General features: G+C 39.5%; 8 protein-coding genes, 2 long non-coding RNA genes and 1 pseudogene across 24 annotated transcripts in view; 6 read left to right on the forward strand and 5 right to left on the reverse strand.

The window, feature by feature from the left end:
* The first annotated feature begins 7,099 nt into the window (after window positions 1-7,099).
* Window positions 7,100-26,304, forward strand: LOC120730314 (annotated as a pseudogene).
* Window positions 26,305-36,316: 10,012 nt separating this feature from the next.
* On the forward strand, window positions 36,317-73,007 carry LOC120730315 (anoctamin-1-like). 3 transcript variants are annotated; one of them, XM_040026627.1, is made up of 25 exons: window positions 36,321-36,833; window positions 37,644-38,036; window positions 43,842-43,940; window positions 44,342-44,493; window positions 45,906-45,960; window positions 46,442-46,490; window positions 48,450-48,505; window positions 50,873-50,914; window positions 51,493-51,557; window positions 53,871-54,005; window positions 56,798-56,958; window positions 57,676-57,758; window positions 58,170-58,181; window positions 59,512-59,586; window positions 61,029-61,097; window positions 61,179-61,380; window positions 63,242-63,353; window positions 63,488-63,545; window positions 64,640-64,740; window positions 65,329-65,471; window positions 65,842-65,994; window positions 66,146-66,198; window positions 68,430-68,611; window positions 69,860-69,965; window positions 71,155-73,005. In XM_040026627.1, exons 1-25 carry the CDS (start codon window positions 36,729-36,731, stop codon window positions 71,404-71,406), a joined length of 2,913 nt encoding a protein of 970 aa, XP_039882561.1. In that variant the 5' UTR covers window positions 36,321-36,728; the 3' UTR covers window positions 71,407-73,005. The 3 variants fall into 3 exon arrangements, with proteins under 3 accessions (XP_039882564.1, XP_039882563.1, XP_039882561.1); XM_040026630.1 differs by lacking the exon at window positions 37,644-38,036 and having other exon boundaries at window positions 36,317-36,833; window positions 71,155-73,007; XM_040026629.1 differs by lacking the exon at window positions 58,170-58,181 and having other exon boundaries at window positions 36,320-36,833.
* A 3,884-nt stretch (window positions 73,008-76,891) lies between these two features.
* On the forward strand, window positions 76,892-82,237 carry zgc:158868 (uncharacterized protein LOC791147 homolog). Its single transcript, XM_040026636.1, has 7 exons — window positions 76,892-77,151; window positions 77,972-78,026; window positions 78,440-78,636; window positions 78,949-79,006; window positions 80,346-80,461; window positions 80,758-80,868; window positions 81,402-82,237. The coding sequence occupies exons 1-7, from the start codon at window positions 77,005-77,007 to the stop codon at window positions 81,513-81,515; spliced, it is 798 nt and encodes a 265-aa protein (XP_039882570.1). The 5' UTR covers window positions 76,892-77,004; the 3' UTR covers window positions 81,516-82,237.
* Window positions 81,122-113,868, reverse strand: bcar1 (BCAR1 scaffold protein, Cas family member). 2 transcript variants are annotated; one of them, XM_040026632.1, is made up of 8 exons: window positions 113,436-113,868; window positions 98,180-98,881; window positions 91,429-91,578; window positions 90,648-90,743; window positions 88,472-88,846; window positions 86,351-87,220; window positions 84,977-85,066; window positions 81,122-84,022 (listed from the first exon to the last, which is right to left on the reverse strand). In XM_040026632.1, the coding sequence occupies exons 1-8, from the start codon at window positions 113,445-113,447 to the stop codon at window positions 83,480-83,482; spliced, it is 2,838 nt and encodes a 945-aa protein (XP_039882566.1). In that variant the 5' UTR covers window positions 113,448-113,868; the 3' UTR covers window positions 81,122-83,479. The 2 variants fall into 2 exon arrangements, with proteins under 2 accessions (XP_039882566.1, XP_039882565.1); XM_040026631.1 differs by lacking the exon at window positions 113,436-113,868 and adding an exon at window positions 107,121-107,907.
* Window positions 113,869-121,126: 7,258 nt separating this feature from the next.
* Window positions 121,127-141,826, forward strand: LOC120730320. Its single transcript, XR_005695085.1, has 3 exons — window positions 121,127-121,853; window positions 131,738-131,740; window positions 141,816-141,826. It is a non-coding gene; the product is annotated as an uncharacterized LOC120730320 (long non-coding RNA).
* On the reverse strand, window positions 123,335-124,602 carry LOC120730322. Its single transcript, XR_005695086.1, has 2 exons — window positions 124,262-124,602; window positions 123,335-123,845 (listed from the first exon to the last, which is right to left on the reverse strand). It is a non-coding gene; the product is annotated as an uncharacterized LOC120730322 (long non-coding RNA).
* Window positions 127,341-176,675, reverse strand: LOC120730318 (craniofacial development protein 1-like). 3 transcript variants are annotated; one of them, XM_040026633.1, is made up of 8 exons: window positions 176,449-176,675; window positions 175,554-175,677; window positions 175,091-175,316; window positions 174,509-174,618; window positions 172,755-172,886; window positions 169,245-169,403; window positions 162,771-167,530; window positions 129,655-131,902 (listed from the first exon to the last, which is right to left on the reverse strand). In XM_040026633.1, the coding sequence occupies exons 1-7, from the start codon at window positions 176,516-176,518 to the stop codon at window positions 167,440-167,442; spliced, it is 912 nt and encodes a 303-aa protein (XP_039882567.1). In that variant the 5' UTR covers window positions 176,519-176,675; the 3' UTR covers window positions 129,655-131,902; window positions 162,771-167,439. The 3 variants fall into 3 exon arrangements, with proteins under 3 accessions (XP_039882569.1, XP_039882568.1, XP_039882567.1); XM_040026635.1 differs by lacking the exons at window positions 162,771-167,530; window positions 169,245-169,403; window positions 172,755-172,886; ... (2 more) ...; window positions 175,554-175,677; window positions 176,449-176,675 and adding an exon at window positions 146,312-148,088 and having other exon boundaries at window positions 127,341-131,902; XM_040026634.1 differs by lacking the exons at window positions 162,771-167,530; window positions 169,245-169,403; window positions 172,755-172,886; ... (2 more) ...; window positions 175,554-175,677; window positions 176,449-176,675 and adding an exon at window positions 140,069-140,645 and having other exon boundaries at window positions 127,341-131,902.
* Window positions 176,676-177,354: 679 nt separating this feature from the next.
* Window positions 177,355-195,586, reverse strand: LOC120730324 (carbohydrate sulfotransferase 1-like). 2 transcript variants are annotated; one of them, XM_040026641.1, is made up of 7 exons: window positions 194,989-195,586; window positions 193,754-193,956; window positions 193,571-193,648; window positions 192,330-192,543; window positions 192,012-192,238; window positions 182,052-182,269; window positions 177,355-180,653 (listed from the first exon to the last, which is right to left on the reverse strand). In XM_040026641.1, exons 2-7 carry the CDS (start codon window positions 193,916-193,918, stop codon window positions 180,317-180,319), a joined length of 1,239 nt encoding a protein of 412 aa, XP_039882575.1. In that variant the 5' UTR covers window positions 193,919-193,956; window positions 194,989-195,586; the 3' UTR covers window positions 177,355-180,316. The 2 variants fall into 2 exon arrangements, with proteins under 2 accessions (XP_039882575.1, XP_039882573.1); XM_040026639.1 differs by having other exon boundaries at window positions 193,571-193,956; window positions 194,989-195,576.
* A 4,836-nt stretch (window positions 195,587-200,422) lies between these two features.
* LOC120730323 lies at window positions 200,423-205,514 on the forward strand. Of its 2 annotated transcripts, XM_040026637.1 has the most exons (4): window positions 200,426-201,404; window positions 201,782-201,862; window positions 202,150-202,380; window positions 203,624-205,514. In XM_040026637.1, the coding sequence occupies exons 1-4, from the start codon at window positions 201,212-201,214 to the stop codon at window positions 204,574-204,576; spliced, it is 1,458 nt and encodes a 485-aa protein (XP_039882571.1). In that variant the 5' UTR covers window positions 200,426-201,211; the 3' UTR covers window positions 204,577-205,514. The 2 variants fall into 2 exon arrangements, with proteins under 2 accessions (XP_039882572.1, XP_039882571.1); XM_040026638.1 differs by lacking the exon at window positions 201,782-201,862 and having other exon boundaries at window positions 200,423-201,404.
* Window positions 205,515-234,069: 28,555 nt separating this feature from the next.
* On the forward strand, window positions 234,070-259,669 carry LOC120730325 (paired box protein Pax-6-like). The gene is made up of 11 exons (XM_040026642.1): window positions 234,070-234,188; window positions 238,230-238,283; window positions 244,035-244,165; window positions 244,358-244,573; window positions 247,024-247,186; window positions 250,978-251,130; window positions 254,834-254,916; window positions 255,550-255,700; window positions 256,241-256,350; window positions 258,118-258,256; window positions 259,538-259,669. The coding sequence occupies exons 1-11, from the start codon at window positions 234,176-234,178 to the stop codon at window positions 259,618-259,620; spliced, it is 1,296 nt and encodes a 431-aa protein (XP_039882576.1). The 5' UTR covers window positions 234,070-234,175; the 3' UTR covers window positions 259,621-259,669.
* A 23,957-nt stretch (window positions 259,670-283,626) lies between these two features.
* dnajc24 (DnaJ (Hsp40) homolog, subfamily C, member 24) overlaps window positions 283,627-288,358 on the reverse strand; it is an 8,926-nt gene continuing 4,194 nt past the window's right edge. For all 8 annotated transcript variants that reach the window (XM_040026651.1, XM_040026649.1, XM_040026648.1 and 5 more), the window contains 3 exons: window positions 287,118-287,186; window positions 284,623-284,829; window positions 283,627-284,153 (listed from right to left, as the gene is read on the reverse strand). In XM_040026651.1, the coding sequence (XP_039882585.1) occupies window positions 284,041-284,153; window positions 284,623-284,829; window positions 287,118-287,186 (389 nt within the window). In that variant the 3' untranslated portion in view covers window positions 283,627-284,040. The remainder of the gene's footprint in view (window positions 284,154-284,622; window positions 284,830-287,117; window positions 287,187-288,358) is intronic.

Here is a 288,358-nt window from a genome sequence, read left to right on the forward strand (position 1 = left end):
TTAAATACGTAACAGCGGTACATGTATTCCGTTACTCCCCAACACTGTCTTTAATTATAGGTCTTTTATAGCCGTTCATGACACGCACACACACACACATAAAGCACTTTGCCTCACCATGAGAATGCAACTTTACCTAACCTAACCTTAAAGTATCTGATATAGGATAGAAAAATGAAGCAACCAGAGATTTAATGATGAAGACTCTGGGTTCTGTAGTTCACGTTTTACAGTCCTGAATGACTCTTTGCATATGATTTATTGAAGAGGAGTTTAGAATGCACTTTACATTTAGACTGTTGCTGTTTCATTTTTTACATTGTTGCCGTGTTATGTCATGAATAAGGTTCACCTGCTGGGGGTTTGATGGATCAGCTGGACAATACAATCAAAGACAGACTTCATTCATCATATGTAAGAATCCTAGTTGGATTTTTGTTGTCACTCATGTTTTTGAACCAAATATTGAAAACAATTCTGGCAGACTGGATACCTGGCCAGGGCCCTATTTCAGGAAGCCGGTTTAGTGCAAACTCTGAGTAAGTATACCCTGAGTTAACGAAAACTCTGGGTTTTCGGTTTCACAAAGCGAGTTTAGATTAATTCTGAGTGAGTTACTATGACGACACACTCCATGAAGCTAACCTGCCCCCTAGCAGGTTTACTTCAACTAACCCTGACTTTCTCCGCCTCTTTGTCAGAAACCTGACTGTAGGAAGTGTCAGACATGGCGTGCTCCTTCCTTGAAGAGCCAGTAGATGTTGAAGCCCAAATTCTCTGCAGAGCTCTCCGCCGGGAGAGAGTGATTAGAGCACGTTCGGACATTTTATCATTTCCTGATGATTTTCTGTGTGAACGTTACAGTTTTTCAGCACAATCTATAATTTATTTGAATAACATCCTCAGGCCTAATATTGCTCATGTGACACATCGCGGACATTCTCTCAGTTCTGTACATATTATTTGTATTGCACTTCGGTTTTTTGCAAACGGGAGCTTTCTGTATAATATTGGTGACGCTGAGCACGTTTCCAAGGCTACCGTCTGTCGGGCAGTCAGGAATGTTACAGTTGCACTGAAACGTCTCCTGTACTCGTTTGTGGTGTTCCCCGGTCATAGACCCACAAGATTTATCAAAGAGGGATGCCACAAAATTGCAGGTATCAGGATGAACAAAACTTAATTCATGATGTGGTGATACTTGAACTACTACTTAAATTTTACATTTATTCTCACGGTTCCCAGGCGTGATTGGCTGTATAGATGGCACTCACATTCCAATCATTGCTCCTTCAGTAAATGAAGGAGACTATGTGAACAGGAAGTCTTTCCACAGCATTAATGTACAGGTACATAGTTCCCTGTAGCATTTCAAACTAACAAATTATTTCATTATAGTAATGGATGCTAATTTGTGTTCTCTGCACTGTGAAGATCATATGTGATGCTGCCAACATTATCACAAATGTGGAAGCCAACTGCTCAGCCTCTGTGAGTGGTGGTGGTGGAGGACCTCCACCTGTTTTTCGGGCCTCCGCTTTTTTTTCTGTTGGCTATAACGGGTCACATTTGAGCATACAGAGTAAGCAAATATGTACTTGTAATGTGCTCAGACAATTTCAATGAGTGCTTACAGAAAGAAAATCAATGTAGCCTCTAACTGCAATTGATTTACATCGGACAAACAGACCAAGCACTATGGCTCATAATACAATTACACCTCACCTGTTTGGACTATATTTTTATATTTCATTTTTACTTGCTGCCAGGAACGTTTGGGGCCTGTTGGGTTGCACCTGCGCTCAAATCACATCACAAAATCAAATGTATAAAATAAAAAATAAAATAAAATAAAATAACGTGTTACATGGGTGGAAATCCCTCGATCAATGTTTAAATTAACACTCACGCATTGACTCTGTCGGCTTTGTTTTGCCATGCATGCTCCCTTTCTTTTGCAGCTGAGGCTGTGTTACTTTTTTTCCGCAAAATTTGCATGTTATCGGCATATGCTGCCATCAGAATTTCGGCCTCAAGCGCTGTAAAATACATTGACCGCGCCTTCTTTCCCTCCGTCTCCATGGTGACTCGCTTAATCTGTGCTCCACTAATCAGGGCTTTATGTATCCTCGTGCGCGCGCTTAACTTGGGGTTAAAGCAACTCCGCGTTGACTGAACTAATTGTTATCAGCCTTTCTGAAACCGAATATTCCGAGTTGGAAAGTTCGGGGTTACTCAACCCTGAGTATCGTTTTTCACTCTGAGTTTTCTAAACCGGCTTCCTGAAATAGGGCCCAGGTCTACATTACCTTGTACTCAAGCATCCCAGGACAGAGCCCTGCCCCACCATGAGCCTGGGTGGATACGTGGTTATAATATAAAAGGACCGATACTGAATATGAATATTTCATGAAAATTGAATTATAATACAAATTAGTAATAAGGGTTTCTCCGCGCCCTTATCTACCCCATACTCAAAGAGCTGCGGGCAGAGAGGGTGACAGGAGAGGATGGCACTGAAGAGAAGATGCTCGGTTTCTGGAGTCTCCTGGTCCTGTCAGTATTAGTAGGATGCATCTGCTGTGTCTTCTCGTGGATGCTCACCTACCTTGACTCGTTCCAGCCTGGTATGGATTTCCCAACACTGCGGACAGTGGCCCACGTCAGAGACGTTTAATATTGATTACATATGTCTGAATTGCTCACCCTAACCCTAGCTCAACAGACCACAATGCCCTGGACTGTCAGTATTATTACATGCTGTGAACATAAGTACCTTTGATCACAGTTTATGTTGTAAAAGACAAGGAATATTGGAAAGAAAGAACAAAACAAATGTCTTCTGAATATTCAATTCAGGTTCACAGTGAGAGGGGGGGGGTGTCGTGGAATTTTTTAAATAAAGTCTGCAACACAGAAAGAGCTGTGATCAAGCTATTTATTACTGCGCCAACACACATCAAACATCACAGTTCAGTCATGTCAGCGCTGCCACAGAAGTGGTGCTCCTACTCCTTTATGCATTCCAAGGAAGAGGGAGGAAGTTACAAACTGATCCTACCACACTTCAACGGATCGGTGGTTATGCTGTTTTGTGCCCTTGGCCTTATCAGCACCTGTAAAGGGAGTTGTTTTCTCAAACTGCTGACGCTGAAATAAGTTCATCTAGTTTTAGAAACTTTCACTGAACAGTAACAGTGTCACAACTAAGCACATGCATAAGCACTTAAATACTTTAAATGAGAATAACAGAAAATTTCTATTAAAAAGGCTAGAGCCTGTCCCAGTAGTCATAGGTAGAACACATCTGGACAGGTCACCAGTCTGTCAGAGGACTAACACAGAGACAGACATCAGAGTAACAAATCTATTTAAAATTAATGTAAGTTTGCTGCAGCTGTATGTATGAACATGTGTTTCTGTGCTCACAGTCCACCTCTCAGGAACCTGCAGTTCACTTTTAGTCAACTTTAAACAGACCTCACAAAAGGCTGATGTGGCTGGATCAGTAGTCTGATTTAAGTACGATACCTTTGGCCAGGGATTAATCTGGTGCATCGCTTCACTGCAGTCTTAGGTATTTTCCCCACACCTGAATAAAAAATACTGATATATACAAATAACAGCTTCAGCTGATGCAGCCTGACTCAATCCTAGATATTCAGCACACAGAGACACAGAGGTACCGTTTAAAGTTTAGTGTTAACCTGAGTCACTGATCATTTGCAGTATTACAGAGTCTGGCAGTCTTTAATAATAATAATAATAATGGATTGGATTTATATAGCGCTTTTCAAGGCACCCAAAGCGCTTTACACTACCACTATTCATTCACTCTCACATACACTGGTGGAGGCAAGCTACAGTTGTAGCCACAGCTGCCCTGGGGCAGATTGACAGAAGCGAGGCTGCCATATCGCGCCATCGGCCCCTCTGGCCAACACCAGTAGGCAAGTAGGGTAAAGTGTCTTGCCCAAGGACACAACGACCAGGACGGAGAGCCCAGGGATCGAACCGGCGACCTTCCGGTTACAGATGCGATTCCCAACCCCCTGAGCCACGGTTGCATGACGTCCACGTCACTGTACGTTTCTAGCTGACTCTCAGGTGTGACAGGTGTGCCAGCAGGAAAGAGTAATAATAACCTGCATCCTGAGGTTTGTCATGCAGGATTAAATTTACAGTGGCTTTGTTCACACAGCTGGGATTGTATTTTACACTGACCCTGGGTCAGTATAAGTATCATATAGTTTAAACGAAGCACTGAAACTTGCACATATTTATTACAGATGTACTGAAGCTAATCGAGATATTTGCTGTCAATCTGTGGCTGCGATTAAACACTTTACTGAAAACTTTATTAACTAGTAACTTCATCAGTCATGACAGAAGCTAATATTTCTGTGCTAACATCGTTTAAACAGTAACAGCTTTACTCCAATATAAGCTAACGTTTACACCGTAACTTTAAGCTAGCACCATAAAGACGGTAAAACACGTAATAATATCTACAAATGCATCTTAAAGCTGTTATATTAGCACTGTGTGTATTACTAAGATAACCACATTAACATTACTGACACTCGCTGACTTTTAATAGTCATTCTATAAATGCTGTCCGTTTAAATGGTCTTACCTGTACACACTGCATATCCACCGGATTCCAGCCAGAGTGGATTCTGGAGTCTTCCACGCTCCTGTTAGTGATCCTCCATCTGGATGGATGAGAACAACCTTCTGAACAATCTAGCAGGAGATGGCCCATATCTATGGGACAGATTTGTGCTAATAACGCCCATTGTATGGACTGATAACAGCCGAAGCGGGTGAATAAAGTCACCCAGTAGCTAGCTGTGCCATTACCCAGCATACATCACTCCCTCCGTAAATGCAATAAACAATATAAAAGTATCTTCTACCTGTTTTTCAGGTAGTTGTTTACATTATATAATTTATTGTGTTCTGTATACGTCACTACAATGTGATTTGAAAAATGTCTAAATATACTGACAACAGGCACTTCCGCAGCAATCTCTTCAATCGGAGGACCCTTCACGTCAATTCCCGACGCGAGAGGGGTACCCTGCGCGTCCATAAGTGAAGCAGAGGGAGCCTGACCATGCGTCACACGTTTGACGAGTTGGGAGTGAGAACGTGTTGGATAGAGACGTTGGTCTGAGTGCTCCAGAGAAAGGTGGAATTTCACTCGTGATTAAAAAGCGGCTCAATCCTGAGCCCGGATGTTGATTGTCGGGATGCATCCAGAACTCTTTGGGTATTATTACCACTGAACCATCAACGTTGTGGGAAACGTCTTGTCTGGCTCTTGTACAGACGAGCCCTTCAACTTTTACCTCACGTGTGATGAAGTTGCTGGAGAAACTAGCTGAAGGTTTAATAGAAACCTCTCTCAGCCCTCTGCAGTTCATATATCCCCTAAATTTAGGAGTGGATGAAGCAGTTATTTACCTGTTGAAGAGAGCTTACTCCTGTCTGCATAGTAACAGCTGATTATGTGAATCTGAAATCGATCGATCAACACAAACAAGTTGTGTTTGTGAAGTTTTAACTTGCCTTTGTGACAGGGTCAAGCAACAATACAGAGAATAACTGCAGTGTGCACGGCTTTTGATAAGGAAGAATAAGAAGCACAGAATCATTTATAGAAATGTTATCTGCCCGCTGTGGTCACTGAGCACAATGAGAACGTTCTGTCCAAAAGATCGCTTCTGCAGTCGACTATCTCGTGTGTTCAAATTATTTAAAGACAATACGTGATATTTTTGTAGGATCCTATTCAGCCAAGTCAGCTTGACACAGAGAGATGGGCAGAATCCTTTCCATCACATCACTGAGAATAACCCTTTTGATTTCTTCAGTGCATTTAACACAGTCCAGTCACTGCTGGATAGTGTACAGCATACAGGTCATTTACAGGAAATGTCAGTGACTACCTGACAGACACACTAGATTATGTGAGATTGGGTAGTGCTCCGTTTGATTTGGTGGTGTGTTGTTCCCCAGCATGCAGCACAACGTGCCACTACTCTTGTCGTCTTCTCAAGACTGGGTCTGTGCAGCCCCTAATCTGCTTTCTATAATACTACTATGGAGAAGTACCTGATATAACTGTAATTCAAAAATGCAAACTATCTTTTTTCACAATTTTATTTCAACGGTTTTAAAAACTTATATTAAGTTTTCTTTCCGTAAATGGGAACTATTTCATTGCATATTGTGCTATAACAGATACATATTTCACATGTGCGTTTTATTGTCAATTAACAATCAAGAACACTCTATACAAGGCAAATGTTTTGTTAAAATTTACAATTAAGAGATGGTTTCATGAGTGAAAGTACAGTTTACAGCAGGGTACAAACACCGGTTACGCTCAAGAACAGGAAGGCCAGATTACTTTGCCAGAAACATCTAAAAGGGGCCTGCACAGTTTTGGAAAACATTTTTTTGGGGACAGATGAAACCAGAATGAACTTGTATCAGAATGATGGAAGAGAAACAGGTAATGATCTGAAGCATGCCACATCATCTGTCAACATGTTATGTCAGCACTAAAAACAAAACAAAAAAAGACCAGTTAGACTCTCAAAGCAAAGTTTGTGTTACTTGATGAACCATGTGTCCTTGGACCAAATCTATGACTGAGGTATTTTTTGGACCTCCACAGTGGCATCAGGAGTTGCACTGTGGGTTCTTGTAACCCAGCTGACTCTTTTCAATGTGGAGAAGTAGCTGCTCTACTCTGAGTCCCTCGCAAACGACTGAACTTCTCACCCTATCTCTGAGAGGCCATCCACCCTTTGGAGAAATCTCAAAAATACCAAAATGTTTTTAAGGCTCAAGTTGTGATTGGCCTGCTGACTTAAAATCCTCTCCTTGCACTGGCAGTGGTGTATCTGAGTTGTTTTAATGTTTTTAAAACCTGCGGCAAAATCAAAAAGCCCCATGTTGAGCTGTGTTACTGTGTAACTAACACACATTTTTCATCAGTAACTTTCACTGTCGCTTTTTAAGCTGTGGATTAAAAGACAGGAAAACTATGAACTATCACATATTTGATTGGCTCCTGCAAACTTCATTGGTTAAACAGACAGTACTGCCTCTACAGATAAATAAGGGTGTGTGCAGACAGTACTTGTCAGAGAACTGAGAAGCAAACATGGACATGCAGAGCAATGTGGAAAAGAGGGAACACTGGAGTAAGAAAAGAGAATATATCCTGGCATCTGCTGGCAATGTGGTGGGCCTGGGCAATGTGTGGAGATTCCCTTACCTTTGCTACAAGAATGGTGGAGGTGAGTATGTACAGATGAGCATAACCCTGTTTGCCTGCGTGTGCTTTTCTTATATCTACAATGAATAAATGAGCAGGAAAGAAGAGAAAATCTTCATATTGTGGTAACAAATAAAATGTGTATTATTTGAAATTAACTCCAGATCAATGTGTTATATCAGCCATTTCCAAAGTCAACAGTGCTCCAGCCCGCTTAAAAAAAAAAAAAAACAATCACACCAATCTTAGATCTTCACTCCAATTACAACAAACAAGAGAAAATGATTTATTTTTTTGGTCAAAAAACATGAACAACACAGGCTGTTGGTTATAATTTGCTAATGCTACCCAGTCATGTGGAAAGTGTCAGGGCCGATGTGTGAGCTACCTGCCACTGGGTAACAAACTTCAATATAAAAGCAGTAAATTTAGGTCAGAGTAACATAATGTTTGAGAACATCAATAATAATATGATGTCTTAAGACAGTTACATCTGTGTAAATGCTGAAAATGACTTTTACCAAGTACATTACATTTATACTCATGCAGTGTGTACTTATGAGGGTAAAGAACTACTGCAACAGTGAAAGTAGAGCACATTCAGTAGTTTCACACCTGGACAAAGGTGAATCACTTTAATAAATTATCCTTGAGACTGAGTGAGTTCAGCCAGCCTGCGAGCATTGGAGTGTTTCACGGTTATCTTTTATCAAGATGTCACAATGTTGCGCCTCAGCTTGCTGTGCTGGAAATCTCATATTTACTGCTTCTATTACTAATGTGTGCATCGTCTCAACGTTTTACTCCTTATATGTTTTCCCACCTTCAGTGCACAGGGTTAGCTTGCTATTTCAGTACGAAATTTAGTGTGGAAAATCCTCAAATTTACCTGCCCACCAAAGACTTATTTCCTTGTTCTCATGTATATAAACTTACAAGACCTTATGGCAGAAAGCCATAGTATTTAAAATGACATGAAAAAGGTATGGGCAATTAAAAGAAACACTGTAAACAACAAAATAGATATGGTAACACAAACACAATAAAACTGAAAAATATAGAATTGTATCGATTAAGGATACAAAATCTAGATATGAAGGGCAAACTGATTTAAACAGGCAGAGAAAACACAAAAGGATTTGAACTGAACAACAATGACTATAGAAGTCGTTTTTGATAGCACTGTGGTCTGAGAATAGAAATGAAAAGCAGTTTTCCACATTCAGTATTAACTTGAGCCATGCGCCTGTTCATCTTAGCCGCTATAATGCCTGGCAGGAGCTTCCATGTGGTACTGAGCCAGGTTATTGGCTGGTAGCTAGCTGGGACAGGTCCTTTCTGGAGGTCCTTGGGGACCCGGACTGTTCGGCCTTCAGTTATCCATTCTGGGTCTGCTCATGGGTTAGCAGCTGGTTCATTTGTGCTGCCATACGCTCATGGAGTGCAGTTAGCTCTTTTAGCCAGTAGATATGAATCATGTCGGGGCCTGATGCTGTCCAACTCTTCATACTGGAGACCTGTTCTTGGATGTCTGCCACTGTGATGCTTACTGGACCCTGTTCAGAGAGGTTGCTGTGGTCGTCTCTTAGATCTACTAGCCACTGAGCATTGTTGTCATGGGTTATGTCCTTCTCCCAGATGCTCATACAGCATTGCTCCATTTCCAGCCACGGTGGGGCTGTTCTCATATTGTTCCCTCACCACTGAGAGTACACCTTGGATGGTTCAGTGGAGTACAGCCTACAGCTTATTCTCCTTCTGTCTCTCGGCTGTATGGCAGTTTCTAAGGCCTCAGAAATGGACAGCTTGTTGAATTTCGTAGGCACTTTGTTCTTCATTGCACCGTTTTGCAGCTCCAGTAGTTTGCTAACTGCCTTCAGCACTGCCTTGATTTTTGTTATCTGTCTTTTTTCATCGTCTCCGATGTGTTCATGTGTGTGTAGGTGCCTTCTTGTTGCCTTACCTTTTTTTTGCTGTACTGTGTGGCATGCCACTCTTCCTCCTGGAAACTGTGATTGGTCAGTACACACAGGAGGGCACTATCACCTGCTGGACCAAGCTCTGCCCGCTGGCACAGGGTAATGAGATCATTTCTATTAAAACATTTACTTACAAATCCAGAGGATCTTAAAATGTTCTGTATGTGATGGGAATTCAGATTAAAAATATTAAAAGCAAAAAAAAAAGCTTAGTGTTAATTTAGGAAAAAATAGAGTTTGTTTGTTTGGTTTTTTTTTTTTAGCCAGACCAGCCATGTCTTAATAAAACTGATGAATGCTGTAACACATTTACTTATTAAAGAATGAGGCTTAGTCCCAGTTTTTTCTGCAGGCTGTGGTAATAATTGAAAAATATTTGTGACAGTGGTTTTGAACAATAATTTATATACTATATACTTCATTTAGATTTTTTAACCTGCTTTCACTGGCTTAAGACTTGCAGATGTAGCTGCCATATTTACTTCTTATTTTTGCTTAATTATTTTGCTTAACATTGACATGTTGTTGTTGTTTTTAGCTATATCGGTGCTCTGTCATATTACTGCTTAAACTGATTTATTTATTTAGTTTTTTGGATGCGTTCTCTCTTCAGGAGCTGGTTATTCTATCATCATGATCCAGCTATATTCCAGGGTCTACAGCATTGTTTTGGCCTGGGCCCTTCTCTATCTTGTTTACTGTTTCCGAGACCCTCTGCCCTGGGCTACCTGCAACAATTCCTGGAACACAGGTCAGATGATTTTTCCAGGCACCTTTTTTTCTGACATGTCCTCCCACACTCTACTGCTAGCAAAGCAGCTAGCCTATTTATATGCTCAAGCTATACCTTTCACCACAGAACAAGTCTCAATGCTTCAATGCTGTTTGAATGTGTTAGCAAACTGAGCTGTTAGATTGGACTTTAATTGGGTCAGCATAATGCATCCTCTCAGAATGGTGAAGGCAGCTTTAGAGGGCTGATTTAAGGCTAAACATTGATCAGGCATAATACTCTGACAGGTAAAGTGAATAACACTGATTATCTCTTCATCATGGCATATGGTGGGATATGTTAAAGAGCAAGTGCAGATTTTTTTCCTCAAAGTAAACATGTTAGAAGCAGAAAAAAAAAATCTGCCTGGGAAGGAACAATAGTGAATCAGTGACATGATCACAGGTGGCCAAGGCTCACTGATGCATGAGAGGAGTGAAAGCTGGCAGGTCAAACTGCACCCAAAAAGTTAATTCTAGTTCTCACAGAAAGGTGTCAGAAAACACAGAGCATCACAGTTTGTTGTGTATGAGGCTGCATAGCTGCAGACCAGTTTGGGCGCCCATACTGACCCCTGTCCACCTAAAAGCACCAACAATGGGCACAAGTCTGCATTAGAACTGGACCACAGAGCAATGGTAGAAGGTCGCATGGTCTGATGAATTACAATTTCTTTTACATCAAGTGGATGGCCAGGTGCGTCTGCCTCGCTTACCTTGGGAATCTTTGACAACATTTGACCTCGATACGAACCACCTACCCAAGCAGTGTTGCAGACCCCATACAGCCTTTGATGGAAACAGTACTCCCTGATGGCTGTGGTCTCATTCAGCGGGATAAGGCGCCCTGTCACAAAGCAAAAAATGGCTCAGGAACAGTCTGAGGAGCACAACAAAGAGTTTGAAGTGTTAAATTGCTAAAATCCCTCCAAAATACCCAAATCATCTTGCTACTTAGAGGATTTAAAGGATCTGTTGCTAACATCTTGGTGCACATACCACAACACACCATCAGGGGGACTCCAGGTCAGAGCTGCTTGACAATAAAAGAGCAACCAAAAACAGTATCAGGCAGGTGGCCATAATGTTATGACTGAGTGATGTATGTATAGCTGTTTAAGCAGTGCATTGTTAAATGGTTGGTATTTCTACAATTTAGCCTCTGTACACCACCACTGTGGATTTTAAATCAAAGTGTCAAGACACGATTAAAGTGCAGACTTTCAGCTTTAATTCACAGGTTTTAACGGAAGAATCCCATTAATTGTTTCTGGCACTGATTCCAGGAGTTGAACTGGCATTTGGTAGCTGTTCACTGGCACTCTCAAAACGAGAAAAGGGATGCTGACACAAGTCATTGAGGCCAGCATTAGGCTGAGCAACCAAAACAAACCTAACCTTCAGTAGTGACCCACTCGTATACATTCTTAAAAAGTAGGAATGCACCGGCACACCATGCTGTAAACCTGGAGGTTTTACAACAAGGCGTAAACCTTTACACCTTGTAAACACTTTGATTACTGTCAAGGACAGCAGGGTCAAAATAGACATCACCAGATATCCTCTGTTCAGATTCAACTAAATGTTGCACTGATTCACTGATTATAGGGATTTTTGGGTGGCTGTTGCTGTGGAGAAAGAGCAGGTTGTCAGAAGGCCGATGGTTCGATGCCTAGCTCTTACAGAACTTTTGTCAAAGTATCTCTTGGGAAGAGTTTAAAATCTGCCCTCCAATCTTGTTTGATTTAACAGCAGCCATGTACAAAGGCAAAAGACTTTGTCGCTGTCCAAATACTTATGGATTGAAGTGGATACTTCACATTACTTTTCAATCACTTGTAACTGATTCCTTAAGTTTCATGTGAATATAAATACATATTTGCGCTGTGTTGCAGCCAGTGTGTTGAAACAAACAAATGTATGGTTTTTGTTGTTTTGTCCAGATTCAAAAACACCCATCACTCTTTTATTCACCAATGTTACATTCAAACAGAGGAACTAACCATTACATCTCTGAACTGATGTCCACAGATAGATGTGTGGACATCACCTCTGCAAACCAGACTGCAGTACACAGTGGCAACGCGACAATAGACTGGAAACTGGGAAATCTCACAAAATCTTCAGTCTCAGAGTTCTGGGAGTGAGTCAGCTATTTTTACTTTTTTTCACATTACATTGCAGCTCATTTAACCAGAACTACACTATGTTATTGTTAAATATTTATGCATAGCTAACCATCTCTGTTTACTCTCCACAGGAGACAAGTGTTGTCCATATCCGCAGGAATAGAGGAGCCTGGTGCAGTAAAATGGGAGGTGCTGCTTTGCCTCCTGGCCTGCTGGGTGGCCTGCTACTTCAGCATCTGGAAAGGCGTCCGCTCAGCAGGAAAGGTTTGTAAAGATGAAAAACCTATACTATGAAAATTTTCTGCAGAATGGGCAAAGTTTGTCAGAGGAAGAAGACAGAGAAGAGCCATTTGAGATACATACATACGATTTTCACTGGGAGTTGTCCAGATGTCCTCCTGTCTTTTTGTCAATGCCACTGTATCCAAACCAACATCGTAACAGGTTTCAAACCATCTTGTTCTTATAAATTGGCCATTGGTACTCCTCCGCTCCCAAGGAGTGGAAGATTTTCACTTTCATGGCCTCTCACTCTCAAGGATTGTGGTAAATGTTTTCTATATAGCGTTTTCTACTCTATTTGAGAACTCAGAGTGCTTTATACAACATCCCTCTTTCACATACAAGCATTTTTAAAGAAGTGCTTTCTGTTTAATATTCACACTCATACCGTAAACTTATCGGAGAGCAACTTGGGGTTCAGTAGCTAGGATACTGGTGTATCTGTAGCAAGGATACTTGTATATAGACCAGAGTAGCTGGGAATCAAACCATCAATTTTCCAATTAGTAGATGACCTGCTCCACCTCCTGACACGCCCGTTGTGTTTCGTGTCAAACAATGCACTGTGAACATGATCCAGACACCCTGTTATCTTCTCTCTGTTAAAGTTGATTTAAAATGGACTGAAGAGAAGTGGAAAACTGTTCTGTGGTCAGACGAATTCTAACTGGAAATTCTTTTTGGAAAACATGGATGCTGCATTGTTCTGAGCAGCAAGACAATACTAAACTGTGTGTGGCATCTACTACACCAGCATGACTTTGTAGCAGAAGAGCCTGGGTGTTGAACTCGCCTGCCGGCAGTTCAGACCTTTCACCAACTAAAAACATTTCCTCACAATAGCTCTAATGCTTTTCTAAATGTCCCCGGTAAATGCAAAATTGTCTGCACATCACCCGTAGATGTCTTTTCGAAGTTTTACTGTGGGCTGTTTTGTGACCCTAAATTTAGATGCTTGGTCGTGTGCTTTCAGCAGGTGCTTCATCTTTTTGTTCATCCGTATTCTTGTCAATGGTGGTATTATTGACATGACTATGGATGTAACAATAAATAAATCAGTCTTTCAGATCATCAAACAAGTCTTATTATTAGACAAAGATAACCAGAGTAAATAGAAAAGGCAGTGTATAAATGATTATTTCATTTATTAAAGGGAGAAAAGCTCTCAAACCTACCTGGCCCTGTGTGGAAAAGTTATTGTGCCCCGCTCGTTCTGATTATTCCCACGTCCGATGAATCACCTGTTTGATAAAGTGACATAGACTATAAAAAATCTCCAAAACCAACGCATCATGCCACAATCTAAGAAACACCTGAGCTCACAGACACTGACATCTATAAGTCTGGAAAAAGTTTACAAAGCCATTGCTAAGACCTTAGTTACCATGGTGAAACCAATTAACCGAATACTGAGAAAACTTGGAACAGTGGTGACCCTTCCCAGGAGCTGCCTTCCATCCAAAATTACCTCAAGAGCACAATGAAGGCTCATTTGGGAGGTCAAAAAAGAACCCACAAAAACATCTGAAAAACTGCAGGCTTCACTTGTCTCAGTTAAGGTCAGAGTTCATGATTCAACAGTAAGAAAGAGACTGGGGGAAATGGATCCATAGGAGAAATCCAAGAAGAAACCACTGCTGACCAAAAAGAACACAAAGGCTCATTTGCCAAAAAATAACTTGATGACTGACTTTTGGGAAAATATTCTGTGGACTCATGAGACAGAAGCTGAACTTTTTGAAAGGTTTGACTCTGTTACATGTGGCATAAAACTAACACAGCATTTCATTAAAAGAACATCGTACCAACAGTTAAACATGGCGGTGGTAGTGTGATGGTCTGGGGCTGCTTGCTGCTTCAGGACCTGGATGACTTGCTGTAATTGATAAACATCCTGTCTGAAATTCACACCCTTTGCTCCTGTTTATACATATTGGGAGACTGAGATAGTGTATTGCTATTGTTGAGAGTATCATACAAAAAAAGGAAACAAACAGGGAGTTAGGAGACTGGAAACTGTGTGCAGACTCCAGGTCTCTACAGTTAATATATGGAAACAGAAAAAACAAAAAACAAATGACTCAACAAATTAATAAAAATAATGTTGATACAAGCGGGAAAATGAAATACTACAGGATATTTCCTCATTCTGCCAAACAAAATGATTTCTGTCTGCTTTCAGGTGGTGTATTTCACAGCTGTTTTCCCTTATGTGATGTTGACCATCCTGCTGGTCAGGGGATTGACACTGCCAGGTGCCTGGGAGGGCGTGGTCTACTACCTGTATCCAGATCCTTCTCGTCTGGCAGAGCTTCAGGTGGGGAAACCTTTGAACTTGTTCGAGATACGGCATTTGTGAAAGGACTTTTGTTGTTTTATTGTATAATGCTTTAATCCTGGAAAATTAAACCTTTTACTTGCGATCGGTTGTGCCGCAAAGTAACAACATCTCTGTGACTGCATGATATAGTACTGGTGACTTTACGTGTTTTCTAATCTTTAATCAGGTCTGGATGGATGCTTGTGCTCAGGTCCTCTTCTCGTATGGTGTTTCATCAGGGAGCTTGATCACACTGGGCAGCTACAACAGAAAACACAACAACTGTTACAAGTAAATAATGTGTACCACAAGCTGCCGACGGGCCCATTTCACAAGCGTTCTTCAAATGACTGTAACTCAGTTAATGTTTAAGCTAGAGACAAAATTCTAATGGTTTTGGAAATAAGAGAAGACGAGCTCAGCAGTGATATTTGTTGGAACATGGTAGCACTGCTCCAGAGTCCAGTGACCATAAACGGAGCCAGTGGTTCACTACATGAGCACCGCACTTAATGTTACCTTCGGCAAATGCTTTGCTGCACAGAATCTGGGTTTCAATACAGTTCATGTTGTACATAGAAAGACAAATGAGATGTAGGTGTTTATACAGGTTTTAGAGCAACATCCCATCTCATGCTACCATCCAGGTCAAGTCTTCTTCAGAGAAGACTGTGCATATTTCAGCAATGCAATAATAAACTGCATAATGCTGCTATTCCAACACAATGGCTTGATAGTAGAACTGGCCTGCCTGCAGTCCACACTTTTGACCAGCTGAAAACATTTAGAGCATCTCTAAATAAAAACAGGACAAAGCAGAGCCAGGATTGCTGAACAGCAAGGATGCTGTATCAGACAAGAATGGGACAACATTCCTCTCCAGCAGCTGCTTCTCAGCTCACAGACGCTTATGGATTGCTACACTGTAGGAAGCGTCACCCTGTCCCTTTTTTTGAGGGATAGTGAAGTGACCACTGTAATCTAATACAGCGGTGCCCAACCTTTTTTGCGCCACGGACCGGTTTATGCCCGACAATATTTTCACGGACCGGCCTTTAAGGTGTCGCGGATAAATACATAAATAAATACAGATTTATTCATAACACACGTGAAAAGACCCAGGAAAACCGAGTTAACAATAAAAACGATAACAAAATAAAGCTGAAAACCGATAAAAACCCTGAAAACCATACATTTCACACCTGAGCCTCAACTCTCGCCGCCCGGTAGCAAACGACTCACGGACTGGTACCGGTCCGAGGCCCGGGGGTTGGGGACCGCTGATCTAATACTCTTACTCAAACCTGCACTGTGTGTGTGTGTGTGTGTGTGTGTGTGTGCGCGCACGCGCGTGTGTGTGTGCTCAGGGACAGTCTGTGGTTGTGTGCGCTGAATAGTACCACTAGCTTTGTTGCCGGGTTCACGGTTTTCTCAGCTTTGGGCTTCATGGCCTATAAACAGGGAATTCCTATTAACATGGTGGTGGAATCAGGTAGGAGAAGCTTTTGTATTTAGAAATTTTGTATTTTATCTTAACTGTCACAAATTTGTTGCAAACGATATCGTTTGCAACAAATTTGTGACAGTCAAACAGAGGCGACAGATATGTGAATGACTCTCATGTCCTCCCAGGCCCTGGGCTGGCATTCATTGCATTTCCGCAGGCTGCAGCCATGATGCCAGTTCCTCAGCTGTGGGCAGCATGCTTCTTCTTAATGCTCATTTTGTTGGGGATTGATACAGTGGTAAGGTAAAGCTCTCACATGCTATTCCCCCAAAATCTTTTCGTTTAACTTACTAAGACTTGTCGCGGCCGCTCAGGCTGCTTCACTGCAAACACATGAATCAAAAATACTTTGCTACTCAGGATTTTCTTGTTTGAATAATGACACCACTTAAAGAGCACTTCATAACATTACACTGACTTATGAAACTCCTAACAATCCTGTTAAAAATCCTGTTTGATTTTTTTCTCACCCTCCTATTCTACCTACATATTTAGTTGTCATAGTAAACTAAATGGATACTTTAAAAAAGGGCCCTTTTCTGGCTTTATTAGATAAGTACAGTGAAGACTTGACAGGAAAGGAGGCAGAAAGAGGAAGACATGTGGCAAAGGGTCTAAAAAGGTTTTATGTATCAGGACACAAAAAAATTGTTCAAGTCAATTCAATTCAATTTTATTTATAAAGCGCCAAATCACAACAACAGTCGCCTCAAGGCACTTTATATTGTAAGGTAGGCCCTACAATAATACATACAGAGAAAAACCCAACAATCGAATGATCCCCTATGAGCAAGCACTTTGGCGACAGTGGGAAGGAAAAACTCCCTTTTAACAGGAAGAAACCTCCGGCAGAACCAGGCAATATTATCTGGTCCTTACCAGGATCTAAAATTATCATGAGCAAGATTTTTAGAGATTATACCATGTAATTATCAGTTCAACAAAAACAAAACGGAGCACCTTGCCCCTAACCAGTGGTTGGACTTTAAGACACTTTTGCATGAATGAATGTAAACCTCAATGAGCTGACCTCACTGCTGTAAATATGACTGGGCCAGAATTCGTCCACAACGATCTGAGACTAATAAAGTCATACGTAAAAAAAAAAAAAATTACTTCAATTGCCAAAGATGTTCCAAAAGCTAACTTGTTATGGGGTCCACTTAGTTTTTGTTAAATAAATAATTACACTGTGTTTCATGCTGTGTCGTTCATCTGAGGTTGTATTTATGTTATTTCGATTCCCGTCAAGCACCGGATAACTTTTCCTATGTTCTGATACCTAAAACCTTAGAAATGAAACACTTTGGTCTCTCTCTTATTATTTTGTCCAGAACTGATAATGCAACAATATACAAACTGAACTGTGGTTTACTGTCAGAGCTTGTGACAGTGGATGCACATGTATTTAATTTTTCTTGTTCCAATGCAGTTCAGACAGTATCCATACAAATCCGAAATCCTTCTGTAGTAACAGGGTTGAGAGGAATGACAGCTGAGTTTAGGAGGTGCCATACAGACACAATATGACTCCTGTAGTTCAGACACCAGTAGTGTTCTGAGATGTTGTTACCATGCATCTGAGCTCAGCAGCTTCCCAGTGCTGTAATTAGCTGAGTGTTTGTTAAACACCATCATTTTTGTGGGCATTTTTAAGCATGTAGGGCTCCTTCACCTGAAACCTTCTGGTATCATTCGTCATTTCTCTTCCACTACTAAAGTAAGACCTCGTGTTTACAAGTGTGAAGAAAAGAAGAGTGATTGAATATCCAGCCAGCATTATGACAGAAGCTTGCTGATGGCGAGCAAAAGGACCTGAACATGGTGCAACATGCTAAGGGACATTTCATTAAATATTAGTAGGGATGTATGCATATGTATACTTTTGACTCAGTGTGCATTAAAGAAAATCCAAAATGAATCTTTGAAGTCATTAAAGATGTATGCTGTACAATCATTCGATCCTGGAAAAACAAAAGCTCAAGAAATGATTAAAAGCCCCAAATTACCATGGCTCTCATGCCCGTGGATCTAAACTGTATTCTCTTTCATTGTTGTCTTGACCCATAAAGAAGAAAAACCATCCTTGACTTTATTCTCCTTCATTGTCATTTATAATGTTTTTTTTTTCAACCCTGTGTGCGTGTGCTAGTTTACAGGCTTGGAGACTATAACATCATCAGTGATTGACATGTTCCCAGGACAGATGCGCAGACCTTGGCGCAGAGAAGTCTTCCTCATAGTCTTCTGCTTAGTCTGCTTCATCATACAGATCTCCCTCACCACTCAGGTACGGCACAGGACAGCTAACACGCAACAGATTTACATAGGAGTCGAAATACACCTTTCAGTGTATATGTACACTATGTCACTGTGGTCTGTTGTCCAGGGAGGAGTCTATCTGTTCCAGCTAACCGACCACTATGCTGCTAATGGAGCGTGTATATTATTCGTGGGTCTGCTCCAATGTGGGGCTGTTGGCTGGGGCTTCGGTAAGTCCTGAATTCCTCGCTATTAGCCTTTGTTATCAGGAGGCAGAAAATACACAAAGGGCTGGATTTAAATTGTAAATAGGTAACCAGAGTTAGCATTAAATTAAACACCTCAGTCTTCACTGAGGTTTTTGGCTTTAAATTATAGTTTAGGAGAATCTTTCTTTTGGGGACAAACATATTCTGATTTTGAGAGTGAGAGTAAAAATTAAATACCACTGTCATGTCAGTGTGGTCAATGTAAAGCTATAGTTAGTTTACAGAACCTAAAGAAGGCTTTGGTACTGAAAACGTTTATTAATAATTCTTATTTCAAACCTTTAAAGGCTCGTGAACTGCATCAAGGAGCCTGTTATAGTCAAGACCACATATTTTTGAACAGTGATGCAGTTTTTGTGACATTGCGTCTTTGTACTCCACTGTGGTGGATTTTAAATCAAGCAATCAAGATGTGATTGAAGTGCAGATTTTCATCTTTAACTCAAGGGGGTTAACAAAAGCACTGTATTAACTGTTTAAGGAGTATAGCCAGTATTATAAACAGTCTTTTTTTTTTCACTGGATCAAAAGAACGTGCGTAACTGACAGACAAGAAAAATGTTTTCACAACATTTAACCAAGGCAACAACACTCATGAGGCATTGTTATGGAAGGGGGTGTATGGCTGCCAGTGGAAGTGGGTCACTGGTGTTTGTTGATGATGTGACTCCTGATAGAAGCAGCAGGATGAACTGTTGCAGGGCTGTACTCTGCTCACATTTAGACTAATGCTGCAACACTGAGCAAAGAGAGCAACCCAAAAGTTTCTCAAGGTAAATAAATGGGATATTCCTCAATGGCCGGTTTTGTCACCTCATCTAAACCCAAAAACAGCAACTGATGTTGTCCACAATAAAGATCTAATGGAGTATTTCAAGTGAGGAAACAGAATTTGGTCTCTTTCTATTTACACAGTGTTCCAGAAAGTTTGCACCTAAAAATCTCATAAGCCCACATTTAACTCACAACAGAATACTGAAAACATGTTTAAACTGAGGAGAACAGCTGCTGCACTTTTATTAGAGGAATGTTGCTGATAGAGGATTGTAGCGTCTCTACAGTCGTGGCCCTTCTTTGTTAGTTTTCATTTCATGATGCTCCAAATGTTTTTATTAAGTCAGAGGTCTGAACTGCATGCAGGCCAATTCAGCACCCAGACTCTTATGCTATCAAGCTTTTACTATTGTACTTGTGACAATGAGACAAATAACATTCCCAGTGAGCAGAAGCAAAGAGCAGCAGACAGTTTTTAAAGGTCTATTGGTTAAACAGTAAATAATGGGAGTTAATGAAAGGGCACAGGAGGAGATCCTCAGCTCCACAGATTTATACTCAGGGAGTCAGAGAGAACACACAATGTTAGCAGGGCAGAGTGAAATAGGTTTAATAGAGGCTGCCTTATTTAAGGGAGCTGTGCAAAGATATAATCTTCCGGGGTTGTAATAAAACCAGGTGAGAAGTTGACAAGGAACTGAAGGAAATGAGAAAAGTCAAGGTTACTTCCTCAACACACGTAAAAATCTCAAGGAATGAATGAATGATAAGGAATCATTGCATTCTTTTTTTCCATTTTACACAGATTTCCAACTTTTTTGGACTTGGGGGTTGTATTTTGGAACCTTTGAACGTAACTGGGCTTTGTATACAAATGGCAGCAAATCCTAAAGAGTCAATTCAAATTAGTTAAATTAAGTTTGCACTTCTTCAATCACATCTTGTTTGGCTTACAGTCCACAGTGTTTGCATACAGAGGAAAACACAAAATAAAACAACGTGTTACTGTCCAAAACCTTTGGACCTAACTGTACATAAAGTCCTTTGGTAGGTAATATAATATAATATAATATAATGTAATATGTTATACCAATACATTTCTCTACAATTGCTTTAACATACAGCAAAACTGCATAAGGGAAACTGCAAAAGGATCCTTTTTGATAAATTTACTTTTAGTTTCACTGTCATAATTCCAATACATGCTCTTACTTGTAAAAGTTTTAAAGAATTAAAGTTTAGTTTAAGAATTGTTTTGTACGTCATTCAGGGGCTGAACGGATGTGCGATGTAGTTGAAGATATGACAGGACACAGGCCATCGGTATTCTTCAAGCTGTGCTGGCGTTACTTCACCCCCCTGATCTCTGTGGTGAGTTACACATTGTTAAGATCTGCAGGAGTGACATTTTTTAAGCTACTTATTAAAACATTTATTTGCAGCTGATTCAGGATAGATGTTACAGAAGGCAAAGCCTGTCGTTTTAAGGGTGATCTAGCCATGGTTTATTGCACAGTGCCTGTATACTAGACAACATGGTCCAGGAGTGTGTCTGTTTGCATTGTTCACTGAGCAGTGCTACATCATTAGACAGAGGTTCAGCTGCTTTGAGTTGTAGTTCATTTAAAGGTTTTAGTGGCAACAGCTGTGAAGATGAAGATGGCCCCAACGCTGCCAGTCAGGAAGAATTTGATCTTGTGCCATTGATGAACTTAGGAAACATGTCTAGTTTGTGTCTCAGAGAAGTTAGGACTGATTAGAAATCTCATGTACTACCCTCTGTTGTCTCAACACTGCTATAAATTGCTGGAAGCCAAAATTTGCACTCCCACAGTGGACCTCAGCTGTGCAGTTTTATGCAATAACTGTCGGCATGTGATGTGAAAATGAGTAAAGCAAATCAAATAATTTTGGTTTGGTTGGTGTTTCTACAGATTTTATTGTTATCAAAACAATCATGTCTGAGGTTTGTCCAAATGTGGTGTTTCTAACTGGCACATATTGTCCAGTAATGATTTTCTTTTAGTGCTGGAACCTAGATTGTGAAAATTTTAATCCCGGTAACATAGATTGTGTTAAGTGTAGGCTGTGTGCAGGCAGGAGTGGTAGTAGGAGGACCCAATGTGCAGACACTTGGAGGCGGAACGTGAACTCGAAACATCAATACAACCACTATAGCCCAAATTTTAATAATATGTATGCATTAAGTGCATAGTAATTACATAAATTGCAAAAAAAAATGCAATAAACTACAAAAAAAATTAAAATCGTTTTGGTTTTTTTTAACATATATTTCTAGTTAGAGAAATTTAAGAGGCTTATCCCTCAAAACTGTAAATACAAAAAAGTTGCACAAACTAGTTTCCTACCACAGGAAATTTATTTTAAGTGTCTTCATAGTTTTATTTTTGAAATACACCAATTTTCATATACCACAGGAAAAACGAAAATAAATATTATAATGCAAATTTGCAAAAAAGCAGCATGTGCATCAAAATAAATTATTTCCAGCAGTGCAATATGAGTCCGAAGCATCCCAGAAACGACACAGAAAGTCATAAAGTCAAACATAACTTTTAAAAACAAGTATAGGCTCATGAGGCCCTGATGGTAAAAAACTACATTTCCGCAAAATGACGTCACTTCCGGTTCCAGGCAGGTCATGGCGGACATGCGATAGTTCACGCTGATGGACGTAGGAAGTGTTATGAACAGCTGATCGGATTGGCAAAGCCTGTTTCTGGAATATTATGTTTTTGCTGCTGCAAGTGCTTTTTATGCAGTTTTTGCAAAGCTATATGTGGAAGGAAACGGTGACCTAGGACAAGCTGATGGCATAAGATGTAAGTACAACTCCTCCGGTTTCATATGCCAAAAAAAACTATTGCGCTAGCTTACGTGGTTGCAGTGCTACCGGGATTTAAAAATAGTTACGCAAAATGGAGCGTGTCCGCTCCGACCGGCTTTAAAGGGTTAAATACACAGAGGGAGCAATCAGGGAATAGGTAACAGGATGGAAACACAGCTGGGGCAAATCAGGCCTAACGAGACAAAGGAAGCAAAACCAGACGCATTTACATAAGACACGGACTTTCAAAGTAAAACAGGAAACATAACACAGACTGAGCTTACAGACACAGACTCACAGGCAGGCACTACAACAGAGGGAACAGAGACGTGGGACCAGGGCAGACACAGACACTGACTGGACACGGGGATATAGCAACTGAGGATACACAGAGACATAAACCATAAGACAGAACTCTAACAAAGAAACCAAAGACCAGAAATGATAAATAATATAATAAACTCAAAACCCTGGGTCAACGACCCAGGCATCCTAACAGATTGCCTTTAGATCAGTTCAGTGTATAACACATTGCAGGGTAATAGACAAAATATAATATTATATTTGTAATTTAAGTAGAATTTGTATAAAGAACACGTGAGACTTTTTGTGGATTTGCTGCACGAGCAACACAAGAGCTGCTGTTCACCAGCAGCTGTAAACCTGGAGATAAGACAAAGAATGATGGAACTGATAAGCCAGCTTGTAACATTCAAAAAAAGGACCATTTGTGTCTTGAATGTTTCATTTTGATGATTTGGGCTCATAGCTAATAAAAATCAGGAACTCACTATTTCATTATATTAGAACATTACATTTTGACTTTGAGTAAATTGGTGTTCAAACAGCATGTATAGCATGTTTCTCTCTGTCCAGCACACGGAGCAGGGTAAACCCCAGAAGATCAGTGCTAAAAATGCTGGCTGTTCACAGTTTGCTGTATTCATGGAAATTTGACTGGAAAGGGAAAGTGTATTAGGAAAAGGTGTACAAAACAAGGGAAGGATCGCAGCCGAGAGGGCTGGTGACAGAGCATCAAGAGCCACCACACAGAGATTTTCAGGAGAGGAACTACAATTGTCACATTCTTAATATCAAGCTACTCGTGAGGCAGAGATGATGTCAGAAGATGGTGACTGACTGTTGCTCAGTGGCCCAAAGTCATCTTGTCCTCAGGCTTAACATTTAAGATGGAGAACCATATGACTGCATGCATACAACTAGTATAGTAGCATGTTAAAAACGAAAGAACATTTAATTAAAAGATAAAGAAGTAAAGGAAAAATCATGATTAAAAACAGTGTCATTTCTGAGTGAAAAGTTGCACATGTTGGTTGCTAAGGAAACAATTCTTCTATACTATCTGTTCATATGCTTGATGATATTAGTGCTGCCTGTTTATTCTTCTGTTACTTCCTTAAAGGTTTGCTTCATCGGCTTCTTTCTGGACTACCAGCCCCTTGACATCCAACGAAGGCTACATGTACCCAAACTGGGCTTACCATCTGGGCTGGGTCATGGCCCTCTCCTCTGTGGTTGTAGCACCCATCTGGGCTGTTAGCAAGATCTGCCTCAGCAAGGACCCCCTCAGAAAGGTAACAGCACTGATACAATTCTGACTTTTCTTTCCAGCGATTTATTTATGAAACTTTCAACATAAACTAATAAAAGAAAAACCTTCTGATAACATCTCTGTCCAAAGTCACATTTGAGGAAAAAGGCATAATCACTAGCAAATCATTTCATTTCATGGGTGCAGGTATTCATTGTGACTTGCCCAAAGGAAGAAGGGGCCCAGTGTGATTTATCACTTTGAAGTGATGCCACAGCCTACGACAATTAACAACTGACAGTGGATTACTTTAATGTTCAAGAAGTCATAAAAATTGGTGTCTTCTAAAGCAAGTTCTAGTTCTGATCCCTCTGTACTCATTAATCTGTTGTATAATGTCAAATACGTTTTATGATTAAAAAATAAACAATTAAATTAAATTTTATTTATATAGCGCCAAACCACAACAACAGTTGCCTCAAGGCACTTTATATTTTAAGGTAGATCCAACAGTAACACATACAGAGAAAAACCCAACAATCATGCGAGCCCTAATGAGCATTCACTTTGGCGACAGTGGGAAGGAAAAACTCCCCTTTAACAGGAAGAAATCTCCGGCAGAGCCAGGCTCAGGGAGGGGCAGGGCCATCTGCTGCAACTGGTTGGGATGAGAGAAGGAAAACAGGATAAAGACATGCCGTGGAAGAGAGCCAGAGGTTAATAACAAGTATGATTTAGTGCACAAATATGCTTTAAAACAATACTTATGTTGCCACCATGGTGTGCCTCAGTTTAACACTGAAAACTGAACCTGCCCATCACAGCCCCTGTGATGCAAACTGCTAATTTAAAGCTTATAGCTGGGGTTAGGGTCGGGTTGTAGATCATCTACTACATGTAAGGTTGCTGGTTCAATCCCTGGCTCCTCTGGTCTGCATGTTAAATATTCTTGGGCAAGATTACTAAGTCCAAGTTGCTCCCCAATGCATCCATTAGAGTGTGAATGTGTGTGAATGTTAGATAGAAAGCACATGTGTAGAAAAAGCATAGAAAAAAGTGCTTGTGTGAATTGATGAATGAGACAAGTGCTTGTTGGCCCTGTTGTGCTCAGGTAGAGTAGAAAAGTTTAAGAACCAATTCCTTTGCCATTTACAGCACAACAGGGCCTCAACAACAGGGCCTGTCTAAATGGTGCAGCTATAGCTGATTATTCTGTGTAATATTTGGCACATTACGAAAACCCTGCCTTCCAGTTGGAAATCTGCTCAAGTCTTTATCATCAACTTCTTTTATCAAACTGCCATTTTTTAAAATTTTACATATGATATTTTAGGATTAAATATTAGCAACGTTTTTTGACATCATATTGTCAAAATGTTTAGCTGCTTTTTGAAAGAGTATAATTAGAGCACCATTCAGACAATGTGGAAGGCTCATTTGGAAATGTCTTTGTGTAACTTTTGGTTTACCTCTTAAAACTACCCTTTTCTTATTTATGGAACTTTACAAATACAAAACTGGATGCAAAATCTGACATCTAACACAGGATTTGTGCACAACAAAGTACCAGCTTGAGACAAATACTGCCTGGGCTTTCATGCTGTAGCCATTTTGCACACTTTCACTGAGCAGTGCCTTCTCAGGTGGCTTTGGCTCAGAAGATAGAGCATGTTGTTTCAGGCCAGACCGTTCTTACTCCCTAGACGTGAGAACGTGTTGTTCAGGCAACTGTTGTTGTTGCGCATATAAATAACATTGAATTGAAAAATTGAATTGAAAGATCAGTGCTTCAGTCCTTGTCAATAAGACAGTGTGACTTAAAATCTAAAGATTGGCTTGAGTCCCCAGTAAGAGTATGAAAGCATTTGCTTTGACATTTCCATAATTGCATCCAGTTAATAATGGATGGCAATACGGTTCCCATTTCTGTATCTCCCTCCCCTCCAGGGTCACAGTCTTCTTCCATGTTCATGCCATCACTGACTGTTTTCATCAGTGAGCTTCACCTGCTTCATTGTTTTCATGCTTGTCCTGCCAGAAATCAACATCGTTTTCTATATTATACATCTCTTTGACCATCTTTCTCTTTGTCTGGTTGTCATTTTTATTTTCCCCAACAGCTTGTGATCGATATCTGGAGCCCTGTTGATGCCCCCACGGTGAGACCAGAAGATATCCAAAATGAATTAGAGATTAAAGCAGTGTCACTTACTGAGATCTGAGTAGAGAGAGTATTTCTGATGGACAACATATTAATCTATGTATTCATATTCTTTACTTAATAAATATTACTAGAAAATAAAGCTTTGACATTTGAGTGCTCAGATAAATCTGCGTCTTGGTCATTTACCCTTGTAATAGCACTTGCAGCACCTTCTTTAATAATGAGGGGAAAGTCTGATGACTGTCCTTTTGGCACTTATTACTAGGGATGGGTATCGTTTAGGTTTTATCCGATACCAGTACCAAACTGGTACTTTTGAAACAGTGCCGGTGCTTAAACGGTGCTCGAACCGGTGTTTAAAGAATGGAGAACACAAAATTGGTCCAAAAACCTCTCATGTTCAGCTGTTTTTTTTGTAAAATGATAACAATGTTAGCCTTTTCTGCAGCTATGGGGCATATATGGTATCACTCTTGGCTGGAAGCAGTGCTTAATCGATGGAAAAAACACAAACTTTGTCCAAAAACCTCTCATGTTTAACTGTTTTCCACTTTTTCTTTGGTCATTTTAGCCTTTTTGGCCAGGGTGAAGGGAGTACCTGCCATCAAACAAGAAGACAGCCGCATGTAACTACGACGGTGTTTGCTAGTTCACCTTACATGCATTAATTTAATAACGTGGTTAGCCTACTCAACCTAAATTACACACGTACAACATTAAGCTACTCACGCAGAGAAGAACGGCTGCTGCTGCATCATCATCATCCGTCATCATTTCTGCTACACTGGCAGGGCTAGGGGCCAGGACTCTCCTCTTCGGGTTTTGGGGGGATGTTGCTAACTCCGGTCTAATAACAGGCACCACACCCGCAGTAGATGTGCTCGGTGTGAGGTCTCGCAGCAAGCTATCAAATACGGTGCATTTCTCGGCTTTTAAAAAAACGCTATGCGTCGCCAGGTGTTTCATCAGATTTGAGGAGTTGCCTCCTTTGCACAGTATCACAGTATCAGCTTAAAGCACTTGTTGCAGGCTGCTGTTTGCATCTTTTGCTGTGAAGTACAGCCAGACTTTTGACCGCTTCGCCTTGGGCATTTTTAATCTGTAGCTCTGCTCTAAAAGAACGTACGTACCTGAGCCCACCTACTATCCTCGGAAACGTAAAATGATTGGCTAGAATCTAAAGTGTATCACATCTCAGGAAAAAAAAAAGCACCGAACTGAAGCACCGAAATGTGCGCTGCTTTTCGGTCTTGCTTTTACTACCGTTTATGTCAGAACCGGTGCCATACCGGTACCCATCCCTACTTATTACACATTAGAACACTGGAAGTGGATTTACCTTAACATCAATTAATTTACATTCCTGAATCTTTGTCTAGTTCACAGAGATGAGAAATACCAGCCCAGTAAATATTTAATTGGCATGTTTGTTTTTTTTAGTGAAAAATAGTTTCTGCAGCAAATTCTCTTGAGGTGTCTCAGCTACTGCTGCCTCTTCTTATGTCACTGAACCGCTCTGACTTCAACCTAGGGGCCAGCAGAATGTGGTGCTGCACATACCATGTGCAGAGACGTGTACATGCATGCAAAAGATTATAGGCATACCTAGGTGGCTCCAATCTCATCAGATAAACCACTCCCACTGTGAACCAATGGATGGCCAGTTTCCACTCTCCCAGTCTTCATGCTCACTGGTCTTAAGTTGCACTTCCTCACAACAATGAGAGTTCAACATTTAGTTCAGAAGACATAACAAAAGTAACAGCTGAATTTAATTCTATTCAGTTCAATTTTATTTATATAGTGCCAACATTTGCCTCAATGGTCTTTATATTGTAAGTTACAGAGCCTTTAATAACACGGAGAAAAATACACCAAATATCAAATGGCCCCTTATGAGCAAGCACTTTGGCAACAGCAGGAAGGAAAAACTCCATGCAGCATATGGTCACCTGCTCACCCACTGAGCTAAACCGGCACCACTAGGAAAAACTTCTTTTTAACAGGAAGAAACCAGAACCAGGCTCGAGGAGGGGTTGCCATTTGCTGAGAATGGTTGGGGGTGAGGGGGAAATGACTGACCCAGACACGCGGTGGAAAAGAGCCAGAGATAAATAATAACTAATGATTAAATGCAGAGTGGTGTATAAACACAGAGAGTAAAGAAGAAACACTCAGTGCATCATGGGAATCCCCCAGCAGCCTAGCACTATTGCAGCATAACTAAGGGAGGATTCAGGGTCACCTGATCCAGCCCTAATTATATGCGTTATCAAAAAGTAAAGTTTTAAACCTAAACTTAGAAGTAGAGATAGTGTATGTCTCCCAAATCCAAACTGGAAGCTGGTTCTACAGAAGAGGAGCCTGAAAGCTGAAGGCTCTGCCTCCCATTCTACTTTTAAATACTCTAGGAACCCAAAGTAGGTACAGTCTGAGAGCGAAGTGCTCTAATGGGGTGATACAGTACTATAAGTTCTTCAAGATTATCTGGGGCCTGATTATTTAAGAATATTTATGTGAGTAGAAGGATTTTAAATTCAATTCTGGAATCCAATACAGAACATGTAAACTACTCTTGCACATGCTTTTCTTATTTTGTCATGTATAACTGTTCACTTTATTATGTGGATCTATGTCTCAGGGTTCTGTACAGTGGTCCCTCATTTATCGTTAATTCGGAGTTACGTTCCAAAAAAACCCCCCTGCGATAGGTGAAATCCGCAAATCAGCCAACTGTTTTACTATTATTATAGAAGTTTCAAACCCCACACTACACACTTTATACACGTTTCCACACTTCCCTCTCTTGTTTAAACACCTTCAAAGTTCAAACCTTGGTAGAAAAATTAATCCAGTATTATAGAAAAACAGTGCTTCGATATTGTTGTGTTTGTTGGAGAGCAAACTTACAAACATACAGTACAGCACTTCAGAGTCACACTGCTAGCAATCAAAGATTTATATAAATTTGACAAGCTGGACACATTCTGTACTGTACAGGAGACACGACACGAGATTGATTCACAATGGTCTACAGCCAATCAGGACGCAAAACACAATGCGCTGTAAGAAAAAAAACCAATAAGGATGCAAAATTGCACGCAAAAAAATCCACGAAACAACTCATTGTGTTTAAAATAATATTCATAATAATGTCAATAATACTATTTTGGTAATGTTTTGGTAGCAAAATGTATATTTTGCATAGAAACATGTTGCCCCTCATAAACAAAGTTCCACATTTATGATGATGTCGCTTATCTACATGCTTTTAAAAAATCAGTGTAACAATATTGTAGGTTTCCTGCAAATGGAGCCTTAGCTTAGTCCCTCTTTCTATATCCAAAAAAACCCCAACAGTCCTTGATAGTTTCTCAATATTTACTTCAAAAATCCAAAAACGTACACAGCAACAAAATTCCAAATTATGAAAACGTATAAAGCTCAATTCAAAATGGATGAAGAGAGATTGCAAGGTCAAAAAACCATGTGGCTCCACTGTCCTCTCGCCCAACTTCCTGTTTTTTTCCTGCACTATCAAAATTAAAGCATACATTTCAAATTAAACTGCAAGTAGGCTCCTACAAATATCTTTAGTGTTTTGAAAGGCGCTTTCTTAAATAAAATGTATTATTATTATTATTATTATCATGTTTCCAATACACCATCTTACAAGCCAACTACATCTAACAGCTAGATCTTGCTGTGTGAGCAAAAACACTTGGATCATCGGTTACATGAAAGAAATGAACACTCGAAGTTGTGCACGATGTGACAAACTGTGGTGGTGGGGTGTGATTATAGGTTAGGTGCAGGGGGGAGAGGTGGAGCTGGGTAGTTCAGGGAGCAGTGCCAGGTGGGACTTGTTGGCACAGCTGCCACTCATTTGCTAATCGGAGTCAAAATAAAAAACAAGATGAAGGATTGACAAATGCAAAGGGACAGAATGAGATTTCCACTGAAAGATTTAAAAATAGCAGCAACAACCTAAAAAAAAGTCCAGTGGTGCATGGTTTTCATTTTTAAGGGCCCTTTCCCAGAACTTTTTGATCACACCTCGTATGTGGATTTGTTGAGCGTGAACAGCATTTCTCCGGGAGGTCTGGTTTCTGCCATCAAAACACGCTAAGCTAACCCTGTCTATTTTAGCACATGGCACTGCCACAGGAAGGATACTTTAACTCAAACAGATAAAAAAAAACATTACACTTTGCTTAAAATATCCAGGCTCATTTTATCCAGAAGACATTTTTAAGAAGTTAGCAAGTTTAAAAAGGAAATTGTGAAGACACCGAGCTCGTAGGGAATGATTTAGTAGGGCAAGGTTGTCTTCGGGTACAGAATTAAAACTATTTTTAAAAAGGGAGTGGTCAAAGAGGGCTCATGTAACTCAACTCCAAGACGTTTTACATAGGCGCCTCATCAAACTCAGAATTTAGTTCACATTCTTGTGATTCTTTCCTGAAGTCATGAGTAAGAACTGTTTGCCTATAATGCTGTAGCAACATTTTGACTGATGGCGACTAATATGTAGCATAAAAATGTTCTGCACACATGAATGAGACATTCACACTCACAGTCACCACAGTCATTGCTTCATTACTTCCCTGTTGTAGTTTTTAAATTTAGTATAAGAGACCTACTATAATGCTTTCCACTTACGCAGCATTTTTCTATATTAGTGGTGGAACATACACACGTCTTGGGCAGGAATGGAACCAGAAGAACACGATCTACCTTGCCCGGGTGGAGTTAGCATGTTCCTCTGTGTGTCCATGTTGGTTTATACCAAGGGTCAGCAACCTGCGGCTCCGGAGCCGCATGCGGCTCTTTAGTCCTTATACTGCGGCTCCGCGTGGTTTGGGAAAAATAAATTAGAAGTATTTAGCTGAAGTGTATTTTATTTATGTTAGTTCTTTTTGAACTTGTAGTTCTAAATTGGAAGATTATTGTGATATTGAAATAAAAAATAAAATTATATTCTATTCGTTTTTGATCGCTCAAAATAAGCGTCACACTTGCAGAAGCCAGTGTACCCACCGAAACGCCGTGCATTTATCGAGACTTTCAACCATTACTATTATGGATCTTCAGATCCACATTATGTCAGCAGCTGTTCTCCACCGTGAACTATGTTAAAAACAAACACCGCTCACGCCTCACAGACGACAGTTTACAGTCCTGCGTAAAAATGATGACTTCGTACAGCCCCGATTTGCAGACGCTGTGCACAGAGGTTCAGGAGCAGAAGTCCCATTGTAAACATACCATGGCAGACCCGACGATGTTTGCATGAACATGCTTTTCAGCATCTCTTTATTGACCACTTTTCACACACGGTTGCTGTACGCATACAGCAGGCTGTAGCTTTTCAGCTCACAGCCCGACACATACCAACAACAGCATAGATGGCACAGATGTTAAGGCGGTGAGGCGTGATTGCGGGTGCCGCTCAGGTGCGTCCTCCTCCCCTGCAGCGGCGCTGCAGACCACACCCCGCCACACACATTAACCAGGTAAAATACATATTTAGGCAGAATTTTGCAAATATCTATTTTTCATTTTTTAGCAGCACAGTGCTTTTTTTTCCAAGTATTTTTTAAAAGTCAGGTCAACCCATATGGAAAAGATATATATAAATCTTATAAAGTTTGTATCTGTCTTGTGTGAAACTTGCATGAAAAGCATACAAGAATTAAAACAGATATAAGATCCCTTGAAAAATTATATAATGAAACTTGTATGTTTTGGATACTTACTAAAACAATATATGAAAGTAATGAGAAAGTGGCCACTTTCATGAGTAAATCATATAAGTTTTTACTATTTCTTTTCCATATGGGAAGGCTCCAAAAGCCCAAAGGTGATATAAGGGTGGCGGCTCACAACAGTTTTTGTCTGCTGGATCATTTTAGTTCAGCTGGGTGTCTTTCCGTTTGTTATATTTCTTTAAGAGTTCAAAATGTGTTAATTACATAAATAAAATGTAATTTTCTCTGTAGCACTTCATGGATTTAAGCAACGCACCTTAGTTGTTCACACAAAGCATAAAAGTAAAAAACAATATATACAGTGTTATCTTCATTTTTGAGAAGTATTTGCGGCTCCCAGTGTTTTCTTTGAGTCTTAAAGGTTGCTGACCCCTGGTTTATACTGTTCTCAAAGATATATTCCATATTCCACATTTCACAAAAGGTGAAAAATTGCTCTCCACTCATGAAATGGACAAATAAAGAAATTTATCAAATCTGGAAACCTATTAGCAGGTGAAACACATCTGTTATCTCAACATCTGTAATTTCATTCATTTAATTTCATTCAGGACAGGCAGGTAGAGCGGACACCCAAGATTGTGAATGCAGTAACTCAAGAATGAAGTAACGTAGGAACTTCAAATCGATACCATAGTTGTATCTACAAATAAACTTGGACAATTTCCGATCTCAGTGACCTCCACTTCAAGGTCAGAGCAAGTTTTCTGGAAATCTTGTGAATGTGATAACTTGAAAACAAGATGACGTGGAATTTTGAAATTGATAGCTTAGATGTGTCTACTAGGAGGCTGAGGGGTGGTACTGGCAGTTGCAAGTATTTTTAACTTCCATCTGGAGCTATATTGCCTCTTAGATTTTGCACTGTGTTTAAAGTCATTTAGATGGTTTCCTCTCCATCTGAACACTTCCTGTGGAAACAATGTGTGAACAGTACAAAGCGTATTCATCTAGGAAGCTGGGGATGATTGAGGAAATGTTCAGTGTTGGGCCCAGCTCTCAGCAGCAAGTATTCATCTCCGACATCGGACTGATGACAAAGTCAGACACTTATTTCAACGACATTTCCTAGCTGCTCCTGTTCTGCCCTCTCACAAAACAAATCTGTAATTTTTTCCGGTTATTGAAAAAATGGTGAGGACAGTGTTTGTAACTGTAACTTTTTCTGCGTTTTGATGGCTCCCTGCGAATAAGCTCCAGGGTTTCACACTGCAGTAAACTTAGTCTGAAGAAAGCTTATTTTTAAGTTTCTCCAGCATCTCATGACTTCTCTATAATGGGTGGTGGGAGGCGCCATAACGGCATGTCATAAACAGATGAAAGTGGATCTCATAGATCTTTTTCAGTGTCGGATTCAGAATCTGTGTCAGTGAGGTGCCTTCTAGTAAGAACAGCTGCATTAGGTTCAAGGCCTCTTAGCTTCCTATGTATTAAAGCAACATATGTTTACGTACTTATTCGCTCTGTGTCAAGAAAAAAGGTTTTATAGAGTTTTGGCTACACATTTTAATTCATTTTAAATATGACTGAACTGAACTTGGTAGATGTCCATGCCTTTCACATTAGGCCTGCTAGTTCTCTTAGGAATGTCTGAGCTGGCTTCCTGAAATTGATCTGACTCAGTGCTGCTGGACATGTCTTATCTCATGAAGGTCATCGATGTGCTTCCTGTGTCTGTTCTTCCCGTCCTCTACGAGGCATTGTGGCTGCATGGCTGCAGCATGAACATACCCTGCAATGATTAGCCTACATAAAAGACTGTATTTAACAATATAAACTTCCGATCTAGGTCTTGATGCAAGCACTGACATCCAGGTAAGAAGATTTGTGGGTTTCCACTAAAACTTTCCAGATGAACAGAATCAACATTTTGGTATATTGATCCAGGTAATATTCATATATGCAATTCATAGAGGACATACTGTACTAACACTGCAGTTCCAGGATGAATTATTCAGGCCTCTGATGTAACCTGTAAGTGATGTAATCAGTACTTAGATTATGTAGAAGGTTTTACATTACATTTTAACATTCTACATGTTTTTACACACATTCAGGTAGAAGGAAGTAGAAGCAGCAGATTTATGAGCACTAATCCAGCCATGCAAGTGCAGTTCCCCATCAGTATGTAGTATTTCACTTGTTTACAATCCACATCTGTATAGCTGTGTTTTATGTCGTTGACTTGACTTGGCAACACGTCTGTCCAGAGTACAGAAAAATGATCTGACAAATCTCCATATGAAGTGACCTTGACATGACTGCATGGTACAAACTTGTTAAGGTCGAAAGACTTATATAGTCTAAGTTTTTCCCTTCATATAGACGCTGAGTTTTTCCACAGGGTATACAAAAGAGACGATTCATACCCCAATGTGGAATGTTAGCTCCAATGAATGACCGTTCTACCAACAGCAGTCACTTTATGCCACCACTTGGACTCCACCCACAAAGTAGGTCATGAAGGTTTACAAACAGTGGACTATTCTTTGTGAGGTAGATAAAGTGCTTATTTGGTGTATAATAAAGCACTGTAGGGTTAAATGTGCTCCAAAGCACTTTGACTGTGCAGGAAGATTAGGAAAGTGCTTTACAACTGCTGTTACAACCTGAATCACAGACACCTTGTTGTTGTTAGCTTGGAGCTTTTTGCTGCTCAGGCACTGATGAAGCTGGAAACCACTAATAGTTAGAGGTAGTTAACATTACAGATGTAGTATAGTATGGTTTTGATTTAAAGGTATTCAGAAAATACTGATTAACCAGCAAGACCTTGTGAATTCTACAGTCCTCTGGTTTGAATATTTGATGATTTAATTTTATCCTCTGTAAGGTTCATAATTTCATAAAAAGCATATGAATACGGTCTGTTCATAGGAATCTGCACTGTTCTTTGAATGATACTTACTGTTGTAATGCATGAAGTATGTCTTAACTACATTTTGGTTTCTGGGTAAGTGTTTATAACTTTTGTATTGTAATATAAAGGTTACCCAATTCTCTAGTAAGACAAGCTGTTGATTGCTGTTTGTCTCAGACGCTTGGAGAGGTGTGACCTGCAAAACCCCAGCTGGTCGAAACATAATTTGACTGATGTACACAAAGTTTTAAGCAATTATTAGAAAAGCTGAGTTACAGTATGTGAACACAAACACCACTTCCTGCTGTTCCCTGTGAGAATTGACCTTTAACCCCTATATCTTGCTCCCAGTATTGAGTCGGACACATGGCATCCCTTGAGAGCTCGACAGCCTGTGCTCTACAAGGTCTCTGCTTTCCTTTGCTTGATTCTGTGTATATTTTTTTACTCTTAAAGTCTAAAAATACACTTGAGTGCGGATGTTGCTGCTGTGTTACATAAACTTGTGGGATTGAAGTGTCAGGAATGAGAGGTTGGACAGAAAGTTTTTGGATCCTAGTTCTCACAAAGTAAACAATTATGGAAGAGAGGACAGTTTCCTGGAACAGCTTCACACAGGAAAATCTACACAGAATTACACTGAAGTGTCATGTTTTGATAACTTTTTTATATACTTGAGGAAAAGTGTCCCAAGATTCTAGAGCTCCACTTTAAAAGCTCGCACTGACAGTAATCAAGTCAATTATTATTACTAATAGAAGTAACTTACTGTGTATTCCAGACCATCGTGGTCGGCTACACAGTAAAAGAGAATGTCTGCCTTCATGTAATGTGGATCATATCAGAACTGTTTTTAATATTATTATAAAACTGTACTTGACCTCTGTATATATTGAAAAAATACCACTGAAATTGCAAGCAGACTTGACTGTACATTTTGAACAAAATAAAGCTTAGAAGGAAGGTGACTGGACTTCTTTTGGTTTTTTATTTTTTAGAAGCTTCTCAGATGAAAGGTAAGATGTTTTCAAGAAACTTAAAGAAGTCCATTCGTTTTCTTTCCAGGCTCCCCGGTCTACCTGGATGACTGAAAACCTGCACAGAACCAATGAAACACTTTGTTGCACAGTGTTTTCATGTAAGGTGGTCTGGGTTCAGATTCAGGCTGCGTTCATTCTGTGTGGAGATTGCATGTTTCCCCGTGTCTATGTGGACTCTTTCTGTGTATTCTAGTTTCCTCCTACAGCCCAAAGACATGAATTAGGTTAGGGAGACTGGTGACCTGTCCAGGGTATATGTTGCCTCTTGCCCCATGAAAGCTGGGATAAGCTTCAGCTCCTTATGACCCTGAGTTAATTGAGCAGACAAAACTTGATAGATATCCTTTAAACTATTCAACAACAGCTGCTGGTTGTTCTTTCATTACAGTATTAGAGAGAAAACAGTTGCAAACAATAAAATAAATCAATAAATAACACGTGCTAATAATCTGCAAAGCTACTTATTAACACCGCAATACTAAGGAGCTATGCAGGAGACTGCGAGAGAAGGAGGCACACTGTGTATTGAGGTTGGTACAGTTTAGCAAATACAGAGAAAGTGAGGCAGGGCACCTTGTGTTCATCAGAGTTTTATCGTTGTCTAAGTTTAGATCTTGGCTTGCAGAATGCATCTCAAGTAACAAGGCTGCTCACTCACTTTAGTAGCACCACAATCCAGACAAAAACAGGGCTTTACACAGAGCTTTAAAGGAAGACAAACACAGAAAAGTGGCAAGTCACTGAAAAATAAGAGTAGAGGCGGGGCTATCAAAGCCCAGCAGAGTCATATAGTGAAAAATCTCAAACAGGAGGCAAACACAGAGAGACCTAAGGCAGAACCAGGACTATTCTCTGTAAGAAAACAACTCTTCACCACATAAGTTTACCGTTTTTTCTACCTGGACAATGACAGAGAATGTAGAAGATCAAGTCAACTTCTCTCAAACCTCTGGGTCTGAGCAACAGACACCGCATTTTCTACGAGATGTCATCTTCCACGGCAAGTTTAAGGTAAGCGTTTCTGCAAGAGACACAGAGACTGAAAGAGAGAGAGTAGGAGGACAGATAAGGCAAGATAAATAAAGACACGGAATAACGTCTATTTAATAATAGTTTGGACTTGGATTTGATGTAATACTTCATCCTCACTGACCTAACTGAACAACTGATGATTGGCCATAGTTTTTGATGATCTTGTGCAGCAATTACAGCTATTTTAATATATTTAAAACTCAAAATACTGGTTAAAAAATAAAAATAGTCAGCAGTCCTTTGTTGAACACAACCAAAACTTTTACACTGATACGGCCTTTAAGAGTGCTATTGCCACTCTGCGGCACTGCGCATTATTTAAGGCAGATACTGCTGCTTTAAGTAATGAGAAGGATTAAAATGAAGTTCCTTCTGCAGGTCGTACACTGCACTGAACTGTAGCTGGTGTATACTGTGTTTTCTGTGCTGGTACTGGCATGCAAAAGCTCAGTAAAAGAATAGCTTGATAAGTGCAAGTCCAGAAAGGAAATCTTGCTATTTTTACATTCTTTCCATGATATATGGTTTTATGTGTATTAAAAAGCAAACAAACAACATATGTGAAGAAAACTGTTAAATGTTTACATCATCGAACCCTGCTGGTGATCCAATGGTGTCAGACACTGAATGGCAACACTCCTGATTTGAGTGCAGTTCTTCTTGTTGGATATCCTCCCCGTCTCTTTCTGCGTGCATTTCTTGCAGTCCCTCTTGTCAACTTATAAATGCATAAATCATGTTCCCTAGGCTCTCGCTCTTACATGTGTGGTTTAAATCTGCGTATTTCAGCGGCTGAAGGCTCTAACTCCAGAGGAAAATACCCGCTCCCAGCATGGGCTCTTCTTCCAGGATGGTCAACGGCGTGTTGACTACGTGCTCACCTATTCCGTGAAGAAGTCGAGTGGAAGCCACTCCACTCGCCAGTCAGTGCATCTCCTCACTGAGAATGTTGTTACCCGCAGCTTCCGCCATGGTCCTCAGAGTGGTGGCGAAAAGCTCCGAGCCAAGCAAACACAAAGGACGAAAGACTCATCCTCCGTACATTCATCGACGGTTATCGACATGGAGTTGGGCTGTTCAGGAGAAATCTTCAATAGCCAGGAGGATCAGAAGGCATTCAGACGGGAGGAGTTTGAAGGAAAACTGAGAGACATGGGGCTAGAGCTGGAAAAAGATGAAGATGTAAGTTCTAATAATTATTTATTGCAAAAACTGACTGGCCTCATTTGGTCACTTCTTTTCAGTGTGTGCTTCCAACCAAGCTCATTTCTTTCTGTCTTTCTTTCTTTTTTTGTACGTCTTATCTTAAATGAAGTCATGTCAAATTTTAACCTAATACAATGACAGTTTCTTTCAATATACAGGCCCTTAAACTACATTTGAATATGTTGAATTTTGATGCTTTTAATTCATCTTATTATTCCAAGCATTTTTGAGCTTTTAATTTAAAAAAAAGAAAAGAAATAAAACTTCATCCAAATGAGTTTTACACCCACTCCCAGTGTCACAATCTGAAATAAAATATTTTTTATATTTTATATAATTTTTTCTATAACCAAACTTAAAATATCGATATCATGGCATATCTCATAGTTTCAGTAACAAAAAAGCACAAATTTAATGCCTATGAGAGAAGGAAGTGAATACTCTTAGTACAAGCCAAACCATTTTTCTTTGCCTCAATAGGAAACCATCACCTGCTCCCCTAGAGGGAGGCATAACTTTAAATTGACTACTTCTTTGTTTTGATACCTTTAGCTCTAAGTTTGCTGCTTCGGTTTTAGAGCCATTGCAGTTTTAGAGCTCTAACATACTGGCTCATCACCAGTGCTGTGAAGCTGTACTAGCAGATACTTCCTCAGACTATAAAGAGGAGCTCCTTAAACTTATTATCACCCTTGCAGAAAATGATGACTGACTCATGACTCATTTAGTGATGGGAATGCTTCCACAATGAAACCACTCATAAACCTATATGCATTACACTCATAAGCACTTAGAAGGCTCCTGACAGGGGGTTATTTTGATGCTCATTTTGAATTTCTAAAGGGTTGTCTTGACTTAAGTTGCTGCTATTTAATTGAGTGTGTTAATATGTGTGTTTACAAGCAGTCAAACAGGTGTATCTGTGTATGGCCCTTCACGTATTATCATTTGCGAGAATGACCCTCAGGGGCGCTAAGTGTGACATGCCTACCATGAGAGATATGTCTGTAGGCTTTCAAAAAGGCTTGTTGGCCAACAGCATTTTTCCACTCAGCTCACTGTTCATCATAAAGAACAGCAGATCTGCACATGCACTAGAGAGACAGAAATGATACTGCTCTGCAGGTCACAATTTCCACTTTCATGCATCTCACCCTTTCTCTCTTACACATCTTCACTAATCCACTGAAACACACTTGAACACACAAACTTCAAACTCAATAGAATGTCAATAGAAAGAATTTATGAACTTATTCATGTTGTAAGAAGTGTCCATACAGATGTCATCATATATTTGAAGGTGTGTTTTTATGTTGGTGTCCTTGTTAAAGGACAGAACAACAGCAAAAGCAACCTCACCTCACAGAACACATACTAGATGTGCTTGCAGCTATGCCATGAGTTCACTGGTGACTCCAGCAGTGATCAACTACTGTATAAACACAAATCCTGACCTCTTTCCAAATACTGCTCCCAGGTACATGGATGACACAGGGGTCAAAACAAAATCACCTGAACTGAATCTTCATAGACCTGTTAGAGAGATCTCTGGACCATAAGTCTTAACAATGAAGTCAACAATGAACTTTCACGAGGATCGAAATTTGCCATTTTACACTAAGCACCTACTGGATCACAAACTGTGGTTCTTGAAGCACCATGCCAGAAAAGCCTGATCTGAGCATGAAAAAGGTAATTTCCATTGCAGTTTGATGTTCTAATTGTGAATGCACTGCTACACTGTTTCACAGTTTTGGCAGATTTACAATTTGACTTGATCTTGAAATTTCTGTCTAGTGATGACAGTGTCTAATAATAGTAATTACTATTATTATTACTACTATATTTTTGCACAGTGGTTTTTATTTACCTTGTAACTTATATAAACCTTATATTTAACTACAAACGTTAGAAGATAACCGTTTCTCAATGTCTGCAATATTTTAAGAGGCAGCCAGTTTCTGTAAAACTATTTGCAGGGTTGCAGTTTAGCTGTATCTATATATCAGTCACTTAAAAGTGGAAACTGATATTCTGTCTATGTATAAGATGTCCTAATGCCAGAATAAAAATAGAAAATAGTTGTCTCCACAGCTGACCTGAGGTTGTGAGCACCACACAGAGTCTAAATTCCTGGTTTTCTACACATGGCACTATCTAATTTCTGACATTTTGGTAACTACCAGTATTAGCTGATACTAGGTTAATTCTGGTTTAATGAAAAAATCCCCAGTCTTTGTAAATTTCCAGTAAGTTGGACCTTTGAACTAACAGACAGGGAAGAGAGAGACTACAGGATCAATTTTCCTGAAACAGAATACACAGTAAAACACCAGTCTAGTCTCGGGACACAGGGGTGTTCAGGTGACATCAGTATTTCCTAATCAGTAATTCTAGTATTTTGCACACAGTTAGCCCCATATATATTTGGACACTGACGCAGGTTTTGATGTTTTTCACAGGTTTTTTTTTTTTACTGACACATATTCCAGTTACAGTTATAAAATGGACATAATGTGTAGAGTCTCAGCTTTAATTTGAGGGTATCTACATTCAAATTGGATGAAAGGTTTAGGAGTTTCAGCTCAATTGACTCAAACTCCTAAACCCTTCATGCTTTAATGCTTGCTGGTCAATTGACTCAAAGGTTATTTCATAGGCAGTTGTGGGCAATTCCTTCTTTATTTCATTATCAATTAAGAAGATAAAAGGCCTGGAGTTGATCTGAGGTGTGGTGCTTGGAAGTGAAAGATTTTGCTGTGAACCAACAATACGCGGTCACAGGAGCTCTCCGTGCAGGTGAAATAAGCCATGCTTAAACTATGAAAACAGAAAAGCCCTATCCGAGAAATTCCTACAATATTAGGAGTGGCAAACTATAGTTTGGTACAAGAAAGCTCTGGTGAATGCAACAACACAAAAGACCTGGACGTCCACTGAGGACAACAGTGGTGGATGATCACAGAATTATTTCCACGGTGAAGAGAAACCCCTTCACAACAGCCATCCAAGTGAACAACACTCTCCAGGGGGTAGGCATATCAATATGCAAATCTACCATAAAGAGAAGACTGCATGAAAGTAAATACAAAAGCTAGGTACTTGAAGGTGTGGAACAGCTCATGATCCAAAGCAAACTACATCATCTGTAAAACATGGCGCAGGCAGTGTGATGGTTTGGGGTGTATGGCTGCCAGTCCCACTAGGACACTAGTGTTTATTAATGATGTGACACAGGACAGAAACAGCTGAATGAATTGAGTCTGAATGAGGTGTTCAAAGACATACTGTCTGCTCAAATCTAGCTAAATGGAGTCAAATTGATTGGGCGGCGTTTCATAATACAGATGGACAATGACCCAAAACATGCAGCCAAAGCAACCCAGGAATTTATTAACGCAAAGAAGTGGAATATCCTTGAATGGCCAAGTCAGTCACCTGAGCTTGAGCATGCATTTCACTTGCTAAAGCCAAAACTTCGGACAGAAGCAGAGCAGAGCATTAAAAAGGAGGAAACCCAACTCCCCTTTCACCCCTTTGGGCTTTGGTCCTCTACCAGAGGCCAGGGAGCTCTTGGAGTGGTTCACTTCATTTCTTGTGGTTAGAAGACTTTTGGTCTCAATGTGACACTTTTGCTCAGATGTAGCTAGATTCACATGCAGTGCTCCACAAGGATCTGTTTTAAGTTCCTTGCTGTTCTCATGGTATATTCTACCACTATGCTAGATTATTAGTTCTGAATTAGTTTTAGTTTTAAATACATTTCTTATCATCTTTATGTAGACAATATTCAACTGTACCTTTTTTTCAAACCTTATGAACTGGACAAACTATCCATTCTAATGGACCGTCTTAAGGAAATAAATGGTTGAACAGCAAACAATTTTCTGTAGCTTAATACAAACAAGACAGGCTGTTTAATTATGACTCCAGAGAGCATTAATCCCCAAATTAGACAACATCTGGGAGCTTTCTCATCCGCTGTAAAAGCTACTGCTCAGTAAATTTCTGATCAGTCTTTGGCTTTTGATGCCTTCATGTAATCTGTGACCTGCTCTTGCTTTCTTCACTTAAGTAATATCACTAAACCTGAAATGGAGATGCTTGTTCATACTTTCATCTCTTCTCAATTAGACTATTGTAATGCCCCTTTTTTCTTGTCTGTCAAAAGCTTTGATAAATCGCCTTTAAACCATCCAAGATGCTGCGGCAAGGCTTTTAACTCACACTCACAAATTCTCTCATATCACCCCATTGTTAAAGAGTCTGCACTGGCATCCACTTAGTTTTAGATATCAATTTAAAATCCTTGTAAGGCCATGAACATAAGAGTTTATGTTCATGGCCTTACAAGGAGAGGCCCCCACTTATATCATCAGCTACTTCACCCTTATTCTCCAAACCAGATCCTTACGATTGCTGAAACTGCGGATTCCATGTACCTGTCTGAAAACTAAAGGGGAAGCTTCCAAACCTTAGCACCAAAACTATGTAAGATTTAATCTAACGTGTCAATTCAGACAAGCATAACAAAATATTGGATAATGTTTTTGTGTATTATGTTGTTTTTGTGTGACTAAACTGTATTTGTAATATCTTTGTAAAGCACTTTGTAATATATTCCCGTCTTGTGTTATATAAGTAAATTTTACTTACTTAACAATATGCAGTAGCTCAGTGTTCCAATATTCGGAAGAAGAAACTGCTCTCATAACTGGAGATCAATGAGGTACAACACAAATGCTACACCAAGGGAGAGCCAGGACATCAGGTCGGGGGGGAATATCATCATCCCCACATGAGATTGGGTACCAAGCCCCAAGCACAACTGAAGTCGTGTTGATAGCAAGAGCAACTGACCTGAGAGATACCTGAGAGATAGGATCATGGCTAAGCTGTAAACCTGGACCCTCTGTGGCTGATCACCAAGACTATGTGGAATACCCTCTGATGGTCTACTAGAGGTCTACTAGACTGGAAGATGTGAATGCAGCATTTTGGAATGCAACTCTACTGTGACCATCATCGAAATCAACCAGCTGATCTATACCACGGCAGCAGTGATCCCAGAGATGCTAGGCTATAAGATAATCAGCCACAAGGAGCAGGACCTGCCATGGAGAAGGAGACCAGAGGCCAAGATCAAGGCAGCACAAACGGAAGTTTGCCAGCTATTGGAGCCGGAATGCTGGAAGCAACATATATGGAATTATGAAGCAAAGAAAAAAAAAAAGATAAATAACTCTAAATATGTGTTATATTTTAAATTCCCCAAAGGAATTCCCTTTGCTTTGGTAACTGGACTAGTTCTTCACTTCACAGGTGTGCCTTGTCAGCGTTCATTTGTGGAATTTCTTGCCTTCTTAATGGGGTTGGGACCATCAGTTGTGTTGTGTAAAAGTCAGGATGGTGCACAGCTGACAGTCCTATTTGACAACTGTTAGAATTGATATTATGGTGGCTATTTTGAAGAATCTCAAATATAACACACGTTTTGAGTTTCACACTTTTCTGTTTACTACATAATTCCTACATAATTCCATATGTGTTCAGTCATAGTTTTGAATAGTCATAGTCATGAACATAAAGAAAAACCATTGAATGAGAAGGTGTGTCCAAACTTTTGACTGGTAGTGTATAATGATATCATATTAGCGAGCGAGAGAGATCTGAAGCCATACATGTGCAGTATTATTTGATTTCTCTGTCTGTGTTTTGAAAATGAAATAAAACTATATGGGAGTTTTATACAGTTGTTTTTGCATGCTGTTTCCCTCTTAGGGCAAGATCCCAGGAGTGTACTTTGTGAAAATCCATGCTCCCTGGAACGTTCTGTGTCGAGAAGCCGAATTCATGAAGTTAAAGATGCCCACCAAAAAAGTAAGTCTTTAAAATGTTAGTTAAAAAATGCCAGGTTATGCTATGTTATATATTTCAAATGGGGAGTTTAGAGTCAGTATCAAATATACAAACTATTTAGGTTTAACTCTAAATTCAGACAATAATGAGGTTACTGTATTCAGTCCTAAAATTCTTAGAGGCTTACTCTGTCCTCTAGTAACACTGTGAGGAATCTCAGAGTTGGTTTTGACCAGAATCTGTACTGTACTAAACAAATGTGTAGGACTGCTTTCTAACATTTGTGGAATATCTCTAAAACGAGAAACATCCTGTCTCAGAGTGATGCTGAAAAAGTAGTTCATGCACTCTAGGCTGTTCTAAAACGTATGAATAAAATAAACGCCTTCATTTGATCCAAAATGCTGTGTGTGTGTTGAAAGGTCTATGAGGTCAAGCAGTCAAACAGTATTGTGGAGAAGATCAGTACTCTGATTAGTAAAATTCTGGAGCCCCTCCACCCACATGTTGAGGAACATCAACCCAAGAACGTCAAACACCTGTCACACACGTTCTCTAGGGAAAAGCAACACCTGTAAGTACATGTTTTTACTAAATGGAAAAGAACTGATCCCATATGATCTAGCGTACTTGTCAACAATGTGATTTTTTTTTTAAATGCTCAAGAATATGCTGACAGATCCTTTTTCTCCTTTTCTTTTCAAAGCAACTTCAATATCATCCAAAGGTTTTTGTGGTTTTTTACTTTTTGTTTTTCAGCAGTTTCCTTCTGTTGTATGAGATAATACAGGGTTAATGTAATCCTATAACCTTCAGGTTTTTCAGAGAATATGCACTGAAAATTTCTTTCTTTTTTTTTTTTTTTCCCTGTCCCGTTTGGTGCTTTTGCCATCAGAATTATTGTCTAAAGGCGAAGAAAGATGCCCAACGGATTTACTTTACCAAATGGACCATCCCAGCCTTGCTGTCTTGGTCTATTTGATTCACCTTTGCTTTTATTGTTTATTCTATTTTCACTTGCTACACACGGGACAGACTTGACTGGGGAAAAGAAAGGGGAGAAAGAAAGAGGGAAAGAAAAAGAGTGGGGAAGAGGAACGGTGATAAAGGGCAAAAACCAAAAACCAACAAAACAAACAGACAAAAAATGCATATATCAATCACCTGGATCACCTGTTGAGAAAGAAAAAAGAGAAAACAAGCAGAAGAAAAAGAGAGCAATAGAATAAACAACATCACGATGATCTATGGGAATATAACAGTAAATACTAAATATTAAATATTATTGTGCAGCACGTAAGATCGACAGCGCACAGTGTGCTTCGAGGTAGCAGCCAAAAACCACCTGTGAGCATGAGCGTGCTTGTATTTAAAAGGTTCCTTCATGTAACGATCTGCTAGAGGGTGTGGGGAGCCACAGCCCCGTCCTCCAGGGCATGAAGCAGGTATGGAGGAGATCAAGGCTCCAGACATCCAGAGGCCCCAAGAGCAAAGGAGACCAAGGAAGACCAACAGAGGGGCAACCGCACTGAAAATTGCTACTCTTGCTAGTAAAACATGAGACATTTTAATCTGAGACCAGAACCTAACAGAGTGAAATAAATGATGCAGGCTTTACACTGAAAAAAGGGGAGATGGTGACCTTTTCACTAACATCACTCCCCACGTGTAATTTTCATTCATTCACAGAAAATCTCCCCTCCCAACGAGATAAATGAAAAAGTCAGGAACTTTTCTGATTTTTAATTGTTTTTGCTTATATTGTTTATCTATTAATTACTATGTGTGTAGTATGAAATGCAACTGGGGGGAATTGACACCCTTCTGCACATTTTTCAAAGCTGTCAGATGAGATGGATTGGACTCTTTCCCTGTCTGATTCTGGCCCCCAGGTCTCATGTTCGACACCCCTGTTATTATGTATGTGCCTTGATCGATTCTTGCCTGATTTTTATTTTAATTTTTATTTTATGTGTATGTTGACAGATTTGACCTATCAGACAAAGATTACTTCTTCGACAGTAAAACCAGGAGTTCAATAGTAAGTCCAAGTTTGTGCATCAACAACACCAAAATATGACAGCATGTTTTAGCCTTCGCAACTTCTCTAGCACTCATACTGTGTATAAGAAACTAACCAATGTTTGCTGAAGTTATTTTAATGGTATTTTCCATAATAAATGCACATTTCAAACATTGATATTTTAGGTTTGAAGTATATGAAATTCTAGGTTAATAGGCCATCGACACCATTGACACCCTGCAGTTACAGGTTATCCTGAGATACGTGCCCAAAATAGAAAACAATAATAATGATTATTATTATTAATATTATTATTATTATTAGTAGTAGTTGTAGTATCTCTTGGGAAGAACTGTAAATTGTAAATAACTTAATTTTGTTGTCGCTGCAGGCTTGATCTGTGCTGTATAATTTTATTATTGTGTGGGAAATTAAAATGTATAGGCTGATATTCTCCTTGTACATTACTTTTAGACGCATGTTTTTAATTCCTTTACAGGTTTTTGAAATACTAAAAAGAACAAAATGCAAGGCCAAGTACAGCATGGGTAAGTCTGAACGTATTTTTTGTTTTGTTTTTGCCACAAATATTAAAAGTCAGACAATTACGTGCTTACATATCATAATTTAGTCTTCTGGTATCTAACTAAGGTATCTGACTAAGTTGTTTTAGTCTCCACTGGTTAAAATATCTTTTTCGGAGTTTTTGATGGTGGGGATAAATGCTGGAAATATGACTTCCTAACCTTGCTCTCTGTCATTTGTGTAAAATGCCTGCAAACCTATGGTTTCAACGATGCAAAGATTTGTCTTTTAGGGAGTGACTTACAGAATAGTTAGTGAGCACAGCAGTGTTTTAAATTCTGTTAAAATCAAAGCAAAAAATAAATAAATAACTAATAACAATAGTTAGAACATTGTTGTTAGTGTCTACTGAATGCAATGCCTGAAGGTTAAACTTCTGATGGCTAAATAATTTGTGTTTTTGTGAAAGATGTATACATTGTTATCACTTCCATGATGGAAATGTCCACTCATTCTGTAATACGTGTGTGTGACACATTAGAAGCTGGTCAGTGGGAAGTGATCACTGAATGATTGTGCATGTTTGGCACAGTGATGCTATAGGCTACTATTTTTGCCCGTGTGTGTGTGTGTGTGTGTGTGTGTGTGTGTGTGTGTGTGTGTGTGTGTGTGTGAGAGAGAGTGTGAGTGAGAGAGAGAGAGAGAGAGAGACTCAAAGAAATAATGAGTCTTGAGGCTTATCTCACAGTATATGATCTCATTTCCAGTGTTGTTGTGTTTCCTGGAACACTATTACAGTTGTTGGTCCAAGTTCAGCATTGCAAGTACTGCAACCAATCTCACTGTTGTGATGTCATAGTTTTCCGACTTGGAAACACCATCACACCACACACTAAACCCTAACCCTTAACCATAACCATTATTCTAACTATAGTCCCTAACCCTAAGTCTAGGATTCAGGTATATGACTTGACAAAAGAACAACATCCCACTTCTTTGCCTTAAGAAATTCTTGGATCACGTTTGCAGTTTGCTTTGGGTCATTATCTAAATGTAAGCAGATGAATCATCAATAAACACTTCTTATCCAATTCCATTAACAGCCATACATAGCCATGGCCAACAGTTGATGTGATATGCTTCAGATCATGAGCTGTTTCTTTCCTTTTCCATACTATTCTCATCCCATTTTTTTGGTTCAAATTAATCTGGGTTTCATCTGGGCAGAGAGTTTCATTTGGGCAAGCTCTTTTTGACTTTTTTTCCTGGTAAAATCTATGTTGGCCTTCCTGGTCTTGATAGTAACCAGTGGCAAACCTTCTGTATGAACATTCAGGAAGGTGTTTCTCAATTTTGGACTTTGTGAAATGATATGTGTACCTCCTCGAGAGCATCCTTGACATGGTTATGTGTTGTGAAGCTGTTTTACAGAATCAAGGAAAGAATTCTGCACTCATCCACTTATGTTGTCTTCTGTTGTGTTCAGGCCTTTTCCTATTCCTGACCTACTTATTAGTCAATTGTCCAGTTACTTTTGAGTCTCTGTGGAGTCAAGGAAAACTTAGTACATCGCATGATTCAGTAGCTTGTAGAACCACCTTTAGCAGCAGTAATTTAAGTAATTGTTTTCTGTACAACTTGCAAGATGCCCAAGTCCTTTGGTTGGTGACTAAATCCTTCAGTTGCAAAGCAAGCCCTGAAATTCTTCTGTAAACAATGCCATCAGTTTGCTTCGCAACAATAATGTTGCAAAGGTGTTGAGAGAGCTCGCTGGTTTTACCCATCCTGAGATGTTTCTTGTGTGACACCTTGGTAATGAAACACCTTTTGATTTCAACATTTTTTATGCAAATCAGAGATGGCCGAACAGAAAATATTCTAAAAATTGAATGGTTAGAGATGAAATGACCCAATGCGGTCATATTCTTGAGTATTATAATTTAGAATCTGTATGAACATCTGCATTTATGCTTTCTTGGCAGGTATCACCAGTCTCCTTGGTAGTGGGGTGTATACTGCAGCTTATCCTCTTCATGATGTAAGTAGTATCTTTGTTAGAGCAAATAATTATTGGATTAGAAATATTTGTGGTTTTAGTTTACCGAGTATAAAATGGTGGTGCAGTGCCTTACAGTAAAGGTTCCTTTGCTGGTGACACGTCAGTGGTGTGTATACAACTTTGTTTTGTTTTGTTTTGCGGTTCTTTTTGGTAATTTTGCCCCTGTACAGAACCACAGTTGGTTTTAAAGTCAGTGAAGTTTAGACTTTCATCTTTTCTTCAGGGGGTTTAACCAAAGCATTGCATTAACCACATTAATGAATTGCACTAATTTGGCTTCTTCTGTAGTCTAAAGGCCTGCCTGTCTTCAGTTTTATCTTCAGTAACTGAAAAGACTGAGATCAGGTGATTGGCTTGGCCATTGGATAACATCGTATTTGCTTGTCTTGAGAAACTCTTGGGTTTCTTTCACACTTTGTTTTGGATCATTGTCCATTTGCACTGTGTAGCTCTGTCTGATGAGCAGATAGTATATGTTGTACACTTCAGTTCATCCTGCTGCTTCTATCAGCAGTCACATCAAACACTACTTACCCAGTTCCATTACATGATTAAACCTGCATCATGTTGGATAGATGATGTGGTAAGTCTTGGATAATGAGCTCTTGCTTTCCTTCTTCATACTTTTCTCTTTCTATCATTCTAGTAGAAATTAATATGGGCTTCAAACATTTCAAAAATTTTTCCAGAGCTTGAGAGGTTTTTTTTCCACAATTTGGCCTGTTCTTGAGCATTTTGAATTGGCCAGTTACTCCCATACAGGAGGTCTGGACTTGCTCTTTATTCAAAAGATCCAAGTTTTTGATTCCAAGAGGCCGCTGACAGGCAATGCAGAACCTGTTTCTTAAGGCAGTGTTGAGGAGACTCACCTAGCTCTCACTGGATGTCTATCCAACCTTCTCAGATGGTCACTGCTTAAGTAGCATTGCAGGTCAAGTGTGATTTCTCAGCCACATCCGTTAACAGCACCACTTCTTTATGATCAGTTCACTGGGTAAAATTGGTTATGTTATACTTTAGTGGCCAGGAGAAAATAGGCTAAGAGCAGCCTGTAAGATCTAATATTTATATGAATGCTTTTACCTTTACTGGATAAAAGTATATTTGGAGCAATTTAGAAGGGGCAAAACAAAGACTGACTCAATTAGTAATAATCACATCCTTATCTAACTGATCTACTCTATGCTAATGCTGATTTCTTATACTGGTCATGAGATGAATGCACTCATCTCTGTCTCAAGCCTGATAAAGCCAAATGGGGAAGCAGTGAGTCAGAACAAAGTCCTCCAACTTCTTTGAGACCTTAATCCAACACAGCCAAGCAGAGTAAAAGCCGAAAAGTATAATTCCAATTCATAAATTCACATTGGTTGGGCAGTGGTTAATCCTCTGGTCTTCCAGGTGAAACTTGTGAACTCCAAAGTCCTTTCTTCTGTTGTTGCTCTCTACTCAGCCTCAGGACAATAGAGGACACACACCACACCTTCCTAAGAGTCCTCTTTTATACTCATGTGGTCATATGTATCACACACCTCTCTCCCCTTACCCATCACTCACACCTATTCCACCTATCACACACACACACACACACACACTTAGGCACACACACATGTGCACATGCATACATGCACATACACAGACACACTCACGCTTTCCATGCTGCATCCTCTTTTCATCTCAATACATCTCATTCATTATATTGATTAGATTTATGCATAATTACCAATAGCAAAACCACATATAGATATACTTTGTTTATAGCACGCTGAATTACTGTAACCATAAAACTGCTGGATGTTAAGTTCCTTATTCCACTCTTGAATAGAGGTAAGCTGGGGGATTTGCTCTGGCACTTGGAAGACAATCAGCTATGGTCGCTGGAGTCTCCAGGGTCATGTGTCTAAGAATGGAGTGGCCAATTGCCAGAGTTACGGGTGTGTAGCTGACTGGGGAAAATGGATTTGAAATGTGGGTTTGTGGTGCACCAGGGTGCTTCTGTTTAGGGCCAAATTGTGAGGAGGAACCTTATAGTCACCGAGCTGCTGATTTTCCAGCTGCTTGGGAGGACCTGTTGGAGGACAGTTATGGCTAAGTTTATTTGGCCTGAACTAACTGCTGGGGTTGGGCTAGTTATAGTATTTTTTCTTTTCAGTGGTGCAGAGCTGGGCGTCCAATTCACTGAGCCAGTTAGACAGTTAGACCTCAAGCCATGCTGCTAGTGACACTATAAGTCAATATCAAAAATATGATTTGCAGGCGATTCAAGAGAAATTGTGCACTGATGAAGTACTACAGTAAGAGCAAACACCAAGTTTACAAACTTCAGTTTCCTATATTCTATTTCAGGGAGACATTGATGAGGAGAGTGCAGACCCCAATGACAGAAAGGTAAGAATGTGAAAATGCCAGAATAAGTCTTGAGAGAGCTCACTGGTTTATCCATCATGAAATGTTTGTTGTGTGGCACCTCGGTAATGAGACACATTTTTATAGGCCTTCAGTTGGACTGAACCAGCTGGTATTAATTTACACTAAGTGGCAGGATTGCTTTCTAATTACTGATAGATTTCAGCTGGTGTCATGACTCTTGATGCCTTTTTGCACCTCTTTTTCTTTATGTGTTTAGTACTTTTTCCCTGCATCTCATTATTATTACATTATTATTCTCATTATTACATGTTTCATTTCTGGGCATCTATGGCTTTATTCCTTTGTATGTGTGGATTGGATGGGTTGTTACCGACATCTGGTGAGAATTTCATGTCAATAGGACGTTTAAAAATGATTTACTTAGAAAATTAGTGACGTGTTTAATACCTTTTATTGTCAACTTACTTATTTTGCTTTACTTTATTTTTACACACACACACACACACACACACACACACACACACACACACACACACACACACACACACACACACACACACACACACACATATAACATATGTGAATATCTTCTCCAGCTTTTATATGAGGAGTGGGCAAACTACGGCGTATTCTACAAGTACCAGCCAATCGGACTTGTGCGGTAAGGACATTCCTTAATTTGAAAAATGACATAGCTTTTGCAATGATGCAGCTAGAACAATTGCAATGTGATTAAAGTGCAGACAGGCTTCAATTTAGGGGGTTTATAATACGTTTTCAAGTAAACTATTTAGGAATTACAGCCATTTTTATATACTCTAAACCCAGGGGTGGGCAATCTTAGTCCACGAGGGCCGGTGTCCCTGCAGGTTTTAGATGTGTCCTCGAACCAACACAGCTGATTTAAATGGGTAAATTAGCTCCTCAACATGTCCTGAAGTTCTCCAGAGGCCTGGTAACGGATTAATCATGTGATTCAGGTGTGTTGACCCAAGGTGAGATCTAAAACCTGCAGGGACACCGGCCCGTGGACTGAGATTGCCCACCCCTGCTCTAAACCCCTTCCCTGTTTCAGATACTGTGTTTCTTCCCTTTGAGATGCTTTGCAGGCCTTTACTGCAGCCATCTTCAGTTGCTGCTTACAGTTTTTTCTGATTGCTTCAGCACATTTTTTGTAACTATTGGCTAATTTTGCAAAACTCTTCACATAAATAAGAAAACCTGTCACCCAATAATCAAAACATTGTAGTTCTCTTGCAAAAGCAAACACAGCTAGATTAACTCTTCACACCTTCGTAAAAATGGTGTTTCCGTATCAAACAGTACACACAAGCCATCATCTACTAAGCACACAATGCGCCAACTGCACACTGATGGTATGAATACAAAACACATCTGGCTTTTGCTTTCTCTGTGCACAAGGTAGGCCATGTCAGTTTGAGCTCATACTTCTGTCATAGATCCATAAGCATAGAGGGATCCAAACTTCAAGTACTGGTGTTTATTCAAACACATCAAAACAAACACAAATGTGTATTTCCAAGTATAGGATTATTTGCAATCGCCATAATGACTATATGGGTTACTTGGTCTGCAGTGAACATGCTTCCTCTGCCCCCAGCATCTGGTCATCTAGCAATTCTGTAAAGTAACAATTTCAGTATTTTTACATCAATGGTATTGGTGTGTTTCTCATTGGCATATGGCAGTGCTACAAATCTTTGTGCGAAGTGACTGTACTAACCGATTCTCATTTCAAGATGTCCTTATGATACTTGCTACAGTGTAGCGGCTCGAGTTAGGCTGGACCCGTTGGCCAGCTACCCTCAGGGTCATTCCACGGCTGATTACATGGTCCACTATTGTAGCTCTGATGTCATCAGCAATTCTATTTCTTACTCTTCCTACCCTTCCTCTCCCCCCTCCTCGTCTTCCTCTTGCTCCTCCTTGTCCTTGTCGTCCTCTTCATCCTACTTCTTCACCTCCACGTCTTCTTCCTCGGCCTCCTCTACTTCTCACTCTTTCTGCTCCCTCCATTGTACTCCGCACACACAGCTTACCTGTATTATAGTGCTTAGGCTGATTGCAAAGTGAACTAATTATCTAACAAAGTTTTCACATGTGAAAGTGTGCCAGACAGTTGGCAAATTAGTGTTAATGATAGCCATACATGTGTATACTTTTGCTAGGAGTGTGTTGGGAAATTTGGTAATTGAGTGTTGTGCAGTGAATTGTGCCTACAGTTTTGCAAAGTGTTGTGTTACAAAATTGCAAACTGAGTGCAAAGCAGTTTTTGTGCTTTTAGTTTTGCAAACTCAGTGAATGGTTTTGCTATAAGTCTGAATAGTTTTAGAGATTGTGCTACAGGAATCACAGTTAGGGTTTAAGCATTCAGAAAAAACTGTAATTGTGGATCTCTCTGTCTTTGGATTTGTCTCTTGCAACTAAAACTCATGTTGGGTTCAGATCAGAGTAGGACCCTATGCATTTCATTGTTCATCCTGTTGCTTCTAGCAGTCAGATCATCAATAAACACTAGTCACATATACACCCTGGGCTTTCTAACTCGAGACTTTCTCCTTCTACTCCTGCTTCCTCCCTCATACATATAAGATTAATTGGTGATTCTAAACTGGCTGAATGTGAGTTTGATAAAACGTGTAGGATAAAGCACTATATTAATTACTATAACTGCTCAAATATCCACATATTGCATCTGACATTACATGGCCATCATCCACCTCCACAATAAGCCGCCTCCTGCTTACCACAACTTATACTTCTGGATCAACCATATTAATGAGCTAGAATATAGATGTATACTTATTATAGATATATTGTTAGAGTATGCAGGAAACAATTCACACGTTCCTTTGTGTCTGTGCAGATAGTGGTAAATAAGGGAAAAACAATATACTACATTTTCGATTTGTGTAATAAAAATGATTTTTTATCTGTTTCCCCGGGTGTTTAGGAAGTATTTTGGTGAGAAGATTGGGCTGTACTTTGCTTGGCTAGGCCTGTATACCCAGATGCTGATTCCTGCCTCACTAGTGGGGGTCATTGTCTTTTTGTATGGATGCGCCACAGTTGATGACAACATTCCAAGGTAAACAAAAATGCATGTGCAAAAATTCCAGTTCTATGTGATTCTAACTATAATCACCTCAGAGATGTACACATTTAAAGACAAATGAACACCATTTCAGTTGTTTGACAGGTGACAAAAGTTAAAGCTGGAAAGCTACAGGGTAGCACTGCAGGAAAAAGATTTAACATTATTTATTTAATTTATTTAACACATGTGTTATTATCACATAGTTGTGATCATAATCTCAACATGATTATTCGCCTCCCTCTTCAAAACATACACATCATAAACATCCACCTGAACAATAGTGTTATAAAAATGGAATATTTTTGGTTTTTAGACTCAGTGTAACAATCTGTGTTATAGCTGGGGTGTACTTTGAAAACAAAGCTTTATTTGTTGCCAGTGAAAAATGTTAAGGACATAAGGTAGTTTGTTATCTTTGATCATGCAATCAGATTGTGTGATTACTTCAAGTAAAAAAATAGTTCATAAAAGACAATCATTTTGTATTGAAGACTACAGCGAATCGGGTTGCTGCAGATGGCGGCTCCTGCCTGAGCCTGGCTCCGTCGGAGGTTTCTTTCTGTTAAAAGGAAGTTTTTCCTTCACGCTGTCACCTGCTGGTCACAGAGCTCATGTGTTTGTTGGGTTTTTTTCAGTGTATATTTGAAGGGTCTTCACCTTTAAGTATAAAGCACCTTGAGGCAACTGCTGCTGTGATGTGACAAACTATAAATAAAATCAAACTGAACTGAATTGAAATATAACTCATCCATATTTAAAACTATAAATAACAAACTCAAAGTTTTACATATGCACATTGTTTGGTTTTTGTTGTTTCACTCGGTCTATTGTGGTGTGGTGTGGTTTCCATGTGCTATTTGCACCAAATACTGGAGATACAGGTCATCAGTTCAGTTTCAACTTATTATTAATAGAGTTTAATGCACACCTTTTTTTATCTTGTGCTGATATCTAGTGCCACTTACCATATTTTTGCCTTGCTCGGATCATTTTACAATATGTAACTGCACACTATTGATATTGTAGGTACGTAATAGAGTGATGATGCCAAAAAGTCTGAAAACGTTACTCTTTCATTCCCACCCAACCCCTCTTCTAAACGGTTTGTGATTGTTTTCCACAACAAAACACTAAGAATACATTATTGTAAATTTAACACAGAGGCTAAGTAAAGGAAGTTAGCAGTAAAAAACTATTTAACAGTGTAGGACTTAAAGCGGATGGAAATCAAAAAATGGAAAGAGGAAGTGAAAGTACAACAAGCAGGAGAGAACTGTAAAAGTTTGATGAATTACTACAGAAATGAGGGCCTCCTTTCCTTTCTCCACCTGCTTTTTATCATCCACAGGATATTATGACATGCTGGCAGTGCAAATTTCTATCCAGTGGAGACAAATGCCACTCACTGTAAGTGTCAGAATCCTAACAGAAAGCAAACAGACTGTAACACAAACCAGATGACCCATCTATTCATCAGTGCCTAATGGGAATCTGTTTTAGGAAAACTGAGCTAATAACAGCTGCAAATCTCAAAAAAGAAAAAACCAGAATAGTTACAATCATTATGATAACAAAAATACTTCACATACTTCGACATTTGCTATCAAAGTCAGCCCTGTGACTGATGGCTGTGAGGTAATCGCTGATTTAAATGGACATGAGTATCCCATTTTATCAGGTATGTCCTGTTTTTTGTGTGTAAACATGCCAAACATCATATCCCAGTGTATATATTGTCATACTATTACAGTCACATCACTAAGAGCAAAACAAAATTGGAAAAATCCACTATGTAATATGAATGTATCGGATACAGTGTTTATAAAAAGGGAAAATCCTCAAGAAAGAGATTTAATCCAGGGAGACCATGTGAAAAAAGTGTATTTCAGTTTAATTTCTTTATATAGCACCAAGTCATAACGACAGCTGCCTCACAGTACTTTACATTTTATATGAGAGAGAAACCCCCAGTAACCTGATGAGTCCCCTATGAGCAGCTCTCGGTAATAGTGGAAAGGAAAAACTCACTTTCAACAAGAGAGGAATCAGACTCAGACTGCCTCCTATTCTACTTCTAGAAACTGTAGGAACCAGTAAGTCAGGAGTCTGAGAGTGAAGGGCTCTGTTGTTTGACCTATGGTGATTTGGGTGAATCTGGGGGTGGAGGTGTCCTCACAGCATCATTTACCACCCTCCTGTCCTTGTCTATGCTTGTGTATTCACCCTTGGTTAAATGTTTGGTTTCTGGGTTTCATCGTGGTGCATTTTGTTGGCCTTTTGGATATTATACAGCTCACAGGTGTAACTTCACAAATCTGCATATGCACACATATACACAGAAACAAAATCACCTGCAGATGCAAGACACGTGTTAATACTTTTCTGAGCCCCCCCCATCAAAACTAAAAGGAAAAAAACCGAGTGAAGTGCTGTGTTGGAGTGGTAATCAGAGGTTGTTAGGATAAGATGGGGCCTGATTATTTAATACCTTATATGTGACGAGAAAGATTTAGTTTGATTCTGGATTTAACTTGGAGCCAATGAAGAGAAGCCTGCATGGGAGAAATATGTTGTCTCTTTGTAGTGCCTGTCAGTATTCCTGCTGTACTCTTGTTATTCAGTTGCCATAACAAATTAAATTTTTGTGTGATTTGAGATTAGCCTAAAGATAGTGTGAGGGTTGCATTAGCAAAGTAGTGGTGGGTTATAATCATGTATTTTACATAATCTAAACAGTGATAAAAAAAAATACAACTCTGCATGTGCCTTTCTGTTAATTCTAGCATGGAGATTTGTCATCCAAGGAACAACATCACCATGTGTCCACTGTGTGACAGAGTATGCAGCTACTGGAAACTTAGCACCGCCTGTGGGACGGCCCGGGCAAGTCATCTGTTTGACAATCCTGCCACTGTTTTCTTCTCTATATTCATGGCTCTCTGGGGTGAGTGAAGATACAGCAGCTCATTCAAAAAAACAAAAGTAGAGTATGTGTGTCCGCTTTATAACGTGCTGTTAAAAAGTATACGCCTCTCCCTGATTGCTTTTTCTTTTGCTGTTTTGTCACAGTTATTTTTTAGAGCATCAAACAAATGGCAAAAAAAGCAACCAGAGTAAATATAAAATGCACTAATTAAATGATGATTTCACTTATTAAAGGGAAAAGGCTACCCAAGTCTACCTGTGCATATGTGAGAAAGTAACGACATCAGCCTTCCCCGAGTTAGTCTGGAGTCCATTAGCTTGTTGTACTCAGATTTGATTATTGATAGCCCTTCTTCTGTTTGTTGATCACTTTTCTGGGAGATGTTTTATAAAAGAAATTGAATTGTCTCATGCAGGTGGAACAGTTTTTATTGACTAACACTGTCACCTCACAGTAAAAGGTTTTCCAGATTTTCAGGGACTCTGGTTCCCTCCCACAGTCCAAAGACACGCATGTGAAGGGAATTAGTCATTCCAGGATTGTCTGTAAAGCACGAGTGGTTGCCGATCTCTCTATGTGAGGCCTTATTTACCCAGCCCACTTGTTGCTTTACCTGCGTCTGCTGTGCTTACCACCAATCTTTCTTGTTCTGTGTAATTTCCAGATTTTATATTTGAAACATGCACATTTTGATGTCTGGTTGCTTCTGCATATTTTCTTACCTCTCTTTTAAAGCTGCCATGTTCATGGAGCATTGGAAAAGGAGGCAGATGAGACTCAACTATGAATGGGACCTTACAGGGTTCGAGGATGAGGAAGTGAGTAATAACACAACTGCTTTTCTGTGTGAAAGGATAAAAAGCAGAGGCCCAAGGCCCACATAATAAATAAAAGATCCGCTATATATACACAATACTATAAAGAGAACCCAGGTCGCCAAACTAGAAATGTTGTCTTTTGTGACAAATATTCATATTCTATTCATATTTTCATATTCATAATAATATTTAAGGAAATCAGACTTTTCCATTTAAGAACGTTTTTGTGTTTATTTTTATTTTTTTGTTGTCCATTCATGTTCACTCACATTGAGCATGAATAGACTTCACTATTCAGTGTGATTATGAAAAAAACAGTACCCTCTCAGTTTACTGTCATACAGACTGAAAACATATTGACCCATTTTTCACTTTACTTAAATGTTGTTTCTCTGAATTTGTTTTTCACAGGAAGCTCTCAAGGTTTGGTGAAAATTCATATTATTTTATTACTATTATCTTGTCTCTTTACTTTTCATAACCTTTCTGCTGCTGCTGCGACCTGCACAGTTTATATATATTCTTAATACCATGTACAGTCCAAAGATGATTTATTGAAAAAAAAATACATTTATAAAATTATGACCATTGACTAACATTTTGTTTACAGGACAAAATGCACACATGATTTGACTGATTGGTTCATAACTGTGAAATCCTGATTTCATGATTGTGCTTGTTTGAGTGCTTTCTGACACAAATCTTTAAACAATAAATGAAGAGATGGATCCCAGAATGCTTGTTTTATATCAGTGTCCCTTTGGCAACTTCATTGCTTTTTTTCTCTAACTGTTAAGCTGAATGGATTCTGGGATGGATGAAAGAAAATCATATCAGAAAAGAGCGTGGGCAAAATAAAATGTTAACTTTATCACCTTATACAGACACCCTAAAAAGATAGTTCTGTCCAGTTTAAGAGCAAACAAACTACCATCTCAAACAATGAGTAAGATCATCACACTTGGAAACAGGCAAAAAAAAGTATGTAGCCAGCTTTTAAATTTGTCTCGTATTTAGGTTAGTTTGATAGTTATAACATGTTTAACCACAATTATTAGTAATTGTGAGACCCTCCACTCCCAGGTTCCATTAGACACAGTTTATAAATGCTAAGTCTGTACATTATGATAATGTTTCCTCTTTAAACTGCACTGTGGTCATTTCCTTTCAGCTCACATCTTTGCTCTTCTATTCACTTTTACTCTAACTGTGATTTTTCACTTCACTGTCTTACGGATGTCAGTTATTTGACTTACTGAAAAGTAAGAAAACATGTTTTTAGTATTAAAAATGTTTTAATTAAATGATGGTAGTGGCTGGACTCCACAGTTGTTTTCTCCCAACCTCTGGTGGTTGTTTTCTCTGAAGCTGTTGGAGAAATCAGCCAAAAACATTATTTTTCAGAAAAGACTTCTTGTATTCCAAGCCTGTAGAGTGACTTAGTATCTTAAAGAATAACTGTCCCTACATTACCATCATCTTTCTTATAGGTGGCTGTTTTCTCCAACATCTTCAGAGAAAACAACCACCAGAGGTTGGGAGGACAATCAGATTGATTTTTATGCACCTGTGGCAATAGGAACCAAAACACCTGAATTCAAAGATTAAGGGAAAAGATACTTTTTTGAAATTATATTGATGTTATACTTTTTTGATACTGTTTTTGGTTAGACTTGTCTCTTCAACATCTATTTTAGTTTGGTTAGTATGAATCACTGCCACTGTTTATCATTTTTTGTGTGTGTCATCATAGGATCACCCCAGGGCTGAGTACGAATTCAAAGTAATGCAAAAGTCTCTAAGGAAACGTCAAAAGTCCCAGGACAAGGTAAACACGCTCTATGCTGTCCATGAAAATCTTTTATTATCAAAGCTGCGTGTATCATAAGGTTATTGAGTATTCTAGTTGTATTTTACTTTAAAACTGTTTTGCCGAGTGCTTTAGTTTGTGCATAAAAAGGGTGTCTTATGTCAATATACCTACATTTGCTTTTGCAAATGCTATTAAACATCTTGCAAGAGCTGACACTTTGCCATGTATTTGTATGTTTGCATTGTGTAATCTAATGCTTGTTTGTGCCACTGTTTATTGCACAGCCCACAGGAAAACATTTTATCACCAACAATCTTTTCAAAACATTATGAAAAGCAGTTCTATTTGCTTTGTGCACAGAACTAAGACTGCACATTTACAACATATTTAGCACCAATATTTATGAGTGTGCATACCTTCTATTCTGTTTGCCTTGCCTAACAATCACACACACTAAGATGGGTGCACTGGGGGCCACTCAGGGTTCAATATCTTGCCTAAGGAGAGTTCAACATGCAGACTGGAGTAAGCCAGGGATTTGCCCCTCTGCTATCTGAGTCACAGCTGCCTCTAGCTAATGTAATAGTATCTTACTATATAACAGAGCACTTTACTCTTAGACTGTGGCCTTACTTGTATTCCTAAAGTATAATAAGAGCCTTGAGCTAACAGCTATCTAATAGTCCAAGGATTTGTTTGCCATTCATGTGAAATCGCTCTGAATCAGTTTCCTTGATCTTTCATTTAGTTTTTTAGTTTTGCTCTCAGAGAATCAACAGCTCTAAAAGTGAAAGTTGGTTTCTGATTATATTTTTGTTTGACATGTTTTGGTTCATATCAGACTCAAGAAGCAGGCTACCACAGACACTGGCAACTTTAGAATGTTTATTGAAACACAACAGGATGCGTACTGCCCAGAGTTCTGTCAATGAGCTTAAGGAACTCTCGACAGGGGAGCGACGGTGGGCTCTGTTTGTAGAGTCTGCAACAGTCTTTCTTGAGAGAAATCCTCTGAAAATTCAGAGGCTTCTCGGTTGCCTGGAGGGCTCCCAGAATCGCAAAGAGGAGGTACATGGAGAGGAGATAAGTGCTTCCCTTACAGGTGACTGAGCTATCGTCACCTGTAAGGAGCTTGTGGCTTGGAGGTAACAGATTTCTGGGAATCAATTGATCTTGGCATCGGTGGCGTCCCTTTAACGGAGGCCTCCTGCTGGCCTGGCCTGTCAGTGATTAAAGTCAGCATCCTTATTTCAGGCCTGTTGGTATTGTTGAGCTGGCTAGTGCATTCCTTGTATCAGGCTGTTGATTCCTTTTTTGGAACTTTCTCTTTGTCTATTATGCTTTCTTAATATGTTGCGTTGATTTTAATACATTTAAAAGTATGACTGTGGTGACATTACATGTCATGTTTGACCTGAGTTAATTTTTTTTACTGTTTTATTATTTACTTGTTTCAGATAGAAAAGCTTACATTTCAGGACCGTCTGCCTGCCTACATGACTAACATCGTCATGATGTTGTTAATGGTAGGAAAAATCTTATTCTCTGCATATACTGTACATCACTGATGTTATGTTTAAAGGTGAAAAACCCTTTTACTCCTTCAGATTGGTGTTACATTTGCCATTGTGTTTGGTGTGATCCTCTACCGCATCTCCACCAAAGCTGCTCTTCATATGAGTTCCAGTCTGATCACAAGGAACCATGTGCAGCTGACAGTTAAAACCACTGCAGCCATCATCAACCTTGTGGTCATCCTTATACTGGATGAGGTATATGGAGCTGTGGCACGATGGCTTACTGTATTAGGTAAGTTTTGTATAAAACAGGCTAATGCTGTTAACTAAACTTAGCACAAATACAGTAAGGACATTTGTGTCTGGTCAATTATTTCTTTGTCTTCACAATAATTCTTATATCATTGGAAAGCCTTTTTATATGAAATGTAAACATAAATGTTTATTACTATGTTCATACCAGTGTATGAATATCAGTTGGGTCTGGTCTATTGAGAGTAAAACAAAAACACAAGCTATCCAGCTAGAATGGCAAAAGAATAGTAGTTAGTTGATGTATCTCCAGTTCTGTGATTATGTGTGTAGCCCTCCAATGGGCTTCCCTATTAGTTATCTCTTATGCATGGTAAATGGACTGATTGTTATATAGCACTTTTCTGCTCTCCTGGAGCACTCTGAGCGGTTTATGCAGCATGCCTCACTCACCCATTACACCCATACAAGAACTTTTTTTCTAATGATCACACACATTCATCTCTGATGGATGCATCAGAGAGCAACTTGGAGTTAGTATCTTGCCCAAGGATATGCAGACTGGAGAAGCTAGAGATCAAACCACCAACCTACCGATTAGTAAATGACCTGCTCTACCAAAACACAGTATTCTCATTAATAATGTCATGAATGGCCAAATAAGAAAAATAAGGCATTTGAAAAGCAGCAGCCTCTATGCCTTTGTCACCTCAGAGGGAAGGAGAGAAAGCATGAGTCAAATCTCAGCTATCAATGCCCTCCTCATCTGAAAGGTTTTTCACGTCACTGCTAAGGCAACAAATCACTTATGTGCAACCTTAAAAAGCAGCTGCGAACTGGTAATTTACCATATCCAGTAATCAGTTATGTAGAATCCCAAACACATGCAAGCACAGAGCTAAAATGAAATGGTAGAAACCCTCATCTAAATGCTAATGTTATGGCTAAACTGTGAATCACCAGGTATGTCCCAGTTCATAGGCACATCCTTCGGAGGACCCGGCCCACGTAGACCGCGAAGGCCGGGTCATCCGAATGATGTGCCTATGAATTGGGATATAGCTAGCATCATGTTTTTGCAAAACATGAAACAATAAGTACTGGTAATGACCACTCTAAAAGTTTAGTTAAAGGAACATCTGGGTTTAAAGGGTAGCTGGAATCTAGACTGATTTTCAGCTGCTGTTTTGTGGTAGTGGGTGGTTGGGGCGGGTGCTGCCTTACCGTTTTGAGATGTGGGGCTTAGGGGGCTTGTGGTGACAGGTGCTGGCCTCCTCTGCACGGACTCTGTATAGGCCTGGGACCGCACATGATTGGGTGCTTCCTTACACAGGAGTGGTCTACACCCCCTTGGTCACTCATCTCCATGGTTTGGCCCATGCAACTGTCAGACAGGTGTTAAAAGAAATGGACTGAGACAACGTGGGAAACTACTTTGTGGTCATATGAATCCAAATTTGAAATTATTCTTGAAAAATGCTGCAGCCTCCTGACTTAAGAGGATAGAAAGCATGTGACTTTTTTTTATCAGCACTCCATTCAAAAGCATGGCTTTGTAATACAAGAGTCTGGGAACCTTTCAACAAATAAAAACATTTCAGTATCATGAAATCAGGAATATAAAAAAAAGACCCAGGACTGTTTAAAGCCTGATCTTGTTGATCAGACAAGAATGAAACAACATTCCTCTCCCAAAGGAGCAGCAACTGATCTCCTCCCACATGTTTAGAAATGAAAGATGTTTTTAAAAGAAGAGGGGATGCCACACAGTGGTGAACATGGCCCCATCTCAACTGTTTTGAGACATGTTGTTGTTTTATTTTGTTCCAGTGTTTAGAAGTAACTGTCAAAAAGAAAAAGAAAATAATAATAATAATAATAATTTTTCTGCTCCCTTATAGAGGCTCCTAAAACTGACAAGAGTTTTGAGGAGAGACTCATCTTCAAGACCTTCATTCTCAAGTTTGTTAATGCATTTTCCCCAATCATCTACATTGCTTTCTTCAGGGGAAGGTTAGTAATCTCATAATTTATTGTTTTTGTTTTTTCTTTTTTTTTCTTTTTATTTTATCAGTTACTGTTTATGCACAAAGTTTAATATTTGATACTTCACACTTTAAACAGTTTTCCATTCATTTTCATTTTAGACTTGTAGGCAGGCCAGGCAGCTACCTATATGTGTTTGACTCTTACAGAATGGAAGAGGTAAGCCTTGTGTTTTTACAAATTAACCTCAAACAAAAGCTCTCATAATAATTTCAGACTGGACTTGGAGTATAATTGTTCTGAAGATAATTTAAACAAAATAAATACATTTTATTTTACTGCACTTTCTCCCAGTTTTCGTACTAAACACATTTTTAAGTCACATCCTAGAAGTATAATGACATTTTTATTGAACTGCTTGTTCTTTCTATTTTCTGGTAAAGAGATCGTTGCCCTAAGCTAAATGACTTCACCAGAGTCAAAATCAGAATCAGAATACTTTATTAATACCAGGGGACAATATCCAGAGAAGCACTAACACAATCTTAAAGACCACATTCAGCCTGCTTCACTTTCTAACTGGAGATTCACCTTTATATCACAAACATATTAGTCATCATCAGTCATCTTCCTCTCACTTTTTCTGAATTATAATGCTATTTCCAGAGAAAAATGCAAGTGTAAAATCTGCACTTACACACTACTCATTTCCTCATCAGATCTGCTTAGTTTTGACCAAGTCACTTAGAAAATGAAGTTGGTGCAACATTATTAATAAATTGGCATTCCAGTATTTATCACACACTAATAGATACACTGGGGCAAGTTCCCCAAAGATATTTCAACTCATGGACTCGGGTGGACTACAGGGAGGCAGGGATCAAACCACCAACCTTCCTGTGATTACATGACCCAAGGTAGAGCAAGTCATTCTGCTCTGCACACTGTTGTGTTATAATGAAAATATTTACATTTCTCCTAGTGTGCCATTCTCTGAAGGTGTTTAAGGTCTAAAGAAATGTTGCTGCCATACCAGAGTGAGATGTTGCTGGTCAGGACACTCTCTAAAGTGCCTTTGTAGAAAGTGGTGATGGCAAGAGTGCAAGTGCTGTTGTGTCGTCTTGACAAGAGAGGCCGTGTTTGCATACTGTGTCAGGTCATCTTTTTGCCCAGATATCCACACAATCAGTAAAAAAAGTGCAGTTGTTGCTGTCTTTGCAACAAGAACGAAGAATACTGTCATTTTGCTTTAGGTGTACTTTTAAAAATTCCTTCTTTTCTGTGGTTGACTTTAGTGTGGGATTGTTTTACAGTGTGCTCATGGAGGCTGTCTGATGGAGCTGTGTATCCAGCTGAGTATCACCATGTTGGGAAAGCAACTTATCCAGAACAACCTTTTTGAGATTGGAATACCGTAAGTAGGATCACTTCATATTGGTTTGTTGCTCTTGCACATCACATTGTTGTAGTGTAATTGCACGAGATCTTCTGTCTATAATCACTCCTCGATATTCAGGAAGTACTTAAAAAAAGACTTATCTGAATTCCATTCTCTTGAATTCTGTGCACACTCCTACATATTGACATTTAGTAATAACAACTTTTGATATGCATATCAAACACTGTTATGTAGTGAGGAGATAATGTAACTTTTTCCTGTTCAAATGTAATCACTGGCATCATAATTCAGCTAGAAAAAGCAGAAGCCAGAATGCCAATTTGAGTAAACCGTATAACACCCAAGGCTGAGGTTAGCATTGACAGCCTGTGGCAACACAAAAAACACACTCCTTTTGACTGTAGCTGTAGAGAAGGATCATCAAACCATCAAACAACTCATCTGTAGTCCAAGTTATTACTTATACATGAAATGATTGAACACAACTTATTACTTCCAAAAGTACAGCACCGACATGCCATTAGAGTGATCTGTGGCCATTATTGTTCATATATGTGTGCGTCTATATGCATTTGTGTATTCATATGTGCACATGTCTTTCAGCAAACTGAAGAAACTGATTCGATACATTCGGTCAAAGCAAGGAGCTTTTCAGGAAGAAGAGAGACAGAAGAAGTTGACGAGATATGAAACCGACCATTTTCTGGAGCCATTTGGTGGATTAACTCCTGAATATATGGAAATGAGTCAGTACTACACACTAAATATCCTTCACCACTTTGGTTCTTAAATACTAGATATGAACAAAGCAAAACACAAGTCTGTTTTCTTGTGTGCAAAGATAATTTTCTATAAACACTGATGGCCGCGTGTCATTCAAAAGTCTAAATCACGACTAAAGGATCAGTTGTGAGATTATACTGATTCTTATTGTGGTTTCAAGGTTTTGAGGATTTCCATGTTAATCTATATTCTAATTCAATGCAGTTTTGTTTATGTAGAGATAGTAGACAAAATAATTTAATTGTGTGTCTATAATATGTTTTCAGTACATTTATATTTGCACAGGTAAAGGGATATGTTGGTACTGATTTTTTGCTTTGCTCCTTTGTCCAGTCATCCAGTTTGGTTTTGTTACATTGTTTGTGGCATCCTTCCCGCTGGCTCCACTCTTTGCTCTGCTCAACAACATCATTGAAATACGACTTGATGCCAAGAAATTTGTGACGGAGCTGCGAAGACCAGTGGCAGCAAGAGCTAAAGACATCGGTGGGTTATATTTAAAACACTGTGGCATGTTTAAAAATGCATGTTATTCAGCAAGGATCACAATAACAAGAGAAAATAATATTTGTTTAATTATAAGAAGAGAAATCTTATACCTGAAAAACATTAGCTGACACATATTCTCATTGTACAGGAATATGGTACAACATACTGAGAGGGGTAGCAAAGGTTGCTGTCATCATTAACGTAAGTAATGTCTGCTGGTTTAATTCTTTTGACATGCTACATGCACGATCGTGTTGGTGTTAAAACTAATGTAAAAAACTTTGTCTAAGTTCATGTCCATAAACAAATTGTATACATAACAAAAATTTACAAAGAGGAAAAAGGGCCCACACATATTCCTCAAATATGGTGAGTAAGAAACTTGATATATATTGTGAAACAATTACATAAAAAAGCTCCTTCAGTCACTTCCTGTAACCTGACATCACCTTAACTGTACCCATACTTATGTAGTTTACCCAGGGCCTGAACATACTTCCTTTAATAATAATAATAATAATAATAATAATAATAATAATACATGCCAAGAGAACTCAACTTTACATTAGCTAAATATCACATAATACCACATAAGCAATTCAAATAAAAAGTAACAAGGAGCTGCAAAGCAAGGTAGCCCAGATGCTAACTCTGCAAAGATAAGAAAAGTGACCATTATCCTCCAGCTGCAAAAAACAAACTGCACAACAAAGAACGTATTTATTATTAGAACCACAACTCTTACTATGCTGCCAGCAAACGCACCATGAAACACGTTTCCTTCCATGGACGGATTATGCAAACATTCACACACAGGACACTTGATTCGTTTACTAGTAAGAGGTTGGACCAGGGGTGGGCAACTCCAGGCCTCGAGGGCCGGTGTCCTGCAGGTTTTAAATAACACCCTGGGTCAACACACCTGAATCACATGATTAGTTTGTTACCAGGCCTCTGGAGAACTTCAGGACATGTTGAGGAGGTAATTTAGCCATTTGAATCAGCTGTGTTGGATCAAGGACATCTAAAACCTGCAGGACACCAGCCCTTGAGACCTGGAGTTGCCCACCCCTGGGTTAGACCCTCTTTTGCCTTCAGCTCTCTTGCAACCAGGGGTGTTGAACCCCTGGTTGCCTACTTCAGCGTGCGCGTGTGTGTGAGTGTGTGTGAGAGAGAGAGAGAGAGAGAGAGGTGGTGAATGTGGGATTGATTGATTGACTACTTTTAGTGCTCAGGTGAGTAGAAAAGTGATATCTAAGTACCAGTGCTGCAGAGTTGTTTGCTGATTGCTGAGGTGCACAGTGAATAACAGTTGCCAACACTCATCTGATTTAGTAGCTGCAGAGATCCAAACCTCCTCTGACATTAACATCTGCACACAAACTATGTGCTGGGACCTTAATGGCATTGGTTTCAGTGGTCATCTCCTGTAGGTGTAATATGTAGGTGGACCAGGACTATATCAACCTCACACACTGCCACGAGCTCCTTATGTTTTAATGAGTTAATAGTTGCAGATTCAAACTGTTTCTGTGCTCATCTTTGGCACCAAGATCCCATATTTTACCTCTATGCCCATTTTTTTCAAAATATTTTGCCTTTTCATAAGGCATAGGGATGTCAGGTTCCTCACACTCTGCAGCACTCAGCTCCAACAGAACAAAGAAATATGATGATGGGATATAGAGATGTTGATATTGATGCTCAAATTTGGTCATAGTAAAAAATTGTTTAGAAAAGAAATGAAAAATTAAATGAAAATTTTTGCTTTAGAGTTTTAGAAATTGTGACACCTGGAATTTTGCATGTGTTTTTCATTCATGAAAAATGATTTTATCTGCCTAGTTATGATGTTACAGTATGAGGGCTTAAACTATTTTAAAAAATTTACTTAAAAGTCAACCATTTTACCGTATGAGGGCTTGTAACTCAGTTTTCATCGTATGAATGTAAAAATTTGGTTTCAATAGATAAGTGTTAGGTATTATTTTAAAACAATCACTTAGTTCTGGGAGGATCAGGTAAGAAATGTTCTCAGATTTGATTGATTTTATGAACTATACACATTAAACTAATATTCACTCACGTGCTGGCTATATGGTGCTTATATCATCTTATCTCTTTTGTAGATTGTGTTTTTTATTCTTCTTTTTGGCCTGTCTTTCTGCATTTCCAGCTTAATGGAGTTTTCACCCTATCAAAACATAAAGCTATGTTTTGCTCGATGCCAAGTGCATACTCAAAAGGAAACATTACTTTTATCTCTTTAAATAAAGAAATAAAGCAGTATGGCTGGTATTTCAGCTACAACATTCCAGTTGGTTGTATACTTAAACCTGTGTGTAGTTACAGTTCACATAGTTCATATTTGTTTCCATTTGCCACACTTCTTTTTTCTCTCTCTAATGTCCGAACCTCTGTCCCTGCTCCAGGCATTCGTTATCTCCTTCACGTCAGACTTCATCCCTCGGATGGTTTACCAGTACATGTACAGTCCTGATGGCTCCATGCATGGATTTGTCAACCATACACTGTCTTATTTTAATGTCAGCCACTTCCAGGATGGCAAAGAACCCATGGATCCATCATCACGCTACCCTGTTGTAATATGCAGGTAGGAAATTATTCTCAGGTTACAACTGTCATAACATTTCAATAAATGTAAAAACTTTTTGAAATAGGTATTCAAAAAGTTTAGTTATTGTTATGCTTCTTTAAAAACCTATTTGAGTAAAAAGCAAATCAGTGATTTTAGATGATTTTTAAATCATTTGTGAATCAGTGCCTCCAGCAGTCAGGTTATTAATCGAGTCATTGTTGGCAATGACTTCAAAATAAAATGCAAATGAGTACAGTGCTTTACAATGAAGGAAGCTATTTTAGTCTTTATTTATTTCAATAAATAAACTCTTAAGCCCAGAGATGTGCCATTCTGTAATCCTTGCACAAGCTTTTCAATCCATTGCAATTACTCCTCTTGTCTGCATGCTGAAGCATCCCCAGACAAGGTACTGAGCCTCAATGCATCCAATGTGAGTGTATGTGAATGTTAGATAAGGCACTTAGCCTTAGAGAAAATCATCATCAAATAAATGTGTGTGTATGAGGCTTTTAGTAAAATGCACTTTAATTGCTAAACTAGACTGGAAAAGTGCTATATAACAAGTCCATTTACCATATTACTAAAACGAAAAAGAATCTGGTGACAAAGCTGTCGGCACAGAAAGAGGAAAGAAAAGCAAGGAAACACTAAGGACTAATGCTTAACAGAGACCAAGGATACAAAGCTGGCACTGGAAGTGTAAACCATAGAAACATGCAACCAAAACTATATACAAAGACAGCAAGCGGAATTCAAATACCAACATGTTAAGTTTGAGATAAGTTTGTGTCCAGCAGAAGTTACCATGGTGATTTAGCAAGTTTAAAAAGACACTTTCATGACACAGAAAAGCAATAAGTATATAAGAAATAATATAGCTGGTATAGAACTGTGCTGACAATGCTAACGCTAATGGACTTGGAAAAAAATGTTGGATTATTGTTTCTTTCTCTGGCTTTAAGTCCTCTAGCTTAATTGCTGTGTACAGACAGCCATACAAAAAGGGTGGCACCTATGGCAGGAGACACACCGATAGAGGGTCAAAATCACAGCAGGCCTTGCTGGAACGTAACACTGTCAGGGAGTTTCTGGTTTGTTAAACACATGTTGAGGGGAAAATCTGGGAGATTGCACTACGTTCTAAATTATCCCTATCTAATCATTTATATTATATGTACTGGCCTGGTTTTGCCGGAAGTTTCTTCTCAAAATTGAGTGTTAAATTGTGACCAAATGTGATACCTGTTTTTTGTCACTAAGGTATAAAGACTACAGAGAACCACCTTGGTCAAACACACCATATGAGCTATCCAAGGAATTCTGGGCAGTGCTGGCTGTCCGTCTGGCTTTTGTTATTGTTTTCCAGGTAGGTAATACATAAAGCAATTACTAGTAATGTTCTTATAAATTTATTTTATTGAATTATCACATACCTTTTAAAGAGAGGTGCTGAACTATGATTCTGACGTAGAACAACCTACATATCATTATAACAGCCAACATAAATCACCAGTTGAGTAGAACAACCAGAAATTCAGAAACTGATCACATAGTCCATGGACAGGAACTTACTTGTAGCTGAAAAGTAAAGTCACGTCTACTCAAACTGGCAGTTCAAGGAGACAGGGAGAACATACAGGAACCTGATTGTTGTGAGGTGACTGATACCTCCTGTACCACTATGCTGCCCTCCTATAAATCCCTAATGATAAACCTCTACTGAAGGTCTTCTGCAGTTTTCCATTTTCCAAAAATTAATACTTTTTTTTTTGTCCTTGAGTTGAAATAAAATCCCACTTTCTGGTGGAGTCTGTAACTGCTCTCCTGCAGCGTCTGGCACAAATGTTCTTATTTAATTGCTTGGTATGCAGATACAGGGACATGTTACAACAGTGGAGGTCTGCAGCCGCTCTCTACTTGTTGCACAGTTGAATATCAAATACTAGATAGACAAAAGTACTAAGACACAAACACATTACACCCACAGGAGTTGCTCAGCCATGGAAACTTACTGAATCTCCTGGTGCACAGGTTTGTGTTAGTGCCAGAGGAGCTTTGGAACGCTCCAGTTAATGTGTTTGTCCATATAGTGTATAAGGAATTTTAGTATGGTTAGTCAAGGCCAAAACCATTTAAACCTTTTGTCCTATCCCACTCTGCTCTCTTTTCTTTCCCTCACCCTCACGGGTTTTGAAAGATGGCTGCTGCTCCCTGAGCCTGGTTCTGCCAGAGGTTTCTTCCTGTTAAAAGATAGTTTTTCCTTCCTGGGAGTTGTCTGATTGCTGGGGTTTTCTCTTTATTATAGTAGGATTCTTATCTTACACTATAAAGTGCCTTGGTGCTGTTGTAATTTGGCACAATATAAATAAAATTGAACTGAATTGATTTAAAATGAACTATATATGCAAAACGGTTGAAACTTTTAGAAAAACATAAAAGCATGTGACCTACGAGATGTTGGGGATTCAGACTGTGGAAGTTCTGAGATTATTTTTTTGTTTTTACCAGAAGAAAAATTGCTGAGTTGTCCCATTTCTTTCATTTATTTCTGACAGAATGTTGTGATGCTCATGAATGACATTGTTGACTGGCTAATCCCAGACATCCCAAAAGATATCAGCCTGCAGATCCACAAGGAGAAGATTTTATTGGTAGAGCTGTTCATGAAAGAAGAGCAGGGAAAGAGCTATATCATTGACAGCAGCACTTCAACAGATGGAAAGGAAAACTGCAGCAAACACAACAACAACAGCAAAGTGGCGCCCCCACGCTCCCGACGGCATACCAACAGCACCAAAAGCTTCTAACAGCCATGCTAGCAGCTATGGCTAGTAGCTATTAGTTTAATTGTTGTTAGCATGTCGAAGCTTGCTAGTAGTTCTCTCTCAGGACAGACTAAATTGTATGTAAATTGTATGTTTTTCTTAATATTCTTAACATTCCAATGACTGGGACAGCAGTTGGCCAAAGAGATGTGAGAAAATTAAATCTGTGGCCAAATATGTTGCATGTTTTTGTTGAGCTGTGAAACTCTGTCACTCCATGTGTGCACCCTCAAATGTATTTATGTGCTTAAGAATGTCTGATTGTGTACTCAAATTAATGACTTTGTAAATCAAAATGTAAAAGTGTATTCATTCTTACATGCATTACAGCTGAAATTTTTTATATAATCCTTTAAATACTCACAAATGTTAGAATATGCACAAAAATGATGACAAATCGTGTGCATAATTTTTTTTACCAGCATACACATTAGAATCAGAAAATGTGAATTCAAAGAAATCAATATAGAAACTTCATTAAACTGTGACTAATCAAAATTTACAACCTGCTGTTAGAAAATAAACATTAAAGAGAAAACATTTTTAACTCGCTGTATGGAATAAAATTTAAATCCAGAATTTTTTTTTTATTACATTCTCCTTGAATAACACAGGTCTGCAACCAAAAAACTGAATAGGATTTTTTTGACTGTTTGACTGAAACTGGGAAAAATATTTTTAAAATTCCAAAAACCTGGTATCCTATACTTGAGTCAAAAAACCATATCCAGTAACGTTTTCTAAGAGCAAGAGAATAGAAAATGCGAGGAATTGAGAAGGGGGCGGATACTGGGAGTTTGCGGTGTGAGGAGCTCAGATGGTCCATGTCCCATTCTTCAAGACATCCCAACAGATTTATTTTGTTCAGTGGTAAGGAATCTCAGAAAAATTATGCAAAATTAGTTAATTGTAATAAAATATTGATTTTTGTCATTGCTGTTGTGATTTCTTTTTAATGTAAACTCCTCATGATTTGCAAAAACACTGTATGTGATGGAGGGAAATTGAGATCATTTTTAGATTCATCACCCTAAAATATCATTTTTATTTTCTTTTGCAGACCTGTGTAATCAGGCCTCATCTTAAAGAAGACCTCACTCCAATGCAGTTCACTCTCAGACTGCCTTGTTTAAGATATGTAAACCTTTAAAGCCCAAATCATGATTTTTTATTTTTATTTTTTGGAAAATTGAGTTTTTGAGGATCCTCGTGACAATTTCTTAAGAAATGAAATTTTAATTTGCATATATTCGTTTTCATTTTTAACTTCTTTGTTTCCTCCAGTTTTGGAGGTCCTACACTGATTATGTAGAAGTCTCAAATCGTATGCATCATATATGATAAATTTGCCTTTAAAGGGTTGAAAGTTGAATGTATACACCACTCTGCATTTAATCATTACAGCATGCAATATCTGAAATTCTCCTTCTGTTAACAGCTGATTATGGCTCAGTAAACCTACTCTTTGATATTTGAAACTCAGAGCAAACAGGTTGCTTCAAAACTGTTTAAAAGAGGTAACGCTATACATTCCCTTCACCTACACTGGTCTTTGTTGCATTTTAATGGACAACTCCTCTATATAGCAACTTTTACTTAAGTAAAACTATTAACCTGATTTTTTTTCTTCCTTTTAAAATCAAGTCTTTGGTAAAATGAACTGGTACTTACATAACACCTTTGTACTCAGTTTTAGCACTTTGTACGTCTCATTCATCTATAAGCACAGGAGGATTTGGAAATGAGCCACTGAAGTTCCAATTAGTGGGCAACCTACTCTGCCACCTGAGGCAATCACTTTCTACAGTCAACAGGTGTTAGGAACTTTCCCAGAATCCAAATTTCTACCAAAGTCTCTAGCAATACTTGTGTTTTTAGTGCTCAGGACCTAGAGAGAAGGCAGATGGGTTGAGAAGTGTATTTTGAAAACATTCAGTTTCTTTGCATTATTAATCTAGAAGGAGCCATCAGAAGATAGGTACACTGGGGTCATGAAGGGATGGACATGGTCCGCCATAATACTCAAGTGGGCTGTGGTGTTAAAGATCATTTAAGGCGCTCAAAGTGTAGCACAGAAATACCCCCACATCATTACACCAGCAGCAGCCTGAACTGTTGATTTGAGATATCAGGTGAGATCAGTTTGTCATGCTGTTTACATTAAATTCTGACACTACCATCTGAATGTTGCAGCAGAAATTCAGACTCAACCCAGGCAACGTTTTTCTGTTTTCTGTTGTTCTGTTGTTCAGCTTGCAAAAAGCCTGATTTTTTTTCTTCTGTCTTTTGCTGATAGAAGCAGCAGTTGTTTTGCTGCTGTAGCTCATCAACATCAAGGTTTGACATGCTCTTCTGCATACCTTGGTTGCAATTTGGTTGAGTAGTTATTTGAATAACTGTTGCTTTTCTATCAGCTCAAAGCAGTTTGGCTATTCTCCTCTGACCTCTTCTTTAACCAAAGAACTGCTGCTCACTGAATATTTTATGGTACTTTTTTTGTACTATAAATTTCTTTGGGAAAATCCCAGCAGATTAATAGTTTCTGAAATACTCAGACTACCCTGTCTGGCAGAACCATCCATCTTGGCCAAAGTCACTTAAATCCCCTTTCTTCTACATTCTGATGCTTGGTTTGAACTTCAGCAGATCGTCTTGCCCATGTCTACATGCCTAAATCCACTAAGTTGCTACCATGTGATTGACTGATCAGATATTTGATTTAATGAAAAGTTGAACAAGTGCACCTAGCAAAGTGGGACTTAGTCATAGGTGTAAGCATCACAGCAGTACCTGAGGATTGAATACAGAAGAATAACTTTTTGTCTTTTACAGCACATAACCCCTTTTAAAATATGCTGCAGTAGTCTGAAAACTGATGAAAACCATGAATCAACATATGGGTATTACCTGTGGAAAGACTGATGTTGCAGAAGTGAAACAGAGCAAACAGAGGTTTCATTAGAGGCATAGCTAAGTATTTTGCAGTTTGGTACAATTTGCACACTGTGGGTGCACCGTCACTCCCACCCCGTGCTGTCAGGGTTACCTGCATGGGGTGGGAGGTGTTGTCTAATGGGGATGACAGCTCAGTGGCATCGTCTTGTCACTGAATCCTTCCACTGGGTCAAGAGGACATGCCAGAACAGAGCTGGCCTTCTTGATCAGCCTGTTCAGTTTCTTCCCTTACCCAGTGGAGATACTGCTGCCCCAGCAGAGAACACCATAAAAGATTACTGATGCTCACTGATGAGTCTGGCTGGAGTCCAGTTGTTCCAGTTGTTAGAGTCCTGAGGCCCCAGTCTCCAAGCTGTCGCTGATGACTACCAAGGTAAAATTTACGGGGTCTGGCAGTACGTTATTTGTTCGGGGCAACCCAGTCACAACTTGGGCATGTACACAGTTGGGAGCATTTAAAAACAGTTTTTTCATCCAAATCCCAAAAGGTTGATTCTGTTAATCTGGATGTAACATTTTCAGTGGATGAAATGTTTCATCACTCACCCAAGTGACTTCCTCAGCCTCAGCTGACTGCAGGTTCCCCCAACCTTATAAACATTACATTGCAATAGTAAAATGTACTGTTTATACAATTAAAGAAATTGTTACAACAGTAGGAGTGGGAAAATCTGAATTTTGGTACATGCTGAGAAAGAAAGAAAGCACTGGTGAATTCAGTAATGCAAAAAGACTTGGACGTCCACGGAACACAGTTGTGTTGGATGAAGCCATAAAATCCCTAAACCCTAAAAGCCATAAAAATGAACAACACTTTCCGGGAGGTAAGCATATCAACATCCATATCTACCATAAAGAGAAGATTGCATTAAAGTAAATACAGAGGATTCACTGCAAAGGGGAAGCCACTCATAAGCCTCAAGAATAGAAAGGCTAGATTGGACTTTGCTAGAAACATCTAATAAAGCCAGCACAGTACTGGAAAAACATTCTTTGTACAGATGAAACCAAGATCAACCTCGACCAGAATGATGGCAAGAAAAAAGTATGGAGAAGGTGTGGAACAGCTCACGATCCAAATCACATCATCTGTAAAGCAGTGTGATGGTTTGAGCGTGTATGGCTGCCAGTGGCACTGGGACACTAGTGTTTATTGATGATGTGACACAGGACAGAAGCAGCCGAATGAAGTCTGAGGTGTTCAGACATACTGTCTGCTCAAATCCAGCTACGTGCAGATGAACTGATGGGAGTCGTTTCAGGACATTATGTCACCGGGTTGGTTGGTTGCGGCTAATAAACTTACATTCGTTAACGTCACTTTAAGGGGATTACATTTGTGCTGCCCCACTTGCTGCAACAATGAGTTTTATGTTAAGAAACTGAGGATATACTTCCACCTTCACTGTCTGTCTCTTTGGCAGTAATTGACTCGTCCTATTTGGCTAGCAGCACTGAAACTCCAGTTGTTAGCTGTAATGTCCGGCTTTGTAAAGCACTTTATAAATGAGGACAGTGTGGAGGAGAGCCCGTTTGAGTCACCAGACCGACAAGCTGCAGTCCGACACTCAAGCTTTGCCTCGCCAGGCCGGGTGTACTGTGTGCCCTTGCTGAAAACACTTTGAAATTTATTAATAAACTTCTGACGACAGATTCAGATTTGACTTCAAAACTGCTTGTCCTCTCTTTAAAGCTTGTCCCTTCAGCAATTTCATCATAAATGCTATTTTTGAACAGTCTGAAGAAAATATCTGGCTCTGCTGGCGAAACACTGGAGAGCATTAGGTAAGAAAGCCACAACTTTTTTCTCCCAGCTTACTCCAGAATTCCTCTTTCTCTTCGGACATCCAACCTTTGGGCATATGCACTGACAAGAACATAATAATAATGTTACCTTGTAATCTTGTAATAAATATTACAAATTAAACATTAGTCTTCTTAAGTCTTTGTACTGAGATGATCCCTTTTTCATTAGTGTACATCTTTCACTTTAGATTCTGTCAAAACTGTTTTCTAAGACTGGAAGAGGCCATTTCTTCTTTTTTTGTGTTTGGCCATTGGGTAACTTCATCTTTCTCCAGCAGTGGTCAACCTCACACTTTCCACATATTCATAGTCTTGACACGATTACAGTCTTTTTAATAATTTTTAATGTGCATCATTTGGATACTTTAAATCCTATCTCTAACTATGCACTCTGAAAATAAAAAGCTGTAAACTGGCTTATAAAAATCTATAGGTTTTCTGGTGTTGGCTGGCAGTAGTAATGGAATAGGTGACAAAACACCCAGTCACCCACTTTTCAGTTATTTATTTGTAAAAAATGTTTGGAATCATGTGTGATTTTCGTTCCACTTCTCACGTGTGCACCACTTTGTGTTGGTCTTTCACGTGGAATTCCAATAAAATTGATTCATGTTTGTGGCTGTAATGTGGAAAAGTTCAAGTGGGCCGAATACTTTTGCAAGCCACCTTATGTTGTCACAGAGTTTTCGACATATAAAAGGAAGAACAAGGTGGTTTTTTTAAATGGTGCAACAGCAGCAGCACACTCTAACACATGCTCAGTTACTCTCAAAAGAATAGTCAGGCAGGAGCTACTGTTTGACCAGCGGATCAGCCAACATGCCAGTGGAACTGAAAGGGAACATTTTAGTGACAGGGGCCAACAGAGGCCTTGGTTTGGAGCTGGTGAAACAGCTGGCAGAGACGACAGGACAAGAGGCTCACATCTATGCCTGCTCCAGAGAGCCTGAAGGAAGCAGAACTGAGGTGAGACTGTTACACATAAATGCTTCTTGTGGTTCTCACATCAACTGCTAGAGCAACCCTCACATGCACACATGTGAAGGTTGTCTGTGTATCATCTGTTCATTTCACTTATTTTACTTATATAGTGCCAAATCACAACAACACAACTTTGTATTGTAAATAAATTGTTATGTTGTTATTGTCAGCATCTGCAGATAACTTTATCATAACATCATCTTGTAATTATGAGAATACAACATAAAAAAAAGTCATGAAAGTATGAAGAGGGGTCCATTTTCATTTTACAAGGCCTAAGCTAACCTAATAGTCCAAAAATAGTCAACAAATTTGGTATAAACATCTTTCATTTGGTTTCAAAGTGTGTCGGTGTAGCACAGCTAACTCTACGGGGGTCTGGCTGCAAAACTTCTCTCGCAGGCTCCATTTTCAGCACAGAAGCAAAAGATGTAGCAAAGCTGTTGAAGGCAACTTGATATGTCAGTTTTGATCGCTACGAAACAGTGAAAAGTGTATATAAGGTCTGCAACAAATCGGTGTGCATTAGTTGTGTTCTCAATTTAAGTGTTGCTGCATTCTCCGGGTTGTTCATTTATTTCCCTTCAGTCACAGATTGTTGGACAATACATTTGCTATTGACAGTTAACATCTTAACTGTACATACACGTTCTCCTTACACTGTTGCTTTGGAATCTGGAATTCCTGAGGACAGCCTTAGATTTGTATGCACATCAATCATTTCTGTTGTGAGTCACTGGCTATAGACGTGATTTCATGGAATAACAACATAAATATTTATATATATTCTTTCTGTTCCCTTCAGGCACTGAGACAGTTAACCACCCGACATCCTGGAAAGATCACTATAATCAAGCTAGGTAAAAACAATCCGCCTTCATTTAACTCTGCATACACTTCCAACACCATTTCCAAATGTGTGCTGAAACATTTCCAATTATGACACTAAAACACTGGAGGCTCACAGACAGTGAATTCTGGAAGTGTTGCTGAGTCTATGCACTGATTTCTTACTTACAACTTAGTTATTAAAATCTGAGAACCTTCCCACTACGGGTGCACTCAGGTTTTTGATAGTGCCTTACTTTAATCTCATCAGGCCTCTCACATAATAATGGAAGTGTTGAAATATTCACTTGAGAATCTGAGATTCAAAGGCAAATACATACATAGAAATGAAACCTTTTTTTAAACTCATAATCTTCCGCAGTTTTTTTTTACATTAAAAAGACCTTGGTCATTATGATTTGTATTTCTATGCATCTACCTGTAGATGTTGCAGATGAGGAAAGTATCTCAGCTGCTGTGCAGGCTGTGCAAGATCAGATCGGGGATGCTGGGTTGAATATCCTTATCAACAATGCTGGTATTAGGAAACCGGCCTTGTCAGGAGCATTATCTGCTACCAAGAAAAACGACATGATGGAGGTGTATGAAACCAATGTGGTTGGACCATTTACCATTGCAAAGGTTGGTTTGTTCTCTGCAGATGTGGGAAGTACAAATACTTTGTTACGCAAGTAGAATTTTCAGGTATTTGTGCTTTATTTGTGCTTTATTTGAGTATTTCATTTTCTGAGAACATTGTATTTTCACTTCCCAGATATTTACCCAAACACCTCTACTTTTACTCCTTACATTACATTTTTGAAACAGGCCCATTTCTTAGGTTTAACATATTTGATGGGAGTTTCACATTTTTATTTCACATCTTTCATTTTATTTTATTTTTTAAATGTGCTATAATTTCACACATGTAAACTATAGGTTTTGTACTTTCAGATGTTTCTTCCACTCCTGAAAAAAGCAGCACAGAGGGATTCTTCTGCAAAGGGCAATGGTATGTATCTGTTCTTTCATGTTATGTTGAATGTAGGATACCATCATTAGGAAAACACTCAGTGGAGTGAGTACATACATATGGTTTTATGCTCCATCTCACTGCAACTGTGACTAGGTTATTTGGTCAGAAGGTCAGTGATTTGATCCCCATAACTTTGAATTATAAGCAGGCAAAATAATTAAGCCCAAATGTCCTGTGTGCATGACAAGCAAAATTCAAAGGCACGAAATAATGTGTTGTAAATGTGTGAGTGGTACCCTGGCTTGGCAGTACAGGGGTCCATTTGAGCTTTCATATTAAAGTAATGGGATTAGCTTGCCTGATAAGAGTTAATATGAGATTATATCCAATTTACAAAAAGCTGAGTTGAAGATTTGCCTAGCTGCAAGTTATCCACCTCCCAAAGACAGTTCAATTCAATTCAATTGCCAAATCACAACAATGGTTGCCTCAAGACACTTTATATTGTAAAGTAAGGACCCTACAGTAATACATAGAGAATCCCAACAATCAGACAACCTCTATGAGCAAGTGCTTGCCGACAGTGGGAAGGAAAAACTCCCTTTTCACAGGAAGAAACCTCCAACAGAGCCAGGGTCAGGGAGCAGCGGCCAACCAATTGCTGCAACTGGTTGGAGATGAGTGAAGGAAGACACGACAAAGACACCTTGTAGAAGAGAGACAGAGTAACGTTTAAATGGCGATTATTTTGTACCGGAATGGAAAAGTAAAGTGTGGAGGAGAGGAACAGCTCATGATCGGCATGGGCACGTATGGCTGCCAATGGAAGTGGGTCACTGGTGTTTATTAATTATCTGACTGCTGATAGAAGCAGCAGGATGAACTGAGAGTACAGGGCTGCACTCTGCTCATATTCAGACTAATGCTGCAACACTGAGCAGACGGAGCTTCATAGTGCGGTCCAAAAACCCAAGATTTGCTCAAAGTAAAGAAATTAAATATTCTTCAATTGTCAATGAATGAAAGACATTAATACAACCGTTATATCCATCCATCAAGCCACTCCGGATCTTCTGGGGGCACACACAGTTTGTCAGCAGAGAGGTGTAATCTCGCCAGATCCTTTCCTGAATAGGACTAGAAAATACGACAGAATATGCAGAATACTAGACAGTTATACTTAAAGAAGAGTGGAGCGTTTTCTCTGCATTAATACATTTACAAAAGTAAATAGATTTGAATTCTTTCGCAGGTGGATTGCATCACAGAACGTGTTGGTTGGTGCAGGTTCAGAGATGCAAACTATCCTCACACACACAGTTCTTTTCATTTCCCAGTCATGATGCTAATCTGTTTGTCCCACTTTGTGTCTTAGATAATAAAACTGCCTGCAGCTCAGCCATCATCAACATCTCCACGGCTATCTCATCCATAGAGAAATGTCCAGAGACCTTCTCAGCAGCACAGATGTATCCTTATAGAATAAGCAAGGTACTGTTAAAAAGAATCAAATATCCTGACTTTTTTCTTAAACTTGTTTATTCTGTCTGTGCTTATATTTTAGTTTTTCTTTACTAACATTTTAATAAGTAACTGTGATTCAATGACATAGACCAGATTCAGTGAAAGGAGCTTGATACGCAGTAATTAAAGCATCATGTGGTTCAGTTGTTTGGCTTTAGACACCCGTATTGATTAATAATTAATAATAATTTCAATAAGTGTAATACTTATATGTTTGTATTACGCTTAACAATAAAGAAATGTGCTGTTTCTCCTGTCATCAGGCAGCACTGAACATGCTGACTCGCTGTCAAGCCGAAGACTTCAAGACTCACAATATAGTGGTGACAGCCATACACCCAGGCTGGGTCCAAACTGAGATGGGAGGAGAAAAGGTGACGTGATGAAAACTTTAAAATACTTTATTCAGTGAATACATTTAAACATTATGGTTTTCCTTTAAACAGCTTTCATATGAAACAATCACATTTGCTGAAACCCACCAAATCTCTGTTAGATTCCAGAAAGTCCTTTTAGGTCAAACAAGTACTGTGCTTATGTAAAACCTTATATCATTAGCATTATTGTAAGTTCAGGGTAAGTAAGAGCAGCTTAGTAATAAAAAGACAAACACAGCATGAAACACTCACCGATTCTGTTTTCTGATTTATTTTTGATAATCCAATTACATTTTACATAATATCAATGTTGATATGAGATGAAAGTGCTAACAACCACACCACGACCATCCTTTTCTCCAATAATGATCATTTAAATCTCTAATCTTGAAACTGCAAACAAAAATAAACTTCATTTTTAGCGTTTAGCTTGTTAGCCTTCCCCATATTAGAAATCATAAAGCTTGTTCTGATCCAGCCGCTTCCTTTCCAGTGACTTTCTTCTTTTGTGTGTCTGTTGTCTCCCACAGGCTCCTTTGACCACCGTGGACAGCGTACTTGGCATGCTTAGTGTGATATCGTCACTTAGCAACAAAGACAGCGGGATGCTTCTGGACTGGCAGGGCAACACCATCCCCTGGTAGCCGTCATGTCAAAACCAGGCTAATAGACAATGTTTTCAGGTTAAAATTCAAATGAGAAAAAACATACACGAATATAAACATAATAAAACATTGAGGAGGAGATTTTTTTTTAATTAATTTTATTCTTTTCTTTTTTTTAACATGTACTAGAAGCTTTCTGCAAACTGAACTGCTGGCCACGGTTCACCAGAGAGGAAATGAAATGACTTCACGATCTATAATCTGGCCATGCTTAGAAATTTGTCTGTTTTCATTGCGGGGAGACAATAATTTCCTACAGTGGAATAAAATTTAATCTGAAATTTCAGACAGTATTATATGTAAAGATTCATTAATCATATTAACATCTCTATAAGCATTTCAGCCAGTAAGCAGAGTTTATAGTTTGGAGGTGGCATAGAAATGATGTTATACAGAGAAAATTAGCACTGGAATGAACAACATTTGAACTTCAGATGGTTGTTAAGGCGTCTGTGTTGTCTTTCACAAAGGCTGTGGCTTCCAAATGCTCTGTAGTAACAGATATTATTATAAACATGAGTGCTAACAGCTGGGGAAATAATTTTACTCTACATGTTTGCTTCTGTAATAAAGTGATAAACCGGCTTTGTTCCCAACCTGTCACATTCCCATTAGTCTTTCTTCAATGTCATAAAAATATAACGAGACAGTTTTCCTTTAACCTTAAAAAAAAAAAAAAAAAAATCGACTAATTTTCTCTTGCCGAGAGAGAAATCTGATCAGCTGACCACGTGTAGCAGACTGAGACCTTTGACGTTTATACATATAACTGAGATCATCTTTGGTTATTAGGAAATTATGGCAAAACAGATACCTGTGCAAACTGCCTGCATTTTCTCAGGTAATTCCAGTAGTGAGTCTGACACTACGTATCATTTTCAACTATTTAATAAAAAATACACAATATGACGAGACCAGAGAAAAGGAAATGCAGGTTTAATTGCATTTGCTGTCTTTAAACTCTTTCATTCCTTTTGACTTTTACATGCCTATTAAAAAATACATACAGTTTTCAAAAATAAAATAAAATTAAAATAAACATCTTAGATGGCGTGGAAATAATCGCATCTGCAGTCCCGCACCTGCACGGCTATGTCGGCTTGTTTTGGCAGCAGCGTTGTGTGCTCGGGGGGAACCGGATGCAGAGTGGACAACTCAGCGAGCCTCAGACGGCTCAGACACACATGGCGTGCTCCTGTGTGGGGTTTGGAAAGTTTGCCTGTATTGGGGATGGAAAAGCATTCCGACATTCGACAACACAGAGTCATACATATCATCTGCAATTTACACATCCATAACAATAATTATATTAGGATCGAGAATCAGAGCCATATTACATTTTAATTATACGGTATAGCAATATGACAGTTACTGATGTTCTGTCTAAAAACTACAGTTATGTTCCCATCTTTTCTTACGTGTATGCACTGCAAGTGCTATAGTCTTTTTTCTGATTTTCTGAATACATAGGTAACTTAAATATTTACACTGATTATTTTACAGCCTATGGCCCAGCCCACTGACGAGAAAATGTTTTTTTTTTTTTGTCTAGAATAAAAAGTGCAGAGTGGAAATGGGATGAAATGGTCCCAGTGAAAGGCAGCACAGGGAGGAAGCAAAGAATGGGAGTAAAATTGGTGCTCCCGGTCCGAAACAGGGTCCCAGACCCCAAGGACAGGATCACTCAGGATTTCCATGCATGCCAGGACTGTAAGAGATAGCAAGCCTCATCCTGTAGAGGCACACGGGACTCCTCACACACCTGAAGGGTGTTCAGGGTTTTGTGCAGCACTTTGTGATCCAGCAAACTCCAGGTTCTCCTAGTTAGTGCTGTATGGGGTACAGAGGGTTGTCTGCCCAGTGTTACTGGGAAGATTCACTGCTCCGAGGTTCTGGAATATTTCAGTCACTGTTTGGTTTGTTTTCCTCCTCCCCCTCTGCCTCTACATCACTAAGAGCTGTCCCAGAACCATCCTTAAATGCTGAGTACACCCTGCAAGCTCCCTCACCTTCTCTGTCATCTCTCTGGAGGCTCCAGGGGAAGGATACTGAAGTGCTGCTGTCTTCGTACTGATCACAATGTCTTTGAGTTTTTCACAGAGGCTGTTGCTGCTTTGGGCTACCCGTGCCCTCACTTCTGGAGATTTGGCCTGGCGTGACAGCGTGTCACCAATGAAGACCAGCTTGTGTGCGCTGAGAATGACAAACTTGCTGTGTGCCACAAAGATCTTTGGTGGCTGGTTGGAGTTGACAGCAGTAAAAAAGGCATCGATGGCATTTGTCACCGTGGTGACGTTCTGCTCGCATTGCTCTTGATAGAAGAGAATAAGCTGACGGTCACCGTGGCACAACTTGGAGGAGGGGCCTCCAGAGCCGTTCTGGGCCAGGTAGTTTGCCAGAGAGTTGTGTGCGGATGGAACCCAACCGGTCATGTCGTTGTTGATTGGCCGGCTGACCTCCTGCTCCAAACGCTCAAACTGTTTAATCTGGAAGATGATAAAGAATGAAGACACAGTTAATAACTAGAATCTGCAATGACAACATGTTAGAATTTCTTTCCGTTGTTTTAAATTGTCCAACAAAAGTCCTCTCTGAGATTTGTGCCTGTTCTGTTCATACTGACCTACTAAATACTAAAGCTCTGGGTTGAACAAAACACTAAGCCACCAAACTCTGACAGATTTTACTTTCTAGAAAAGCTGCCACTAAAAACTCGTACTGTTTTCTATTTCAGCAAGCAACAGCTAAAAGTGAAAAATCATATGTTGGCCAACGCTGCTGGCTGCTGGAGCAGCAAACAGTCCTGCTCAGTTAGGGCCTTTCTGTGTGACATTTGCTCTGCATTTTCACGGCCCTCCGTAACTCTGGCTTACAAATCAGGGAGGTTAGATTAACTGATGAGTCTAAATTGCAGGCAGAGAGTGCACAGAGTATAATAAATAATGAATAATTAAATGAATGCGGGCTGTAGTGTAAACAATTTGGAGCAATGGCGTTTGCACTGAAATCTGGGTTGTGTTCGAAGCTTGTCGGTTTCCTTTGTTCATTGTTGCCATGTGAAAGTTCGCACTCCCACCTCCAGTGGGTCACTTGTAGTGATGAATCCAAATCCAAATCAAAAGAATTTCATACACAGTTCAAAGCTTTGTAACAAATGTACAGTGTGTGTGTGTGTGTGTATGTGTGTGTGTGTGAGCTGGTGTTGGAGGTCATTTGTCCCTCAGTTATTAAGAACCACTGAAGCAGTTTATTTGTTTACTGTTATTTGGTCTGACTTTGTCAAAGAAATGTAAGAACCAGTAAGGTACAGTGAAGGTAGAGGTGTAGCGTAGGAGACAGGAGGCAGCTTGCGAGGAGAAGCAGATGGTCCACCGAAGCTCGGTGTTTTGATCCTCAGCTCCTCCAGTGTCCTCACACTGAGGTGTCCTACAGACACGTACCTGCTGCTGCTCCAGCTGTGTCTTATTGTTTCGGATAATGTTGCCTTTCTCCAGCAGCTGTCGTTGGTTCTTCTCAAACTCTTCCTTTCCCTGACAGATCAGCATATAGACACACAGTTAGTACACTACATGTACACCCACCCATAGAGACACACACACCACTCAATCTAAAACACGTCTTTGTTGGTGACAAACAGGAAGTGATCGATCAGTGCTGGAGCACCATTTTCCCTCTTATATTTTTCTTAGTCTTGCTAAAATACTTGTCAGAGACTTCTTTGATTAGAAAAAAGTGTAGTACAGTCTTACAGCCTCACTTGTAATGTTTTCACTGTTTAATGAGTATTTGGTATTTTTTCCGGAAGTGTTGTTTCAAACAATGTGACATACCATAGCAAACACAGTAAAGAATAATTCTTAAGTCATGGCTGTGTAAGTGGTCAGAACCAAAGTGTGATCAATTCAATTCAGTTTTATTTATACAGCACCAAATCACATCTGTTGCCTCTACTCACTTTATATTGTAAGGTAAAGACCCTACAGTAATACATAGAGAATCCCAACAATCAGTCAACCCCCTGTGAGCAAACACTTGGCGACAGTGGGAAGGAAAAACTCCCTACTAACAGGAAGAAACCTCCAGCAGAACTGGGCTCAGGGAGAGGTAGGAATCTGCCATGAGCCCAGTTCTCTCTCTGGTGGAGAGACAGTGCTAACGACTGCACCACTGTGACTCCCATAAACCACAGAGCGTTTTAGGAAATGGAGAGCAGCTGCTCACAGAAAACTCAGATTCATTCACACGCTTGTACCAGTTAAAGCTGCAATTACAGAGGAGACTTTTTTTACACAGAGCCTTGATTTGACATTTCGTTTCTGCAGGGAAACACTCGTGACTCATAGCAAGGCTTCATGTGATGGTCTCGGACATGCAGGGGGTTTTAGGAATTAAGTGCAGCAAACATTAAGTCCCTGTAGTCAAACAGACAAGTTTAAAGACCAAACAATGATTGAAACCATTATGGCCGAGTGACTGGACCTGACGACTACTGAAACAGTAAGTCTCTTGGGACACTCAAGCCAGCAGTAGTGAGTAGCTGCTGTAGAAGCAGGAAAAATGGTGAACTGATACGATTCTGCTTATGTTATTTATATACGTAGGCTGTCTCTCTCTACCACCAGCCTCCTATAACTGAATCATTAGCAGATGCTTCAGATGTATCTCAGCTCTGTGGAGCTTTGGGAGCTCTGGTACAATCAGTGCCAAATCTGAGCGGATTTTCTAAATGTGCTAATGTAAACATACAGTCACACTGCCAAGCTAATAAGTGATTCCTGTTATTGTAAAGGGCTCAAATCTGTGTCTGTGTGTACCTGCAGATGTACGTAGTCATAGTCCTCCATCCATCCTTCCTCTGTGGTCTCATATGGTCTCTCCACACCTTCCTCTTCTTCTGCAGCAGTAAACTTTGGTGGGGAGGGAAGGGGCCGTGACTGAATGTTCACTTTCTCCCCTCCTTGATAGCTTCCACTTCCAGATCCTGTTGTGTGACCACTAAGCTCCCCTGGGATAGGAGGAAGAGGCATTTGCTGCTGGCGAGTGGTCTTTTTAAAGAGCAGTGAAGCGTTGCCATGGAGAAAAGAAGCAAGCTGCTTGGCATCGTCAGGGATACCTCGCGCCGTCATGATCAGTCGATCTAAGTCATCCCCTCCCGGCAGTGGTGCTGTGAGTGCTGCGTGTGACCAAGAAATAGCGTCTAAGCTCTGACTATGTCGAATCAAATTCTGGAAGATCTCCTCCATCTTCCCGACCTGGCGGCCCAGTTTGGCCTGCAGTGAGCGGTCTGTGGCCTGGGCAGCATTTGCCACGGCGCCTCGAGCAAATTCTAAGAAATCTCGGACAGTGGTACGCACCCTGTCGGCAGCCTGATGAATGGCTGGGAGGTTTCCTTCAAGATGAGCCGGGCTTCTCCAGTTGCCTGTGATGAATGACATCATGAAGGAAACACTGGACTCAACAGCTTGCTGAAGACGAGACAGACGTTCCATGGCCTGATCCATTTCCAAGACCAGGGGTTTCCCTGGAACGGAGCCAGGAGCAGGAAGCGAGGTGGTGTCGCGGACAGGAACCATATCTAATGAAGAAGCAGAGTGATTGCTCCTTGTGCTTCCTGTGCTTGAGGCAGACAGCCGCTTGAAAGACATGGACAGCTCTTCACTGGCTGACTGGGCATCACGTACAACCTGCAAAACGCATTAGCGTAGCATTAGAATCAAGTCACCCATTTCCTGATTGTGTGCTAAGCTAACTGTGTTAGTTTCATCAGTAAAACAATCATGCATTGATGGTCTTATTATTTTTTTTACAAGGAAACAAGACTAAATAAATAGATAAATAAAACAATACATACACGTTATTACAGAGAGAATAAAAGGAATAATAAACAGAAAATTATTTGCAAATGACTGAGGAGTAGAAAAAAAAAAATCAACTGATCCACAGTTAAACTGACAATTACAAAATTGTGAAAACCAGCAGGCCTGCAAAGCAGCCCTTCATTAGAAACCACGAGCAATGCCAGACAGCAGAGACGCTAGCTGAACAGCAGTCACAGCTTGGATTAAACAGCAGCTTTTAATAACGGCTGGATTTACTGCCAAGAGTGGGGTGTATTATTCATTTAATCTGATGGCATCTTAAGTGTAGGCTTCATGCATGAATGTGCAGTCGTGGCACGACTTATAATGGCAGCCTTAATAAGTCCGACCTAGTCACATCACATTATAGGCATGCAACATATGACTACATGTCTTTTATACATCTGTTATCAACTTGGCTCTACAACTTCACATTAATTCTAGCCTAAAATGAATAAACGATAACTGAAATGCTATTTTGTGTTAAGCCTTCAATGAAGACTATGTTTTCAGGTCAGGTTAACACACTACTAATGTTTAAACTCCTGGGTTTGTACACAATGTTGAGCTTCTTGGTGAGATAAACCTGAGTTTATCATAACTGCAGCATCATACAGCAGCTGGAGCCGTTCATTTTCATTTTAAAAGTAAGACAGTGTGTGTGTGTGTGTGTGTGTGTGTGTGTGTGTGTGTGTGTGTGTGTGTATCGCTGCATTGACACAGCTACTTATAGGATGCAGCCTTTTGAATTATTAAAGTAGTTATTAAAATAACCACAAGTTCAACCTCATATATTATACACCACTTAACATACTGTCCAACGATGCATGTGATTAATATCACACAAGCACCGCGGCTCTGTCTGTCACTGTTGTGGGTCTGCATGAATAAAGCTGTCGAGACCATTAACTGAAGAGTGAGCTCCTGTGTGTCTGAATAGCACAACAGCATCACGCTACCAGAGTCACAAAGCCAGCAGTGCTCTCTGCATAGCGATGACGATGATGATGATGATGGAACATCTTACACAAACTTGATTTCATGCGATTAAACAAGCCGGCCCTGTAGCTGTCATACCTGTGGGGGCACGTCATAGACATTCTGCTCAGCCCTCTCCCCCGTCTCCTCTCGTTCCCGGGGGAAGTCATAGACATCCTGGCCAACACGCAGTACAGCTGGGATGTCATAGATCTGCTGAGGGGCCTGACTGGCCCCACTCCTGTCCCTATGATAATGCTTATCAGTCAGGATTGGGGGCGGGACATCATACACATCCTCTGGAATTGGCGGTTCGTCATCATTGCTGCTGAGGTTGTTGTGTAAGTACGGGCCCGGAGTGATGGGGACTTGGGGCTTTAGTTTGGCAAAGTGAGGTGGCACATCATACGTCTCCTCTCTGATTGGTTGAACATCACTGACATCCTTACTCACTGACGGGGGGAAGTCATAAACCTGAAGAGACAGAGAAGTCTTGTAAAAACACTTTATCTTATAAAGATCTCATTAAGACAAGTGTCATATTTATTATTATAATGTGTGAATAAAACTGCTTTTATCTCTTCCTTGCACTGATTAGTGTTAATCACACTTTTAAACAGATTTAATTAATCAACTGTAATGGTATGTGCGACGTGGTGCATGATTTCATATAGTAATATGAACACATTTTAGGCACTTTGAGGAAAGTACTTTAAAAAATAACGAAGTGAATAATGTTTAACAAATAGCTTTCAACAAATTGCAGTTTTAAAAAAAAATCTATCGATATGATCAATAATTGAAGCGAGTCTTTAAAGTCTTCAAAATCCACAAGTTGTCTTTTGAACGTGCACAGAGCTTCTCGTGGCTCTTCTGCAGGTTTAGGCTGCCTCCATGCTTTCTGCATGTTCCTGTAATCCCAGAAACAGACATCAGGGCCTGCTTCTTCATGTATGGATTCATGTCTTAGATCAGATCAGATCAGATGGCTGACAATTTGGCCTGATCCTGGCATCCTCAGGACTAATTTTATCCACTATAAACATGGTTAAGTGGCAGACCTGAACTGCATGGCTGCAGCATTCTTGTAAGATAATAATAAGTGGTGAGAATATCGCACGATCATCACGACCCTGACATCTTACTTTCGGAGATGCAGCTCTTCAGTCAGGAGGCGGTAATTTACATTTTGTTAGCATCCATATTAGAAACAAATTAAAGATGTTTTAACAGGATGCCTTTGATTGCTACTCATGCTTGTTTGCATACTTTTTTTATTACTGTGTTTTTGGGTGCTCTGTTTTTGCTTCTTCGTTGTAAGGTTTACACAGCCACCTGCTAACAGCTGCACCCGGGCAGACAGCAACACTCTTCAAACTGTGAGCAGTCAAGCTGGAAAGTATGCAGAATGCTGTTAATCGCAGCATTCTGCATACTTTCAAATGAACAGAAGAAGGTTTCTGGTACAAGTGCGCTCATGTCAGTCGCACTCCTCAAACTAATCTAGTTCCAACTAGTTCCATTGTTACCTGTGGTGCAATATGGAATAAAGGTCAGCACAGTTAAAATACAGTTTGGAGAATGTGAGTCAAAGAGCCAACAGAACACAGAAGACAACGAGTTACACTGGTGACAATTTGTGAATTTTTTTAAAAAAAGAAAAGAATTCTCTGAACCCAGTGCAGTGCCGTAAAAACATTTATAGAATCAATCACTGTTTTAGCAAAACTGAACTATTTTCACTAAGTTAGACTTCATTTGCTGATTTGCCTACTCAGTGACACACTGACGTCATTTCCTAAACAAATCGTAACTCAAAATCAGTTAGTCTTGTTGCTAGTGGGAAATCTGTGCCACTCAGTTTGACATCCATCAAAGATGAGTTGAAAAGGTTATGTTTTAAATATTACAGGTTTTATCTGTTATTTACCATATTATGTTTTAAAGGGACCACTGTTGTAAAGAGCAGAGTCTGGAGGACGACCTGTCTGAACACGCAGACAGGACTGAGCTCAGCAGAAAGTTCTGCAGCACTGACAGCCAGTCTGAGTGAAGTGCAAGCTACTTTGTTTAGTTGAATACTGCAGAAATGTACGGCACGTCTACTACAGGTTATCAAACTACCAAAATTATTTCCCTGTCGATGCAATGGGGGTACATTTCCAATGATTATGTCATATCTTATGACATACACACACAAACACAGCATCAAACAATTACAGAAAGACAGTAAGATGGTTATATTACATGATAACTCCCAAATCGAAATCCTTACCATCTGCTGTGGGTTCTTCTCACTGCTTGCAGGGGTGTCATATATATCTTGACCACCAGAGGGACCCTTCATCACCATGGGAGGAGTGTCATACACCTAAACATTTAGAAGAGACAGACATAATTATTATATAAATAAATAGCATCATAATTACTTATAGTTGCTGCAGACTGAGCTGAGCTCATTTCAAAGCAAGAGAATGTAACTGTTTGCAGTTTGAAGCTGTGGGGTGAAGGAAGCCACTGAAAAAGTTACTCATGAGTTTGTTGAGGCAAAGGAATCCATTAATGCAAAGTCAGTCACCTCATTTCAGCCAAAACAGAGAAACTTTTCTGTTACTGAAGACAAAAATGAAGAGACCCACACACAACAGCAACTAAAGACAGCTGCAGCTAAAGACCTAGCAGAGCATTTAAGGGCGGGAATTTGCTCATGTCCATCAGTTCCATCAGGAGTTTGGCCAGTTACTACTGAGTCTGTGGAAACCAAATGAATGTCCAGCCAAACCAGTGAGTAATACAACAGTATTACTGTTGTAGTAGTACTGCTAACAAAATAATGACCTGCTAGGAATAAAGGAGTAAAAGCTGTGCATTGGAATTTCTATATACTGACTTATAGTGTGTGTGTGTGTGTGTGTGTGTGTGTGTGTTTAATTCCATTTTAATAACCTATTTAATAACCTATTAAAGCAAAATTGAAGGACCGTGATGATTGCCTGGAAACGTGTGATAGCTTCTGTGTGATAACAACAACACACACATACAATGAGCAGCCTCACCTGTGTGCTGTATTGCTGCCGGGTGGGCGGCACGTCATATATGTCTGGCTGAGCTGGAGGTTGAAGTCTGGGCGGAACGTCATATTCATCCTGGTCTGGTTTCACTGCGTCGTACACATACACCTGTCCAACACGGGTAGGAACTACCACCTGAATGCAAAAGCACAGAGAGCACAGAGGCAGGTGTGTCAGTCAAAAATGACCGAGAGCTGTAGTTGTATGACAAACATTAATCTGATAACACAGCCAGAGATAATTTATATTCAGTTCAGACCATGAAAATCTTTAAATCTTTAAATATAACAAAAATATTTCAGCACAAACAAAGATTAACTCCTTATCTGTTTGCTGCTTCTTTACACTGAATGAACAGACACTAAAGGGTGCTCAGTCTCATCAAAACATGCTGCCGACACACAGATGCACATGGGGCAATAAAAACAGTGCAATGGCTCAGTCATAGTTGTCGTGGGAACCGGAGTGCCCCATTGTTTGCCTGTTTAAACTGTGTATTATGTGGTTTGACTATAGAGTCAACCAGCCAGGCTGGGAAACCACAACAGCTGTTCAATATAGCACAGCAAAAGCACCGTTCTGCTGTCCTTTCATCCTTCCCTCCTCCATTCGTTCCTCTTTATTTCCACAACATTTCCATGTGCTGGATATATCAGAACACACCGAGCCCCACACATACCGCCTGAATAAAGTGGCACAGTTAAAACATCAGCATTGAACCAAAAAATGTCATTTGCTCCACTATAAACACTCAAGAACAGCAGTAGCAGACTCAAGGTTAGAGAACACTGACTTTGAGTAACAGACACTGCTACAAACCTAATTTGAAACCTGTTGAGACCCTGTGTGAAATCTATAAAAGCAGCATCAGCTAATCCCAAAATCCAATATTTTATTCACAACAGAGAAAACATACCAAATATTTAAACTACAACATTTTATATTTCATGAAAAATATTAGCTGAATTGAATTGATGGCAGCAGAATGTCAAAAAAAAGTTGGGATGGAGGCAACAAAAGGCTGCAAAGGTAGTTGGCACTAAAAAGAAGCAGCTGGAGGGAAATTTTGCAACCAATTAGGCTAACTAGCAAGACGTCAGTAACATGAAAGAATATCTTAGACATGCAAAGTTCCTCAGAAATAAATTTGGGCAGATGTTCACCAATCTGCAAAAAACTGCATCTATAAATTGTAAAACAGTTTCAGAATAATGTTCCTCACAGTGACTATCTCATCGTCTACAATACATAACATCATCAAAAGATTCCAGGAATCTGGACAAATCTCTGTGTGCAAGGGAAAAAAGGTCAAAAATCAGTACCGGATGCTATGATTTTGTGCCCTCAGACAGCAGTGCATTAAAAACAAGCATGATTCGGTTACTGAAATCAGTGCATGGGCTCAGGAACACTTCCAGAAATCATAGCCTGTGAACACAGTTCACTGTGCCATCCACAAAAGCAGACGAAGAAGCCATTTGTGAACACGATCCAGACACCCTGCTGTTTTCTCCGGACCAAAGTTCATTTAAAATGAAAGAAATTTGAAATTCTTTTGGGAAACAAAGTCGACTTAAGGTGCTTGTTAACAATGGGACAACATTCCTCTCCCAAAAGTCTCACAGATATTTATAGTTCTGTATTGGTTATATTCAGATTCTATGCCAACTTCTGTTGACATTTTGTTTAGTTGTTTGGAGTTTCTTCTTTGTGTTTCATCCCTGTGAGCTTTCTGGAGAGTTGGATTATTTACTTTGTTTTCTGTCCTTGACATTCATATCTTAGACCAGAGCAGGAAATCTAAATAAAGGTTACTGGGTCCTTTGTTTGAGTCCACTCCCTGTGGAACCTTGACAGTAAAACTGATGCTTTACACTTGTAAAGGATGTTTCCTTATGTAGTCAGCAGGAGTAAACCTAACAGCAGATCTACCCTGCACCAACAGAGGTCGGCAGCTTCCCCTAAACATACTCCTGAACAATAGTTATATACTGCATGTTGCCACGTTTCCTTCATATTGTTCAGTGGCTACTTTCAGATGTACTGTCCTAAAACCCTCATGGACACCTAAATCACTGTCCCCATCATCACAGATCACACTGACCAACAATAAAATGCCTTTGCACAAATTCAGCTATGATGACTCACTGAAGGGGAATTCTTTTGCATGCCTAAATGGACATAAACTCACAGGGGGCAATGTGTGATACAAGCTAGGCTTTTGTGCCATGTAGATGATTCATCCCAGAAATCATTGTTCAACTGATGACCCTTGCTCGAGCAATGCCCCTCCCTCCTCTTCTCCTTCTTTCCCTTTTCTCTCTTTCCTGCTCTTTGCTTTATGCTGAAGAGCAAAGACTGCATAAAAAGAAACCAGGGTGTTGCTAGAAGGAAAAGCAGACTGAAATCTTGGTATCTGCATCAAATACAGGGCAATTTTAACTGTTCAAATCAAAAATGTTCAAATCTATATGACCACTTATTTTGCAGAATCTAAAAAGATGTAGTGGATAAAACAGGGCAAGGTCCAGATGGAAGTCTGTGTGGTCTGTTTGAGCTAGTGGACATGTTCAGCTGCTCCACACTGTAATCTATCCTGGCCTCTCACCATGTTCTCCATTGTGTTACTGTGTGTCTCAGAAAAGAGATTCACAATAAAATATGCAAAAAAATATCCCAGAACTCTGCTCATTAAATAGTATATATATCTGACACTTGTCTCAGATATTTGTGTTACATTGTCTTAAATTGTTGGATGGAGTAGTTATGACATCATTTCTGGTACATTTTTTTTAAATACTATTTGATGCCACATTAATGTGCCACATGTCAGCCACTAAGGCCTGAAGAGCAGATTTTTTTTTTTTTTATCAAGAATGTCTCTGCACATTTGTCTTGTTGAACACCTTGGTAATAATGAGACACCCTTTTATAGGCCTTCAGTTGGGACTGAACCAGCTGATATTAATTTGCACTAAATGGCAGGTTTGTTTCCTACTTACTGATGGATTTCAGTGGGTGACATGACTTTCTCTGCTTTGTTGCACCTTTGTTTCTTCAATACATTTTCCCTGTGTCATTGCTCATTATAACACATAACTTAGTTTAAAGACATCTGTAGTTTGATCTCTCTGCATGTGTGGATTTGTGGATTGGATGGGCTGTTACCGACAAATTTTGAGCACCTTTAGAAATACACAACAGTCTCCAGCAGTTCCAAGTATAAGGAATCTTCTTTTTCTTTTTGTTTTAAATAAGGTTATATTGTCACCTTTGCTGGTGACACTATTGGGGATTTATTCAAAACTGAAGGCACACTGAACCAACATGGCCACCACAGCATCCTGCAGCAACATGCCAACCTGTCTAGTTTACGTTTAGTTGGACCAACATTTATTTTTCAACAAGACAATGACCCCAAACACACCTCCAGGCTGTGTGAGTGCTATTTGACCAAGAAGGAGAGAGATGGAGTGCTGCACCAGATGGCCTCCACAGTCACCTGAGCTAAACCCAGTTGAGATGTTTGGGATGAGATGGACCGCAGAGTGAAGGCAAAAGGGCCAACAAGTGCTCAGCGTCTCTGGAAACTCATACAAGACTGGAGTACAACACAGGACTCATAGCCCTTGCTTATAGCAGCTCAGTATTGGTCTAATTCTAATAGTTTCAGTCTATTACGTCTGAAGTGTCTAACACTCTTAAGTCATATCCTGGGTCTGTGTGTACAAAGAGATTCAGAGGGAGAGAACAGGAAAGAACTGATAGCCTTGATCCAGGATATACTTAGATTTCCACTTCCTGCCTCCACACATATTAATCATAGTATAGCCATACTTTTCGTGTCCATAAAGAAGGGGATCGCTGTCTCCATACTCTTCTGTCTTTGCCCATATACCTATTAACAATTTATAACGTTTGAATGTTTTTGTACTTTATAGTCAGTCTCTATTTCTGCTGTAATTTTATTTATATTACAAAGCCAAATGCGTGCATTATATTAAAATTTCAGCTATAAGTGAATGTGTCATTCCAAAACTTTGGATAGTAATGCACCGCTCATAACATGACTCTGGGGTTTGCTCACATTCAAAGCTTTACTCTCACAAAATCCTAATTTTGAGAGCTGGTTTTGTACATAAATCTACAGCATCGAGTTGTTATAGGAGCTCAGTCTGCTTTCACACACACTAGAAAATAAGACTACTAAAGTCTCAGCTGCCTTCACAACATAAAAGGGAAACAAAGCACAAAGTGACAAAGATTTACTGATCCAAACATATCCCACTTGAAGCTTACAGCACACTGAAATGTAAGTAAGACCAAAGTTTAAGAGCTAGTTGGAAATGATCACCAAAGTGTAAGACAATTTTATTTCCCATATAAATATGACATTATTTATATAATGGCATATGTATCTTTCACAAATGAATCTGGTTAATTGTGTGGTAGATAATATTAATATATTATTATGCCTTGCTTCTGTTATTAAAGCCTACACAAACTTTAATTAGGTACACCTATTTGAAACACTTTTGACTTCACTGATATTTAAGGTCATTTATATTAACTTGATATTAACTTGCTGGGTGGATCATGCATTGTCTGACCTTGTTCTGAAAGATCATATCAAGTTGTTGGGTCCTAGACTGCTGTTTGTGAGGATTTTCTATGACTGTGTATTCATGAAGAAAAGTACTGAACTCTTAGTAGGACATTAAGAACACAGTACAACATTTCCCTGAACTGAACAAAGAGCTTTTTTCCTGCTAAATGCAGTTTAGTCCTGCATATTCATTAATTATAAAGCAGTTACAGACAGGCACAGGACCACAGATGAATCCATGTGTTAAAAAGCAGGGGAGCAGCTGGACCTTTGCACGCATGCATGCATGCATGCATGCACACTGTCCTGGGTGCTCCCCAGAGTAGACAAACAGTAGCCTGTCATTTGCTGGTGCAGTAAAATGCACAGTCATCCAACCACAACATCTGAGCTGCATTATTAATAATCATTTTATTTCATTGCTTCTCCACACATTGAGTGAGTCTTAATTTTTTGAGGTACTAGATAAAAGTGTAACAATGATATGGTGATTCCACACGGCTTCAAAAATGTTGAGCTGCGGACTCTGGGGAGGCCAATCCATGACTGATAGAATTTCATTGCGTGTGTTTTTTTGTTTTTTTTCCTCAAATGATTTTACTGCATTGTCAGTGTGGTTGGGATCATTGTCATGCTGAAAATTAAAGCTGCTGCCCATCAGATTCTTTTCAGATGGTTCTTCGTGTTGCATAAAAATGCACTTTTCTGTTTTCATAATTCCATCAAATTTGACAAGATGTCCCACACCACTCGCTAAAAGGGCAGCACAAAACCGGGACAGAGCCTCCACCACGTTTCACTCATGGTTGGACCGCTGACGAACTCCTATGATTGTGACTATGATTTGAAACATTCATTTCTAATCTAATCTAATTTCTAATCTGGATTCATCTCTTCATTTCCTGTTCCCAGTGATTGAAGACTAGTTCTTGAGTAATTTGGAATACTTTTGCCTTTTCTTGTGTCCGGATTTTTCCTGCTTCTTAAGAACACGACTTTCAGATACTGTTTGTCTGCTGTAGAAAGTTTTTTGGGTCTGAAACTTCTTATTTTGTTCTTCACTCTTCTAGTTTTGTCAAAATGTTAAAGCAAACACTACAAACCATACCTTTGGTGGTTTTTTTGTAGATTCAACTAAAGAAATGGAACCAAATTACAACTTTTTACTGCTAACAACAAAGAGCCTAAAGCTAGAATTTAAATTGGCTGTTGGTTGTCTGTAGCAGCAACACTGGTTCATCCCTTGAGGTGAGATGAGTTGCCTTTTTTGCTTAGGTGATTCATAGGTCACTGTTAACAATAAGCCACAATTAAAATGAGTGAAAAAAGCAGCAAATGTTCAAAGAAAAACTTTGAAAGACCTTAAGATCTCAATTCTGTGACAACACGTGTTCCTGTGCATCAGGTACAAAACACTGCACACACAGGTTTTCCTCCTATCACATCAGAATAAAGACAACATTCATGTTAGTTTAGAATATAAACCTAGATTGCTCATTTGAAGTTTCATTTGACTACTTGAGTCCATCTGCAGTTTCACTATAGGCCTCCAACTTGGACTGAGAAAATACAAAAACAATTATGAGTTGCAGTGCAATGACCTGATAAGTATAGCAAAAACATTCAAAAAGCGTCAGCTGCTCTGCTCACTCATAGTGTATTCAGGTTTTCAGGCCACAGCCTCAGTCACCAGATTTGACTCTGTGCAACTTCCTAACCACCTAACTGCAATTCAAGTTGATGAGTTGCTGTTTTGACAAACTTGAGGAGACGCAGACGATTTTGCCAGTCAGTAGTGTCACTGCATCACCGTTACACATCATAGGTGTAAATTATATTCTCATTCAGTTTACTAAATTGGTCTGATCAGCCCAAGCATACTAAACGACCTCCACTAAACAGTCAGATGGACCACACAGTTAGCAAACCTTATTGCAGAGCACAGAAGAAGAAGAATCTTTTTGGTTTGGCACAAATGTAGGCACACCTGTACAGGCAGTGTCGACAGCAGAATCTTTAACTGTTTGTGGTTCATATAAAACATGCAGAACTCAAGTCAGTGATATTTAATGTCCTTGTCTAATGATGAGCTTCCTTTCTTTGTATATTAACTTATTTGTCCATCCTTACCTTGCCAAGTGGCTTGTTGCTGCTATCCCAGTTCCTCCTATCCAGGGAGGGAGGCACCTGATACACATCCTGGCCGGCTGGAGCTGTTGCCTGACCTGGTGCTGGACCTACAGAAGGTGGCACCTGATAGATCTCTTTACCAGGCTGTCTCTGACCTTGAGCTGAGGCCTTGCTGGGTGGTCCTGGCTGGGCTTGTGTAGAAGTTCCACTTGGACCGGAGGGAACTTGGTACACACTTTGGAGGCTTGGTTTGGGACTGTGTGAGGGGGGCATCATGTAGATAGAGTCAGGGTTGGGTTGTGCAGGGCTAGGGGTGGAGTAGGCTGAGTGCATGGATGTGTACTGAGTAGAAGGGAGGGTCTTGTTTGCAAACCCGGAGGAAGACATTGAGGCAATGGATGACAGGGGAGGTGTTGGTTTGGGATATGCACTCGGAGGGTGGAGGGGTCTCTGGACTTGCGAGGTGGGACAGGAAACAGCTGGATCTGGTGTGGAAGGGATCTGTTTACTGTCGTACATGCCAACCAGGATCTTGAGACGGTTGCCAGGGACAATGCCTTGGCGGCCGTGGAGTGAGCAGAGCCACCAGCCATCCAATCCCTGTGTGTCACGCTCCAAGACTGTCATAATGTCGCCCTTGCGGAAAGAGAGCTCATCCGGAGACTCTGCCACATTGTCATACAACGCCTTGGCCAAAATGTTCTGGAGAAAAGGGAAACATAAAATAAAGTCTACTTTAGATACAGCCATGGGAAAATCTATTGTCCTGAAAGCAGGACTGTAAGATATTTATATCCCTGATGTTGGTAATATCAGGGATATAAAACACAGAAGTGTCTATTGAAAGTCTATGTTCTTCACAGTTACAGTGTTTCAGGGATGTGTGCACCGTCTCCTCATCAGTTTCATTCATGTTATTTAGCACCTGTTCAGGTAGTTCACATAAACAGCACAGTCATAATTTCAATTCAGCAAATACATGTAAACCTAATAACACCTAAAAACAGTTCTAAGAGTTGGTTTAGCAGTAACAAGTGGAGCAGAGCCATAAATTTTAAGGGATTTTTAACTATTGATGCAAAAAAGGTTTATTCTATTTAACAATGTTTTGTTTTGGTATATAGATCAGACAGTTCTACAACTGATGTGCTATGGCTAGTTCACCATACAGCACTTAGCCATACTGTAATTTATTTTGCATGTGGTTTACCATGAAGCCAGTGAGGCCAAAGGAAGTGGAAGTATTGTTACTCTTAGATCAGAAATAAAATCTGTTGTTTAATCAGGACAAACCCACAGAAAGCCATAAACCACCTTAATAGCTTCTGTGGACCCAACCTGCAGTTGGGATTTTAAAGGCATATCTTGCAATATTTAGTGAACCAAATCAACTTCACATATATGCTGGGTCTAGGTATGAGAAGTTTTCTTACCCAATTAAATTAAAGAAAAATAATGGAAAAAAAGGCAAAGAAACACAAGTACCACTCCTAACTTCTAAGTGTGTGAGCAGCCTGCCTGTAAAGTCTCCCACTGCACACACTTGATCAGAGACGCAGACATACAGATGTCACTGCGTGTCTTCAACTATGAACTCACAGCAAAGCAAGTGGTAAAGCATAAACAACAGCCCAACAAAAAATAATAATAAAAATAAGAATAAAGTAATCATCTGAGAGTGGACCTTGACTTTAATAAATGATTATATCTGAGTAGTTTACATTTTTCCAATCATACATTTCAAAATCCATTTTGACTGAATGCTACTAACACAGCAATACAGACACACACACACACACACACACACACACACACACACACACACACACACACAACTGTGAGAACAGTCAGTGTGCAAACAGAAACACCTCCCCCTTTGAAACCAGTGTTTGTCGTTCAGTCTGACGTCGACCCGCTCCTCCTCCCTCTGTCTGAGTCCCACCCCAGCTATCATACACTGAAACAACCTGTGCTGGCTGAAGGCCAACCACACACACACACACACACACACACACACACACACACACAGTCCACCCTGACCACATAACAGTGTGTGTTTAAATGAGGCCATGTCGCTGGCAGTCGGATTTATGGTTGGACTTTCCTTCTCCTGCATTGGACGTGTACTCAGTGCCTTAGATGAGGCTCTTAACAACAGAGAAACACACTTGACACACTTGAAATCTAATGATTTTTTTTTTCTCTTTTCAATATATTTTACTGGTGGATTTAATTATTAGTACTTATCCAGTTCTGGGATATGTGGGAGCCTATCCCAGTTGTCATATAATGGGAGGCAGGCTACATCATGCACTGGTCACCAGTCTGTTGCAGCTCCTGCACTGCAGGCATCGATCCTCTACCTCCTGCTCTGCTGTCGTGCTTAATATTTTATTACATTTTGTGCCGGTTTATCATCGGCTTGCCGATCACCCGTGAAGGACTTTAAACTGCACTAACCTACATGACTGCTGCGATACAAAGACGATTAACTGTTTTATTAACCCGCTCTTTCCTCAAAGATATTATGACATTATTTGTGTTCTTATTTCAAACTGCCCCATCACTGTTGCTCCTTGACGTGGCTGTTGGAGGTTCACTTTAAAGAATGATGCACTCTGATTAACTGAACAGCTTAACTGTGTGACACTGGATAGTCTTGGGTTCAATTGTCACAACTCTGATAGAGCAGGACTCTTGTGATATTATGTTCAATTTGCCGAATTTAACAGTTCAATACTTCAAGAGAGCTTGTTGACCACAGTTATTTTATTCATTGGAGAAGTGATGTCCTGTATGTTTTAAGGCATTCTCATCTTTGATTCACTTTACAGTGTTTGTATTTATAGGACTGGGGGTGTGCGTGACTTTGCATTTAAGCTGATGATGCTAAGATTCATTCACTGAATTCACTGGGTCACCATTAAACTGGTAACTCAGCTTGGCCACAGCTCTTCCCCACAGTACCACCTGATCAGTCCTTTGTTCTTAAATCATTTTATTCTCAACAATTACTAAGATTTGAATATTTCATTCATTGCGATTTCTCTTCTGTGTGATGCTTTAGGTATGGATCATCCAGACCACCAGCAGTACATTCCTACTTTTTAAGAATGTACAAGGATTGATAACTTGGCCACTAGCTACTAGTTTTTCAGTCGCCGCTTGCATCGAGATCAAAACTTCGAATCAACTCCAGATCATTCATCTGCTTAATCTGTCATGTTACAAACAGGCCTCACCTGGTCATGAAACTGCAGGTCAATGAAAGTAGGCACTACGTATAAAAATGTTTCTAACTCCCAAAATTGAATGAAAAACTTTGTTAAACCACTTGAATTAAAGACAAAACTCTGCATGTTAATGACATCATGATTGCTTGATTTCAAATCCAGTGTGTTTTGTTTATAAACTAAGCTAAGCTAAGCTAAGCTCAGATAAGCTAAGCTCAGATAAAATAAGCTCAGATAAAATAAGCTCAGATAAGATAAGCTCAGATAAAATAAGCTCAGATAAAATAAGCTCAGATAAGCTAGCCTCTATTAGTCTCAGAGATGGGAAATTCACATAGAGATAAAATTACAAAAATTGTGTCATTGTCCCCAATACTTGTCAACCTAACTGTTTTGTACACAGAGAGGGGAAATGGAATATACGAGTCCGTTGTCTTCTACGCCCCAAAATGGAAACCATTATACCATCATGGTTTCCATTTTGCATTTTGCACAGACGACTGGGAGATAAACCTGTATGCACAACAGTAACGCAACAGTGCGTCGCCCAGCAGCAATGACACGCCTCAAGTATTCTGAATGCTGCCGGCTTAGCTTGATCAGGAGGGGTAACCACCAGGTCTTTGCAAAAAAAGAAAAAGGGTGAAGCACTCAAACACTGGCCGGAGTGAAGCATGGTCAGAGTGAAGAGAACTACCTTCTGACAGTTACACTTTAGTGCTTAATTACATTTTGTAAAGCCTCGAACACCCTTGTCTGCTAATAACTGTGAGAAAGCTATCAAGTAGACACTTGTACATGCACTCTGCAGGGCAGTCTGTGAGTGTGGAGAAATAAGAACACAGTGGGAACTAATCACATTATCCAGACAGCAGGGGATAAAGCCCAGCAGCAAAAGGTCAACAATGTCCAGCTAACTGAGAAAAAACTCTCAAACCCTTTTCTGACTCAGGATAGGTGAGAGCTAGGTGAAGTAATGTCATTATTTTTGTTTTGTTTTTGCTTACGTATGTGAAAGTTAAAGTTACAACATTGGCTCTCTATTAATAGAATAGAATATAGAATAAAATAGCCCTTTATTGTCCTTGTACATGTAAATAATGGGTGCTCCACGACAACTGTGCAGGAGTAAAAGAAAAACATATACATATATATAGTATGAGCATAAAATGTAAACAGTATAGAGACATATGTTTGCTACATGTTTGCTATTTGCCAGGAATAAATAGCAAACAGAAGAGATATATACAGTCTAGAGGAATATATATTGAAATGCATGAGTACAATCTACATGAGAACTTTCAGTCTATTGGCCAGATGTGTGTTTAGCAAAATCAACAACAACATCAAGTAAATATAGGAGAGCGTGCTTTGTTCTGGACTAGTGATACAGACCATTTACCATTTAGTGACACAGAGAATTTAGCCCTAACATCTGTATTTGTCTGGGCAGCTCAAGTTCTATAAAGCAGATCAGTTGTTCTTGTTTGTGTACTCTGGATCACTACACATGCCATATTCACATCTGCACAAACCAACCACACCAAGCGCTTGATTTAATTGCACTACACAGTGTGCCCTTACTCCCTCACAGTACTGCGCTCAGAGCTATGCGCCCTCCCCCTCAGTCATTACGTGGTAGTTCTAACCATTGCATCCAAGTTAAGACTTGCTTCTTTTTCTGTGTTAACACACAAACAGCTATAAATCGTTAGCTTCAAATCTTAGTAAATAGTATGTTTGATTTGAATCTTCATCTCCCCAAAGAAAAATGGCTACAGATACATTTGTACTGAGAACAGCCACAAAAACAAACACTCATGCCTTTTCATTGCTACGTTTTCATGTGTCTTTTTAAGTAATGGCTCCTCTGACACACACACACACACACACACACACAGTATGTACAAAACAAAAAACACAAGACCTGACCTGTCCTCGACACACACAAAAGAGCAGTTCCAGAAAGCCACAAACTCTACGTGGTAATCTGAGAGATGAGATTAGAAATATAGTATGTTAGTTATGATGTTTAAGATTAGGCTCAGAGGCTAGGAAACCTATGTGTCCCCACAAAGACAGAAAGCAGACGGCTGAAAATCCACTTTTCTTTGTATTCGGTCAGACTGAATGTATTAAATTGGCATATTTAAGGGCACACCCCAGAAATCGAAGGATTTACAGAGGACTTCCCAAAAATGTAACTAACATTTAGTTAGTTTCTAGAGACCATTTATTAGCATGAGTCTTTCTTTTGTTTCTTTTGTGTTTTTGTGTGTCTTTGTTTTGTGTTTGTATGTGCGTGTGTAAAGATGGTGATAAAACATTATCAAGTTTGTCTCTGTACATGACGCCACCTGACAGAAGAGAATAGGAGCGGGAATGTTACTTGGATTTTACCCTTCAGCATGTTTTGGTTTCATTTCAAATTTGATCGTAGTTTTTGTTTGTTTGTTTGTTTGTTTGTTTGTTTGTTTGTTTGTTTGTTTGTTTGTTTGTTTGTTTGTTTGTTTGTTTGTTTGTTTGTAGTGATTTAAATGTGAACATGCACAAGGATAGCACTTAATGGAAATACAAATTTGGTATTTTTAGAACTTTAAGTTCTTCACTAAATTGCTGAATAACATTTTGTCCCATTGGCAGGTCAGCTGGTTAAAGGGATTCATTTTGGATTAGTCTGACAATAATGATTAGATGCTTTTCAGGAATTGTTTCTTAGCTTTGTTGATCATCTTGTGCTTTCATGAAATAAGAAGAAAACTGGCCTCACACAGCCATAAAACTGCTTGTCAGGCAAGTCCAGTTAATTTAGAGCCACTGTGTATGTAACTAGCTTCAGTTCCTGAGTAGTGAATGAAAACATTTTGTCAAACCATTTGGATTATAGTTGAAAGTCTGCACTTCAGTCACATATTGACTAACTGCAAATCCACTGTGTGGGTGTACAGGGGCAAAACTACAAAAACTGTCTGTGTCAAACAAATCGCAGACCCAACTCTATCAGCCCTTGATCTTTCACCTCGAATGCAAAGTACTTCTATAGCCGACTCTTACTTTGACTCTTTTCTTATCAACAGGTCAGAGCAGAGCTTCCATTACAGCTACATTAGCTTTTTGGGTGCTTGTTATTCTTAAGGATGAACTGGAACATTTGTGGGCATGCGGTTCCAGAAGAACTGCAGCCTTGGCAAATAAATTACCTACAGTACTATTCATCCATCCATTTTCACCCATTTATCGAATTCATGGTTATTCATGGTCGCAGGAAGGCTGGAGTCAGTCCCATCGGCCATAAGGTGAGAGTGGGGACATGGACACAGAGAGAACATGCAAACTCCACACAGAAAGGTTCAGGCAGATTGTGGATTCGAAACCTGAGGCTCAGCAAGGCGAGTTAACCTTCCTGTTTTCTCCCCAGAAACCCTCGGTTTCTCTTCAGCACAGGCTGACAAAAAGTCTGAGCTGAGTTGAGTGAAACATTCCATTTGACCTTAACTAGTAAATATTTCATTTATTTATTACCAATTAAAATTTAACCATCAGAGAAAAAAATTACTCATAACCATCTCACAGACATGCCATTATGTACAACTACCTTCAATTTTTCCACACCACGGGCCTTCAAGCTGGCAGTAGTTCAACAGTTACTTAAAAAGCCATCACTTGACCCAGCTGTCTTAGCTAATTATAGGCCAATCTCCAACCTTTCTGTCATCTCAACAATCCTTGAAAGAGTAGTTGTCAAACAGCTAACAGATCATCTGCAGAGGAATGGCTTATTTGAAGAGTTTCAGTCAGGTTTCAGAGCTCATCACAGCACAGAAACAGCTTTAGTGAAGGTTACAAATGATCTTCTAATGGCCTCTGACAGTGGACTCATCTCTGTGCTTGTCCTGCTAGACCTCAGTGCAGCATTTGATACCATTGACCACATATTTTATCACAGCGTGCTGTAAGTATTAAAGCTACTGCACTGCAGTGGATTGAATCCTATCTAACAGACTCCAATTTGTTTGTGTAAATGGAGAGTCCTCTTCACACATGAAGTTTAATTATGGAGTTCTACAGGGTTCAGTGCTAGGACTGATTCTGTTTAGGCATAGCATACATTTTCACTGTTGAAAAGATGACCCACTGCATATATCCATGAAGCCAGATAACACTCAGCAATTAGTTCAACTGCAGGAATGTCTTAAAGACATAAAGACCTGGATGACCTCTAACTTTCTAACTTTCTGCTTCTAAATTCAAGTATAATTGAGGTTATTGTACTCGGCCCTGAAAATCTTAGAAACATGGTATCTAACCAGATTCTTACTCTGGATGGCATAACCTTCGCCTCCAGTAACGCTGTGAGTAAAACTGGGAGTCGTTCTTGACAAGGATATGTCCTTAAATATGCATATTAAACAAATATGTAGAACTGCTTTTTTCCATTTGTGTAACATCTCTAAAATTAAAAACATCCTGTCTCAGAGTGATACTGAAAAACCAGTTCATGCATTTATTACTTCTAGACTGGACTCCTGTAATTCAACATCCTAAAAACTCCCTGAAAAGCCTTCAGTTGATCTAAAATCCTGCAGCAAGAGTACTGACAGGGACTAGAAAGAGAGAGCAGATTTCTCCTATATTGTCTTCTCTTCATTGACTCCCTTACTTAAAGTTAAGGGATAAGACTCTCCTTTTTGATAAAGCATATAGTTAGAGCTGGATTAGGTGATCCTGAATCCTCCCATAGTTAAGCTGCAATAGACTTAGGCTGCTGGGAGCTTCCTATGTTGCACTGAGTGTTTCTCATTTTCTCACCCCTTTTCACTCACCGTGTGTTTATACATTTAACTGTTAGTTATTACTCACTGGCTCTCTTCGACAACACGTATTTTGTCTCCCTCACCTCACCCCCTCCCTGAGCCTGACTCGGCTGGAGGTTTCTTCCGGTTGAAGGGGATTTTTTTTCCTTCCCACTGTCACCAAAGTGCTTCTCTGTATTATTGTACTAATAAGTACTCTGAGGCGACTGTTGTTGTGATTTGGCGCTATAAAAAGGAAACTGAATTGAACTGTACCTTGTTTAGCCGTGGTTGTCATTTTCTATCTTTCTACTCCCTTTTTGCCTTTCTGTTTGCCCTCACAGCCCAGGTGCTCACAGGCGGCTGCCCCTCCTCCCATGCTTGTGCTAAGTGTCTCTTTTATATGAAGTATTTCCTTCCCACTGCTGCCCTGTGCAGCCTGTGGGGATCATTGCACCACTGTCCTTTCACTAATTTATAAGTCCTTTATAAATTAGTCCTTTTGGCTGCATCTGCCTCATGCTGTCCTGACCAAACGACTAGCAAATTAGAACTTTTTTAAATCTCAAAGAAATGACACAGGCATGTATGTGGTAAGGAAATGACAGTGTGGTCCTGCAATGCATGAGGGTCATGGAAGGACAATCTACTGTTAACTATGCAAACTCCACTAACTGTGTTTTGACTTCGGTGAGTTTTGTGTGTGGTTCTATAGCCAAAGCACATTTGGGATTTTTTTGTTTGTTTGTTTGTTTTTTGTGTATATGCCTGTTATCGGTGAAGCAAGCAAGAACCTGCCAACAAACTGTCCTTACACCCCCCCTCTCCCCGCCCCCGACACAAACTCACGCACACAGAGTCCCACTTAAGACAGCATTCCACAGCCTCCACATACAAACACAACTCCTCTGTTACCTCACATTCCCGCGGCACAGCAGCCACACTGCATTTCATCCTGAAGTTGACAAAGCAACAAAAAACAGCAGAGCAGTCCTATTTTCCTTTCTTTGACCGTTTCTCTCTTCTCCCACACGGCTTCCTCTTGCTGTCTCTCTTTCTGCCCGTCTATCTCTCGCTCCAAACATCTGCTTCTTTCCTTCCTCTCTTCCACCGTCAGTCTGGCCTTCCCTCCCCCATTCCTTCTTTCCTGTCTTGGCATGTCAAACTATTATTGAGAAATAGTTGTGCGTACACGGCTGATTTGTACCAACAGAAAAAAATACCCCACCAGCCAGCTGAGCATCTAGATGAAGCTGGAAAGTGTGTCTTGCAGGGCAGTGATGTTTACAACGTGTGCACAGCCCCAAAACAAAAGGAAAAGGCTCTATATTTGAGTCATCTGCCATAAAGCTGTGAATTACTCCTCTTGCAGTAATGTGTTAAACTGTATATTATTTCATTTTAGTGAGGAGCCGTAGTGTTCAATGTGCCAAATATGTTTTTTGGAGTAAACGCCGAGTTCTCTTATATTTGACATGGAATAAGTTCAATTAACCAGCTGTGCTTATCACTAAACACTAAAGATTAAAGAATCTGAAAAGAAGGATGCTTAAAAAAAAAAAAAAAAGGATATTGCGTAAAAAGCACTGAGATCAATTAGCCCTGTGAAAACAGGAGCATGATGTTTTTAGTGTTTCTGGGAGACCTCTGTTAAGCCTCACAATCATCCGTGTCGTGTAAATTACATTTTTGGGAAGTCCTCAGTAAATCTTTTGATTTCTGGGTGTGCCCTTAAATATGCCAATTTAATAATCTATTCAATCTGAGTACAACAAAAGGTGGATTTCCAAGCAGCCCCGGCTGCTTTCTAGAGCAGGCTTCTGCTTTAGCAAGTGAAGAATGTCTGCCTTCAGGCTATGACTAACAACAGAAACAACAGCAGTGATTTCGTAGCCTGGAGAACAGGACAGGCTTACACAGGTGTGGCCAGATATTGCTTAACCTGATGACAGATGATCTTGGTAGGAACTTTTAAATAGCTGGCAGACTATTCATAACAGATAGCTGGTTGGCTGAAAACAGCTCCTCTTTGTACACAACAGTGAGAAACCGAGGTTGCAAGAATCTGAAAGTCAGAAGTCACATGGAGTGTGTTACTACTGAAGAGATTTAACTGAACTAAAGTTCATACCAGTAGCGTTTTTGATGTTTGTGTTTTAAAAAAATCAGGTCAATTCTTAATTCTGTCTATAGAAGAGAGTAAGTTGTAAGTGTGACTTAGTCTATGATATGTTAAGAATATACAATAGAGGAATGTGTGTGTGTACACACTGCATTTCATCACTCAAGACATCGCAGTGATGGAGTACACTGGAATATCATCTTAAAAAACTGAAATTTAAGAAAAAAGAAAAACTCTCCCCAGAAATGCCACAGAAACATCAACCAAAAGTATTTGGTTTAAAATACTAATTTCACAACCACAGGATCTAACTGGAAATTTATGCAATCCCTTTCATCCATGTGCACAGCAGGATTTACCAAAAATTATATCTCGACTTCTATTTTGACTGTTTGAAGGCGGTGAACTTTTCTGAGAAGCAACAGATATAGTAAAGGAGTGCAAGTACAAATGGTTACAGCGCCGTGCTGACGTCACAGCTTAATCACTCACATATGTTATGGAAGACTCTGCACCCAGCAGCAGATTCAAAACATTCAGTAATTCATAGCTTGTTGACTGTCCTCTAACTGCACTCTAATGTAAAGTGAAACCAAGGGTAGACATGCAGGTATATATTAACTCAACATAAAAAAAGCACTTTCTTCTCCAACCGAGAAAAATAAAGTTAATCAGTAAGTGCAAAAAACTGTGGTCAAATGGCCAATCGAGGCAACCATCTCTATCGATTGTTAAAATACCCAACTTCAGAGGAAAAGACTAATATGTTTATGGATGTTTCATGATCCATCCATCCATTTGCTTTTGAAAGTGCTTTGGTATTGGGAGACAGGAAGAAAGGTTCAGAAATGAGTTCTTCCAGTGTAATGTTCAAATCACTTGACTAAAGTCAAGTTTTTCTTCAACAGAACAATGGTCCAAACACAGCTCCAACCAACACGACAAGTATTTAAAGAAGGTGTACTCAGACAGACCACAATGACTCTGGTTAGCTGTGGTGCTCTGGTTAGCATTGTTGCCTGCTAATATTATGCCAAAATATTCTTGTAATAAGTGTTTTCACACCATCCGACAGAATTCACATTGTTCTGTTTTCAAAAATAAAATGTGCACATCAACATTCCTCAGTAATCTACAGAGCTAATACAGGATTAACCAAGCATGCCGAGAGGACTTAAATCTTGCTCAGATTATTCTGGGCATACACACTGTTGGTAATATCACGTCACCAGTTTCCAGAACTGAGTCAGTTTCTTGATTCATTTCCAGTGATGTATGTAGTATATAAAGTGATTTCTGCTGCTCTGAACCACACAGATCAAATTAAACAGACAGACAGTCAGCAAAATATTAATTAGTAAAAATGTTATTTTGTTTCCTGGTGTGGAATTGTTTTTGTCAGCAACAGTTATTTTTGTTACTTCACTTGACTGTGATACAGAAAGACTAAACTAGGGGCTGAATATCAGCACCTCAGACCTCATCAACCTGGAGGACTCATCTGATGTTTAGTTACTGTCACAAAATGCATCCAGAGGATATGCTTTAATACAAAGTATAAATCACCTCAGGTTAGTTTTCATCAAAATACTAGTATTAAGACTAGAACTATGTTAAACATTTGGAGTGAGGTCTAAGTCAAGAGTTGCAGGACGTAGCCAAAGCTTTGGTACTGCACTCAAAGTTTAGAGCAGCCCACCCATGCCAATATGTGCTAATTCTGATATCATCTCGCACAGAACTCCAAACAGACTGACAATCCTAGCTGCAACTATCACAGTGGTGCTGGACCCAAATGAAGAATTGCTTTTTTCCAGTTCAATTTAGTGCAATCGGCCCAATTTTTGCAATCTGAAAAAGAAACTCCTACCAATACATATACAGACCAGCCACAACTGGGTACACAGCTATCACAGTGTGACTTCTGACTGTGATTATTTGACGTATTTCCCTGATACAGGACCGTGACTTCAGGCATAATAGGTTCCATGAGAAGAAGGGATCCACTTGGCTGGTATATGGGCAGCACCTCAGTGACACGGATTCAACCCTCGACTTATTACAAATACAAGATAGCATCTATCCTACTGTGTTTGTTGGCTCAGTCTATGTGAGATTTGGTAAATGAGGGCGGACACCTAATCACCAAAAGTCAAAAGATGCTGGGTATGCTTAAGACAGAGAGATGGTGTTGCTGTATGTGTCAAGCGTCATGTAGGAGACAGAGGGAAATTCTTGCTGTAAGTCAGGCCTGGATGACTCAATCAGTAAGGGCAGAATACACTGACAGAGGTGTGGGCTGACTCAGTAAAGATCTCTGGCAAATCTTAATAGTGATCATTATATGTTTATATGTATATTTCAATCCATAAGGGTAAATTGAGTTTTAATACAGTTGTAATGAATAACATGTGACATACAGCACCATCCACACATTACTACGCTGCATTGTTGCACTGGGTGAGGAAGGACTAAGGCATGCAAACAGCTCTCACTTCCACACTTAAGGCCAGCTTGAAATGACCAGTTAAGCTGACATACAGGTGTTTGGACTGTGGGTGGAAGCCAGACCACCAGGTTGGAGGTTTGAACTTAAACTTTCTTGCTGTGAGGCATCAGTGACAATCACAGTGCCTTACACTTGTAATATTAATCATGATGATAATAGAGCATCTCTGCATCATCCTGCACTATAATACTATCTTTATACTTGCAGTTGGGAGTGGGGGTGGAACAGCAATATCCATCTCCTGTGTTCACTCAGCCACTTTCCACTGTTCTCTAAGTCCATCAGGTGAGGGATTGCTGAAATCACTGCTAATATTAATCACTGGACAGTGGGTGAAACATTTGTTTCCTGCTGCATGTTTTATACAGGAGGTTATCGCACCTCAACCACATTAAGTATTTCCAGCAGTCCCTCTGCCTCCAACTCATCCCTCGCTGTCACACCATCCGTCTGCATGTCCTCCTTCACTACATCCATGAACCTCCTCTGAGGCCTTCCTCTTTTCCTCCTCCCTGGCAGCACCCTCTTCATCATCATTTGACCAGTGTGCCCACTCTCCCTCCTCTGCACATGTCCAAACCACCTCAGCCTTGTCTTCAAATTACTCCAACGGAGCCGTCCATCTGACGCACTCGTTTCTAATCCTCTCCTTTCTGCCCACTCCCAGTGAAAATCTTAGCATCAAAATAAAACAAACTATATAATCTCTAAAGACATTTATGAGCTTCAAGTGTTCGCTAACCTTTCTGACAATGCACCATATGCACCGAATTCTGGTAAACGATGACGCATTAATATGTTTTTAAATCCTATTTCACACTTTTTTACATGGTAGATTATGTTTAAACTGAAATATAACTGTTATAAAAATAAACACAGTCTTACTAATGATATTTATGAAGTAATAAAAGGCGTAATCCATCAATTGTTTAATACTTAACCAGCCATTTATGCATTTTTCATTTAGTATCAAAACCTAAATAATCTGAGTAACTGATTCAAAAACTATGATGTTTTACTTCATTAGGAAGAGGCTGTATTCTTGGACTTTAATAAATGCTGTGGTCTCAGAGCGACTCCAAACATTTCATTATTCCTTATCCATTTAATCACTGATTGGATGCACTAAATATACCACTTGTGATTTTGTGGTTCCTTATATACTTAACTGTGTGATATATCTGAAAGCACAGAAAGGCTGCTTTCGAGTCCAAGAGGGCTATATGCTTAAACACATCTTCATCTTGTTGTGGTTGCTGGTTAGCTAATGCTAATGCAGTTTGTCTCCAGCCCTTATTTTTCACTAAAAGTGAATATGTTAAAGCACACACGCACACACTAACAGGACAGGGCAGGCTCGTGGAGTCAGTGGAAAAGGTCTGAGAGACTTGCATCTAAATCACACGACACTGGAATCTTATTTCATATTGATTACACACTAATTACTGGCAGGTAATTACTCGTTACAAACACAGCAATCTGCTCTACAGTATTTAACTATGTGCAACATTCCTTACTGTGTACTTGCTTCACACACACACACACACACACACACACACACACACACATACACACACACACACACACACGCACACACACACACACACACACACGCACACACACACTAAGTGTTGAGCCAACATTCAGAAACAATAGCAAGGAAGGAGCAGTCTTTTTCTTTCTATCAAACAAATTCCCCCCTCCATATCAAACCATAATTCTGTCTCTCCAGTCATCAAGTCTCCATTGTTTGAGCTAAATCTTTGTCATGTTCTGTATCAGCACATGGCATCCTGTTCTGCCTTGATTTCTGCTCACTTAACTCAACCAAGGGATCGCCTTTGACTGTCAGTTGGCCATAAGACCTACATTTCTCCCTACTTTCCTCTGAGTAAGCAAAACAACAGACCACATCTCTCTGACCTTTTTTTCTTCTTTTTTCTCTTTCTTTTCAGTCACAAAGCCCCCCCAAAATCTCCTTCTAGGTCCACTGGGGCTTCTGTTTCAACATAAGCCTGTGCTTCTGGCTTTAAGTGGAAAGGATAGTGGAAAAACCAAACAGCTAAATGTGGTGAATATGGCGGCTCTGTGTGCTCTGATTCTGTCCAAAAACGCACTCAAAGAAAAAAGATTAAAAGAACCAGTAGCTTTGTATCTTTAACAACTATAAGCATTAGTGACTTATGTTTTGCTATACTTTGAAATACATATTCAGCAATCCAACTTAGAAGTGTGAAATTTCACTTACTTTGGATATTTTTTTTCTTAAAGCACATAACTTACAAGGTTTATTTATGCAATGGCATGCCTGAAATGTTGCTGTGTACACACAGACACACACACACAGACACACAGACACACACACACCCTGCTGAGAGCCAACAAAAGGTAGGTCCACTGAAGAAATGTTAAATCCAGTCTCGCTCTCTCTCCTTCACAGTGCTTTCACAGCTGGGGTATAGCATGCTCTGCTAAAACACACTAAACCACTGAAACTAAAGGAGTAAAACAAACGCTAGAAAAAAAGGATCACCTTAAAGAGGCAGCATGCTGTATGGGCTGTGATTCTGCATGAAAACAAACTGTCATACACACTCACCAGATAGTTCATTTTGTCCCAAGCAAGGCAGCTGTGCTAACTCCGAGGCAGGGCTTTAGCTCAGCCCTGTGAGACTCTGTGCAACAAGATCCAAAAGATCTCCAAACTCCTCCAAGTCCCCTCCTTCACCCTCCTTCCTTCCTATGTCCTTCTCCCAACCCTCCCTGTTATTTTCCTTCTCCGTATCTCTTCTTTTGTCTTGTCCAGTCTTGTTTTCAACAGTCAAGCAGATCTCCACATAATGCCCCTGTGTGATCTCACACAGCAAGAATGAGACCGCTGCCTGCCTCATTTACTTGTACCCTCCTCGTCCCCTCTTTCTGCCTTGATCTCTCTGTCTTTGCTGTGGAAAAGAGGGCGGAGTGTGTAACCCGACACGTCACTTCCTGCTGAATCATGATATTTCCTCTGTCCACTCAGTCTATTGGCCTGAGGAGCTCTATCATGCAAATAAGCCCTCCCAGTGTCCTTACTCCCAGGCTGAGAAAGCGTGTCAGTGCTCTGGTATGCTCATGCACAGGCGCTAGGGAACATGGCATAGCTTTACTGTCTTTACTGTCAGATTGGCATTTCTTTGGCACCCAGCCTAAAAGAGGTAATGACTAACATGAATGTATTTCAGTGGATGTGACAATCAATTAACCCTTTATAATCCAAAAATCTGAAAAGATGTTCCAATTGTCTGCAGGCACTTCCCTGCCTCTAAAGAATGTTTTTCCATTATTGAAAAAAATATAATTCGGAATAAAGGACACAGAGACAAACTACTTCCTTTTTGATCTACGTCTGACCTGGCAAAGATCTGATGCCACATCCCCTTCTGTCACAACCCTCCCCATTTATTCAGGCTTGGGAAAGGCACTAGGAGTATACAGATTTGGGGACAGGATAGAAAATAGTAAAACTGAGGGACAGCTCAGATTCAGCTTTTTGTAGACAAAGTTAGAAACAAGGCTGAGGTGGTATGGAGATGTGCAGAAGGGGGAGGGTGGCTATACCAGACAGTGGATGATGAAGCTGCCAGGCAGGAGGAAAAGAGAAGGTTAGTGGATGTAATGAAAATGAGACAGAAGATGAGGTTAAGGATAGAGTGAGATGGAGATGGGGAAAGAAAAAAGAGCAAAATAATGGGAATATTTTTAATTTATTTATTTTTACCATCGATCAAGAACTGTTTTTGAAAAAATAATTTCATTCTATATCTTTATAGGTGAAAAAGTACAGGACAGGCATATGGAAGCTATCATAACTTTTACTAATAATGTTTGTTTAGCACTAAAAATGTCAATTCAAAACTAGATCAGGAGTTCCACATGGCTGTGGATTTAATATTTTTAGTTGGAGTGGCTTCCAAGAGATCTGGACCAGGAGTCAGTCTACCATTCCTTCCTTGAACGGCCTCTTGGACACCCTGGACTGAATGTAATAAACCTGTAATAATAAAGTAATAAAGTTTGTAAGACTGTCGGTTTCCATAGACAATAAATCATCTGGGGACACACCCATAGAGAAGCTTTCTGTGAAGGCATACATTCTCCATGTATCCTTGAGCAATTCCTACACCGGAAAAAAATCGATCCTCTTCTAAGATGCAAGGTAAGAAGTCAGCACAAGTACAACTATCTCTATAGTGAAAGCACTCTTTCAAAGGTTTTCAAATACGTCAATGAAAAGATTCGTCAAGGCTTAGGGCAAAGGTCACAAGATCACACCAATTTTCAACCATGTTCACATGTTCACATTAAAAAACATCTGGTAATTCTTTGTTTTTACATTCATCAGGTGCCAATCAGCCCAAAAAGCAAAGAGAATTAAAAAACACATGCCATGATAGAGTTCAGGTCTTAGGAGGTTAAACCCAAAACCTACATTCAGCCAAACAGATTGGGAGTTCTTTCTAATTTACCGCAAGCGTAAATTAAATTAAGAGAAAGAACTCATTACTCAACCATTTGCTTCACTGCTTATACATTTGAGGGTAGCATATCCCAGCTGCCATGGGACAAGAAACAGGAAACACCCTGGATGGGTCTGCAGTCTATAACATGGAAAATACAAAGAGATGGACAACCATTTATGCTCACACTGACACCTACGTTCAACATCACAACATGCAAACTCCACACAGAGAGGCCCACGTTAGCCAGCAGGTTTGAAACAGGAACATTCTTTCTTTGACTGCATAGCCACACTGCAGATCACTGTTCGGATTCAAAATCACACACAAAATCTACCCTTGGCTGCTGGGCGAGCAGCAGAGAGTGGGATAACGTGTAGGTGGGAAAGTTGTAGTTGCATATGAAACATAGCAGGTATACTGGCCCTGGAGCAGCTAACATCATCTATGAGCCAGCAGAAGTGTCAACTTTGTCCTGCTCAAGACAATGTGAACACACACACACGGCTTTGTTTCCATCTATGTGATGTATAAACAAAATTATGTCCATATCACAAGCATTCATTTCAAAAATCCCCACTGACCCCTCCACTTTGCTCTGCCCACACAAACAGAGTAATGTAATCAGCGTCAGCACACTCACAGCAGAAGTTTAAGTGAAATTGTTTAAAAAAAAAAGCTCTTTGTCTAAAAGACTTTTGTCGTTACGTCTTTCATGCTTTTATCCTGGAGGTCAACAGTCTTTTTCGTCAACTGTAGTCTCTTTCAGTATCAGACTGTGTGGTGTCAATACACTCTATTCACTACTTGGTTACAGCCATCTACAGCCATCTGGGCCATTATCATAAAACTGTGTCCTAAATGGCAAACTGTCTGTGCAACAGTAAAAAAAAACCTCCAAACACTGGAAATGTACTACATAGAGCAGAGAGTAGTACTATGTAGTAGTATGCTCTGTTTACCCAATGTTTCAAGCAGTTATTGGTCTAATACGGCAGATACATCACTAGATATTTGTGATTTAAGGACCTGGTCCTTCACATTTAAAGGTAGTAATCAAAGCTGAGCATCACATACTTTGTGATACTGGCTTGTAGAGTGGCTGTAGTATGAGAAGTAGGCATACCAAAACTCTTAACTGAAAAAAAGAACAAAACCGTTTCAGTACATTCATGTCTAGTAGCGAGTTCAATGAACTGCTGTCTAAAACCTTCAAAAATATATTTCCTATTCTATTAGCCTCACAGCACAGACTTTTTCCTGATAGAGGGAATTCTTTGTTCTACTGTCTGACAATCAGGTCTTTGACAGCGAAGCACAATAACAATCATTGTAGGCAGCGTTACACACTGCCTATAGGATGAGAGGCAGATAGCAATACATCGGCCATTACAGTTCAGTTTGTATACTTATACACAGAAGTCAGTCTTTTTAATTATTATATATGCATCTTCTCACCAATCACCTGTTGGACAAAAAACTTGCACTTGCATGTGCAAAAAACCTCCAAAAGAACAAAAATTTAAATGCACACACAAAACCCTGCACACAGTTAGGACAGTACATTGAGCTACAAACAAGCCAAGAACTCCAGCACGTACACACACGGTCCATATTTATGGGAAACTCCATGCAGGTCCGGCTCAAATATTGTCCTCTGACATAATGAGTATGAAAAAATTTGCTTCGTTTCTACTACTAACAGTCCACTGACTGTCTCCAGTATCACTGATTACATGCAAAGTATGTTTTTTACCTGCCCAGCAATACTTTACTTTCAGCAACTTTTAACATGTCTCCAATCACAGTAGTTTGGGCAGTTTGTCTCATAATAAGAAGGTCTGGATTCCAGTCCACCAGCCAGCTACAGCCTGTCTGTGCAGGGTGCGTGTTCCTTCCTGTATATTTGCTGAATGGTTGTCAGTCTGTGTCACCCCTATGACAGACTGGTGACCTGTTGCAGGGTGTTTTCCCACCTCCTCTCATGTGACAGCTGCGATGGCCTCAGACCCACCGTGTTCCTGAACTGTAGAGGTGGAAGAGAAAAAAAAAGTCCTCTTCATTGTAACCTCATTTAAAAAACTACACCTGTCTGTTTTGGTAAAAAGTGCCACCCAAATAGACTTGATGACACCCGTTTAGTTTTACCAGTTATATTTTTCAAGGATATCACGTCTTTAAAGTAGCCAGCTGTACTGACTGTGGTTCCTCCTGATCTTACCTTCAGCGATTACTAAAAATGAATGGGAAAGAAATTCTAAATAATGTGATGGTTCTGTGGCATGCCTCCGTCTCCCTGCTGGACATGCTTGAAGATAATAAGAAAAGATATCACTTTGATTTCCAGCATTGAACAGTCCTTATAATCACTGTGTGCAACGACAGCTGACTGGAGGGGTGCTAGTGGGACTTACAGTGTGAATGTATCTGCTACCCTGTTGTTACTGACTACTTGCTAGTCATTATCATAGAAGCCTGTGCATTAATATTGAAGATTGAATATTTGCATGTCAAAAATGCTTCTGAAAACATTTCAAAGCACTGAAATTATCCCATGCTGTTTAATATTTGGTGGTGAATAATAGATGTCTCAAAACGGCATTTAAATACCTAAACCACAGTTTATCAAATCACTCAGTCAGCGGGAGCCTTCTTTGTCATTCATACAATAAACAAAACTTTTTCCGAGTTCTTCCACGTCTAACCTGTTTCTGCTGACAAACACAACGATGATTCATTCTTGTACTGTAACATAAAACTTGCATCAGCCAAGGCAGGAAGAGGCAACTCCAGGCACCCTCCTTCCACAAGTTCTACATACTAATTTTTTCTTCTTTTCCTAAACGTTTGTTTCCTCTGGACAGGTTTTTGAGGTCTTTTGAAACATCTCTTTTAGTCATCTTGGCTCGAGTTGTGCTAAAAGGCGTGCGTGTTTGAATTTGTTCAGAAGAGGAAAACCTGCCAGGTTTACACTGCAAGAAATTAAAAGGAGCTTAATACTGAACATGAATGTAAAGAGTAATCCGTTATCTCAGATACCTTGTTTTAATAACCCGCTGGGACCAGGAATTCTTACTAAAACGAATCTCCCAGGCCTTACCTAACCCTAACCCAGGACTGGAAGTATAACTCTAGCAAATAAACAGATCCATTTACATAGTTACATTACAGAGGAAAAGAAAGACGACAGACAAGTCCCAAAAAGCTCTCCCAGGGCTGTGCAGTCTTTTTATAGGCCATCAGAAGTAAAGTAGGCTAATTAGCATTCTGCCCCAGTATGCAGTAGCAGTATTCGTCTGTTTTCTGCACTTTCTACTGCATACTGCTAGGATGGCATAAATCTGTAAGACGTCACAGAAGCAAACACCACATGAAAACGACCATCTCACCTGACTCTGTGTGCCTCTTGGCTTTAGAGCTGATGCTAACATTTGACTGATGACTTTTAAAGCATCAGGCTGCCTTGCTGACCTCTTGCCCTTACAGGAGCCTAATTAGCAGCGTAGCCTGGCTGCTCTTTATTCTGTATCGTTCAGAAAATAAGAGTTACCTGGATTATGGATGGATTTTTACCATTTACCATTCCAGCTGCTACATAGCATACCAGCTTTCTGTACTCTCGGTGCGCTATGACAGTGACACTGAATTGGATAGGTGGTTAAAAAAAACTGGACATTGCTGTGAATCTGACTAACATCACTGATACCAAAAGTGTATCTGCCCTTTCTATGTCAGCTCCTATTTTTGTTGGGGGCAAATCAGACATGATCAGTACAGAAAAATGACCCAGTTTAAAAAAAAGGTAAAAAAAAAAAAAAAAAAAGTATTTTTAGCCCATTTTTAACTGGTGGGTAAAAATGGAAAAATAACCCTAACTGCAAATAGCCAAGTTGCAGTTAGGGTGAGTGCAACTTGGCTGGACTCTCTCACTCTCTCTCTCTCACACACACACACACACACACACACACACACACACAAAGAACCAGATTTATGAGTTCAATCAGTCTAGCTCCTATTCTTTGAATTGGTTGTGAACCACAAGCCAAGCAATTTAGTTTTCACAAATGCCATCCCACACCATGGACCAGTGTGTAGAGGTAGAAGGGAAGAACAGATTAAGATCCTTTGGCAGAAAGGTGGGGTGGCATGGTGCTAAAGTGGTTTGCACTGTGGTCTCACAGCCAGAAGGTTCAGATTTTGAACCCACAGGCCAGCTTGGGTCATTCTGTGTGGGTTCTCCCAAGGAACTCTAGCTTCCTCCCACAGTGCAAAGAAAATTAAGCAATATGAATTACCGGTCTGTGATAGTGTATAAATTTGTAGTTAAAAAAAACATGTTGACCAAGGTGGAATCGAACCCAGGACCTTTGGTCTGAAGAGCCGTGTCATTATCAATCGCGCCACCTGAAAAGGGGGCGGGGCGCCTTAAAAAACCAGGGTGATCAGCAGTCAGAATTTGATCGCGGTGAGCGTGAAAAACGCCGTTTTTTGGAGTTACAAAACGTCGTGTAACTCAAAAACTAGGTGGGATAGAAGCATAAGTCTTGCACTGGGTGAATCAGCGGACTTTGGTGTACTTTGACTGCGATTTACATAGCTCTTTGTATCTCTGTCGCGGAGATATGACGAGAGAAGAAGAACGGCTTCATTTTTGGAGTTTACAAAGGCACTACCCAAAAGGCGCCACAAGAGGGCACTCCAACACAAGAGATGACCTATTTACACTGTAAACAGCCCCTACTAAGCCACTACATAACACAGTGATATTACAGCTATACAAATTCACACAAATACTATGATTTGGCAGAAATACTATGACTTAGTAGTAATACTATAACATAACAGATTTCCTAAAAAAAACTATGAAATTGCAGTAATTCTATGACTTGGCAGAGATACTACGTTTTAGCACAAATAGTATAACAACGCAGAAATACTATGACTTAGTAGTAATACTATAACTTAACAATTCAATGTTCTTGCACAAATACCACAATATGGCAGAAATACTATGTTTTAGCAGAAATACTGTGATTTGGTATAAATACTACGATTTGGCACACATACTATATTCCGCAGATACTCTATAACATAACAGATATTCTACGACTTAGTAGTAATACTATAACATAACAGAATTATTAATTGGGCAAAAATATCACGATTTGGCAAAAATACTATGATTGGGTACAAATACTATGATTTGGCAATAATACTTGCGTTTTAACAACAACTACTGAGATTTGATTGAAATACCATGATTTAGAAGAAATACTATGACTCCATACAAATACGATGCTTTGGCACAAATACTATGATTTGGCACAAGTACTATCATTTAGTACAAATACTATGATTGGGCAGAAGTACTATGTTTCAGTACAAATACTATGATTTGGCAGGAATACTCTGATTTAGCAGAAATACTATGTTTTAACATAAATACTGTCTTTTGGCAGAAGTTCCTGCTAAAAAGGACTATTTCTGCTTTTTAGCAGAAATACTGTAATTTGGCATAAATACTATAATTTGGGATAAATACTATGATTTGGCACATATAATATATTCAGCACATATATTATAAAATAACAGAAATATTATGATTTGGCCTCAAAACCATGATTTCTGTAATATACTCACATATCTATATTATTGCTAATATATATTGTAATATATCTATATCACTAAAGCACTTCGGGATGGATGCAAACTGCATTTCGTTGCCCTGTACCTGTGCATGTGCAATGACAATAAAGTTAAATTCTATTCTATTCTATTCTATTCTATTCTATTCTATTTTGCACAAATACCATGATTTTGCAAAAATACTATGAATTGGCAGAAATACTATGATTTAGCAGAAGTACTAAGATGTAGTAGAAGTACTTTGCTTTAGCAGAAATACTATGATTGAGGAGTAATACTTAAACATAGGAGAAATATTGATACACAGACACACATACACAGAGAGTAAGGGAACAGGAGCTGTGGAGAGTCTGGGCTTGGTATATGTAGGTCAGTTGAATTAGCTGCACCTGCTGTAGTCAGCCCTTACACACGCAGACACAGAGAGAGGTGTGAGTTTTCTTCAGTGTATTTCTGACATTCAGGATTCCCCTCGAACAAATGGCCATAATTTCCTAACCGTAGAGGCTAGAACGGTCATTCAGACATCGTTTTGTTCAGAAGAGATGGGGGAATCTTCAGGTCTTCATAATTCAGAGATAAAACATAAATTATTAAAGATATATGACTTGTAATACACTGTAACTGAGTAGAGGCGAAGCAAAAACTGCCTTGACTTGCGCTCAAACAACCTTTGGTAACTCTAAATCTATATGGAGCATCAAAATCATTCTTTCACCGTGAGAAACAGCAGGCTTTGGTGAACAGTCATGGAAATTATCAGGGCTCTGTGGAAATCCATCAAAAAGATATGACGAGAGAAAAAAGTGGTTCATTTCCAGAATTTGAAATCTGATGAAATCTGAGCGAGGGACAAATTTCCTACCCTCAAACAAGTCCAACTCATTTCAGAACGGTAATAGGTGAGAAAGAAATTCTTGAATTGTGAGCATCAGGAGTGTCTGAACATATACGGGGACAAGCCTCATGTCTTAACTTCGCTTCGTTAAGGAGATATGACAATTTGAAAATGCCTCTCATTAGAGAAATCCAGCGGTGATTTTGAACAAACTCTCCATTGAGTTTATATGGAGAGTTTTCTGACTTTGTGTTACTCTGAGGAGATTTGCAAAATATCTATGGGTCCCACAACAATGATAGGGACATTTTCTGAAAGCCAGCAAAAATACCTACGTTTTGATGTATAATTTGTGGGGCTTGAGTGAAAATTGAGCGAGTAGCAAGAAGTTGTTTGGACATGAAGAGAAAATTCACACAGTTTCACTGTCCCCTCTGAGTTAATTGCATAGCAACCATAGCAACGCATGTATTTTCTGAAAAATCACAATTTTGCAACTGAAGACTTAAAGAGAGATAAGATGAAAACGGTAGAAGATCTGAAAAAGCTGAATCACACAGGAATAGCCCAGTCATTTGAGAACGTTTTAAAGTTTGAATGGAGTTTCTAGGTGAAAGTATGAGGAAGTAGTTAAGTTTCAAAGACAAGAAAGTTTTAGCAGAATTGTGGAAGTTTCCCATTCATTTCAATGGGACAAATTAAAGGAAAAAAGTGTAATATTTTAAAAAGTATAATAGTAATAAACACCAAAAGTCTTGGCCGGAAAGAGCAGAAAGAGCAGAACAGTTTAGAGTTTGAACTGAGAAAATCGGCTGAGAACTGAGGAAGTAGTTGAAGTCCAAAAAGTGTACGGAAGCAACTAGAAGAATAACTAGAAAAATTTGCATTTCCTGCGAAAATGCTGTGTGGATGCCTTAACGCTGAAGATGTCTGCTGAAAAAAGCTGAAAAAAAACCCCAAAAAATTCTTGCCCTGAGCAGGATTCGAACCTGGCCCTTCTGCTACTCAAGGCAGGGACATAACTCACTGCGCCACAATCTTTCTCACAAAAAAGAGGTGGAGAGACTGACAATTGTGCTGAAATGAGCAGAAGCTGCGGAGAATTGGGCTGATAAGAGGTGGAAAGGTTGAAAATTTTACAGAAGAGGTGAATAAGTAGAATTTCTGCTGAAAAGAGATGAAAATTCTGCTGAAAAGAGTTCAATCAGCACAATTTCTACTGAAAAGAGTTTAATCAGCAGAATTTCTACTGAAAAGAGTTGAATGAGCAGAATTCTCCTGAAAAGAGGTTTTTGCTGAAAATAGCAGAAAAAACTGAAAAACTTTTCTGAAAAGAGTTCAATCAGAAGAATTTGTGCTGAAAAGAGTTCAATGAGCAAAATTCTGCTGAAAAGAGGTTTTTACTAAAAACAGCTGAAAAGCTGGTATTTGTGCTGAAAAGTGGTGAAAAAACTGAAAATTTTGCTGAAAAGGGGTGAAAAAGCTTAAATTTGTGTTGAAAAGAGTTAAAAAAGTTTAACTGTTGACTGAAAGAAATGTTGCCATAAGCGGGATTTGAACCCGGGCCTCCCAGTCTGAGAACGGACGCTCATCTCACTGAGCTAAAACACAGGTCAAGCCGGCAAGGAAAATCAGTGAGGCCACTGATAATATGCAGAAAAGGGCAAAAAATATTGAAAAGAAAAATCAATATCTCAAAAAGTATAGGAGTTATGAGCACCAAAAGTCATAGCCGGAAAGAGCAGAAAGAGCAGAATTTTTAGAGATTTGAACGGTGAAAATAGCACAAAAACTGTGGGAGGAGTAGCGGTCCAAAAAACGTACGGAAGCAACTAGAATAATAAAGAATAAAGAGAAACAGGAACACTATAGTGTGGATGCCTTGAGGGCATCCACACAACTAGAAAAATTTGCATTTCCTGCGAAAATGCTGTGTGGATGCCTTAATGCTGAAGATGTCTGCTGAAAAAAGCTGAAAAAGTTGGAAAAAAAAAAACCAAAAAAATGTTGCCCTGAGCAGGATTCGAACCTGGCCCTTCTGGTACTCAAGGCAAGTTCCCAACTCACTGGGCCAAACTCTTTCTCACAAGGAAGAGGTGGAGAGACTGACAATTGTGATGAAATGAGCAGAAGAGGCTGAGAATTTCATTTCAATGGGACAAATTAAGCTTAATATTTTAAAAAGTATAATAGCAGAAAATACCAAAAGACATAGCAGGAATTAGCAGAAATAGCAGAATAGTTTAAAATTTGAACGGTGAAAATCGGCTGAAAATTGTGGAAGTAGTTAAGTGCCAAAAAGATCCCAAGAGGAACTCAATACTTCACTAGAAAAATTTGCATTTCCTGCGAAAATGCTGTGTGGATGCCTTTAGGGCTGAGGATGTCTGCAGAAAAAAGCTGAAAAAGTTGAAAAAAAAATGTTGCCCTGATGAGGATTTGAACCTGGCCCTCCTGGTCTAAGGGCAGCTATTTAGCTCACTGAGCCAATGTCATTCTCACAAAAAAGAGGTGGAGAGATTGACAATTGGGCTGAAATGAGCAGAAGAGGCGGAGAATTGTGCTAATAAGAGGTGAAAAGGCTTAAAATGTTTCAGAAGAGGTGAATAAGCAGAATTTGGGCAGAAGAGAGGTGAAAATTCTGCTGAAAAGAGTTCAATCAGCACAATTTGTACTGAAAAGAGTTTAATCAGCAGAATTTCTACTGAAAAGAGTTGAATGAGCAGAATTCTCTTGAAAAGAGGTTTTTGCTGAAAATAGCAGAAAAAACTGAAAAACTTTTCTGAAAAGAGTTTAATCAGAAGAATTTGTGCTGAAAAGAGTTCAATCAGCACAATTTCTACTGAAAAGAGTTTAATCAGCAGAATTTGTACTGAAAAGAGTTGAATGAGCAGAATTCTCTTGAAAAGAGGTTTTTGCTGAAAATAGCAGAAAAAACTGAAAAACTTTTCTGAAAAGAGTTTAATCAGAAGAATTTGTGCTGAAAAGAGTTCAATCAGCACAATTTCTACTGAAAAGAGTTTAATCAGCAGAATTTCTACTGAAAAGAGTTGAATGAGCAGAATTCTCTTGAAAAGAGGTTTTTGCTGAAAATAGCAGAAAAAACTGAAAAACTTTTCTGAAAAGAGTTTAATCAGAAGAATTTGTGCTGAAAAGAGTTCAATCAGCAGAATTCTGCTGAAAAGGGGTGAAAAAGCTTAAATTTGTGTTAAAAAGACTTAAAAAAGTGTAACTGTTGACTGAAAGAAATGTTGCCATAAGCGGGATTTGAACCCGGGCCTCCCAGTCTGAGAACGGACGCTCATCTCACTGAGCTAAAACACAGGTCAAGCCGGCAAGGAAAATCAGTGAGGCCACTGATAATATGCAGAAAAGGGCAAAAAATATTGAAAAGAAAAATCAATATCTCAAAAAGTATAGGAGTTATGAGCACCAAAAGTCATAGCCGGAAAGAGCAGAAAGAGCAGAATTTTTAGAGATTTGAACGGTGAAAATAGCACAAAAACTGTGGGAGGAGTAGCGGTCCAAAAAACGTACGGAAGCAACTAGAATAATAAAGAATAAAGAGAAACAGGAACTCAATAGTGTGGATGCCTTGAGGGCATCCACACAATAATAAAGAATAAAGAGAAACAGGAACTCAATAGTGTGGATGCCTTGAGGGCATCCACACAATAAAGAATAAAGAGAAACAGGAACTCAATAGTGTGGATGCTTAAAGCATCCACACAATTAGGCTAACTAGCAAGACGTCAGTAACATGAAAGAATATCTTAGACATGCAAAGTTCCTCAGAAATAAATTTGGGCAGATGTTCACCAATCTGCAAAAAACTGCATCTATAAATTGTAAAACAGTTTCAGAATAATGTTCCTCACAGTGACTATCTCATCGTCTACAATACATAACATCATCAAAAGATTCCAGGAATCTGGACAAATCTCTGTGTGCAAGGGAAAAAAGGTCAAAAATCAGTACCGGATGCTATGATTTTGTGCCCTCAGACAGCAGTGCATTAAAAACAAGCATGATTCTGTTACTGAAATCAGTGCATGGGCTCAGGAACACTTCCAGAAATCATAGCCTGTGAACACAGTTCACTGTGCCATCCACAAAAGCAGACGAAGAAGCCATTTGTGAACACGATCCAGACACCCTGCTGTTTTCTCCGGACCAAAGTTCATTTAAAATGAAAGAAATTTGAAATTCTTTTGAGAAACAAAGTCGACTTAAGGTGCTTGTTAACAATGGGACAACATTCCTCTCCCAAAAGTCTCACAGATATTTATAGTTCTGTATTGGTTATATTCAGATTCTATGCCAACTTCTGTTGACATTTTGTTTAGTTGTTTGGAGTTTCTTCTTTGTGTTTCATCCCTGTGAGCTTTCTGGAGAGTTGGATTATTTACTTTGTTTTCTGTCCTTGACATTCATATCTTAGACCAGAGCAGGAAATCTAAATAAAGGTTACTGGGTCCTTTGTTTGAGTCCACTCCCTGTGGAACCTTGACAGTAAAACTGATGCTTTACACTTGTAAAGGATGTTTCCTTATGTAGTCAGCAGGAGTAAACCTAACAGCAGATCTACCCTGCACCAACAGAGGTCGGCAGCTTCCCCTAAACATACTCCTGAACAATAGTTATATACTGCATGTTGCCACGTTTCCTTCATATTGTTCAGTGGCTACTTTCAGATGTACTGTCCTAAAACCCTCATGGACACCTAAATCACTGTCCCCATCATCACAGATCACACTGACCAACAATAAAATGCCTTTGCACAAATTCAGCTATGATGACTCACTGAAGGGGAATTCTTTTGCATGCCTAAATGGACATAAACTCACAGGGGGCAATGTGTGATACAAGCTAGGCTTTTGTGCCATGTAGATGATTCATCCCAGAAATCATTGTTCAACTGATGACCCTTGCTCGAGCAATGCCCCTCCCTCCTCTTCTCCTTCTTTCCCTTTTCTCTCTTTCCTGCTCTTTGCTTTATGCTGAAGAGCAAAGACTGCATAAAAAGAAACCAGGGTGTTGCTAGAAGGAAAAGCAGACTGAAATCTTGGTATCTGCATCAAATACAGGGCAATTTTAACTGTTCAAATCAAAAATGTTCAAATCTATATGACCACTTATTTTGCAGAATCTAAAAAGATGTAGTGGATAAAACAGGGCAAGGTCCAGATGGAAGTCTGTGTGGTCTGTTTGAGCTAGTGGACATGTTCAGCTGCTCCACACTGTAATCTATCCTGGCCTCTCACCATGTTCTCCATTGTGTTACTGTGTGTCTCAGAAAAGAGATTCACAATAAAATATGCAAAAAAATATCCCAGAACTCTGCTCATTAAATAGTATATATCTGACACTTGTCTCAGATATTTGTGTTACATTGTCTTAAATTGTTGGATGGAGTAGTTATGACATCATTTCTGGTACATTTTTTTTAAATACTATTTGATGCCACATTAATGTGCCACATGTCAGCCACTAAGGCCTGAAGAGCAGATTTTTTTTTTTTATCAAGAATGTCTCTGCACATTTGTCTTGTTGAACACCTTGGTAATAATGAGACACCCTTTTATAGGCCTTCAGTTGGGACTGAACCAGCTGATATTAATTTGCACTAAATGGCAGGTTTGTTTCCTAATTACTGATGGATTTCAGTGGGTGACATGACTTTCTCTGCTTTGTTGCACCTTTGTTTCTTCAATACATTTTCCCTGTGTCATTGCTCATTATAACACATAACTCAGTTTAAAGACATCTGTAGTTTGATCTCTCTGCATGTGTGGATTTGTGGATTGGATGGGCTGTTACCGACAAATTTTGAGCACCTTTAGAAATACACAACAGTCTCCAGCAGTTCCAAGTATAAGGAATTTTCTTTTTCTTTTTGTTTTAAATAAGGTTATATTGTCACCTTTGCTGGTGACACTATTGGGGATTTATTCAAAACTGAAGGCACACTGAACCAACATGGCCACCACAGCATCCTGCAGCAACATGCCAACCTGTCTAGTTTACGTTTAGTTGGACCAACATTTATTTTTCAACAAGACAATGACCCCAAACACACCTCCAGGCTGTGTGAGTGCTATTTGACCAAGAAGGAGAGAGATGGAGTGCTGCACCAGATGGCCTCCACAGTCATCTGAGCTAAACCCAGTTGAGATGTTTGGGATGAGATGGACCGCAGAGTGAAGGCAAAAGGGCCAACAAGTGCTCAGCGTCTCTGGAAACTCATACAAGACTGGAGTACAACACAGGACTCATAGCCCTTGCTTATACCAGCTCAGTATTGGTCTAATTCTAATAGTTTCAGTCTATTACGTCTGAAGTGTCTAACACTCTTAAGTCATATCCTGGGTCTGTGTGTACAAAGAGATTCAGAGGGAGAGAACAGGAAAGAACTGATAGCCTTGATCCAGGATATACTTCCACTTCCTGCCTCCACACATATTAATCATAGTATAGCCATACTTTTCGTGTCCATAAAGAAGGGGATCGCTGTCTCCATACTCTTCTGTCTTTGCCCATATACCTATTAACAATTTATAAAGTTTGAATGTTTTTGTACTTTATAGTCAGTCTCTATTTCTGCTGTAATTTTATTTATATTACAAAGCCAAATGCGTGCATTATATTAAAATTTCAGCTATAAGTGAATGTGTCATTCCAAAACTTTGGATAGTAATGCACCGCTCATAACATGGCTCTGGGGTTTGCTCACATTCAAAGCTTTACTCTCACAAAATCCTAATTTTGAGAGCTGGTTTTGTACATAAATCTACAGCATCGAGTTGTTATAGGAGCTCAGTCTGCTTTCACACACACTAGAAAATAAGACTACTAAAGTCTCAGCTGCCTTCACAACATAAAAGGGAAACAAAGCACAAAGTGACAAAGATTTACTGATCCAAACATATCCCACTTGAAGCTTACAGCACACTGAAATGTAAGTAAGACCAAAGTTTAAGAGCTAGTTGGAAATGATCACCAAAGTGTAAGACAATTTTATTTCCCATATAAATATGACATTATTTATATAATGGCATATGTATCTTTCACAAATGAATCTGGTTAATTGTGTGGTAGATAATATTAATATATTATTATGCCTTGCTTCTGTTATTAAAGCCTACACAAACTTTAATTAGGTACACCTATTTGAAACACTTTTGACTTCACTGATATTTAAGGTCATTTATATTAACTTGATATTAACTTGCTGGGTGGATCATGCATTGTCTGACCTTGTTCTGAAAGATCATATCAAGTTGCTGGGTCCTAGACTGCTGTTTGTGAGGATTTTCTATGACTGTGTATTCATGAAGAAAAGTACTGAACTCTTAGTAGGACATTAAGAACACAGTACAACATTTCCCTGAACTGAACAAAGAGCTTTTTTCCTGCTAAATGCAGTTTAGTCCTGCATATTCATTAATTATAAAGCAGTTACAGACAGGCACAGGACCACAGATGAATCCATGTGTTAAAAAGCAGGGGAGCAGCTGGACCTTTGCACGCATGCATGCATGCATGCATGCACACTGTCCTGGGTGCTCCCCAGAGTAGACAAACAGTAGCCTGTCATTTGCTGGTGCAGTAAAATGCACAGTCATCCAACCACAACATCTGAGCTGCATTATTAATAATCATTTTATTTCATTGCTTCTCCACACATTGAGTGAGTCTTAATTTTTTGAGGTACTAGATAAAAGTGTAACAATGATATGGTGATTCCACACGGCTTCAAAAATGTTGAGCTGCGGACTCTGGGGAGGCCAATCCATGACTGATAGAATTTCATTGCGTGTGTTTTTTTTGTTTTTTTTCCTCAAATGATTTTACTGCATTGTCAGTGTGGTTGGGATCATTGTCATGCTGAAAATTAAAGCTGCTGCCCATCAGATTCTTTTCAGATGGTTCTTCGTGTTGCATAAAAATGCACTTTTCTGTTTTCATAATTCCATCAAATTTGACAAGATGTCCCACACCACTCGCTAAAAGGGCAGCACAAAACCGGGACAGAGCCTCCACCACGTTTCACTCATGGTTGGACCGCTGACGAACTCCTATGATTGTGACTATGATTTGAAACATTCATTTCTAATCTAATCTAATTTCTAATCTGGATTCATCTCTTCATTTCCTGTTCCCAGTGATTGAAGACTAGTTCTTGAGTAATTTGGAATACTTTTGCCTTTTCTTGTGTCCGGATTTTTCCTGCTTCTTAAGAACACGACTTTCAGATACTGTTTGTCTGCTGTAGAAAGTTTTTTGGGTCTGAAACTTCTTATTTTGTTCTTCACTCTTCTAGTTTTGTCAAAATGTTAAAGCAAACACTACAAACCATACCTTTGGTGGTTTTTTTTGTAGATTCAACTAAAGAAATGGAACCAAATTACAACTTTTTACTGCTAACAACAAAGAGCCTAAAGCTAGAATTTAAATTGGCTGTTGGTTGTCTGTAGCAGCAACACTGGTTCATCCCTTGAGGTGAGATGAGTTGCCTTTTTTGCTTAGGTGATTCATAGGTCACTGTTAACAATAAGCCACAATTAAAATGAGTGAAAAAAGCAGCAAATGTTCAAAGAAAAACTTTGAAAGACCTTAAGATCTCAATTCTGTGACAACACGTGTTCCTGTGCATCAGGTACAAAACACTGCACACACAGGTTTTCCTCCTATCACATCAGAATAAAGACAACATTCATGTTAGTTTAGAATATAAACCTAGATTGCTCATTTGAAGTTTCATTTGACTACTTGAGTCCATCTGCAGTTTCACTATAGGCCTCCAACTTGGACTGAGAAAATACAAAAACAATTATGAGTTGCAGTGCAATGACCTGATAAGTATAGCAAAAACATTCAAAAAGCGTCAGCTGCTCTGCTCACTCATAGTGTATTCAGGTTTTCAGGCCACAGCCTCAGTCACCAGATTTGACTCTGTGCAACTTCCTAACCACCTAACTGCAATTCAAGTTGATGAGTTGCTGTTTTGACAAACTTGAGGAGACGCAGACGATTTTGCCAGTCAGTAGTGTCACTGCATCACCGTTACACATCATAGGTGTAAATTATATTCTCATTCAGTTTACTAAATTGGTCTGATCAGCCCAAGCATACTAAACGACCTCCACTAAACAGTCAGATGGACCACACAGTTAGCAAACCTTATTGCAGAGCACAGAAGAAGAAGAATCTTTTTGGTTTGGCACAAATGTAGGCACACCTGTACAGGCAGTGTCGACAGCAGAATCTTTAACTGTTTGTGGTTCATATAAAACATGCAGAACTCAAGTCAGTGATATTTAATGTCCTTGTCTAATGATGAGCTTCCTTTCTTTGTATATTAACTTATTTGTCCATCCTTACCTTGCCAAGTGGCTTGTTGCTGCTATCCCAGTTCCTCCTATCCAGGGAGGGAGGCACCTGATACACATCCTGGCCGGCTGGAGCTGTTGCCTGACCTGGTGCTGGACCTACAGAAGGTGGCACCTGATAGATCTCTTTACCAGGCTGTCTCTGACCTTGAGCTGAGGCCTTGCTGGGTGGTCCTGGCTGGGCTTGTGTAGAAGTTCCACTTGGACCGGAGGGAACTTGGTACACACTTTGGAGGCTTGGTTTGGGACTGTGTGAGGGGGGCATCATGTAGATAGAGTCAGGGTTGGGTTGTGCAGGGCTAGGGGTGGAGTAGGCTGAGTGCATGGATGTGTACTGAGTAGAAGGGAGGGTCTTGTTTGCAAACCCGGAGGAAGACATTGAGGCAATGGATGACAGGGGAGGTGTTGGTTTGGGATATGCACTCGGAGGGTGGAGGGGTCTCTGGACTTGCGAGGTGGGACAGGAAACAGCTGGATCTGGTGTGGAAGGGATCTGTTTACTGTCGTACATGCCAACCAGGATCTTGAGACGGTTGCCAGGGACAATGCCTTGGCGGCCGTGGAGTGAGCAGAGCCACCAGCCATCCAATCCCTGTGTGTCACGCTCCAAGACTGTCATAATGTCGCCCTTGCGGAAAGAGAGCTCATCCGGAGACTCTGCCACATTGTCATACAACGCCTTGGCCAAAATGTTCTGGAGAAAAGGGAAACATAAAATAAAGTCTACTTTAGATACAGCCATGGGAAAATCTATTGTCCTGAAAGCAGGACTGTAAGATATTTATATCCCTGATGTTGGTAATATCAGGGATATAAAACACAGAAGTGTCTATTGAAAGTCTATGTTCTTCACAGTTACAGTGTTTCAGGGATGTGTGCACCGTCTCCTCATCAGTTTCATTCATGTTATTTAGCACCTGTTCAGGTAGTTCACATAAACAGCACAGTCATAATTTCAATTCAGCAAATACATGTAAACCTAATAACACCTAAAAACAGTTCTAAGAGTTGGTTTAGCAGTAACAAGTGGAGCAGAGCCATAAATTTTAAGGGATTTTTAACTATTGATGCAAAAAAGGTTTATTCTATTTAACAATGTTTTGTTTTGGTATATAGATCAGACAGTTCTACAACTGATGTGCTATGGCTAGTTCACCATACAGCACTTAGCCATACTGTAATTTATTTTGCATGTGGTTTACCATGAAGCCAGTGAGGCCAAAGGAAGTGGAAGTATTGTTACTCTTAGATCAGAAATAAAATCTGTTGTTTAATCAGGACAAACCCACAGAAAGCCATAAACCACCTTAATAGCTTCTGTGGACCCAACCTGCAGTTGGGATTTTAAAGGCAGATCTCGCAATATTTAGTGAACCAAATCAACTTCACATATATGCTGGGTCTAGGTATGAGAAGTTTTCTTACCCAATTAAATTAAAGAAAAATAATGGAAAAAAAGGCAAAGAAACACAAGTACCACTCCTAATTTCTAAGTGTGTGAGCAGCCTGCCTGTAAAGTCTCCCACTGCACACACTTGATCAGAGACGCAGACATACAGATGTCACTGCGTGTCTTCAACTATGAACTCACAGCAAAGCAAGTGGTAAAGCATAAACAACAGCCCAACAAAAAATAATAATAAAAATAAGAATAAAGTAATCATCTGAGAGTGGACCTTGACTTTAATAAATGATTATATCTGAGTAGTTTACATTTTTCCAATCATACATTTCAAAATCCATTTTGACTGAATGCTACTAACACAGCAATACAGACACACACACACACACACACACACACACACACACACACACACACACACACACACACACACAACTGTGAGAACAGTCAGTGTGCAAACAGAAACACCTCCCCCTTTGAAACCAGTGTTTGTCGTTCAGTCTGACGTCGACCCGCTCCTCCTCCCTCTGTCTGAGTCCCACCCCAGCTATCATACACTGAAACAACCTGTGCTGGCTGAAGGCCAACCACACACACACACACACACACACACACACACACACACACACACACACACACACACACACACACACACACACACACACACACAGTCCACCCTGACCACATAACAGTGTGTGTTTAAATGAGGCCATGTCGCTGGCAGTCGGATTTATGGTTGGACTTTCCTTCTCCTGCATTGGACGTGTACTCAGTGCCTTAGATGAGGCTCTTAACAACAGAGAAACACACTTGACACACTTGAAATCTAATGATTTTTTTTTCTCTTTTCAATATATTTTACTGGTGGATTTAATTATTAGTACTTATCCAGTTCTGGGATATGTGGGAGCCTATCCCAGTTGTCATATAATGGGAGGCAGGCTACATCATGCACTGGTCACCAGTCTGTTGCAGCTCCTGCACTGCAGGCATCGATCCTCTACCTCCTGCTCTGCTGTCGTGCTTAATATTTTATTACATTTTGTGCCGGTTTATCATCGGCTTGCCGATCACCCGTGAAGGACTTTAAACTGCACTAACCTACATGACTGCTGCGATACAAAGACGATTAACTGTTTTATTAACCCGCTCTTTCCTCAAAGATATTATGACATTATTTGTGTTCTTATTTCAAACTGCCCCATCACTGTTGCTCCTTGACGTGGCTGTTGGAGGTTCACTTTAAAGAATGATGCACTCTGATTAACTGAACAGCTTAACTGTGTGACACTGGATAGTCTCGGGTTCAATTGTCACAACTCTGATAGAGCAGGACTCTTGTGATATTATGTTCAATTTGACCACAGTTATTTTATTCATTGGAGAAGTGATGTCCTGTATGTTTTAAGGCATTCTCATCTTTGATTCACTTTACAGTGTTTGTATTTATAGGACTGGGGGTGTGCGTGACTTTGCATTTAAGCTGATGATGCTAAGATTTATTCACTGAATTCACTGGGTCACCATTAAACTGGTAACTCAGCTTGGCCACAGCTCTTCCCCACAGTACCACCTGATCAGTCCTTTGTTCTTAAATCATTTTATTCTCAACAATTACTAAGATTTGAATATTTCATTCATTGCGATTTCTCTTCTGTGTGATGCTTTAGGTATGGATCATCCAGACCACCAGCAGTACATTCCTACTTTTTAAGAATGTACAAGGATTGATAACTTGGCCACTAGCTACTAGTTTTTCAGTCGCCGCTTGCATCGAGATCAAAACTTCGAATCAACTCCAGATCATTCATCTGCTTAATCTGTCATGTTACAAACAGGCCTCACCTGGTCATGAAACTGCAGGTCAATGAAAGTAGGCACTACGTATAAAAATGTTTCTAACTCCCAAAATTGAATGAAAAACTTTGTTAAACCACTTGAATTAAAGACAAAACTCTGCATGTTAATGACATCATGATTGCTTGATTTCAAATCCAGTGTGTTTTGTTTATAAACTAAGCTAAGCTAAGCTAAGCTCAGATAAGCTAAGCTCAGATAAAATAAGCTCAGATAAGATAAGCTCAGATAAGATAAGCTCAGATAAGCTAGCCTCTATTAGTCTCAGAGATGGGAAATTCACATAGAGATAAAATTACAAAAATTGTGTCATTGTCCCCAATACTTGTCAACCTAACTGTTTTGTACACAGAGAGGGGAAATGGAATATACGAGTCCGTTGTCTTCTACGCCCCAAAATGGAAACCATTATACCATCATGGTTTCCATTTTGCATTTTGCACAGACGACTGGGAGATAAACCTGTATGCACAACAGTAACGCAACAGTGCGTCGCCCAGCAGCAATGACACGCCTCAAGTATTCTGAATGCTGCCGGCTTAGCTTGATCAGGAGGGGTAACCACCAGGTCTTTGCAAAAAAAAGAAAAAGGGTGAAGCACTCAAACACTGGCCGGAGTGAAGCATGGTCAGAGTGAAGAGAACTACCTTCTGACAGTTACACTTTAGTGCTTAATTACATTTTGTAAAGCCTCGAACACCCTTGTCTGCTAATAACTGTGAGAAAGCTATCAAGTAGACACTTGTACATGCACTCTGCAGGGCAGTCTGTGAGTGTGGAGAAATAAGAACACAGTGGGAACTAATCACATTATCCAGACAGCAGGGGATAAAGCCCAGCAGCAAAAGGTCAACAATGTCCAGCTAACTGAGAAAAAACTCTCAAACCCTTTTCTGACTCAGGATAGGTGAGAGCTAGGTGAAGTAATGTCATTATTTTTGTTTTGTTTTTGCTTACGTATGTGAAAGTTAAAGTTACAACATTGGCTCTCTATTAATAGAATAGAATATAGAATAAAATAGCCCTTTATTGTCCTTGTACATGTAAATAATGGGTGCTCCACGACAACTGTGCAGGAGTAAAAGAAAAACATATACATATATATAGTATGAGCATAAAATGTAAACAGTATAGAGATATATGTTTGCTACATGTTTGCTATATGTTTGCTATTTGCCAGGAATAAATAGCAAACAGAAGAGATATATACAGTCTAGAGGAAAATATATTGAAATGCATGAGTACAATCTACATGAGAACTTTCAGTCTATTGGCCAGATGTGTGTTTAGCAAAATCAACAACAACATCAAGTAAATATAGGAGAGCGTGCTTTGTTCTGGACTAGTGATACAGACCATTTACCATTTAGTGACACAGAGAATTTAGCCCTAACATCTGTATTTGTCTGGGCAGCTCAAGTTCTATAAAGCAGATCAGTTGTTCTTGGTTGTGTACTCTGGATCACTACACATGCCATATTCACATCTGCACAAACCAACCACACCAAGCGCTTGATTTAATTGCACTACACAGTGTGCCCTTACTCCCTCACAGTACTGCGCTCAGAGCTATGCGCCCTCCCCCTCAGTCATTACGTGGTAGTTCTAACCATTGCATCCAAGTTAAGACTTGCTTCTTTTTCTGTGTTAACACACAAACAGCTATAAATCGTTAGCTTCAAATCTTAGTAAATAGTATGTTTGATTTGAATCTTCATCTCCCCAAAGAAAAATGGCTACAGATACATTTGTACTGAGAACAGCCACAAAAACAAACACTCATGCCTTTTCATTGCTACGTTTTCATGTGTCTTTTTAAGTAATGGCTCCTCTGACACACACACACACACACACACACAGTATGTACAAAACAAAAAACACAAGACCTGACCTGTCCTCGACACACACAAAAGAGCAGTTCCAGAAAGCCACAAACTCTACGTGGTAATCTGAGAGATGAGATTAGAAATATAGTATGTTAGTTATGATGTTTAAGATTAGGCTCAGAGGCTAGGAAACCTATGTGTCCCCACAAAGACAGAAAGCAGACGGCTGAAAATCCACTTTTCTTTGTATTCGGTCAGACTGAATGTATTAAATTGGCATATTTAAGGGCACACCCCAGAAATCGAAGGATTTACAGAGGACTTCCCAAAAATGTAACTAACATTTAGTTAGTTTCTAGAGACCATTTATTAGCATGAGTCTTTCTTTTGTGTCTTTTGTGTTTTTGTGTGTCTTTGTTTTATGTTTGTATGTGCGTGTGTAAAGATGGTGATAAAACATTATCAAGTTTGTCTCTGTACATGACGCCACCTGACAGAAGAGAATAGGACCGGGAATGTTACTTGGATTTTACCCTTCAGCATGTTTTGGTTTCATTTCAAATTTGATCGTAGTTTTTGTTTGTTTGTTTGTTTGTAGTGATTTAAATGTGAACATACACAAGGATAGCACTTAATGGAAATACAAATTTGGTATTTTTAGAACTTTAAGTTCTTCACTAAATTGCTGAATAACATTTTGTCCCATTGGCAGGTCAGCTGGTTAAAGGGATTCATTTTGGATTAGTCTGACAATAATGATTAGATGCTTTTCAGGAATTGTTTCTTAGCTTTGTTGATCATCTTGTGCTTTCATGAAATAAGAAGAAAACTGGCCTCACACAGCCATAAAACTGCTTGTCAGGCAAGTCCAGTTAATTTAGAGCCACTGTGTATGTAACTAGCTTCAGTTCCTGAGTAGTGAATGAAAACATTTTGTCAAACCATTTGGATTATAGTTGAAAGTCTGCACTTCAGTCACATATTGACTAACTGCAAATCCACTGTGTGGGTGTACAGGGGCAAAACTACAAAAACTGTCTGTGTCAAACAAATCGCAGACCCAACTCTATCAGCCCTTGATCTTTCACCTCGAATGCAAAGTACTTCTATAGCCGACTCTTACTTTGACTCTTTTCTTATCAACAGGTCAGAGCAGAGCTTCCATTACAGCTACATTAGCTTTTTGGGTGCTTGTTATTCTTAAGGATGAACTGGAACATTTGTGGGCATGCGGTTCCAGAAGAACTGCAGCCTTGGCAAATAAATTACCTACAGTACTATTCATCCATCCATTTTCACCCATTTATCGAATTCATGGTTATTCATGGTCGCAGGAAGGCTGGAGTCAGTCCCATCGGCCATAAGGTGAGAGTGGGGACATGGACACAGAGAGAACATGCAAACTCCACACAGAAAGGTTCAGGCAGATTGTGGATTCGAAACCTTAGGCTCAGCAAGGCGAGTTAACCTTCCTGTTTTCTCCCCAGAAACCCTCGGTTTCTCTTCAGCACAGGCTGACAAAAAGTCTGAGCTGAGTTGAGTGAAACATTCCATTTGACCTTAACTAGTAAATATTTCATTTATTTATTACCAATTAAAATTTAACCATCAGAGAAAAATTACTCATAACCATCTCACAGACATGCCATTATGTACAACTACCTTCAATTTTTCCACACCACGGGCCTTCAAGCTGGCAGTAGTTCAACAGTTACTTAAAAAGCCATCACTTGAACCAGCTGTCTTAGCTAATTATAGGCCAATCTCCAACCTTTCTGTCATCTCAACAATCCTTGAAAGAGTAGTTGTCAAACAGCTAACTGATCGTCTGCAGAGGAATGGCTTATTTGAAGAGTTTCAGTCAGGTTTCAGAGCTCATCACAGCACAGAAACAGCTTTAGTGAAGGTTACAAATGATCTTCTAATGGCCTCTGACAGTGGACTCATCTCTGTGCTTGTCCTGCTAGACCTCAGTGCAGCATTTGATACCATTGACCACATATTTTATCACAGCGTGCTGTAAGTATTAAAGCTACTGCACTGCAGTGGATTGAATCCTATCTAACAGACTCCAATTTGTTTGTGTAAATGGAGAGTCCTCTTCACACATGAAGTTTAATTATGGAGTTCTACAGGGTTCAGTGCTAGGACTGATTCTGTTTAGGCATAGCATACATTTTCACTGTTGTAAAGATGACCCACTGCATATATCCATGAAGCCAGATAACACTCAGCAATTAGTTCAACTGCAGGAATGTCTTAAAGGCATAAAGACCTGGATGACCTCTAACTTTCTAACTTTCTGCTTCTAAATTCAAGTATAATTGAGGTTATTGTACTCGGCCCTGAAAATCTTAGAAACATGGTATCTAACCAGATTCTTACTCTGGATGGCATAACCTTCGCCTCCAGTAACGCTGTGAGGAAAACTGGGAGTCGTTCTTGACAAGGATATGTCCTTAAATATGCATATTAAACAAATATGTAGAACTGCTTTTTTCCATTTGTGTAACATCTCTAAAACTAAAAACATCCTGTCTCAGAGTGATACTGAAAAACCAGTTCATGCATTTATTACTTCTAGACTGGACTCCTGTAATTCAACATCCTAAAAACTCCCTGAAAAGCCTTCAGTTGATCTAAAATCCTGCAGCAAGAGTACTGACAGGGACTAGAAAGAGAGAGCAGATTTCTCCTATATTGTCTTCTCTTCATTGACTCCCTTACTTAAAGTTAAGGGATAAGACTCTCCTTTTTGATAAAGCATATAGTTAGAGCTGGATTAGGTGATCCTGAATCCTCCCATAGTTAAGCTGCAATAGACTTAGGCTGCTGGGAGCTTCCTATGTTGCACTGAGTGTTTCTCATTTTCTCACCCCTTTTCACTCACCGTGTGTTTATACATTTAACTGTTAGTTATTACTCACTGGCTCTCTTCGACAACACGTATTTTGTCTCCCTCACCTCACCCCCTCCCTGAGCCTGACTCGGCTGGAGGTTTCTTCCGGTTGAAGGGGATTTTTTTTCCTTCCCACTGTCACCAAAGTGCTTCTCTGTATTATTGTACTAATAAGTACTCTGAGGCGACTGTTGTTGTGATTTGGCGCTATAAAAAGGAAACTGAATTGAACTGTACCTTGTTTAGTCGTGGTTGTCATTTTCTATCTTTCTACTCCCTTTTTGTCTTTCTGTTTGCCCTCACAGCCCAGGTGCTCACAGGCGGCTGCCCCTCCTCCCATGCTTGTGCTAAGTGTCTCTTTTATATGAAGTATTTCCTTCCCACTGCTGCCCTGTGCAGCCTGTGGGGATCATTGCACCACTGTCCTTTCACTAATTTATAAGTCCTTTATAAATTAGTCCTTTTGGCTGCATCTGCCTCATGCTGTCCTGACCAAACGACTAGCAAATTAGAACTTTTTTAAATCTCAAAGAAATGACACAGGCATGTATGTGGTAAGGAAATGACAGTGTGGTCCTGCAATGCATGAGGGTCATGGAAGGACAATCTACTGTTAACTATGCAAACTCCACTAACTGTGTTTTGACTCCGGTGAGTTTTGTGTGTGGTTCTATAGCCAAAGCACATTTGGGATTTTTTTGTTTGTTTGTTTGTTTTTTGTGTATATGCCTGTTATTGGTGAAGCAAGCAAGAACCTGCCAACAAACTGTCCTTACACCCCCCCTCTCCCCGCCCCCGACACAAACTCACGCACACAGAGTCCCACTTAAGACAGCATTCCACAGCCTCCACATACAAACACAACTCCTCTGTTACCTCACATTCCCGCGGCACAGCAGCCACACTGCATTTCATCCTGAAGTTGACAAAGCAACAAAAAACAGCAGAGCAGTCCTATTTTCCTTTCTTTGACCGTTTCTCTCTTCTCCCACACGGCTTCCTCTTGCTGTCTCTCTTTCTGCCCGTCTATCTCTCGCTCCAAACATCTGCTTCTTTCCTTCCTCTCTTCCACCGTCAGTCTGGCCTTCCCTCCCCCATTCCTTCTTTCCTGTCTTGGCATGTCAAACTATTATTGAGAAATAGTTGTGCGTACACGGCTGATTTGTACCAGCAGAAAAAAATACCCCACCAGCCAGCTGAGCATCTAGATGAAGCTGGAAAGTGTGTCTTGCAGGGCAGTGATGTTTACAATGTGTGCACAGCCCCAAAACAAAAGGAAAAGGCTCTATATTTGAGTCATCTGCCATAAAGCTGTGAATTACTCCTCTTGCAGTAATGTGTTAAACTGTATATTATTTCATTTTAGTGAGGAGCCGTAGTGTTCAATGTGCCAAATATGTTTTTTGGAGTAAACGCCGAGTTCTCTTATATTTGACATGGAATAAGTTCAATTAACCAGCTGTGCTTATCACTAAACACTAAAGATTAAAGAATCTGAAAAGAAGGATGCTTAAAAAAAAAAAAAAAGGATATTGCGTAAAAAGCACTGAGATCAATTAGCCCTGTGAAAACAGGAGCATGATGTTTTTAGTGTTTCTGGGAGACCTCTGTTAAGCCTCACAATCATCCGTGTCGTGTAAATTACATTTTTGGGAAGTCCTCAGTAAATCTTTTGATTTCTGGGGTGTGCCCTTAAATATGCCAATTTAATAATCTATTCAATCTGAGTACAACAAAAGGTGGATTTCCAAGCAGCCCCGGCTGCTTTCTAGAGCAGGCTTCTGCTTTAGCAAGTGAAGAATGTCTGCCTTCAGGCTATGACTAACAACAGAAACAACAGCAGTGATTTCGTAGCCTGGAGAACAGGACAGGCTTACACAGGTGTGGCCAGATATTGCTTAACCTGATGACAGATGATCTTGGTAGGAACTTTTAAATAGCTGGCAGACTATTCATAACAGATAGCTGGTTGGCTGAAAACAGCTCCTCTTTGTACACAACAGTGAGAAACCGAGGTTGCAAGAATCTGAAAGTCAGAAGTCACATGGAGTGTGTTACTACTGAAGAGATTTAACTGAACTAAAGTTCATACCAGTAGCGTTTTTGATGTTTGTGTTTTAAAAAAATCAGGTAAATTCTTAATTCTGTCTATAGAAGAGAGTAAGTTGTAAGTGTGACTTAGTCTATGATATGTTAAGAATATACAATAGAGGAATGTGTGTGTGTACACACTGCATTTCATCACTCAAGACATCGCAGTGATGGAGTACACTGGAATATCATCTTAAAAAACTGAAATTTAAGAAAAAAGAAAAACTCTCCCCAGAAATGCCACAGAAACATCAACCAAAAGTATTTGGTTTAAAATACTAATTTCACAACCACAGGATCTAACTGGAAATTTATGCAATCCCTTTCATCCATGTGCACAGCAGGATTTACCAAAAATTATATCTCGACTTCTATTTTGACTGTTTGAAGGCGGTGAACTTTTCTGAGAAGCAACAGATATAGTAAAGGAGTGCAAGTACAAATGGTTACAGCGCCGTGCTGACGTCACAGCTTAATCACTCACATATGTTATGGAAGACTCTGCACCCAGCAGCAGATTCAAAACATTCAGTAATTCATAGCTTGTTGACTGTCCTCTAACTGCACTCTAATGTAAAGTGAAACCAAGGGTAGACATGCAGGTATATTAACTCAACATAAAAAAAGCACTTTCTTCTCCAACCGAGAAAAATAAAGTTAATCAGTAAGTGCAAAAAACTGTGGTCAAATGGCCAATCGAGGCAACCATCTCTATCGATTGTTAAAATACCCAACTTCAGAGGAAAAGACTAATATGTTTATGGATGTTTCATGATCCATCCATCCATTTGCTTTTGAAAGTGCTTTGGTATTGGGAGACAGGAAGAAAGGTTCAGAAATGAGTTCTTCCAGTGTAATGTTCAAATCACTTGACTAAAGTCAAGTTTTTCTTCAACAGAACAATGGTCCAAACACAGCTCCAACCAACACGACAAGTATTTAAAGAAGGTGTACTCAGACAGACCACAATGACTCTGGTTAGCTGTGGTGCTCTGGTTAGCATTGTTGCCTGCTAATATTATGCCAAAATATTCTTGTAATAAGTGTTTTCACACCATCCGACAGAATTCACATTGTTCTGTTTTCAAAAATAAAATGTGCACATCAACATTCCTCAGTAATCTACAGAGCTAATACAGGATTAACCAAGCATGCCGAGAGGACTTAAATCTTGCTCAGATTATTCTGGGCATACACACTGTTGGTAATATCACGTCACCAGTTTCCAGAACTGAGTCAGTTTCTTGATTCATTTCCAGTGATGTATGTAGTATATAAAGTGATTTCTGCTGCTCTGAACCACACAGATCAAATTAAACAGACAGACAGTCAGCAAAATATTAATTAGTAAAAATGTTATTTTGTTTCCTGGTGTGGAATTGTTTTTGTCAGCAACAGTTATTTTTGTTACTTCACTTGACTGTGATACAGAAAGACTAAACTAGGGGCTGAATATCAGCACCTCAGACCTCATCAACCTGGAGGACTCATCTGATGTTTAGTTACTGTCACAAAATGCATCCAGAGGATATGCTTTAATACAAAGTATAAATCACCTCAGGTTAGTTTTCATCAAAATACTAGTATTAAGACTAGAACTATGTTAAACATTTGGAGTGAGGTCTAAGTCAAGAGTTGCAGGACGTAGCCAAAGCTTTGGTACTGCACTCAAAGTTTAGAGCAGCCCACCCATGCCAATATGTGCTAATTCTGATATCATCTCGCACAGAACTCCAAACAGACTGACAATCCTAGCTGCAACTATCACAGTGGTGCTGGACCCAAATAAAGAATTGCTTTTTTCCAGTTCAATTTAGTGCAATCGGCCCAATTTTTGCAATCTGAAAAAGAAACTCCTACCAATACATATACAGACCAGCCACAACTGGGTACACAGCTATCACAGTGTGACTTCTGACTGTGATTATTTGACGTATTTCCCTGATACAGGACCGTGACTTCAGGCATAATAGGTTCCATGAGAAGAAGGGATCCACTTGGCTGGTATATGGGCAGCACCTCAGTGACACGGATTCAACCCTCGACTTATTACAAATACAAGATAGCATCTATCCTACTGTGTTTGTTGGCTCAGTCTATGTGAGATTTGGTAAATGATGGCGGACACCTAATCACCAAAAGTCAAAAGATGCTGGGTATGCTTAAGACAGAGAGATGGTGTTGCTGTTTGTGTCAAGCGTCATGTAGGAGACAGAGGGAAATTCTTGCTGTAAGTCAGGCCTGGATGACTCAATCAGTAAGGGCAGAATACACTGACAGAGGTGTGGGCTGACTCAGTAAAGATCTCTGGCAAATCTTAATAGTGATCATTATATGTTTATATGTATATTTCAATCCATAAGGGTAAATTGAGTTTTAATACAGTTGTAATGAATAACATGTGACATACAGCACCATCCACACATTACTACGCTGCATTGTTGCACTGGGTGAGGAAGGACTAAGGCATGCAAACAGCTCTCACTTCCACACTTAAGGCCAGCTTGAAATGACCAGTTAAGCTGACATACAGGTGTTTGGACTGTGGGTGGAAGCCAGACCACCAGGTTGGAGGTTTGAACTTAAACTTTCTTGCTGTGAGGCATCAGTGACAATCACAGTGCCTTACACTTGTAATATTAATCATGATGATAATAGAGCATCTCTGCATCATCCTGCACTATAATACTATCTTTATACTTGCAGTTGGGAGTGGGGGTGGAACAGCAATATCCATCTCCTGTGTTCACTCAGCCACTTTCCACTGTTCTCTAAGTCCATCAGGTGAGGGATTGCTGAAATCACTGCTAATATTAATCACTGGACAGTGGGTGAAACATTTGTTTCCTGCTGCATGTTTTATACAGGAGGTTATCGCACCTCAACCACATTAAGTATTTCCAGCAGTCCCTCTGCCTCCAACTCATCCCTCGCTGTCACACCATCCGTCTGCATGTCCTCCTTCACTACATCCATGAACCTCCTCTGAGGCCTTCCTCTTTTCCTCCTCCCTGGCAGCACCCTCTTCATCATCATTTGACCAGTGTGCCCACTCTCCCTCCTCTGCACATGTCCAAACCACCTCAGCCTTGTCTTCAAATTACTCCAACGGAGCCGTCCGTCTGACGCACTCGTTTCTAATCCTCTCCTTTCTGCCCACTCCCAGTGAAAATCTTAGCATCAAAATAAAACAAACTATATAATCTCTAAAGACATTTATGAGCTTCAAGTGTTCGCTAACCTTTCTGACAATGCACCATATGCACCAAATTCTGGTAAACGATGATGCATTAATATGTTTTTAAATCCTATTTCACACTTTTTTACATGGTAGATTATGTTTAAACTGAAATATAACTGTTATAAAAATAAACACAGTCTTACTAATGATATTTATGAAGTAATAAAAGGCGTAATCCATCAATTGTTTAATACTTAACCAGCCATTTATGCATTTTTCATTTAGTATCAAAACCTAAATAATCTGAGTAACTGATTCAAAAACTATGATGTTTTACTTCATTAGGAAGAGGCTGTATTCTTGGACTTTAATAAATGCTGTGGTCTCAGAGCGACTCCAAACATTTCATTATTCCTTATCCATTTAATCACTGATTGGATGCACTAAATATACCACTTGTGATTTTGTGGTTCCTTATATACTTAACTGTGTGATATATCTGAAAGCACAGAAAGGCTGCTTTCGAGTCCAAGAGGGCTATATGCTTAAACACATCTTCATCTTGTTGTGGTTGCTGGTTAGCTAATGCTAATGCAGTTTGTCTCCAGCCCTTATTTTTCACTAAAAGTGAATATGTTAAAGCACACACACACACACTAACAGGACAGGGCAGGCTCGTGGAGTCAGTGGAAAAGGTCTGAGAGACTTGCATCTAAATCACACGACACTGGAATCTTATTTCATATTGATTACACACTAATTACTGGCAGGTAATTACTCGTTACAAACACAGCAATCTGCTCTACAGTATTTAACTATGTGCAACATTCCTTACTGTGTACTTGCTTCAAACACACACACACACACACACACTAAGTGTTGAGCCAACATTCAGAAACAATAGCAAGGAAGGAGCAGTCTTTTTCTTTCTATCAAACAAATTCCCCCCTCCCTATCAAACCATAATTCTGTCTCTCCAGTCATCAAGTCTCCATTGTTTGAGCTAAATCTTTGTCATGTTCTGTATCAGCACATGGCATCCTGTTCTGCCTTGATTTCTGCTCACTTAACTCAACCAAGGGATCGCCTTTGACTGTCAGTTGGCCATAAGACCTACATTTCTCCCTACTTTCCTCTGAGTAAGCAAAACAACAGACCACATCTCTCTGACCTTTTTTTCTTCTTTTTTCTCTTTCTTTTCAATCACAAAGCCCCCCCAAAATCTCCTTCTAGGTCCACTGGGGCTTCTGTTTCAACATAAGCCTGTGCTTCTGGCTTTAAGTGGAAAGGATAGTGGAAAAACCAAACAGCTAAATGTGGTGAATATGGCGGCTCTGTGTGCTCTGATTCTGTCCAAAAACGCACTCAAAGAAAAAAGATTAAAAGAACCAGTAGCTTTGTATCTTTAACAACTATAAGCATTAGTGACTTATGTTTTGCTATACTTTGAAATACATATTCAGCAATCCAACTTAGAAGTGTGAAATTTCACTTACTTTGGATATTTTTTTTCTTAAAGCACATAACTTACAAGGTTTATTTATGCAATGGCATGCCTGAAATGTTGCTGTGTACACACAGACACACACACACAGACACACAGACACACACACACCCTGCTGAGAGCCAACAAAAGGTAGGTCCACTGAAGAAATGTTAAATCCAGTCTCGCTCTCTCTCCTTCACAGTGCTTTCACAGCTGGGGTATAGCATGCTCTGCTAAAACACACTAAACCACTGAAACTAAAGGAGTAAAACAAACGCTAGAAAAAAAGGATCACCTTAAAGAGGCAGCATGCTGTATGGGCTGTGATTCTGCATGAAAACAAACTGTCATACACACTCACCAGATAGTTCATTTTGTCCCAAGCAAGGCAGCTGTGCTAACTCCGAGGCAGGGCTTTAGCTCAGCCCTGTGAGACTCTGTGCAACAAGATCCAAAAGATCTCCAAACTCCTCCAAGTCCCCTCCTTCACCCTCCTTCCTTCCTATGTCCTTCTCCCAACCCTCCCTGTTATTTTCCTTCTCCGTATCTCTTCTTTTGTCTTGTCCAGTCTTGTTTTCAACAGTCAAGCAGATCTCCACATAATGCCCCTGTGTGATCTCACACAGCAAGAATGAGACCGCTGCCTGCCTCATTTACTTGTACCCTCCTCGTCCCCTCTTTCTGCCTTGATCTCTCTGTCTTTGCTGTGGAAAAGAGGGCGGAGTGTGTAACCCGACACGTCACTTCCTGCTGAATCATGATATTTCCTCTGTCCACTCAGTCTATTGGCCTGAGGAGCTCTTATCATGCAAATAAGCCCTCCCAGTGTCCTTACTCCCAGGCTGAGAAAGCGTGTCAGTGCTCTGGTATGCTCATGCACAGGCGCTAGGGAACATGGCATAGCTTTACTGTCTTTACTGTCAGATTGGCATTTCTTTGGCACCCAGCCTAAAAGAGGTAATGACTAACATGAATGTATTTCAGTGGATGTGACAATCAATTAACCCTTTATAATCCAAAAATCTGAAAAGATGTTCCAATTGTCTGCAGGCACTTCCCTGCCTCTAAAGAATGTTTTTCCATTATTGAAAAAAATATAAATTCGGAATAAAGGACACAGAGACAAACTACTTTCCTTTTTGATCTACGTCTGACCTGGCAAAGATCTGATGCCACATCCCCTTCTGTCACAACCCTCCCCATTTATTCAGGCTTGGGAAAGGCACTAGGAGTATACAGATTTGGGGACAGGATAGAAAACAGTAAAACAGAGGGACAGCTCAGATTCAGCTTTTTGTAGACAAAGTTAGAAACAAGGCTGAGGTGGTATGGAGATGTGCAGAAGGGGGAGGGTGGCTATACCAGACAGTGGATGATGAAGCTGCCAGGCAGGAGGAAAAGAGAAGGTTAGTGGATGTAATGAAAATGAGACAGAAGATGAGGTTAAGGATAGAGTGAGATGGAGATGGGGAAAGAAAAAAAGAGCAAAATAATGGGAATATTTTTAATTTATTTATTTTTACCATCGATCAAGAACTGTTTTTGAAAAAATAATTTCATTCTATATCTTTATAGGTGAAAAAGTACAGGACAGGCATATGGAAGCTATCATAACTTTTACTAATAATGTTTGTTTAGCACTAAAAAATGTCAATTCAAAACTAGATCAGGAGTTCCACATGGCTGTGGATTTAATATTTTTAGTTGGAGTGGCTTCCAAGAGATCTGGACCAGGAGTCAGTCTACCATTCCTTCCTTGAACGGCCTCTTGGACACCCTGGACTGAATGTAATAAACCTGTAATAATAAAGTAATAAAGTTTGTAAGACTGTCGGTTTCCATAGACAATAAATCATCTGGGGACACACCCATAGAGAAGCTTTCTGTGAAGGCATACATTCTCCATGTATCCTTGAGCAATTCCTACACCGGAAAAAAATCGATCCTCTTCTAAGATGCAAGGTAAGAAGTCAGCACAAGTACAACTATCTCTATAGTGAAAGCACTCTTTCAAAGGTTTTCAAATACGTCAATGAAAAGATTCGTCAAGGCTTAGGGCAAAGGTCACAAGATCACACCAATTTTCAACCATGTTCACATGTTCACATTAAAAAACATCTGGTAATTCTTTGTTTTTACATTCATCAGGTGCCAATCTACGGTGGCCCCTAGAGACAAAGCACGTACAAACTCCAAAACACTTACAAATTCCCAATAGCACGCACAAACTCCAAAACACGTACAAAATCCAAAACACATGCAAACTCCAAAACACGTACAAACTCCAAAACACATGCAAACACCAAGACACGTGCAAAATCCAAAACACGTACAAAATCCAAAACACATGCAAAATCCAAAACACGTGCAAAATCCAAAACACATACAAAATCCAAAACACATGCAAACTCCAAAACACATACAAAATCCAAAACACATGCAAAATCCAAAACACGTACAAAATCCAAAACACATGCAAAATCCAAAACACGTACAAAATCCAAAACACATGCAAACTCCAAAACACATGCAAACTCCAAATCACAACGGAAGTGCTCCAGGACGCTAGGGGCAGTGTTGAGCTCGATTTGCAAAATAAACGGCAAGTTTGTTGCAAACACATGGGCTCTAGTCTCCGTAGCGCTTCCCAGGTTGCCTAGCAACCATGATACTAACAGCTGGAAACGTGTCATACAACTTTGTTTGACAGAAATGAAGGAGAACATATTTTTTTCATTTGTTTGTTTGTTTCTACAAGAGCTTTGTGTGATTTGATAAGTATCTGAGGCTGAGACCACAGGACAGTAAAACATGATTGTTGGGCTTCATTTCTGTACTGAACAGTCATTTAAGATTAGCTAGTAAATAACAATTAGCTAATGTTGTTCATGAGACTAAAGTCATATCACTTTGGTAATGTAAATATAATATGGCCAATATTATGGTTATTATATTAGTCATTATTAGCTATTACAGCAGTGAACATGAACTCTGTGTCAAATACTGAGCTTCAGTACAGATTCAAGTTGCAGTTATTTACATGTCTTACCACCTTAAATCTTCACTCAAAGACAAGTATATAGGAATGACTGCCAAATTTATTTGCCACTGAAGCAGAAGGATGGCATCTGAATAAAACCTCTCTTGACATGCCTAGATGACATTAAAGCTTGGTTGGCTCTAAACTTTTTAAATTTGAATGAAAAGAAAACAGATTTGTTGGTGTTTGGACCCAGTGGCTCCTGTGAGTCCTCTTCTTTTCATTTGGAACCCCTGGAAGTTTATTTTAAACTTGTTGTTACTGCCCTTGGTTTTAAGTTGAACCAGTCCATTTTTATCATTTAAGGCGACTGGCAAGAGTGAAATATTTTCTTCCTAGGCAGCACTTTGAAACCGTGATCCATGCTTTTATTTCTTCCCCTGTGGACTACTGTAACGCACTTTATGTGGGGGTCAGTCAGTTGTTACTCTGACATCTGCAGCTGGTTCAAAATGTATATTGACAGTGCATATATAGGTGTATCATATATAAGAGAGAAATGTTGTTCCTTCAGTATGTTGGCATTACTAAATTTGGCTCAATGCTTACATACATGTGTAAAAAGAAAATGTACAAGCTGTGATAACTGTTTCTGATAGAATGAAGGGTAGACTGATATATTAAACATTCCTTTATTGGGTTAGAAAATCAGACCATGTCATAACTGCTTTAAGTCATACAGAATAGATATCAGAGCCTTAAACAGGCTGAATTCTGCTAAATGGGTCAAACTGGGAAGAAAGTATACAAACACATAACATCCTTACAGAATATGATGTAACACTATAGATCAACTTACCTCAGAATATATAAAGCATATAAACAATTACAGCAATATGATGCAACAAACACAGCAGTACTACTAATCCAAAATACTCAAAGCTTCATAGAACTGAAACAAACATTTATTTTTAGTTCCATTCTGCTGCTGATACATACTTTATTTTTCTGAACATTAAACTTGTTGCTTCCTTTCAAAGTGTGTAACCTGAATGCCCTGGGTACTTTCTCCCACACTGAAAACACTGGAATGATCAAATTATTTGAACATTACCTAATAAGACTGATTCAGGACAGACAATTAGTTATGTTAAACTTTCCTAGCAGTCCTTCACAAACAGGGAACAGTCTGTCTATTCTCTCCATCTGTCAGCTGCTGCTGGCTCTTCCTCCTCCTCTTCCTCACATACTGCTGAGTTTGTCCTGGTGGATCATCAGGGGTGCAAAGCCTCACAGATGATGTGCAGCAGTGGGTCCCTCAGTCTGTCCTCACTCTGGACACTTGCAGGTGTCACACATAGAAATCAAATGTGTGATAAGCTGCAGGATTCAAACACAAGTGTAACTTATAAACACATGTTCATACTTTTATTCCACAATCAGAGAGAAAGAAAAAGAGAGAGAGTGCAGGACAGACAGACAGGTGACAGTCTCAGGTGTATACACTGCTAAAAAACAGCACACGAGAAGGAGGATTTAGTGTTTGTGTTATTACGAGTGCTAAACAAGAAGAATTCCCAGATGGTACAGTGGACACGTGTGACTCCTGTGATTAAAGCATCTTTCTTTCAGCTTAACGAGTGAACCGTCAGCTGACTGACATGACTGACTTTAATTATGCATAAAATCATCACATTCTCTGTAAGATTAAGCTCAGCTATTGAACGGCGAATATTTTGAAGTAAAGGCTTTAAAACCAAGTTAGTACAAACGTTGCTAATGTCACATAACTTTCCCGACATGTTGCTAACAGTAATGTTTTAATGTTCTTCATTATAAAAACATTTGCACATAAATAAGTGACATAATATTCAGTACTTACTTCTGAAAGTTTACTCTTCGTCCGCTCCGCTTCCGCCGTTTTTTAAATTATCCACACCACCGCCGAGCTATGAAGTCTGGGATATGTTGGGCCATGAAGGCTACACCGACCCATCCTTAAAATTCAGGGAAATTAAGGACGCATTTGAGGGCCGCATGTAGAGCAGCCTTTGAATTGGGACGTCGCTGTGACGTAATCGGCCTTAAAATGCGGCCTTTAAGGCTGCAGGCCCCAAATCCGGTCATTGGTACTTCCTGGCTTGTGTAGTTACTAGGTAACAAAAGCTCAACACTGCCCCTAGCGTCCTGGAGCACTTCCGTTGTGTTTTGGAATTTGCATGTGTTTTGGGGTATGCATGTGTTTTGGATTTTGCAAGTGTTTTGGATTTTGTACGTGTTTTGTATTTTGCACGTGTTTTGTATTTTGTACGTGTTTTGTATTTTGCATGTGTTTTGTATTTTGTAAGTGTTTTGGAGTTTGCACGTGTTTTGTATTTTGCATGTGTTTTGGATTTTGCAAGTGTTTTGTATTTTGCATGTGTTTTGGAGTTTGCATGTGTTTTGTATTTTGTACGTGTTTTGGATTTTGCATGTGTTTTGTATTTTGTACGTGTTTTGGATTTTGCATGTGTTTTGTATTTTGTAAGTGTTTTGGAGCTTGCACGTGTTTTGGATTTTGCATGTGTTTTGGATTTTGTACGTGTTTTGGAGTTTGTGCGTGGTATTTGGAGTTTGTAAGTGTTTTGGAGTTTGTACGTGCTTTGTCTCTAGGGGCCACCGTACCAATCAGCCCAAAAAGCAAAGAGAATTAAAAAACACATGCCATGATAGAGTTCAGGTCTTAGGAGGTTAAACCCAAAACCTACATTCAGCCAAACAGATTGGGAGTTCTTTCTAATTTACCGCAAGCGTAAATTAAATTAAGAGAAAGAACTCATTATTCAACCATTTGCTTCACTGCTTATACATTTGAGGGTAGCATATCCCAGCTGCCATGGGACAAGAAACAGGAAACACCCTGGATGGGTCTGCAGTCTATAACATGGAAAATACAAAGAGATGGACAACCATTTATGCTCACACTGACACCTACGTTCAACATCACAACATGCAAACTCCACACAGAGAGGCCCACGTTAGCCAGCAGGTTTGAAACAGGAACATTCTTTCTTTGACTGCATAGCCACACTGCAGATCACTGTTCGGATTCAAAATCACACACAAAATCTACCCTTGGCTGCTGGGCGAGCAGCAGAGAGTGGGATAACGTGTAGGTGGGAAAGTTGTAGTTGCATATGAAACATAGCAGGTATACTGGCCCTGGAGCAGCTAACATCATCTATGAGCCAGCAGAAGTGTCAACTTTGTCCTGCTCAAGACAATGTGAACACACACACACAGCTTTGTTTCCATCTATGTGATGTATAAACAAAATTATGTCCATATCACAAGCATTCATTTCAAAAATCCCCACTGACCCCTCCACTTTGCTCTGCCCACACAAACAGAGTAATGTAATCAGCGTCAGCACACTCACAGCAGAAGTTTAAGTGAAATTGTTTAAAAAAAAAAGCTCTTTGTCTAAAAGACTTTTGTCGTTACGTCTTTCATGCTTTTATCCTGGAGGTCAACAGTCTTTTTCGTCAACTGTAGTCTCTTTCAGTATCAGACTGTGTGGTGTCAATACACTCTATTCACTACTTGGTTACAGCCATCTACAGCCATCTGGGCCATTATCATAAAACTGTGTCCTAAATGGCAAACTGTCTGTGCAACAGTAAAAAAAACCTCCAAACACTGGAAATGTACTACATAGAGCAGAGAGTAGTACTATGTAGTAGTATGCTCTGTTTACCCAATGTTTCAAGCAGTTATTGGTCTAATACGGCAGATACATCACTAGATATTTGTGATTTAAGGACCTGGTCCTTCACATTTAAAGGTAGTAATCAGAGCTGAGCATCACATACTTTGTGATACTGGCTTGTAGAGTGGCTGTAGTATGAGAAGTAGGCATACCAAAACTCTTAACTGAAAAAAAGAACAAAACCGTTTCAGTACATTCATGTCTAGTAGCGAGTTCAATGAACTGCTGTCTAAAACCTTCAAAAATATATTTCCTATTCTATTAGCCTCATAGCACAGACTTTTTCCTGATAGAGGGAATTCTTTGTTCTACTGTCTGACAATCAGGTCTTTGACAGCGAAGCACAATAACAACCATTGTAGGCAGCATTACACACTGCCTATAGGATGAGAGGCAGATAGCAATACATCGGCCATTACAGTTCAGTTTGTATACTTATACACAGAAGTCAGTCTTTTTAATTATTATATATGCATCTTCTCACCAATCACCTGTTGGACAAAAAACTTGCACTTGCATGTGCAAAAAACCCCCAAAAGAACAAAAATTTAAATGCACACACAAAACCCTGCACACAGTTAGGACAGTACATTGAGCTACAAACAAGCCAAGAACTCCAGCACGTACACACACGGTCCATATTTATGGGAAACTCCATGCAGGTCCGGCTCAAATATTGTCCTCTGACATAATGAGTATGAAAAAATTTGCTTCGTTTCTACTACTAACAGTCCACTGACTGTCTCCAGTATCACTGATTACATGCAAAGTATGTTTTTTACCTGCCCAGCAATACTTTACTTTCAGCAACTTTTAACATGTCTCCAATCACAGTAGTTTGGGCAGTTGTCTCATAATAAGAAGGTCCTGGATTCCAGTCCACCAGCCAGCTACAGCCTGTCTGTGCAGGGTGCGTGTTCCTTCCTGTATATTTGCTGAATGGTTGTCAGTCTGTGTCACCCCTATGACAGACTGGTGACCTGTGCAGGGTGTTTTCCACCTCCTCTCATGTGACAGCTGCGATGGGCCTCAGACCCACCGTGTTCCTGAACTGTAGAGGTGGAAGAAAAAAAAAGTCCTCTTCATTGTAACATCATTTAAAAAACTACACTGTCTGTTTTGTAAAAAGTGCACCCAAATAGACTTGATGACACCCGTTTAGTTTTACCAGTTATATTTTTCAAGGATATCACGTCTTTAAAGTAGCCAGCTGTACTGACTGTGGTTCCTCCTGATCTTACCTTCAGCGATTACTAAAAATGAATGGGAAAGAAATTCTAAATAATGTGATGGTTCTGTGGCATGCCTCCGTCTCCCTGCTGGACATGCTTGAAGATAATAAGAAAAGATATCACTTTGATTTCCAGCATTGAACAGTCCTTATAATCACTGTGTGCAACGACAGCTGACTGGAGGGGGTGCTAGTGGGACTTACAGTGTGAATGTATCTGCTACCCTGTTGTTACTGACTACTTGCTAGTCATTATCATAGAAGCCTGTGCATTAATATTGAAGATTGAATATTTGCATGTCAAAAATGCTTCTGAAAACATTTCAAAGCACTGAAATTATCCCATGCTGTTTAATATTTTGGTGGTGAATAATAGATGTCTCAAAACGGCATTTAAATACCTAAACCACAGTTTATCAAATCACTCAGTCAGCGGGAGCCTTCTTTGTCATTCATACAATAAACAAAACTTTTTTCCGAGTTCTTCCACGTCTAACCTGTTTCTGCTGACAAACACAACGATGATTCATTCTTGTACTGTAACATAAAACTTGCATCAGCCAAGGCAGGAAGAGGCAACTCCAGGCACCCTCCTTCCACAAGTTCTACATACTAATTTTTTCTTCTTTTCCTAAACGTTTGTTTCCTCTGGACAGGTTTTTGAGGTCTTTTGAAACATCTCTTTTAGTCATCTTGGCTCGAGTTGTGCTAAAAGGCGTGCGTGTTTGAATTTGTTCAGAAGAGGAAAACCTGCCAGGTTTACACTGCAAGAAATTAAAAGGAGCTTAATACTGAACATGAATGTAAAGAGTAATCCGTTTATCTCAGATACCTTGTTTTAATAACCCGCTGGGACCAGGAATTCTTACTAAAACGAATCTCCCAGGCCTTACCTAACCCTAACCCAGGACTGGAAGTATAACTCTAGCAAATAAACAGATCCATTTACATAGTTACATTACAGAGGAAAAGAAAGACGACAGACAAGTCCCAAAAAGCTCTCCCAGGGCTGTGCAGTCTTTTTATAGGCCATCAGAAGTAAAGTAGGCTAATTAGCATTCTGCCCCAGTATGCAGTAGCAGAGTATTCGTCTGTTTTCTGCACTTTCTACTGCATACTGCTAGGATGGCATAAATCTGTAAGACGTCACAGAAGCAAACACCACATGAAAACGACCATCTCACCTGACTCTGTGTGCCTCTTGGCTTTAGAGCTGATGCTAACATTTGACTGATGACTTTTAAAGCATCAGGCTGCCTCGCTGACCTCTTGCCCTTACAGGAGCCTAATTAGCAGCGTAGCCTGGCTGCTCTTTATTCTGTATCGTTCAGAAAATAAGAGTTACCTGGATTATGGATGGATTTTTACCATTTACCATTCCAGCTGCTACATAGCATACCAGCTTTCTGTACTCTCGGTGCGCTATGACAGTGACACTGAATTGGATAGGTGGTTAAAAAAAACTGGACATTGCTGTGAATCTGACTAACATCACTGATACCAAAAGTGTATCTGCCCTTTCTATGTCAGCTCCTATTTTTGTTGGGGGCAAATCAGACATGATCAGTACAGAAAAATGACCCAGTTTAAAAAAAAGGTAAAAAAAAAAAAAAAAAAAAGTATTTTTAGCCATCATTTTTAACTGGTGGGTAAAAATGGAAAAATAACCCTAACTGCAAATAGCCAAGTTGCAGTTAGGGTGAGTGCAACTTGGCTGGACTCTCTCACTCACTCTCTCTCTCTCACACACACACACACACACACACACACACACACACAAAGAACCAGATTTATGAGTTCAATCAGTCTAGCTCCTATTCTTTGAATTGGTTGTGAACCACAAGCCAAGCAATTTAGTTTTCACAAATGCCATCCCACACCATGGACCAGTGTGTAGAGGTAGAAGGGAAGAACAGATTAAGATCCTTTGGCAGAAAGGTGGGGTGGCATGGTGCTAAAGTGGTTTGCACTGTGGTCTCACAGCCAGAAGGTTCAGATTTTGAACCCACAGGCCAGCTTGGGTCATTCTGTGTGGGTTCTCCCAAGGAACTCTAGCTTCCTCCCACAGTGCAAAGACATGGGTTAACTGGTAATTCTAAATTGTCCAAAGGTGTGAATCTGAGCGTAAACGGTTGTCTCTCTTGTGGTAGACTGGCGGCATTTCCGGGGTGTACCCTGCCTGTCCCCCTCACAGCTCTGTGACTGACAACATCAATGAAATGAAGACATCGTCCACACTAACTCTGAGTGTGGATGTAAGACAGACAGTTTCCCAAGTGTATAAAATAAAGCATCAGTGAGCAGCACATAAATACCAGTCATTTTACATTTTCACTTTCATTAGTGTTTAGTTGTACAACACCTACTATATTAATAAAGTTTAACCTATTTGAAGCCAGAAAGGAAAGTTGGCAACGCTTCTGTCTGTGCAAGTTAACAGAGTATCATTACTCTATCGTTAAGACACGGGAAAATTTGATGGATTATAATTGTTATTCCAGCAGAGGTCTACAAAACCAGTCTAAACATTTAAATTATCCTTATTATAGCAAAGGTAAAACATAGGAGAATTCCTGCTTAGTAACCTTAAAATTATCACTGCTGACCTGACTACAGCTGCCCTGCGGAGCTGCAGTTTCACACTTAATTCTGGTTCGGTGGACTCGCACCTATTCCAAGTGTCTTTTCCAGCATTAACTGTGTTTAAGATTTTTTATTTCAACACAACATTTTTCATTCTTTCAAGTGCAGCCACGGTGGTGTTTCAAAAACAGCATCAAACATAACACCAAGACTACATGCAAATCTGATATAAGGTCCATAAGAACAAATAGAGGTGTTCTGTTTTAGGATCATATGTTTTCAGGCTTGTAGAACAAAACAGTGGCAAAAAATATTGAGAAAAAAAAGATGTGATTTCCTACATGGTTGTCTCTAATTTGGAAGATAAGCTATTCTGGAGCAGTGGTGCGCCACAGTAAGAAGTGACGGTCCCTTTATAATACTAAAAACTTGGGTATAAGCCTTAAACTATCTGGATAATTCCAAATCCAGCTTCAATAAAGCAGAACAATTGGTCACATTGACCAAATATAACAAGTTCTTTCTTCAGTCCAAGCGAAGGTTTAAATTTGCAGAATTCACTGAAAGTGCTCAAGAGATACCGTGTTTATAAGAATGGGACGAATGGACAGACTGCCTGAAGAGTTTGTGCTAGACAAAATAAACTTGCACACTCCTATTCTTGCTTTTCACAGATCACATTTATTTTTTAAGACAACTTAAGATGTCAAAGATAGATGAACATCTAAATTACCATCTTATGAAAAGGCTTCCCACACAGAATAAATCAGAAATAAAACTGAAGTATCTCCCGTCACGTAAAGCCCTGTCCCCAACTGTCACACATCACGTTTCATCACGACACTTGCACTTTTCATAGCAAACATCTCAACAGAGGATGTTAAGATCTGGCGAAAGGTGGGATTTAAGATGGTGTGTGTGCGTGTGTGTTTGTAGTTAGATAGAGAGAGAAAAGGTCCTTTTCCCTAAGTAGCCAATCAGTCACTCTCCACACCTACAGTTTGCGCACTACATAAGCAGAGAAAGTCCTCAATGATAGAAATTCAAGAATTCAAGGAAGCTTGGTGCATAGTGACGCAGTGGTTAGCACTGTCTAACAGATGCATGGATGGATTTCTAACCAGAGGAAAGACCAGCTGATTACATCACAACAGTTCTGAATTGGGACATACTGCATTTGGTCTGTAAACAGAACTCTCACATTTGGAGAACAGCAATACTGAGTGACTACCTGCTCCTAAGGCTCAACAGCAACCTTAGAGGGATTCAAGAATCCAGGACATGCAATCAGTGTGTTACCCCATCAAGTTCAGGTCTTGTGGATACTTGGGGTGTATACCTAAGAAGCCTGACCTGTTTGCCAGCTTTGCCCTACTGAGTGGACTCAGTAAGTGCAGAGCAAAACTGAGGAGGTCTGCTACTGTCTGGAACCTCACATAAAAAAAATGGCAGAAATCAGAGAAGACTGGTTAAAATGTTGTATCACACAGTGTATTCTGATGATGTAGGCGCTGTCCCTTGACTCTTGTCATCACAGTAGCACCATCTGTTCTGAAAACCCATCACAACTCAGACTGTAAAGACACTGATGGCGCAGACATTGTGTGTCACTTCTGCCTTCGCCATTGACGACAAAAACTGACTCAACCCTTGTCTTTCTGACACAATCTAACATAAACCAATGTCCTTCTTTTAAAGACCGGTAGGTGGAGTTATTTGATATGATGAAGAGAAAGTTGGTGGTTTTCATATCTTCTCCACTTCTACAATGTGTGCATAGACTCTTTGGCCTGTTTTTCATTTATATCAGGCCAACAGGAAGTCTTTTACTTCATTCAAACTGCAAAAATCTAATTATCGAATAAATTATTCATGTTATCCAACATAGTCTGAATTTTAACAGATAAGTTAGAAAATGTTCTCAATAAAAGAAATGCACACATTAATACTGGATGTTGAATTTTAACTTTTGAACCAAATTATGAGTGGAAAATGATGGCACTGTTGGGGTATTGCATTTCCCACAATAGTGAAACACATGCTTAGCAACAGATTACACATGGTGACAGTACCATTGAGTTTAGAAGTCCTCTCAAAGTGTGCTCGACTTCTACATACCTGAACAGTACAGTCATTTTCATGTGAAAAGGAAAGGCTCCAGTTTCACACAGCACAAAGACACTTTCTGCATTCATGGTTACAAACGTTCTGCAACTTCATCGTTTTATTTATGATAACCAATCTATATCTTGGGGTCTTGATCACAAGCAGAGTCGTGACTTCATGTCCAACATCCACAGTGATCTGGACACTGCACTGGTCCACTGTATTAAAGACAGAGCTGAGTGACACCTACTTTTCCACCCTCACCTATAATACAAGTGGAAGAAATGAATCTGCGTCAAAGGTTTTCTGAGCTTACCCTTAAAGAGGATGAGGAGCTCAGTCAATTGGAAGGGGCTAAGAGTAGGATCCCTGCTCTTCCACATTAAAAAAGAGGCCAAACGGGTGTTTTACTCGTTTGGCCAGGACACTCTCTGGATGCCTCCCGGTTCAGGTGTTTTGGGAATGTCCATAGGCAGACTTGGGACACAATAGAGATATTTTGTCTCCTGGATTGCTTTGGAATGCCTCACTGTCCTCCTAAAAGAGCAGGTGGAGGTGGCCGACAGAGAGAGTCCTGCTTAGAGTGCTGCCCCTGGGAACTAGACCCAGATAAGCAGAACAAGACAGACGGCTGGATGGACAGACTTTTTGTCAGAGGGTTTTCTTTGGATTACTCATTGTAAATACTATCACATAGTTGCTTTTTTACATTAGCCTAATGGTAGCTCACAGGAGACTGGTAAAAGCTACTACACACAGACCACATGCTAGGGGGCTAGACAGAGCATCAGAGTTATAGGCTGTGTAGTGGTGGGTCTTCACAGAATACTGCTGGCAAAAAATGCTTTGTGTGTGCATTTGTCTGGCACAGCTAGAGGACAGAACACAGTAATGGACTCAACATTGTTTTCATCCTTACTATTTTGGGAACAACATTTACCCAAGAGTGTGGCAAGTAGCATTCTGAGATTTACTCATCAACTACCCGTGCTTGGTGCTGCTCAGGTTTTACGTCACACATTGCAGAATTTGTTCTTTTGAAGCAGAATAAAAACAACATAGTGACAACAAAGTTATTAATTAAGACTGACACATAGACATATAGATATAGATTAACAGACTTATTGCATTGCATTTAAGATGAACCTGCTCTATGTTGCATTAATGCTACAGGTATTATCTACGATAGATCGGATTTTCAATGTTTCCAGTGGTCTGGGTTTTAAATAAATAAATATAGTGCTTGAATATGATTATTTTACATATTTGTAGTTGGAATCTTTTCTTCTCCCTGCTTCTGTGCAATAACTGCACATGTATAATCTAATCTAAGTGCTGATGGGGCAGGGCTATTCATTTTCTCAAGTTTATTAATAACTTACATAATAAATTGAATGAGAAGAAATGAATTAAAAACATATAAATCATTATAATAATTGTAATAACTGATTAAAACTACTTAGGAGACTTAAAATAATAACATTAAAAACATGCCTAATGACATACGCAATCATAAGTGTTCCAAAGAAACCTGCACTGTGCAGATGTGATGCGCTAATGTGTTCTAAATAACAAGATTTCTCCACATCTAAGACAGCGAGACTTCTGTATTACTCAGAGAAATGTGTGATATTGATTATTGAGCAATGCATTTCTTAAGGAAACACACTTATCATCATTATGCTGTCAGTTCACATCACTGCTGCTCACCTGTCACTCTCATCCTATCTTTAAGTCTTCAGTAAACACAATAAACATTGTGTTGTTAGTATTTGTTTGGTTCTGATGAGTGATTTTTGTTTGCTGTTAGGTTTTATGAGATCTGGATGTTTTGCTAAAAAAAAAAATTGGAAATGTTTAAATCTTATATTGTCTCATACTGACAATCTACTGTAAAGATAAATAAAGAACAAAGATTATGTAATCCCTAAATATTTATTCTATTCTATCAAAATATAACAATAAATAACAGGACGTGACTAATGTTGATCAGCATTGCATGTTTAAAAGAAATTAAGACATTAACAACAGAAGGATGTGATTCACTACAGGAACACGCTGAAAACCTGTCACAAAGGGAGGTAATCCTTGGATACTTTACTTATGAATATGTACATATGTATATAGATTTAACTATATCGTACTGTGGTATCATAACTACCTAAAGCTTTATTGACCTCAAATGACACCATTGTTTTGTTGGAGTGCACAGTGTGGAGTGAGCAGTGGATCAGGAAGTTGGTTGTGTAATCTAATAGAAAGGTTGTTTTTCCAAAGTGTTCCTGGGAAAGATACTAAATGACCCCATTCTCTGCTCTGGTTTGTAGTGTAAAGTGCTTTTAAAGAACTGAAGCTAAAAAACAAGGACTCTATAAAAGCCAATCCATTTAACACAGAGACTTTGGTCCAACCCTGACTCAAAATGTCGGCTCAGACTTTCACAACAAGAGTGCTGATCTGTTCATCTCACCTCTGTGTTAGTCCGTGTTTACCACACCAGCCATTAGCTAGCATCAGAGCTAGACTGTGTGGAGGCAACAAGGAGGCAACCAAAAACTTTAGACAGCTTAGTTGACACGACCTGCAGGCCCGGTCAGCTTTTCTCTGTCTCATTATGTTCTGAGCAACACTTGTTAGGAAACTTTCAGTAATATAACATGTCCACAGCTCCATTGATATTATTGGTCTTCTGTATGCCTGCATTCACCAGAAGAAAAAGTCATGACTCTTACAATGAGCTGAAATTAAACCAGTGGGCAGAAATTAGGTGAATGAAGTAAATTTGTTAATTGTATTAATTTTCCATTGTTGTTTTGTCAATTCAGATTTTTAATATACACCAAATTTTTGTTTTGAATGTATCATCTGTACCACCTTTAGGTGTGCAGTCCCGCTGCAAATAGGCCAGGAAAATGTCACCGTGGATGTCAGGCAACACTCCAGATTAACACAACAGCAGTGTAACAAAGATTTCCTTTATACACGCGGAAAACAAGTATCGCATTACTTCTTTAAAAGGACCACTGAGCACCGGTGTTAATAACCTGCGTCATTAACAATGGAAGCAGCACAATTCAAACTAAAGTAAGAGCATGTGCATTGCTGAGTACTCTCTGGCAAACAGCCACCGTACAGCACTGGCGCGTGCGCGCGCGTACTCACGCGCCCACGGTAAAGCCTCCAGGAATTGTTTTTAAATGAGAGCTTAAGGAATGCGATAAAGACCAGCAGCACAGCTCCATCAGGGCCATCTCACATCCGCCGCTACAACATCCAAATAATGCAGCTGGCACCCAACAACACACACATATACATGCATTACAACCAGTGTGTGTGTGTGTGTGTGTCCGTGTCCACCCCCAAAACACACACATATACATGCATTACAACCAGTGTGTGTGTGTGTGTGTGTGTGTGTGTGTGTGTGTCCGTGTCCACCCCCAAAACACACACATATACATGCATTACAACCAGTGTGTGTGTGTGTGTGTGTGTGTCCGTGTCCACCCCCAAAACACACACATATACATGCATTACAACCAGTGTGTGTGTGTGTGTGTGTCCGTGTGTGTGTGTGTGTGTGTGTGTGTGTGTGTCCGTGTCCACCCCCAAAACACACACATATACATGCATTACAACCAGTGTGTGTGTGTGTGTGTGTCCGTGTCCACCCCCAAAACACACACATATACATGCATTACAACCAGTGTGTGTGTGTGTGTGTGTGTGTGTGTGTGTGTGTGTCCACCCCCAAAACACACACATATACATGCATTACAACCAGTGTGTGTGTGTGTGTGTGTGTGTCCAGCCCAGAAACACACACAAACTGTCGCCCACCACAGAGCCAGGCTCAGGCCTCACAGAGCTCCGGCACACTGGCTCGTCACCGTCCTTTACTAGCAGGCAGAGACTAGTTAAAGGTACACTCAACGTTAGCCTCATCAGCCATAGGCTCTCAGTCCATTTATGAATTAGAAATGCTTATTACATCTTTGCTAATTATAGTGTGTAGCTGTTTCAATCGGTGCCAGGCTAACAGCAGCTATGTGACTGGGTGTGTGCTGTAGTGAGACAGCTGTCAGTGTTATGCGTGCTCCGTCCTGCTCCACAGAAAACGGCAAAAATGAAACATGGGAGACGAGCAGCGACGTGTTTGCTGACATACTCACAGGAACAGACATTTTGCTGGTGCTCCTGCTTTAGACCGCTCGGTGCTTCGTCGCTTGCTGCTGATTTATTTAGCACTACCAATTGTTCTTGCTAGCTCTCCAAGTGTCAGTCCTCTGTTATCCCGTCCATAGTTAGCTCCAAAGAAAAGGCAAAGGTCCGGCCGGACACGGCGGCTGTGGGCTTCTTCAGACCGGAGTGTTTTAGTGCGGGATGTAGCGGCAGCATGAAAGCCTGTGCTGCCGCCTGAGTGTCAGCAGAGCCGGCTTCCGCCTCGTCTCCTGCCGCTCCCTTCTCTGTCCCAGATTCCTTCAAGGATATCTTTAGAAAAGCTTCCGCTCGGCCACAGGGACCGGGACCGCGCACATTCGTCAGAACAGCGTGCTGTCAGGTCTGTGCCGTTATCCACCGGGAGGAGAGCCGTGCCTGTCCCGGTCTACCGCCGTCCTCCAGCACGGATCATCCAGCGCTGCCTTAAAGGGACCGGCCTACATTTACGATACATGCGTGCTACCCTCTGGGGTATGCTGGGGTGTGTTTCCAGAAATACACGAAAAGACTACAGCGGTTTCGCGTCTTCGTGACCATTTACCACCGATAACCGATACAGACAACTGCTGTACCAGCCGTGCTGCTGGCCTTTGGCAGTATGAATGACATACAGCACCAACAGCACCGCACTGCTGGTACAGAGCCCGAAACATGCAGACAGCGGAGAACCCGCTGGCTAAGAAGAAGAAATGAAGTTGGAAAAATCATCCGTTATTGGGTAGCTTTCTCAGGAGATGGGTACTTTGTATCAAATTCAATTATAAGAAAACAGATGGAGTATTAATTAATGAAAACATTCATTTAACAAGATCACCATTATAGGTCCATGCATTTAAATCTCTCATAAAACACCAGACTCAAAAACAGCTGTGCTGATCTCTGCTTACTGAAACCCCAACGACAGCTATAGTACCTGCTTTGCTAGAATAAGAGAATACATTAGTGTACAAAAACTGGCATAGGACAATCAATAGACCTTTGAGTTTATTGTATTTATTTAAAGATGGATCAAATAAAACACACTTTGATGATCTTCACCTGATCAAATTTACACATTGCCTTTAGAATGTAGAAAATAAGAAATAAATGTGTGGATCATAGAAGTTTAAATCTTTTTTCTAAAAAAACAACAACAATAAAACCCCCATCATGCACTCATCCACTCCTGGGCTACAGTCTAGATTTGGAAACTATACTCCTGCATGCTTCATGTTACAAATATGGTGTTAATGCAGGAACTGAATTCATGTTCAGGAATTACACGATGGTTAGGACTGTTGTCTCACAGCAAGAACGTCTTGGGTTCGAATTCATCTGGCCGGGGCCTTGCTGTGCTGAGTTTGTATCTTCTCCCCATGTGTGCTCTCCAGGTACTCCAGCTTCCCCCCACAGTCCAAACACATGCGCTTAAGTTAACTGGTGATTCTAAAACTGAGTGTGAATAGCCGTCTGCCTCTCTGTGCTAGCCCTGTGACAGGCTGGCAACCTGGCCACGGTGTGTCCCCCACCTGCCCTATGGCAGCTGGGATAAGCCACTTAACTGGATATGCAGAAGAGAAAAGATAAAATATATGTTTATTGCATATAATGCTTGTGCCAAAAGTTGCTGACTTATAATATTTTATGATTTTCTTTTAATGAACGGTGACTATGGGAGAAATGCCACTAGTCTTTGGGCTTACAGATAAAATTCAGAATCAAAGCCAAATTGGGAGCGTGTCTATGAATGAAATAAAATGCTTTGTCTGCTGTGTTGTTTGATTTCTATGGATGTTTAGGTTTTTTTTTTAAACTTTCAAATTCAAGCAATCTTTAACTTTTGACTTCAGAATGTCATGTGACCAGCTATAGCTGTTTTTGTTCTTATACCAGAAAAAAAATCCAAACTCCTCAAAATCCTGTGCACTTCTATAAAGCTTGTATTATCGGTATACCTACATGTTGCCACCCACCTCTGCTTTCGTTAAGTACCAACATCAAGTTCAATAAGTTTCCATAGTTTGGATTTTTTGATTTTAGTTAATAGGTCAGTGAACCTCCTTTCGATGTGAAGGAGCAGTGAAAGGAGGCGACTGACCAGCCAGTTGAGGTGGTTCGGGCATCTGACAAGGATGCCAGGTGTTGTGGGCATGTCCCACTGGGAGGAGACCCCAGGGCAGACCCATGGACACGCTGGAGAGATATCTGTTGGCTGGCCTGGGACCGCCTTGGTGTTCCCCCGAACAAGCTGGAGGAGGTGGCCGGGGAGAGGGAGGTCTGGGCTTCTCTGTTTGGGCTACTCCCCCTGCAACCCGACCCAGGATAAGCGAAAGAAGGAAGGATGAATGGATGGACAGTCACCTCCCACTCTTCAACAGAAACTGCAAGCGGTTGCCTCAGTCCCCCAGGGCTTAAACTTGAAACATCTTACTTCTTGTCTGGAGTGTGTAAACATGCTGCGCCGTATGCTAATTTCCAGTGACTCACACCAACTACAAATAACCAAAATCACAGCTCAGACGCTTTCATCTTGAGGCAAACCAACCACTTTCCACAAAATTTGCAATGCTCAACACTTGTCTATCAGTGTCTCAGGGAGCAAGTTCACAAAGCAATGTGCAGCGCTTGATGTGGGGTTCACAGTCACTGACCCCGAGGTCAATGTGTATTTTAAGTAAGTGATGTGGGAAGCTGCTGTGGAGAATGCCAGAAGTTCAAAGGTCAGCTACAAATGTTTTGGACCAAGCTTTGACATGAATGTGTTTCACCCAGCTGTTTGTGTTTGTCCTTACACACTGCTAATATCAGCACCAATCCTTAATAAGAGTTCTTGTTCTCTAAATTTACATGGATTTAAGTGTTTCTGAAGAAACATAAACATAGTTTTTTCTTTAAATCTAGCAGTGCTTGCTAGTGGTATTTCAAGATGACTGCAGCAATGTTGGTTCAGTCTCATCTTCTTCCATGACGCAGTGACCCGGTTACCACAGCTGTAACTATGCTGCAGTAATCCCACTTGCAGTTTCTTTAAGACCTGCACGTTCTGGTTACTGCTGTTAGCTACACTGTTAGCATCTTTCAGAGGTCATCATCAGAAGCTTCAGCAGAGCAATAGTTTTACTTTCAGCTGCCACAACCTGCAGTTCAGCTGAATCTATTTAAATAGTGAGAGAAGACTTTGAAAGTGTTAATACACAAATTGGCAGAGCTGTGAAAATAAGAAAACTTCAGATGCTACACTGACAACCACATATTATTTAATCATCACTACATTTTGGTTCATTAAAAATACTGGCATGAAATCAAATGACTCGTTTATTTTGATTTGAGTGTGTGCACTGCTGTGGGTGGGAGAACTGCACTTGTTGTTGTTGAATGCAGTAGCTACACTTTTGGAAAGGCAGAACTCGCACATTCACGGTCACCGCCGTTCAGCTGAAAACCAGCCAATCGATCGGTGCATCTCTACTGAAAAGACTCACTCTGTTCATCTATATGTGCAGAATCATTACATGTGATGTGCAAACTATTTTTTCTTGAACATTTAAATGTCATATGTCTGCAGTGTTAATAATAGGGCCTTTTTTTGTAAATCAGTAACACTACAAACTGCTAACTGTACACAGTGGTTTTTATAATGAGCTTCAAACTCTGCAAAATACAGATTTGTTTCCATGATAATCTGAATAATGTTAAACACAAAACTATCCTGATTCTATTGATGAAAGCAATAAGACAGTTCAAACAGTTTTCCTTAATTGATAAAACACCAGAGGTACAACCACACACACACACGAGGACCAGGAAACACAGAAACGTCCAATCAGTCTCACTTTCTGTTGCAGCTATTTGTCCACTGAACCTAACGGATACGTTTGCTTATCACAAACAAAAAAATACTATTACTAATACTAAAATTCTACGAAGTACACTTTGATCTGTGAATCAGCCACCAGACTGAGGTACTTAACGGTCTTATGGATGAAGTAACATTTTTTCTTTTAATAAACAGCAGCTGTAACGTACCATATTATGATTCAGCTATTTTGGAGTCATCAATATGGTGAGTATTACCACTACTGCATGGCTCAGGTTTGAGCTCACTGAAAACAAAATTATTGTGTTTGTGGTTTTGGTCAGCACCAACAAAGATACATAATTACAGCCTCTACCCTAACAAGACAGACAGATTGTCTGAGTCCTTGTGCTTCTTGGCCTGTCAGGTTTTACACTATAGATGGTGTAATGTTCCCAGATCCTGAGTGGTATGAAAGTTCAATAACAGAGAGAAATTATGCAAAAAAAAAAAAGGAAAAGAAAAAAAAAGAAAAATTATAATAAACCAGTGTGGTTTTTAATCCATCCTTGAGGTCTTAAATCAGCCACTTGAGGAAGCAGGAGGGATGCAGTGTTAAGGTCTGAGATTCGTTATTGGTTACACAAGGATGGAAGCACACGCAGCAACCCTCCTTCATACAAACTGAGCCTATTAATATACCGGGCCTGAAATAGACTCGAGCGAGAACAGTAGTTTGAGCTCACTGTAAAGGGACAACAGCACCTGTCTCATTAGAGAAAGAAAGAGCTGCAGGAAAGAAAAAAAAATCTGTTCTCTGTGCGAGTGTGTGTTGTCAGTCTGTGTCATTGCTTCATATTGCTCAGCCGTACTGCCTTTTCCAATTCAAACTGGCGGTGGTCAACGCGCTCCAAGAAATTCTTCCGCTCCACATACCTAAGCACACACAAACAGAAAAGAACAGAAACATCAGACCTACTTTTATCAATCCAGGTACTGCAGGCTGTTGTCATTTACTAAAGAAGCACAGTGTCACCCCCAGCTTTGTTTGAGGGTGGCTCTATTGCACATATATGCATAAGGTGCTACTAGGTGAGCTCATTCATTGTGAACGACAGGGGCAGAGTTTAGTAGAACAGTGTGCAACTGGCACAAGTGTGCAGCTGTAAAAGTCATCTTGTGACTCATCACTGCTGCCTCACTCTGCATGTTCACAGCCTGATGAGATGAGGATGCATCTTGTTTTACAGGCAGCCAGATTACTCACATTTCTACAAAGACAGTGGAACACAATGAAAATGCCTCATGTCAGTAAACAGAGCATCTGTTTTTAACTCTCTGGTATTGCATCTTTAAAAAACAAACTGTAATGACTGTAAAAAAAAAAAATACAGTATAACATACTGTACTGTTTTGGTTGGCAGACTATTCACACACTCACTACTCGATCTACTGATTGCTGAGATGCCAGTTTGCACTGCTCTTGGTATGATGCTGGTCAGTGCTGAAATGAACCGACTGCTTTGTTTAGAAATGCAAGATTAATGTTTATGGTCAGCCTCATTAACTCAACGCTATAATGTTACAGCAGAAATGAGATCCTCACAACACATATCAACCTTTTCCACTGGGACCTACTCAGATTGGCTCGACACGGTTTTTAGGGTTTTTCATTAGGTGATGGCACCTGGTACCAGGTACTTCTTTTCATACTTACTTTCTTCCACACCTTGCGATCAAAAAATAAATTAAAAAAAAAAAAAATGGAGTGATACTTGCCTGCCTGCTATCTTTGTGCAACTGCTAAAAGTTGAAGCGTTTTTGCTGTTAACATGCAAAAGATTGATAACTTATGTTTATTTACCATGCTATAAAATTAAGTACATGATCTCGACCCATTTAGAGCACAAGCAGACATCTCCACTTTTTTTTTTTACTGGCACAGAAGTAATACACAACCAATATAATAAGTAAGAACAATTACATTCAATTTCATTTTATTTATATAGTGCCAAATCACAACAATCACCTTAAGGAATGTTATATTGTAAGGTGAAGGCCCTAAAATGACCTCTTGTGAGCAGGTACTTGGCAAATGTGGAAAGAAAAACTCCTTTTTAAAGGGAAGAAACCTCCAGCAGAACCAGGCTCAGGGAGGGGAAGTCATCTGCTGCAACCAGCAGATTCTCCCTCCACAAATAAACCATTCCTCTGCAAATTCTCAGTTAGCTATTTGACAGCTAGTCTTTCAAGAATTTGAAAATAAGAGGAAGGTTGGAAATTTCTCTATAGTTAGCTAAGATGAGGCCGAGGAAAGACTTCTTAAAGAAATGGTTTAACTACAGCCACCTTGAAAGCATGCGGTAGCCAGTTAATAATTATTGGAAGGAGTTTGGAAACATCAGTAGGAGAGTCTAAAGAAATATGAGCTGTTATTAAATACGTTATTAAGGTTGTTTTACTTAATGATATGTCTGTAGGACAGGCGTACTTCCTTTTTTCTTTTTGTTCAGTTCAAGTATGATAAATAAATATATACAAATCTTACTAAATTATTTTGTCACGTAAAAATAATGACAACATCCAGTTTTGATGAACATCCCTCTGGACCACAGTGAACATTACTTCACACATGCTGAAACTTTCTTACCCTTCTCTGCCTCTGTTGTGGATAGCCAGCTCCTCGGTGATGCCCTCCTCAGATTTAAAAGCATCCCAGTCCATTTTTGACTTTTCCAATGTACTCATTTTCTGTTTCTTTCCCCCAATACGACTTAGGACATTTGACATGCCTGCTGGACGCTTAGTACTGAAATCAGAAAGAGAAGCCTTTAGGTGACCCACCAAATTCACACCCTTAAGATTTGAAATTCAAGGTCAGTTTAACTGTCATTAAGGTTGCATAACAAACTTGCAGATGTGGCTTTATGAAAACAAACAAAAAACACTTAAAAACATTGAAAAAGAAAAGATAAGAAAAGAAAAGAAAAACTATTTTGATTCAAAAAGCTGATGGAAAAATTGTTCAGAGATTTTGGTCCATATTGACATGATAACATCATGTTTAAGAAACTAGTTTAAGATGATTTCAACTTTGTGACAGAGTGTGTTGGGTACACTAAAGGGACAGACAGTGATAGGTCAGCAACAATACTGTAGATAAATAATGCACAGTTGATACTAGATACTAAGAGGCAAAGGGTGCAAAATGACCATTATAAAAACCATTACACCACCAACAGCAGTCTGACTAGTGTTTCCAAAATCTCATATCCCGATATAAGACATCTATCGTCCGATAACGATATAAATCACAAAAATGTAACACGTTCTGTAAATTCTGTGAATCTCGGGCAGCTCGACTTGCGTGAAGTGTTTCCATGCTGGGCATCGTTGTATAGCTGGAGTCGAGTGTTTTAACCGATGCATGAAACGATACATTTTTAGACATAAGTTGTAACGGCCGCCGTTTTCTTTGTGAGTATTTATTACACGGCGTGCTGCGGGGAAAAGCCTGTTCTAACGTTTGAGTCTAAGGTTTATTTTTTAGCACCTGACGGCTCTTTTTTGCTTCTCGTCTGCATGCTCTTTCACATAATTCAGTTTATTTTGAAAAGTCTCAACAGGATCTTGAGCTTTATTGTGAAAGGCTAAGCCGTGGAAAATAAACAAGCGGACATGCGATGGTGTTACCATCGTTGTTGCTAATGACAATGCATAAAAACAGGCGCTTGTCTGTCAGTAGTGTGGTTATATTAAATATAAGAGAAAGAGAGAACTTTGAGAAATTAATATAGCCACCACAGTGACCATCAAAACGATGAGAAAATATTGCCGTAAACAGTTTATTTTGCGACACCACGAAACAAACGATAGCGTAAAATGAAACGATAGACGTTTTTATATCGTCATCTGAGATATATCGTTATATCGAACAGCCCTACTGTCAGCTTGGTTTTCAAGTTTCTCGCCACGCTTCTACAGTATATCACAGGCTGAACGTGGACACAGACTCTTATAGTTTTATGAGGACAGTACATAAACACAGACTGGGGCAATTATTAACAGAATTAATTCATTTTTGAGCAATTGCCCAGCTGTAACTTGCAACATCTTTCTCCCCAGTTTTAGTTATTTGTGTTACAGGTACAGTTAATGCAGTGGCCCCTGAGTGTAGTACAGTATCTCATATAGTCTAAGGAGGTTGGAAACATGGCAACTGGACTTCTTTCTTTCCCAGCTCCTTAGACTACCATGACCTGGATGACTAAAAAAATAAACACAGACAGCATACTGCAGAAATTAATTTATGAAGGACCAACAGCTTCTATGGTCAGACTTCTCTCACACACACACACACACACACACACACACACACACACACACACACACACACACACACACTTATTACTGCCAGCTTATATAACAGCACATACCAACACTATCATCTAAATCTACAAATAAATGATAACTACACAACCTCAACAAGGACTGATGATGGGGTGGTGCTAATGGGTCTTTCCTGTTGTGTTCCCTTTCTGTCTCACACACACACACACACACACACACACACACACACACACACACACACACACACAGCTGAGATAAACAGGCAATGGCTTGTAAAGCACCATACTTCCTGTAAGCTGGAAGATGATTTCCTGCTGTGTCCTGTCTGCAGTTGCTTGTCTGGGGTGGAAGATGTGCACATCCTTAGCTGACTTATTACCGTGGCAACAAAAAGTATTGGAAATACTATTGTATTGGAAGTTGCAAATGGAAAAAAGCAGAAATGCATTGCAGAGCATACAGCGGGATAGTGTAGCTGGATTTCACTGTTATCTGAATGGGGTGAGGTGAAGCACAGCTGGCACTAGTGCTACTCCAGATGTGTGTTTGACATGCAACAAAATCTGTTGCATACAGGTCACAGGAGCCGTCTGTGCTCTCACTGGATCAAGTCTGCACAGGGTTGAGGTCTTGGGAGCTTCAGTGATTTTTAAATAATGATGATGATCTGCAGATACGCAAATATGACCAGAGCTAGACTGATTACGCAGAAGAGTGTTGGTGGGATGACAGCACGTATAAGGTCTCCTGTCTCACCCAAAGGGTGCGCTGGGACAAACCAGTCTCATGAGATTGTGAAGACTACGTCAAAAATCCTGGCGAACACCAGTGCTACTCCTCAGGATCTTAGCAGACACGTGTATTATCAATTTGAAAGTCCTAGGTGACCTCCTTTTTGAGTTAACGCATTCACAAGATTCTCAGATAACTTGACCTCTGACCTTGAGTTCAAGGTCACTGAGATTCAAGCTCGCCCAAGATTTTTAGAAGATGCAGCCATGGTGTCAATTTGAGAGTCCTACGTTGCCTGGTTCTCGAGTTATCACCTTCACAAACTTGGGCGTCCACGTCGCCCGCCGGGTGACAATAATACTCCATGAGCCTTTTGTGGCTGAGGGATAAAAACTGATCAGCAACAAGGAATGTGATGCCGAAAGGTGACACAGGACCAGAATGTATATAATATGAGGAAAGTCACCAAACCTAAACAATATCTTGCTATATCACAATTCTTAAAAACAAGACAACAGTTTTTTATTATACTAATAGAAAACTTCGCTCTCAGACTGTGGGCTTACCTGTGGTTCCTAGGATATTTAAAAGTGGAATGGTACACAGAGTGTTCAGCCATCAGGCGCCACTCCTGTGAAACCAGCTCCCACTTTGGATTTAGGAGACAGACACCCTCTCTACTTGTAAGATTAGACTTAAAACTTTCCTTTTTGATAAAGCAGAGCACTTAAGCCTGGATTCAGGTGGTACAGAATCCTCCTTTATACCGGTATAGGCTCAGGCTGCTGGGGGACTCCCCGTGATGGACTGAATTTCTTTCCACTCTGTTTTTTTCCACTCCTTGAGGCCTTTACACACTAGATTTTTTCGGACTCACCTATTCTTAATGCAACCATCCACACCGACTGTGCAGTTTTACAGTGCAAGTTTTTAGCATTTATTTCTTCAAACCAATCTTGATTTTTCAGCATTTTTTTAAGCAACAACCATGCTCGTGCACTGGTACTAAATATCCAATGATATGGAAATGGTAGAGTAATCCTGCAGCAGTAATAATCCTAGATGAGTATTTGTGTACCTGGAACCAGGGAGTGGTGGAGAGCAGGGTGATGACATCTTCTCTTTGTCGCTCTTCTCGTCCTCTTTGATGCTCTGGCTCTTGAGATAACTCTTTGCTTCCCTGGAGTCAGCTGAAACCTCTTTATTCACCCTGAAAGATGGAGACAAATGTGTATTCTGTTCAACTGTATTAAAAAAAACATGCAGACAGATAAAAACTGCTTCAGTATCCAGCAAGCCTATGGAGCACACCTTTCCATTAAACATCATTAAACAACAAAAACAGAGGGAGTTCCAGGTCTTAAACTTGTAAGTAGTGTGTGATACAGTGAGATTAGACTCATGCATACAAGAGAAACATGTAGAGCAAAGACTTGCACCGTGTTCTTCAACATAATAACTGCTGGATAAACCAGGTATTACATATAGACTCAACAATGCAGTCACATAAATGCAGGTTAAAGGAATCTTTATGAATAGTCTGTGAGTAATTTATGATATAGGATCTTCCCCAATCTTTGTGCACAAAATGGGCTTAAATTTTAGGCATGTAAGCATACTGCCATCAGCCCATACTGTGCTAGATGGACAGGGAGTTAAACGATGCACTTTAGCGGTTCAGTGAGTACTTGCGCAGCACAGATGCTAGAAAATTCTCAGTGGTTGGCTGAAAGCCGGAATAACAACAGAAAATGTTCTCAAATCCATGATTCTGATTGAAAGTCATTAAAAACCAACTCTTCCACTGCCCGTTTAAAGACTTAGGACTACAGTACACTTTGCCATCACGTCACACACCACTGTAGCTGAGTTTCACCAGAGTGCACAAACACAAAACTAACCTTTCCATGAGTCCGAGGCACGCTTTCATGACCATAATGCCTCTAAGCAACTGGAGACACATAAACAAGATGTCTGTGTCAAAACTGAATAGAGTAAACAGGGCCAACAGCAGGAGGGTGTCATATTTGCAGCTTAACAACCCCCCCCCCCAAAAAAAAGACTGTAAGAACTGTAAGCATTTGGAGCCTGTGTACAGATGAAAGTATCAAAAAATCCAGCCAAAGCAGCTTTTATTTATTCCATGGCTCAGTCAGCATATAATTTATGGTCAAGCTGCAGCTTCCTCTCTCTATCACGAAAAGGCATCCAACAGCACAATGATGCAGCCCAACAAAACTGTGATTTCTAAGCCAATTTTCTTCATATTCATTAAAGAAAAGAAACTTGAAATCCTTCAATTGTCTGCAGTGGAGGTCAACTGTATTCTAGGAATATCATTTTCAAGAGAACTCCTTAATATCTCGAACGTATTGTGATATCGGGTGCTATTTAGGTGTGCTGTGTTGTTACCATAGCAATATAGCCTTTAAAACTCTGGGGTCAAAACTGAAGTCACCTTACTAACTACAAATACTGCTTCACAATGCAGGCCCCAGGGCTCCCTATCACTTTGAAATGTTGCATTAATATGATGACAACCAGATTAAGGCATAATGCTGGAATGCTACTGTTCACAAATAACCACTGCTTAAATAATCTTTGTACCACACTTATCTTCATTTAAATAACAGTATTTTCAAGTTTTACTAGTGTCAGAAACTAAGCACATCTCTGGACTGTGTGGACATGATAAGAGTTTAGCCGACGCTCATTCACAAAATGGTCCTGTTCTTACCGACTGAGACATCCACCTACTGCACTGCCATCAGACCAGATGGTGTGTGTCCACCTGCTGATTAGTGTGCAAATGCTTTTAAAACAGAAGCTTACCGAACTTCCTCGCCTGCAAAGTCAAAAACTTTGGTGATGGTGACTTTAACGGGACCTGACGGCTTCGTTTCAGTCACCATAGAAACAGTCTTGGAAACTGTGGAATCATCCTGAAGACAAAAACAAAAGAACGATACTAGAAAGTAATTACATAGAAAACAGACACACAGAGAACAATGCTGTTCAACACAACAATGCTCCAATGTGAGTTTAATCAACTTGATATTTTGCAAGTTGTTTTCCCAGTTAGAGACCAGATCAAAACAGCAGCCTCACAGTGCCCAAACTACAGAGCCCAGAACTGTCTCTCCCCTGATTTCATCTTCCTTTGCTGTTGGGCAAGACTAGTGCCAACTTGAGTTACTACACCATCTTGTGGTGCAAATTGGTATCGAATCAAAGTCTGTTCAGCTCAGCTTCAATTTGAAAACCCCCACACACAGATATTTTGGACATAAGATGACTAAAAGTGTGCATGTCTCAAAGGTGGTTTATGCAAATCAAAGCAATCGTCCAAGCTTTAAATTAGAACACATTTAAAAACCTGGCAAAATGAAATATCGACGTTTCAAAGATATTTACCTTCTGTGCGGTACCCGACTGTGGTGCAGACTCTTTGGGTCTGGATCCAACGTCAGATAAGAAACTGGCCCAAAGTTCATCTGACTTTTTCTTCTGTTTTGCTTCATCATCCTGAGCCTTTGCCTTAGTGGGTGTTTTCACTTCTTCTTGTGGGTTATCCGCCTCTTTAGCTCCACCAACATCTTCATCTTTGTCGTCTACTTTCAGTAATCTCTTCTTCCTCTTTCTGTAAATGTTTTAAGTGATACCAGCGACTAAAACTCAAGATCATGAGGATCTGATGACATTTACTTTTTTTGGACATCAACTGTAGTCTATTTTATGAAGCCATAAAAAGTTTTACTTTTAAACAATGAAAATGGTCCAGTGTTCCCGCCATCAGAGAACACAAGCAGATTTAACTACATTTTCTCCATTTGGAAACACTGTCCTCTCACTGAACGGTGCTGTCGAAACCTCTTACCTCACACTGATGTCCTTTTTCTTTTTTTTCTTGCTGATGGGCTCAGAATGGGGCACACTGTCATCCTCATGAAGAGGGTCCTCCTTCTCACACTCATTTATGTCATCCTCGCTGAGGTTATCATCTGAGGTGAAAAAGTACAGGAAGCAGTGTAAATGATGCATAACAAGATCAATATCAAGAATAATCAAATATCAAAATCATCAGGCTTTTTAATCAATGTGGATGTGAAACTGCATTTAAAGCTAACAATGAGAGTTAACTCAGCATGTTTTGACACAGCTGATTTGACTGATTAGCACTATTTTTAAGTGAAGATTATGACTTGAACCATATCACCAAGAGAACTCAGGCTTCATCTTGGTATATCAGGACTGCATCTGCCTGTTTGGACTGTATAATCTCACACCTGACTGAGCTTCCAGATTAACAGCTGCAGTCTGAGCTTTTCTGCTAGAAAGTCTACAATAATCCAGGCTTTTATTAAGCTGCCATGGCGATGTCAACTCCACGTTTTAGGGCTCCAAGTCACAAGTACTGAACACAAGTACTGAAGAGGGTGAGTAAGGCGCTTTTTGTAACTACTGTATAGCACTATTGCACGTGCTACTCAGACTGTGTGCATTATTTTGTGAGTGTTTGCGTCTGGATCTGAATTTGATTTGATGTGAAAACAGTGAATGGAAACTAATCAAAAAACACTCGTAGCTTTCGAAGAATTTCTCAGCTTTAACATGCTTTGTTTCAACACAGGGAAAGAGAGCCATCAATAACCATCAGTGTCAGTAACCATGTTTCTGCCTGTCGTTTGCAGCTCAGTTAATGATACTTAAGGTTCTTCTTCTTTTTCTTCACTGAATGGCAGAAACCTCACCATAGTGTTTACAGTCCTCACCTGATGGGACATAGTCTGCATCTTCATTCGACGAATATCCATCAGAGTCATAGTCGGAATAGTTCATCATGCTGTCACTGCTAATAAGTTCCTCCTCGCTAACGATGCAAAGTACAAACGTTACCCTTAAAACTCTGTGACGGGCATAAATAAACTGAACACCTGAAACATGTTAAACGAACGAAAATACAAAATGACTTCTGTTTCTTCTTCTTCGGCGGTTTTTCTTCTTCTTCTGGTTTAATGGCGGTTGGTAAACCATCTTAAGGAACATATGCGCCACCTACTGGACTGAAATGCGGCACAGAAGACAGGCGGGGAAAACGGAACGAAACAAACCCCGTGTATTAAATCTGTGTGCTTCATAGATGTCACTAGCTGGCCAAAGACTTGAAACAAAACCTCTGCAGGAAGATTGCTCTTAGCATCACAAGCTGGACAGATTCTGGCTGCTTGTAGTGAATACATAATCCAGCTGTGTTTGGCTGTTGAACATAGTCCTTCATTAACCCCTGGATCTCCAACCCAGTGATAATTATTTCTTCTTCCCAGTTCTCAATCCGTGTATAAGAAGATACTTGAGTTCCATGTACAATGTGCCTCATTCACCCATTCATACAAGGACTTTTTTTTCTACACCTAAGTGCTTTCGGTCACACTAACATTCTAACATTCAGATACATTCACACCCCACCCAAGCACTGGTTCAATATTTTTCCCAAGAATAATTTGGCATGCAGACTGACGCAGCCAGGGATCAAACCATCCATCCATCTTCTTCCGATTATCCGGGGCCGGGTCGCGGGGGCAGCAGCCTGAGCAGAGAAGCCCAGACCTCCCTCTCCCCAGCCACCTCCTCCAGCTTGCCCGGGGGAACACCAAGGAGTTCCCAGGCCAGCCGAGAGATATAATCTATTCAGTGTGTCCTGGGTCTGCCCGGTGGGACAAGCCCGAAACACTTCACCCAGGAGGCTCCCAGGACACATCCTTGTCAGATGCACGTACCACCTCAACTGGCTCCTTTCGATGTGAAGGAGCAGCAGCTCTACTCTGAGCCCCTCCTAGATGGCCAAACTTCTCACCCTATCTCTAAGGGAGAGTCAGCCACCCTTTGGAGGAAGCCCATTTCCGTGTCTTGTATCCACCATCAGAAAGTGAAGCATGACAGTAATCAATTTTAGGGGAAATAAAAGCATGTAATGTCTCTGCATCAGCTAGAGAGAGGGGAACTGTACTCTGGCAATAACCTTAAGGTGATCTAAATCCTTAGTTACATTTCTGTCTTAGTTTCAGTTAAACGTCTGTGTTGCTCAAAACTAAGATCCTTGTCAAAGATGACGCCTACTGTTTGGAGGTTTTTATTGCCAGTGATTGTAGGTGTTCTGACAGTTTCTTTCTCTGGGCTTCAGTACCAATAATTAAAACATCTGTTATGTGGTGTTTGAGGTTTTAAATGTTTTTTGCCATCCATGTTTTAATATAGGGCAGCTGTGGTGTAGGAGCTAGAGTGGGTTATCTACCAGTTGGAAAGTTAGTGGTTCCATTCCCATTTACTACATTCTGCATGTCAAGTCTGTAGTCTGGGACAGTTGGCCTATGTGAAATGCTGTTTGAAGGTTCAGTGTGTAGGTTTTGCCATTATGCAGCGAGCAAACAACCAAGAACCACTTACTGCTAAAGAGACAGAGTGAAAGTGCACAGTATATCCTTGGTTTCTCATCGCTTATTGTTGCAACCAGGAGGAGTACAAAAGTGTCTCCCTTAGGCTGTCTATCAGTCTATCAGCAACCAACCAACCAACCCAGTGATGTTCATACCAGCACAAGATTGGCTCTAACCTGAAGATTTATTTCCTAAAATCCAGCTTCATAGATAAATTTAAATCAGTGACTGTTTTCAAGATGAAGAGCTCCATGGTGTAAATTAGCCTTTATACACGTATTGTTTCATGTCCACATTAAAACAAACTTGCATTCTCTTCTGCTTATCCTTGTCAGGGTTGTCAGGGGCTGGAGCCTATCCCAGCTACCATAGGGCGAGAGGCGGGGTACACCCTGGACAGGTCGCCAGCCTGACGCAGGGCTAACAAAACTTTTTGGTTTTTTACATCAATTTTTACATTAATTGTTGGACATTTTAGCATTTTATTTTAAGCACAATCAATATCTAATGAGAACCCATCGGTTAGAAGAACTGATAACATATTTACATGCTTTGATTTGACTCAAGTTTTATTTCCAGATTTGGGTACAGAAGTGCAAACTTTTCATTTAAATGATCTATAAGAATGTGAAGACAGTTAATGCTCTGAAAATAAGGACATTAGCCATCTTTGGTTTAATGTAGTACCTAACCTGCCATATCCACTTCTTGCGATATATACTATTACTGTAAAATTACAAGCAGATTTGAAATCCAGAAAAATATTCTTGTGGAAACAAATCAGAAATATGCTACAAGAGTCATCTGATCTTGTACTGGATTACTTTTAAGAGGTTGTCATGTGATTGAAACAAGAATGAAGCTTCTTATTCCAGAAAATCCAAACATGTTTAATTTAAAACTTAAAAACTATTAAAATAGTTTGTAGCTGCACAAACAATGACTTCTTACATTAATTCAAGGTAATTTTAACAATTGATTGGAAATTAAATGTAGAATCTGTGTCTAGTGTGTAGTGAATGTGGGAAATGTGACATGTGGCACATTCAAGCTATTGTTGTATATACAAACTGTTGTACGACAACTTATCTAGTGAGAAGACCGACATTATTAACGAGTTTAAAGATCAAAAATCGATCATATTTTGAGATTTTTAATAACAAGGGGAAAAAAAGTAGATGTGTGTTGCAGCACTGTCCTTCAAAATGTGCATGGTAAAAATGTTGCTCTGTATAAACCGATCAAACTAAGAATATACATTTATAATAGCATGGACATTATTAAGAAGAATGGTTTAAGAGACTGACCCCTTAACCCTCAAATGCACACTTCAGGTCATTAGCAACCAAGGCCTTCTTAAAAGCTAGCAGCCATTTGTAGCTGCAGAGCAAAGCTCTAAACAGGTAAACACTGATGAAAATATAAAGAATAGTAAAATCAGTTTTGACCAATAGATCCTAACTCTTGGGCAGGAATTCCATATTATTTCTAGAGCTATTTTTCTTTGGCATTGTTCAAAACTTTTCTAACGTTTTTGTCTAAAGATAGCAATTGACAAAGGAATTTAGTGTGCATGCCAGAACCTTCAGCTGATGTGACTAGGGCTCAAAAATAGAAGTCCCACCACTGCCAAAATAAATCAAGGCTCTAAACAGGTAAACAAAACAAATGAAAATTGCCACATGATAGAGAAGTCCCATCTGTTCACCATCACACTGCAGTGATCATGACCATGTGACTGTAAAAAATGTGATTAAGGGCTAAACACAATAAGTAACCAGGTACAAACAGCCTACACATTTGTCGGTTAAATTATTTAGCTGTATTATTTTTGCCACAATGAAGCCAATATATTCCAAACAGTATTTTGGGGGTTTTGATGCGGTAGCTGTAACTGAGGTAGGTAATGGCTCAGCAGTTAAATGAAAAACAATAAAGAAAATCAGTCAGATTAATAAATCAATAAATTAGGCAGTCAACAATAAGAGATTGCCAGAACTCTCCAGGTCACTAGAAAACACTAATGTAAAGGAGAGCATTTCTGATTGTTTTATTGAACTTTTAGTTTTGAATAGATCTAGGGATAACTGTTCCACCATCACAGACAAGAGTGACCACAGCTGTGACTACACAGTCGCTCCCTTACAACAGTTCTGTCAAGTCTTGCTGGTTTTCTAAACCTCAGTTAACTATATTTGTCATTCATTTAAAAAAAAGGGAGGAACGTCCGGTCCTCCACCAAAGAGTGTGAAAGATTTCTCAGTTCCCTGGGATGGAAGATGGTCTTGTATCCAAGGAGCCCCAGAAGTGGTTGACAGACAGTCTGCGTGTAAACCACCATATCAAAAGACAGCTTAACCCTCCAGTTCTCAGCATTCGCTGCAGAATCCCGAACTGTGGTGAATTTCTGCCAGGATGACAGACCACTGCTGCCCCGAGTGTTGTTGATGATCCAGTCTACCACATTGTGGTCTAGAACCAAACCAAGGAAGCTATAGAGCTCCTTTGTCTTTTGAAGAGGAAACCTGGCCAAGTCTTCATACCTGATCAAGGAAGAAAGTACCATTGAGTATTTTATTTTTTTAAATAACGAACAAAGAAAATGTATCACTCACAGTAAATAACAATACTAAGCATTAGCATGTCGATGTGAAGTTGTTTGTCAAAAACAAATATAACAACATTCTGACTAAAAAGAAGGCAATAACCAAATAAGACCTGAATCTGGACAGAAGATAGTATATAGATATAGTTTTGACCTGTTATGAGTAGTGTCATTGCAGTTTCCTCGAGGCCTCAATTGAAGACCTGAACTGTTAACATTTGTGGTATACTAAAAAGCTACTTTTGGTTGCTCCCTTATTCAAGAGCTTTCATCAATGAATAAATGAATTCACATATGTTGATTTGGCAATTATTTTTTCTTTTCACCCTGAATTGTGAAGTCAGGGTTGGGGGTTCCTCTCTATTTCATTGTCAGTGCAGTATTTCAAAGTTTCGTTGTGCTCTAGAGTTTCTCTTCATTTGACTGAAGACTTGCTCACTTGCTCTTTGTCCTTAGATTTGGCTTCCCTGCCTCGTCAGCCTAGAGCAGGGGTGCGGCAACTCCAGGCCTCGAGGGCCGGTGTACTGCAGGTTTTAGATGTGTCCTTGATCCAACACAGCTGATTCAAATGGCTAAATTACCTCTTTAACATGTCTTGAAGTTCTCCAGAGGCCTGGTAACGAACTAATCATTTGATTTAGGTGTGTTGACCCAGGGTGAGATCTAAAACCTGCAGGACACTGGCCCTCGAGGCCTGGGGTTGGACACCCCCGGTCTAGGTCTACAGAACTCTCTAGCACCGTTTACCTCATTTCAGTAAAACTTAAAAAGACAAAAAGGAAATTCTTGTAATTGCACCCAATACCAAATGCAGTCTGCTCATCCACATGCACATCAGCTAGTAAGGTAAATCCATAAGTGAAGTCTTGGTGTTATCGTCACTGTTATCCATGTACACATTCTGAAATTTGGCTGAAACTTGGAAACAACAGGGTGTTTCAACACAACAGTGATCCCAAACACTTCAAGACTGGTTTTGGACTGGATATAGCAGGCTAACATTAAGCTTCTGGAGTAGCTTCCCAAAGCCAAATACCCTATTGAAAATTTGTGAACTATGCTTAAAAGCCTAGTATGTGCCAGGAAACCAACCAATTTAAATAAACACCTCTCTTCTCTTCTTGGTAGAAGAAGGATATCACCCTGGGTCAACACACCTGAATCAAAGGATTAGTTCATTACCAGGCTTCTGAAAAACTTCAAGACATGTTGAGGAGGCATTTTAGCCATTTAAATCAGCTGTGTTGAATAAAGGACACATCTAAAACTTGCAGGACACCAGCCCTCAAGGCCTGGAGTTAGATACCCCTGGTGTAAATGATTATGCTCTTCTCACCTCAGCAACATGTACCTCCCTTTGAGCCAGGTGGGTCTTGCCAGGCCTACAGACACAGAGCGAAGGAAATCTTCACACACTGTGTTGATTTGTCCTAGGTCCAGGTTGTGGGGTCGACGTCCAGTTGCCCTCCACAGACGCCACAGCCGGTAAGTATCCCGAAAGGTCTCAATACGAGATGCCAGGATGCCACGTGGATCTCGAACAAGCTGGACAACCTAAGAAGGATAAACATATTCAGTAGGAATAAACCATATAAATGGCAAAAACCTATAACCCTGAACACCATGGTCTGCACAAATCATGCATCCAGGTAATCCACAAAATTTTGCAGTATATGTTAGTGCCATCGCCATGTGGTGGGACAGGAACTAACATTGCATGTAAAGCAGTGCAGTAAACCGTTCATCAAGTTTCGGGCTTGAGATACCACTTGTGATATTTACAGATTTTTCCTAAATTCCCCTAAATTTAGGAAAAATTTGAAAACAGCATCCTTGCTTTTAATTCGTTATCAGATTCCTTATCAGAATGTAAATAAACTCACTCACTTTTTAAAATCACACCTTAAAAGCAGGATTCGCAGACTGGTTTGCGAATCTTGCTTGCGAATCCTGCATGATTGCAAGCTAGCTCCCTGCAATCATGGTAAAAAAACCAAACCAAAACAGTAGAGCCCCTTTTAATTGTAAGTCACACTGTCAGTTAAACAAAACAAAAAAATCAAACCACCATCCGGTCTTCACTAGTTTCTACAATGATTTAAATACAACCTCAGGTGAATACATACATATTATACCATATATAATATGTATATACCAATATGTACAGGGTGGGCCTTTTATATGGATACACCATAATAACATGGGAATGGTTGGTGATATTAAAGTCCTGTTTGTGGCACATTAGTATATGTGAGGGGGCAAACTCCTCAAGATGGGTGGTGACCATGGTGGCCATTTAGAAGTCGGACATCTTGGATACAACCTTTGTTTTTTCTATAGGAAGAGGGCCGTGTGACACATCAAACTTATTGGTAATGTCACAAGAAAAACAATGGTGTGCTTGGTTTCAACGTAACTTTATTCTTTCATGAGTTATTTACAAGTTTCTGACCACTTATAAAATGTGTTCAATGTGCTGCCCATTGTGTTGGATTGTCAATGCAACCCTCTTCTCCCACTCTTCACACACTGATAGCAACACCGCAGGAGAAATGCCAGCACAGGCATCCAGTATCTGTAGTTTCAGGTGCTGCACATCTCGTATCTTCACACCATAGACAATTGCCTTCAGATGACCTCAAAGATAAAAGTCTAAGGGGGTCAGATCGGGAGACCTTGGGAGCCATTCAACTGGCCCACAACGACCAATCCACTTTCCAGGAAACTGTTCATCTAGGAATGCTCGGACCTGGCACCCTTAATGTGGTGGTGCACCATCTTGCTGGAAAAACTCAGGAAACACGTCATCATGTAGCAATTTCAAATATCCAGTGGCCTTGAGGTTTCCATTGATGAAGAATGGACCCACTATCGTTGTACCCCATATACCACACCAAACCATCACTTTTGTTGTTCCAACAGTCTTGGAGGGATCCATCCAATGTGGGTTAGTGTCAGACCAATAGCGGTGGTTTTGTTTGTTAACTTCACCATTCACATAAAAGTTTACTTTAAATGGCCACAATGGTCACCACCCAAAACTATAGGGCTACTCCACAAATGCATCGTACAACATAGGAGTTCCACCTCGACAAGACCAGACTGAGCAGCAGAACAGCACTTAATACGAAGGAAACTCTTTCCAGAATGCCAGTGTTCACATTTTGGACCACAAAGACAGTCAGAGGTGTAAAGCAGGCCATCTATATTTACTGTGAATGACCAGACGTGGTGGTTTACAACACCAGCGGTCAGCCACCTATAATACATTCATGAGATCCCTTCTCAGGCGCTTCAATCCCTGTTCTCACCTTGCCAGAAGTTAGAGGACTCCGTAGCTTACATGATGGTGGGCTGGGGCAATATCTTACAGAGGTTTCACACCTTGGCTCATGTGACAAGACACATGATTAAAAGTGGGTCAGTAATTGTCAAGATGACTTCCAACAGGACAACTGCCACATTTGACGTTGGTTTTCTACAGTATCACTTCCTGTTCCAACACACAGTGGGGTTTTCTGTTGCTCGTCTGTGTAGGCTGTTTTATCTGAGTTTAATTTTATTTATATAATGCCAATTCACAACAAAAGTTGCCTCAATGTGCTTAAAAATGTCGTATTTCATAGTGTAATCTTCACATGCTTCATACAAAGCACATTCTGCTGAATCACCTGCTAATTATATTCACGGGATTCATTCACTGTCTTTAGTGATTCACTAGCTTAGCTCCAACCAGACTTGCAGCATGGCCTATTCACCTCTCTTGCACCTTCCTGTTCAGTGTGTAATGAGTTTATTTACTCGTTTTCCTTCTTTAGTAATAATGATTCTTGTAAAACATGTACCCTCTTAACAACTGTGAAAGCCAGGATCACTGAATTGGAGACCTGCTCCAAAAATCCTGTAGCTAGCCAGCCCCCTGTAGTTGGTGCCGTCAAGGGCAGTATAGCCACCATTATCACTCACCCATAATATTGTCCCAAGCAGCCAAGAAAACAGGATTAGCTGGGTAATGGTTTGATGGAAGCGTAGTCCTAAACAGAAGCCCCTAGTACACCACCAACGGTTCATGTCTAATCGTTTCATTCCACTCAAAAAAGAAAAAACCCTCCATAAAGTTAGAACAACTTACTATTCATCACCGATTAAAGAAGAATCAGAGAAAACAACAACCCTAGGTTTCTCCTCAGCACTGTAGATATGCTGAAAATAATCAGAACTGCTTTGAGCCAAGCATTCCTTTAACCAAAACAAGCGACAACATGAATTTCTTCACAAATAGAATTTTAACCATTAGAGAAAAAGAATTACTCCTAATCTCACAGCTGTAACAACATGTACAGCTACTTTCAATACCATTTAGATATATTTAGCCCTTTTTTCTACAATTGGTCTTTCTTAGTTAACTTTAGTAATTTCGCAAAACCATCAATGTGACCCCATTCCTACAAGTCCGTCTTAGTCAAGTCTTACCATTAATTAAAGCTTCAATCTTAAATATGACCAATATCTCGCAATCGGCTACCCACCACAAGTCCTTACGCTGATAGTACTTATGCTGTACTTAAAAAGCCATCACTTGACCCAGCTGTGTTGGCTAATTATAGGCCTGTCATGAATGCTGGAGTAGATTCAAATGCTGGATTTGGACAAATTAAAGTTTAGTGCCCTTTATTTACAGTGTTTTACCAAAATGCGCTATATACAACAGCACAAGGGAAAGCAGCTAAAGGGGTCTAAGGGGAAACAGGTATTCAAAACATCGAATTTTCTCTCCAGTACAACACTCTCAAAATGTGCAGGCTCACCACTCCAGGGAAGGAAATCCAGGGAAAGTCTGTGCAGAGGAAGGAGACAAGGTCAGATCCTTTGAGGCAAAAACACACGTATAAAATAGAAGCTAGGACCAAGGCTTAACTAACAAGGTAGTTCAACAATACAGCAATGAATAACAGCCGACCACAACCTTATGCAGTGGCTGCTGACAAGATCCTAGGCCAGAAATGGTTGATTATCCCAGGTGTATAGTGCCAAGTGTAGGAACCCAAAATCAGTACCACCCCATAGGACAGACAACAACACGTGATAACAGATAGAAGAGAGGAGAGATAGAAACTGAAGCAGAGAGAGAAAAACAAACCCTGACAACGTCTGCCAGGCAGGACTGAGGGACCGTGATAAGGCCAATCTGCAACCTTCCTTTTATCTCAAAAAATTATTGTAAGAGTTGCTGTAAATCTGATCCTCTGCAGATAAATAGTTCATTTGAAGAGTTTCAGTCAAGTTTCAGAGCTCATCACAGCACGAAACAGCTTTTGTGAAGGTTACAAATGATATTCTTATGGCCTCTGACAGTGGACTCATGTCTCTGCTTGTCCTGCTAGACCTTCTGCCCCTGTTCAGTACTGTTGACCATAAGATTTTATTACAAAGATTCGAGCATTCTGTCGGTATTACAGGTACTGCGCTGTGGTGGATCTATCTAATAGACTTCAATTTGTTCATGTAAATGGAGAGTCTTATCTTAAAAAGGTCAAAGTACCATATCACCCATATAGAGTGCTCTCAGACTCCTAGCTTACTTGTGGTTCCTAGCTTATTTGAAAGTAGTAGGGGAGGCAGACTGTTGGGTCTGCCTGGCACAGACCCACCGCTGGAACAAGACAATTCTACTACAACAGCAAAAAGCATTGGACACCAAGCAGAGCTCTTTGTTTGATCTCGTGCACGAGGGAGAGAACTGTGATGAGCGCTGTTCCTGACGCTCGAACCCCAGTCGCTCTCGTCTGCTCCCTCGTAACATTGCTCCTTATTGCGGTTACATGACTATGCATAAGTTCATTAACATATGACGTCTTACATAGAGTACCTTGTCTTTGTGTCGTGTAGGTATATGTGTATGTGTGTGTGGGGGGGGTGGGGGTGGGGGGTGTCAAGATGTGACCCTGTGAAGACTCCCCAAAGCTGGTGCCGGGAGTCCAGCTTTCCACCTAAACAAAGGGCTCTTATACTTAAACAGATACAGAGTAGGTGTCCTCCTATACCAGCGGTCCCCAACCCCTGGGTGAGTCGTTTGGTACCGGGCTTCGAGAGTTGAGGCTCAGGTGTGAAATGTATAGTTTTCAGGGTTTTTATCGGTTTTCAGCGTTATTTTGTTGTCGTTTTTATCGTTAACTCGGTTTCCTGGGTCTTTTCACGTGGGTTATGAATAAATCTTCTTTTTTTCGGTACCGGTACTAGTTTTATTTTGTTGTATTTATCCACGACACTTTAAAGGCCAGTCCGTGAAAATATTGTCGGGCATAAACCGGTCCGTGGCGCAAGAAAGGTTGGGGACCGCTGTCCTATACGATAAATCAGTAAGAGAAGGTACGACCTCTCTCATGACCTTAAGTTGTGTGTGTATGCCAGAGTGCTCTGGGAGGCACACAGAGTCTTTGCAGACTGCTAAAGATCAGACGTCCTATCAATATGCAATCGATTATAAAACTCTACGCATATATGAGTATATATTTCTAAGCATAAATGACAATCCACAATATAAACCTAACACAGACCCATCAGCTTCCATTCAACTCTTCTGTGGAACAAGCTCACAGTTTAGATTCAGAAGACAGACAATCTCTCTAATTTTAACATTAGGCTTAAAACTTGCTGGTTCTGCTGGAGGTTTCTTCCTGTCAAAGGGGATTTTTTCCTTCCCACTGTTGCCAAAGCACTTGCTCAGAGGGGTTATCTGATTGTTGGGGTTTTCTCTGTATTATTTGAGGCTCGTAACCTTACGATATGAATCAGAATTCATATTGTAAGGAAGCTATAGAAGTCCAGTGGCCTCTGTTCAAGGATTCAACCTTAAGTTAGTTCACAGGCCTACATATGCAATTAATTTTGTTGCCCATTTTAATTTATTTCTGATTGACCTCTGTATTTAATTGACCATGTTCTCTCTTTGAAACTCCTTTTAAAAGCCTTTAGGCATGACATTTTGTACATTCTCTAAATTTCTTTATTCTTTTGTTTTTTCTTTTGTTCCTTTTCAGTTCTAACTTATAGGACCATCCAGATCCATATGTGTTAACGAGAAGTTTTCCCCCACCATCTTCACAACTACTTACAGACCTCCAGTAAGTAAGAATAATTAGGTATCTGAAGTATCCCTATAGTGCAATTTGGTTTTGCTAGTATGTCCATTGTCATAAAAAAGTCTCCCCCAAACTACATTGTCATTAGAGAAGCTTTGTTTTTTCATATTTGACACACTTTTAAACAAACACATTTTAATATTTGACAAAGATAACTAGAGTAAATACAAAATTCAGGTTTTAAATCACAATTCCATTTATTTAGGAAAAAAAGCTACCCAAGGCTTCCTGATCCTCTGGGAAAAAGTAATTGCCCCCTCGTTAAATCCCTAAGAAAGTTATACACAAATTAACTGTTAATAACCATATTATTTGAAAACCCGAGTTCAATTTCTCTAGTTACACCCAAGCCCGATTACTGCTAGACCTGATAAATCAAGAAATCACTTAAATAGAACCTGTCCAACAAAGTAAAATAGGATAACAGCTCTCAAAAAGTAACAAATCATGCCACGATCTAAAGAAACAGCTGGGAAATAAAATCATTGACATCTATAAGTCTGGGAAGGTTTACAAAACCATTTCTAGTAACCACAGAGAGAGCATTATCCACACATGGAGAAAACTTGTAACACTGGTGAACCTTCCCAGAAGCAGCCTTCCTACAAAAATTACTCCAAGAGCACATTGACGGCTCATTCAGGATGTCACAAAAGAACCCAGAATAATAACAAAAAAATGCAGTCCTCACTTGTCTTAGGTAAGGTCAGAATTCATGATTTAACAGTAAGAAGAAGACTGGGGGAAAATGGCGTCCACGGTAAAAATCCAAGCAGAAAACCACTGCTGACCAAAAAGAACACAAAGGCTCGTCTCACGTTTGCCAAAAAACATCTTGATGATCCCCAAGACTACTGGGAAAATATTCTGTGGACTGACGAGACAAAAGCTGAACGTTTTGAAAGGTTTGAGTCTCATTACATATGACATAAAAGTAACACTGAAATGCGCTGTATTTGATAGCTTGCTGCGAGACCTCACACCGTGCACATCTACTGCGGGTGTGGTGCCTGTTATCAGACCCGGAGTTAGCAACATCCCCCAAAAACCCGAAGAGGAGAGTCCTGGCCCCTAGCCCTGCCAGTGTAGCAGAAATGATGACGGATGATGATGCAGCAGCAGCCGTTCTTCTCTGCGTAAGTAGCTTAATGTTCGTGTGTAATTTACGATGCGTACGCTAACCACGTTATTAAATTAATGCATGTAAGGTGAACTAGCATACACCATCATAGCTACATGCGGCTGTCTTCTTGTTTGATGGCAGATACTCCCTTCACCCCGGCCAAAAAGGCTAAAATGACCAAAGAAAAAGTGGAAAACAGTTAAACATGAGAGGTTTTTGGACAAAGTTTGTGTTTTTTCCATTGTTTAAGCACTGCTTCCAGCCAAGAGTGATACCATATATGCCCCATAGCTGCAGAAAAGGCTAACATTGTTATCTTTTTACAAAAAAACAGCTGAACATGAGAGGTTTTTGGACCAATTTTGTGTTCTCCATTCTTTAAGCACCGGTTTGAGCACCGTTTAAGCACCGGCACCGTTTCAAAAGTACCGGTTTGGCACCGGTATCGGATAAAACCTAAACGATACCCATCCCTAGACAGGAGTGTTCATTAATTCTACAGATGAGGTCATGACAGTTGGAAAGTCGTAAATTTGTTGTAGCTCTGATGTCCATGATTTATTTGGACACAAAAAAGACAAAATAACAAACTGAGGCCACCATCCACAGTGGTAACTTGAATAAAAAGCATGTTTTAACATAACATACATAAATTTAGGTCAAACTAAGGCTACTGGCAAAATGTTTTTACTGCCCTGTGAGGTTGAATGAGGTACATTAAGCCCATGTGTCTCTACACATGTTTAGGGTAATTCTGAGGGACTGCAGCTGTTGACACCACATGTTTAATCAATTCCAATTTAGAGTAGCATTGACTGTTCATCTAACCGTCCATCATTCAGTCTACCGTGTCCTCAGTTAGTAAAGACCTGTTAAGTGCCATCTCACAATCTGCCAATACAATAACCAGTTACAAATAAATATTCAGCTTCTGATCACATCTGTCTTTGTTGAATGGGTCTGGTTATCCAATCACTAGTAAAGTCTGTCATTAACTGGTGAAAATGTAGTTGTGGAGAACCTTGGATTGTCATTATTTCAATATTACAGTGTTTTCCATGATTTATATGAGGGCAATCCCAAAAGTAAGGTCTCTAAAGCGGTGGGGACGTAGAGAAACTGTTCGTACGGCTGTGGGCCACACTGTTGTGATTGGTGCTTCCTCCACTCCCAAACAAGCATGCGCCGCTTCGCTGGGATGCTCAATCATGGCTTGGCAGCCCTTGAAAATGGAGCTCCCGTTGAACGCTACCGCCAAGTGCGAAGTTTGCGCAGTTATTTGATTTCTGAACGCAAAAGGCTTTAAACTGGTTGAAATTCATCGCAAATGAAGTGTATGGACAGTCGTGCATGGATGTCAAAAACATTTGCAAGTGGTGTAAAGAGTTTACAGCCAGTCGGAAGGTGATTCTGCTCTGACGAAGAGGTGAAAGATGAGGTTCAGTGCTTCCTGAAAGACATGGCGGCGAGCTGGTATGACATGGGCATTCTAAAAGTGCCACAGCGTCTACAAAAAGAAAAGTTAAAGAAGTCCAGATGCTTTTCTTTCCAAGCTCCTTAGACTAGTTGACCCAGATGACCGAGAACCTTCACAGACATCGACCAAAATGGCGATTATGTAGAAAATTAAATAATTCTCCAACCTTTAAAATGATGTAAAAGAGAAAATAAACGGTTGTTTGTATTTCTTAAAAAAGTAGGAGACCTTACTTTTGGGATTGCCCTCGTATGTTAATATAAAATCTCTTTCATTTTAACACTACACTAAACTCAATATTTGAAATTTTACTACAGTATTGATTTGATTTCATTAACAAAAATGCAAACCACCCCGCTCTTATTTCACTCACCGAAACAGGAGCGCAGATGTCTTGGACAGTCTGTTAGTACTGTTGAATTAACCACACAACAAGCCATATTATTTGTCATATGTCTGCAAAAAACACTGCAAAGAGAACCAACACTACAAACACGGTCAAGAGATTCATTGTGCTCTTGTCTCAGTGAGAATCAGCTGAACAAGAATTTTTATGTTTTCCAACACTTCACGTCAAGTTTTGGTCTACTTTTTCTTCATCTCGTCTCTCTAACAATCTTCTGCATCACACCAAGCCTCTGAACGTCCTCCTTCACTACATCCACAGATCTTGTCTGAGGGTCTTCCTCTCTTCTTCTTGCACAGCAACTTCCCATTTACAATATTTTGCCTTTTGTACACATATCCAAACCATCTCAACCTCAGTTCTCTGTTACAATAAAATTGCAATGAAGACCAGAAATATGTACCACGATCACAGCTTTGAGGAATCAACCTCTGCCACTTATGCATGCGTTCTTATAACATTTATTCCTGTGGTTCCACATAAATGAATGCTGTTAGGCATCACACGACTAGCCAAATCAGGTGCAAAGTAAGACACGCTTTCTTCCTGTATTAAATATGGTTCAGTTTGCAGTAAATTGCCCTCTGCTAAACCACCGTGTTCGTGTGACTCAAACAAATACTCTCCTCCCCAAGTTTTAGTATATACCCTAAGGCTAACCACAGAAATATTTGTCAATGCCTTCCAGTTGCAAACCTGTCAGTGCCTTTCATCAATCCCAGCAGTAGCCGTTTTTACATAATGTTTTAAAGCCAAAAGACATTTTTCTTCACTGATGCAGACCTTTACTAAATCTGACCCGTAACAATTAAAGACAGGAACTAGCATATAAAAAATCATTAGCATTTCTTTTCTCAGCTACAGGCAGAAAAATGGCCATATGCTGGATATGACAAGGCAAACTGTGTTTTAATTATTCATAATGGCAAAACTATATTCACAATACTGATATTTTTCAATTTATGAATTTATTTTATGTCAAGAGGTCGAGTCTGTGTTCTGTCATCAAGTCTAAATTAAGTGGCTTGTCATAATCATCATTTAATTTTACTCAAGTCCTTAAGCCTCTGATCTGAAAGAATACAAACTGCATTACTAAAATTCATTATGAATTAAGTAGAATGCTTTCAATTAAATGATTTCTCTACCTTCAGGTTGAGTCTTGGATCCTCAATGAGCGCCCTGAGGTCACTGACTTGGGGAATCCGAACAGTCTTGATGGCTGCGTGGCGCTTTGCTCTGCAGACTTCAGCAGCCACCGACACATTTAGTGGCCCACACTTCCTCACACATTCCCCCTCATCAGCTAGCACCAGGACCTGCTCCTTCGAGCCCAGTGGAGCCTCGCATACAGGTGGGGAGCACAGAGAACGGCCTAAGACAGGACACGTACCATACAAAAACTGTGACAGACAGGAACTGGATTGCAAAAACAGATGCAAAAGTAGCAGACTCATGTCTCTTACTAGCTCCTCGTCTAAACAGCTTGTCAGTGGAGTGCCTAGCAGGACGGGGTTGTATGTAACTTTCCAGGCTGTGGAGGTTACAATGGTACAGAGATCTTAACAGGTCTCGAGCTGCTCCCAGCATGACCCTCCTCTCAGCCAGGTTTCGGCTCTGTGCCAACCGAGGAAGCAGTGCCAACTGGACATGGTACAGAGGCTCAAACAGGTAGAAGACCTGTTATGAAAAACAGCATATCGCCATTAAAGCACACTCCAAACACAAAAACACTACACACCAGAATTTTCTTTTAGATTTTAGTGGTTCTTTAAAAACAAAATACAGAAACGTCATAAAGTCAGTGGTTTTTGTAATATTTCAGACACGTTCTGGTTGCTAAGCTAATTAGCATGTGTATTTGCCGAGAATCCTCTGAAGTCTAAAGCTGCATAAATACTGATCAGGCACTTTGTAGATTATCAGTCTCTTGATGGTGACCAACTTCATGTACCAGACTGACATCCTGGTACATGAAGTACCAGGATGTCAGTCTGTATTTCTACCTGTGTCTTACTAACATATGCTTGATTTTTCCAAACATTATAACACAAGCATACTTTTTCTGCATTTCGTGATTAACGATGCTCCTTAATTTAACTATACGTTACCGCCACTTTTAACTAACATCCTCAGTCTTGAAAGTTTTTAATTGCTTTTGAGTTTGTAAATTGTATTTCCTTTGACGCTGATTTCGCTTTGTATTTATATATTTGAATAAATTCATTGCTGTGGTCTATTTACAAAACTGCTTTAACAAAGTTTGGTATGCTTGTTCAAATTCTGACCATGCTTGACATTTTGACTCTCCTTTCACATTATCTGCAATATGTAATGAAGAAATGCTTTACTGTAATAAATGTTTTAATTACATAGAATTTATTTTGAAAAGTGCTGATCCTGTAACCTTTAAAAACTCATTTAGAAATCATTTTAAATCTGTTAAAAATTAGTTTGTGTTTAGATTTCTAAGTTTATTTTTATTTAATTGTTCTGTTTGTAAACTTGAAGTTATTGTAGATGTAAGATCTATTAAATATGTAGACAAAAAATTCTGTGAATGAAATCAAATACATTTTGTCTGGATTGTTAAATTAAAGGCTCTTTGTGCATTTAGAAACCACTGATTCAAAAGCATCAGAAAGGGCATGACTTCATGATTTTTCATCATAATCCGACAGGTCACAGAAACTATATAATTTCTAACCTCTGGATGCTGGTTAAACAGCTGACCCACAAATGAGGACCCGCTCCGTGTGGTGGCCAGAATGAGGATGTGGGTTCTCTTGGTGACATTATAGGAAGGATTGGAGAGAGAAGGGGAGGAATTAGCATGGGAGGGGCTTCTATCACAGCTATGATCCAAGTCCACGGGTGTCTCCTGGCCCACCTGCATCAACTCTTTGGGGCTGCAGTTGACAGTCAAACCTGAAGGTGCCAGGCCCACAGAGCACAGAAAGCTTAAGGGGTTGCTGGAGAAGGTGCGGATGGCTGTGTACTGGATGGCTATGGAGGCCAATGCTAACAATACCATGGACTTCCAAGAACACTGCATGATGATTGGACTGGTTTATCAGGATCCCACAGCACTGTCTGCCACACAAGGAAACACAACAGACAGAAGACAAGAGACAAAGAGCTCTTAAGACTTACGGTTGGTAAAGTCTCAAATTTGTTGTCTTAATGCTTGCTAAAGTAGCCAATTGCTGACGACTTTGAGTTGAAGGCAGATGTTTCTGAATTTCACAAATTGGATTCCAACAAAGTGACGTCACATTGAGACCGTGAAAAATATATATTTAGGTATGTAAAGAAAATGAAAATAGCAGTTGTTTGATGGCAGATATCATTTTTCTCTCAGACACAATAACAAATAAGAGTAAAAAACAAACACAAGTGATCAAATATAGCCAACTTACATTGCTGTTAATACACATGGACAGGCTGCTCAAGTTTTCTTTCTTTCTCAAAGATCAGACTCTTGCCTTTACTAGTAGCTTTCTAACTTTCTTTGCAATTCTGACAGAAATTTCTCTGGTCAAAAATGATCAGTATCGTTCATATTATTGAAATATAGAAAGCAAAGGTATGATCCAGCCAAAAGTTTGTTTGTTTGTTTTGTTGTTTTTGTTTTAATATATTGGAAATACAGTAAAAAGAAATAAATGGAGTGCTCAATCATCATAACAAAAAGTCAGTTAAACTTGAGTGAGTCCATTTAAGAGCATAAACCACTGTGCATCCCCTTTAATTTTGTATGGCCTTATTTGCATGCTGGACATCTTTTGTTTCGTGCACTCATTAGAAAGCATTAATAGTTCTGGAGTACTTATTACTGTTGGAATAGATTCATAGTTTCTTTTAAAGGCCTGTGATATACAGTGACATATCTTTCACACTGAACATTCAACATATATTGCTTCATAAATATCCGAAGGCTCGATAATAGTGCTGCATATCTCAAGCTAGAAACAACAGATCAGTGATATTATGTGTTTACACATCATTGTACGAGCTACCCCAGTCTGTCATTAAGCGCCTCTTAATAAAGAGGCTGGCTAACACTGTCTTTTTTGTTACAGCACAGCGGAATATTAACCCTTATCGACATGCCGCCATACCCACCACATCCACGGGCCCGCCTCATCCCTGAGTACCGGAGACAGAGTGGTTTCCCCGCGGCCTGATGGAGCGCTCAGCTGCCTCTCGGCTGCAGGAGGGCGGAGGGTTGACACCACGATGTAGACGCCAGGCAGGAAACCAAGCTGCTCCTGTCTGTGATCCACAGCAGGTATCAAAACATCACGGATCGGAGCAGAGACCACATAGAGATTATGATTAGGATCTCAACGAATGTTTGAATGAAAGCCCGTCAAATCCACAGCATCACAAACGATCGGCAGCCTGCGTGAGACGTCACATACTCCACAGCTACCCTCTCTCTCCTGCTCTACCTAGCCTCCACCACCCCCTCTCTGCCACCTCTGCATGCTTCATCATTTTTACGCCCAATAATTACAATCGTTTGTGTTTGTTCAAAGAATAGGCGCCGAACAGTTACCGTGGAGTTATTTCTGCTGTGCAACATTTTATCTAATATTTATTGTATGAAATAACAGACAGCACATGAAGGATGTAGCAGAAAAGCGGGGTGCACTCTGGACAGCCCAGCAGCCCGTCACAGAGCGACACCTACGGCTAAATTAGTCATCAGCTAATCCACCGAGTCACGAGTCACGCAGTCTTTGGCCTGTGGGACCAAGGTGGAAAACTGTGGGTGTATATTTATAAAAAAAAGTATTTTAGATCAGCGTGTACAGGGCTCTAGAGTGCGACCAATTTGGCCGCAAATACGACCAAATTTTTCAGTGGTGCGACTAAAAAAAACATTTGGTTGCACCTGTGCGACCAACTGTTCGGGTAGCAAAAAAAAAAAAAAAAAAATCTGCAACCTTCCCTGTGGTCAACAACAGACACACGTGTCCAAATTCATGGGCTGCATCCTCCTGAGGACCCAGCCTTCGCGGTCTATGTGGGCTGGGTCCTCAGAAGGTCGGGTAGGCCGGAAGTAAACGGCTGTTAAATTGGACGGTCTCGCCTTCAGATTAGCGTCACCGCTGTCTCGGTGGAGTTTAATAAACTCGGCCGTCTGCTCCTTGCTGTCTAAAATATAACAGGACACTGAAGTAAACTCTCGACCATCTCACACTTCTGTTTAATCAGTTTTCTGTTTGATGTTTATTTAGCTGTGTGAAAACCAATGAGGAACCCACCCGGGGGATTAATAAAGTTTTATTTTATCTAATCTAATCTAATAACTTTAATCTCAGCCAAACCGATTTACTCACGAACAAATAAAACACTGAAAAAAGTCCAACAATAACATTTTTAGGTTGTCTAAGTGACTTATATATCACGTTTAACCTGAGTAGCTAAAGTCCGCGGTGATCTGAACATGATGTGCCGGGAGTTGTGCCGTTCTCTGCGGCTTCAGTGACCCTCGAGCTCCCGGCTAGCTATCGAGCTGGTGGGTAGCAGACGTCTCCGAAAACGTTGAAGCACTTTCGCAAATATGCGATATCTTGATAAACCGAGAAGATATATGTTTACACACCCACATTCTCGCCTGAAAATTTATTAAAAGTTTATTTTGTGACCCAGAAAGATTAATAAGAGTAATTTTAAAACTTAGTAGCGGCCGCCATTGTTGGAAACTGGAGTTTGGCTGGGCCGCGCTACGAATTCTGGGATATGGTGGGCCACGAAGGACACACCCGACCCATCCTTCAAATTCGGGGAAAAGGAGGACGCATTTGTCGGCTGCATTCGGAGGAGTCTACGAATTTGGACAGCCTTCGGCGCGTCGCTGTGACGTAATCGGTCTACAAACCCGTCCTCAGGAGGATGCAGCCCATGAATTTGGACACGCCCATTATGCCCCTATCGTGGACTAAACCAATCAGAGATAGTAAGGGGCGGGACCTCTCTGATTGGCCGTGGTCCAGTTGAAAGTGCAGGTGGAAGTGGGAGGTGAGTAGCTTGAATAAAGCGATATCAATTCATTAAATCCTGAATCGACTTTTAAATATAACTGTGTTTGGCCAGAAACGCCAGATTCTCAGATTAAAGCTCACAAAACCATTTCAACAACAACCAAACAGCAAACGAGAGCAGGTACACGGATTCCACACAAAGAAGTAAACACAGAGGACCGACGCATCAGAATCAACGTTGTCTTTCTCGGCTTTCTCACCCGACCGCCCGTAGACGGACACGCTGTCGGAGCTTAGCGGTCCTGATGCGTCCGGTCCGCGCTGTGATTACGTCTTTTTGCGCTGCTTCTGAGCTGCAGGTTTTGTCTCTCTTTCAACCAAAATTCACCGAGCCAGTAGCAAAAGAAGCAGCAAACTGCGCTTCACATTTGATCAATGTCGTCATGAATTTTGCTGTTTTGCTTCCACGACTATTAAAATCACACTCCATGCACAGCTAGCTCTCTCTCTATCTCTCTCTGTACTTCAAGAACAGTTTCCCGTCTCCAATCTCTGTTTTCTGTATTATTCATTCGCTTATTACCCACCAGTCTACCGTTGTTTACAGCGCTGTCGGCTGCTGTCTTTTTCTTTTCTTTTTCTTTTTTTCACTTAAATGACCTCGGACAAGAAAGCCTATTTTTTTCTGTTGTTCAATACTGAAGTAATTTAAACTTTATATGCAGAACATTGTAGAATATTTTTAAGGTTATCTGCTATAAAAAGCCAGACCAGGAAAATCTCCTTCATGTTTTTCTGTGTTTTATTCTCAGTTACTTTCACACAAAGGCATCTGCTGTGATGTTCACAATTCTGATGAAGTCAGTACTGATAAATGATCAGAATTATAATATTTCTGACTGTCTGAGGCTAAGTTGAATCGAATCGGGACTTTGAAAACTGGAATCAAATGGATTATAGAAATCAGTGATGATACCCAGCCCTAGTGAGCAGCCTAGGCACGACAGAAGTGGATGTAGCTGTAATAGGAAAAGAACTATTGCTAACTTTTCTGTTAAGTTAAGGCCTGATCCTTCTGAAATTCATAGCCAGTGCTCTGACACGGTGTCATCAATCTTTGAATGCTGAAAAAGCACAGTGTATCCAGAAAAACACACTATATTATATAAATTATTATAAAATTTGTGTGCACCTAACTTTTGTGCCGGTACGCCTAACTTTTTAAAGTTAGGCATACCGGTACGCCCATGGCAAAAAGTTAGTCTAGAGCCCTGCCTTTATGAAGCTTAATGCTTTGGTGATTAAAAAATAAGAAAGGAGGGCTTGTAGTTGAGACTGGGGATGCTGGGTGAGAGTGCCTCTGTGGTTCATGTTTCCATATGGCTTAGAAAGATCAATGCACAAGTAGCTCTTTATTCTCCATCATACTTGCAGCTGATATTGAAGTAGGGCATGTGTCATATAAATGCGTACAAAGCTGACTACTAGCTTTTATATGTGTAGTTTATATCTACGTGATAAACAGAATCCGTACAGGTTTATGGATCTGCACATATCCATAACATTTATGGAGAGAATACATATAACATGTGGTTATATATATTTCCGAGATATGAATAACATAAACTATCCCCTCAGAATACAAGTATATAACAAAGAATGCAGATCTGTCAAAATCCAATAAAGAGTCTTCAGGAAACTGCATTACTGCAAACACATCTCAGACAGGCAACATCGTCCACTAGTTTTAAATCTCTTTTTTTCCAACATCACCCAAGCTGTGCATCTTAGGTGACGAAAGCAAATTAGGTACGGAACCAAATACATCACATATAGTCCTTACTGCCTCATGCATCGCTAAGAAAACTATCCTCTTGAACTGGACAGTTCATGAGGATATTTCATCTCATGATTAATGAACTGAGCCTAGATGATTTTTAATTTCAGGTAAGGTCCATCCATTCACCCATCTTTTGGCAGTTATGTGGGTTTGGGTCACACAGGGTAGGGTAAGCAGAGAAGCCCAGACTTCCCTCACTGCAGCCACCTGCTCCAGTTCATCCAGGCGGACATTGAGATGTTCTATTCAACTGTCAGTTAAATTCTAGTCAATTTTATTAATATAGCACCAAAAATAAATAGCAGTTGCCTCAGGGTGCTTTATATTGTACAGTAAATAACCCACAGCAACAAAGAAAACAGAGAAAACCCCAATGATCATATGACCCCCCTATGAGCAGATGCTTTGGTGACAGCAGGAAGGAAAAAAGCTTTTAACAGGAAGAAACCTCCAGCAGAACATGGTTCAGGGAGGGGTGTCCATCTCCCATGACTAGTTGGGGTGAGGGAACAAAGACAGGACAAAGACATGCTGTGGAATAAAGACAGAGATTAATAATTATGAAATGCATGGCATTTATGCAGAGTCAAGATTCGGCTGGTCAACTGCATCTAAAGGACAATGGTCACTCTTTTGAGGATGTCAGTGTTCACACTTCACACTTTGGTTTGAAAGAGGAGTGAAAGAAGCCATCTATGTCCACTGTGAATGACCACAGAGGCGGTGGCTTATGACACTAACTGTCTGCGATCTATAATCCAGTTTTGAGATCCCTTCCCAGACATCTTCACGCCCACTCACATCCTGAGTCCATAACACTCTTGGGGACACTCCCATTAGGGTTAAAATCTGGAACTCCCCACCAGTTGCTCTTAGAACTGAAGAAGCTTCTTGGATGAGAGGTGAAACATCTTCAAGGAAACTTAGAGAAGTCCAGATGCTTTTCTTTCCAAGCCCGACTACGATGACCTGGATGACTGAGAACCTTCACAGACATATCATGGCTTATATCTGAATAGAAAGAAATATGTATATATAAACCTTGAGAAAGAGGGTGAATCAAAGTTTATTTTGGGATGTATATTTTGATAGAAGGTTCACTTGGGAAAAGCAAATAGCAGCAATCAGAAATTGGATCAAGACTTAGCTGTTTATGTTTTGGAACAGCAGCTCAAACTAATTTAAAAAGACTGAATGTAATTGAGGCTGAAGCCCCAGTTTTATGCTTTGGGGCCCTGCATACACCTCCACCTTTATTGGTAGAAATTAGATAAACACCACTAGGAATAAGCAATAAGGGAAAAACAGCAATGTGATACACAATCAAACTTAGGAGACATCAACCTCAACATCCAACAACATAGTATTATTAGAAAATGCTAAAGTTGGTTGTAGCCCTTCAAATTCAGTGGGCAGTGATTTTGACATGGATTCTTTCCACACCAGAAAATGATCTCAGTACATTAGAAAACACAGGAGCAAATTCTAATTCTGTGTCCATGGTGGAGGAAAAGTTAAGAAGGAGCTGGGTATCTCACCTACAGATTTATACAAAGTGGCCCATGATGAAGTGGCAAATCAGACTTTGCCTGACATCCCAGACCTCGACATCACAAAGCTCAGCTAAAGTAGTTTCTGTTAATAGTACTTAGCTAAAGTGGGTGCAGGAGGTCAGGTTAAGAAGAGTGATGATTTCAGCTCAGTTTTGATGAGACTTAAAGAAAAACTACCTGTCGCTTGATCAGATGTAAAGGTGAAGCTCCTGGTTCTATCGTACAGGCTTGAAAAAGCCAGAGGATCAGTAGAACTGGCATGGAAGGGATTGGTATTGACCTCAGATTAGACACAGGGACTTCAGAGTGTAGAAAGCGTAACAGCTCTGCAGCAGAAGCAATGGGAAAATGAAAAGGGTGTGATTACGTTTCATTGCAAAAGACTATCAAGATACAGAAACACCATCTGCTCCATGTAACAATGAGCAGGAGGGACAGGATATTGAGTGGGCTAACACTGCCTCTGTGCTTTGAATCATGGGTTGGCATTGATGAGAAAGCATCCTGAAAGAAAATGGACATGTGAAAGACAGAAACTATCTGCATTGATCATCAGAGTGGACATTACAGACTACTCCTTTAGATCAGTATTCAATTTGGATCATTGTGGACCCATAAAATCAATATTTAGGTTTTTTGCATAGTACCAGACATATGTCAGGATTTGATCATCTTGTAATTCTACGAATGGCCTGATGGGGGCAGCTCTAAGCTTTGGATACGTTAGACTACCGGAAATCCAACAGAAGAAGAAAGAGCTGCTGGAGTAATATGGCGCCCGGCACCTACTAAACGTTGTTGTTGCCCCGCTCTTTTTACTCGGAAGTTGATTTATCATACAGCAAAAAGTCACCATCAGTGTTTCTTTGCGTGTTCAGTCTTTCTCTCCAGAAAAAAAACGCTTTTAGCTCGTTTTTTATTTTAACTTTGTCTCAAACGACACCGTCGCCTATAGCACGGAAATGTCCGAAGTGGAAGTAATAAAGCTGCTGGTGAATCAGCGGCTGACTGCAGTGGCTGAAGAGATAGTGGGACTGTTTGAGAAAACCTTTGCAGAGTACCGAGACAATGTGGCTCGCTTGGTGGAGGAAACAGAGCGACAGCGCAGGCTGCTGGAATCCGTAAAAACCCCGGGAGCTCCCTCACCACACACAGGTCTGTGCAGCGTGTCCTCTCGGTTTTCTTCCTGTTGCTTGATTGTAATTCAGTTGCTATAGTTGAGTCTTAACGGGTAAAAGAAAATCAAGTATCAGACGTCGCTGAGATTGTGTAAGTTGTATCAGAATAAAGACATCCTCACAAGAGCACTTTAACAAAAATTACAAGAAAGTCTGACTGCTTGGGAGCGAAATCTAAAGAAATGAGGGCCTTTGCACTGTGATAGCATGTTTTCACTTTTGCGCTATGTTTAAAGTGATGCTGAAATGTTATTGGGTCAGATCTAACCATAACACGAGAGCGTGCATTTTATAGGAAGGTCACATGCAGAAAAGTGCTGTCCAAACATTTGTTTGTATCTGTGTTTCTTGCAGAATCCTTGGTGGGGGAAACAGAGCGACAGCACAGGCTGCTGGAATCTGTAAAAACCCCGGGAGCTCCCTCACCACACACAGGTCTGTGCAGCGTTTCCTCTCTGTTTTCTTCCGTTGCTTGATTGTAATTCAGTTGCTATAGTTGAGTCTTAACGGGTAAAAGAAAATCAAGTATCAGACGTCGCTGAGATTGTGTAAGTTGTATCAGAATAAAGACATCCTCACAAGAGCACTTTAACAAAAATTACAAGAAAGTCTGGCTGCCTGGGAGCGAAATCTAACCATAACACGAGAGCATGCATTTTATAGGAAGGTCACATGCAGAAAACTGCTGTCCAAATATTTGTTTGTATCTGTGTTTCTTGCAGAATCCCAGCCGGCGTTGGAAATAGACACAGCACCGAAACAACAAACTTTGGGAGTGAGCTTGAACCATGAGCACATAGGTGCTCGCTACATCAAAGAGGAACGGGAAGAAATGTGGAGTAGCCATGAGGGAGAGCAACTTCAAGGAGTGGAGACGTTCTCTTTTGGCTTTATCCCTTTAAAGACTGAGAGCCGAGAGGAGCCGGAGGTCAGCTCTCCATACCTTGTGAAATGTAAGTTTAATTTGTTAATAAAATGTAACAGCAGGAGAAGAGTAATTAGCTCATTTGTCTGATCTGCACTACAAAGCAGCTATACTTTCATCCCCATCCTTAAAACCTTCCCCCTCACAGAGAGAATTATAACCTTTTTCCTGCTTAGCTGTCACCTATAGATTTACATCCCTGATAAGCAGGAGTCTCACTATGTGTTTAACGTCTCCCATGAACTTAAACGGCCCCCAGTATGTCTGTGTGTAGGTGTGATAGAGCAAAAGGCCCACTCGGGAAGCTAACCTTAGTGACAATGTGATACTACTGTTACTAAAGTGATTGGTTAAAATACGAGATCAATACATCGAATAAAGAAATTTGTTACACTTACATGTTTCAGATCATCTAAAAAATGTAAATGTTAGACAATGATGACACAAGTAAACACAAAATGCAGTTTCTAAATGAAGGTGCTTATTACAAAAAATCTAAACATGGCCCTGTATAAAAAAGTGACTCCCCCCCCCACACACACACACACACACAAATGTACACAAATTTATACTTTCATGAACAAAAATTTTAACCTAATTTGGTAGCATTCTTTTCAGCACAACCTGTTAATAGTACTTAGCACTAAACATGTCTGAATTTACAGTTATTGACATACTGGATTAACACAACTGATCTGAAATCACACAAAAAACACAACATCCTAGTAGTAGTTTTTTTTTTTTTTTTTTTTTACTGTAAAAACCACAAACATGTTTAGTAAATTATTTTCATAACTTGAAATGCAAATATAAATTGTAAATTTTGAAAACTTACGCATACATTTTGTAAACACTAAAGTAGATGCAACTATTTATTTAAAAATTCAGCCAAACTTGTGTGTTTTTTTTGTTGTTGTTGTTTTTGGGTTTTTTATTTGTACAACCATTTAAAATACTACTATAACTAAAATTAGAGAACAATCAGGTGTCACAATAAGATGCCCCACAAATTATTTGTGCCAGTAAAAAAAAAAAGAAAAAAAATGTCCACCACAAGACAGAGGAGAAGACCACAGGGATAAACCCTGCAGGCCTGACAACAGGTGTATCACTCCTGAGTGATGCACCTGTGGTGGAAGCTGTTTAATGGCACCAGAGCCAAAGCTGTATTTACATTTTATATGAAATCATGAGATTTAAATATAGAGGTGATATATTATTATTATAATTGGTGATGTATTATCTACTAAACTAAAACTTTTTCTGTCCAGTGTTACGTGGAGACTATCAGCCGCAGCAGAAGTGTAATGAAGAGGTTCCGTCTCAGGAGCACGAGTGGAGACCTGCTCTGAAAGAGGAGCCTGAATGCTCACAAACTGAAGTTGAACAGGAGGAACTCAGGAGAAGCCAGAGAGAGACACGTATAGGACTGGGAGAGAATTCAGTCACAGAGTTGCCATTCATTGCTGTAAAGAGGGAGGCTGATGAAGAGGAAGCTTTGTCGGCTCAGCTTCACAACAACGCAGAGTCTTCAGACTGCCAGTCCACTGAACATATGCAAGTAGAGAGTGATGGTGACGACTGTGGAGGAGCAGAACCACTGACCGAAGCAGCTAGTGACAAGACTTCCGACTCTTCAGACAGTGAGACTGAAGACAGCGATGATGACTGGAAAAGAATAAATACAAAGCAGTCCTATTTTAAAGTAATGATAGGTAATAGAGTTGCTAACTCACAACCTGTCCAGACATTAGATCCAACTCCAGTTAGTGATGAGAAGACTTCTGATTCATCTGAAACTGAGACTGAGGACAGTGATAATGATTTGATGGATAGCGATAAATCTAAGAAAGGTTCAACTAGTGTTACATTTAAACATGCTCTTGTTGCAAGTTCTTCAAAAATGCATACTGAGAAGAAATCTAACTGTAGGCAGCAACTTAATAATCACACAGGTACACAAACAGCACAGATTTCTATCCAGGGTTCACAACTTGTTCTTCACAAAGCAAACTCAGGTATGAGAACCAGTTCTACAGAACGACTTTTAAGCAACTCCAAGAAACGTGAAGAAAGTGCATCTCCGAAGGCACAGAACACCAAGGACAAATGCTTCACATGTTCAAGTTGTAATAAAAGTTTCCAAAGGAAAACACACCTGATTCAACATATGAAAATGCATAAAGAGAATCCTAACATTAGTGGTGTAAACAAGCCGGTGTAGTATCCAAGAATGGCTTGTTTCATTTTGTCCTTTTGTTATCCAGGAACACTGTTAACCTTTTTCTTACTGTTCAGTGAATGGCATTCCAGCTAATGATAACCAACTATCTACCTGTTTAAGCAGAATTTTCAGAAATAAAATATTTTCTTATTTTTGTTTTTTAATGGACCCAAAGGTCAATAAAATGTAAAAAATGTTACAAAGACAAGCGCAAAGCTAATGGTACTTTTTTTTGTAATCGCTGAGGCTGCAAAACCTGCCCATTCAATTGCTCATTAGGAAGTTCACTCTGTTCTTAAGCTCGTCTGCACAGAGGACCAATGAGCTTATTCCATGTTTTGTTCTTTTTTTCTTTTTTTTTGTACATCTTCTGTCTAAATTAAATGTGTCAAAAGTTTGTGAGTAGTTTAAATAGAATAGACACCAGTCATTTTACTAGGTACTGCTGTTCAACTGCTTCCTAACATAAATGTTAGCCACTGCTTTCTTTACATTCTTTTAATGCTTGTTTGTTGAAAATGCTTTCTGGACTAGGGCACCGCTGAAGTTCAAACTGAGAATCAAAGTCGGGGGGGGGGGGCACTTTTTCAGGCAAAAATGCCTGTGACGTCAGAGAACAATGGCCAGTTTTAATTCGATTGGAAAGTAACAGAAAATCAAACACTTCGAATAAAGGTATGGAGAAGAGCATATCTGGATGCACTACACATCCAACCTTGAAGCAGATGGGCTACAGCTGCAAAAGACCACAACACGTACCACTCCTATCAACCAGAAACGAGAAACCGTGGCTACAGGATTTAAAAAAGCGGACAATAAAAGTTTGGAAAACATTGCCTGGTCTGATGAGTCTCAATATCTGCAAGGTGTATGTAATAAAGCGTCAAGAGTATTTGCCCATTAGATAGATAGATGGTAGCTCTTTCACAGGATGGTATCACTTTGCTGAAATGGTTTGGGTCCACTTGTCATTTGACACATTAACATTACTATTGTTTTGTACTGACCTTTTTATTTTGTAGTGATAATCTTTATCCTACGCGAAAACATTATTCTCCAGACGACAGTGGTGTCTTTCCAGGTGATGATGCACCTCACGTGGTTTATGGAGTGTAGAAATATGGGTCATGTGCTATGGCTATTGGAATCACAAATGTAATTTCAGCTGAGCATATTGGAAGAATTTGAACTGAAATGTTAGACTACTACCCACAACTGTTGACTGTTTTTTTCCCTTTAATTTGTCACCACTTCATAGGAGACCTGATTGTAAATAAATGTGCCTATAAAGCACTTTGGGTCACTTTGGTGTCTTTTGATGTTGAAGGAAACTGTACTCACTGACACATTGACTTTCTTTACAATTTCTTTATAGGAAACACCTACATTTTTAAGTGTGTTACAAGATAAATATATATTCTTAGTGCTTATTTTCTGATTATATTGTTTTTTGTACTTTGTAAATGACACTGTGCACGAGGAAATGCTAACTTCCTGGTTTGAGACCGGATGTGGGGTTGTACATTTCCGGTAGCTTTACTTTGCGGTCAATCGCTACTGCAAAGATATACTCCAAAATCATGTCCAAAACTCGAAAACGGAAAGATCGCGTTAAGTTACAACGAGCAGAAGGTGGGAACACTCACCACTGTTGTGTCATAAAAAGTCTAATGATCAATTTTGACGTTTAAAGCGTTTAGATCGATCAGTTGTTTACATCACTCAACACAAGCAGAACTGCATTACTGCAGCAGAAGACACATCGTCCACATTCAGAAGCACATCTCTGTATAGTGACTGGTCTTATGATCTAAACAGGCAAATGTTCAGTATTCAAACTACAGGTGAAGAATAGTCAAACCAGATGTTTCCCCCTTTGTGTCGAGATCAGCTAGTCAAGTACACACCTACACAGCATGTTAACAAACCGTGAAAAAAGCCACACAAAAAATGAATGATTGCTGGTAAGGGTTTCTATACATTAGTATTTACGAAGGGTATGTTGTGACCTTCAAAATTACAGCGGTCCCTCGCTTTAACGCGGTTCATCTTTCACCTCGCTGTTTCGCAGATTTTTTTAGTGCAAGTTTGCATGCTTTTTTTTACATCACATTGTGTCCTGCGTCCTGATCGCTGCAGACGATCTCCTCCGTGACGTCTCTCCTGTACAGTACAGAATCGCTGCATCGATCGCTAGCAGTGTGACTCTGAAGTGCAGTACTGTATGTCCACGAAACATTTTGCACCGTCAAAAAATAAAATTGGCTACTTGATTTCACCCATCGCTGGTTATTTTTAGAACATAACACCGGCGATAAACGAGGGACAGCTGAGAAAAATAACATTTGAATCCATTTTCTCTTTTTCTCTGAGGCGAGGGGGAAAAAATAGCGACAAGTCGATGAACATCATTTACAGATATATTGGGTAAATGCCCAAGACATCTATAGAAATGTAAATCGCCGCTTGATTCATTCATTTGCTTAACTTGTTTTGGACCGTAAACCAGGCGCGAATAACACACCGGAAACAAAGCTCCCCACAGGAGTTTCCGCACCGGAAGTAGCATATGCTAACGTGCACAGTTCTTTTGAATTCTTTTGGCGACAGAGAAAGACTGGACTCAGAGTGGTCAAACTCAAAAAATGATCTTTATTTTTACATTTCCGGAAAATTGAGAACTGCAGACGAAGACGTACCCCAGTTCTGAAAGCCTTGCCAGGCAAAATACTAGGGGTGCAACGATACACAAAATTCACGGTTTGGTTCGGTTCCATACTTTGGTGTCACGGTTCGATATTTTTTCGATACAAAAAAATGTTGATACCTTTTTAATTTGTTATTTATTAAAATTATAAATATATATTTTAACTCAAAAGTACAGTTTTAAATTTAATGTTGCTGAAACAACAAAATAATAAAAAAAATAAATCTATCTGATCGAGAAATCACTCATCTTTGGAAAAGAGAGTTTATTACAGAGAAATGGCTCTTTCCAAAATAAAAGCTATACTATACGCTTCTTCGGGGCTATATTCTCAGCAGCATATTAAACATATCAGGTCCCCATAAGGAGAATCATGTGCTAACGGCTGTCTAAATGACTCGGGTAAAGTTTGTAGCATGTGTGCTTGTTGTTTTTGTCTGCTTCCACTTGTCTTTGCACTAGGATGATGAAAAGAACGGAATTTAATAAATGTTATGATGGTCTGTCTCTTCTATTGTTAATTGCCTTTTTTCGACATCTTTGGACCAACACACTACTTTCTACAGTACAATACTGCTCAGCTGATGCTCACCTGTGTTCCAACACCACTTTTATGCAGACAGAGGGGGTTGTAAGTAATGAAGGAAAGTTGGAACACCTGTAGGAATTAATAGCAACAGCTTTCAAGACCTGATTAACCTCCATTGGTGCAGAACAGCTTTACATTGTTAACCCATTTTGTGCTCACTGAAAAAGGCCTTTTTGTATAATTCTGAAATGTACATTATTATTCAGTTTTGGGTAACCTTACCTTTTTTAAACCTCTGGCAGTTTGCCATTTACCTTTGTACCATTTCAAGCTATTCATTGGACTTGAATGACTTGAACTGCAATAAATACCTGCATAAATTTGGGTATTCTAAAACTTTTGACCGGTAGTGTAAATCAGCGGTCCCCAACCTTTTTTGCGCCACGGACCGGTTTATGCCCGACAATATTTTCACGGACCGGCCTTTAAGGTGTTGTGGATAAATACAACAAAATAAAACTAGTACCGGTACCGAAAAAAAGAAGATTTATTCATAACACACGTGAAAAGACCCAGGAAAACTGAGTTAACGATAAAAACGATAACAAAATAACGCTGAAAACCAATAAAAACCCTGAAAACCATACATTTCACGCCTGAGCCTCAACTCTCGCGGCCCGGTACCGGTCCGAGGCCCGGGGGTTGGGGACCGCTGGTGTAAATGATCAGTATTAAGCAATTAAGCATAATTAACCACCAGCAAACTCACATATGTATTATAATTTTGTGTTCAACCATTAATACGCTTAATACCATTTCTCTTATTCAGGATCATGTTTAATAACTGGTTGGTGACACATGTCTTATCTTTTCACTGCAGACACTAATCAAAATTCACACATTAGAACACTTGATCTCATTACTCACAATTATTTCTCATTTAACATACCAAAAGACTTAGACTTTGATTTATATCGTTGATTAAGAATAAAGATGATTTTCTATGAGTAAAAAACATGCTCCAAAATCTGCCAGTAGTGCTCGGTATCATTCTTAACAGATGAGGCTGGATGTTAAGAATTTTTACCCCTTCTCAGATATGATGACAGAGGAAAGCCAGGGGGGCTTCACTATCTGTCCAACCTCTCTTGAATTAGCACAGTACCTTTAATACCTGCAGCATGCCCTAATTGCTGTAATAAATTATTATGGTCAGCAGTATTGAGATCTAGCAGGACAAGCACAGAGATGAGCCCACTGTCAGAGGCTATAAGAAGATTGTTTGTAAGCTTCATTAAAGCTGGAGCTGAATCAACTTTCCATTCGACTTGGACCACAAGGTGGCAGCATTGCACAACATTATACTACAGTGCACTTTGCTCTTTGTTCCCGCTTTCTTGCAGAAAGAGGTCTGTACCATGAAGTAGAATTCAGACTTTGCAATGTAACGATATATTTAACCCTAAATTTTCAGAGTTAATTTATACTGTAAATTGCAGAACATAAATATGGAAGAGGATTAGGGCCACTGGAAATAAAAGTGGGGTCGTCTTTTTTCCGCCTTCCAGTAAGTCCCCTGCCAACAAAAATTTATCCACTGGAGCTACCCACTCCAGTGGATAGCTTACAAAACTTGAACATGTGTCTTTAATAGTTATATTGTGATAGGATCTGTTTTGTCCACCCAAATAGCACCCCAGCTAAAGTGGGAGCTTTAAAATATCAATCTGCCCGTATTTCTTCACAGTCATTCTGGGATATCTGATTGGAAGAAGACAGAATAGTCAGATTCTTACCTTACAGGTGCAAAGATGAATGTGATACTACACCTTGGAATTTATATCAGCACTCTTGCGGTGCTGTGTGTTTGTTCTGCTTCTGATGTCTTTGGATTCTGACCATGTGTTTCCTTGGCTGGTTTCCCTTCCATTCCCTTCATTGGTGTGGTGATCCTAACCCCGAGAGTCTGACTGAGATTTTGACCTGTAAATACAAGATGTGTGGATTCCCTTACTCCCCCCTGGATCTCTAGCCCCTTTGTTGGATTGTGTTTGTTGTAAATATATTCAGTCAGCGTGAATAAATGCACTGAACTGTGATCTTCTGAGTTAGCTCATACAATTATCATTGAAAATTAACACTGAAACTAAAATCTTAACTGAGCAGAGAGAATTTGCTCTAGATACCACCTGTAATAAATTGAATTAAATGCAGAAAATCTAAATTAAAAAAAAAAGAAAAACTGATTAGAAAATACAAAACTCTTTTTGGCACTTGAGAAATTTTACTCAAACATGTGGGCATGCACTGAATGCATGTATCACTGAAGTGTTCAAATGCCAAATACAGCAGTGAAAGTACTCAAAGGGAGCAGTAGCTGCCATTTCACCAATGCTTTCTTTATTTAGTAGGCACTATAATAATTCTTATTTATGGCAAATAAGTCAAAAGATAAAATGTAACTTTATTCTTGTTATAGATACACTGTCATACCAAAACACAGACTCAGAAACAGACACAGTGGCAAGTTTAACAGGTTTTCTACAAGCAGAGAGTAATAACACCTGATCACATTCACTGCAAGGTAAGTATTTAGGTAAGTTTTAAGTACAAAGGAGGTGAGTGCGCTTGCAAGTTGATGTCCGGAGAGTGCAATATGTTTTTTCTTTCTAAGGAAAAGCTGCAAGCTGTGGGGAACAAATACGTTTTAACTGATAAGCATCCTTCGCTTTCTGGGTGACAGTTCTACTAGTTCTGAAGAGCCAAACAGTCCAACGGCTAAACATGCAGCTAAACACAGGAAGAAAAAGCAACTTATGCATAGAAAAACCAGGGTCTGATTTCTTCTAGAGGAGCAACAACAATCCAGCATTGCATGAAGAGATGGGCCAGTCCTTAAATCTGCTGCATTTTAAAAAACGAGAGGCAACGTCTTTTTAGAGCACTTCCTCTACTGGAGTGATATTACCAGTGTGTGTGGATGGTGTGGGCGTGGCTGTAGCTGTAGTAGAGCAGTTCAGGTGGTAGAGCAGCATAGAGAGCCTACTAATTGTAAGGTTGGTGGTTCGATTGCCATCTGCTTCAGTCTGCATGCAAACATCTTTGGGCAAGATACTAACCCCAAGTTGCTCTCTGATGCATCCACTGGAGTATAAATGTGTGTGAATGTTACATCAAAAGAGCATAGAAGAAAGTGCTTGTGTGAATGGGCGAACGAGGCAAGCTGAGCGTTTTGAGTGCTCAGAGTATAAAAAAGGGCTACAAAATGAACTCCATCACAATATTATCCATGAAGGTGCCAGCTGGACTTATAAAATAATATAAGAAATATAATTCAGAAATATAAAAAGACATGGGACTCTGAGTTAGTGCTAATAAGTGCTAATTATGTTCCTAAGTTGCACATAGTAACAGTCAGTTTAGAAGCTTGTAGCTCTCTAGTTGATGTTTTTTCGTATAGGTGTGGTTGTTGTTTTCAGTAGCTCTCAATAGGTGCAAGGACTTGATAAACATTGGAATAAATATTGGAATAGCTGAAAATGGACTCAGCATCTTTTCACCAATCTCACAAAATCCCAGATGAGATTGCTAGATCATCTGTGAATTGTTATCAGCACTGACAAGCTACACTGTGCTATGCACTCAAATCTCTCAGTTTTATCTGGCACCTTTAGCTTATACTTGATGCTACCTCATTCAGTATGTGTATTATTATGTGTCATATAAGAACTGTTTTCACTTTTGCATGTGCTTTGAGATGGCCGCCCTTCCCTTAGCCTGGTTCTGTCAGAGGCTTCTTCCTGTTCCTGTTCTTACTTCCTCCGTACAAAGTGCCTCGAGGCAATTGTTCTTGTAATTTTTGCACTATATATAAATTAACCTAAATTGAATGGAGTTGAGTTATGTGATACTGCTGGCTGTCTGCTTGCCAAAAACAGTGTAGGCACCACTGCCCAGAGCACACAGCACCCAGGCTGGTACAAGAAAAATAATTGAAATTCATCTTTGATGACATTTTTTGCTGTGCACATTATATATATAATTTTAATTGCATTAATATTTAAAAGCCTTTTGTCTACATGTACTTCTCCTTTAAACAATAAAAAGTGACTTGGCAGAAGATTGTGAACAGTCCCACAGCCTCTCTAATGGCTGACCAGCCAACAGAAGCAGTAAATTTCACTAATGACTTTCCAATGGTCTTTAATTTTCCATTTTGGAGGAGAGGAAATGTCAGGGCTGATGAAAAGGTTAATGTAACTTTCACCCACTATAAACATGCCTTGATCAAAGAACAATGCAATTAAATGCTTTTTTATTCACTGGACATACAAGCACACACATATACTCACACAATTACAAATATGGATTTACACATAAACAGCTATCACAGCAGTTTCCCAATTAGATTTTCAGTTTTGAATTAAATGGATCAAGTTATTGAAATGTTTTCATTAAACATGCACTGAGGTGGTGTGTAATACAAGAATAATATATATATAATATTTATTGAATATATCAGATTAAATAGCTGTTATATAAGATTGGTTACAGTCCAAGATAAGGCATGACTGCCACAGCTTTAGCTTTGTAAAAAAGATTTGTCGTGTTCAAGTTTTATTTGCACATTTTGGTTTCTTAAACACTTACGTGATATGGGTATAAAGGACACAGATAATCAACAGTGTAATTATCTGTGAATTATTGTAATAATGTAATAATTTTACTATCTGCTATTTCTACATAATAGTGCAGAAACTATTTGCCTTTAAAGTAAACTTAGCTTTTGAAAAGTCTTGGCTGAAGCAATGAGACAACTTTTTCTTTGAGGGCAGACTTCTCGGTTTCCAGTTTGTGTTGCACTTTTTCAATTTCACAGTGTGTCAGAACTGTGAGTGTAGTCAGGTAAGCAATTGTTTTTCATGCAAAGTACGAGTTACTGTGGCAGTCTGCCAAAGCAGAGACCAAAGCAACTGTAAAAAGCCTTTTATTGTAGCATCGTCTTTGCAACCACTTTCACCCAGTGTCAGCAAGCAAGTTCCAGGCCTAAGATGGGCGAATGGGGGGTGTGGTTTGTGCTTGGTTGCAGGAGATGGGTGGAGCAGACAGTTCAGGGTGTGGTTGGCTATCACAGCTTACAGCAGTCACCTGATCACACTACCTCTCATTGGGAAGTAAGGGAAAACGCTGGGATCTGGAGGGTGATGAGCACAGGGACAACAGGGAGCGACTGGAAAGCTGCTCTGTGTAACAAACCACACTGTAAACACCACCACACTGCCGGCTTTGAGGGCTGGGGACGTTACAGTAACATCATTAATACTTTCTGATTTTTTGTTTTGTTTTAAATGTTAGATGAGATTAGGTGAGAGGTAATAAGCAGTTAGCTTTTTGTTAAGTTGCTTTGAAGGTGTGTATCCAAACAGAGTGTGAATTATGCAAAGGCTTTGGGAGATGATTGTAGCTGAGTAGCTGCATCTTTTGCTGTCTGGTTTGCGAATTCGTTGTATAACTCAGACAAACGGTAGCAATAAGTATTTCATGAAGAAAATTTACTGTCATGGTACTGGGTCTGTGACCCAGTGTTTCTGTATTTCTACAGTTTGAATCTGCTCAAAGTTATAATCTGAGTTTATTTTCTTTCTGGGTGACTTGTGTTTAGTTTTCTTGTGCTTAGGAGTTCTGATGTTCCTGATGTTCATCTGTGCTCAGTCGTGTCTCTTGCTCCCTCTGTTCTCTGTATTCAGTCAGTTCACGTCTTAGTGTGTGTCTCATGTTTCCTGTTTTATTTTAATAGTCCCTTGTCCAATATTGCGTGTATTCAGTTTTGCTTCCTCCATGTCTCATTATGTCCGATTAGTTTCAACTGTGTTTCCCTCCTGTTTCCCATCCACTCGTTATCGTCTGTGTATTTTATCCTCTGTCTTCCTCTGCCTGTAGTCGTGTTGTCCCTTGTAGCTGTGTGTTCCCAGCGCTCCTCAGTTATGTTCCTAGTCTGTTCCTAGTTCTAGTTTCCAGGATTCAGTTTCATTTTTAGGATATGTTCTTTCTTCTTGTATTTAGTGTTTGGGTTTTTGTTCCCTTTCTGGAAAGGGATGAGCACAGGCTAAATCCTGAGCAAATCTAAAGCATTACAAGCCAAATGCGTATAATATAGTTCTGTTATACGTCACACATAGTCACACATATTTTTGATCAAAACAACTCCTGCGCTGTACTCTACCCAGTTTCACTTCCTGTACTCTGCAGGCCTGCACAAAGCGTGCAGAGTTTCCTGTCTTACACAGTACTCTGTGACCTTTAGCACACATTATAACTCAAAGTGGCGTTTTACTATACTGGCCTCTTTAAAGCAACATAAACAGAAAATAAGCACTAAGAATGTCTATTTATTCTGTAACAGTAGCAAATAAAAGCTGCCTCTCTCAGTTAAACCTTTTCACCTGAGTACTGCATTTGGGTTCCAGCTGTGCCTGCCACACAGCATCACCATGACATTTGCTGACTTTGTTTTCATGTAGCTGGTTGTGGTTATTGTGTAACGTTGGAAACATTTGGCCTGGGAACATTGGCTGAAACATTTTGTCTTCCCTAATATTAATAATATGCAATGCCAAATAGGCTTAAAGTGAATATATGCATAAATATATTCATTGTTTTCTCACTGTAGTTAATGAAACAGTAACAATCCCCTGATTCGTGCTCCTGGATGCAAATTTTCTATTATTTTTATGTGCCTCGACACAACTTTCCAGTCCACTGATTTGTAAAAAAAGACTAGGTTAAAATCAAGAATTTAAAACTACAGGATTAGGTTTAGAAAAAAAAAAATCATGTTTTGGGTTAAAATACAAGAGCTGCCATGTTTTTTTTAAAGCTTTACTCTCTTTGTTGTCATGGTAATTTCTCCACAGTTTCTCTCGAAAAAAATACTAGCTCTGACAAGAACATATTTCCTATTGAAATAAATTTCTCACAGATTTATCCTTACTGACATGAAAAAAATTGACAATTTGAGTCCATAAACACACACAAGAAACAGACCAGCATGCAGTTAGTCAGTTTTGGGCGATGCAAATGCAGACAGCTTGCCATAATAAAGATCCCTGTAGTGTTCTCTTTTGTTCCAGTTATTCCTTGTTTAGAGCACCAATTCATCAGTTCAGGTTAGGTCTTTTTCTTCACTCATTATTAATAAATTTTGACTGTGAGAAAACTGTTGTGTGCTTCATTGACACCATCACAGTCTGCGTTTACATTGCTTAACTTTTACACCCAATCAGGTTCAGCAAATTAATCCAGAGAAACTGTGGTTCAGTATTTCACAGTATTTTACTGCTGACAACAAACTAATGGAAGCTGCTGAGTTGGTTCATGCCAAGTGAATCATGCCATCAGTTCCCTCACAATATGGTTACACTCTTGCACATGCACTGAAACCTTGAGCACATACACCAGCTGAGGGGCTGCTGGGACAGCTGGAGGCCCACTGACCCAGACACAGCACAAAATCAGTGGAGAGTATGTGCCAACACAGAAATCCTGTTAGAGTCTAAATCTGCCATCATCATATTTCAGGCATTTTTCTGACTAGCAATTCATCCAGATAACAAAATCAAGGATTGGTATAACTCTGATGGAAACCATCACTTCCTGAGAGCCCACTGGACATCCACGTGAGAGTGTAGATGCAGCTCTTCATATACAAGGAGCAAACAACTAAAAAAAACCCTTAAACAGCTACATTTTATTATCAAGAAATTAAAATATCCTGCTCTGCAAGGCTTCATAAACTGATGATCTCTCACAGACTCTGTTGCGTGTGTGTGTGTGTGTGTGTGTGTATGTGTGTGTGTGTGATAGTAAATTGCAGACTTCATTAAGGCAAGCCTCTTCTCTTCACTCATTTAATTACTACAGAAAAGGTTAGTGCCACAATGCAATTTACCAAATGTGATTTCTTAGCAGCTATTAACTCTGTGTGTGATGTATGTACGTACGTCCCCTCCCCCATCGGCCCCCTTCCCTCCAGACACAGTGAGGGACTGAGAGCTCTTCTCGCGCTCTGTGTGAGCATACCAAATACCAAAGTCTCATGTTCTCAGGTTGGAAGCATTAGCTTTAAAAGAGGCTAAACTGCAGGCAACACAAAGACAGAGCAAATGTATTGTCCTGAAAGATATTTGGATCAGGAACTGAAACATCTGTGGGTGTCAAACTTACTACGAAGAATTCAGTGCAGTAAGGAAGCACCGTGTACACCGATCTCTTTTACTCTACGCTCTGATGCGGCATGGCTCCATCTTTAGGATTGATGCAGAATATGCATTTTGTCCCTCCATAACAACACTGTAAAGGAAAAAAGCCACTATAATCAACTCTTTACGTGTTGATAATGTGCCGTGGGTATGTCTGTTCCTACAGTTCACAATGTTTTTACCAAACAAATTTCCTGCTGAAGACCTTAGAAAACACAAAAGGTTTAAGCTTGAGAATTAGACCTCTCTCATCAGAGCATAGCAGCATTATTATTTTATTTTAAAATCATAGGTAACAACAATATCACACACAGACTACATTAAAATGTAGCAAATTCATTTTTAAACAATACAGTGCTTAACAAATGTATTAACAGCTCTCATAAAAACAAGAAAATAAATATATGTTAGAAATCTTAAAAAAAAACACATTTAAAATGAAAATTTATATTTTTATTGACACTGAATTTCAGAACTAATCAAGCACAAAGTTCTACCAATAAAACATGTTTTTGTGTTCAAGAATATAAGTACTGAAACTTAACATTGTAATAAAAACATGTGCTTTACTTTTCCAATTTTTTTTGGCAAAAAATATTAAAAGTTAATTAAATATTTAAAAGAATTCATGGACAACAAACATAATTATAATTTAGCATTATATCATTTTGATTAAAGTAAATTGCAAATGACAAACTAACCATTACAGACACACAAAAATTCCAATATTGTTAATGTGAGGGGTTCTGTTGCACAGTCAAGCACTATTATTGAAGGGTATATACCTTAAAATATGAAGGGCCTTATGGCAGCTGTTGTAATCTGGCACTTTATAAATAGAAATGAAATGAATATGTAATTGTGATAAAATGCACCTAGTTTATACATTAATCTGCTGAGTGCATTTTGTGAATCAGTCGTGCAGTATGGGGCTTGGTCCACACCCCACGTTGGTGGAGAGGCCAGACCCGGGTTTGACCTGCAGCCCTTTGCTGAATGTCTTCCCCTTTCCCTTCTCTTCCCCACTTTTGTGTCTGTCTTTACTGCTTCACTATCCAATAAAGATAAAAATGTGGGAAAAAAAGAATCTAAAAAAACAAAAATAAAAAAAATCATGCAATATAATATTATTATTTAATTGCAAAAATGTCTAAAATTTAACATGTTATAAAATTAAGCAAGGAAAAAAGTTTGTGCCTCTAAATTTTTGTTCATATTAAAGCTATGGGCACCACTGTGAGCCTCCTTGTAAATATTCTGCATTAAAAAAATCAACTAATTGTTAATCACTGACCTGCAATAAGCTGTTAATTGAGACTCTGCAAATTAAAGATAATAGTCATTGAAGTGAGGAGAGAGATCACCCATCATACTGAGACAGAAGATGTCACAGCTCTAAAGATGAATGATGACTCTCAGTGTCAGGAGCACGACGGCACAAAGAATGAAAGAAAAAATGGATGAAGATGGCGCCACATAATTCTACCTGTGCAGTAAAGCAATCAAACAAAAATAATAAAGAAAAAACTGCTAGTAAAGTAGTACAGATAGGAGCACATAGCTATAAAAATATAACTTTTAACAAGGCCTACATCATTAAGTATATTAAAATGTATAGATGTAATATTACAAACACTGTAGATAATTAAAGAGCTTGAGGACTGTGCAGTATGGTTAATTTCAGATGCCTACATGGGTTTTTAAAACTTGTATTTGTGTTCTTAGCAAAACAACTAGTTAAACCTAGCACACCTGGCCAATTCAACTGATTTCTTATATGTGTTGATCTGAAACGGTGTGGTGAGACCTGAATGTTCTGAAATTGCCTGTTTTAATCAAACCTGGCATCGATGGGGGTTGGTCCTCTCCGAGTTCCCAGAATCTTTTCTTTAAAGTCTTTTTTTTTCTCGCTAAAATCCTACAAGAGTTGTTAAAGGCTGCTTCCCATCACATATCTCAATAATAATGGTTAGCAGGAGGCAGCTTAGCTGTTGAGATGATGAATTACAGTGTTGTTGCTTATTTACCTGCGTGTATAATGTGCATAATATAACATGTATAATGCACTCAACTTTTCTGCTGCTTGTCTCCTGTTGGGCTCCCATCAGAGCAAAGCATATCTACAGCACAAATACACAAACTGCCCACAGGTGTGCCTCCCCCCTCAGCTTCCTGGTCTCCAGCTTTTATCAATGGGGGAATGACACACCTATGAAAATGACTAAAAGGACGGCTGTTTACAGAAAAGAAACTTTTTTAACTGGACAAGCTTGCCTGAAGGCATGCCTAGGACACAGACTCCCACACACACACACACACACACACACACACACACACACACACACAGAGGAATATTTCACTGTAATTTGCAGGCTTTGTCTGTGCATGTAATAGGTCATGTCACAGGATTACATTAAGATTATTATAGCTTGGGTGAATTAATCATTAAAGCTTTCTGTCAAAATGATTTGAGTTAATTTTATAAATGTTATTCATTTTGTAAATGCTGATATATAAATCCAAATCAACACTGACTTCAGCTACTACTACTGATAGTAAATTTAAATTAATGGTACAATTTGACCTCAAGTAGGTCTTGATAGTAATATGAAATGGGTTTTAGCGTGACTGTTGCATGTTTTCATCCAGGAGGTATAAATGACATTAATATTACATATTAAATCATACTGACTGACTGGGGGATCACGTGGTGATTCTATATATATATTTATAGAAAAAATACATCAGATCTCTGACTTCATTAGGCTTACAGTGCAGAGAGCTGTATGAATATAACTAAATATGTTTCTTTAATTCTATCTGACATAAAATTAAAACACAAAATATTTCAGTATATAACGATGAAAAGTACATTAAAAAAATTGCAAAATAAAAATTTAAGAGAGGACAAAAGTCTAGAGCTGGCACGCTTCAGGAACAAATTAGTGAAGGCATGACTCAAATGAGCAAAAAAAAAAACAACTGCATAAATTGTGGGTAATCACTTTTTGCATAAATAATCACTACTGTATTTATTTAGGTTTGGATGCAAACTTTTGTAAAGGTTTTAGGTGTGGTCTGATTCTTTGGTATGCATGTGGATTGGAGTGTGTGGTTGTGAGTCCTCAAGCGCTACGCACAAATAACTGCACATTTTTATATCTTACATGCATCATACTTACTTGTGCATCATATTGTACGCATTTGTAACATTTTTGAGGCAAAGGAGAGGGAGAGAGCTCTCCCAAGTTTGAACACTTCTCTCCAGATGGATCAGCCTCACTATAGCACAGAAACATGCAGGAAAGGTTAGTTGTCACATGTAGGTTTGCAACAGGCCTGGATGTAAGCATGACAGACTGGCGTCATGTCCACAGTATATGACATGATGATCGTGGCTCAAGAGTTGGGAGTTCGCCTTGTAATCGGAAGGTTGCTGGTTCGAGCCCCGGCTCGGACAGTCTTGGTTGTTGTGTCCTTGGGCAAGACACTTCACCTGTTGCCTACTGGTGGTGGTCAGAGGGCTCGGTGGCCCCAGTGTCTGGCAGCCTCGCCTCTGTCAGTGCGCCCCAGGGTGGCTGTGGCTACAATGTAGCTTGCCATCACCAGTGTGTGAATGGGTGGATGACTAGATATGTAAAGCGCTTTGGGGTCCTTAGGGACTAGTAAAGCGCTATATAAATACAGGCCATTTACCATAATCTTACATAGTCTACAACCCTTATATATAGCTGATGGATGGATTGATATCTCCCCAAGTTGCTCAAGCTGCTATACATACTAACATGTCTACATTTTCAGTTAGCCTATGTGAAAAAGAATAACAAGGAAGGTGATAAAAGGCAGAAAGGCAAGTGTCAACAAATGTTTTGTGTTGCCGTATATCATGTCTTCACTGTCTCTGTCAATAAAAGGCCAAAAATAAAATAAATAAACAAATGTTTTGTAGCAAGACTATCAAGAAGAAAATAGTTAAATACTCCGCTTCTCAACTTACAACTATACAGACGTCCCCTCTAATAGACAAGGAACCAACAGACAAAGACCTCCCCCATCTCTTTGTCTGTTGGAGGGAAGGGTTTCTGTTCGTATGCCCTTCAATTTTGCTGTGCATTAATTCCAAACAGTGTTTTTATCCAACAGCTATTCCAGGGAAATAACAAGTGTTACTTAAGTATCAGTATCAGTTACCATCTAAATATTGAAACTAAATTTCTATTTTTCTGACTTGCAAAGAAAGAAAATGTCATTATGAATTCTAATAAACAAAAATGCAATTCCTGATAATTATAAGTGAAACTGATAATATCAAAATTATTACATAAATAATCACTATTTTTTCCATCTTGGATGCATGCATTTGAAAAGGAGTTGAACGTGCCAGCAAACTTGCTTCCTATTTGTGTGTGGACTGGCGTATGTTCTTGTGAGTCCTCAAAAGTTGCACACAAATCACCTCATACATTTGTAAATCTTTCTTTTACTAGGTGGGCCAACGTCCTCAAGGTTTGACAGTGCTTTTAGTAGATAAAGGTGAATGGCTTTAACATAAATTGAGCTGAGGTTTGGGGAAGCCCCCAGAGGGGACTGGCGGTGGCTCCCGGGCCCATTTTAGAAGGATGTGGAATTTTCAACCTTTTGGAAGAGAAGGTGGAGACTTTACTTAAATAGTAAGCAACAAGAGACAATTCAGGAAATGGACCATTTATTGTTCGTACCTGGTGAAGGATGGCAAATGGACCGTACAAGACAAACCAGCGTTAAACCCTTAATAAGCACCGTGGATGTAGGAACATACTAAAATTGTTGTGGAAGCATTAATAAGTGTTTTGAGGAAGGAAAAAGGACTATTAAGGACTAAGGACAATCTGCAGCAGGCACAATGGTACATGTTGCATCTGAAAGTATACCAAACTGAAGCTCAGTAGCAATAGCTTGCTAATGTAACACACTGTCTTTACTTCAGCTTGGCACTGAGTCTGCATAGCAGTAAAAGTATGTTTTGCCTTCTAAAGGGAAGGATGTATAATTAAAACAGAATTGGTCCTAGCATGGAACTCCATAGTTAACTTTAGTGGTTGAAGAGCATTCTCCATTTACATGAACAAACTGGAGTCTATTAAATAGATTTGATGGAAAACACTGCAGCACCTTTAATTCCAGCATATTGCTCTAATCTATGAAATATTGTGGTCAGCAGTAATAAATGGTGTGCTGAGGTCTAGCAGGACAAGCACAGATATGAGTTCACTTTCAGAGGCCATAAGAAGACAATTTGTAACCTTCAGTAATGCTGTTTCTGTACTAGGATGAATTCTGAAACCTGACTGAAACTCTTTGAATTAACCATTTCTTTGCAGATGATCAGTTAGCTGTTTTACTCTTTCAAGAATTTTTGAGATAAAAGGAAGGTTCGAGATTGACCAATAATCACCTAATACAAAGCAATACGACAAACTACAGAATGATCATATACTTAAATTTCTCTAAGCCTATTTCAGCAAATACCTTTGGATTGTTTTAAGATTCAAATTACCCCATGTTAATTTTTTTTATTAAAATTGTGTTAATTTGTAAATGAAGTATTTACTGTAGGGCTTCAGAAAGCGATTGCAGAGAATGAACTTCAGCTGTATGAGAACATGTTTTAAGAGACAGGGTTTCAACCTTGATTAGCTAGGTACACAATTGACACTCTTTTAGATAGTTTTTTATAGCAGTATTCACACAGTCTCTCTAATGTGATTGATATTAATAACTCTCATGTTATATACAATGTTTATTTAAGAATTGTCCTGTTATGATGCCTGACTTATATTTATGCTTTGATCAAGTTGTGGGTCCCTGCTATATCTGATTAGGAAGTAGAATTAAATGTTTCAAACCAAAGTAAGTCTTTATTTTTGGCGTGCCAGTGTAAAGAAAAACAGAACTTGTTTTCAATGAGGTGCAAGACCAAAAAAGAGAGCTGACTGATTCTAGATACAAATGGCTATATATAGCACAATTCAACAACAAGGTGATTCAAAGTGCTTTACAGAGACATTAAAAACAAAAACAAACACAAAGCATGACAGTAGATAAAATCAGTAGTTAAAATGTAAGTTTTGAAATTTAAGCTTAAAAGTGTGGATTTGGTGTTTTATTCAAATGCAGCTGAGAACAGGTGAGTCTTCAACCTGGAATTAAATAAACTGAGTGTTTCAGCTGATCTGAGGCTTTCTGGGAGTTTGTTCCAGATATAAGGAGCATAAAAGCTGAATGCAGCTTCTCCGTGTCTGGTTCTGACTCTGGGAACTGATAAAAAACCGGATCCAGATGGCCTGAGGCATCTGGAAGGTTCATACTGGGTCAGGGGGTCACTGATGTATTTTGGTCCTAAACCATTCAGAGCTTTATAGACCAGCATCAGAACTTTAAAGTCTATCCTCTGACGCACAGGCAGCCAGTGTAAAGACTTCAGAGCTGGACTGATGTGGTCCACTTTTTTGGTCTTAGTGAGGACTCGAGCAGCAGAATTCTGAATGAGCTGTAGTTGTCTGACTGATGTTTTAGGTAGACCTGTAAAGATGCTGTTACAGTAATCAAGCCTACTAAAGATGAATGCATGGACTAGTTTTTCCAGGTCCTGTTGAGACAACAGATCTTTTATCCTTGATATATTCTTGAGGTGATAGTAAGCTGATTTTCTTATTGTCTTAATGTGTTTTTCTAAGTTTAGGTCTGCATCCATCACTACATCCAAATTTCTCGCCTGGTTTGTGGTTTTTAGGTGTATAGATTGAAGTTCTTTGGTGACCTGTAATCGTTTTTCTTTGGCACCAAAGACTATTACCTCAGTTTTGTTTTTGTTTAGCTGAAGAAAATTGTGGCACAACCAGTCATTAATTTCCTCAATGCATTTACCAAGAGCCTGTACAGGGCCTTGGTCTCCTGGTGACATTGTGATATATATTTGTGTGTCATCTGCATAGCTGTGGTAGTTTATTTTGTTGTTCTTTATAATCTGTGCCAGTGGGAGCATGTAAATGTTAAACAGAAAGGGTCCCAAGATGGAACCTTGGGGAACTCCACATGTGATACTTGTCTGCTCAGATGTGAAGTTACCTATTGATACAAAGTATTTCCTGTTTTCTAAGTATGTTTTGAACCAGTTTAGTACAGTTCCTGAAAGACCTGCCCAGTTCTCCAGTTGTTTGAGTAATATGTTGTGGTCAACTGTATCAAATGCTGCACTGAGATCCAGTAAAACTAAGACTGACATTTTTCCACTGTCTGTATTCAGACATATGTCATTGAACACTTTGGTTAGAGCGGTTTCAGTGCTGTGGTTCTGTCTAAAACCTGACTGGAAGGCATCATAGCAGTTATTCTATTTTAAGAAGTAATTGAGCTGTTGAGAAACTGCTTTTTCAATGATCTTACTTAAAAATGGGAGATTTGAGATTGGCCTGTAGTTGTTCATTTGTGTCTTGTCAAGATTGTCCTTTTTCAGTATAGGTTTAATTACAGCAGTTTTTAGTGGTTCTGGAAACACACCTGACATTAAAGAAAAGTTGACGATCTGTAACAGGTCTGACTCTAAAGTCTTTGAGACCTCTTTGAAAAAACTTGTTGGCAGGACATCTAAACAGCAGAAGGAGGAGTTCAGTTGACCTAAGATGTCCTCCAGGTCTTTGCTGTTAATAGGGTGAAACTGTTTGATGGCGTTTAAACAGTTTTTCGGTGGACACAGTATATATCCTGAATATGCTGTTGATGTACCAATTGCTTGTCTAATCTTTTGGATTTTTTCTGTGAAGAATTTGGCAAAGTCATTGCAGGCCATGGTCGAATGAAGTTCAGCTGCCACTGACACAGGAGGGTTTGTTAGCCTGTCAACTGTTTTTGGTGATGATGTCAAAGAAGTAGGACCTCCTTGCACTCCTCAGTTGTAAATTATAATTGTGAAGTTTCTCTTTATAGATGTCATAATGAACCTGGAGGTTTGTTTTTCTCCATCTGCGCTCAGCTTTCCTACAGTTTTTCCATGGAGACTTTTTCCTTCCAGAGATAACCTTCACCTTAATGTGAGCAATAGTGTCCATTACATTTAACATTTTAACATTGAAGCTATTGACGAGCTCATTGACTGAACCTCTGGACAGGTCAGGTGTTAATGGGAAGACCTGGTTAAAGATCTCACTACTGTATTCAGTTATACACCGTTTTGTGATCACTGCTGTTGATATATTTGTGTGTGCTGAAATTAATTTTATCAAGGCAAAGCTATTGCTTTCCCTATAAAAGGAGTTTGCCTCTTGTAGTATTGAATGACCTCTTCCCCATTTTATATGAAGAGAGTATTCTAGAAAGACACATCAATGAAGTTATCTAAGAACAGGGGTTACAAGATTAGTACTTTCAAGTTCTCTTTCAACCACATCTCCATAGTGAGATAACTAGGACTATGCAGACTCCTGCATTGACAGAAAACATCATCTGACTGACACTGCCTAGGTGTGTGGGCCCACACTTCACTCCTCCTTTATTTCAAGATGTTCAAATGAGGCTGCTCCTTGAAAAGGGTTTGAAGACCAAAATGGGTTTTCAGTGCATTTGGAGAATACTGGCACCAAATGCTTAGTTACGCATTTGCTTTGTGCAGCCTATTACCAAAGATTACCAATGGAGAAAACATTATCTCCACAAGTCTCTTGTCCCAAAGAAACCTTGCCAGAGGGTGCGAAGAATCCATTGTCTCATCTGATACAAGGTGTGTTGAGGCTCACTCGGAGGAATCACAGCTTCACAGCTGCTTCAGCATATTCCAGCAATGGAAAGATAACATTTATCTTGTCACCACAACTGTTGTCCAGTGTGGCTGCCTCAATCATTGGCGCCTCAGCTGAAGTCATCATTGGCAAAAACTTTTCAGTGTAAAGAGAGAGTGTTCACATGATCTCAGTGTGGAAATAGTGCTGGGGTGTGTTGAAGATGAGGCACGTTACTATTATAGGTGTCTGATCCTGAGATATCGCAACTACAGGGACACATTCTGAGTGGTAGTTTGCTGTCTGCCATGTCAGGGAAGATTTGAATAGCTAGCTTGAGCTGGCAAGACAGTTAATGCTAACATAAATGAATGACTATCTGAAATGGGAAGGTCAGCATGCTTGGTCACTGAAAGTCATCAGTCAATCCAAAAGAATTGCCATTTTTCCTTGATTGCAACTATTTTTTTTTTTTGCGCAACATTATAGCTGTATTTGTAAAAGCAAGCATTTGGCATTTTTACCATTATGTGAATGTTGGAATTGCCAAATGAAATTACACAATGTTCTTGAAAGCATGAAAGTAACATAATAAAAGCAGTGTGCATGCATGTGTTTAAGTACATATGTACGGTGGTTCTAGGTGATGGACTTACCAAAGCAAGTCAAAGGCTAGGCACCAACTCACAATATTGTAAAGAAGAACTCCAACCCCTCCCTCCTTCAAGTAATTACTGTCCATTTAGATGATTATCTGTAATTAGTTGTTACCTGTCAGCATCAGACAGAATCTCAGATTCTGATACATGAGGAGGAGGATAGGGAGGACATGGAGGTGGAGGAAAGTAGAAATAAAAAAAATAATATCTATATGAAAGGCAGAAATAGTTGTAGGAGTAGAGGTGACCGAAATAGAAGCGCAAACAGGAAAGGTGTTTAAAAAGGTAGGGTAGGTAGGGTAGAGGGGGAGGTAAGGGTGAATAAAAAAGATAGACGAGAAATAGTGGCTGGGGTGGAGAAGGAGGAGCTGAGGACAGAGAGCAGAGTGTTGACATGTGTTTCTGTCAGCCAGGGTCAAGCGGTTGTTGTCTCTTCTTTCAGCTACTGTCCATCAGAGAGTGCTAGTGAATTAATCTACCCTTCATCTGCAGATAGGAAGCAGACCTCTGACAGCAGCAGTAATTGTAGGTCTACTCATCTGTTCTGTGGTGACAGTGATGCTGCTTTTTCTGCAAGTTATGTGACAATCAGGTAGGAATGTTTAAAAACGGTTTACTGTTGGTTCTATCCTTTTAGATCGTTTCCTGTTTCTACAATCACCCATTATAAGTGATTTGTTCTGATCAATGATACTTGGTGAACATGTAATTCTCTGAAGTCATATTGATCATAGTTGGTAACCCTAAACATAGCCTATCCCTATATTTTAGAGAGGGCCTTCTCCAAAATATAGGGATAGGGTAAAAAAAAAAGAAGAAAAAAATAGAATAGTTTTTGATGTGTGTCAGTTCCCCGGTTGCCAAGACAAGGGAGATTAAATTAATAAAAAACAAAAATTAGATATTCTGATTGCCTAGTGTTATTAGGGTTAAAGTTAGGACTGTGATCATTACAAGTGACAACTTAGACCCCAACTGGTTAAATTAGTAACAAGTTTAAAAATGGAATGCCAATAATAACTTTCTCCTGATAATTGCTGATTCTGGCAGAGAATAAAGGACAGCATACAGGGTGGGCCATTTATATGGACACACGGTAATAAAATGGGAATGGTTGGTGATATGAAAGTCCTGTTTGTGGCACATTAGTATATGTGAGGGGGCAAACTCCTCAAGATGGGTGGTGACCATGGTGGCCATTTAGAAGTCGGACATCTTGGATACAACTTTTGTTTTTTCAATAGGAAGAGGGCCATGTGACACATCAAACTTATTGGTAATGTCACAAGAAAAACAATGGTGTGCTTGGCTTCAACGTAACTTTATTCTTTCACGAGTTATTTACAAGTTTCTCTTTGTTCACAGCCATTGGCATGTCGAAGAGGTTAACACGTGAGGAGCGGATCGAAATTGTGTTGATATCTGGTGAACGCAGTAACCGGGTCATTGCAGCAGATTTCAATGCAAGACACACTACGAGACCACCCATCTCCCATGCTACAGTTAGCAAACTGCTTGCTAAGTTTCGTGAAACTGGTTCAGACAGAAAACTGTCACTAATGAAGAAACATCAGTGGCTGTCCTAGCTTCATTCAGCAAGAGCCCACAGTGTAGCGCTCGCCGCATGTCACTGGAGAGTGGCATTAGTCGAACATCCTTTCAGCGTTTTTCCAGCAAGATGGTGCACCACCACATTATGGGTGCCAGGTCCGAGCATTCCTAGATGAACAGTTTCCTGGAAAGTGGATTGGTCGTCGTGGACCAGTTGAATGACCCCCAAGGTCTCCCGAACTGACCCCCTTAGACTTTTATCTTTGGGGTCATCTGAAGGCAATTGTCTATGGTGTGAAGATACGAGATGTGCAGCACCTGAAACTACGGATACTGGATGCCTGTGCTGGCATTTCTCCTGCGATGTTGCTATCAGTGTGTGAAGAGTGGGAGAAGAGGGTTGCATTGACAATCCAACACAATGGGCAGCACATTGAACACATTTTATAAGTGGTCAGAAACTTGTAAATAACTCATGAAAGAATAAAGTTACGTTGAAACCAAGCACACCATTGTTTTTCTTGTGACATTACCAATAAGTTTGATGTGTCACATGGCCCTCTTCCTATTGAAAAAACAAAAGTTGTATCCAAGATGTCCGACTTCTAAATGGCCACCATGGTCACCACCCATCTTGAGGAGTTTGCCCCCTCACATATACTAATGTGCCACAAACAGGACTTTAATATCACCAACCATTGTGACACAGTGACACCTCACTGTGGCAAAGCATGTGCAAATCAGTTGATGAGTTTGTAAACTTGTAGTTTCCTGTGGTTTGGTTTGTTTTCACAAAGAGAAAATCCAAGCGAACCAAAATGCATCCGTACGAACAACGTGAGAATGTTCAGTCTGCTCATTGGCCAGATGTGTCTGGGACGAGATCAACAAAAGTAAAGACAGGAAGAAGGTGCTGTGTTCTAGTCTACTGAAGAACAAGGAGAGTTTACGTTCATTTCACAATTAGTTACTAGCCCATACAGACCTTTGCAAATCTATTGCACTTGTGAAGGTGGGCTATGTGAATGTGATCCTAAATGCAGACTCAGACAGGATTGCAGGAATCAGGGTTACTTCATTTATAAACACAAGTGAATGCTGTACACAAGGGAATTATGCATGGTGCATGAAACTTGAACAAGGGTCTCTGAAACAGGAGGAGAGAGAGGTTAGGAGTGGGACTGTGGTAAGGAGATGGGACAGATGTAGCAGATGGTTTTTTATGGCTTAGTTTGCTGTAGAATGGAGAATGAGGTAACAAACCCACGATTAATCACAAGAAGCAAAAGATGGCCTAATACTAATGTGGGTTAGCAGACGAACTGGCAAAGAAAAGTTGCGTGCGCTGCTCTTAAATACTGCTGGCTGAATATCCCAGATCACAAACAGGTGAGAATGACAGGTGTGTTGATGAGGTCTCTTCCCAGAGGTGGACTCAGCGACCTGGACCATGACAGTACCTTCCCATATTGAGAATGCAAAGCATATGTAGCTAGGAGACTAATTTTTTAGTTCAAACTTGTAATGTAAACCTGGTAGTTGATTTGATCGGGGTCGGATCATGTTCATACCATAAACAAGCTGCTCTGTTGTTCATTTTGAACATTCCAAGACCACCTCCTCCAAAGGATCTAAGTGCAGTTGTTATGGTCTGCACCAAGTGGAATATCTATGCAGAGACCAGCATGCACTGAAAACTTCTCTCCCTTTCTTTGAACAGCAGTGTGCAACATTTATGTTTCTTTGGTTCTTTTACTTCCCTTGATAGGCAGTCGATGTTTCCATCTATTGATTTACTGATGCTTATCTGGAGCCAGGTCATGGGGACAGCAGCCTAAGCAGAGAAGCCCAAACCTTCCTCTCCCAGCCACCTCCTCAGGCTCATCTGGAGAAACACAAAGATGTTTGAAGCCTAGTCGATGGATATAATTCATTCAGCATGTACTGGCCCTGAGGCCTCTTCTTAGTAGGATATTTCCAGAGCACCTCCACCAGGAGGCCCCCCACTAGGCATCCTAGTGGAGGCCTTAGGTGGAGGTAGGGACACAGATCGACTGGTAAAATGACAGCTTCCTTTTTACACTGAGCTCTCTTTTCACCACACTGGAGTGGTATAGCAACCACATCAGTTCTGACACCTCAACAATACGTCTGTCAATCTCATATTCCCCTCTCTCGGGAATAAGACCAGAGGTACTTGAATTCCTTCATTTTGAACAGAAACTTGCCCCTCATTCAAAGCAGGCACTTCACTCTTTGGCTGACAACCATGACCTCAAAATTGGATGAGCTAATTTTCATTTTCACCACTTCACACTTAGCTATGAACCACTCCAGTTTGAGCTGCAGGTCCAAAGGAAAGCACTGATCTGCAAAAAAGTGAGATGACATCTATATGGATTACCGTATAGATGATAAACAGAGTCTACATTTAAGATGAACTGTCTGTATGATTAACTCGGTCACCTATAACATCTCAAAGTTTCTGTTCGTTTTCAACCCGTTGGTAGGCAGCTTTAACACCACATCCAGAACATCTTGAATTTTGTTGAGAAGGTGAGAGATTTTATTATGGAGGCAGATTAAACAATGGTCTCATATGATATTACATCTTTCTTCACTTGTGTTCCAGTCACTAAAGAAGTGGAGGTAATTTGTAAGAGATTACAGGATGACCCCAACCCCAGCACCACTCTCAGCACCAACCAAGTGTGTTTGCTCTTGGAACTGTGTCTTCATTCCACATATTTCACATACAAGAGTCAGTAATATAGGTAGACATATGGGTGTGTCATGGGTTCCCCAGTTTCACCCACTGTGTCCAACTTGTACATGAAAGATGTGGAAAAGAGGGCTCTGTCATCCTACCCTGGAACACCACCAAGTCATTGGTTCAGGTATGTGGATGACACCTGGGTGAAAATCAGATCTCAGGATGTACCACAATTCACGGATCACATTAACTCGGTGGACCAACACATCAAATTCACCAGGAAGGTTATGAAAAATGGCAGGTTAGCCTTCTTAGACTGTGAGATTTCCATCAGTAATGAGGGACATTTATAAGTTGATGTGTACCGTAAACCTACACATAAGAATCAGTATTTAAGGTTTGACTCTCATCATCCACTGGAGCACAAACTGGGTGTCATCAGGATGCTACAACACAGAGCGAACACCATCACCACAGATACCTCAGCAGTGAAGCAGAAGAACATCATATCAAAAAGGCCCTGAGTAAATATGGTTGTCCCAGCTGGGCATTTGTCAAAGCTGGGAAGGCACCTAAAGAAAGCTCCAGGTGATCCAGGAGAGAAGAACGACAACTGCTGTCTAAGCAAATGAGCAACTGAATTAAATGGAACCATTTAATTCTTGCCTCTGCCTTCACTCAATTCAGAATACGATTTAATTCAATTCAATTTTACTACCATCTGTCCTTTCACATTTCTTTCCTTAACACCATACCTACCCCAAACCTCCTGGTCACTGGAACCCTGTAAGTCAAAAAAACTAGAGGCAGTCATTGTTAACCTGGGCGCTGACCGATCTGGTATGAAAATAACATGCTTCGGTTTCAGTCCGGCGCTAGGGGTACCCTGCTGTATGAAGCTGCATGAATTCATAAGATTTAGAACTTAAGTTTTAATAAAGTTGATTTTCACTTGTGTTATCATCCATCCTTCCTTCTTTCTTCTTCCTCTTTGCACTTCAGGATAATGTGGTGCTGATGCCTATCCCAGCTGCCAAAGAGTCATTGTATACTCTGGACAGGTTGCCAGTCTGTCTCAGGGCCAACACGGACAAGCAGACAATCATTCACACTCACATTCACACCAACAGCCAGTTTAGAATCACCAATTAACACGACCTCACTTAAATCTTTGGACTGCGGCAGAGCCCAGAGGAAACCCAGCAGGGCAACTTCAGAATGGAAGGTGTAATATGAAATGTTTAAATCATTTTTCCCAACTCAGCCAAAAGCTCCGGTTATTGGCATCTCTGTTCTGATACATTTATTTTGTCGTTTAACCTGGTCCTCACTCCGAGATTCTATTTGAAGTCTCACATTTTATCTTATGTAGTGCTCAGATAAAATAATTACAGTGGGTGTTTTTAACATTCATGTAGACGCTGAAAATGATAGCCTCAACACTGTATTTAATCTATTATTATACTCATTTGGCTTCTCTCAAAATGTAAATGAGCCCACTGACCAATTTAATCATACTCTGGATCTTGCTCTGATATATGACATAACAACTGAAAATGTCACGGACCACCAGTCCCCGCCGGTCGACCTGCCACGTCTGTTTTGTTTTGGGTTTGCTGTCCCTCATTTCCCTCTCTGTCTTTGTGTTTGTGTGTGTGACGGTGTTTTCCTGAGCTGAAGCCAGCCACACCTGCCAGTAATCATACTCACCTGCTGCTGATGAGCCTCGTCACTCTCTTACTACTTAACTGAGTGGCTGAGCTTCAGTCAACGCTGGCTTGTTGAGGGACACAGTCAGTAAACACCAGCTTGCACAGGTGAATCTGTCTTTGTCCATCATCGGTGAGGTCAGGAGACCTGAAGGGAGAGTGTGGAGGGAGCTGAGCACATTTGTAAATATTGTTGAAAGATTTGTACATATTATGACACCTCGTGAGTGATTCACCGCACGGGAGTCAGGAAATTGCCATGGAGGAAACCATGTTCTTTGGACTATTTGCACAGTTTTGATTGTTTGTTCTCACTCACTCTCTCAAATCAGGAAGTCCTGCGTTTGATCCTGGTTTTCTGTAAACCTGACAGAAAACTTAACGAGATTCCCTGAAAATCTTCTTTTCACTGATAATTTCTTAATTCATACTATAAATTGAAATGTTATTACACAGCAGTGGAGAATAAATTTCATTACAGTAGATGTCTTTCTGAAAGTGCTGTAACCAAGTTTAAGGAAGTAATTCCAGTTTTGTTCAATGCCATGGGCCAACACCATGCAGAGCAGCTACCTAAACTCTATTCCAACAGAGTTCGATTATCTCATTAACAGCATTATACCCTCACTGCATACCACCTTCTATACTCTAAAAAGAAAGTGTCAAATCAGAAGTGTTTGACTCCCTGGTATAATAAACATGCATCTTAAAACAGAAAAAAGAAAATCTTTCCTTCGATTAGCCCAGGAAAAACCTTCTTACTGTATTAAAAACAAAACAAAGAAATTAGCAAAACTTGTGTAAATCTAGGACCTCTCATTATTTATCAGTGATTGATGAACATAAGAACAACCCCAGGTTTATTTTCGGTACCGTGGCCAGTCTAACAAAGAGTGAGAGCTCTGTTGAGCCAAACCTTCCGTTAACTAGTTATGACTTCAAGAATTTATTTACAAATAAAATTTTAACCATGATAGAAAAATTTCTGAAAACCTTTCCACAGACATGTCACTATGTGCAGCTACAGCTATAAATGAGACAGCGATTAGTTCAACTGTGGAACTGTCTTAAAAACAAAAAGCCACAGATGACCTCTAATTTCCTGCCTCTAAATTCAGAGATCTTAAATAATTTGGTCCATATTAGTGTCTCTGTTGAATCAAGAATTGGAAAAAAAGAGGCAAAAGAACATAATTTGAAATCCATCACAATATAGTAACATTTGACTCCAGCAGATTGTTTTGTTTACAGACTGCTGGCTTACTAGTGGTTCCTGAGCTATTTAAAAGCAGAATTTATGTGTGTGTGTGTGTGTGTGTGTGTGTGTGTGTGTGTGTGTGTGTGTGTGTGTGTGTGTGTGTGTGTAACACACTGAAACTGCTCTCTCTCTCGTTCTGTAAGCCCCTGGAAGCTCCACCAGGAGGCGTGGCATCATCAGCTGCTGCTGAGGGTTAGCTGCTAAACCTTTTCTCTTTTTCTTCATTACCTCCAGTGGATTTAAGGACCTGTCTGCTTCACCATCCTCTGACAGATCACAGCACTCCAGTAGCGGTATTTTATTCACTGTCTACCTTCTTTTTTGAGCTGTGCTTGGATTCTTGTCTTATCCTCTACAGTCCCTGGTGCATGTGACTGATGAATCCTCTGGCTGAATTAAACACTTTCTGGATTTGGACTTACTTTTGCCTGTGATACTTCCTGCCTACTCACCTTCCCTGAGACCCTGGTATTCCTCCCACTTCCTTCCCTGTTTGCAGAGAATTTTACGTGTAACATTACAGCTCACACACTTCCAACAGAGCAGCCACATCAACAGTGAATACAGTCTTTTGCATTTACTGTTAAGTCAATACTACTTAAGGGGTTTTTGCTCATGTTGCCACTTAAATGCAATTCAGTGACACAAGTTTGTTATAGTCAGTTAATATACAGAAATAAAATATTTCAGTTTTAACTTTAAAGGGTGTGCGTTTTTTTTCAATAGTACTTTATCATTTTTCTTCAAACTGGAGCACACAATGGAAGACCGTACGAACTTTTTTACTCCATGGCCAGAGGGTGTCGTTGAAGTGAAAAATATAACTTTCCCCTCATTTCAACATGATTAAATGACTAAAAGTGCTTCAAGGCCAAATAGTAAAGTACAAAACTAAGACATGCTTAGATGAGAAATAGAAATTAGTAACACAGAACATATGTAGTTCATATTGCCAGATTCGTCACCCCTCATGACTTTTTAGTGAAGAGACCTAAAGAAACACAAAAGGCACACGAAACTCGGGGAGGCAGTGACAACAGGTTTAATCAGGTTTAACAGTCCAAGCTCTTTTACCTTTTCAGATCCGCTGCACGAACCACTGAAGCAATCCAGGTCAAAACCTGCCTGTCCAAAGCATGTGCATGCAATTGTAACAATTTAAAGCACTATCTCTTTAAATGTTTGCCAATTTTACCCAATAAATCAGAGTAACACATGCAAACTTAGCCCATACCGTTCAAACCCTCCTCCCCATCCTTTCCACTCTTGGTCCCCATTTTCTCTCTCACTGGCACAGCCCTCCCACTTGTCCTCCTCTCTCTCCCCTCCTTCTCAGAGGACCAGCTCTGTGTCTCTATCTCTGTGCACTTGTCTCTTCAGTCAAGAAGAAACTAAGTGAAGGAAAGAATAGAAGAAAGAGGTTGTTGGAAAACTAAACAAACCAAAACTTTGATTCTGCAACATGCCACAGAAAGGTAAGCTTGCTCACTCTCTCTCTCTCTCTTAGTCAAGGATGGAGTTGCAAAGTTATCGCGCTATAACGGATAAGGTTGAAGGGTGAGAACCAAGTGCTGATGTAAAAGCATTTTAGCTCGTTAGATTTGTTTCTTTGCTATTGTTGTTGTTGGAAGAAAGAGAAAATTATCAGAAGCGTTACGCTAACTGGTACAATGCGTGAAATGGCAACATTTATCTTCTAATTGTACTCGGTCCCCCTTTTAAATACAATTAATTAAATTACCAAAAAACAGAAGAACGAGAAAAAGAGAAGAAAGACGGAACATGTAACGGTGACCAACTTTTCCAAACAAGCCCTTCCCCTCTTTTACTGCAAAAAACTTCATTATAGACAGAGAGAAGTGTTGTTTTAAGTGTGTGATTTAATTTAATTCAATTTTTAAGATTTTTATTCATTGATTGGTTTTAGGTTTAAACTCCAAAGACACTGATGTGTGTGTGATCGCGGGCCAATGGCCTCTGCACAGGGCCGGATTGCTGTGCTTTGTTCAGGGTTATGTTCTTTCAGACTAAAACAGCCGGGTCAGGAAGAAAAGAGAAAACAAACAAAAAAAACCCTCCTTCTTTTCATAGTTGTGCGGTGCGGTGAGCGACAGGTGATCCCGGCCGCTGTGGACTGAGCCGCTGCTGCCTTCACGCAGGACAAGGTTTCCCAGAACTTTACCGCAGAAAGTAACGAGAGTGTTTTTTTAAAAAGCAGGAGCCTTAAACTCTAATTTAACTAATAAACTTAATCCCGCCTTTTCCTTCATTGCGATTGGAATTAAACAATCCAGCAACAAAGTTGTCGGATATTATGGGTATGCTGGATATTCTGTTTAAACCCATAACAAATGGGTTACATATAGGAATATATTTACCATACAATTTCTACCACCCAGAGATTGTTGCGCATCCTCTATTGAACAGTTATTAAATCTCAGATTTATAAGGACAAGTGAACAGTGGTGAACACCGCTTTCTAACACTTTAACGCACTCCCCGCGTTTCTACCGAGCCTGGGCGTTGTTTGACACTAGACTGGCGATGTTTCATTATATTATAACAATCATATCATCATCGCGATCATAGTGATAATGGTAATAATTGCCATCTTGCTAAAACGATTGTATTTAAACAGTACTGAAGGGTCAAAATAAAACACACGAACTTCATCACCATTTGCAGCCACTTGTTGTCTGTGAAGACGGCATCTAAAATATGCAGGAGGTATCGTTCCTTTAACATTTTTAAACAAACAAACGAAAAACAAACAAATAAAATCCCCCAAACCCTAAAACGACAGAATGTGGACACTAACCATTAAAGTTACTCTCGTCAGTTTATTTAAACCTATCCACGATCACACTGTGGGAGAAGACCTTTGCTTTTTATTTGAATGTTTTTTTCTTTTCTTTTTAGGCCTCGACTCAAAATCCCTGTTTGGAAAACGGAGCACATTTAAAAATACGTCACCTCAGAAATTATTTCAAAGTCTACCGTTTGCTGTCATTGTACTCTCATGCTGTTCTGACTGAGATGATTTTGAAATCCACAGGCAGTTTACGATAAATATTTTCTTAATTGATGATCTAATTAAGTCAGTCGTTAATGAACATCTTAATCAAATTGAAGCCAATTAAACGCATGATTAATCAGGCCGGAATAAATTCATCCAGCGTGCGAATTCAGAACATATTATTTTTGTGTGTGTGTCTAAGGGATGAGAGCGAAGTGTGGGCTGCTGCCATATGTTGTACTGGGGACAGGAGGATTAAGACACGTGTCTGCTCTGTGCACCTGAGTCACATCTGATACTTTGTTCATTTGACGGAAGCGAGAAAATGCCTCCATCTTTATGATGAAAAACTAGAATAGAAGGCGTTCTTTTTACATTTCATGTTCCACGTCAATATTTTCAATTAGAAGCTAACCGAATACCGTCAGTTAGTTATATATATATGTGTAACACACAGGCTACTCATCTACCCAATTCAATTCAATTCAATTTATATAGCTCCAAATCACAACAACAGTGGCCTCAAAGACCCTACAATAATACAAAACTAACCAAATAACAACCAAACTACCAGCACTAAATACCAAATTATATTCAGATGTACAAAGTACAAAGTATAGATCCACAGTATGACAGTGTATGTGTTCCCTGGTGATGTGGACAGCCTTTAAAAGACCGTGATCGTGAACACACTGCTTAGTTGTGAGCTACCAAAAAGTCCAGCCTCTTGATACTTTGCCAAATGAAGTGGGAACAGATTCCAGTAAAAAGTTATTTCTGTGGTCTCTTGAAACTGATGTGGCTTAAAGCTTTAAGTCGTACCGGTCAAGAGTTATAAGGAAACGCTGTATATATAATAAAATACACACACACACACACACACACACACACACACACACACACACACACACACACACACACACACACACACACACATATATATATATATTTACTCCTGATTTCAAATTGAAATGCTTCTCTGTCTCTCTCTCCCCGTCTGTCTCTCATATCCACGCAGTGAATGCAGCTGAATGAAACTTTTATATTGTCATCACTGCGTCCAACAGAACTCTTTTATGTCAGTTGTACTGGTCAAATTGGGCTCCCCGCTGCGTTTTTGTGTCGCGAGTTTTTTAACGAGCCGCAGCTAACGAGGCGACGACACTAAAACCCCGCGGACACACAAAGCCCGGCGGGTATTTACCGAGCTGAGCCGCCGCTCCGCTCCTCCGGCTCTTTGTCTTCTTTCACTGGGAGAAAAGCCCGAGTTATAGCGGGAACAAGGTGCCACAGTCGGCATGTGTATGCGTTTGTTCTTGTGTGGAGCTGCTTAATGTTCATTATGCAGGTTGTTAATGACAAGCGCTTAAGAGAAAGCTGCTTTGAAGCCTTTCTTGGTTAGGTTTTTCTCAACTTAACCTAATAGGGCTGTGATTTTGAGAACAGGGGTGTCATGTGTTTCTCTACACGTGAATCACAAAAAACTGCTCCTATTGCTCTGCCTAATCATGCTTTCATAATGGTGATTTATTTATTGAATGATTGATAAACGGCTCTGTATACTAAAGATGAAAACAATTCACATATATATATATTTCAACAGGACGCTACACTCGAAATTATGTTGAAACGGCACAAAATAGAAGAATTTTGTGCAAAACTTTGTATCGTTGTGACAGAATACTATTATCTCATTTAGTTGTAACACAAGTCTGAATTGACATTTTTCTATAATTTATTTTTAGATTATTATTTATATATTTTCACTATTATTTTATTATGATCCACATGTAATTCCAATAATGAAGAATAAAATATGAAACAAAGCTGAAAAAATAGTTTGTCACTTAGACAGCTCAGTGGTTAGGCTATTTGGCTAGCTAGGCTATTTTCTGTATTTAATTAAATAGTCACATTTTCCCCCAAAAGAAATATTTTCGTCCTGTAAATTTATAGTATTGCTGGAGATATTTTCTTAAAAACAAAAAAAGAAACTTGAGAAAAAGATATTATTGGGTGTTTTTGCTTGATCCTTGTCTGTGGTACAACTACTTCTCACTCCTAGTTTCTACATGACTAGACCTATTTCTTTGGAATCATATAGTTTTTCTTACTATTTTTAAAACATGTATGCAAGAAAATATAATGAATGGTCAGTCAGGTAATTAAAAAAAGAAGTATAGAGAAGGATTCTTTGTACATTTTAAATCATGTCATTCTATAAATCTTGAGTGTGAGCGCTCATATGTGCATTACTACCAACCATAGGATAGTTAGTCCACCATCCAGACAAGGTCTCTTTTTCAGTTTTATCTAATCTTCACCCCTATAAAGATCTTAAAAACAACATAGTCAGTAATCTTTTATATTGTTGCATAAAGTTAATGATGCAAATCTGACCTTTAGAGATTCAGGTTATTCTTTTCTTGCAATTCACTATCCAGGTAGAGGCATGTGTATGGCATGCACGCTGTTTCTCACATCTTCTCTGTTTGTGCAGATTACAGAAGTCAAACAAGCTGGGAGAGTGGTGTGGCCTCCATGATGCAAAACAGTAAGTTTCTTCTCAAAAGTATATGTTGTTCTTATTCATTTTTAATGTTACTTTATCAAAAAAAAAAATAATCCAGGTCTGGTGTTATCAAGGGTTATAGAGCTGTACATACATGTAGAAATCTCTAACCTCTACAATCATTTAAAATGTTTAAGTCACTGACTGTAATTCTGTCACACTGGAAATGCTTATGTTGTAATAATAACTTATGTTGTAAAACAGTTTGATCACATTAAATGACAATTCTGGTTTATTGCTTTGTGGTTTTTCTATAGCATCAGTGTACCTGGCAACAATATGAAAAAAAGTTGATCGTTGATGTGGAACAGCTTTATGAGTCCTTATACTGACTTTCAGCTTATTGTTTTTCTTGTAATCAGCTTTTTCTGGCAGAAAACTTTAAAAACGACCATATCTGTCCATTGTGAAAGAGCAGACAGAAACAGAGTCAGATCTGAATGAATGTTAGCCTCACATTCACTAAGTGGTCAGAAATCTGACTCCAAATAATTCATAATGTCATCGGCACGCGTGCCGGACATGTAAATAGCAAAGCTGCCTCATGAAACGCACATTCCCACACACACCAAATATAAAGGAAAACATTTTCAAAATAAAATAGCTTAATATTTGAAAGTCTGTATACGTGGTGTGGTGAAGAGATTATCTACCAGACCTGCTGCACAAATGTGGTTTCAGCTACTCTTAGTTCATCATCTAATTAAGTTTTTTCTTCTATTTTATTTTTTAAGCTTACTTTTCTTTAACTTTATTTTCCAAGTGATCAAAAAAGAAATATTTAATGACAGGTTTGGAAGGTCATGAATGGACATCAGCACTGACTTAGATGACGGTAAGATTAAAAACAGTCAGATAAAAGCAAATGACAGAAATTAAAAACATTTAAAAACAGAATATTATTACTAAATGTCTGAATGGTTGCTTTTATTATTAGATCATTAAAATGACTAATATTTATTTGGTTAGATCATTAATGCGTTAAGATTTATTGATGACTGATTAGCATACAGTAGTCAACATAATTCAGTGAGTGTGCAGTATGACCTATGAACACACTTCTGAACCCGACAACTCATTAAAAATAAAAAATCCAAACGGAAGACGACTTCGATTTATTAGGTCTAAGAGTTACTTCTAAACAGAATTCTTTAAACTTGAAACTAAACAGGAAACAAGTGAAAGACAAAAAAGTCACAATTGAGAACAAAGATTATCACTATACAGTGGTAATTGCAAAGATTGCTGTATAAAACTGCATATAAAAATGAATTGTTCACTTATTAATTGTGGGATCAGTCGTGTGTTTCTGAAGTCTCAGACAAATTCTGGATTTTAAAATTGAACATGATGATGATATTTGGGCAAGAGTGTGAATCTGAGCTTCTAGCTCAGGAAAGCTAACTACGTACATTCGTTATTCACTGTGTTATTAATTCGAATGCTAATTTCAGTTACAGGGCAACATATTCTTTAGGTGAAACTTAACCTTTCATCGTTTGTTTCACTAAGAAAAACAAAGCATTAAAAGACTTTTACGTGCAGCACACTTAACAACAGCCATAGCACTTATGAACTCTGATAATGAACATTTGTTTAATAGTGTATAAGTAATAAAGGAATGAAAAAAAAAAACAGCCATAAGATGTGGGATTCAGGTAATAAGCTGCAGAATCATGCTGTTGCTGTTACCAGATTCATGTTATGTGCACGGGAAGAGGCCAGTTATGAGTCAGTTTCTTTATGAAGATGACAACTGACAGGTTTGCTCCTCTACAGAATTATGTTGGATGTGTTATTAGAACAACTTAAAATAAGTTTAAATAAGTTGCTGTTACCACAACTACAGGTGTTATCAAATCATCAAGGAATGAAATGTTCAATATTTGAACTTATGTCAACTGAATAGAATTTTTACTGTAACATTTGCCCTTTTGTGGCTCATTGGCTTGTCATTCCTCCAGCCTTTCACTCGAGATGCTGGACTGAGACATGGCTGAGACAGGCTCATTCTTTGCATCAGCTTTGCGTAGTCTGACCTGCATCCCCTCCCTTCACACCTTACATTGTCTTGATGTCATATAAATGTTGTCTTCTGGTTTGTCTATAAATGTTAACAGTTTGCATTTGTATGGCACTTTTCATATATCACCTCTAACTGTATAGGCGGTCCATAGATATATTGCTGCACTATAAAAAAAAATCTCTGTTTCTCCCACTTGTTCTCTGTGGTAAAAGGTGCAAATGTGCACACTTCAGGAGACAGTTTGCGTTTGGCCCAATATAAAACTAAGAGCAAGTACAAGTGAGAAGAGGCCAAACCTTGAAAGCAGCTCAGTATGTTCCCCTGGAGTATCTCTTCTTCCTCTGCCTAGAAGGAGGTCTAAGAAGTGTGCTGCTTCTCAGTAGCCAGAAACAAGTAGTCCAAAACAGAACAGATTATAATGCAGCAACCCTGAAAATGGACTGGAACTTACAATACTTTTCTCCTCTGAGCACTCAAAGTGCTTTCTACTGCAAGCCACATCCACCCATTTGCACGGTACTTTATTCGATACCTTTAAGTGTTTTTTAGCTATCATGCACACACTTCAGTACCCTGCCACTCATCTGGAACTGTAACACTGACCTTCCTATTGGCAGACCTGCTCTACCGCTGTTGCTGTGTGGTTTGGAGGTTTTAGATAATCGATTTTCCAAAACACTGGTCATGAGAAGCTAAAACCTAGCTAGCTTTGTCACAGTTACCATCGCTGGAAAGTGTAACTACGTAGATGAGCCTTGAGTGATCTTAGCAAAGTACACAATAATACAAACTAGCAGTTTAGTGGTGTGGTGATTAGTGCTGTTGCCTCAAACATTGACTTTAGGAAGCTCCTTAGTTCAAGCCTAGGCTGGGGCCTTTGTGTTAGGTTTTACTGGCACTTGCATGGCTTTTCTCTGGGCAGTATAAAAATATGTACAGGGTTATCTGCTTATTCTAAACTGTGAGTGTCATTTGTTGTGTCTGTCAGCCCTGTGACAGTCCAGCGTGTGTTTGAACTCTAGCCGTAAGACAGCTAGGATAGGCACCTGTGAGCCATAACTGGATAAGTAGGAAAAAATAGATGCATTACACAGCTTTATCAAGCGGTTTCTTTTGTAAGAGAAACTGAATCTTAACCGCGCTGCTGTTACAACATCAAACATTTATGTTTAAAGGCAACAACAAACAATATTTTTCCTGTTACTAGAATGTTTGACGGGAAACAGCTGTGCTGTGTAGACACTGAACAACGGAAGGTTTGAATGAACCATATTCTTGTTTTATTTGAAGATCTTTGTCAGTGAAAGCACTACACTGTTAAAGTGAAAGTTAATTGAAGTCAGGTTCAGTGTGAAAGAGCTGATTTAATGTGAAAGCTGCTGATCTCTTCCCAAGAGCCCACCTGCTCTTGTTTGTGTGTGTGTGTGTGTGTGTGTGTGTGTGTGTGTGTGTGTGTGTGTGTGTGTGTGTGTGTGAGAGAGAGAGAGAGAGAGAGAGAGGTCCAAATTGACTCCATATGTCTGTCTATTAATTGTGTGTCAAGAGAGGAAGGCCTGAGTGTTTTCCCTGGGGAAGTGGGACTGTGATTAACATTTTTCAGTGAAACTATCAACCCCAAAACACAAAGTGAACATGATGTGAGGCAGCATGAAGGACAATTAGAAATAATGCAGTCTCACACCTAAAGTCAGCAGTAACCTCTGTGGAGGCTGTGACTCTTTCTATAATTTAATTAAGCAGAAGAGCTGTTCAAAGCCAAAGCTTTGACAGTGCGAGGTTTTGTGGAGCACAAACCTTTTGTGATCCACTTGATCCACTTGTTTTTCTAGCTGAGAAGCTCTCCTGCAATAGAGGAGGAGACTGGGGTCTTCTCTGTTGTCTGCATGCAACTAAATGAACAGACAGCTTTTTGAATTGCACAGCTGATTATTTTATTAATCATTATTTAAAGACAAATGCAGAGACATGCAGAGACCAGAGTAGCATTTGCTGGTTGCAGGTTACTGCAACAGCTACTGCAGCCACCCATCATTACTTTTCATTGGTATATATGAAATATATAGAAACAGGATGTCTGACTTCTCACATAGAGAATAGCTGAGGTAATTTTTTTTCTTTCTTTTATACACTGGGTGTGATTTGGCAGGTGAGGAAGGTGGGATCCCCCTCACCCATCTCCACCCTGCAGGCCTACATGTCCCTACCGCTGCTATATGCTGCTGGCTGGATGGACGGATGGATAGATGGATGACATTAGTAATAAAGAAACAAAACTCTAACAGAGTATATGTTTGTGCATCTAAATGACTTCTGCAAAAAAACAACAACCTTGCTTTCTCTTTGTTTGTGTGTGTGTGTGTCTTTGTGTATTGGATGGTTGTCTGATTTATTAATCCATGAGGATTTAAAAAAAATCTGCAATATGCTTCCCCCCTCACAGCCATTAATACACAATAGACAATTGAATCAGCATAAATCTCTACTTAACCCCAACAGTGTCACGGCACAGCATGTGTCAGCTCCCGCCGCTGAAACATTTCAGACCTGCAACATGTTAAAAGTGTTTTCTGCTTCATTCAAACTTACTTTACAAAGGAGACTGGAGGTTGGACTCCAACCTAAGCTGCTGCAGTTCAGGAATAATAAGGATGATCACATACAGCTATTGCTATAGATCAGTGAATGTGAGCACATCAGAAATAGATACAGAGTAATACTCAAAAAGTGCAACAGCAGATGTGTGTTGTTTTCACCTGTGAGTCTTTATGTGTGTATGCTTGTTTCGTCGTGGTAATCCTGAAGGAAACTTCAGTACTTTAGCAAATGCTGTAGTTATTATCTGTGTACAAATAAAGTACTCCTTTGTCCACTAAAACAAAAGTAATTAAGCATACAATTTCCAGTTAACTGTAACTGGATGAAAAGTGTAATGACAAACCTGTGACCACCACAGCTTTCTTGTATCTAATGCAAAATTATGCACTATAATTTCAATTTTGTTTAACCCAATATTGAATGAAAATGTGGCCCCCAGTCTGGAGGAATTTGAAAAGGTGGTGAATTTAATGTCACATCAATGATCCCAAACATTCGAATACATGGAAACATTATGAAAAAAACAAAAAACAAAAAACAAAACAAAAACAAAAAAACCCATAATTTCATTGTACATGTACAATGACAATAAAGGGCTATTCTATTCTATTTTATTATAACTTGACTGGAAAAAAGAGCTTTCAATCCTTTTAAAGAAGAAGTGCAGCAACAAAAGGCCTGGGTCAAAGAAGGCTAAAACGAAACATGTTTAACGCATGGAAGAACATCAGAATACAGTTGTTTATTTAACTGATGACAGAAAAAAAGACAGATAACATTTGGAAATGCTAGACATTACTATATGCTGTACATGCAATAACTAAAATATATAAGGATACCGCAAAAAACACAGTGTCGGAGGAAATCTTTCTGTTTATGTTCTCATGTTTCGGGTTGGTTTTCCTGCTCTTTTCATCCACTTGTTTCATTAGTGCTGCTTTTTTTATTACTTTGGGCCTCTGCTGTTATAGAGTAAAATAAGAGTAAATAATACAGTAAATAAGTTGCTGAAAACCTTTGTGTGTGTGTGTGTGTGTGTGTGTCTGTGTGTGTGTGTGTGTGTGTGTGCACGTGCATGTGGGTATGGTGGGTATGTGGGTATATCTGTGTAGGCCACAGTGGAGTAAACCAGCTGGGAGGTGTGTTTGTGAATGGGAGACCTTTACCTGACTCTACCAGGCAGAAGATAGTGGAGCTGGCACACAGCGGTGCTCGACCATGTGACATATCCAGAATACTGCAGGTATTGCAAGGTGGTTACAACACCACAAAAATATCCATCACATGTCATACAGAAAAATGCAAATTCTTGCTAGACATTGTGAACAAATAAAAAATAGAGAAGTGTTTTTTTATTTTATTTTATTTTTTTACTGGCAAGATATAATTGTTCCAAAGATTGTCTAACAAAGATGTGTGTTATTATGTTGCCCAGGTGTCTAATGGCTGTGTGAGTAAGATCTTAGGCCGGTATTATGAGACAGGTTCAATCCGTCCACGGGCCATAGGTGGGAGTAAACCCAGAGTGGCCACTCCAGAGGTGGTGGGAAGAATTGCTCAGTACAAGAGAGAGTGTCCATCCATTTTTGCCTGGGAGATCAGAGACCGACTGCTTGCAGAGGGAGTCTGCACCAACGACAATATACCCAGTGTAAGACCCTTCTGTTTTTCAGCAAAGTCATGTAATTAAAAATCTTTCCATGACAAGGTAGACTAATCATTAAAACCCCCTTCACCATATTTAATTAGATATGTCATGTAAATTTTGAGTTTACTTTTATTTGTATAGAAACAAATGACAAAAATAATTGTCGCAGGGTGCTTGTGAGTTGTTTTATGAGACGATATCTATTGTTGTTGTGCGGTGACATGCTGCAAGTGGGGTTGCTACATATAGAAGCATTATTGTCTTTAAAAGTGTCTTTAAAACAACACTTCACTCAAATAATATACCTGATCTGACTGTGGACAGCCACTGTATTTACTCATTGTTAAGTCATATTGTTAACAGTCCAACAGAAAACTATAGGAGGCTGTAGCAAATTCTCCCAGTAACCACAGAGAGGGGAGATTTTAACTACACAAACGGCTCCAGCACACAGGAACAATGTTTACTCCTCCAAACAGCCCAGCTCTGAAGCTTTACTGCTTCTGTGCTTCACTCTGTTCATCCCTCATCCTCCAGCCCCACGCCTACAGTATGGAGAGAGAGAATGATTATCAAGTGCACACCAGATGTGCCACTCTCCCCATCCTGCTCCACCTCTCCCTCTTGCAGCCGAGCCTCATACCCCACCACCTGACTTAACCCACCACCACCATATTTACTACACTGTAGCACATTTACAATCAACAGTGCACCAGACTCCAAAGCATTTATTTTGTACCCTGCTATAGTGGGTTCACATTCTGACATTTTCCTGCTGATGTAAACAGATAAATCAATAGACTGAATGTGGAGCAGTGGGCAGTCGACCCCACACACCCAATGAGACATAAATGCCCACTAGGCCTTAGTTTGAAGCACTGGTCCGTAAGATAACAGGGAGAAAGAAGGTAGGGGTGTTTCACCCTCTCAAATGCCATCTGGAACCAGTCCGCCCATTGGACCAGATGTGAGACACCTTTCTGGGTGGGTCAGAGGGGCCTGCGAAGTTTGGGATAAACCTCCCCATAGTAAACAGCTAGCCCCAAAAACTGATGTACCCCTCTTTGATCTTCATCTGTGGGCAGGTTGTAATGTGCACTTGCCTGCTGCAAAAGTGGTAATCCAGATACTATACCTCTCTCTGCACACTTCTTTGGGTTGGTAGTGACCCCAACCTGCAACAAGGACTCCAGCACTGCAGCTACCTGCTGCATATGCTCAACCCAGGTGTTGCAGTGTATGATCGTGTCATCCAGGTAGGAGGCAACATATCCAACATGGGAGGCACCCAACCAGAAGGCATTGGAAGATGGCTGGAGCACCAAACAAGCAAACAAAAGCGAGTATGACAAATTGGTGCACAGTGGAGAAGGCATTTTTCGCTTGGTCTCTGGAGATAAGGGAATCTGCCAGTAGTGTTAAATTCCGAGTGCCTAACCAGTCCAGGAGCTCACTCAGCCAGGGCATGGGATTAGATATCACCTTAGTCCATCGAGAATCTGGTTCTCCCCTCCATCTCCAGCATGTCTTTCAATTCTTTTAGAACTACTTTTCATCTCTGTTCTGACAACCTACAGAGTAGTGACTGAACCATCATTCCCAGGGAAGTCTCACCATGATGCTGTATGGGATTAATGTGACCTGGCAGAGAGGTGCTGTGTTGTGCTTGAGACGGAAGGGATTTCCTCCATGGTGCTGGAATCGGATATGTAACCTTCTGCCCACAGCCTGCTGCAGCGCGGTCCCCCGCATGGATTCATCTGTGACCGCTGCCTTCAAGCTTCCTAGTGACTTATCCTCTTCACCCAGTCTGCTGTTTCTATTAACAGTCCATCCACAAACTGCTCCAAGACCACCATTTCCCGCAGCTGTTGGTCTCTAGTTGCATCTCTCAGTTGCAACCACCATGTGGCTGTGTTTTTCAGCTCCTGTGTGTAAATGAATGAGGAATGAACAGTCCCCACTGCAGTGCCTCTCAACTGGCAGTGATGATCTTTGGGGGGGCAGTTCAGTTCACTTTCCAGATGACTGGAACCCAATTTCCATACAATTTGAGCACTCAAAGTGCTTTTCTTATGACAAGCCTCATTTACACATACATTCATACAGTGCTTTTTTTCTAATCCTAAGTACTTTTAATGATCATACACTCAAACTTCGATGGATGCATCTTGCACAAGATCAGGGTTCAGTATCTTTCACAAGGATGTCAGATCAGCTGCTTGCTGCACTAGCTGTGATTCCAACATTTCTCCTACTGTTTGCAGTCTAGCAGCGTACCTCAATAACCACAGAGAGACGAGATTTTAATTACACAAATACTTCTTTATTATCAAGCAAGGAGGAATCATTACTTCTGGCCCTGCACAAGTGCTACATCCTCAACCCACCAATGACAATAATATACAACTAAAGTGTGTCTTATATAATTATGTTGTTGTGTTTGTCACCAGGTTTCATCAATAAATCGAGTGCTTAGGAATTTGGCTAGTGACAAGCAACCAATGGGCACAGTGGGAGCTGAAGGGATGTTTGACAAACTCAAGATGCTCAATGCACAAAGCAGCTGGGGAGGACGCTCAGGATGGTATCCTGGGACAGCACTCTCTGCCACTGGTGAGACATTAACTCAAAGTAACACTGCGATTCTTCTTCACTAATTCGTTCACAGAAGAGACAATTTCTAATTTTACAAAAACCAAATGTTTTGAATTGGTGTTAAATTTTGGTGGGCTCATGTGAATTGTAGCCATATCTGACATGTGACCAGTGCGGTCTTCTGCTGCTTTAGCCCATTTGATTCAAGCTGTGAGTTTCAAGTTGTGAGTTAGGAGATGCGCTACTGCATATATTGGTTAAAAGGACTGGTTATCGGAGTTACTGTTTGTCTGGCCATTCTCTGTTGACCTCTGGCATCAATAAGCATTTTCACTCCATGAACTGTTGTCTGCTGTCTACAGATGGTTGTGTGGGAAATCCTAATAAAGTAGAGGTTTCTGAAAACTCAGAACAGCAATGAAGCAATAAAGTGACCTGGAAATGTATACTAATAGTAGAAGGACAACAAAATCAACAGTTCCCAAAAGCGCGGGTAATATTGAAATATCAATAACTAAGGTTCCACACCTACATTATGCAATCACAACTGAGCAAACTCAATTGTGATTAGCAGTATGCTCCAAAAGTTATGAGGGCTTCAATTTGAAATGAATTGTTCTAACTCACGTGCTGTGAATTATTTTCTTATTGTTTTCATACTTCACATTTCCACCATCCATTTATGCTGTCAGTCATTTAGCTTATAGCTGTTATCTTGCATTCAATATTGTCTCTTCTTCTCTTCACACATTTTCAATGTAATATCTTCATATAAAGCAGGTAAAAGACACCATTTTACAAATTACAGGCTGTTTGTTTGCTCTCTCAGTTCTCCAAGAAACTGCAAAAACTTTTTGCAAAGAGAGTAGACGGCTTCATGAAACAGATCAACATCTTTGGCATTACAGGACGAAGATATATCTCAAACCATCTGCTCATATGAATAAGCAACATGTAGAGTCTCAAACACAATGAAATGTATGTTATTATTTTTTGAGATTACAGTAGTTTTTATAGTAATAGTTCTAACCAGAGGTGGGACCAAGTCATTGTTTTGCAAGTCTCAAGTAAGTCTCAAGTCTTTATCCTCAAGTCAGAGTCAAGTCTCAAGTCACTGGTGTAAAAGTCCGAGTAAAGTCACAAGTCTGAAACTTTGAATTTCCATTCCTTTCGAGTCTTTAAAAAAAAAGAAAAAAAAGCATGTTGCAGTTATATGCTAAATGTAAATATTAGACCATGTCGTTTTAAAATCTGTGTTTTTCTCAACACATGACGAAATAGTGAACTTAGAAAATATACACAAATTGTGAAATTGCACCTCTATAAAATGCAGCTCAATTAAACTTAGCTCCTAGAATAATTTTCAACGACAGTTCTGAGATAAACTGCATGTTATTCTTGGATGTGCTCGTAGGACCGGCTTTAAAATAGCATGACAAAAATATCACATTAAAGTTAGTTGACATCACAAAGTTAGATGAAGTCAGCTATCTCATCGTAGCAAAAGAGAAGCACCACCTACCGTTCTTTATGCAACTTCAACTGTCGGACAAAGTTGGAAGTTGTTCCATCTCTGTCTGTGATTCTCTGCTTGCATGTTTTGCATATTGCATTTCGTTTGTTTGTTGACTACTTCATAGTTTATGTACCTGAAAAAAATAACTCCTTGCAGCATTTTTGAGCGTTTTTTTTTTCTTCTTAAAAAAAAATCTGGTTAATTAGATTGGCTGTGCTACAGCTCACGCACACATACGTACGGAGTGTGGTTTGAATAAATGAATGAATGAATTGAATTAATGGTGCACACTTTCTACATAATATGCATGTTAAATTTTAGATTTGGGTTAAATATCAAGTCTTCAAGTAAACCGGGCAAGTCCAATTCAAGTCCCAGGTCATTGGTGTAAAAGTCCAAGTCAAGTCACAAGTCTTAGAACATTTTTTCAAGTCAAGTCTAAAGTCATAAAATTAATGTCTTTAGTCTGACTCGAGTCCAAGTCATGTGACTCGAGTCCACACCTCTGGTTCTAACTCTATCTATCTATCTATCTATCTATCTAGATAGACACAAATTCCTTAACGTCCACAAATTTCATTCAAAACGCTCACCGAAGAAATCATTTCTCATCCAATGACAGCATATCGCCCCGATTTATTAACTGGTGTATTTACTCTAATACAGGTTTCGTTTTTTGTGTTATTTCAATGTCACTATTTAAACTACACTAAAAGTGCTGAAAATGCTTTCTGGGCATTTTACTTCATTGTAAATTCATGCAGTTCCCCATTTTATGTTTTATCCAAACACACAAAGAAGTTATCAACTTTGACCCAATGTGCTGCCACAGTGCTGTGCTATACTGCTTTACAACAGTTCAGATAATATGCTTAGTAGGTTAGTTGGTCATTTTAAATGGGCTGTGTCACTGGATTTATAAACCAGCATTTGCTGCTAGAAAGTGTTTTGTACGAGTACAATATGAGTGACATCCAACAGCAGCAAACCACTGTAAGAAATGATGTGCTAATTACATTTGTTTTTCATAATTGTTTTCATAACAGGACAAGCCAAACAACTATTACAAAATATGTTTTAGACGTAATTTTGAAATTCTGTATAATTTTGCAATTGTTTGCTTTCAAAGTAAAGAGTCTGCCCTACTTCACATTAGGTGCCCTATAGGTCATGCGTTTCCTTGTGTTATTAAATCTAGTGGTGGCGGCAACGTGACAAGATTTGAACATTTTATCAAATTACAAAAAAGTTATTTTCCCCCAGTGTTTTGTTCAATGGCAGTGTGTTTAAATAGATTGTCCACATGCAAAAATGTTTACATTTTATAGCGTCGATATGTGCAACTTGCTTTTCTTTTCCTTCAATTTGTGTGGATGAGGGCCCCATTTGTTGTATGGAGTAGGCTCATATGCTGCTGCCCCTCCTGCAGCACCCTGGGAGTACAACAGTGAAACAAAGTCATGCTATACTACCACGGCTGCTGCCTTCCTATCCATCTACAGCATGTTTGTGCCTGTGTGTGTATGTGTGCCAGAGGGAATGGGGGAGTCTGCTCTCATTTCCATCTCTTTCTGCCTGACTGACTATGACACTGAGCAATAGCTTCATTCTGTTGTGCAGCGCTTGTCTGTTGGGGATAATGAATAATTAGGCTAGCACCACAAATAACATGCATTCCACAGGGAGCTGGAGCTCCTGTATGCTCAAAGACCAAATTGTAGATCTCCTACCTGATGTGCTTTTAAACTCAATTGGTTTAATTTAGAGATGTCAGAAATATCAGGTTATCAGCTAGTTACATGAAAAAATTAATACATTTCATGTTATTGACACAAGTGTGTATCTAAGACGTACCCCAGTACATGATACCAACTTAAATGGAGTCTCCCACTTCCTGCAGCACTCCACAAGTTCACTTCAGTTTTGGGGGCTCTACTCTAAAATTCATGGTAAGGACATAGTGCATGGGTAAGGACCTTTCTACAACAAAGACATCCCTACATACAAGGTTTGGTTGGAGCAACACAGTATTGATGTCTTCTACTGGCTTCTTAAATCTGGTTCAAATTAGTTAATAGTAACATAAATTTCTTCTGAATACAGTATAGTACCAAGATGCAATATCATCTGGTAATCAGATACAAGACCTTTCTACAGTACTGTATGTGCTGAAATTCCAAAGTCTGACAACATAACATAGTAAGATTTAAAAAAAAAAAAAAAAAAAAAATGAAACACTGGAGTAATGTCACGACATTTGGTGTGTGTTTTCTTGTTTTCTTCTTTGGTGCAGAGTGTCCGCAGGCAGAGGGAGGGGAGAACGCAGTATCAGTTTGTACCAATGGTGAGGACTCAGAAGAGACTCAGATGAGACTACAGCTGAAGAGGAAGCTCCAGAGAAATAGAACATCTTTTACACAGGACCAAATAGAAGCACTAGAAAAAGGTAATTTCTGGCATTCACCATAACATCATAAAGCTACACAATACAACCTCCTATATGTACCTGCCGATTTTGCCAAAACTGGAACTCTTCTTGGAAACTCTGTCCTTTGTGAAATGTGTTAAAATGAATTCCATTAGTTACATTTTTTGTAATGCATGCATTACAAACTAGTTTAATATTTTTTTATGCATCTTTGCATGAAAATGGATAATGAACACTTTTCTGCTGATACCATAAACAACACAAACAAAAGAAAAGAAAGAAGGCTGCAGTCTGCATTTAAGCGCTTAGATAAAGACCCTCTCCAAGTATCCCGATTTTCCCTTTTTTTCCTTTTAATTATTTTATAAGCCTGACTTTTGAATCATATCTATCAACTAGACTCCAGTTTGTTCATGTAAATGGAGAGTCTTCTTCAATTCAATTCAATTCTTTATATAGTGTTAAATCACAACAACAGTCACCTCAAGGCGCATTATATTGTAAGGTAGACCCTACAATAATACATACAGAGAAAAACTGAACATTCATATGAGCCCATATGAGCAAGCGCAGTGGGACTTCCCCGACAGTAGGAAGGAAAAACTCCCTTTTAACAGGAAGAAACCTCCAGCAGAACCAGGCTCACCAACACGAAGGGGCGGGCATCTGCCGTAACAGGTTAGGCTGAGGGGAGGAAAACAGGACAAAAGACATGCTGTGGAACACAAGCAGAGATTAATGGCAAATATGATTCAATGCAGAGAGGTCTGTTAAGACATAGTGAGTGAGAAAGCTGACTAAAGAAGAAGAACTGAATGATTCATGGGAGTCCCCCACCAGCACACACCTATTGCTCTAACTATATGCTTTAGAAAAAAGGAAAGTTTTAAGCCTAATCTTAAAAGTAGAGATAGTGTCTGTCTCCTGAATCCAAACTGGAAGCTGGTTCCACAGAAGAGGGGCCTGAAATCTGTAGGCTCTGCCTGCCATTCTACTTTTAAAGGAACAACAAGTAAGCCTGCAGTCTGAGAGCGGAGTGCTCTAACGGGGTGATATGTTAATATAAGTTCATTAAGATAAGATGGGGCCTGATTATTTAAGACCTTGTATGTTTGTATGTGAGAAGCAGGATTTTGAATTCAATTCTTGATTTAACAGGAAGCCAATGACGAGAAACCAAGTATAGGAGAGATCTGCTCTCTCTTTCTAGTCCCTGTCAGGACTCTTGCTGCAGCATTTTGGATTAACTGAAGGCTTTTCAGGGAGTTTTTAGGACATCCTGATAATAATGAATTACAGTAGTCCAGCCTGGAAGTAATAAATGCATGAACTAGTTTTTCAGCGTCACTCTGAGACAGGATATTTCTAATTTTAGAGATGTTGCGCAAATGGAAGAACGCAGTCTTACATATTTGTTTAATATGTGCGTTGAAGGACCTATTCTGGTCAAAAAAGACTCCAAGGTTCCTCACAGTGTTACTGGAGGCCAAGGTAATGTCGTCCAGAGTAAGAATCTGGTTAGACACCATATTTCTAAGATTTTCAGGGCCGAGTACAACAACCTCTTTATGCCTTGAGGCAACTGTTGTTGTGATTGGGCTCTTTATAACTAAAAGTGAATTGAATTAGATTCAAATACCAAGATTAATTATGGAGGTCCACTGGGTTCTGTAATAGACCAATTTTGTTTACATTATAAATGCTTCCCTCAGGGATTATCATTAAAAGGCATAGCATACATAATTTCCTTAGGGATTAATAAAGTATGCTCATTCTGATTCTGATACATTTTCACTGCTATGCAGATGACACCTACCTTTATCTATCAATTAAGCCAGATGACAGATACTAATTTGTTAAACTGCAGGAATGTCTTAAAGACATAAGGGTTATGATGACCTCTAACTTCCTGCTTCTAAATTCAGATAAAACTGTGGTGCAGATAAAACCTGTATTTGGGCAATATCTCAAAATCTAGAACCATTCTATCTCAGAGTGATGCTTAAACCTAGTTCAAAAACCAGTGATTCATTATTATCACGTTGTTCCCTAAATTTCATAGAAAGCCTTCATTTGATCCAGAATGCTGCAGCAAAAATTATAACAGGAACAAGAAAGAGGAAGTATTTTTCTTTCATATCAGCTTCTCATTGTTGGCTGGTTGTTAAATCCAGAATTGAAATTAAAATCCATCATCATATCTTAACCCCCATAACATAATACTGTCCTAATAGAGCTTTTCACTCTCTGATTGCATCTTTAGTTGTGGTTTCCAGAGTGTTTAGCAGTAGAATCGGAGGCAGAGCCTTCATCTGTCAGACCCCTTCTTTTGGAGAATCTGCTCACAGTTTGGATATTGAAGAGAGGCACATTCTCTACTTTTAAGATTAGGTTTTAAACTTTCCTTCTGATAAAGTATATAGTTAGGGCTGGATCCTTATCACTGGGCTGTAGTTCACGGGGTAGAGCAGGTTACCTACTAATCGTAAGTTTTGTGGTTTGCTCCCTGGCTGCTCCAGTCTGCAAGCCAAATATCAGTGAGCAAGATATAAACCCCAAGTTGCTCTCCGATGCATCCATCGAAATATGAACATGTGTGAATGTTAGAAAGCACATAAGCACAGAAAAAAAGGTGTATGCATGTGAATGGGTAAATGAGGCATGTTGTATAAAAGGCTTTAAGTGGTCAGGTAGAGTAGAAAAGCTCTTTATAAGAACAAGTCCATGTTCACAAGTGCTTGCTAATGCGGGGTTGTGTGATTGTTGGGATTTCTCTCTAACATTGTGGGGCCTATACCTCACAATACAAAGCACTTCGTAGCAACAGTTATTGTGATTTGGAGCTGTATAAATATAAATAAAATTTAAGTGGATTGAACTGATGACAGCTCAGGAAGTTTTGGATTTATCCAATCAGGAATTTCCTGTGGTGATGTCTCACTGAAGAGGAGTGCTTTTCTTTTTATAACATGTATGTCTGCAAAAATACTATTGAAAATACTGATATACTGAAAATACTATGTAACTGTTGCTGAGAAGCATTTCAGATAGTTGTATAGATTTGGGAAAAATATCTTTCAGGAGGTAATTTCTGCTGAAATATTAGACTTAATGAGAGAGCAACAGACAGGTATGTGTGCATTTATGAACATAGCACAGCTGCAATAATCTTATTTAAATCAAATCTGTAAATTGGGCTAAATGTGTATTTTTTCACAAAGTCTACAGTTGTGTTGTTATGGCAGAATGGTTTCCAACAAAGAGGCACATCTGTGGTTGACCTGTCACAGTTCAGAGAACAGTCGTTCTCAGTGTCCGTCTGAAGCCTTCACCCTTGTATCAGAACATATTATTTTTCTTGCTGCTGCTCCTTGGTCTGTGTTGCCATGAGGTTTCCAAAGAACAACATTTATAAAGTGTTAAACCTGTGCATAAACTGTTTTTTTGTTTTGCTTGTCAGATCACAAATGAGCTGGACCTGTGTTATTAACTACTCCCACTCACATCACATCTACTGATTTGCAAAGTGTTCTGTATGTGTGGTAAATGTAGTGCAAAGGTGCTTTAAGGGGTCAAATTTTTAAAAAGGGCTGTGCAATAGCTTTTTCAAATGTTTTCAGTCCATTTGAAGCAGGGGCCCTCCCAAAACAAATACTATATTGTGTAATTAATGTGTAATAGAACAATCATTCAACATAATGTGTCAATTATTTTGTTCTAGAATTTGAAAGGACACACTATCCAGATGTGTTTGCCCGAGAACGCCTCGCCAACAAAATAGACCTTCCAGAGGCAAGAATACAGGTACGCTCTATGTTTAGGGTTTGTTTAGGAACGTGTGTACAGTAAGATGAAAAATTATGTCACATGGAAATGTTTGCCTTTTTTAACGTGTGAGCATTTGACCTTCTTGAAACAAACGAGTATTTACAAATGACATTTAAATAAATGGGTTAAATCATTATACTGACATATATACACATCTTCAGTCTTATAAAATTTGAATCAGGGCTTCAAGATTAGAAGTGGAGCATCTGGTCTGTGTATAGTGTCAGCCCATAAGATTGAAAGAAGACTCAAATGAATTCAGTTAAAAGAAGCAAATCTCTCAATCACTTAAAATAAAGGATTCAGCAGTAAGGAAAATCATCTGCAGATGGAAAGGTTTTCAAACAACTAAATAGATTCTGCATCATGCTGGAGAATTTTTGAAGATCATTTGAAGCAGTCTTCCCAAAAGTTTAAATAGAAACAGACTTTCTTGCTTTGATGTTCCCATAAGCACACTTGCAAAAGTATACTTATGGAAACAAGAAATGACTAACAAAAAAGAAATTAAAGGATAACCTTTAAACCCTACTGAAATGTTGTGATTACAATCTTTTGTCTTTTTTATGATCAGTGATTTATTTTTCTTATATCTCATGCTACATGCAGGTTTGGTTTTCCAACAGACGAGCAAAATGGAGAAGAGAGGAAAAGCTGAGAAATCAACGTCGTCAGGTGTCCAACCCTTCAAACCATATTCCAATCAGTAGCAGCTTTAACACCAGTGTTTACCAGCCTCTACCACAGCCTACTACACCAGGTACTGACAAAGATACTCAAGAAATACTTCACACAAAGTCCATCTGGGGCTTTTTCATGTGTGGATGTCTTTTATGAATTTGTTTCTATTTTTTTTCTTTTGTTTGTAGATACATGCACATGATCATATACACAGTGCCACCAGTGATTTCAGGATATTCCACTCATGAGCAGTTGGTAGTACTATAAGACATACAACAAGGGAGCAGAGAAGAACAATAGTAGTTTGTCAATGAATTATATTGTGAACATATTTTAGATGAAATGTATATTTTCTCTCTCACACTAGTATTTTTTAATATTGTTTAAAGGAAACTCATCTGGGCCTGTAATGTCAGACGCTAGCAGTCCAGTTACATTTATTATGCAGTTACTTTTCCCATCATATTGGGTATGTGCTGTCCAGCCCCACTATTCTTGGATACTTGGATACTTTGGACAGTGATTGTTGATTGCATAAATGGTTTGCTTGTGATGTCCTCCAGTATTGTTAAAATTTCACATTGTTGCTCTATCCATATTTCCATTTTTGTCTATCTAGTGTCCTTTTCATCAGGATCCATGCTGGGAAGGTCAGATCCAGTTCTGTCCAACAGCTATAGCCTCCCAGCAATGCCCAGCTTCAGTATGGCTGCCAGCCTGCCTATGCAAGTAAGATTAAATTACAAGATAGAACAATATACAAATAGTCAACAGTTTGCATAAAGGCACTGGAAAACCTAGGGCTCTTTTTTGCCAACCCAATAGCATAGAGCAGATCTCAGTCATATGCATCATGCATACACACCAGCAAGACAGACCAAAACCATCATAGGAAAAAACCCTCACTACACTATTCTATAAAAGTATCTTTTTAGTCTGTCTTCTTTAAATAATTTTAATGAGCTCAGAAAACAGGTCTACACCTTTATTCAAAAACAGATATTAAACCCTATTAAGATAATAACCAAAAGATTACAGTTGAATTAACCATATGTGGCATGGTTACCTGTCAATATCTTCAGGGAGATTTAAAAGCACTTAGCATGGTAGATTAGTTTGTCCCATCAATGTGCTAATTCACAAATATGTATTGGAGCCTGTCACTTTTGCATGTTTTGTCAAACCTTACCCAACATCAGTTGATAGTCCACTCTTCATTTTTGAAGCTTTACTACCAAGGCTTTCATAGTGAATGTACACAAGAAGTGACTAAAAGTTTCTTCTTGTTTTGGTAGGTTTTACTTCATGTCTGCTTTTACATTGTCTTATTGGGCACACACTGCTTGCCTTGCTTGACTGACAGATGTTAGGAACACAGATCGACCAGTAAATGGAAAGCTTCACATTTAGGCTCAGTTTCTGTCCACCACAATAGAGCTGTGAAAATGCTGCACCTTCACCTTCTGGCGGGATGCTTTGTACATCTTGCAGCGTTTGAAGGTTGTGGTCTTTGCCGGATTTCTTGCTGGCAAAAGGCAGGGATAGCTCAGTAGGTAGAGTGGTGGCCCCATGATTGGAAGGTCAGGGGTTCGATTCCCCTGAACAGCTACCCTGAGGTACCCCTGAGCAAGGTACCGTACCCTACACGCTGCTCCCCGGGTGCCCAATGGCTGCCCACTGCTTCACTGAGTGAATGGGTTAAATGCAGAGAGGAATTTCCCTACGGGGATCAATAAAGTACACCTTCTTCTTCCTTCAAAAGTAACTTTATAAAGTAGAATGACTGATTGAAAACAAATTTAGATTGCCGAGCTAGGAAAGTAAAGTGCACAATGTTGCAATTGTGTTATCGGGTTATAATTTATAATGTAGGCTAAAGGGTTTCTCTGTGGTGGTTGTTTTTCCTGTGCCTGCTTTGGTTTCCTCTGGATTTAACTGAATAGTCCCTCAGGCTGAAGACATGTGTCTTGTGCTCGCTATGCATGTGAGGCAGCTAGAGTGCAACAAGCGCATAGAATAAAGTGCTCAATGGTCAAATCTAAAGCACTTTGAGTGGTCAGTAAGATAACAAAGCACTATGTAAACACCATTTCCATCTGCTCAGAGCAAACCAGGCAACCATTCTGCAGTAACCTGTAGGATCAGTGTCTCATTACCCTAGACCAGCGTTAAGATATAAAAGTGACATTGTCAAGGAAATGAACCGAAGTCCTGGTGTAATTCCTCACATTACAACAAAAAAAACCAATAGAGTTAGGAATAACAACAAATAAGAATAAGAAATACAATATTTATGTCATATTTGGAAAATTCTTTTGTTTCTGCAGTTGGGGTAACAATAAAAGCATCATAAAGAGTTATTATATAAAATAAGAAAAATAGTATTTTCACATGTCATCTCAGCTGCATCTGTGGTTACTGGCACATACCAGAAAAAGTTGATTACACTGGAATATGAAACTCTGCTTTTTAAGGGGTTTTAATTTATGTTTTCAGACATCCAACCAGACCTCTTATTCCTGCATGCTGCCCACCAGCCCCACTGTAAATGGAAGAAGTTATGAGACATATACTCCTCCACACATGCAGCCACACATCAACCAATCAATGACATCGTCTGCAACGTCGTCAGCAGGTAGGAAGTTATGAAGCTGTGCCTTTATGGCACTTTATGACATGTCATCCCTTCTGATCTTACAGGTTTCAGACATTCAGACATACAAACATTTTGTGCCTGTCATGTCTGTCAGTCTGGGTGTGAATTATTTGACTGACCATAACAACGTAGTTAAATAATAAATGAACCGGTTCTTTTCTACTTTACTTGAGCGCTCAAAGTGCTTTTTGTTGATTTTTGTTCAATTTCAATTTCAATTAAGTTAATCTAAATTCAATTCAAATTCATTCAATTTAGTTACATTTTATTTACATATCAGCAACATACACCAACACCCATCGCATGTTTATACTGCAAAGTAACGACCTAACAATATTAAAAAGAGTTCTTTAGGAGAAAGTACTTCGACATAGTGGAGAGACAGTAAGAGCATGGAGAGAACACCCCGTTGTCAACATCATGGTGTCCAGTAATGGTGTTTTGTTGTTGGTGTGTGCTCATATTTAATTCAGTTCAATAAATTAAATTGAATTAAATCATTCATGCTCACGGCATCTAACCATCATTTTTAAATGTGTACTGTTACACTTCTGAAGGGCTGCATTTACACTCTTCACAATGAGCTTTACCTGAACCTAAATAACTTATTTTACTGTGCAAACCCAACCAAGTAAGTTTAGGTGCTTAAACATAAGCAGTGAGTGAAAGTAAAAGTGTATGTGAGATGCTGTTTATAGCCAATATATCCCTGGTCCAAAGGACACCTTGAATGCAAATGGTATATGCCAAAACAACATTATACAATGCACTGGCATGAGAGCTAGCTGGGCAGAATAGGGCTCGGGGAGACAGCTATCTGCTGTGATAGATTATTACTGGTATATGCAGCATCAACAAACTGATTGATCTGATTGACATTTTATATGTCCCAACATTCTCAGAGTTTTTCTTATACATAAGCATATAAGATAAATTCATATATTTACTGTCCTGACTTACTCCGAATGCTGAAACAAGGTTCAGTGTTTTCTTTCTATAAATTCACACTAACTAACAACATTAGGACCTCAGACAGGCTTTCTTTGACCTCCGTGTTCAAGAACATCAGCACCAAATGTCTGTGTAGACACACAGTGTAGATTCTCATCAGTATAGAACGGAAAGACTTTCACCTGGTCATGACTTTGTGTTAAACATATTTGCACCTGCCCCTTTGCAGTCATTCTAACACACCTGGTATACGACATGTGGCGCTTTTAATGGCTCACCACTGAAAGCTTTTGTTCTCTCTTTTACCAGGTTTGATTTCCCCTGGTGTCTCAGTTCCAGTTCAAGTTCCAGGAAATGAAACAGACATGTCACAGTACTGGCCACGCCTGTAGTGATGAAAGGCAATTATTCATGCCTGCTGTGACCATCAACAGTGAATTCAACCACAGGACGGTTGGGGTCTCATCAAAATGGAAACTATTCCTTCTTGCTCCAGTTTGAATGTAAAAAAAGGACTTCAGCAAATACGTATGAAATATAAATTACTCTTATTAATGCTTGTGAAGAAACAGGATGCAAGGATTTTAAATGGTTTTCAGAACTAGAAGGATTTTAATGTTGCTGCAAAACAGTACAAGTTCGACTGTAAGTGGATCAAAGGTTTTTGGGACATCATGTTTATCGGCTACCGTTCAGAGTCTGGATGGTGTGGATGCTTTGTCCAGAATGCAAGCTGTTACCTGAGTGGTACTGAGGAAGCTCAGGAAAGTGGATCCTTACCCTGGTGATTATAACCTCCAGACAGAAATAAACTCCTGAGAGTCCACTGGGAGAGTTTGTGGGAAGACACATTACCTCTACTTTAAGTTGGTCATTTTTATCATACTGGCGTGTTTGTACAAACCCAAGGATGTTAACTGAAATGTAAAGGGAAGAATTTAATGAAACTTGAAGCTGTCTGCTGTGATTGTTTTCATAAGCAGATTCCAAAAGCCTTGGCCTGGAATGTGTATAGAATTTCAGAATGGGAATTCTGGTGATATGTGTTTTGTATTGTAGAAGTCCCAACACAGGCATGGACTCTGATCTTAAACTGAAAAATTATGTCTTTGTTGGGGAAAGATTGTTCCAGTTCTAAAGGTCTAATGTCCAGAAACTCATTAATTTACAAAGCCTGAAAAACACTTAAAAAAATAAAATAAAAGAGTGAACATTGGATTCAGTCTGGGATATAAACCTGTTTCTAATTTCAAAGTGTAAAGTATTTGTCTTCTCAAGTTATTTGGGAGGTTTTCCAAAATAAAGTTATTTCAATTAAATGTGTTTTTAAATTGTATCTTTTAACAAGGACAAATCAATAGAAGATTCATGAGGGTGGTGATTCGTCATGTGCTAATATGTACAGGCCAGTGAAGACGACTTGTGCATATCATAGAATACTGTGGAAGATCATTAAGTTTAAGAGGAAAGAAATCTGATTTTCATACAGAGTGTAAAGCTAGTGTATCTTTGTATGTAGTTTCTAGCTTCTTGGCTAAACAAGAGGTGCACATAGCACGAAGACAGCCTCTTCCTGCATTTCAGCACCAGTGTTAGCCCAAAATACAGTTTCTGTGTTTGCACTGATGGAGGTACAAGCTGTCTGCAAGACGTTATTAATGAGACAGATGTTATTTGTTACACACAGCTGCTGTGCTCAGGTTCAGGAGCTCTGAGCGCCATCACAGGCACTTTTATAATTTTTCTTTTTAAATTCAAACTCAGGATTTGTAGTAGTGATTATATTAATCCATTATTGTCCAAAAAGATATTTTATTCTCTAATCATTAACTGTTAGTAACAAAAAAAACCCACATTAAGATGAAAACAAAACCTATTTTGAAGTTATTACACTTGGAAAGAATTTACAGTGTTTAGGAAAGGACTGAAAAGGTACGATGTATGTATGCAGCAGCAGATTTGGGCTGGTAAATCTCCATGTTTTGCTGGTATGATGAGCAGTAAACTTGTAATGCAGAGGTCAGAATGACTGCTACACAAAGAAACCAAAACACAGTCCTTTTCTCTTCACAGAATGACTACACTGATCTTGGTGTTTTCCCGACTGCCAGCATGGTACTTGCCATGAAGATGCAGTTGTCACTCTGAGAGCAGTTAATTTTGCATCTTCTGTCTCTCTCTTTGTTGCTCCTGTCCAACCTCTCTGTCCTGCGTATAACTGGACACAGAACTGAAAACATCGTGTCCAGATGAACTGAATCAGTGTTCTGGTATTTAATTACCTGGATTATTGAACGTACATCAACATGTCAAACTCTAATATGAATTGATTAATTTATTTATTTAAACTCAACGCCAGAAATGATGACATTAAAAGGCTGATGAAAAATCTAGACAAATGTTAATACTGCTGTTATTTTTTAAACGGGTTCATCTGTATCTGGCGCACTTTTCAGCTTCTGAGCTGAATTGTGGAAAATTTTCTCATCTAACCTGACGTGTTGACAGTGTCTTTGAATTTCTTTATCACCATTTTTATGGTGCATGCAGGAAGCCTGACAGATCTTCGGGTACAATTAAACCCATGCAGGACATAAATGCCAATGTTAGCCAACTCCAGCCTGCTGTGAAGAAATTTCATGATAATAAACAAACCTGTCAGCTTTCTACTTCTCTTCACAGAAATGGTAGTGCCATAAGTCATAAGATGATAAACCAAGAGACCGTGGTTCAAGTCCCGTTTAAGAACTTTGCGTTTTGTAATTTCCTTTTCATTTGCACTTCACTTTAATAACAAAAAAGGGCTAGGATTAATACAGTTCAGTTTTTATAGCACCAGTTCACAACCGCAGTCGTCTTCAGGCAGTTTATATTGGACGGTCAAGACCCTACAATATTACCGAGAGAACCCCAATAACCAGACAATCCCCCAGAAGAAAGGACAAGAAGAACTCCCTTTTAAAGGTATCTGCTATGATTGGATCAGAGTGCTGAACTGGGACAATGTAGCACTATAAGGTTTTCAAGTTATTATTGCTACTGACCATGAATTCACTTCTGAACTTAAAGAGCCACTGAAGTGAAGCAAATATGGGAGCAATGTGATTTCTCTTTCTAGTCTGTGGTGGTTCTCTCATTGAGCGTTTACATCAACCAGATAATAGTTCAACTGATCAGTAAAAATGAACTAAATCATTTTTCAGTATCACCTGGTTTGAGTTCAAATATGCCATTCACTACATGCACAAATAAAATGACATTAGATATAAATATTTAATAATTGTAGTGTTAATTGGTGCAGTGCAATCAACTGTTGGTTGAAAAAAATGGTTTGCTTGAATGTTTAAAGTAGTGTTTATGTCTAGTTATAAAACCAAAGAAAATACACATTGCAAACAAATGGTTACAGTGTGTTGTCACCGTGTGGAAACCACATGACCGAATGCCGCCTGCCTTGCAGTAGCAAATAATTCTGAAGGAAATTTATCAACAACTATAACTTTTCTTCACTTCAAAATCCAGTTTTGCAAAGCACAATCAGCTTCCAGTTAGTACAGCATTGTTAACACGTTTACAATATTTTTAATTATTAAATTAATAATTAATAATTCATTCCCTCTTTCTCTCTACCCACTTTCCTGCTAGTCTCTACCATCCTATCCAAGAGTCTAGGAACTAATTTACAAGGTATACACAAATTGCATACACTGCAAATTCGGCAGTGAGCCACTGGTGAAAAGGAAAAAAAAAATCTCTCCCTTTGTTTCATTCACTCATTCAGCTCGTCATTGCTTTCTGTCTTCTATCGGCCAGCGGGTGGCTGCTAAATGAGAATGGGGTCAACCTCTCCTCATTTACCTAACAAAAGGCTGGAAAAAAGAAAGAGAGAAAGAAGAGCTGTCTCAGAGAAAAGAGAGAGGGCTTGCAAGATAGATGACCTGCAGCCTCCTGATGAAAAGTTTAATTCCATTACATCTCTCACAATCCACATCATGTCAGCACCTATCAATTATTGCCCGCCTCAAACACCATTATAGGAACTCCAATCATCAAAGAGGATTTGAAGAGTGATCAATGATTGCTTCCTGCCGTCCTTCACTGAAACAAGAGTTATGAAAAGATTGTTGGGTTATTTTGGTCGTAACAGGATTTCTGAGGCTAGCACTCGTCTAATAAGTTAAGTTTTTGGTGCATTGGTTTACACATTTGCTTAGCGAGTAAAAGGTTGCTGGTTAAATTCCATCTGAACATGAAAACTGTCTTTGTGGTTGTTCAGAAAGGACATATGTTGTAAAATTGAGCCAAATCAAGTTGGGGAGCCACAGTCTTTACTTAGTACCTGCTGTGGAAACCACTTTGGTAAGGGAGCAGTGGAAAGTAGCTAAGCTAAGCTAATCTACAAAATAATAGTAGATAACAGCTACATTGTAGGTAAAGAGGCTGTGGAACTCTTTTTCATGTATAGTCACTTGAAAAAAGTCTGCCAGGACTCTAATTACAATGTTTTGGATCACATTTTTGTATCAATCTGATATTAAGGAATTACAATACTGCAGCCCTGAAGTAAGAAATAGACTCTCATTAGTCAGAGAAATTAATAATACTAATGTTTTTGCATTGTTTCTGTCTGATTTCCCAGTGTGTCGTATTGTCCCAGCACAGCATTCATAAGGCAGAAGACTTCCTATTTAAGGACAGTTTTAGCCTATTAAGCTTAATTGGAAGTGCAAGTGCTGTCGCTTGTGTCCAGCGAAGAAAGAGATGTACTCTGTGTGTATGCTCTGTTAGTCCAGACGCAAGAACAACAACAACAAAAAGAAACAGAGACAAGCGAAAGAGAAGAGAAGGAGAGAATATTGTTATATAAATGAAAGAGCAACCATCCATCCATTCACTCAGTCAGTCAGAGACAACAGCTCGCTGTCACAGTTCTCTCTCACAGCTGCTGATATCTTCATACAAATAATCATCATTTACATTCTAATTAAAAATCATCATTATGTTGATCATTTACATCCTAATGAAATACATTTACATGGTAATCACACCAGGATGGAATTGTGACAGGGAAGCATTCTACCTATTCACAGACAAATAAAGAGATGGACAGACTGAGGGTACAGGCAGAGAAATGACGGCAAACTCAAATGCAGCCGCACAGAGCAGATGGGAATCAGCTCGCCATCTGATTCGCTTTGACATCTTTATTCCAGCCAGGGAGAGATTCTTTTCCCCCAGAGGCCTCTGTACAAACAGGCCTTAATAAATAAACTCTATGGTGATGAGCTCTACAATCCTGTGCCCTCTGATAACAACTAAATAAAAGACCTGGAGGTTGTGACCACAATGAATGCTTGTCAACTATTAGTGAAGAATTATTTCATCAAAGGACAAATCCTATCAAATCAATTATTCACTCATTCAATCTCCCTCCACACAGTGAAATAAATGAAATCTTTTCGCTTAATCATTTCACAGACACTTGTAGAATTCATCCTGTTAAATAGCTACAATCTCATTTTTCAGCTCTTTTTAAGTCCCGTGCGGACGTCAGTTCAATGGGAACGGTTTGGTCGTGCCATTATTAGGCATCATTTCCTTATAGGCCCTCCTGCAAGGTGACATGGTTTCAGTCCAGCTTTAGACATTGTTTTTGACCTTTTTTAAATAATAATAATCATAAATAATGAAGATGTATATGACAACTGCAGTGAATAAGCAGTGAATGAAGCCATTTCTTAATATGGCGTACAAGCTGCAGAACAAAGATAGCCTAAAATACAGAATTATTAATATGCTACTTTATGTAATAATAGACTAAATCAATGATCTGCATTCTGATTGTTCTGATTGTCAATTATGTCTTTTATATAGAATAGTTAAGTAAACAATTATCAAGCCTTGTGTTGTTTTCAGTAGAGAAACAACATCAAATCCAGCAGCTAAAAAAAAATCCAGTGGGACATGTTTTAAATGTTTAACAATCCTGAAACGCTTTGAAAAACATTCACTCACGTTTTTGTTAATAAGATAAAGGGGCTTGGATCTGTTCTAAAGTTAGAACGGTGGCCCCGGCAGTGCAGTTACTACTGTTGTCTCGCAATAAGAGGCCTTTCTGTGTGGACTTTGCATATTCTCATCCTTGGGCGAGGTTCTCTCTGGGGACTCCCACAGTCCAAAGACATGAAGTTAGCGAGGTTAACTGGTGAATTTACATTGCTCATAGGTGTGAATATGAGAGCAAATGGCTGTCTGTCTCTCTGTATTAGCCCTGTGACAGACTGGCAACCTATTCGGGGTATATGCTGCCTTGTGCTTTATGGCTCCAGCCTACTTATAACTCTAAAATGATAAGTGGAAGAGAATGGATGGATGGATGGATGGACTGCTATTCTAATATATGCTATATATCAGTAAATATGCAGTGAATGAAGTGGGGAAAAAAACATTTCATGTTTATGGAAGAAAAAAGAGTAGACATCTCAGAGTGATGGTTTTGCAGAGACATTCAGAATAACCAACGTAGTGCTGACAAAAAAGCAAGTGTAAAGGAATTATGCTCATTTCAAAACAGCTTGACCTGCTAGACCTCAGTGCAGTGTTTGACACTGTTGACCATAATATTTTATTACAGTGATTAGAGCATTGTGTAGGTATTAAAGGTACCTACATCAGCCATTGTTTTGAATCATATCTATCCAATAGCTTTCACTTTGTTCAAGTAAATAGAGAGTCCTGTTTACATACTAAGGTTAATTATGGGGTTTCACAGGGTTCTGTGCTACTTTACTAATGTAAAAGGCTTCATTTGATCCAAACTGCTGCAGTGAGAGTACTGACAGGGAAAGAGAGAGCATATTTCTCCTATACTGCCATCTACATTGGCTCCATAATAAATCCAGAATCCAATTTAAAATCCTGCTCCTCACATACAAGGTCTTAAGTAATCAGGCCCCATCTTATCTTAATGACCTTGTAGTACCATATCACCCCATTAGAGCACTTTGCTCTCAGACTGCAGGCTGACTTGTTGTTCCTAAAGTATTTAAAAGTAGAATGGGAGGCAGAGCCTTCAGCTTTCAGGCTCCTCTTCTGTGGAACCAGCTTCCAGTTTACATTAGGGAGAGAGACACTATCTTTACTTTTAAGATTAGGCTTAAAACTTTCCTTTTTGCAAAAGCATATAGTTAGGGCTGGACCAGGTGACCCTGAATCCTCCCTTAGTAGTGCTGCAATGGGCTGCTAGGGGATTCCTATGATACATTAAGTGTTTGTTCTTCACTCACATTTTTTTCACTCACTATGTGTTTATACACCTCTCTGCATTTAATTATTGGTTATTATGAATCTCTGGCTCTCTTCCACAGCACGTCTTTTTCCTGTCTCCCTCCCTTCACTCCCAACAGGCTGCAGCAGATGGCCAAACCTCCCTTTGCCCGGTTCTGTCTGAGGTTTCTTCCTGTTAAAAGGGAGTATTACTTTCACACTGTCGCCAAAGTGCCTGCTACTATCGTCTGATAGTTGAGGTTTCTCTGTTATTACGGTGGGTTTTTTTAGGGTCATTACCTTACAATATAAAGCACCTTAAGGCAACTGTTGTTGTGCTTTGGTGCTATATAAATAAAATCAATTTGAATGTAAAATTTCAACCAACAATAAAACTGTTTCTCAGGTTATACATAAAAAGCTTTATCACAATTATATAGAAAGCCATTGTAAAGTATTTTTTGGCATTATCGTCACACATTTTTCTCAGCTCTTTTTTATGGAATAGTTTTAAATCAGCCACATTTAAAGGTTTCGAAGCACGAGTGGCCTGTTGAAGGTAATATCAAAACATCTCAATCTCATATCAAGTCCAAACTTGACATCCTAAGTGTGCTTGAGCTTCACCAATAATCAGATGACCCTACAACCAAGTACTTGGCAACAGTGGGAAGGAAAATCTTTAAACTTCAAACCTCCGGCAGAGCCAGTCTCAGGGAGGGGCAGTCATCTGCTGCGACTGGTTGGGACTGAAGAGATGAAGACATCTTTGTCTAATATTAAAACGTATTTCATTAACTGAAATGTAAGTTTTCAAAACCTAAAGAAAATCTAATCTGCCTAAAACTAATATTTATATTTGTCACTGCTTTTTTATTTTTTTAAATTCTCACTTTTTAAAATTTTCAGCACCAAATCAAATGTTTTATTCGTCTCCACTCTCTGTGGACATACACAACTACCTGCATGGATAGAAACTGGATAAACTGAGTGATGTGTCTTTTGGTAATTTCAGCAAACCCACCCGTTTGGAAAACGTTAACTGTACACTGCACAATACTTATACAGAGTTCTACACCTAATGAGAGGTTGGACTACACAGTGTGAATATTAAGCAGTTTTCATGTGTCACACTAACTCCTGAGTGGAATCTTCTGAAGGCCTTTGCTCTCAGTATTAGAAGCTTTTCTTTAGGACAAAAGAAGGGTCGGGGATTTCTGCACATCAAATGTGGAGGTCAAACTGATCCATGTATCAAATAGAGCAGTTGGCCTAGGCCACACACTGCACACTTTTAATCTGAGCCTGGCTCTCCTATTGGGACAGATAGCTCAGACAGCCAACACACAGCCGAACAGACTTACACAGGAACAGTGTTCCTTCTCTTCATGGGCTTTCCCTTTTCTTGCCATCTGCTATGGACAATCTCCTTACGCCACAATAGCAAGGAGGATCCCTTTATACCACAATGCCTTGCTGCAGCAGCATGGACAATCCTGTCCAGCTACAAAGCACGACATTCTCTGCTGCTCAGCTTCAATTAGCTTTGCTCTGATACATCTCAATACACCTATAATATGGCTTCAGTACAATTTAAATATGGCTCAAAACATCTCAATTCAAGCTCAGTGCTCCTCAATGCAGCTTCAGTACTCCATCCCTACGTCTTAATACGGCTCAGTACATCTCAATATGGCTGCAGAAGATCTAAATACACCCTCGGTGCAGGTCTATGAGGCCATTGAGCTGCTGAGATTCACTACCTGAAACCCACATTTTGGGCTCAGTTTGTTGTTGCTGTGGATGAATTAATGATAGAATGGAAAGAATTCCAGTTGGGATGATCAGTCAAGAGTTCAGCTTGACCCATAATGATGGGAGCTTAACGCTGACTTAACAAACTGAATGGTTGTCAGTGCTGCTAACTGAAGTATTTTGGCTGGCTGTGGACATCCTAAGAATGCCTGACACCATCCGTGGATCAGCAGTTACCCCAAATAGAGTGTGCCAATGTTTACTGTCCTCTCACGAGCTTTGAATAGAAGAATAAACATTTTGACTAAGCTTGTAACTATGAGGTGAAACTCATTTAAAGCAAAAGTACTTGTTTACATTTTGCAATTAGTATAATACAAGTGGAAGAAAATGGATGGATGGATGGATGGATGATGGCATACTCTTTTACTAATAGAAAGATTTAAATTCAAAGCCCAGATAAAGACTTATTATAAAATATCAAATGTTTAAGCCACTGAATGGTAAATACACTAAAAAAGTGTAAATGAAATCAATATATTTAAATTGAAATGAAGTCATTAGTGCATTTGTTGCAGAGAAAATAAATCTCTTCTTGTGTTTTGAGTTCAATAGTAGTAAAATTTATATCCAAGGAAAACATAAATGGTAAAAATAAGAAGAATGTAAAGTATTTATGTTTATATCTAAGTAGCTCTTAGTTTTGTTATTATTTCATAGTCATTTTTCTTCATAGGCCAGGCTATTGGTTTTTATACAGTAAGAAATGGAGCTGTTAATAATGAAGAATTCAATAATTATACCCCCATTGTCATCAGATTAGTTGTGCTGACAAGCTGAGCTGTTTTTTCTGCACACACATAATTTGAGCAGGTGGAATGAAACATAACTTAAAAGTGCAGCTAGTGTTCATGTTTTCATGATTAAAACAGTTTTTTCTCATGTGAAAATCTTGCTATATGTGGTGAACACGTTTCTGTTCAAAAAGAGACAATGAACCAAGACAATGAATCCACATTATCTTGATCATTTATTTTTGACAGTTGCATGGAAAGGAAGTTGTAGTGGTCTGTGTGTGGACGACTGACTGCTGTGTCTCATAGCATTCAGACCAAACCAGTTCAAACCAAATAGCTGACACAGGTGACTAACAATTCCAAAAGCATGCAGATACATACCAACAACCAGGAGCTCGCTCAGTGAGATCTCCAGACTGTGTCAATAAAGCACATAAATGTATGCATTTGTAATAATAAGCAAACAGTGACTTTTAACTTTGTTAATATATTTCTCACCTGAATAGAAAAATAAACTTGCATTTTATCAAGGCAAGTGCGTGCGCGCGCGCACACACACACACACACACACACACACACACACAGCCGCACACACTTACAATTACACTTACGGCTTCATTATTGTGATGGAGACTTTATTAACAAAATGGAGCGGATTTATCCTGGAGAAGAGGATATGCAATAAAGATTAAAAATTCAAAAATCAGCAAATCCTTGGAAATTTTGGAGGTGTAGGAACTATGTGCGGGAAGAGAAAAACAGCCTGTAAAAGCTTAACAAAATGAACATTGGTGTTACACGGGGGATGTCTGGATGACATTGTTTTCAGCAGGGATGAACTGAAAAGTGGGCCAAGGTCAGTGTGTGTATTAATCATCAGTAAAGTAAGCACACTGGTGTTGTCTTTAAAAAGGTTTTGTGAATATGAAATATTCACTGAGCGAGACTATTCTGGGGGTCTTTAGACTTGAAGGTCTAATTTGACACTTACCAGATCTAAGTAATCTCATTGGCCAGAGAGGTTTTTTACAGTCCAGACAGTGAAAAACAAAAGAATCCATGCACATCCTCTTCATCCTACGAGGCCGGTGCAGAGCTGCAAAAATGGGAAATGGTTCACATGGTTCATTTCTATATGGGCATTCGTTACACATCTTTAAAAAAAAGCCTTACTGTGTCTCAGATCCACTGCATATGTAGCTCTAATGGTGACTTTAAAGAGGAAACAGCAGATTTAGAACAAAGATTTTTAAAAAGGTTATATAGGTTATATAGGCCCCTGAAAACATAGGTGTGCTATTAGAGATCATGATCAGAAAAGTCCAGTTGCCAACCATTTTAAGAAAATGAATCACAATGTGCCTTGTCTTAGTTGATTTGGGGTTGAACATGTAAAGCTTCCATAAAGAGGAGGGGACATCAATACTCCATTTTTCCTTTTTTGAACTTCATTGGATTTTTTTTGCTCTGGACACTTTGGCCCCAAAAAGTCTTAATAAAAATATGAACATTTGTCCTTTTCTGCAACTCTTTCAATAAAATATAAGTTTAAGCTTTTCTGTATATTTCCCATGGATTCATGAGTTTTCACTTTAGGGTTATATTGTATTTACTGCATCTAATAATGTAGGCACCACTTTAAGAGTTTTTCTTACACTTGATTACAGAACTACCTGATGGCAGTGTAAGAGATTTCAAAGGTTTTTGATATTGTACATTGTGTATATACTTTTTAATATTTGCACCACTGACAGATTTTTTTTTTTTTCACGTATCTGTCACTTGTCCTGTATAAGATCTGATTTTTGATTTGATGTAAACTGGTCGTGTGATCATTCACAGGTGACACTGATGACACTGCTTGGTGTTTCAGTGTCTGATGAAGAGCACGTGTGCTGGAAATCACTAGATGGGATGAATAAGGAATCTGGAGTTTCTTTTCTTTGTCACAATCTAGGAAGCACCATGCTTGCCTGGGTTAACTAGTCTGTAACCTCACTCTTACTAAGTCTTTCAAAACTCCACTATCAGTTTGTGTTTTTGCACTGTGAAAGCTGGAGAAACATCTATTCATTATTATCATGGGACCCACAACCAGTGGACTCGACGTATTCATTTATGAAGTTCTGCTGTTCCAGATTTCACAGTACATCACAGCTCTTCTCTCAGTTAAATCTGGAAACAGTCCATAAGCCAGTAATTACTTATTTTCCCACATATGCATTCAACTTCAGTTCAAATGGAATGAACTCAAAGCTCTTCTCAAATAAGAGTCACTCACTCTTTGGAAATAAAAAACAAAAACGTTCATGCTTTATGCAGCTGCTTTTAATGACTCTTCACTGATTTTGGTCTTATTGTTTCTGTCAAGAAGCCTGATGGATTTAAATAACTGTTGGTTATTATTATAGATCACTGGATGGACTGTATTTACAAGCTTTGTGGTTAAGAAGAGAGACTTGCAAACAAATCACACTTCACATAAACTGACACTGATACCAGTTTTTCAGAAATGAACAAACAATTACTCAGTTAAGTTGAAGCTGAACAGGAGCTTGATTAAGAGGCGTCAGTGGTGTGAGAGTCATGTGAAAAGAAGGCAGGTACCCATTACGTACTAGTACTTACTGGCTCCTTTGGCAATATAAGAGGCTTTGATTGCTCTCTAGCTGTATGGAAGCCAAACAATAAACAACTCTAGAGAGCATAAAGCAGTCTAATACAAATGTTGCTATGACTGGGACTTACCCTAACTGGCTAAAGCAAGGGAGGGAGGTCCAGTAAGAGGCTTTCACTGAAGACCTCAGTTCAATAGACAAAGAGGTGATGAAGACATCTAGCCCACCCCGGTCACTTAAGGCTGACAGACAAAAAGATGTGGTAGGGCTTCAGCTGATCCAGAGTCTCAATAACGACTGATCACAGCACCACTACCACTTTCAAATCATGTGTGACTGTTAGTTAATGAGATCTCAGTGCCTTGGAAATCTGACAGTTTTATACAATTTAATAAATGAATAATAGATAACAAATTGTAAAACATTTGCTTTTATAGGCGATGCTAATAATTCTCGTTCATTTTTTTTGTTTTTCTTTTTTGTGGGTTGAAGAAGAGGTCGAGCAAACTGAAACAGACACTCCAGTTTACATGTCAAATTGCCCTTGAGCAACACAGAAAACTCAGAAATCTCAGAGAACTAGAAATCTAAAGTACTGGTGCTGAATCGGTATGACAGAAATGTATTTGCACATCACAAATAAGTGGTTGCATGGGGAAAAAATAAAACATTAATTAGTTTGTCTTTTAGAAGGAGGTGAAAAAAATGTCAGAAAATTTACAAAAATAAAATAAAATTTTGCTGAACACATATAAAACAAAGCATAATCAAGAGCAAAATGTGTTTTATAATTAAATCAAATACACAAAAGTAGTTCAGAATCAGCATTATCAATGCTTCAGCTTTACACTGATAAATTACACATTTTGAATACAGTGTCATTGAGAGACGCTAGAATTATCATTTAATGAGATCTCTGTCTGTCTGTGTGTGTGTTCTTCTGACACATGTAGTGTTTTGTGAGTTTTTGAGACTTCTATGTTATCGATGTGATTGTTTTCCCCTCTAAATAAATTGCACAACACATTTTTAAGCAATTGTTGTTGTTGTTTAATAAAAAAAAAAAAGCTAAATGTAGCACATGTAGCAAATTAAAAATGTATGGAATTAAAAAATTTGTATTTTTTTTTCAACAAATTTGTCAGATGGTTTATTAAATTCTCAATTTTTAACAAATTGGAATAATGTCATATTTCGGGCCTTAAGGGGGTATATACAAGCAACTGGATAAAAACATGACATCAGGATAATTATATATATATATATACACACACACACATATATATATATATATATATATATATATATATATATATATATATATATATATACATATATATATAAAACATATATATAAAACAAAATGATAGAGGGAGAGAGAGAGAGATAGTATTTCCTGCAAGGCACCCATCATTAATTCAGCTGTTCAGAGCTTTCTAAATTAGTAGTCATTTAAATTTAAAAAAAAAGAAAAAGAAAAAGAAAAGAAAGAAAGAAAGAAAGAAAGAAAGAAAGAAAGAAAAAGGAATGACAGCCTTGCAAGGCTGAGAAAAAATCAGTGGGTCACATCATTAAGACTGATAGTCTATTAGTCTATTAGAATACTGAATCAAACTTTACAGTAAATGTGATATTCTGCAGGGTAAATGAAAACGTGATCTTTATGGTTCTGTATCTGTACTAAATTTCATGGTAATCTGTGGAATAACTTTTGAGCTTTTAACAAAAGCCGAGAGTCTCATTTTCCTGGTCTTACAGAACAAAGAGTACAATTTTATTCAAGCAATGCAAAGCAGTAGTAATATAAGCACACTAAGTATAATTTAATTATATTTAATTAATTAATTATATTTAAGCTTAAAACATATCATTTAAATACTTTTTTCTTCTTTCAAGTCTGGAATTTCCAGAAATTGTCTCTTTAGGGCTGCAGATTCCAGTTGCTAATATCAATTTCTGTCCTCTACACATATACAGATACAGAACTCACACAATCAGTCTCCCAAACAGTGTTTGTCATCGTTTAGCTGGTGACTACAGTTGTTTTGCTTTAGGCCCTGGGGACTAAACTGACACACAAAGGGAACCTGAAAGTCTCTGCTGTGTTTCAGCCAGCCAAACATATGTGTGCATGTGCTCAAACACATAAACTTGTGTGCGCACGCGAACACACACACACACACACACACAGAGGAAAACAACACCGTTTATGTGTGCTCCTCAGGGAATAGACATGATTCTTGACAGATAGCCCCACCCAGAGGTTTCTATAGCAACGGGCATGTCATAACAGTTCCCTCATTGGTGTCACAAAGCTACACATACACATATGCACAGACATAAACACACACGCACACACACGCACACAATCATCATTATCATTACCATTATCTTGTCAATGGAGGCTTGACCAGCTCTTGAATCAAATGTTACCATGGGATTTAATAAATTAGATTTTACCTGCTGCTTTCATTTCCTCATTTCCTTTGAATGCAGCTAAAATATGTTTAAAAACTCTCAAAGGCAGAATGATTTACAGTACAATCATTTGCAATAATTGAAATTCTATGATTGTAATAGTACAAAGACAATATGTGAAATATTGTAATTATTTAATATTTAAAAAATTTATATTTTCACAATAGGGACATATTTACCACCTTTGTGCACTTTTGTACTGTTTCCTTTTAGAAACACTTGATCTGGAACCGAGATCACGTGTTATTACAGGCAAGCAAGACAGCTGAATTCTACTCTTGCAGTATTCACTGATTCAAACTGAAAACTCTTTTTTTCAAACTACTTTTAAAAGGAAATGTCCTATTTCCACAAGCTAATGTCACTGTAGCTCTAAAGTATACTCTCTCACAGTTAGTATATACTGGTTTTGTTTTGGTTATCACACTTGATTTAAATAACCAATTGTGAAGGGCTTTTATTTTGAAAATCAAACTGAATCGATATAAACTAAAACTAATTTATTTTTTTTATGCAGCATATTGCTGTAATTATATAAATATAAATTCTAGTTTCACACAGGTTTTAGTAAGTTTATCATATTTCAATATTTCAGTTTCCGCATTGTTGCATATTACATTATTTGTTTTGTTTAGTGTTAGTGAAAAATTTGATGTGTTTGTTAATGCTAAAACCACATTAACTTGAAGATCGGTTAAAAAAAGATCTTACTTTATCTTACTGCAATGCAGAGTATATATGCATAATGCAAAATAATGTGGAGGCTTGCTTGACTGCACCACAGGGTACAGGGTAGGGCCTCACAGACAGGCTGTAGATTTGTCAAATCCAAATACAGAGTGTTTACAACAAGCTGCAAATCTCTGGTCACACCCAAAAACAGGAAGGCCGATTAGACTTTGCCCAGTTATGGAAAAAAAAAAATATTGGGAACCGATATTTTCAATCCATTCAAGTCTGGGCTCGGGCTTGGTTTTCTGTAGGTTGTGGCAACTTTACATGTTCTGGTTTGAATTCATGATTTGTTTTGTTCATTATTAGGTTTTTTCATTCATTTCATTTCTTTGACCCCTGCCTGTGGCCCTGTCTGTCTGGCCTCTATGTGCCTTATCTCCGTGGTCCCAATTTAATTCAGCTTCATATGCCTTAGTTTTGGTCTCTATATTACTCACTTCCTTTTTTATTTTTTTAGTCCCTCATCTCATGTGGTTTGTGTTTGGATTTGCTTCCCCTGTCTTGTTTTTCCTGACTTTGTTCAGCTGTGTTCCCTGGTGTTTTAATCTCCCTAATTACCTGGTGTGTATTTGAATATCCACTTTTCTATTCTTGTTGCAATTTTCCTCATGTTGTGTGCTTAGTGTGTTTTTTAGTTCCCCAGACATATTCCTGGATTATTTGTGTCTTTGTTTTTTCCCCCAGTTTACAGCATTAAAGCTATCGTCTTTAGTTCATTTTCCTATCTCACAAGTCCTGCATTTGGGTCCACTACCTGCCTGTCACACAGCAACATGTGATAGAAGTTTAATACCAGTATGGACCCAGTGGACTCAGCTTCGAGTGATTGGCAAGAGGCAGTTCCTTCTTTCCTGTAAAAAATGTTGTGGTAGGAGTTTAGGTTTGCCCTTGAGTGCAAGTCGCTCTATTTTGGAGCCTAGCTTGAGGGGGGCTCAAAGACACTGAGTCTCATCTTTGACTGCTCTTCCTGTACCCAACCTTTTACATAAGAGTGGGCAGGTTCAGTCTACCACCTGCCACTCACTCTCCAGCTTCTCTCTACCACTGCCGCCATAGTATTGCCTGCAAATGAAGGCCTCCTGTCAGCAGAGGAAGACTTTTTTTTGGCTGAGTACTGTGGCTTTACACCAGAGCAAGCGTTTTTCCAGTTTCTGGGACTGAGTGCTGGTCAGTACTTACATCGACAACACCTTGCTGTCCTGCCTCAGCAATGCGTTGTGCCTGGGCTGAACTGGATTATCTTAACCTTCTAAGACCCAACCTCTTTCATGGCATGCATTTTTAATTTCTCTTTGCTATTTGGGCTGATTGGGACCTGACGAATGTAAAAACAAAGAATTACCAGATTTTTTTTTTTTTTTACCTGTTTTTTTTTTCTCAGAAAAATGAGATCCACATATGAGGACATTCATTTTAAATTTTGATAGTTCTGTGTTTTCATAGCTTTTAATTATTTTTTTGTACATAAATAAATAAATAAAAAATACCACCACTTCCCATTGTTAGATAAAAGAAAAATGGTCAATGTTTTTCGGTAATAGTTAAAAGACAGGCAGTACAATGTTGAATGTTTTAGTCTGGTCCTGTTTTGTTTTGTTATGTGTGTGTGGTGGTGGTCGCCACATTGTTTTTGCCTTTCTGTAAAAGTCACTGCACAATAATTCACAACTATTTATAAAAGTACATAATGGAAAATATGGAGTGTGATGAACAAATTCCCAAATCACACTTTGTAAACATAAGTAAAGTATAAAATGGAATGTGCAATTATGTTGAAATATTTTACTGTTTACTCATTTGTTTTGTTTTTAATGCCTTCCAAATCACTATCATTAATTACCGTTGAACTACTGAACACTATGGAAGAAAACTAAAGACATTTCTTCTCTGACATTTCTTTGACTGCTCTGTTCAAATCCTTTTTTGTCCTGTAGAGAAAGAGAAGGAGTGACAAGAAGTGACAGGTCTGCTGTCCTCTGCGCTTCACTTCATTTATCAGCACATGCAGAAGCGCTGTTAATAACAGGACATTTGCTCTCAGCAATCAGGTCACATTTGAAAAGCTGCTCCTGTCAACGCTTTTATACTGTTTGAATGTCAGAACAGAATTCGGCTTATGCTGAAGCGAGGCTTCCAGCTGTCCACAGAGCTGCTCAGCATGTAATGATGGACTCTCCGCTCTCCACTTATCTGTCTTCTTCCTTTTCTTTTAACACTGTACAGGTTTTAGCAGGGGAATGGAGTTCATGTAGAGTACTGTGAAAGACTGGAGCCATCCCTCCTTTATTTCTATATTCCAAAAATAGGAAATGGGTCCATTGATTTATTGAAAGATGTGCAAACATACAATTAAATATAGCATATAAGGCAAAAACAGAGTTCATACAATTGTAACATGCTTGAAAGTCATTATTTGTTATGACCACCTTTATTCATCAGCACAGTCTGACGAATAAAGGTCTCAGTCTCTTAGAATTGTGTTTGTCTGCCCACGTATGCTTTTACTGCCAGTGCAGCAAACGCATACACATGGAGCACCTGAAGGCCCAGATGCATCTCTCACATCATCCAATAGGTCTTTCCTCTTTTTTACTGAATCCCCGTAGTTATGCTACAATAAGCCTAGGCTGATGGGTTTCTTCTTCAGTCATCTTTTTTCACTCATATGTTTACACATCACTCTGCATTTAATCATTAGTTATGATTAAATGCTTTTCAGCTTGTGTGTTAGAACTTCGCTCTCCTCCACGGCTGACAGACCAACAACAAGAGCAAGAGTGGCCCACAGACCATCTGACTGTGGAAGGCGTCGTGCGACGTTCCTGTACCAAAGACGTAAACTAACACCACTAACTGCATGTCTTTGGACTGTAGGAGGAAGCTGAAGTACCCATAGAGAACTCACCTATACACGGGAGAACACGCAAACTCCACACAGAAAACACCCCCAAAACTTTATTCTGTTCATCTGAACGTAGCGTCCCACATAGAAAAGCCCCAAACAGGTGGTGGAGAGAAAGAAAGTAGAAATAATGTGTGTGTGTGCGTGTTTGTGTGTGTGTGTGTGTGTGTGTGTGTGTGTGTGTGTGTGTGTGTGGATATCAGATGTAAGGGAATTAAGGGCAGGAGCATTAGAGGTGGATTCAAACTGTTGTACCATGATGTAGATAGGAAGAGATTAGGGGTATTCTTGAAGGAAGAGTATAGATTGCACATTAACTTATAATTAGATAATCAATATGATTTTGTTTATATATCATCATATATCTTTTATCAAATCTATATGTGCTTTTAAGCTACAATCATTACAGAATATTTGACACTGGGATCATTTTTTATTGAAATACAAGTTTTTTTTATTGTTTTCATGTTATCAGTGATAAAACTAAGTAGAAACCAAAACAGTCAAATAATATATTTTATGTAGTCAAAATCATGTACCAGAGATTTTAGCCAAATAAGACTGATTTTTTTTCCTGTACATTTTCCTGATTCACTTTCTGTGGAAAGAATTCAATTAAAACACATAAAGCATTAAAGCATTAAGAAAAAAATGAACAAAAAGCAACCACGTTTAGCTGTGCTTTTTAGAATGTTATTTTCTATTAAATTAATAACTTTATATTACAAGTTTTACATTATATTATATCATAAACAGCATACAATTTGAGAGATTAATCTAAAAAAAGAAAGTAATCTGTTAATAAAGTACAACTGATAATTACATTTTCATTTAATGAGCTGAAATTCTGCATATCAACAGATCTCACTGATAAAAAAAAGACAGCAGCGTTCTGGGGGGTGAGTGTAGAGACACGGGGGGCAGGCAGAGAGGGCAGACTAAGCAAAGCGCACACTGAAGTGAGTGGTGGCCTGAGGCCTTTTGGGGCCTTGTGAGCCATCAGAGCTTACTCACGCTAAACCAAGAATGAAGCAGCTTAACTTCAGCCAGGAAACACTGCCCTCTATTCTGTGTACCTCTACTCAGTAAGCAGCCTTCCCTCTATGTCCAGTCCAAAAATGCCAAAACATAGAGGGGTCGGTTGTGTTTTGCTATTGCTTGTGCCATTTGTGACTTGCTTTGTCACACAAGCCCTTCCTAAATGGTTATAGTCATATTGTTGTAAGTGCCCTTTGTTTTTGTTTTTTAAAAAAAAAGTAGGCAAAATACAATACCAGCCAATTAATTAGGTATGTCGCACAAGCAGCAATTTGGACCTTCGTTTGCTTTTCTTCAGACTTAATTCTTCCTACTATAGATTCAACAAAGTCCTGGTAACATTCCTAACCCAGAGATTTTGGTTCATATTAACATCACTAACTGGCTGCACATCCATGATGTAAATCTTCTGTTCGAACACAGCCCAAAGCTGGATCCAGATCTGGTGACTGATGCCACTTCAGTACAGTGAACTAATGATCATGCATCATCATGTATTATTCTGCTGAAAACATCCATCAAAAGATGGGTACAATGTGGTCCTTAAAGGATGGACGTGTCATGGTTCCAAAACTCATGGATATGAATGACTTCAACTTTCCAAAATAAGATACTTAAATACACTGGATTCTATATATACAGTATACATAGTCTTCTTTGGTAGTAGTAGGGTCATATACAGTGCCGCTAAGCCATTTTTTTTCCAAAATAAATAAATAAACAAAAGAAGGATTCAAGATTGGCACATTCTCAAAGGAACAGCATTGCTAATATTTGTATTTAAATCATTCTGATATTTAAATGTATTAACCTTTCAATTAGATTGTAATGAATTTTAAGACAGAAATTATTTACAAAGACGTTACTCAATCGAAATTACATTTTTTAAATATCATATTATTGCTTGGTTCTATTCTTATTATGCTCCACGTTGTTCGTGAATCATTCCTTCCATCAAAAAGGTCTTTCATTAGAAATCATCATGCTCTCTTGACAGGTTGACTGGCTTGCGTGTGTTTTCAGTTTACATGATCCAGAAGACTCATATCACTGTAGCAGCGATTTTACTTTCAGTGAGGCATGTTGACGCTTTTAGCTTTCCTGCATCAGTTGTGACTGAATCAATAAACTGATCTAAGGTCAGTTTTCTGTAAAATATTACTGACATGATTGGAGTAAAATTAATAATGAAACAGATCCAAAATCTAGTCTATATAATTTCACTCTGAACTACAGTCCAAAAACAGTCCAACTTTATTCTAACCTTATTTATTTTTTCCATACATGTTAAAAAAGATAAGTTGAATTACATTTGGTTTAATTAAATGGATTTTAAGATTTTACAGTGTGATGAGAAAAGGGGGTCCTAACAGGGTGGGGTGTAATGAGTTTTTGTCCAGAAAATGGTTAGAAAGTGATCTAAAGGAGCCTAATTGTAGGTGGTGAGCAGGTGAAATGGATTTTGTGTCCCAGCACATCTCAGCATGTCTCTGTGTCTGTCACATCAATATTCTACCAACCCTCAATTACACATCAGCTGTCAACTCCTCCTCCTGCCCACTCCCTCAGCACACACAGACATATACACACCACTTCCCCCACCCACATAATCTCCCCTGCACTCTTGACTGTTACTGCTAGAGAGGAAAATAATTAGTGAAAAATTTAGACAATATGTGTCACTCCTTCTCATCTTCTTTTCTGTCAAATCTCAACTATTTGCCCCTCACCCCTCATTTTGAACTCCTATTTTTGAAAAATGCAAAGATGGACGGATGGATGAAAGATGATCATCACTCAGATCTCCTGTTAGATGTGACCTTTGCAGGCTGAGTGACCAAAGATATGAGAGTCATTACCAGTCGTTATCCCTTTGTGTGTCTGTCGCAGCCCTGCTGAGGGGAGAATAGCTCTGTCATTTAGGGTACTGGGTTCAACTGGAGGGTTAGGACCTCTATGTAGTCACAGGATAATTTTTTTTCTGAGTCACAGCATGCTTGTGTGTGTGCACATGTGTCTGTGTTTTCTTTTATAGTTTGTTATAACCATATTATCAGTGTTTTGACAACACTCAAGGTTGTTTGAGTGTGTACGTATTTACTTAATTTATTAAATTATAAATGTATATATATGACATCGGAGTGCCATTTGGACTGAAGAAGTGTAGTTGGATCACAACAAAGAGAAGGAAGGTAGTCAGAACTTGTGGGATTGTACTCCAGAAGGCAATACTGCAGAAACTGACAGCTACATGGGAATCCCACAGCCAAATGGGAACCATGAAGAGGCCGCTAGGAAAGCCGCTACCACCAAATAGCTGCAGAGAGTGAGGCAAGTGCTGAATGGGAAGAACAAGATCCAGGCAATCAACACCTACGCCCTGCCAGTCGTCAGACAACCTGCTGGGATAATCAACTGCCCAACGGAGGAGGTACAAACCACTGACATCTAGACAAGGAAGCTTACCTTACCATGCAAGGAGGGTTTCACCCCAAATCCAACACCCTGAGACTGTACGCTAAGAGGAAGGAAGCAGGCAGGGGACTAGTGAGTGTAAGAACCACTATCCAGGATGAAACAACAAAGATCCCCAAGTACATCAAGAAACAGGAAAATGGCCACAACTGATAGTGAACAGCTCAGGCAGCAGAAATCACAGAAAGAAGAGAAGCAAGAAAAAGAACCATCATGGATGAACAGGCTCGTGCATGGCATGCCCCGCTGGCGGATAGAAGAAGTGGCGGATACCAAGAAATCCTACCAGTGGCTGGACAGAGCTGGACTGAAAGACAGCACAGAGGGACTTATCATGGCAGCACAGGCAAACGTTTTAAGCACAAGATCCATAGAGACACACCAGGAAAAATCCCAGTACAGGCTGTGAAAAGATGCTGCTGAATGACTCGAGCAGATCTCAGGAAAAACATGTGAAATCACTGTACAGAAGACCACAATCCTAGGAACAGCAAAGATAGTGCGCAGGACCGTCAAGCTCCGAGGCCTCTGGTAGAGGGCCTGCGCTTAAAGGATAAAGACCGCCATGCAGGGAGAGTGCAAAATTATTAGATATGTGTAAGTAAGTACATGTATATACATTTTGTATAGGATTCAAAAATAGTTTACTAACGGCAGCAGAACGGACACATGCATAGTGCAGTGGTTGGGTGTTGACAGCAGCAGGGATTCAGTGAAGTATAACACTCTAATGGGCGGAGCCAAACGTAAACAAACATGGGACAAGATCATTGGCCATACACTAGGTTTTTCAACTGTATGCTTTCTTGTGAATACAGTCGAATCCTTAACCAAGTTACACTGTGGCAAAAGATATAGTTTTGAAAAACATGGTGAGCTCTAAACTGAAATTCAAGCAGGAGGCATGTTGCTGTTGACTGTGTGCAGCGCGTAATTCTTCTGATCTAAAATATACTGCTTAAATAGTCTATTTAAGATGTTGTTTACCAGTGGCACCATAGCAACATCTTGTGATGGGACCACAAAAAAGGTCTGTTAGTTTCTGTGCTGTCTGATGCACTTGAAAAGAATTGGTTATACTCAGCACCATCATGCCAGCCAATAGGCACGTTCAGACATGTAGCAAGGGCCACAGCAAGTATACAGACTCAGTTCATTGTGTCTATGTAAAACCTCACAGGTAAACTCCCGAGGGGATGAGACCTCATCCTCTACTTCTTTTGAGTCACATTACCTTGGAACAATTCCCATGATTCCATTACCAGCTTCCAAATAACATTAATCTACAATACCAGTAAAAGCAGCATCACCTTTGTGATTCAACAACTGAGCAGCCCTGCTGTCCAGCATGTCATTTTATCCACCAGAGGTGAACATGACTTTTGACGGCATGGATTTAAAACCACATATAAGAATGACAGGAGAAAGAATATGATTTATAAAGACAATCTGTTGGTCAGTACATTAATAATGTCAGCAGCTGACAGAAGCTGTCATTTCCGAAACAAAGAGCAGGCAGACTGAACACTGACTAGTGACATATATATATATATTCACTTACAAATTTAATAATTAGGAATCACCCATTTTCTTTACTGAAGTAAGGAGCAATTAATAGCTTCCTTTTGAATTAAATGATACATCAAATGGCTCCTTTATTGGAAGTGTGACAAAGCAGGACCAAGAAAGCCTGGATAACCAACAATAATATTACTGATAATCACTGCCATCGCACCAATTATCTCTGCCTAGGGTTTTAGGTTCTGTTGAACCCAATAACTCAAAGAAACTCTGGCACATTTGTATAAAAAACTTTCATTGTAGAAAATTTGAGAATTTATAATGATGCTATGAAATTTTGGAATAATCCATCAAATACTTTAAGATATTCTTTTTTTAAATAAAGGCAGCCACAAGTGCTCCCCCTCAGCCTCCCAGCAGATGCACCTATGGCAGGGGTGTCAAACTCCAGGCCGCGAGGGCCGGTGTCCTGCAGGTTTTAGATATCACCCCAGGTCAAAACACCTGAATCAAATGATTAGTTCATTGCCAGGCCTCTGGAGAACTTCAAGACATGTTGAGGAGGTAATTTAGCCATTTCAATCAGCTGTGTTGGATCACAGACACATCTAAAACCTGCAGGACACCGGCCCTCGAGGCCTGGAGTTTGACATCTGTGACCTATGGTGATTTCCTTCTTGAGTTATAGCATTCACACAATCGTTAGAAAACCTCTGTCCTTGAGTTCGAGTTCGTTTCAAACTCATCCAAGATTTTTAGTATGCACCTAATGGTAACAATTTAAAAAAAAAAAAATCCTACATAATCTTGTTCTCGGGTTACTGCATTCACAAACTTGGTTGGTCATACCGCCCACCTCGCCACCAGGGATGGATGACAATGTCCCATCAGGTTTTTACAGCTGAAGGGTGAAAACGTTGCAGTGAAACGGCACAATTAAATAAAATACAACTGTATACTGCACAATATTTCAGATGATCTTTCCATCTTGCATTTTTGGAATCCAAATACTGTTTAAGGCAATACATATATACATCACCACAACAAACAACAACAACAAAACAAAACAGAAACCAGGGTTTTTTCTTTAATTGTTTATCTGTTTCATAACTACTTTGTTGTAGCATGAATGGCTGTGAGAGAGGTCATAATAACCAGGAAAAGCTGGCTATCAAGAACACAATGGAATTACATTTTCCATAGATTTTCAACTGTATGGAAATACAGTTAAAATTCAAAATCCATGCCCCCTTTCACATTTTCCAAAGCTATCCAGTGCTCCAGATTGAAGTCTTTGCTGGGTCGATTCTGGATCCCGGGCCGCATGTTTGACACCCCTGCTGTTGGAGTAGGCATAGTTTTATCAAAGTCTACCCTGAAGAGAAAACTTTAAGAGAAAATATTTTCTCCACAAGGTAAGAACCAGTGAGTTTTCTTATCTCATCTCTTTCCATCACTCACCCTGAACCTGCTTTTGTCAGAGGTCTCTTCCTGTTAAAAGGGAGTTCTTTCTTCAAGATCTGCCTGCTCGGACTGTTGTGGTCCTTGCTATAATATTGTAGTATTGTATAATATTGTTTAGTGTCGATTTCTCCAATTACATTTGAGATACCGAAAACAGGGGATTCCAAAATAAAGGTTTGTGGACAATGCAATACATTTAAGAGCTGAGAGTCTCAGCTTTAAGCCAGTATTGATCATATAATTGACTGGTGCACACTTGAAAGGAAAATGCCAATACTAATGATTATAAGAAAGGCTCAGAGTCAGAGTTGGAAATTATAAAAAAAAAGTATTAATATTACTGACATTTTTGAGCTTTTTCATCAGTTGACCACGTCACATACACACTGAGAGAACAGGTATCACAGCAGACAATTGCTCCTTTGTGCCGTCCTTCCTCCGTTTCCTTTTCACCTTCATCTTGCCGTTTCCTCTGTGGCTCCTCCTCCAGTTCCTCCTCAGTGACACTGAATACTCCTCCACAGCGACAGGAGTGTGTATATAGACCCTGATCTGAAAGAACATACTTTCAAAATTAGAGATGGAAGAAATTTACCAGCTGTAACCAAGTACATCTGGGACAGTACTCGTGAAAATATACAGACAGCATGAAATGGTAAATAAAAATCGAGAAAACAAAAATAGTGCTGAGCCTGAGTTCTTGTAATTTTTTAAAGTGGTATTAAGTAAGAGTCCTTTCTGTAGGTCATTCAAAGTTTTCATTTGGACATTTTTAGTCCACTTATTGTAGCTAATTATTTTCAGGGAACTTTGTTGTTGTTACAGTCGCTGACCTCTAGGGGCTCTCCCCATGTGAGAGAGCTTTTGCTCCTCCTATGCTCCAGGTCTGCCTCATAAGCAGCAGCTGAGATGTTTTGCAGCTCGTCAGCCACTGTATCTCAAAATGCCGCGCCTTCTTTCCTTCCCTTTTCCCTGGGCTGTGAGCTGCAGTGGTTTGGGCAGCAGGTTGTAGCTGTGTCAATTTATGAAACTTGGTGTAACATTGGTTTTTAATATTTGTGAGTAAAGGTGTCCCTTTACAGAGACAATTGTGAACCACAGTGAAAGCACGGAGGGGTTTTCTGCCATTTTGTTTCAACCATTTTTCTCATGTTTTGTGGCAAGACGTGGAGCACAGCCATTGTATTTTGTTTTCTTATAGATAGAGTGGTCTTACTTTGTTTTTTAGCTAGACTGGGCTGTTCTGTTTGTCGTTTTGGCCTTGGAGACCCTGACACTAGGGGTGCAACAATACTCGTATCGATATTGAACTGTTCGATACAGTGCTTTCGGTTCGGTACGCATATGTATCGAACAATACAAAATTTTTAATTTATTTTATCAACTTTTCTTCTGACGATGCTGTCTGTGTTGAGCGCTCAGTGGATCTGCGTTCGACTACTTCGCTTAGGCTGCACTGTCGAGCGCAGATCCACTGAGCACAGCGCAAGCTAGCAAGACAGAAGCTAAGCTCGTTGCAACATGGCAAATTGAACCTCCCCCACCCTCATTCAAATGTGGCGTTTGGAACCATTTTGGTTTTCGTGTGAAGCATGACCCTGAAGGTAAGCGCGTCATGGACAAAAGTAAAACAGTAATGCTCAATTACATTAGTGGGAACTAGTGTGTTAGCGCAGTTAGCTCGTTAACGTGTTGACGCCGTCCAGCCCCACGCACGGGGCGATCCGCGGTAACTCGTTAACGGAGATTTACCGCGTTATGGCGTTAACATTATTTGAACAAGATTAACGCTGACAGCACTAGTGGGAACACAACAAATATGGCTGCACATTTACGCCGACATCATCCTAGTGCAAAGACAAGTGGAAGCAGACAAAAACAACAAGCACGCATGCTACAAACTTTACCCGAGTCATTTAGACAGCCGTTAGCACATGATTCTCCTTATGGGGACCTGATATGTTTAATATGCTGCTGAGAATATAGCCCAGAAGAAGCGTATAGTATAGCTTTTATTTTGGAAAGAGCCATTTCTCTCTTTTCCAAAGATGAGTGATTTCTCGATCAGATAGATTTATTTTTTTTATTATTTTGTTGTTTCAGCAACATTAAATTTAAAAACTGTACTTTTGAGTTAAAATATATATTTATAATTTTAATAAATGACAAATTAAAAAGGCATGAACATTTTTTTGTATCGAAAAAATATCAAACCGTGACACCAAAGTATCGAACTGAACCGTGAATTTTGTGTATCGTTGCCCCCTTACGCGACACAGAGCTTCCCTGTGTTTTATTTGGGCCTAATTGGTTCGTTTGGAATTGTGAAATAAACAGTGTTTTAACGACGTCGACTTTGTGGCAGTTAATAATTACCCCCACCCCAGATAATACTTTGTTTTTAACTGGGGTGTAACAGTTGTCATTTACCACTAATCTATGAATAAGTCAAAAAAAAAAACCCACCCAACTCAAGTGATGAGACCGCCTTGTGTCGATACAGACAACAAACAATTTAGCAAAAACTTAATTTTAAATTGTAGCTTTAGGCACTTTGTTACCAGCAGCTTGTAAAAAAAGAAAACAAAACATTATTTTCTTTCCAGTTTCTTTAGTAGAATCTAGTTAAAAAAGGCCAAAGATGACACAGTTTCACAGGCATAAGATAGTATTTTTGCACTATGGTGGTTCATAAAGGTAAACACATAATTTACTTTAAATGGACTGATTTTTGTATAGAGCATTTCTACGCTACATGAGCACTCAAAGAGCTTTACTTGCACCTGCCACTCTAAATATGGTTTCCGGGGGAATGTTTAGTGTACATAATGTGTCATTACCATCATCCCAGGTCATGTCATCCACATAGACTGTAGAATCTATTGGCCAATCCTGTTTCAGTGTCCATGCTGCAGAAGTGACAATCATTATTAGTAGCTGCAGTTCTAGAAAAAACAAGCAATATTATTTAACATTTGCTGTTAAAGTTATTATGTCAGAGTCTGCTCTCAAAATGTAAATCAAAATGTACTAAAAATGTAAATCATTCTGAACTTTACAGTCTCTTTTCCTACTTAACCCCCCCAGAAAAGTTGAATTCATTCAGATAACATCTTATATAGGGTTTTTACAAGTCAAGTGCATTGGGATAGACAGATAGTAAAGACTACAATAGTGCAAATGACTGTAGGGTGGATAAATGAACTGAGTGGCATACTGATAATGGAAGGATGGACAGACGGGTGAAAAGATAGATGTTCACACTTACTTTTTCTTTGTTTTTACAATTCACTGAGAAAACAGTCATTATCAAGTTATGCAGTTTGACAGTGATAATGACTCTGAACCATGCATAATTAGTGCTAAACTTTGATTAGCTTTTAATTAGCGTAACACTGTGTGAAGAATAATTGCTGCTATACTAGTCCGAATTTAAAATAGGATAAAGAATGAGGAGAGACGAGTGCTTTCAGGAACATATGCATAAAACACACCAGAGGTAAACAAATATCTTATTTCTTACAGTTTTGAAACCATCTATGGATATTTTATTTTTAACAAACCTTTGCCACACAGTGACTGCAGATGGCAGTGAATCCATACTCACCACGTGAGTAAGTTAACACCTTGGCTAGGCTATAGCCAGACTGATACGACTTATTTTAAAATAAAATCACTTAAGTGAAAATTACGTCTAATCATGGGTTCCCTATTTGAGTAGCTGCCGGGGCCCAGAGCAGAGGTGGAGAACTTGATGGAGCTGTGTGGTGTGAGCTTGTGTGTGGCAGGTGAAAAGCTGCCCAGAGCTTCATCCACAGCGTCTTTATCCTGTCTTCCTTCTCTCACCCCAAATTGGTCGTGTTAGATGGCCGCCCCTCGCTGAGCCTGGTTCTGCTGGAGGTTTCTTCCTGTTAAAAGGGAGTTTTTCCTTCCCAGTGCCTCCAAAGCGCTTGCTCATATGATTGTTGGGGTTTTCTCTGACTTTCTGTATTATTGTAGGGTCTTTCCCCCTACAATACAAAGTGCCTTGAGGTGACTGTTGTTGTGATTTGGCACAATATAAATAAAACTGAATTGAACT

This window comes from Simochromis diagramma, unplaced genomic scaffold (genome assembly GCF_900408965.1).
Source record: "Simochromis diagramma unplaced genomic scaffold, fSimDia1.1 OVJJ01000293.1, whole genome shotgun sequence".
Lineage (NCBI taxonomy): Eukaryota > Metazoa > Chordata > Actinopteri > Cichliformes > Cichlidae > Simochromis > Simochromis diagramma.

What these genes read in the sequence shown, in the direction of transcription:
- LOC120730315 (XM_040026627.1), top strand. Translation starts at nt 36,729, where the DNA reads ATGACAGAGAATGTAGAAGATCAAGTCAACTTCTCTCAAACCTCTGGG. An exon ending in CAAGGCCAAGTACAGCATGG is followed by an intron (nt 46,491 to 48,449) that starts GTAAGTCTGAAC and finishes CTTTCTTGGCAG; the next exon opens with GTATCACCAGTCTCCTTGGT. An exon ending in CAGACCCCAATGACAGAAAG is followed by an intron (nt 50,915 to 51,492) that starts GTAAGAATGTGA and finishes TATCTTCTCCAG; the next exon opens with CTTTTATATGAGGAGTGGGC.
- zgc:158868 (XM_040026636.1), top strand. Translation starts at nt 77,005, where the DNA reads ATGCCAGTGGAACTGAAAGGGAACATTTTAGTGACAGGGGCCAACAGA. An exon ending in TTCTTCTGCAAAGGGCAATG is followed by an intron (nt 79,007 to 80,345) that starts GTATGTATCTGT and finishes TTTGTGTCTTAG; the next exon opens with ATAATAAAACTGCCTGCAGC. An exon ending in CTGAGATGGGAGGAGAAAAG is followed by an intron (nt 80,869 to 81,401) that starts GTGACGTGATGA and finishes TGTCTCCCACAG; the next exon opens with GCTCCTTTGACCACCGTGGA.
- bcar1 (XM_040026631.1), bottom strand. Translation starts at nt 107,159, where the DNA reads ATGAAATGCAGTGTGGCTGCTGTGCCGCGGGAATGTGAG. An exon ending in AGAAGAACCCACAGCAGATG is followed by an intron (nt 88,847 to 90,647) that starts GTAAGGATTTCG and finishes CTGTCTCTTCAG; the next exon opens with GTTTATGACTTCCCCCCGTC. An exon ending in TCTATGACGTGCCCCCACAG is followed by an intron (nt 87,221 to 88,471) that starts GTATGACAGCTA and finishes TGCGTTTTGCAG; the next exon opens with GTTGTACGTGATGCCCAGTC.
- LOC120730318 (XM_040026633.1), bottom strand. Translation starts at nt 176,518, where the DNA reads ATGATGAACTATTCCGACTATGACTCTGATGGATATTCGTCGAATGAA. An exon ending in AGTCGGGTACCGCACAGAAG is followed by an intron (nt 174,619 to 175,090) that starts GTAAATATCTTT and finishes TTTTGTCTTCAG; the next exon opens with GATGATTCCACAGTTTCCAA. An exon ending in TTTGCAGGCGAGGAAGTTCG is followed by an intron (nt 172,887 to 174,508) that starts GTAAGCTTCTGT and finishes TCCATCTTTCAG; the next exon opens with GGTGAATAAAGAGGTTTCAG.
- LOC120730324 (XM_040026639.1), bottom strand. Translation starts at nt 193,918, where the DNA reads ATGCAGTGTTCTTGGAAGTCCATGGTATTGTTAGCATTGGCCTCCATA. An exon ending in GCTGTTTAGACGAGGAGCTA is followed by an intron (nt 192,239 to 192,329) that starts GTAAGAGACATG and finishes GTCCTGTCTTAG; the next exon opens with GCCGTTCTCTGTGCTCCCCA. An exon ending in ATCCAAGACTCAACCTGAAG is followed by an intron (nt 182,270 to 192,011) that starts GTAGAGAAATCA and finishes TATCCTTCTTAG; the next exon opens with GTTGTCCAGCTTGTTCGAGA.
- LOC120730323 (XM_040026637.1), top strand. Translation starts at nt 201,212, where the DNA reads ATGTCCGAAGTGGAAGTAATAAAGCTGCTGGTGAATCAGCGGCTGACT. An exon ending in AGCTCCCTCACCACACACAG is followed by an intron (nt 201,863 to 202,149) that starts GTCTGTGCAGCG and finishes TGTTTCTTGCAG; the next exon opens with AATCCCAGCCGGCGTTGGAA. An exon ending in CTCTCCATACCTTGTGAAAT is followed by an intron (nt 202,381 to 203,623) that starts GTAAGTTTAATT and finishes TTTTCTGTCCAG; the next exon opens with TGTTACGTGGAGACTATCAG.
- LOC120730325 (XM_040026642.1), top strand. An exon ending in TTCCAGAGGCAAGAATACAG is followed by an intron (nt 254,917 to 255,549) that starts GTACGCTCTATG and finishes TGCTACATGCAG; the next exon opens with GTTTGGTTTTCCAACAGACG. An exon ending in CTGCCAGCCTGCCTATGCAA is followed by an intron (nt 256,351 to 258,117) that starts GTAAGATTAAAT and finishes TTATGTTTTCAG; the next exon opens with ACATCCAACCAGACCTCTTA.